This window comes from Rhinatrema bivittatum, chromosome 3 (assembly GCF_901001135.1).
Source record: "Rhinatrema bivittatum chromosome 3, aRhiBiv1.1, whole genome shotgun sequence".
In the NCBI taxonomy this organism is placed as follows: domain Eukaryota; kingdom Metazoa; phylum Chordata; class Amphibia; order Gymnophiona; family Rhinatrematidae; genus Rhinatrema; species Rhinatrema bivittatum.
Window position 1 is genome coordinate 310,258,469 of NC_042617.1, and position 288,358 is coordinate 310,546,826.

Consider the following 288,358-nt stretch of genomic DNA (forward strand, 5'->3'; position numbering starts at 1 on the left):
CAGTGACATTAGCTTTCACATCCTCTCCCATTATGTATTATTCTCTTGTAATCTCAGTGGAAAGGCTACAAGTGAATATTTAAGCATTTCCACCATATATTTCTGAAGCATATCCACCGGGATCACTAAAGATGATCTGGGTCAGTTGGAAAAGCTTAAAATGTTTCTTCTGAAAGCATGTTTAATAGTTAGACTTTAGCATGGAGATTCATATTATCTATAAGAATAGACATGTTGCACTTCTGAACTGGAGTAACAGTTCCTTCTATCTGCACAATATGTTGAATGTGGTTCTCAGAACGTTCCTCTTGTACCTTCTCTCTGGACACTGCTCCCTACAAAAACTGTTCAGTTCTCTAATTTGAACTGATAAGGAGCAATCAGGTCTTGCTATATTGAAGCGGCTCCCCCACCAAGATCTCACCTCACTGCAATAACATCACACTAGCCCCCAATGGCACAGCCAAGAAACTCTCCTAGGCCTGCTTCTGAAGACTCCAGCATCTGCAGGTTTGACAGCTCTATCATCTCTGACCTCAGGGTTGCTGTTCTTTCCAGCACTCCAGCCTGGCCATGCTCACTTGCTGCCTCTGATTTTGACAGGAGTGCTTCTATTGGACTCTGCTTCCTATAATGCACATCGGCAACCTCAATCTCAGAGTAGTGACATCCGGTCTGGCTTGCCAGTGAGGCACTGGAGAGGGACTAACAGATCTAGTTCCTCCATTATGTGAATTTGGAAGTTGCCTAGGATGCCAAAATTGTGGGGGCAGCAAAAACCTCTAGGTGCCACCCTCCTACTTAATGCATGGCACCACAAGAAGGTAGGTGGGCGGTGGAGACAGAGAGGAAGTTAGGTGGGTGGGGAGTTGTGGGGAGAGAGTGTACTGGACAGGTGAGGATAGGATAGAGAGTGAGAAAGAGAGAGAGAGGATTCTGGTCAAGAAGAGAATAGAGAGAGAGAGGATGCAGAGCACTGCAAAAAGGGGGTAAAGAGATTGGGGAGATGATGCTGTGCTGAGCAGTGAGTGAAGGGAAGAAAGAGGAGGATGCTGGAATAGAAGAGGAATGAAGAGATGCCAGACAGGGGGCTAGAGAGAAGTGATGATGGGCACAGTATGTAAGGGCAAAGGGAAGGAGATGCAGGACTTGGATGCTGAGGGGGGCAAGAGAAGGGAATGCTGTGCCAGAGTTGCCACCGACAGGTAGATGTGTAAGGAGGAGAGCGAGGCTGAAAGTTCACCTAGGGCACCCAATAACCTTGCACCAGCCCTTGGAAATAGGAGCACAGGGACTCAAGGTCTGCTGAAGATGACAATGTGATTGGTAAGTCCAAAGTTTTCCCATGCTCCACTGCAATTGACTGTGACTCCAGAAACAGATCCATGGCCTTCACTGAGGGGACACCAGGATTGAACGGGATAAGTCCTGGTTTTCTTCAGCCAGTTTAACCATAATTGATACAACTTGAGTTCAAAACATAACAGTCGTCTGAGTCTGGGGTGTAGAGTTTTAGTGGAAGTTAAGGTTTAGGCTGCAGCCATCTAGTGTTCCTGTTTTTGATTTCTTCCAATTTGTCTTCCATTCTACTCTTTCTATGTAATTTTTGTATTCACTACTGTATTAGAGTTTGACTGACATCTCCACCTGTCTTATTATTCTTGAACTTTCAGCAGCGTTTACCATTATTGATCACTCTACTTTGCTTCATAAACTTTCCTCATGGCTATTTCTGGTTTGATTATAAACTGGCTTCCTTCCTAGTTTGATGTCAGATCCTTTTCAGTTCTAGCAAATAATTCTGCTTCTGATCCATTTCTTTTCAATACTGGTGTTCTCCAAGGTCATGCTTTGGGTCCTTTCCTATTTGTTTTGTTTTTTTTTTTTTAATCTACTTTCATGGTCTAGACTATCTTATTTCCTCTTTTGGCTGTCAACAGCATGACTTTGTTGATGACACTTAAATCATTCTTACCTTCTCATCCCCTTCCCCAACCTCAGCTACCCTTTTTGTCCTTCTGATTTCTTCAGTCTTGGACTGGATGTGCTCCATTTTTTATTTCTGAAAGCTTCCAAGACAGAAGGTCTTTTCTTCCCTGCCAATTCCCACAATGCTGCCCACCTTCTGACTCCTTCTGTATTGACAGAGCTCTTCAGTATTATTCTGAGTCAGCAAGAACTTGGATGCTCTATTTGATCCTACTCTTTCTTTAATCTGCCATGTATCAAGACTGTGCTCATCCCTCAGCTATCAATTACACAATATTCACAAAATAAGGCGTTCTCTTTTAATGCTTGCTGCTCTCTTGTTCATGCTCTTGGTTACCTCGCACTACTGTAATAGCCTGTTTGCTGGTCTTCCAGACTCTGCTCTTTGACCTCTTCAAGTCCTGCAGTACTGCGCTACTTGCTTAATCTATCAACTCCCTTGTCACGTCTATGCTTCACTTACCCTTGCATTGTTACACTAGCCTGCTGTTAAGTTTTGATGTCTCTGCAAATACTAATTTCGACCTTCAAATGCATCTGTGGTCTGGCTCCTCCTTATCTTTCGTTCCACCATATCTCGTTATAACCATATCCGCAATTTTCACTCCTCTAATTTACTTTTAATGCCTTCACCTCCTGTTCAGAACAGGCATTCTCTCATTTTCATGCCGTCTCCTTGCTTGCCTTTCACTGCTGGAATCAATTTCTGTAGTCATGCAAAGCTCATTCTCTCTGCATCTTTTAAACTAAAGACACAGGTATTTAACCTCGCTTTTAAATATTAAACTGATGAGAACAGATACTACACTTGATCTTAGCCAAAAGGAGGAGTAATAACCAGCCTTGTCATCAGCTCCTGATTGCTTACCTTTGGCATTGTTCTTTGTCATGTAGACAATGATCCTTTGTATGATGCTTTTGATAAAGACATCTGATAAATGCAGAAATGTGTGCCTCAAAGCGGGTAGAATCGAGAGTGACTTTAGGAAATATGTTTGCACGGAAAAGGTGTTGGATGCATAGAACAGCTGTTCAGAGCTGCTGGTGGGGACAAAAACAGTAACAGAACGAAAGAAAGCCAGGGACAAGCACAGATATGAAGATGTGAGGGTAAAGACTGAGATCAGATAGGTTGTGCTTTACTGTATCAGGAATGGGCAGGCTAGACAGACCAATGAGCCCCTGTCCCAGACAGCATGCACTGTAAATAGGTACCTGAGGTCATGGGGACATAAAAAGGGTGTTTTACATGCAGAAATGGCTTGTTATAAAATTACCTGCCCAGTATGTAGGTAAAAATTAGACATGTAACATGTAACATAGTAACGATGGCAGAAAAAGACCAAATGGTCCATCCAGTCTGCTCAGTAAATTTCATATGGTAGTGTCTGCCGCTCTGTGAAGATTACCCCCATGTTTCTGTTAAGGGTAGTAACTGCTGTTCCGTGCAGGTTACCCCCAAGCCTTATGTTAAGGGCAGTAATATTTACAATCAAATACAGATGTCCTGTTGGCGGGTAAGTTTACCCAGATTGGGCAGAGTCATTCCCAGGGGCGGAGCTGGGGAGGGGTTTGCATTTACGTGCAGGCTTTTTATTATGTATTGTTCTTTACTGTATTATTTTCATGTTTGTGAACCTCTATGGGTTGGATTATCTAAGGAAGATAGTAGAGAAGTATAACATAATGCACTTTTGGATTTTTAAAAGTATTCAGGTAAATTTGCTCAGGAAGCTTGTGCAGATGTTCTAGCAGGTGTAACCTGTGTGGAGTAGATTTGGTGGTAGAGTTTTCAAAGCAGGCTTATGCACATCAGTTCCTTTTGAAAGACAGTGCATCTTATGCAGGTATTTGCTAGCTAGCTTAGGTGTGGTGCTACAAAATTACCTCCAAGAAGGGCAATTTTGAAAGATATTTCCTCAGGTAAAACAGTATTTTCCCCATGGAAATTAAGATGAAGACAGCAATCCAGCAGCAAGAGTGGGGCCTCCCAGTCTTTTGCATCGAGTGTTGCATGTATGATTTTTTTACCTGCCGGTGAGAGGTTGTATGTGTGCACCCAGTGCAAAAGATCCTGGCTCTCAGAGAATGGGTCTGAGCTCCAGATAGAGTGGCAGACCTGGAGGAGCAGAGGCAGACAGAGAGGTTTATAGAAGGAGACCTTCAGGGGCATAGTAGCCAGTCTGGCAGCAATGGTGTTGCCTTGGAGGAAGAAGGTTCACCTGGTTGGAGAGCATCACCCTGGTGGAACAGGAACTGATCCTGTAGCAAGGACCAGATCTCCAGTTGATGCATTGTCCTCTTGCACAAGGATGAGCCTCCCAGAGTTATTGCCCAGGAGGGAAGGGTTAGATTGGCCATCATAGTTGGTGATTTGATTGTTAGGAATGTAGATAGCTGTGGTAGCTGGTGGACATAATGATCACCTGGTAACTTGCCTACCTGGTGTGAAGGTGGCAGATCTCATGTGTTACTTAGATAGGAATTTAGACAGTGCTGGGGAGGAGCTGGCTGTTGAGGTACATGTGGGCACCAATGACATAAGAAGATCTGGGAAGGAGGTTCTGGAAGCCAAATTTAGGCTTTTAGGTAGAAAGCTGAAACCCAGAACTTCCAGGGCTGCATTCCCTGAAATGCTCCCTGTTCCACATGCAGGTCCCCAGAGACAGGCAGAGCTCTGGAGTCTTCTTCAGTATTTATTAATGAGTATGTTGGAGAGATACCCATTCCAGAGACAGTTTCAAAGGTGATGATTTAGATGAACTGAATTAAATCACAATGAATCTAGAAGATATAGTAGGCCAGACTGACAAACTGAAGAATAGCAAATCACCCGGACCAGATGGTATACACCCCATGGTTCCGAAAGAACTCAAAAATGAAATTTCAGATCTGGCAATTTATAACCTATCATTAAAATTGTCTATTGTACCTGATGACTGGATGGTGGTTAATAAAATCCCAAAATTTAAAAAGAGCTCCAGGGGTGATCCAGGAAACTATAGACCAGTGAACCAGACTTCAGTACCAGGAAAAATTGTGGAAACTGTTGTAAGGATCAGAACCACAGAGCATATAGAAAGACATGGTTTAATGGCACACAGCCAGCATGGATTTACCCAAGTAAGTCTTGCCTCACAAAGTTTCCAATTTTTTTTTTTTGAAGAGGTTAATAAACTTGTGGATAAAGGTGAATCAGTAGATGTAGTGTATTTGGATTTTCAGAAGGCTTTTGGCAAAGTCCTTCATGAGAGGCTTCTAAGTAAATAAAAATATCATGGGATAGGAGGCGATGTCCTTTTGTGGATTGCAAACTGCTTAAAAGACAGGAAACAGTCAACAGAGTAGGATTAAATGGTCAGTTTTCCTAGTGGGAAAAGGTAAACAGTAGAGGGCCTCAGGAGGAGTCTGTACTTGTACTGGTGCTTTTTAATATATTTATAAATGATCTGGAAATGGGTACGACAAGTGAGGTGATCACATTTGTAAATGACACAAAATTATTCAGAGTAGTTAAACCATAAGCAGATTGTGAAAAATTGCAGGAGGATCTTGCGAGACTGGAAGATTGGGCATCCAAATGGCTGATGAACTATAACATGGACAAATGCAAGGTGATGCATATAGGGAAAAATAACCCTTGCTATTGTTAGAAGATGTTAGGTTCCATATTAGGAGTTACTGCCCAGGAAGAAGATCTAGGCGTCATAATGGACAATGCATTGAAATTGTCAGCTCAGTGTGCTGCAGCGATCAAAATAGCAAACAGAATGTTAGGAATTAGGGATGTGAATCGGGTGCCCGATCGTTCCCACTTTCGGGATCATCTGGCCACGGGAAAAAATCATTTTCCCGTGTTTCCCCGGTTTTTTTTTTAGTGAAAAATCATTTTTCGGGATAGTGTGCACTAACAAAAATAGCAAAAAATAACAAAAAGTAACAACCTGAAAAATGATTTTTATGAAATATTGGGGTTAAAATTGAGTGTGAAATTCTGGTCGCAGGCATCTCAAAAAAGACATAGTTGTACTGGAGAAGGTAAAGAGAAGGGCAATCAAAATGATAAATGGGATGGAACAGCTCCCCTATGAGGAAAGGCTAAAAACGTTAGGGCTGTTCAGCTTGGAGAAAAGACGGCTGAGAGGGAATATGATAGAGGTTTATAAAATTATGTAAATACTTGAATGGATAGATGTGATTCAATTATTTACTCTTTCAGGTAATACAAAGACTAGGGAGCACGCCATGAAGTTAGCAAGTAGCAAATTTAAGACAAATCAGAGAAAAATATTTTTCACTCAATGCACAATTAAGTTTTGGAATTCATTGCCAGAGGATATGGTTAAGGCAATTAGTGTAACTGGGTTTAAAAAAGGTTTGGGCAAGTTCCTGGAGAAGAAGTTCATAAACTGCTATTAATCAAGTTGATTTAGGGAATAGCTACTGCTTATTACCAGCATTAGTAGCATGAGATCTATTTAATGTTTGAGTACTTATAACCTGGATTGACCTCTGTTGGAAACAGGATGCTGGGCTTGATGGACCCTTGGTCTGATCCAGTATGGCACTATACACAGAACTTTACCCACAGTGAGAGGCAGTAGTCCAAAGGAAGGTATGGGGTAGAGCTTAAGCATACATGCAGGAGTAAATGTGTCTGTTTACTTTCCCAGAGATAAAAGAATTCATATACTTTTACTTTGAAAATTGGGGCAAAGTCCACGGGTTAAAAAATACTTGTGGATTATGTACCAGTGCAGGCAGTTGGAAAATTCCCCACAAAGTGACTTGCCCAAGGTCATAATGAGTGTCAGCAGAAACAGGATTAGAATTCAGATCTGATGGATCCTAGCCCATTATTCTAACCCCTAGGCCCAGCTACACTTTTCCAGGCCACCTCCTTGCATCTTTCCCAGACCCTCCATACAAGGTTATAACCAGGATGCTTATTCACCTTATTCAATGGGAGTAAAATATTTCTATTCCTATCTCTGAGGTATTGAAGTCACAGGGAATACAATGCTTTATTTATTGATTTATTTATTTGCAAAATGTATTGCTCGTTCTGCTACTAAAGTACTGAGAGTGAGGTCCTGCAAGATTAAAATCATTAAGGCAAATTTTAAAAGCCCTGCACTCACCAAAGCCAGGAGATATGTGCTGAAGTTGGGCCGCACCAGGATTCTCGTGCATGCACCAGGATTCTCGTGCATCCTGGTGCATGCACAAAAAATGTTTGCAAAAAAGGGGCGGGGTGGGGGGGTGGCAGGGTCTGGGCAGGGCATGGATGTTCCTAGATTTCTCAATGAAATCTGCACATATGTATTTATGCGCACAAGCACGTGCCGGGGTCCCCTACTGTGTAGCTGTACTTCTGTTATGGATGGCGTGTAAGTCCTGAAACAGAAAAAAGTAAAGACGTTAGTGGAGTTTTAAGGGTTGGGGCTAATAGGGTAAAAGGTAGGCAAGTTAACTGGGGGGGTTAGGAAGTCCTATTCTTTACCTGGGTGAACTGGGAATGAACTGGGGAAACTGGTAATTGCGTCAGCATGCATGTCTACTAAAATACCCCAACTTATATGGTAGAGGCAACATTTGCGTGCACGTCTATATAAAATTGTGTGCACATGTACCTGAAGACAGCCTATTTTTGACCATGCGTGCATACATGCACATATATTATAAAATGTCCATTGGCACGAGCCGGCATATGCAAGTACACGTGTGCCCATGTGGTTGTTTCAAAGTTACCGTCATAGAGTACATAATAGGAAAATTGCACTCAAGTGTTAATGTTGCTCTGTTTTCTAGATTTACTGGCTCCATTGCAAGCGCTAGCCAGGAAATACCTCAACCTAGCAGGTTTACTTCACATTCAAGCTGGATCACAGCCATCGCTTACTAGAGAATGAAGGTCTATCCTCACCCAGATAACCTCCTGAGTTTAGCCTTATGGGAAAATGCACAGAAGGACTTATTTACAGGAAAAAAAAATCATCATTTGTGTGATGAGCAAATCAGCCCATCCATGTGGACTTCATCCTGCCTGAAAAATCCCCAATTGGCTTAGCTTCGTAATGGCTAGGAAGGAGTGGATTGGGGAGGTAAAGAAGAAGTCTTCACAACTTGAATCCTTTCCCAAATGACAGAAAGGCCAGGGCAGAAGTTACATTTCCAGGGTTTTCTATATTGTAACTGCATATTGAATTCTTCAAGAGATAGTTTTGGCGGAGGCGTGATGGGGCAGTGATACCCTGAATGTGATATGAGGACACTGTGCCTTTAGGGTCATGTTCCATCATTTGCATGGTTGCATCTTATTGGCTGGTTCCTCTGCCTGGTTATATTGCCAAACCGGTTGGTGGGTGTGAGTCTGCTTGGGAGGTGGGGATACAACATTGCAGGACTTCTCCCATTTCACTCCTCGGGGCACCATCTTTCCTGCTCATGTCATTCCTACCTATTTCTTAGCACCTACGCCATCAGAACATTTCCATCAAAAAAGAGAGAGGTGCATGACTGGGAAAGGTTTTGTTGTTCCTTTTTTACTGACAGAATTAAAAGTAATCTGCAAATAAATCTTTTTAAAAGTGTTTTCAAGTACAAATTTGCATTTACGGAGCGGATTCAAATTAAACTGAATCCTGAAGAAGCTATGAATTTGATGTGATCGTTCCTTCTGTGCAGGAGGGCTGTTATTTGAGGGAAAGAGGAGAAACAGCAGCAAAATTTGTGGCACCCTGCCACCAGCTCAGACCTGAAACCTGACCAGGGACAACATGGGCCAGCACCAAAACCTGAGACATGACCCTCATGCTGTGCTTTCTGAAGTCCTTGGGCTGCGTTGTTAGTCCACGTGAACGCACAGAAATAAAGGTTAACACACACACACATACACACACACACACACACACACACACACACATGGTGATATCTTTTTATTGGACTAACAATACATTTCTTGACTAGCTCTCTTCTTCAGGTCAGAATTCAAATCCTTTTATTTCTGTAACTTTTAACTTTACTATTACAATTATTTTTGTAATGTGTTCCTGTTCTTTTCTTCCCCTTTATACTTTAATCATTTGGTTGCAATACATATAAAAACTGTCCTGATAATAAAGTTATCTGAATCTGATATCAGTCACCATGCAGCAGCAGCAGCAGAAGAAGAATCCTTGGTTTCTGAGGCACAAATCCCAATAGTCCTTCCAAGCATAAACCCTCCCGCTCCTCTCCTCCCCCTCCTACTCAGACAAGATCCTCGGACACACTCCTTTCCACCTCCAAACCAGACACCCACATATCTTGACAATCGTTCTTTCCCCTCCCAAACACACACACACACACACACAACACATTCTGCCAGCGCATCCCCAAAACACAAGATACTGAACATCACTTCCCCACAGCGCCAGATGCGCAAACCCATACAAATCCTGCTGAATATGATTTATATTATATTCTCTCTTTCCTACATCCTTTAATGCAAAAGTCAGCACTGGAAGTACGTCAGCATTTGCAAAAGTCCAGCAGCCGACCTGCGCCTCTCGCTTCACATTTTGGGAAGAGCAGGTTATTTATGGTTTATTTTAGTCGCCAGATCATTTGGCACTCTTTCATCAATGTGTCTTTGTTTTTATTGTCCCCAATTGCCCATAACTGAAGTGCGTTTAAAATGCCATTGATCTTGATATTCTAATGTCCTAATATGACAGTAATAGTTTGTACTCTGTACAGGAAGCCCAGCACTGAAGATTGATGGCTTTCGGCGCAGCAATTATACTCTGTCCATCTAAGTGATAAAGAGACCGTTTGAGACGCTGGATAGATAAATTGGATATATTTTCCAATTATTCCCTTTATTGTATGGGATCATATGCTTGATTAACAACTTTTTACTTCCGTTATTAGCAGACACGTATTTAATTTAGCTAATATAATGAAAAGTATTGAGATTTTTTTTCCCCCCTCAGGGGGCTAGCAGAGTTGTCGCTTATACACAACTTTTAGATACCAGTGGTAGCAACCCAATTCCTTTCCTATATCCTAGTGAAGTTAGCACATAATTTCACTTCTCTAGAACCAATCCCCCTCCCCCCCCCCCCGAGAAGAGACACAGACAGTAACGCGCTTAAAATATTTTATTACGCACTCTTTCAAGAGTACATCAAATCATTATAAAAGGCATAAGGAGACTAATTATTTAAGTGATTAACATCAACAGCCGCCGTAAGAATAGCACATGTTTTAATTAACCGGTATTTAAAAAAAACAAAACCAAAAACTGCCGTTATATAACATACCGAAATATATATTTATTACATGGCATGATATAATGGCAATTCGTAACAGCCTTGTAAATAGACTGTTTATAGATTAAACAGTTAGGGCAGCCCTTCTCGTGAATTTCCCCAGAGCAGTGCCAAGGAAAACAATGAAGAAATGCTTAATTGCTCCCTTCTCCACCCAAACAGCAGCGCATACACCCACTCAAGACTGTTTTGAGATGTTGAAGTAGATTCTCTGTGAATCAGGTAACAAATGAAAATGCTAACAACACTCTGAAAGGGAATAGCATCATTTCGGATCGCAGGGAAACTTCCCGAAAGATATTTCTTGACAAATTAACTTTTAAATGGACAGGCAAACGTGGCACTTGGCGTTAAGTGTCAGGTTGTTGTGACATAAACCCTGGCCTCGGTATAACAGACGGAAATTGGATCTTAAAACCTCATTTATTACCCGGGCGGCTGGCTGGATCTAAACACGACTCTTTAAGTAGCCATTCGAGCCCCGCTAAAACATACATTTGCTTATCGTAAGATGTTTGAAGGGGGGCTAGTGATGGCTATCCTGAGAGCGGTTCACGCCTGGGGGATGGGGGAGGGAGGGCGGCCGAGCCCCTTCAGTAGCTGTCCGTTAAGGCACCGGGGAGTGGCTGCAGCTCTTGGGTCAGCCACATCTGCAAGACATTAAACCGAAAGCCTTCAGGCAAGAAAAATGTAATTTGGGGATGGGAGGCGTGAGGGAGGGATAAAAAGTGAAGGGGGGCGGGGGTTGTTGTTACAAAAAGTGAGGAGAAAGAGAGAGAGAGATCGGTGGGCTCTCGGGTTCCGGGCGTCCACAGCGATCTGGGCTGCGTTGTTGATCCGTGTAGCCTGCCAGGCCGCTTCGTTTGCGCACGCTGTCTCCAGGCCGCTTCGTTTGCGCACGCTGTCTCCAGGGCCGTCTGTGAGCACTTCCTGTTGTCAAAGGATGTCAGAGCACAGGGAGAGTGAAACGCCTCCGAGAAGGACATGTCCGATGGATGCCTCTGACCACGGTGAGGTGACGATCATGCAAATGCCTTGCCACAAGGTCCTTCCCCTGCACACTCCTGGGCAGGGATTCTCTTGGCAGTCCGCATCTGAAATAAAACAAAGCAGAAGCATTTTGAGATAAATCCAGCAGGGTTTTTTTTTTTAATCTTTAATTATTGTCAAGCAGACTTTGAGGCTACCAAGTGCCTGCTGACATTACCTGCACTGCAAGGCCTCTGAGCTCCCCCGCTTGAGTAAAATAAATGGGAACAGTTTCTGGACTTGTAGCTGCTTGCATTACAACACAGGCTTGGCAAATAGCCCAGCCACATGAACTGATGGCCCGGTAGAGGCTTGGTGGTTAAAGCGGGGAGCTCTGGTTCCAGCCCCGTCTCTAACTGCGCTCACATTTGGCCCTGAGCAGGTCACTGAACTTCCCTTGCACTAGCCATATGTGCCTTTTCAGCAGTTTGCAGGAACAATTCAGTGCTGCCATCTTTCCAGTGCAGAGGCGGCTGCAAACCGCAGTTGGGAATCAGAGCTTTTCTTTTTTTAAGATGTTACAGATCTCCTTACATTTTTCTCTAATGGGGTAGACCACCCGTGTCTGTCTTCATGCACAGACTTCTAAGGGGAATCCAATGTCGGATATAAGGTATAACAGATGAGCACTAAGTACAGCATATCTCTAAAGACATATTTGGGATTCCTGTTTTAAATCTTTCCCACTAATCATGTCTCTATGCATTTTAAAATGCAGATGTAGTGCAGTTTCCGATCTATTACTAACCATATACCAACCATAGACCTCAATAATTTCCAAGGATCTTTTGTATTGGCTCCCCTGGGCAACAATTAAATACCGTTGGTGAAAAGGGGAATGCATAACTATGTCATTGAGAGGGAATTTGATTCTTCCTAATCTTCTAATTAATGTGCACTACAAGGCAATAACAGTATAATCAAGCAATCAAATTGGCATCATTTCCCATTGTGCAGAATTTCATAGCAACAGGAATGCTGATCTCAGAAGCTAAGGTGGATGAAACTTAGTTGCTACTTGGATGGGAGATTGTCAAGTACTGGGCACTGCAGGAAGCTATTCTCAGCCAGTACTGATCCAATGGACTTAATGACCCAACAAGCTGCTATGGGACACTCTTCCATCTGGACTAGTAGTGACCCAATGTCCCAGCATTAAGTTAGGGGGATAAGGAATAATTCAATTATTTTTCAATGTATTTTCTTGTCTTTTATTTTATAATTATGGACGTGTGATTGTAATCCACAATAAACAAGTGTACTTGGAAAAAGCAAACTATAAGAAGATTATGAATAAATCAATAAATAGGGAACACTTTTCCCTATGAGTCAGAACTGATCCAATGTTCCAGAGCCAGCCAGAACTGTAAACGGGCATTTTACTTGCCCAGGCAAGCATATTTGCTCCTTCCTCATTCTCCATCTCCAACCCCCATCCCCTTTGTGATCCTTGCTCCTTTCTTCATCCGTCACCTCCATTCTGATCTCTGAGCCTGTATGCCCTCCCCCCCCCCCCAACCTAGATGGTAGGAGAGAATGGCAATCTTCCTGTCTCTTTATCTGCTGCTTGCCCATGCTTGTATCTCTGTCATTCCCCGCCCCCCACCCAATGGCTTTGCACTTTAAACTGCTGAGCTTCTTGTCCACTCCTGGGTCATGGATCCATAATGCTATAGGGGACACTTTTTTTCATCTGAACCAGTACTGACCCAATGTCCCCAGACAGTGCCGGGGGAGTGCTCTTCCAGATAAACCAGCACTATCCCAGTACGCTCTTGAAGGGCACTCTTCTCTCCGAACCCCTGAGGCCCGTGTCAGTGCTGATGCAATTTCCCTTCCTGGAATGATGTTCGGCCGTACTATGCAGCTGAGATTGCTGTCTTTCGAATGAGACATTAAACTGAATTGCTGGGAGCACTTCAGACATGGTTGGGGTAATTTAAAAAAAAGGTTTTTTTACCTGGATAAAAAGGGCTCTTTGAAAACTGATGTGTTCCTGGGAATGGGGATTTATTTATTTATTTACAACATTTCTATTCCGCCTATAATGACAATGTCATGCAGGGCTGGTAATGCAACAATTGCATGCAGTTTTGCATTTTAAAGCCCACGCATGTTGTTTGGAAAGGAAAAAGAATCTGCAGGTTCTTTTTTTCCGGGGGCAGCTTTGAAAGGGGAAGGGTGTTTGTTCCTTCCATTTGACAACTGGAGCAAGGTTCACGGGGAAAAGCCCCCATGGACTGTGCAAGCGTATAGGCTGTTATAAAAATTGCCCCCTAAGCACTGCCGGATTTAGGCGTGGGCAACAAAGGTAGGAGCCTAGGGCACCAGTTCTGAAAGCATCCAGAAACGTGGACTCCCTTTGCTGCTCTTTGATTTCCAAGGGTGACCCTCTTCTCCCTCCCGGCAGTCCTTTGCATATGGGCACCATAATCTTAAAATCTGGCCTTGACATTCACAGGAATGCCTCCTTGAAATATGGCTTAAAGTATGTGCTCTGAGGAACATTGCATGTAGCGTAAGCCGCACTGAGGGAGGGAACTTCTCAGCAAGCCTTTTTACAAATGTAAATAGCGTTGAAAATTGCCCTTCCCAGATCCCAGGGCTCCTTATGGAAGAAGTATAGATGCTAGTCCCAGACAATATCTGAATTCCATCACAAGTTCTACAATTCTAGTGGTCAACCCCTTTTTCTAATGTCACTATCCCTTATGTTACTGTACAGATCTCTGCGTACAATTTCTGTACAAATGGATGGACAGTTACGATGTTTTCCCAACTATGACATGCAGAGAGCAGGTTTGTTCAATGGAGAAGTTAGGCAGGTCAGAAAGCATCATAAAAAATAAGGTTTTCTGATTTTATTTTATGCTTGTTGTTAAGTTGGCTCCTCGCATCAATGAGCAAGAAAAGCAAAAGTGTTGCTGTTGGATGGGATTTATGGCATGTTACCGGTGACATCACAGCTCTCTCTGCACTATATGAAGGCAGCAATCAAACGCCCACGATAACCTTGAGTAACTAGACTGTATTATAAATAAAAAAGGAGGTGGCTTAATGCTTATATCTAAAAAAAAGCCTGCAACTAACACTTTGCTCATCTAACATTCCTCCACCATTGCTTTATATGACTCACCAAAACTGCAAATATGCCTCATTTACTGTCCTCCAGGAGCACTCGATAAAAACTGCTCACCTCTAATTGAATATATTATGAACAACATCTCCCTCAACAAACCCATAATCATACTTGGTGACTTCAACATACATTTCAACTTACCAACTCACTCAAAAACCTGTCAAACTATCATTGATGCACTATCAACTCTATATCTAGAACAAATAATCCAATCTCCAACTCATAAAGCAGGCCACACAATTGACCTCATTTTTGTCAACACTGAAATCTGGAAATCATTCTCTGCCCACACCACAGAGATACCCTGGTCCGACCACCATCTAATCCAAGCTAACTTACATACCATCATCAACCTTAAACCTCCTCAAATTACCCCAAACAAAATATCCTACCTTCCACCATTCAACATAGAACCTTTACAAAAAACTCTTCAATCCGAATTAAACTACATCAATCTATCTAGCTCTGAGAACGCTACCTCATCATGGCTAAACATCACAAAACAAGTTGCAGATAACATCAATCCCATTATTACAAAGACTAAACAACAACCCAAACACAACAACCAATGGTATAATGAAAATATCAGAACTGCCAAACACATACTCCGAAAAAAAGAAAGAGAATGGAGAAAAAACAAAAATACTACCACACTAAATAATTATCGGAACAACTTAGCTCAATATAAAAATATCATCAACAATGCGAAAAAGGAATTCTTCTCCAACAAAATCTCCAAATTTCATCATAACCCAAGAATGTTATTCACAATAGTTCAGAAACTTACCAAAACCACCCAAGAGTTTTCATGCACCAAACATGGAAGCGATGACTTTGCTGATTTCTTCAACAACAAAATATCTCATCTAATCCAATCCAACATAACCAACAACAACCAGAACACCAAACTTAACAACAAGATAACCTCATCATGGTCAACTTTGACACTGCCTCCACCATTGAAATTCAATCTATAATAAATAAAATGAACCCCGCCAGCCGTCCATTAGACAACATCCCAATAACAACCCTCAAATCAATTAAACCTACCATATCAAAAACCATCACCAAAATTGTCAATTTATCACTGACCGAAGGCAACTACCCCAAATGCCTCAAATCTGTTGTCATCAAACCAATTCTTAAAAAGAACAACCTAGATTCAGAAATCCTTACCAACTACCGTCCCATTTCAAACCTTTCGTTCATAGCCAAAACCATTGAAAAAGTCATACACACTCAACTAGATGACTACCTGGAGACAAACAGCATCCTACCTCCATCCCAATATGGTTTTAGAAAAAACCTAAACACGGAATCTCTCCTCATCTCCCTAAATGACATTGTTATAAGAGGCTTTGACAAAGGTGAAAAATTCTTGCTCATTCTTCTTGACCTTTCAGCCGCCTTCGACACAGTGAACCACAATATACTATTGGAGCGACTATCCCAAATTGGTTTAACTGGCAATACCTTACGTTGGTTTTCTTCCTATTTATCTGATCGAACATACCAAGTATTAATCAACAACAACCTATCAAAAACAATCAACTTCAACACCGGAGTCCCGCAAGGGACTCCGGTGGGGAGATGGGGAGATGGGGAGAAGGTATATGTTTTCAACATATACCTTCTCCCCATCTGCCAAATACTAAAAGAATATGAAATCACACACTTCCTCTATGCTGATGACATTCAGCTCCTCATTCCCATACAAAATTTGATTGACGACACCTACAAGAAAACCTCAGAACTACTTATCTCAATGAAACATCTCCTAAATTCCCTGAAACTCATAATCAACTTTGACAAAACTGAAATAATACTCATGGATAAAAAACCCAATTCAACTCCACCACCCCTGACAATACTTGACAAACAAATGATAACTATACTCCCTACCACCCACACCAGGAACCTCGGAGTTATCATTGATAAAGAACTTTCTTTCAAGAACCACATAGCAAATAAAACTAAAGAAGGATATCACAGACTCCTAACCCTAAGACACCTGAAACCATTTCTCAACCCCTACGATTTCAGAACTGTACTACAACTTCTTATCTTCTCCACCTTCGACTATTGCAACTCCTTACTAATTGGAATACCTTTTTCAACCCTCAAACCACTCCAAATACTGCAGAACTCAGCTGCCAGAGTCCTAACTGGAACAAAAAGAAGTGAACACATAACACCAATATTGACCTCACTTCACTGGCTCCCTATTACTGCACGTATTGCTTACAAATCAATGACCATAATCCACAAAATCCTAAACAATGATCATCAAGGTCTTAACACCCTAACCATAATCCCTCAAAATCCTCCAAGAAACCTACGCTCTAATAACTCAGGTTACCTAAACATTCCCCCTATCAAAGATGCGCATCTGGCAACCACAAGAGAAAGAGCCTTTTCAATTGCCTCATCTAAACTTTAGAACACCCTACCTAAATTCCTGAGAACCCAACACGACCTAAAAATATTCAAAAAAGACCTAAAAACACTAATGTTCCGCAAATTCTACATTGACCTTCAGACGTCTGATCATTCCAACTCTCAACTGAACTCTCAGTTGTAAACCTCTTAATACATTCTCTTCACCCTGAACCTGCATACCCTCCTCATCAAACCTAATAATGCTCTCTGGACTTGATATGCGTATTTCTGATATTGTTCAAATTGTTTTTACTGTTGCACAACTGCTAAGAAAATGTATAACATTCACATTGCTTTTCTGTTACACAACTGCTAAGAAAAATGTATACTTTTGTAAACCGTTGTGATGGCTCTACTGAATGACGGTATATAAAACTCAACAAATAAATAAATAAACAAACAAACAAATAAATAAATAAATAATTTATTCTCTTACACTACATGGTGACTGCAATCTAAAAACCAGCAGTTCTTTAATAATTAGACTAAATTATTAGACTAATTGTTAGACTAAATTAGATTTTAAAAAGTACTGTTATATAACATTATTAGTGTAGGTGGTACTGTAGAAAATAAATTACATGGGTATAAGTTCCCTACCCAAAAGTGACTTGCTCAAGGTCACAGAATGACAAGAGTAGAAGAGTTTCAAATTGGGGGTTTCAGATTTGCATTTCTATACTTTAACGTCTGCACTACCATGTCCAAATAAATAAAACTGAATGAGCTCTTAAGGGTTAACTGTTATACTATCTTGTGAGATTTTGCTGAGATTCTAATTAATAATAGGCAGCAATCCAAAGGTTTACTGTAATCAACTTTTTGGGATCATAAAATAATATGTTTGACCAAAGATCATAATTGGCTGATAACCAAGATTTATTTATTTTATTTTTTTTTAGCTTTTATTATCATCACAAACAAATAATTGACTAAATATGATCAGGTCTTCTCCACAGGTCTTCTTTTTCCCTCACCCCACAATGTTGTATGTGTTTATTCCAGCCTCTATACAGCAGAAATGCAGAATGCTTGACAGCAAATTACATAGAGGTAGAAACAGTCCCTGCTAGAAAGAGCTTATATTCTAAGTGGGTGCCTGAGACAAAGGATGACAATGTGATTTGCCCAAAAAGTGGGCTTTGAACCATTGCTAACCTTACAATACAATGTTTGCTTATGTTATTATAACTATGAAGCATGACACAGTACATTTTTATGTCCTGTCTGCTGCACAAATAGAGCAGCCTAGTCCATGAATTCTTTGGAGACCTCTGCTCTACAAACTATGCTCCTGCTTTGCCCTCCCCCCTATGGTCCTCAGGGCTGGAATGTTTTCTCTTCCCTCTTCCCTTACACATACTCAGTGCCAAAAGGGAAGTGTGGCTGATGAGCTGCTGAAAGGAGACATTGCTGGGGCGATATGGAAGTTTCTTATTTTTTAAACAAAGTAAATTGAGAAAATTGAAGCTGGATAAAATGAGACAAAGGAAAAGTATCTACAGACAGGCAGACAGATAGATAGCCCCTAGATAGATGGGCAGAGAGACAAGTTACATGGATAGCTGCAAGTATCTGACATGCTAAAAATATATTAGATTCTCTCTCTGTCTCTCTCTATAGACAGATATAAATAGATAATTAGAAGCTCAACAGCCATCATATACGACTATTTATTTGTGGAATCACGAGAGCATCTTCTAGGGACTACTTAATAAATTCCTGTTTTGTCATTTAGAACTCTGAGCCCTGCTCTAGGATTAGAATGGAATGATGAATCCCTGGCCAATTTGATGTGACTGAGGTCACAGAGTTCAACTGCTTTCGTAATGATCAGTGACATCATAGAGGTGCACTTCTAGATACAGTGAAAAGAAAATGGCCCAACACAGCTACAAGTGGATTGTGATACATTACAGGAGGACCTTGCAAGACTGGAAGATTGGGCATCCAAATGGCAGAAGAAATTTAATGTGGACAAGTGCAAGGTGTTGCATATAGGGAAAATTAACCCTTGCTGTAGTTACACGATGTTAGGTTCCATATTAGGAGCTACCACCCAGGAAAAAGATCTAGGCATCATAGTGGATAATACTTTAAAATCGTCGGCTCTGTGTGTTGCGGCAGTCAAAAAAGCAAACAGAATGTTAGGAATTATTAGGAAGGGAATGGTTAATAAAATGGAAAATGTCATAATGCCTCTATATCGCTCCATGGTGAGACGGCACCTTGAATACTGTGTACAATTCTGGTTGCCGAATCTCAAAAAAGATAGTTGCGATGGAGAAGGTACAGAGAAGGGCAACCAAAATGATAAAGGGGATGGAACAGCTCCCCTATGAGGAAAGGCTGAAGAGGTTAGCGCTGTTCAGCTTGGAGAAGAGACGGCTGAGGGGGGATATGATAGAGGTCTTTAAGATCATGAGAGGTCTTGAACGAGTAGATGTGAATTGGTTATTTACACTTTCGAATAATAGAAGGACTAGGGGACATTCCATGAAGTTAGCAAGTAGAACATTTAAGACTAATCGGAGAAAATTCTATTAACGGCTATTAATCACGTTTACTTAGGGAATAGCCACTGCTATTAATTGCATCAGTAGCATGGGATCTTCTTAGTGTTTGGGTAATTGCCAGGTTCTTGTGGCTTGGTTTGGCCTTTGTTGGAAACAGGATGCTGGGCTTGATGGACCCTTGGTCTGACCCAGCATGGTCAAATTTACATTTGGAGGTCGATATTCAGTGCCACTTAACCAGATAAGTAAAGTAGTGACAATATCTGAATATTCGGCCCTATTCAGCAGCCGCCACTTATGGGGGCTGGCATTGTCACATGAGTGAGAGAGAGAGAGAGAGAGAGACTGACTGACTATAATGTCCTCACACTAGATAAGTATTTATATCTCTATGGGAGGCCCACCTAGTAACTCGACGTGAGGTTTAGGTATTAGTGTAGGGGTTAGGGGCCACTATGACATTCAAAGTGAGACGTATGAAGAGAACAGTGCTCTCTTGTGAAGATTTGATGACCTTCGGAGTGAGGAAACTCACCCAAAGATGAGATTTGTGCAATTTTCTTTCAACCTAGCTTGATGTAACCCAGGTAGACAGTAGGGATGTGAATCGTGTCCTCGATCGTCTTAACGATCGATTTCGGCTGGGAGGGGGAGGGAATCGTATTGTTGCCGTTTGGGGGGGTAAAATATCGTGAAAAATCGTGAAAAATCGTGAAAAATCTAAAAATCTAAAAATCGCAAAACCGGCACATTAAAACCCCCTAAAACCCACCCCCGACCCTTTAAATTAAATCCCCCACCCTCCCGAACCCCCCCCAAATGAGTTAAATAACCTGCGGGTCCAGCGGCGGTCCGGAACGGCAGCGGTCCGGAACGGGCTCCTGCTCCTGAATCTTGTTGTCTTCAGCCGGCGCCATTTTCCAAAATGGCGCCGAAAAATGGCGGCGGCCATAGACGAATACGATTGGACGGCAGGAGGTCCTTCCGGACCCCCGCTGGACTTTTGGCAAGTCTCGTGGGGGTCAGGAGGCCCCCCACAAGCTGGCCAAAAGTTCCTGGAGGTCCAGCGGGGGTCAGGGAGCGATTTCCCGCCGCGAATCGTTTTCGTACGGAAAATGGCGCCGGCAGGAGATCGACTGCAGGAGGTCGTTCAGCGAGGGTTCCGGCGCCTCGCTGAACAACCTCCTGCAGTCGATCTCCTGCCGGCGCCATTTTCCGTACGAAAACGATTCGCGGCGGGAAATCGCTCCCTGACCCCCGCTGGACCTCCAGGAACTTTTGGCCAGCTTGTGGGGGGCCTCCTGACCCCCACGAGACTTGCCAAAAGTCCAGCGGGGGTCAGGAAGGACCTCCTGCCGTCCAATCGTGGTCGTCTATGGCCGCCGCCATTTTTTGGCGCCATTTTGGAAAATGGCGCCGGCTGAAGACAACAAGATTCAGGAGCAGGAGCCCGTTCCGGACCGCTGCCGTTCCGGACCGCCGCTGGACCCGCAGGTTATTTAACTCATTTGGGGGGGGTTCGGGAGGGTGGGGGATTTAATTTAAAGGGTCGGGGTGGGTTTTAGGGGGTTTTAGTGTGCCGGCTCACGATTCTAACGATTTATAACGATAAATCGTTAGAATCTCTATTGTATTGTGTTCCATAACGGTTTAAGACGATATTAAAATTATCGGACGATAATTTTAATCGTCCTAAAACGATTCACATCCCTAGTAGACAGTCCATCAAGCTAGGTTGAGAGAACATTGCACAAATCTCATCTTTGGGTGAGTTTCCTCACTCCGTAGGTCATCAAATCTTCACAAGAGAGCACTGTTCTGTTCGTACGTCTCACTTTGAATGTCAAAGTGGCCCCTGACCCCTACACTAATACCTAAACCTCACCTCGAGTTACTAGAGATATAAATACCTATCTAGTGTGAGGACATTATAGTCAGTCAGTCTCTCTCTCTCTCTCACTCTCCCTCTCCCTCTCCCTCTCTCCCTCTCTCCCATAACACACACCCGTTTTCCTATCACATGCAATATTTAGTGCATTAATCCAGGCCTAAGTTAGCCAGATGAGTGGCAATATTCACAGTTAGCTGGATAAGTTTGAGCAGGTCTAAAGTTAGTTGGATATACATATATGGCTAACTTTAAAGTTATCTGGGTATATTCAGAAGCACACCCATGCTGTTGAACATCCTGGATAAGTTTAGCTAGCTGGCTATCCTTTCAATATCAACCCCTTGGTGTTAATTTGACATTTTAATAAAGAGAATGCTATTAATTTGTGGCGTCAAATGGTATCCACCATGGTTGTCCATTAAGGGCTCACAACTCTTGCATGATAAGTGGAGTTTCCTGGATTGATCCCTCAGGAAAGTTATAGAAAATGTTCCTTTCATGATCCATGAGAATAAAATATTCCTTTAATGGGAGACTTTTATGCCTTCTTTCCTCCCTCTTCCTCCCCTCCTTTATCTATAAAGTGTTGTGCTCTTTATTGTATTTTTGACAGTTTATAATGATCCTCCAGAGGATGTGCGTTCATCTATAGATGTATAAAAATCTTGTGTCGGTTGATCACACCATCATGTCTGTGGCCAAAAAGTGGTGCCTTGAACAGTGGAAGGTGCAAAGACAATATGCTCTGTCTACAAAGCCCTGTCTCTCGGGCTCCTAAATGCAGCACAGGTAGGCCACACATACATAGGCTCCCACAAAGACACACATACACATACGCATAGGGCAGCTTCTTCAGGCACCACTAGAACCCCTTCAAGAGCCTCTTTGAGATGGGGTCTGCAGCATCCCTTTCCTTCTTGGCCGCTGTCTAGGCCTGCAGGATGGCAGCTGCCATCCTGCAAGCCTCTTCTTCTGATGTCAGGCAGCCCTGATTGCGTGAACCTGAGCCCTAAGTGAGTGGGCCATGGCCCACCCATGGCTACGCCACTGTTGTGAACTGGTTAAAAGACAGGAAACAGATGGTAAGATTAACTGGTTCATTCTCTCAATGAAGGATGGCAAATAGTGCAGTGCCCCACGAATCTGAACTGGAACCGGTGCTTTTTAATCTTATTCTATAGCAATTGCTATTTAGCGCTGTCTAGAGCTGGGCAATGAGAGATGTCTAATATATTGTCAGTGTAATGTATAGCGAGGTCCTCTAAGTTTCTATGTACTTTCTTCTCATTACTTAACAAAATAAAACAACATTTACCATTTTCACTTTTATTTGATTTTAAAATTCATAGCTGTTAAGGATCAGACAACCCGAGCAAAGCTGGGCAGTTTTCACTAGTATATTATAAAATAAGCTGGGAAAAGTGATTTGATTGGCCAAGAAACCGCCTACAGGCAATAGCCTGTCTAGGTGCAAAATCCACGGATACAACCTTGTACCCAGTTTTCAAAGGAAAAGTACGTGTGAGCTTTCCCATTGAAAGTTTCCCATAGGTGCAAAGGACTCACAGAAATGTGCTCTGTGGACAGAGTTTTGCTGGAAAACAGCGCACACAGATTTGAAAATCACATCTATGCATGCTATGTTCTCAGGGAATGCCTCCTCTCAGTTCGGCTACAAGTAGGCATGTGTTATGGAGCCCCCATGTATACATTTAGCCAGATTAAGTGCACATTTTCAATTTACCAGGGTAAATAAGTTAGAAAATTCTTCCCATGCAACATTCATACTCTGCATTGCCGAGGTGCCCAGGTGGATTCTGATCACAAGCCCCTGCAGTGTCAATGCTGGGACTGAAATTAGGACCTGAAAAACATGGCAGGTTGAGAGAATAACTTTTTAGAAAAAAAAAGCAAAGGGTATTAATACTAATTCCACCGACCCTGCTAAACTGGGTGACCAGCTGCTGCTATGTTGGAACCTCTCCTGTTATTCATAGGCGATCATTAACCTAGGATAGAAAACTTCTCAGTCTTGCGGCTGATTGTGAGGTAGGCATCCCAGATACAATGTTACTCTATTTAATTTTAATGTTTCTACTATTTTTATCATTTCTAGTTTATGGTTGACTGCAGGCTTCTGATGGGACTGCTGAATATCGAAAACAACTAAATGGGACCTTTACAGAATGCACATGATAAAAAAAAACATACAAACCCCAAAAACAATTCCATGTAGGTGCCCTTGATGTGAATAACCGTAACGAAACCTCACCCCCCATCAAAACCCAGCAAGCAAAATTATATGTACATATACCCTAAATAACTGATATTTAATCTGGGATGCCTCTTCTCACTCACTGATGAGAGATATTAGCATGCTTCCTATCATAAGGGATAACTTTCAGGCCTACCAGAGACAGTGTGCTAATTCTAGAGAAGAAGGGCTGATGATTGTCCTCATTGTCAGGTCTTACCTCAGCAGCCATTCCTCTGCCCTACCTATGGAAAGAAGCTGTGCATAAAATAACACCTCGGCACCTCTTGCCTGGCTCTTGCTATTAGACAATTTTGGTCCCACACTGACTTTGCCATGGTAGAGGGTCTGTGACACTTTCAAATGCATTCAATAAAATCCATTGAAGGGAGAGAAAAAAAAAAGCTGCTACGTAATTGGCAGCCTTTCTGTATTTATAGTGAACTAAGCAATTCAGAAAAACAAAAAAAAAAAAATGCTATTGCAGGTAAAAGCTAATAATAGCAGATTCCTGTTAGCGACTGAAACTGGGTCACTCTGTCTCGGGAGAAACGTTTCCCTCTGGTGTGAAACACGCGAGAAGACACAGCCAGCCCTACTGGGAAGAATAAGGAATGGAGACAGGCATTTAATTCACAGTGCCCATGAAGCAGCGCCAGGGCAGACTGCACACCATGGGAAAATAGAAAGGACGTGCCTGGGCCATCCCTATTTTATGTAATAAAAGGGCAAGGAAAAGAGATCTGTGGAAGAAACAGACTGCCCATATACTGCAGACTGGCTGCTGATATGGCCAGGCTGAATCACATCACACATCCCTGCACTATTCCTGAGCGGGATGCCATGCAGCTGCCTGATGCAGAGCAACACATGGGGACTTATTCAGAGAGGATTCATCCCAAATTCTGTGCCTATGATAGAGAGAGGACAGTTCTTAAAAGCTAGTCATAGATGTATTAAGTTAGTCCAATACAATACATTTACAGCTTTTTCACATGGTTGGATTTCTACTAAATGGCAAGAACAGCATGGAACATCATTTTCTGGAATTTGTTGATAATAAGCAGGTGTTAATCTTTAGGGCTGAATTTGCAATAGGCACACTGGACCTGGGCTCTAGGACAGCAAATGTCATGGGGCAGCAGGTTGGCTGAAGATTTACTGCCTTCCAGCTGTGCTGAATCTCAGTAGAGAGCAGCCCTCTGCTTCCGGATCCAGCCCCTTACATTCCCAGGAAGCTTGCAGGGAACAGGAGAGGAGCTGTGAGCCTGGAGCAGACACAGCAGTGCAAAGAAGAACTGCTCTGCTCCCTCCCTAATCTGACATTCAGGGACAGGAGGGGAGCGAGTGAGTATGGGGCAGACATAGCAAAGGGGGATCATTTTGGGGAGCTTAAAGGGACTGAGTGGGGGATCATTGGAGGGTGAGGAGAAAGGCTGGGTGATATTAGGGGATCAGTTGGGAGACATGTGTCTGTGAGAGAGCGAGAGAGGGGGACAGGGGAATGGTAGCAAGGTTTGTGTGCGTGTGTGTAAGAGAAAAGGGATTGGTGCCCAGGTATGCCAGACTGAGTTGCGGATGAAAGGGGGAGCAGGACTCCCTCCCCCCCCCCATCCACAATTCAGATCCCATCTTCCTTAATTTTGGATTCTATTTCCCAGATTCTGGAACCTCCCATCCTTCCTTCCTTCCTATTTCTCCCTTCTTCCCAGATCCTGGAACCTACCTCCAACTCCTATTTCCCTCTCTGCTTCCTTAATGTCTGAAACTCCCTCCTTTTCCCATCCCAGATTCTTGATCGTACCTCTTCCTTTCTCAGTCGTCTTCAACTCTGGTTCTCTCTCCCTCTCTTTCCCCCATCCCCACTCCTCTACCCTTCTCACATTCCCAGTCCTCTCACCCTTTTTTCACCCCATTTCTAGTCCTCCTCCCTTCCTCTCCCAATTCTTGGTCTTCTCCTCCTCTCTCTGTTCTTGAAATATATGCTTCAGATCCTTTTTCCTCATCCAATAGAAAGAAAATAAATAAATAAACACAGTTAGCCTAGACCATAATACCAGGGCTCAGCCCCTACTCAAAGGTGAATTTTAAAACCAGCACGCGGGCACACATGTACGCGTATTTGTCGGCCCCTTTGATGTACATTTTGAAGTGCTGAAAAGTGGAATATTAAAAAAATAAATGAATAAATAACCTACGCACATACATGTGCATGCAATTTTAAGTGGAACGTGTGCACATGCATGGGTAATTTTAAGTGGATGTGCACTTATGCGCGCAAATGACGCTTTTACCACGTAAAAGGGGGGATTTTAATAGACATGCACACCGATGCCATTACCAGTTTTCCCAGTTCATTCCCAATTTTCCCAGGGAAGGGATAGGATTTCCAAACCCCCCTAGTTTGCAAGCCTCCCTTCTCCCCTGTTAGCCCCGACCCTTAAAACCCCGCCGGTCTATCAATTTATCTTTATTTTGTTACTTACCCGTCCTCTGTAGCAGAAGTAACAGGGGACCCCGGTGCACGCCTGGGCGCAAAACTATTTAAGCGCTAATTTGAAGCTGAAATCCAGGCCCGCCCATGCCCCACTCAGACCACGCCCATGCCCTGCCCCTTTCTTGGAAGCTTTTATTTGTGCGCCCAGCGGGAGATGCTCGCAAACTTGGGCGGCTTTTAAAATCCCCTCAGGGTGCGCCGGCCCAACATATTTGAGTGTCTCCCAGTTTGGGCGCACATTGGGCTTTTAGAAATCACCGTTTAGTTTTGCAAGTCCCTGGTGTGGATCCTCTGACAGGAGGGAAGGATTGCTTTCTGGCCACAAGGCGTTTCGATGGTCTTAGCACCAAGGAGGCACTGGACCCAAGGGTAGGTGCTCCAAAAGATAACGGCTTTACTTAAATAGTTGAAATAAAATCATTGCAAGCAGGGGGCGGGGGAACTTCTCATCCTTTCTGGTGCCCCCTCCTAGAATCCCCTCACTCCTGTTTTTGGTGTTTAAGGCTCCTTTTGACAGATGATGGGCACCCTGCCTCCCAAGGACCCTTGATGGTACCTCATTATTTCTAAAAGTTTGATTCCCGCTCTCCTCACAGACTCCTTTGGATTCCTGGATCACTGGATACAGAGCACCAGATGGTTAGATCTGTCCTTCACGGCCCTCTTCTTTCCACACGATTACTTCTGGGCAGGCTTGCAGCACTCACCTCTCACTCGTCTTATGTAGATCTCATTCACCTTGAACTTTGATCAGGGGCCTCCTTCCCCATGGAAGGATGAGCCCTGGGCTAGAAGTTGCTTATCCTCTCTAGCCCACTGCTGGATTCACTGGCACCAGAAGCGGCTCTGTCAGATTCTGAAGAGATGGGGACGGGTGGCAGGGTTTACCCATTCCCCAAACCTCAAGCCCTTCACAGACAGAGGCTTGCTGCTTCATCTCCTTTCCTTTTAACCTTCTCACCAGAATAACCATGGGCTTTTCTAACCAAACACAGGACTTCCCATTGTGGCTACTCCTAGGTGGAAGTGCCATAGCAAATAATTTCGTGTACTCACTACTTTAATGATCTCAATATGTCCTCCGCTGGGTGGACCATAGACCTAGTGAAAGGACCGTAGGCCTCTTCACACCTAAATCCATCAGCAGTGATGGCTGAAGGGTGAGGTGAGCAGGGTGGTCATCTAGGGAGCTATGTGATGGTGGGGGGTGGGGGTAGGGCTTGCAGATTGGAGGCAACCACTCGCAGTGAGCTGCCCATGGGCAACAGGGAACCTTCTGCCCGATCCCCTCCCAGCTCCTCCATGGCATGCCACAGTCAGTGCAGCTGCTGCCCAACAAAATAAGTGCCAGCCTGTGCACCGGAATGTGGAACTGGACACTGAGAATGGTGAAGAGCCCCCGAGGAAGCCATTCCCCCTCCACCCCCTCCACTCTCCAGATCATGCGCTCGGGGCCCCTGGGTGTTTAAAATTATTGCTCCAAGTATTTGGAATAATATTCCTTTGGAGATTAGACAATGACTGGACATTTTAGACTTTCAGAAAGGCTTAAAATGCTGGCTTTTTTTTTTCCAGGCTTCCTCAGAATTGACTAGGGAGGTGGCGTTGGCTTTGTATATGATGCCGGTTGTATTAGCTTTATGCTATTTCAGAACATCTTTCTTTGCTGTATTAGCTGTATTGTTCATTTAGAATATGTTTGTTTGTTGCATGTTTGTAATTGTTGCATTGCATGGATTGATTTGTATGTTGTTTTTACTGAGTGAGTGCTGGACCTATTGAGTGGGTGAGAAATCTAAATAAAAACAAACAAATAAATAAATAGATTAGGGCACTTTAGCTTGGAAAAGAAATGGCTGAGAGGGGACATGATACAAGCTTATAAAATCATGAGTGAGATGGAATGGGTAAATAAAGGACAGTTATTTATCCTTTCAGATAAAACAAAGACAAGGGGACACTCCATGAAACTGACAAGCAGCATTTTCAAATCAGAGCGTAGAAAGTACTTCTTCACTCAACCCACAATCAAGCAGTGGATTCTGCTGCCAGAGAATATGGTCACAGCGAGTAGTAATAGCGGGGGTTTAAATTTTTAGCAGTGTGCGTAAGTCAATATATATGCACATAAGAGAGTGTGCATAGCTATGCCTGCATTTTACAGACCATATAACAGGAGCCACACCGTTTATAAAGTATCCCATATGTTTGCCCTGAAAACTGAGCTAGATTAAGGCGGAGGTGAGAAAGGCATGTACCTGGGGCACCAACTTATGCAGGTACGCAGAACTGGGGACTCCCTCTGCTGCTCTCTGATTTCTGGGGGCCAAGATCTCCTGCCTCTGGTCCTCTGCCTCTGGGCGCCATAATCTGAAATCTGGTACTGCGAGAAAGTGCACGTGTATTCAGTACAGGAGGGCAGGGCTGGACATGGGAGCAGAGTGGCTGTTCTCTGCTGTCTGCTTCAGGATCACATGCCCTCCCTTCCTTTCCCTACAGAATAAGAGGGAGCCTGAATTAGGGTGCAGAGTGGGTGCTCTCTTCTCTGTGTGCTCCAGACTCACCCCCTCCTCTTCTTTTCCCTGCAGGCTGCCTGGAGGGGAGGGGCTGGAGCAGAACACCAATGCTGCTCTGCCTTGTAAACCTGAAAAAAAGTGGCAGAACTGCATTCCACCCCCCCCCCCCCCCGTTTCCCTTCAAATTAAGCCCTGACTGTTAATTTAAACAGTTCCCTGTGGTTTTTGCCAAACTGCCCTAGGAATACCTCCAACTTTCTCTGATTTCTTGATGCTTTGATGTGGTTAGTTTGTTTTATGTCTACAGTGGCTTATTATCAACATTTTCCTTCAAAAGTATAACAGATCGGGGAATATGGTTGAGTTAGGAGACGTCTGAGACCTTGTGAGCAGCAGTGACAGTCATCAAGGTTTCAACACCTGCACTTTCATAAACAGAATCCAATCTCACCTTAAGTAAATTGTTTGCTCACTTCATGTTTACTGTGGGGGTGATGGTAAGGAAATGCAAGCTGTGGGCTTTTAAAGACTACTCTAGGTCGGACATTGAGATGTTATGGGGGTTGGTGAGGGAGGGGAAAGGAGGGGGGAGGGGAGGCAGAACTGGGGGTATGGGGAAAAGCACAGCTTCCCCAGCAACTAGGAAACGAGCTTAAATGGATTTCAACCCTAGCAAAATTTCTTCCCCAGTTCGGCTGCACCTGCTTTATGAGGGATGTAAGAGAGCTCGTACACTTTGTGGAGGACCCTGGGCACAGGAGAAAATATTTCAGCAGCTATCAGTGTTTACCTCGCAGAGGTAACTGAGAGATGAGCTGATTATTCCCCCCCCCCCCCCCACCTGAAAGGTCAGTGTGTGTGTGTGAAGCAGTCAGATAAAATGCTGATCTTTGGAGATGTGCGGCAGATAAAGGGCATCTCACTTGACACTCCAAACAGAAGGTGTCATTCATTCAAACCGTGAAAAACAAAGTTTGTGTGGATGTAAAGAAAAATGCTCTCTGCCCTTTTTATTTTTAAATGAGGATATTTTAACATTAAAAAAAAAATCATATTTTCAGATTTGTGTAAATGGTCATTTCAACCTCCTCAAATTAAAATTTCACCAAGCATCTGCATCCAAGGGTATATTTTGCTTTTGTCCCAGCTCCTTGGGCACCAGCATAATGCATAAAGTTTATTTTACAAGTTGACAAATTTCAAGAACTGTATCCTGAAAGGACTCCTTAAGGAGCAGTGAAAAATTCCCCCATGGAAATCTTAACAATACACTAATTTTACCTAAAGGAATTTATGAGTCAGTAAGTTAATATCAATAAATACAGTGAGGTGGAGGAGACTGAAGGACTCAACAAGAGATACCCTGGACTTGACCTCCATTTTGGAAAGATCGATGGAAGATGTGCAAGAAAGAGCCATGCGTCTAGTGGCCTATGTCTTTCAGCGTGATTTGAATATGACTGGATGCCTTTATTTTTGCAATTCTCGGGCATCATTCCTAGGCAGATGGCTCTACATTCTTCCAGATCTTATTAAAATTGTGCAAGAAAGGAGAAAGCTTTTTTTTTTCCTCAAAATGCACCAAGAGACAAGGCTCTTGAGGCTATTCTTCTATTACTTTATCCTTGCAAATATTTGGTTAGATATAGTGGGGTGAGCAATATTTTCTTGGTGCCTGAGCAGGGAAGATACTTTCGGAATGCTAAGAAAACTAATCGGACTAGGTCAGTTGGGGCTGGGGAATGAATGGGGCTAGGTTTTTGTCAGGCCATGTTTTTCTGTCTTTTCTGACAATGATGTTTATTTTTACTTATGTATTGTTCCCGTTGTTGTCCTGTCACCCCTCCTTTTTCTTTTCATTGAGGTCTATTGAAAGACCTCATCTAGTTATCATTTTTTCTTAAGAAGTTCATTTTATTTTATTTTTTTATTATTATTTATTGTGGCTTGATTTGTGATATTTTCTTCATCAAGTTCACTTGTGATGATATTTGACATTTTTAATAAATAAAAACAAGAATAAATACATTCAGGGATTTTTTTTTAGGGTATGCTTATAGCCTGTAAAATTATAACAGAAAAATTCTTTAGAAATTATTTTGCCAGTCTTCTGTAAAGGGGATTTAACTGTACCTGTAATTGTACAAGAGTATTTAAAACATTTGACCTATGAACTACAGAGAAAAACCTTAGCCATTCCTGATAACCAGATTATTTGGAGCATATTTAACATAAAAGGTTGTATTATTATATTTATTTATTTTGTTTTATATACCGGCAACCGTTTGCACATCGTGCCGGTTTACAGATAACTTACAACCAAAGGATATATAGGCAAGGCCTTTACAAGGAGTCATTTGTGTTACCTATGCATGACAGGAAGACGACCATTCGCCACAAAATGCCCTTCTTCCTCTCCCCTCCCCCTTAAAGACATGCAGAGTTTATAAAATGATCAGGATCATTTTATTTCCTATTTGAATAAAATGTGATTACCGTATTTTACAGTGTATAAGTGGCTTTTTTTTCAGCGATTTCTGTGACTGCGACGTATACACTGGTGCAACTTGTATACTGTCATCATCTCTCTTTTTCTCTCTCTCTCTCATCATCCTTAAGCCTGTGCTGTTAACCTCATTGTACAAACATAAGTGCGACTTATCTACTAACTTTTTCATCAAAATGGCAATTTATAGAGGGGTGCGACTCATACACCTGTGCGACTTATACCCTGGAAAATGAGGTGTATAATCGTAGCCTTCAGAAGTGAACTAGTTGTTCAGGTTTCATAGTTTCACCTGTTCACCACACTACCCTATTCAGGGCTGGTGCAAAGGTATTAGACACCCTAGGTGAACCTTCAGCTTTATGCTCCCTTTCTGAGATTTTCATAAACTCAGCAGCAATCATGATGACCCCATCATCATCCCTCCCTGAACAATCCTGTAAAAACACATAATTGGGATGGACCCAAGAAGCAAATCGGAAGCCGATTCAGCTGGCTGTGTAACAGTAAAGAAATGAGGATCGGATGATGGAAAAATCCCTGTATTAAAGTATGCCCGACTCTGGCCGAGTTGTGCTCTTTTATATAGAGCTGCCTCAGGGGCAATCAAATGAAGCAGGGCTGAAAAATTGCCTGCAGGGCTGATGTCACAGTATCATACATAGGCTAACCTGGTGCCTGTTGTGTCTTGAAACACTACTTGCATGAACTGTTGTCGACAGACTTTGCAGCTACATTGCTGTATGTGAATAGCATTTTGTGCTTCAACGTACTAAATCGTTATTCCTCTTTTGAGGTCGTCTTTACTAAAGTTGCTTTGCGGCATAATAACACTAATGCAAGTAGTGTTTCAAGACACAACAGGCACCAGGTTAGCCTATGTATGATACTGTGACATCAGCCCTGCAGGCAATTTTTCAGCCCTGCTTCATTTGATTGCCCCTGAGGCAGCTCTATATAAAAGAGCGAAACTCGGTCAGAGTCGGGCATACTTTAATAAAGGGCTTTTTCCATCATCCGATCCTCATTTCTTTACTAAAACACATAATTGGACATCATACTTTTAAAAGTTAAACTTTATTATATAGATTTTTTTTTTAATCAAAAATCATGTCACAGTGTCTAATGAATATATCCTGTGATTTTTGGGAGTAGAAATCAAGAAATACAGACATGTATAAATTAAAAGAAATCCATGCTACATTGGCTGAAAGTAACCTCTGAAATGGCTGACTGAACTGAAAGCATCTGTTTCCCCTTATTAATTACCTTACAAAAAACAATTCATATTCTGTTGTCACCTCCGAAACTGTGACACAAACTCCTTCCATTACCAGGCACACTATGAAGTAATACAACACTCTGCAAAAAGTCATTCAGAACTTTTATAGCAAACCTGCCATACCAAAACAGCAATAACTCCCAGAACTCAAACAGCAACAACTGCACCTATGAAAAAGCAGCACTGCAATTATTACATCAGACCTTAGTACACTAATACTACTACTGCTATTATACATTTATATAATGCTACAAGGTGTATGTAATGCTGTACAGATACATATAAAAGACAGACCCTTCTCCAAGAAGCTCACAATCTAGACAAGACAGACAGGCAAGGCAAATAAGAATTTGAACAGAATGAGGGAAAATATTTAGGGGGTAATTTTCAAAGCCATTTATGCACATAAAATATAGATAAACATATACACACAACCTGATTTTGAGCATTCTTTTAGGCGCACTAAAATAATGTATTCTGTGAATTGGGATGGTTGGGATTTTAAGTTCATATGTTTAATTTTAAAAAGTATAAGGTGAATTTTAAAAGTAATGCACATGCATAAAATAACAGATGAGTGCATGCACTTATTTACATTCGAGATATTTTATAAACATTGCACATATTTATGCAAGCCTTCATGCGCAAATAACTTTACTCGTGTAAAAAAGGGAAAGATTTGGGGCAGGTCAGGGGCATTCTGAGCCAGGCCCAATATTTATGCACATAAATTGTGATTTTATAATATTTATGCACATACATTGTGATTCTATAATGTGTGAACACAGCATGCATAGGGCTGTTACCTGTTCATATTTACTTCTGCTAATTATCAGGTGTAAGTCAGAAAAAAACATTTTATAGCTAACAACTGACTGGGTGAGGGGCCGGGGTAAAGTGGGGGGAATGCAGGCTGAAGAACCAGAGGGGTCTTGATGACCTAGAGATAGACTAGGAAAATTGGTGGACTAATTGGTAAAATGGGTCAGTTCCTTCACGCGCGCATGTTATAAAATGTTCTTACATGCGCATGTAAAAGCTGCCAAGTCCTAAGGAAAAAACCACAAATAACTGCTTAAAATTATGAGCACACATGCACGCGCTAGGCATATTTTATATTATACGCACACACTTGCACGGACAATATAGAATTCAAGCACGTGTGTGAGCTCGCGCCCACACACATATATGGGTGCATGTGCGCTCATTTTAAAGTTACTGTCCTTATGTGTAAATTAACCTGCAAATGTTATATACTTCAAGGAGCAGGCGCAACTTTGTGTAGGTGAGTTTGGGCGCATGATTTCAGATCATTTTCAAAGCAAATTTATGCACAGAAGTCTGCTTTGAAAATTTGTGTGATTAATGTGCATAAGTTATCTGTGATGTTATCCTCTTAAAGTCTCAAAGGTGCAGTTTAATTTAAGAAGGGATCATTTTCTCTCATTATCATGTCCTCTATGAAGTAAGGCCTGCAAAAAAAACAAACCCCTGACTTATGGCACACATAGCACACTTCCAATTGGGATAAGAGAAACAATGGGACTGCTACAGATCCCTACACAGAAACTGTACGTTACCAGAATCCCACCTCACCTCAGTCACACATGCAGAACACAGGCAGATACTCACCAAATACAGACCAAGGAACCACAAAGTAGAACTAGAAATCTGCAAACAAAGACTGAACCCTTCTTTGCTCTGCCATCAATTACCCTTCCCCTCATGGTCCTTGCCGCTGCCTGAGAGGTCAGGGGCAGCTCATGGCAATCTGTTGCCTGAGATGAGGAATAAAATAATACCCCACCCCCCCCCCCCTCCACTAAGGTGCGACACGGGTGAACTCATCGAGAGGGCTGGGGGGTAGGGTGGGGTCTTCCTTGGAGTCTGACCCCTTTTGGGGATTTGTAATGCTAGGGAAGAGCGGGGAGGGGTGGAGGGCGAGTCTAGGTTCCCAGTCCAGTGGCAGATACGGTGACAACGTTGCCAGGAACCCTAACACCTGCCTTCCATGCTTCCCCAGAATCTGTCCCCTGGAGATGAATGGTGGGAGTCTGTGTGTGGCAAGGGTATTACATGGCCTACGCCAACCTGACAGTCTTCCGTCTCCCTTTCCTACCCAATTAAAAATGATGCATTTTTTGACATTTTTAAATTTCTTATTAACTGCTTCCCCAGCCTTAAATGAAAAATTTTATATGGAAAAGAGACATTCAGAGTTCAATCTTCTGAAGTAAAAATATCACTTCAACATGTACATTATATTTAGAAGACACTTGGATCCCATATGTCATTAGGACTAGCATAGAGTGCACTGGGTGTGGACTTGGCACTCTTAAAGCCATGAATAAACTGAACTACAAGCACAATATAGTAAACCTTCCATACCGTAACTGCCAGCACTCAAACAGTAACAACCCTACCTATGAAAACCAGCACTGCAAATAATATTATACCAGGCCCTAAACACCAAAACACCTCCTATTAGGAAAATAGAATAAACGAGGCTATTGTGGTTCGTTTTGTAGAAACTACACGCCAGCAGAATACCTGACCTCACTCACACACGCAGAACACAGACAGACCCTCAGCAAATACAGAATGAAGAGACCATAATGAAATGGCAAGAAGCCAGACTCCGATAATGCAGTGCAAACATCAAATACAATCAAGAAACATAAAACCAACCATACCAATAAAAGGAATGTCAAATCAGCTGAATAGAGGAACATCCAATAATTAAGAACATACAAAAATCTCTTAAAAATAACCAAACACTAAGCAGAATCCAAGTCCAGAGTGGGGCAGGAGATTTCTTGTGGTTGCTATCCTCCTTGCAAAAAAGGCTATTCTGGTAAATTGGAAGTCGGATGAGGCACCTTCTTTTGCACAGTGGAAAGAAATGATGTCCCATACTGCGCAATTGGAATCCTTTCAGAGGAGGGACCTGGCATCCTGTAAGGCTCTTTGAGCCTTAATAGGTTATTTTCTCTCTTGGCATAAAGTCCATCAGGATCGCACATAGAACTCAAATTGCTTAGCTATCTATTCTGCCTGACCAAGTCTGTTGGAAGGTGGATGCTGCCCTCAGTAGGCGTGGGAATATGTGGAGTGACTGAGGTGTGTTTGTTAGTTCCATGTAGAGTGAAGTCTTTTTTTCGGGTTGGGGGTAATCTTGTAAAATGTAGGTAATTGTAGTTGGATTCTAGCCAATGGCACAGTTTTCTCTTGGCTGTTCAATGTTTGCTCTTTTGTCTGTGTTTTCAATGACCCAATAAAGACGAATTTATGAAAAATTACCAAACACTAATAAAATATTTCAAAACAGCAGATTCAGTAATAAAAAATCCCCTGTTCTCCATACCTGTGAACTTTAGATTTCCAGTCACCCTGAAATTATTGTACATTGGAGGAGGGTGCACAAACTTTAACCTTTCTCACACACATGCATGCAGGTACTCTCTCTCTCTCACATACACACACACACACACACACACACACACACAACACACACACACACACACACAACAGCAGACACACACACACACACACACACACACATGCAGGCACAGAAATACACAAGCACTCTCTCACAGGCAGACTCCCACAGGTTTAAATAGTCTCTCCCTCTCTCACATACACACACAGACATCCACCCACTCTCTCTCTCACACACACACACCAAACACACTCACTCTCTTAAACACACATAGGAACTCTCACTCTCTCACACACAGAGAGGCAGTCTCTCTTTCACACACACTCACTCACACACACACACACACACAGGCACTCTCACTCTTACACACATACACACAAGCACTCTAAACTCTCCCACATATACAGACATACTCACACACCCACATAGGTACACTCACACACACACTCAGGCACTCTCTCTCTCTATTATATACTTAGAGGCACTCTCTCACATTCTCACTCTGTCTCCCGCTCTCTCTCTCTCTCTCTCTCACACACACACACACACACACTCTCTCTCTCTTACTCTCTCATACATACATTCTTGACCTCTCACTCTTCTTCTGCTTCAGGCTGTAGGGGAAATGCTGGCTGCCCAGCAGGACTTTTTCTTTAGCCACAGGGTCTTCCTATTGCTGGCAGGGAGTCAGAACCCCATCGGCATGTCATTTGTCCATGCCATGGGGCCTTCCTATTTCTGGCAGGGAGTGGGAGCCCTGCCAGTATGTCAATTGTCCACACCACCTTTTTATTGCTAGCGAGGACTGGGCACCTTGCCAGCACGTCCTCCCATGAAACCCCACTCCCCCAACATTAGAATTTGAAAGGCAAAGTGAGATAACCTCCACTGCAGGAGGTGTTTTTGAGGGGGAGGCGGGCCACTTGCTGCCACTCCCAAGATGTTGCCCCTGGGGTGGCTGCCTCACCCTGCCTCATTATAGAACCACCCCGTGGGAGGAGCTGGATTAAGGAGCAGAGTTGCTGCTTTCTACTCTGGTCCAGCCTCAAAGTGCACCCCCCCTCCCCATCCCCCACACATACACTTCTATTTTCTGCACCACAGACTAAACCCTGGAAACAAAGCTGAAAGCTCAGGTCCTTTCAGATGTGTAGACACAAAAGTGAGTCAAACTACTTGAAAAAAGTTAAAACTTAATACACCAAAATAAACAAAGCCCTGGTGGAAAGCATACTCATTGTGGCTGTTTATCTGAGATTAAAAGCTCTGATAGCTCTGTGAGTTTTGTGTGGCTGACAGGACCTATTGTTTTGCTGTCACTGCTGTGTTCTTTGCTGCCCCCTAGAAGCTGATGCCCAAGGGGACTGCATAGTCTCCATAATGGTGAAGCAGTCCATGATGCCAACAATCTAAACTGGAAATTTTCCTCTCAATATATATCATTTCTGAAAAAAAAAGTTAATTAGCCTTAATTATTCCTTCTCAAATGAAAGCAGGTCCAACATGCCCTATTTCCTTGCACATATTTCTAACTATGCCTATTTTCTTGCTGCCCACCCTCCCCCTCCCGTGACCTAAATTTCCTAGTGCAGTAACCGTAACCTCTTAAAAGAGCAGAGCTGTAAATTTGTTGTTTAGCAAGCACAGTTTTGCATGTTTCCAAATTGCATATGGAAATAAACTAATTTTTGCTCCATAATTTAGATGACCAATTGTTATTTGTTTTGCACACAAACAAGTTTTTTTTATACTGAAAATGGGAAAAACATTCTGGGATCAGAAGAGGGAAATTTCTTGAAGAAATTGTTTCCGAAACAAACAAAAAAAAAAAGCCATACCCCAAGAATGCAGCATAGGTAATAGAACACATCCAGACATTTCAAACTCTTCTCACCTACTTTTTATAATGCATTTGTGAATATTTAGTTGTATAGTTTCATTTATTTATTTACTTATTATTTTTTATATTGTCACATAAAACTTGTGCTCAGGGCACTGTATAACATAGACTCAGTGTCGGTACAGTGTGATTAGTGCAATAATGCTGCTGCTGATGATAATAGTAACAAATAAATAATACAATAATGGTAGTGCAGATGGATGATATAGTATATACCAGTACACTTAGGGCCCCAATAGATTTAAAAAGGGTAGAAAAAAAACTCTCCCTGGTTTATGCACTTTTCACAGCAATTAAAATGCTTTCTTTGTAAACTTAAGAGGAAATAGCATAAGCACTCCTCTATTGAGAACTTAGTAGCATATAGAGAGATGCTAATTAAATATTGGTTGGTGATCAGCACCACAAAAAAATAAATCATATTTTGCCGGCTGGATATCTACTACTTTGAATAACCCTAGAGAACTATTTCACACAGTACATAATCTTGTGAACCCACTTCCATTCTCCAATGCCTATCTGCCCCTGGACCTGAAACATTTGCTTGGTTTTTTTTTTCTCTGAAAAGATCACCAAATTCTGCACTACTTTTCCCATAGATAGTAATATACATATGTACATTTCTTATTTACATTATTTTTGTAAAGTTGTGAAATCAAATATATGTTCTAAACTTTAATATTTCATTTTGCAAAGTTGATTATTACTTTGTAATATTATTGAAAAAGTAATAAAGAAATAAAAAATAAGATAGTAATATACCAGCTGATGACGTGTTTTTGAATGGGACAAGATGGGACCACTTTTCCATGGTATCTCAACCTGAAGTTCTTCAAATTATTTCTAACATGAACTACTCAAATTACCCATTGCTCTACTCAAATTAGTATGCCACGATACCGTGAAGTTCATAATGAGCATAGTAAATTTCTGCCTCTCTACAGAGGACCTACCATCCCCTTTAAAGAGAGCTTCTATTAGACTGGCGTTAAAGAAATTATCCGCTGATCCAGCCATATTATAAAGTTACCATCCCATCTTGTTCTTCCCGTTCTTAGGTAAAGTAATCAGAAATGTTGTCTTGTGCCAGTTATCAGATTTTCTCACAAAGTATCCCATATTGGACCAACATCAGTTTGGGTTTCGTAAGCACCATTACAGAGAAACTCTTATGTTGTTCAAATGTAGTATGACAGGGTTTTGATTCAGGTACCAAGTCCATGCTTATGTTACTCGATTTATTATCGGCTTTTGATATAGTGAATCATAATACCACGCTTCCCCGTCTTGTAATTTCTGGTTCCATTCTAACCTGGTTCATATCTTTTCTTTCTCACCGTACTCAACAGGTTAAGATCAACTCTGAACTGTCTTCTTGGCACCCTATTCATACAGGTGTACACAGGGTTCAGCACTATTAGTGGCCCTTTTTAACATTTACTTAACACTCTTGTGTCATCACTTGGCTAACCTTGGGGTCCACTATAAACTATATACGGACGCCATTCAGTATATGTTCCCTCTAAAATCATTATGGACTTTGACCACCCAATTTGTGTCCCTGTGTCTGGCCACCATTTGCTATTGACTTTGCCACAGCAGATTAACGCTAATTGTGGATAAGTCTGAAATAATCATTCTATCTAATTTTCCAAGTGAAAATATCCACAAACGTTAATATTTGATAGCCAACATAAACCTATTCTTTCTGAGGTATGCAATTTGGGGGGTTGTCCGTGATAATGCTCTTAACTATGAAGTCTCACATCAGATCTGTAATCCGTGCTTTGTTTGTGAAACTATGACTATTGCGACGCTTGAAACCATTCCTTAATATTTCTGACCTTTGAACTGTTCTTCAATCACTTATATTTTCTGGATTGGTCTTCCTCATTGGTCTTCCTATGCACATGCTGAAATCTATGCAAATTGTTCAAAACTCTGCCACACGATTATTAACTGGTACAAAGATACATGAGCACATAACTCCTGTATTACAGTCATTTCATTGGCTCCTGATTTACTGGCACATCTAATATAAAATGACTGTCATCATACATACATAGTCTTTTGCATTATGTCTTCTACACTGTCTATATCCCATCATGTAATTTGCAGTAATCCACTCAGCACTCTTTGGAAATTCCTAAAGAAAGGGCCTTTTCAACAGCAGGCCCTATGTTATGGAACTCCTTTCCTCCATCCATAAGTAAAATCAGGGAATCCAAGGCTTTTAAAACCCATCTTTTCAAAGAGCCGTTCAAATCTCACTCCTAGAATCCAAGTTACTTCCTCTCTGAAAATCTGAACTCAATAGCTGTCTTCTAGCAGCTATTGTTTACTTATTTGTTTTTTATATGATGACGTGCATGTCATTTGATGTATTTTATGTATGTACAACTTGGAACCTGTCCTGAACTTTGGAGGGCATGGGTAAGAAATATTTTAAATAAATAATAAATAAATAATGGGAATACAAATAAAAAGGTATTTAAAGCATATCATAGTTCAATGTAACAAGGTAGAGGGGTTGCATTGAGTAGACTAAGAATATGGGGGAGGTGTCATAGGCAGGGCATTTCTTGAGGGTTTCAGCATGTTCTAGTTAGTTGAGATAGGATCAATCCCGAACAGGTTCTGCATAAAAGACTTTAAGCTGGTTAGGGTGAAGCATCATGTTTCAGGAAGGCAGACCTAAAAAGCCATGCTGTGCATTGTTTCCTGAATCTGAGGTAATCTTTGATGGCTCTTACTTCTTTTGGTATAGTGTTTCACAGTTTGGTTCAGGACAATTTGGCCTTGGCCTTGGATGGAGTGCACAAGTTGATCTCTTGAGAGGAGCAGAGCATTTTTAGTGGAGCAAATAGATTCAGCTACTGTCTCAGGTATACTGGGCCCTTGTCACTGAGTGCTCGAAGACTATTGAGAGGATTTTGACCCTGCTAATAATCAGGCCGATTCAATATAAAGTGCACCTCTCCTGGGTGCGCGATTCTCTATTTGAATGAGGCCGGGCGCTAATAAGGAGGCACTAGGGACAATAGCACAAACCTAACGCCTCCTTAATTAGCGGAAGTGGCGGCTGTCAGTGGGTCCCACAACCGATGCTTAATTTTACCGGCGTCAGTTGTTGAACCCGCTGACAGCCACAGGTTCGGAAAACAGACGCCGGAAAAATTGAGCATACACTTTCCCGGTGCTGTCTATGATTAATGCCTGCCTCTGGCCTGAATGGGTAGACAGTGTAGGCCGTGTAGGATAAGATGTATTCTGTTAGTTTCAAATCCAGCAGCAGGCATTCTGCAGTGTTTTGGATAAGTTGAAAGTTGTAGACCTGCATATAGTGAATTGCAGTAGTCCAATGACCTGTGATAACCAGGGCGAGTATTATTGTTGACAGATCTTCTCTTGTTAGATAGTGTCTTAGGTTTTAAATGTTGCAAATTTGTAGGAAGGAGGTTTTGACCACTGTAGACATTTGGTGTGAATGGTTAGATAGGTGTCTGTCTATAGTCAGCCCTAGGAAATTTGGCTTCTTTTCAGCTAGGAAGTGTCTTGCTGCTCATAGTTCAGGAGGATGGGGGAGTTTGAAGGCTGGTTTAACAATCTACAGCACTTCTGTTTTGGTTAAACTGAGGCACTATTTGTTCTCTGTCATTCAGGTACGAACTGCTTGTAGGAATGAGATTGTTTTTATCTAGGAGTTCTATATAAGAACATCCTAGAATATATTGAATTTGTTGTCTGAATAGAATTGGTAAGCAAAGCCTGATTATCTAATGGTGCGGCTAGAGAGTGAATGTAAATGTTGAATTATAGTGGCAAGAGGATTTAGCCCTGTGGTACTCTGTACTTGAGTTCCTATGGGGTTGGAAAGGTGCCTGTACCCTTAATGATCCATCTTTTAGGAAGGATTGGAATTAGTTTAGCATTTTGCCCTTGACAGTGAGGATCTTAAATCCTTAAAGATCTTAATCCTTAAAGTGAGGATCTTAAATCCTTAAAGATCTTAATCCTTAAAGATTAAAATATCTTTCAAATGTCTGTAAGAGGGTTTTGTCCATGAAAATAACCTTCAACACCCTTTGTGATTTCACTTTTACAAGGGAATCTCCTCCACTGTAACAGGAAATGTATTTGCCATATGAAGACTCACTGTGATAGTTTCAGGAATGCAATGCATTAGTGAAAGTTTGGGGTAATACTCAGGACAACGACTAAGCTGGTTCTAATTCTGGCTCTGCCACCATCTTCCTGTGATGTTAGCCAAGTGACCTTATCTCCCTGTGTCCTACTTCTAGCTCTTCTATGGAGTCTCTACTATGGCCTTGCAATTTGGGTACTTATAATAACAATATTGTGTTTTTGGCTTATCTTTTTGAGAAGTTGTTATATAGTGTAATTGTGCTAAAGAAGCTTCCTTTGAGATTTACCCTAGGGATGGCTACATGCTGATGTGCTATAGTTGCAAAGCACATTGGAATGACATGGAGAAAGTTTTGACTGTATGGACTGGGGTCACGGAGACAAAGTAATGGAGAAAATCAGATTCCTTCTGATGTGGTGGAATTGGATCTGAAAAAAATACATTGCTATCCTGGTTCAAAGATCAAGATTAATGGCCTAAGGTTGGAACAGGTGAAAAGGAGTAGAGGCACAAGGAAGGGATCCCTTTCATCTCATCTCTTGTTCTCTAGATCCAAAGAACCAGTTAGAAAGTTTATAAGACAGGACTTGATGAATGAAAATGTGAGGCTGGAGTACTGACCCACAAAACTTTCCTTTCCATGGACGACATTCTTTTGTATGTTACAGAACCAAACAAGTCAATACCAAGGTTTTTTGAATGATTTTGATAAATCTCAGTTTATAAAGTAAATCAAGGCATGATAGAACCCCAGAAGAGATACCTCATTTGAGCTGGTGCAGATATTTAGGTATCGCATTAACCAGAAATGCTAAGATCTTATTTAAATTGAATTACAATTCCGCAATAGAGAAAGACCAGCAAGGTAGGTAGGAATGTGCTGCCTAGATTTTATTCCCTGTTTTAATTTCTTTCCTTTCAAATTCCTGTAGAGTTTTTCAAAAAAGTTGAATAAATGAATATCTAAATGTGTCTGTTGAGGCTGAAATTCCAGGATTAAATGTATAGTATTACAGATAAGAAAAGAATCAGGAGATCTGACTTGACCAAACATAGAATAATATTGAAGCATAAATGAGCTATTGGCCTGGCTGAGAAATAAGAAGGACACTGCTTGTTTCCAACTGGAGAGGGAGAAATGTGAATAAAGATATTTTCCATTTGTAGGCAGTACATGATGGAGGATGACATATTTGATGTCCACCAAGCAGGATAGAAATCTCGGTGGATCATGTTTGATGATCTCAAGATAGCAAAACAGTGTGACATGGTGGTGGCCAAAGTCACAGAGATGCTAGGGTGTATAGGCAGAGGCATAGCCACTAGAAGCAACAGGGAAAGCATGCAGAGTCATGGCTTTGGGAATACCTTCCAACTTAGATTTATAGAAGGGGTGGATGTGGGTATGGGAGGGGGTTGTGGTGGAGGTGTGGGCGGGGTGTGGGCGGGGTATGGTGATGTGGGTATAGTTATGTGTGGAGAATGTAGGTGTGGTGTATGTGTGGGGTGGGGGGAGGTGGGTGAGGTATGTGGGTATGTGTGTGGGGAGGTATTTTTGGTCTATGGGGGCTATAAGGTTGTGTGTATGTGTACAAGTGTGAGTGGGGTGTATGTGTGTATGTGGGAGGATGGATGTGTATGAGATATATGAGGTGTGTTTGTGTTTGGATGCATAGAGGGTGATGTGGGTTGTGGTTCTGGGGGAGTTGTGTGGGGGATTATGGCTGTGTGAGTGTGTAGGAGTGTGAAATGTATGAGGGTTAGGGTATGGTTGATGCAAGTCTGTGGGATATGTGCACATGTGGTGGTGTGTATCTGGGGTGTAAGCAGCCCTGGGATTTGCCAATAGGCATCCATTATACCTGTGCCTAGGGCATCAAACATTTAGGGGCAGCAGGTTGGCTAAGATTTGCCACCTTCTAGCTCTGCTGAATCTCATTCAGCAGGGAACAGCCTTCTGCTACCCTGAAACAAACTTTTGCAGGATGTGAGGTGGTAAAAGGACGAAAAGTGCTTAGGGGAGGCAAAATCCTAAATCTGTTCCTGGGTGTAAGTGTGTACATGTGTGTCTGTGATTGAGAAATGGTGGGGGAGATGGCATCTTTCAGCACCAACTACATCAGTTATTTTCCCTGTCTCTCTGTGGGTGGGGTAGGTGTAGGGGTGTGTGTGTATGTGTGTGTGTGTGTGTGTGTGTGATGGGGAAGTGAGAGCATGCGGGTGTGTTGTGTATATTGGAAGCTGTATGGTCCATATGTGTGTGTATGTGTGTCTTTAGAAGCACCCTTGGGTGCCACATTGAGCCAGTTGCTTCAGTTATTTTCCCTGTCTTTGTCTCGAGTTTGCCTCTGTTGCTCTACTAGAAAGTTCTGGAAAGGTGCGTGTGGGTGTGTGTGAGATGCAGCTGGGGGACAGGAGGAGGGGGACGGGGAAAGGATGATGGGCTTTTTGAATAAAGAGCTCTAACGGTTTCCCATAGAAAACAATGGGGATTATTTGGTTGCTCAAATCTCCGAAAATTCAGGCACAATGAGGTCAATGTTAAGCAACATGGCAAGCGGACAAAATTTATGCAGTTAAAGTTAGCTGGATAAATTGTCATGGATATTCAGCAGAGAACTAATGTTTAGGTGCTCTGCTGAATATAGCTGGAAAAAGTCCTAGTTAGCCCAATAAATTTATCCGGCTATCTTTAGGATTGTTCTCTGGTATGACCAGACTGACTATTGAAGTTAACCCGATAAATAATCTGGTTAATGTAACTCCCCCTCCACCCCTCAGAATGCTTCCAACTTATCCAACTAACTTTATCCAGCTAAACAGCTGGATTTATTGGAGATGATCAGAGTGCTGGGAAATTTAGAACCAGCGGTTTGTCTGGCTAAATCCAGAGTTTAACTGGACAAACCATCTGAATATTGACCCGAATGTTTCTAGTTTTCAAGCTCCTCTAGATTGGCATATTATCTTTTTCAATGTCGGATCTGGTCAATTTCTATCCTTTTTTGGAGAATTATTGTGCCCATAGACCAGGGCCAGTTCAAGGCAATCTGCTGTTTGAGGCGAGGGATGAGATGGTGCTCCCTCTTTCCCCTCCCAAGGCATGTATAGGTCAAATCAAGAGGGCCCAGGGTGGGGGAGGCTTCCCTTGCAGTCTGGCCCTTTTGGTGATTTGAAATGCTGAAGAAGGGGGAAAAGGAGGGTCAGAATTCCCAGAGGAGTGACAGAGAGAATATCAGGAAGTTGGCAACCCTGCCATGCTCCTAGAACCCTACCACCTGCCTCCCACATTTCCCAAGCATTTGCCCCCTGGAGAAGTGGGAAATAGGTGAATGCTAGGGGTCTGTGTGTAGCAGACTCCCTTCAGGTTGGTGCAAGGGTATTAGATGCCCCAGGAGGACCTTACAGCCTTGTGCCTCATCCTTCCCAGCCCTCACCACACACAATTAAAAACTGTGCAGTTGTAAAAACATATTTTAACACAAAAAAAGACATTTATTATCTTTTAGGTTAAAAATATCACAACAAACCTTCCATATCAAATAGCACTAAATGCCAGCACTCAAACAGTAACAACCCTACCTATGAAAAATCAACATTGCAAATATTACACCAGGCCTTAAAACACCAATGCACCTCCTATTATGAAAACACAAGAAGCCAGGCTGCTATAAATCCCTACACAGAAACTTTAACCCAGCAGAATACCTCACCTTGGTCACAAATTCAGAACACAGACAGACTCTCACCAAATACAGAATAAAGTGACTATAAAGTATAAATAGAAATGTGTAGACAAAAACTGAACTGGAAACTGCAACAATGGAAAAACAAAAAAACACCATCATTCCTCATAAAGCAATAATAACATCAAGAAATATAACACAACAATCATAATAGTAAAACTATGCAAATACAAAGAATAAATATTTCAAATCAGATGTCAATCAGAACATCGTTCATTAATTAAACTCAAGAAAAATTTTACAACCAATAAAATATGTCGAAACAATAGACACATCGAATAACACCCAACAATTAAAACTAATAAGAATTAAAAAAATTCTCTGCTCGCCATAACTGGGACCTTTTGATTTTCAATCACCCTGAGATTATTGTGGATTGGGAGAAGGGGGCCACACAAATGTTATCCTCTTTCTTATGCACACACACACTTACACACTCCTTCTCTCACACATACACAAGCTCTCTGTCCTTCACACACAAACACACCCTCTCCCTCTCTCACACACACACACACACACACACACACAAACACACACATGCATTCTCTCAGGGCCTCCCCCTCTCTTCTTGGGTCATGGCAGGATGGGGTTTGCTGCAGCTCCGCCAGACCTCGCTCTTTGGGCCTTAGTGGGATGGGCTCTGCTGCAGCCCCACCGGGCCTCACTCTTTGGGTTATGGGAGATGGGGTCCATCGTGTCCCTGCCAGGTCTTGCTCTTCAGCAAGATGAGGCGGCCGCTGCAGGAGTTTTTGGGGGGAAGGGAATTTTTGCAGCTCCCAAAATGTTGACACTTGAGGTGGCCGCTTCACCTTGCTTCATGATAGAACCACCCTTGCTACAGAAGACAGATGGATGGACTGACAATTCTTTCCTTGGAAAGTATAGAAAGGTGGTGATTTTACCTCTGTATAAGTCATTATGAGACCACATCTGGAGTATTATATCCAGTTCTGGAGGCCATACCTCCAAAAGGATATGGACAGAGTGGAGTGGATCCAGAAGAGAGATACCAAAATGATGCAATTTCCATACCTAAACCCTATGAGATTTACAGATCTAAATATGTATTTTCTAGAGAAACGGACAGTCAGGGAAGATACAATAGAGACATTCATACAGCTCAAAAGTATAAACAATGCACAAGAAGCAAATGTTTTTCAGCAGAAAGGAAGTTCATGACATAAGACAATAAGCAGGTAGACTCAAGAGTAATATCAGAAAATATTTCTTCACAGAATGGATAGTGGATGCATGACACGGTCTTCCAGGGAAGGTGGTGGAGGGAGGGAGGAGAGAACTTAAAACAGAAAAAAAGGACACCAGAGAGAGAAAACAAAAAAGAGACAAGATTAAAGATTGAGAAAACAGAAAATTGAGACAGAAAATCAAGCTAGGGACACCAAAGGAAACTATTTTATTATCTGATGGAGAATATTTATAACTCTTCAATGTTTGAAACTGAGACATGTACACGTTGACAACAGCTGGATTAGGTTGGCAGATTTAAATTTTTCTGGTGCATAATTCATTCTCTTGTATGTAGGACATATCTGCCAGCCCTGAGGTTTTGTATTGGGGTTGAAATATTTAGTGGTTTCAAAATTCAAAGAATGTGCTTTTAGGTATATTTTGAGAGTAGATTCTTACTGGACAACTACCCCTCTGCACAAATGAACTGCTTGCCTAGGATGGCATTACGTGGAAGAAATGTCCCAGATTTGCCCACCAGAAATCCGGTCGCCTCATTCTAACCTCGCTGCACCTGTAAATGATGTTCAGACTCAAATAATTCAAAATTATTGTTAGGAAAAAAGAGAAACCAATGAATGGCTCCATTATAGAATCCACAGGGATTGGCCGGGGGAAGGGAGGACAGGGGGCTGCACAGTAATCATTTGCACAGGGCAGCAAAATAGCAGGAAATAAACTGGGCAGACTAGATGGGCCTTTCAGTCCTTATCTGCTGGCATATTCTCTGTTTCTCTAATTGCATGTTTGTATTGGATCTTAAAAAGTAGCTGAGAGGATTTCAATATAGACATGAACAATGTTAATATTATGGCTATAATTCAGATTGTTTCCTTAATAGAATTTCAAAGCTGACACCTGTTTTGAGCACCCCTGGCTGACTTTCATCCCTGCCTTCGAGGCTGGTATCGCAGATAGGTGGAGGAACAATGGAAGACTTTGTATAGAGTTTTGGTTCAAAGGAACTAAGGTTAAACGTTTGACCAGATAGAGAAAGTTTAAGCTCAAGAAACAAGATATATTTAAATTCCAACAGACAGAAAGCTGGCAATATTTAGTCATCTTTTTGGGAAATCTGGGTAATATGTTGTGGAGCATAAAGAAGGGAAAAGACTTGAAAAAGAGTTTCTCCTGATTGTATTAAATATTAAAAAGTGAATTCTAAAAGCCCAACGTGAGCCTAAGTTAGGTGATACGTGGGTTTCTCGGTCCAGGCGCTCCGCATGGATTTTAAGAAGCACCCAAGTACGTGCGTATCTCCTGGTACGCACAGAAATCAGAAGGTTAAAAAGGGGCGGGGCCTGGGCATGGATGGGACATGAGCAATCCGGGAAGGTCACTTGAAATGTGCATGTAAGTAATTATGCGCACAAGCACGTACCTGGGTCCCCTACCGCGAAACTTCACTTCTACTATGGATAGCTTGCAAGTTTTAAAATAAAAAAATCAGGGCTAGTTAGCGGGATTTGAATGGTCGGGACTAATAACATAAAAGAGAGGAAGGTTAATTAGTGGGGTTAGGAAGTCAGGAGCCTTTACCTGGGCAAACTGGGAATGAATTGAAGAAACTGGTAATTGCATCGGCGCGCATATCTAATAAAATCCCCCCACTTACACAGTAGAGCCAGCATTTGTGCACACAAGTGTGTGTCCATACAAAATTGCACGCACATGTACGTGCATACAGATGATTTTATATCACACACACACACACATACGCACAAATGTTATAAAATGGCCGTGTCCATTTGTGTGAGCCACCATTCGCACGAACAAGTATGCCTACGCAGTTATTTAAAAGTTACCGTCCCTGAGAACCCTTAATTGAGTAAGGCTGGTGTAGAGAAAAAAGGAGTGCAGATTTTAGATTAGCACTGAGAATAATTCTTTCACCACACCTTCACCAACATGGCAGGAATATAACTGGAAGACAATTCTATTCTGTTTCACATTTCTCTACCACCTTCCTCAAGGAGACCCAAAACAGTTTGGAATGCATTGTACAATAGTAATAAATACAATAAAATGACCTCACATCACAGTATACACAATACAATGAATAGATTCTAGTTAGACAATAGTCACACAAATCAATGTTGGAAATGATGTAACTTGGTTTTGAAAGCATGCCCATATTTTTGGGACTGTCCCAAGTTGGGGCACTTTAGGAACAGCGTGCAGCAGACATTGCAGGAGATGACAGGAATTACCTTCGTCAAAGGTCCGTCACTGGCATCTGACGGGTCAAAAGGGAAGTGGTGCAATTGAGCACTATTGTCATTGTTCCACCCCTTATCTGCCTCCTCTTGCCCATGTCCATTCCCCCATCCTTGCCTCCATTTATTGTCCCCTCCCTCCTTGGCGTCCTCCTTTTCTCCCTCCATCATCCCTTGCCATCATCCTTCTCTTCACCTCCTTTTTGTTTCTGTGGTCTCTTAATTCATTTTTCATGGTGCAAATTCACGGGCACCCATACAAACTAAACGCCACAGAGGTCCATTATATACCCTCCTCAAATAAAGACCAAAAATGCAAAGTACCTGCTTAGAAACATTACTGTGCCAAAATAAAAAAAAAAAAAATTAAAAAAAAAAAGAAACATTACTGTGCCTCCCCCGAAAAATAAAATGTATTGGGATTGATTAGCTAGCACACCACCAACATGCAGTGAATGTTTACATAAAGTTCTGGAAATAACAATATATGGGAAGGATAATGGCACAACATTTACAAGTCTTGGAAAAATATGAACAGAAAGGGACCTCAGCACACTAAAAAAAACTTCAGGAAGCCTTGCAAAATAGTAACAAGCATCTGCATTTAGAAAAATGTAATACATAGTTTGTGCATTTGTTTGGATCTGAATGGAAAAACAGGATCAATGAGTCGATATTCAGTTCCTCTCAGGGCAATCGAACTGAATAAATGCAGTCCCTGAAAAAAATCTGAACCCTTTTCAGCTCATTCAGTTCATTCCATTAAAGTCTATGGGGGAAGCAAAGCAATGAATTTTTTGTACTCCAAGTCAGACAGAGTGGAGCTGGTTGGGGAGGGGGACGAGAAAGGAGCAGGACTAATCATGTTTTTCAACCAGTTTATCCTAGTTGGCAGCTGCATGTCATGATTCATAATTTTTTTTAGGTGAAACTGAAACTATTAACATTTTGAGCAGTCACCATTTTGTTCAGTCATTCCTTTGCTGGATTTCAGAGATAGAAGGCAAAGATTCTGTAGCACCTGGCTTCAAAACTTAAAGGTGAATTTTAAAAGTCCTATGGGTGCCGAAGCCGGAAGATATGCGGATTTTAAAAAGTGCACGAGTACACACATATCTCCCAGTATGCACACAAAACCTTTTTTTACAAAAAGAAGGTGGGATGTGGGCATGGTCTAGGTAGGGTATGGGCATTCCAGGAAATATGAATGAAACCAGCTCGTAAATATTTAGATACACTAGCGCACACCAGGTTCCCTAGCTGCATAACTTTACTTCTGCTATGGATGGCATGTAACTAATAATAACAAAACAAATGAGGCTAGTTAGCAATGTTTTAAGAGCTGGGGCTAAAAGGGAAAAAGGAAAAAAGGAAGGCTTATTAATTAGGGGAGTTAGGAAGTCCTATCTTTTAACTGCGTAAACTGGGAATGGGCTGGGAAATCTGGTAATTGCGTCGGCACTCGTATGTACCCAAATCCCCCCACTTACGCAGTAGAGGTGGCATTTATGTGCACATACACGCTTTCATATAAAATTGTGCACACATGAACATGCATACAGCCTATTTTTTTTATCATGTGTATGCATATGCGTGTGTATGTTATAAAATAGCTGATTCCATTAGCTCAAGCCGGCATATGCGCATATACATGCACCCGTGAGGCTGTTTTTTCATCATGTGCGCACATATTCATGCCTATGTTATAAAATGGCCGCATCCATTAGCTCAAGCCGGTATATGTGTATATCATCAAGCACCCATATCATCAAGCACTGATATCATCAAGCACTCATACTGATCTAGCCAAACTCCAGCAAGCACGCATCTGAGTCGTTTCAATCATACTCCAGCTCACATCAGAATCGCTACAAACCTCACCAAAATACAGCCTACGGCACTCATCCTGTTCACACCAGTCACCATCCAATACTCAGCCGGAACTCACCTAAAGCCACCCAACTCGCATCAGATCTCAACAAACAGACGCTGGATAGCAACAGGATCAACAAACAAACTCCAGCTCGCATCCAGATCTCTTCCCATCAAACTCCATCTCTCAGCAATTACTTCATACACCATCAAGCAAGTTTTCGGTCCCTACATAAATAATCCAATTCTCTCACAGACCCCATCTAAATTCAGCATGCAAAAATCATCCTAATCTAACCAAGCTCGGACAGAATACCCGCACAGCACCCACTTTCTCTAAAAACATCCCCCAACACTCCTCCTTTCTCTCAAACAGCTCCCACCTGCTACACTTAAAAACATCTGGAAATTTATCAGACAGTCCAATGATGACGACACCTACTACCATGCCTCACCAGACAAGACAAAGATACCTAATAAACATTCCACTAGCGAAAAATATCATAAACATACTATCTCTAACCTTCTTCCTCATAAATGCTCAATCCTTAACCAAAAAATACATACTACTAATACCTGATATACTACAAGAAAAAAACCCTGATTTCATAGCTATAACTGAAACATGGTTCAAAAATACCGATCAAATCCTAATGAACCAAATTGACAGCAGTACATACGACACTTTCTCAATCCCTCGCAAGAACCGAAGAGGAGGTGGTCTGCTACTCATTATAAAGAAGCATTTCTCAGTGAAAATGATCCCACACAATCTCCCAAAACAATTTGAAATATCTCTTTTTGACTCACAAAACCTACTAATATGCCTAGTATACTGCCCGCCCAAGCTTCTAGACAACGATATCTCTCCGCTACTAGAATTCCTAATAACAAACATCAGGATGAAAAAACCTACTATCATTCTCAGCGACTTCAATCTGCACACAGATGCAAATCCCAGATCTCAAAACTGCCAAACCCTACTAGACATGCTATCAAGTCTAAACTGCAACCTGCAAGTGAACAACCCCACACATAAAGCCGGACATACACTGGACCTGATCTTCACTAATAACTATTTCTCAGACACTTCTATTTCATACAAAACAGTCCCCTGGTCCGATCACTACCTCCTACAATGCAGGACGAAAGCTAAGATCAACAACACGAATAAAACTAATGAACCACAACAAGCCTTCAAATACCAGCCACCCTTCCAAACAAACCTTCTCCAACAAGAACTTGGGAAACAACTAGCAAATCTGGACCTATCAAATATAAACAACGCTAGCAATTCCTGGTGTCAAATTACAGAAGACACCGCAAACTAGGGATGTGAATCGTGTCCTCGATCGTCTTAACGATCGATTTCGGCTGGGAGGGGGAGGGAATCGTATTGTTGCCGTTTGGGGGGGTAAAATATCGTGAAAAAATCGTTAAAAATCGAAAAATTGAAAAATCGAAAAACCGGCACATTAAAACCCCCTAAAACCCACCCCCGACCCTTTAAATTAAATCCCCCACCCTCCCGAACCCCCCCCAAATAACTTAAATAACCTGCGGGTCGTTAAAAATCGAAAAATCGAAAAACCGGCACATTAAAACCCCCTAAAACCCACCCCCGACCCTTTAAATTAAATCCCCCACCCTCCCAAACCCCCCCCAAATAACTTAAATAACCTGCGGGTCCAGCGGCGGTCCGGAACGGCAGCGGTCCGGAACGGGCTCCTGCTCCTGAATCTTGTCGTCTTCAGCCGGCGCCATTTTCCAAAATGGCGCCGAAAAATGGCGGCGGCCATAGACGAAAAAGATTGGACGGCAGGAGGTCCTTCCGGACCCCCGCTGGACTTTTGGCAAGTCTCGTGGGGGTCAGGAGGCCCCCCACAAGCTGGCCAAAAGTTCCTGGAGGTCCAGCGGGGGTCAGGGAGCGATTTCCCGCCGCGAATCGTTTTCGTACGGAAAATGGCGCCGGCAGGAGATCGACTGCAGGAGGTCGTTCAGCGAGGCGCCGGAACCCTCGCTGAATGACCTCCTGCAGTCGATCTCCTGCCGGCGCCATTTTCCGTACGAAAACGATTCGCGGCGGGAAATCGCTCCCTGACCCCCGCTGGACCTCCAGGAACTTTTGGCCAGCTTGTGGGGGGCCTCCTGACCCCCACGAGACTTGCCAAAAGTCCAGCGGGGGTCCGGAAGGACCTCCTGCCATCCAATCTTTTTCGTCTATGGCCGCCGCCATTTTTCGGCGCCATTTTGGAAAAGGGCGCCGGCTGAAGACGACAAGATTCAGGAGCAGGAGCCCGTTCCGGACCGCTGCCGTTCCGGACCGCCGCTGGGCCGGCAGGTTATTGAAGTTATTGGGGGGGGGGGGTTCGGGAGGGTGGGGGATTTAATTTAAAGGGTCGGGGGTGGGTTTTAGGGGGTTTTAGTGTGCCGGCTCACGATTCTAACGATTTATAACGATAAATCGTTAGAATCTGTATTGTATTGTGTTCCATAACGGTTTAAGACGATATTAAAATTATCGGACGATAATTTTAATCGTCCTAAAACGATTCACATCCCTACCGCAAACAATATAAACCCTGAGAAAATTAAACGGCTAAAAAATCATAGGGAACAACAGAACCTATGGTTCAACACACAGCTAAGAAAAATGAAATCCATCCTTAGAAAATATAAAAAAGAATGGCAAAAATACAAGTGTCCCATGACACTGCAGAGATATCACATGCAACTAGCTGCCTATAAAAAAATGATACTGAATACTAAATGTGACTACTACAGCAAAAAGATCTAAAACTCCTCCCACAACGCTAAATCCCTCTACAACATAGTTAACAACCTCATCTCTGAAATCATCAACCCCAACACATCCGAATCCAAAAATTTGAGCCATGATTTAGCAACATTCTTCAAGAACAAAATATCCAAACTAACGGATGCCCTCAATAACTCCCCGATTGAAGAAATCCAAACACACACTTCAACCACAACACCCTGGTCTAACTTCGAACCTATCTCATCAATGGAAACTGAAAAAATGCTTAGAAAAATAAACTCAGCTCGACATGAACTAAGACACCATCCCCACACGAGATCTAAAGGAAATTGCTCATTCAATAGCCCCTACAGTAGCAGCAATCATCAATAAATCTCTCGAAGAAGGGGAGCTCCCAGTGAAATTAAAAACAGCAACAATCAGACCAATACTAAAAAAAAAGAACCTGAACCCAAACGACATGAACAACTACCGTCCAATATCAAATCTACCCCTACTTGCAAAAATGACAGAGAAAACGGTACTGAAACAACTTAATGAACACCTAGAGAACTGCAAAATACTATATCCCACCCAACACGGATTTAGGAAAAACCTCAGCATGGAAACTCTACTGCTCAACATATCCAACAATATACTAAGAGGCCTTGATAACAATTTAGGTCACATACTAATCCTTCTCGACCTCTCAGCGGCATTTGACACGGTCGACCACAAAAAGCTAATATCTAGTCTAGCAAACATAGGACTCTCTAGCAAAACTCTTGAATGGTTCAATTCTTTTCTAAAAGATAGATACTTCAAAGTTGCCATCAACAATGAAACATATCAAGCCATCCCCCTCGAGACAGGAGTCCCACAAGGATCTGCTCTCTCAGCCACACTCTTTAATATTTATCTACTTCCTTTATGCCATCTTCTCTCTAGCCTAGGCGTATCTTATTACATGTATGCTGACGACATACAACTCCTCATTCCAATTACATCAACCATCGAAGATGCATTGACACTTGCTACCTCACACTTGGAAGCTATAAAAAAGATGCTAATCCACCTAAAACTATGTCTAAACATGAGCAAAACAGAATGCATCCTAATCGAAAGAAAAAAATCAGGACCCAAAACCACCCCATCCTTCAACATATACAACATCCACATACAACTTAAAGACAACGCAAAAGACCTCAGTATCTGGATTGACAGCGAATTATCCTACAAAAAACACATCTCAACTAAAACAAGAGAAGGTTTCCACAAACTCCAAATACTCAAACACCTAAAACCAATGCTTCACCACCAAGATTTCCGAACCATCTTACAATCTCTCATCTTCTCCAGCCTTGACTACTGCAACGCACTCTTGATAGGTCTACCTAAAGCGACCTTAAAACCACTTCAACTTTTACAGAATGCCGCAGCAAGAGTCCTAACTGGCAAAAAGAAATCAGACCACATTACTCCCATGCTCAATAGTCTACACTGGCTTCCAGTGGAAAAAAGAATCGATTTCAAAATACTTACATTTCTGCACAGCGCAATTCACGAAACAGACAACACGGCTTTCGACAATGTCATACATGTACACAGACTGCAACGTACAATGAGAACAACAAGTAAATTACAACTTGAAATACCATCACTCCCATTAGCCAAGCTATCCAACACAAGGAAAAGAGCCATATCCATAGCTGGTCTGAAATTATGGAACTCTCTACCTGAACACTTATCCGCTCAAACCAACATCAAGTCATTTAAAAAAGAACTCAAAACTTGGTTATTCTGTTAAGCATTCAAAGATGGTATTGGTTAATATCACACATCATTTATTTATTTATTTATTTATTTATTTAACGTTTCTTTTATACCGATGACCGTTCGCACATCGCATCGGTTTATAGCGAACACAAACCATTGGGCAGAGCCCTTACATAAAACAGAATATAGTGAGCTAGGTAACATATAACTAATGTTTGGGAGGAGCCCTTACATAAAACACACATCCACGGTTAGAAGCCATGGGTATATGCTAAGTACTTGAACTATAACAATAACTATATACACAGTTGGTGCGCAGTACCAAATCGACAGGCAAGAGGCGTTCATACCAGGATATCAGTGTAACATTCGTAGAGTAACATTCCTAGTGGGGAATTATGTAATGGGGGGTGTGGTGGAGTAAGCCTGCTGGAAGAGCCAGGTTTTAAGCTTCTTTTTGAAAGCGGGGGTGTAGGTCTCAGTGCGAATATCATGGGGCAGTGAGTTCCATAACGTGGGGCCGGCAAGGGAGAAGGCTCTGTTCATTGTGGATGTGAGCTTAAATGATTTGATAGCTTGGGCTTGGAGTGTTCCTTGGAGTGCTGGGCGGGTAGGTCTCTTGGAAGTACGGGGTAAAAGGGGGGGGTTGAGCCAGTTGAGGTTGGAATTTAATAGACTCTTGTGTATGATCGATAGAGTTTTATAAAGAATTCGTGACTGTATGGGGAGCCAGTGTAGTTGCATGAGTGTGGGGGTGATGTGTTCTCTTTTCTTTGTGTTTGACAGAATCCGAGCGGCGGCATTTTGAAGGAGTTGGAGTGGCCTGGTGTGTATTGCAGGAATGCCAAGCAAGAGCGCATTACAATAGTCAACCTTCGACAAGATAATAGCTTGAAGGACCGTACGGAAATCATTGACATGTAGCAAGGGTCTGAGCTTCTTTATTGTTTGCAGTTTATAGTAGCAATCCTTTATGATGGATTTGATGAATGGTTTGAACGAGAGGTGATTATCAATAATAACTCCTAGGTTACGAGTGTGTGACGGGAAGTTGGTAGCAGAGTAGGCAGGAGGGATGTCTGGGAGCGGTTGCTTATTCGATATGACTAACAGCTCGGTTTTGTTGGTGTTAAGGGCTAGGTGCATGTCCTTAAGGAGCTGATTGATAGAGGAGAGACAGGATTCCCAGCTGTGTAGAGCAGTTTGGATGGTGTCCGAGAAGGGGAAGATGATTTGTACATCATCAGCATATATAAAATGCTTAATGTGTAGATTAGAGAGTAGTGTAGTGAGGGGCAGCATGTATATGTTAAACAAAGTAGATGAGAGTGAGGAACCTTGGGGAACACCTTGGGGGAGACTGATGGGATCAGATTCATTGTTGTCGATAGTGACAGTGAATGTACGATTTTGGAGATATGATTGAATCCAATCAATGGCCTTGCCAGCGATCCCAATATTTCTGAGTATGTTGAGTAGGACATCGTGATTAACTGTGTCAAACGCAGCTGAGATGTCAAGTAATGCGATAAGGTAGGATGATCCTGAGTCGATTCCTTTGATAAGGGTATCGTGTAGGGAGAGGAGCAATGTTTCAGTGCTTAAATGCTTCCTGAAACCATATTGGGTTGGAGGGAAGATGTTATTCTGTTCTAGGTGATCGGATAGGTGTGTGTTTACTAGCTTTTCAAGAACTTTAGCTAGGAGGGGTAGGTTGGACACCGGTCTGTAATTAGAAAGGGTGGTGGGTTCAAGGTTGGCTTTTTTGAGGAGGGGTTTCACTATGGCTTGTTTCAGAGGAGTGGGGACGATGCCATGCTCTAGGGAACAGTTAAGAATATTCGAAATGGGTTTAGCGATAACATTGTGTATAGAAAGTAGGAGTTTAGAGGGGATAGTTTCAGAGGGGTGAGTGGAGGGTTTCATTTTCTTAAGTATGTTCTCTACTTCGAGGGAGGATGAGGACTCAAATGATGAAAGGGAGTTGGGGGAGTTGATGATGGGAAGAGAAATATTGAGATTGTTGTGCGAAAATTGTGCTGTGATGGAAGATACCTTGTTTTTAAAAAATTGCGCTAATTCGTTGCAGCGATTTGTGGAGGATATATCTGATTGTTGCGTGTGTATGGGAGAAGTCAGGTTAGCAACCATGGTGAAAAGAGCCTTGGGGTTGTATTGCAGACCGTTTATTTTATTGGTGTAGTATTCCCGTTTGGAATGTTGGATAGCATTTCTATAATCATGCATACGTTGATAGTAGAGAGTTTTGGTCGCGGGGGATTGGAGTTTGCGCCATGACCTTTCCGTGGCTCTGAGTTGGGTTTTGAGATTTCTGAGGGAAGGAGTGTACCAGGGCTTCTTGTTTTTTCTGTAGGGGTTGATAGTTTTCGTTATCAGGGGGCAGTGCTCATTGGCAATGCTGCGTGTGCAGTTAACCCAGGAGGATAATGCATTATCTGGGGATGATAGATCAATTTGCTTGTCTAAGTCTGAGCAAGCTGATGAAATGGTTTCTAAATCGCAGGATTTGCGAAATTTGAGGGAAATGGGCTGCCGGGGCATGGCCAATGGGCTTTGGGGGAGGGATAGTCTGGTCTCGATCAGAGAGTGATCAGACCAAGGTATTGCTGTACAACGAGGAGGACTGTTCACGCAGAAGGGCGAGTTTATAAAGATCAAGTCAAGGGTGTGGCTAGCCTTGTGTGTTGGGGAGTTTACTATCTGTTGGAAGCCCATAGCTTCAAGCGAGGCCAGAAAAGCTTCACAGGCAGGTGATTGTGGTGAGGTGTCCACATGCAAATTGAAATCTCCTAGGAGGATAGTGGGTAGGTCTGGGGAAAGTGAATTTGCAAAGAATTCAATAAGAGGGGATGAGTCTTTCTCCAGTAGCCCGGGGGGTGTATATATAAGACACAGTTGGAGTAATTTCGACTTGAATAAGCCAATTTCATATTGATGAGGGATGTCACATTTATGAGATAGGAGTTGGAGGTCCTTTTTTACAGCCAGGAGTAAGCCGCCTCCTCTCTTCTTTTTCCCCGGGATTGAAAAAATATCATAACTATCTATCGGTAGCTGGTTGATAAGGGGAGTGTCATGTTGTTTGAACCAGGTTTCAGTGATCGCGCATATTTCAGGATTCGAATCAGAGAGAATGTCTTGTAGAAGATGGGTTTTCTTTTGAAGAGATTGTGCATTAAAAAGGATGATAGAAATGAGAGATAGGCTGATAGCTTGAGTGCGAGTGATGGTGCGTATAGGTATGAGTCTTCTGTTTTTGAGAGGGGTTTTGTGGAAAGTGGTTTGATGCGTGGATATATGAGAGAATAGGGGGGAACTAAAAGGGTGGATTAATGTTTGATAAGCTACAGCACAATGCTCGCTAAAAGGAGGCATTGTGGACCAATAGTGTAAGGCTAGTAGCAGGGTTAGGGCGTACAGGGAAGGAAGCAAGAACAGGATAGCATTCAGGGTCCAACACAGGTACACGTAAAGGTTTGAGTATCGGAAGGGCGCAGTGGCAGCAGTAATGCATCACATACAATGCAGATTACATCATCAAATTAGTTACAATGAATAATAAGATTAGCACAAAGAGTCTCGTGCAGAGAGCTAAATGTTTGTATCCTAACTAGTGTAGGGGGAGGGAGGAGGGAATGGGTGCACAGAGGGAAGGTATACTCTACACAGATATATTCTTATCAAATTCACAACCGTTTATCAGAACGCTTATAAACTAGTAACTACATGGTTTGATCATAAATACATCTAGTGTTAAACGTCTTTTTTTCTGAAGTTACTTGTAAGTCTTTTTACTTGTTTAATTTTTTAATTGTTAATTTTTAATCTTAATTTTTAGTTTTTGATGTCACCGCTGTTTCTTTCAGTTCACTGTTAAATGTAACATGTTGTAACTGTAAACTGGGGTGAAGGCTGATAGCTATACCTCGGTATAGAAAAAAAATTGCTTAAATAAATAAATAAATATATATATGCGCCCACATGGAGTTAAAGAAAAGATTAGAAGAAAAGATAATCTACAGGAGAAAACAAAGTGAGCTAGTAGAGTCATTCCCTGATATTGCGCCTAGCTGTGGTTTGGGATGCTACTTACTAACAAGAGAGACTGTAATATCTGAGAAAGGGTTACAGTGTGTATCATAAGGGTAAGACTTATACTGTGATACTGTGGAGAGGCTGCAAGAAAAATACAAATGCAGTGTATGGAGTGTTTGAGGCAGCCTCCTACTCTCTTGCACTGTTTGACTTATTGTTAGTGCACATAATTACTCAGCAAGCATCATAAGTTTAGTGATTGTGCTCTGTTGCAAAAGTGACTGACCTGGTGTCTGTGTGATACAAACATTGTAGCATTAAAATCCCTACCTACTAGTAATCTGTTTTAATACAGTCCATGATGTCACTGGCATGAAGAAGCAAGAATGGCAATGGGAGGGGAAGAGGGAAGAAGCTGCCTTCAGAGAGACCTGGAGCTAGCACAAGTAGCAGTGGTGGTGACGTTGAGAGAATGAGAAGCATGTTGCGTCAGAGGTGGACCCTTGGGCCGAGGTGGGGTTTGCGCAACCCGTAGGTGAGGACCTACGGATCCCCATGTCAGCAGGTGGAGTGGGCTGAAGGTAGAGGCCTCTGGAGCTTCACCTATACCAGCCCTCGTTCCCCACGGGTTGAGCCTTTGGGTGCCGGGGTCGGCAGGACTTAGGTGGGCCTCGAGGTTGGTTAACAAGATAGGTTGGTTCAGCCTAGAGGCAGCAGCCGGTAGATGGCATAGTCCTATCCTGGACTGGGTATGGTACTGGAACTCAAGCGCCAATGGAATGGAGTTTAGCTGGGGGTGCTCGAGCAAAGGAAGGCCGGAGCCTAATAAGTCCACATCCAGGGAGTAGGCTAGAGGAGGCATCAATAACAGGCTTGGATCAGGGCCGTTAGCAAAGCGGAGGTCGTGGCAAGCAATGCTGAGTTCAGATCTCAGAGAAAGTCAATAGCGTTAGTCAATCAAGGCAATGATCTGATCACAGAGAAGTCAATAGCAGTAGTCAGGCGTAGCAAAGGTCTGGGCCTGGAGAAAGGCTATAGCGTAGTCAGGCATAGCAGAGGTCTTGGTCTGGAGATAGGCTGAAGCGTAGTCAAATAAAGCAAATTCGATATCCGTAGAGTCAGTCCAACACATAGACAGAACAGGAACGAAGAAGACAGGAACCGGGAACAACGGAGGTCTGGAACGAAGATTAGAGAGGATTCTCTAGTAGCAATGCGTACCTGGATAGTGAGGAGACCTGTTGCAAAGGCAACGCTATGGAGCGAGGCCTGAGCTTAAATACACTGAAGAGTTTGACATCATCATCATCCGGGGCTGTGGCCAGGTTCCTGCCATGGGCTATTCATAAGGATCAGAGATGCGCGCGCGCTTAGGGAGGGGCACGGCGTGGGTAGTGGCATCTCTCCGCGGACCACACGGAGAGGCCCGACAGCAATGACATCTTGAGCTGCAGTACTGGGGACCGAGGCAGAGCCGGAGGCACCGGGGGCGACCCGAGATCGGAGCCAGCGGCCCACCCCCACTAACGAGGAGGAACCAGGAGCTGGAGTCTGGTAAGAAGGTGAGGGGGCCGCGCTGCGGATTTGCCACGGACAGCATATGTAACAGAGCATAGGATCATGAAGACTAGCCACTCCCCCCCCCCTCCCTGCTAAGCTCAAGAGAAAGAGATGCAGGATTGGCTGAGAAGGTGGAACAGAACTGCTTGCTCCCATCTCCACTGTTAGTATGGTGCAGCAGCAGAAAAAGGCAGACTCAGTTTAGGGTGGCAGCAGCAGCAGCAGCAGTGGGGGTGCACTAGAAGGGTATCAGTGAAGTCCAGCACAGCTCTCTCTGTTTTTTTCTGACCAGTGTCTACAGCAGATCTTTGCAGAGCCTACTGATTCAGATGAATCATATGAAGGATTTGAGGAATTAGATACCCATAACAGGTGTTCTCCGAGGACAGCAGAATGTTAGTCCTCACACATGGGTGACATCATCTGATGGAGCCCGATGCAGAAAACTTAAGTCAAAGTTTCTAGAAAGAAATTGACTAGGCACACTGAGCATACCAGCATGCCCTATACCAGGGGTCGGGAACCTTTTTGGCTGAGAGAGCCATGAACGCCACATATTTTAAAATATAATTCCGTGAGAGCCATACAAGACCTACCAAATTAATTTACTGCAACCCCCTACTCTCCTGACGTCCCCCCAAGACCTGCCAAATTAATTTACTACAACCCCCCACCCTCCTGACCCCCCCCCCCCCAAAGACCTGCCAAAAGTCCCTGGTGGTCCAGCGGGGGTCCAGAGCTCGCAGACAAATCTTTAATAAAAAAGTAAAAATCTAACAAAACCCCCTCCCTCCTGACACCCCCCAAGACCTCCAAAATTAATTTACTACAACCCCCCACCCTCCTAACCCCCCCAAGACTTGCCAAAAGTCCCTGGTTGTCCAGCGGGGGTCCAGGAGCGGTCAGGGAGCGATCTCCTGGACTTGGGCTGTCGGCTGCCAGTAGTCAAAATGGCGCCGACGGCCCTTTGCCCTCACTATGTCACTGGGGTCGACCAATGGCAGCGGTAGCCCCTGTGACATAGTGAGGGCAAAGGGCCGTCGACACCATTTTGATTACTGGGAGCCGACGGCCCTTTGCCCTTATTATGTCACAGGGTCTACCGCCGCCATTGGTCGACCCCAGTGACATAGTGAGGGCAAAGGGCCGTCGGCGCCATTTTGACTACTGGCAGCCGACAGCCCAAGTCCAGGAGATCGCCCCCGGTCAGGAGTGGGGGGGGGGAGGTTATAGTAAATTAATTTTGGAGGTCTTGGGGGACGTCAGGAGGGTGGGGGTTTTTGTTAAGATTTGTACTTTTTTATTAAAGATTTGTCTGCGAGCCAGATGCAGCCATCAAAAGAGCCACATCTGGCTCACGAGCCATAGGTTCCCTACCCCTGCCCTATACCATGCATCCATGCAGGGTCCCTCTTCAGTCTCATAACATAGAATTACAATAAAATAAAAATTAGGAGAAACGCAACTCCACAGGGTGGTGGGTGGGTTTCATGAGGACTAACATCCTGCTGTCCTTGGAGAACACCTGTTACAGATAAGCAACTCTGCTTTCTCTGAGGACAAGCAGGAAGGTAGCCCTCACACATGAGTGAATCCCTAGCTACAGGCTGCTCCCCAACATAAGAAGGGGACCAATAGACACCTAACCAGGTGCCAACATGCACAACAACACTGATGGTTTTGGTAACAGAGGGGGAGACAGCCTGAACCCAAACAACGGGCCCTAAGTTGGGAGATGTGTTGCGCCGGAGGTGGACCCTTGGGCCGAGATGGGATTGACGCAACCCATAGGTAGGGACCTACGGGTCCCCACCATCGGCAGGCAAAGTGGGCTGGAGTACGGAGGCCAGCTGGCGCTTCACCAATACCAGCCCTCGTTCCCCGTGGGTTGAGCCTTTGGATTTAGGTGGGCTCAACCCCGTGGGTTGAGCCCACCTAAATCCAGCTGGCCTTTGGGGCCAGCTGGATTTAGGTGGGCCTCCGTATGTGTCATCGATGGAGGGATCAAGATCAGCCCAGAGACATCAGTGGAGAGATGATACAGTCTTGTACTGGACAAGGTAGTGTCCTGGAAACTCGTGCACCAAAGGAACAAAGTCAGACAGGGGACGCCCGAGCAAGAGCAGGCCGAAGCCTGAATAGGCCAAGTCCAGGACGTAGGCTGAAGAGACGTCATAGAGCAAGCTTGAGTCAGGGCTGGCGGCAATCTGGAAGTGGTGGCAAGCAAGGCTGAGGTCTGATCATGGAGAGAGTCAAACAGTCAAGCAATGCAGAGGTCCAGGCTTGGAGAGAGGCAATGAAGTAGTCAGGCAATGCAGAGGTCTGGGTCTGGAGAGAGGCAACAGAGTAGTCAGGCAATGCAGAGGGCCGGGTCTGGAGAGAGGCAATGGAGTAGTCAGGCAATGCAGAGGGCTGGGTCTGGAGAGAGGCAACGGAGTAGTCAGGCAATGCAGAGGTCCAGGTCTGGAGAGGGGCAACAAAGTTGCCAGGCAATGCAGAGGTCTGGGTCTGGAGAGAGAGGAAATGGAGTAGTCAGGCAATGCAGAGGTCTGGGTCTGGAGCGAGGCAACGGAGTAGTCAGGCAATGCAGAGGTCCGGGCTTGGAGAAAGTCAACGATGTGATCAGGCAAAGCAAAGGTCCGGGCTAGGAGAGAGTCAACGGCATGGTCATGCAAAGCAGAGATCGCGATCTGAGAAGGCAATCCAAAGGTGGGATGAAGAACAGGAACACAGGACACAGGAACAGGGAAACCAGAAACTGAAGTCAACGAGGATCAGGAATACAGGAATGAGGTGAATCTCAGAAGGCAATGAGTACTCGACCAGCGAGAAGACCTGTTGCAAAGGCAAACATGGAAAATCTCCTCCACTTCAGTCCATAGGACTTTCTAGGCAAAGCTAGGGAGCAGAGCCTGGGCTTAAATACCAGTGCTCCGCTGATGTCATCATCTGGGGCCACAGCTTGGTTCCTGCTGCAGGCCCTACTTAAGCTTCAGTGATGCACGTGCTAACCTGACTGTTCAGCAAAACCCCCTTTTACTCTACCCCTTTCCCCCCTCTTCCCTCCCCTCCCTGTTATATTATCAGTTACACTGTAAAGCCTCGTTGGCTGATTTCGCGTTGTATGGAAACCAATGTGATGTTTTCTTAACGAGTGTCGGTATATAAAAAAATTTCAAATAAATAAATAAATAAATAGGGAAGGGCACAGTCCCGAATTGCAGCGTCTCTCTGCAGGCCACGCAGAGTGGCTCAACATGGAGCAGTGGAAGTGGTAGCTGGACTGGGGGCACCAGTGTCTGTAGCTGAGCCGGAGGCACCAGGGGTGGCCCGAGGATGGAGCTGGCGGACTACTGCTACCAGAGACGAGGGACCAGGTGCTGGAGTCACTGAAGAGAGGTGAGGGGGCCGTGCGGCGGGTCTGCCGCGGATGGCACGCGTAACAAGACGGGGTTCTACACCTCAAACAGTTTCCTACTGTTGTGTTGGCCATCCCTATCCAGACAGTAATGAGATGTGAATGTGTGGCAAGAACTCCATGTCATAGCCTTGCCACCAACGCTGCCATGGCTTTGGCAGAATGAACCTTGACATGACCCCCAAGATGAAACCCCACCTGGGCATAACAGAAAGAGATGCAACGTGTTAGCCAATTGGATAATGTCTGTTTGGCAATGGCAATGCCCAACCTATTCCTATCAAAAGAAATAAAAAGTAGGGTGGACTTTCTATGGGCTTCTGTCTGCTCCAGGTAGAAGGCTAAGGCTCGCTTGAAGTCCAAACTGTGCAGTGCTCGTTCACCTTGGTGCAAATGGAGCCTGAGAAAGAAAATTGGCAGGACGATTAACTGGTTAAGATGGAAATCCATCACTACCTCAGGCAGGAACTTAAGATGCATATGCAAGACCACCCTGTCATGATAGAACTTAGATTAGGGTGAATACATCACTAAAGGCCTGAAGCTCGCTGACTCTGTGCGCTGAAGTGACCACCATCAAAAATATGACCTTCCAGTTCAGGTACTTCAGATCACAAGTGCACAGTGGCTCAAAAGGAGTTTTCATCAGCTGAGCTCATACTATGTTGAGGTCCCAAGACATAGTGGAAGGCCTTAGAAGAGTCTTCAATTGAAGCATGCCCTGCATGGAGTGTACAACTATAGGCCAATCAGGGATGATTGTACCATCTACTCTGTGCTGGTATGCACCAATAGCACTAAGATGAAATCTGATGGAGTTGGTTTTTAAGCCAACCTCCAATAGGTGTAGAAGGCAGTCAAACAATTGTTGGGTGGGGCAGGAGAATGGATCTAGGGCCTTCTTCTCACACAACATGGAAAACATCCTCCACTTCAGTCCTAGGACTTTCTAGTAGAAAGCTTTCTGGAAGTCACCAGGATCTGAGACACATCATCAGAAAGATCAAGTGGCTGCAGGATTAACCTCTCAATATCCAGGCTGTGAGCGACAGGGCCTGGAGGTTGGGATGCCACAGCCTGCCCTGATCTTGTGTGATGAGATCCAGAGAAGTCCCCAGACCAATCAGTTTCTGGATGGACAACCCCTGCAGGAGTGGAAACCACACCTGTCTTGGACAATGAGGGGCTATGAGGATCATAGTCACTCTGTCCTTGTGAAGCTTCAAGAGAGTCTTTGCCACTAAGGGAATTGGAGGATACGCATAAAGAAGAACCTTGCCCCAATGATGGGCAAGGATGTCCAAGGCTGGTTTGCCTTCTGACCTGGACAGGGAGCAGAAGTGAGGCACATTCCAGTTGCAGAGGGACGTGAACAGATCTACATCTGGGCTCCCCCAGAGATGGAAAATCCTATTCATTACCCTTGGCCCAGGGACCCCTCATGGGGGTCTAAAGGCTCGACTCAGCCTGTCCACTATCATTTTCTCTGTTCCAGCCAGTTACATGGCCCTGAGCATCATCCCTTGGTCTAGGGCCCAGGACCAGATCTGAACCACTTCCTGACACAGGAAGTATGATCCTGTGCCTCCCTGCTTGTTGACATACCACATGACTACTTGGTTGTTGGTCTGGATCAGAACAATTTTGTTGGACAGCCAATCTCTGAAAGCCCATAGCATGTACCTGATCGTCCAAAGCTCCAGGAAGTTGATTAGACAAGAACATTCCTGAGCGGACCACAGTCCCTAGGTACCAAGCCCATCTACATGAGCTCCCTACCCCAGAGTAGATGCATCCGTGGTTAGCACAATTTGAGTATGAAGACTCTGAAAGCAAATCCCCTATTCCAGATTGGAGAGTACCAGCCACCAGGAGAAAGAGTCCTAGAGAGACAAGATGACTCGGATGCAATTCTGGGGGCTCTGAGAGGCTTGGCACCACTACGACTTAGGGTCCATTGAGCTCTGCGCATATGTAAACGTGCTAAGGGAGTGACATGGACAGTTGCGACCAAGTGGCCCAACAGCCTCAACATGTGCCAAGCTGATACCTGCTGGCTCTTTTGCATCTCTGTCACAATGGTCACTAGAGCGACAGCCTTCTGGCATGGCAGAAAGGCCCACGCTTGAGCCATATCTGTCAGGCTCCAATGAAGTCCAATTGAGTTGACAGACTGAGATGGGACTTTGGGTAGTTGAGAACAAACCCTAGTGACTCCAATACCCAGATGGTCAAGTGCATGGACCGGATGGCCCCTGCCTGAGACATGCTCTTGACCAGTCAATCATCCAGATATGTGAAAACATGCACTCCCAGTCTGCAGAGGTGCACTGCCACCACAGCTAGGCATTTCGTGAAAACTCATGGGGCGGATGCAAGCCCAAATGGCAATACCCAATACTGGAAGTGCTGTTCCCCCACCACAAATTGGAGATACTTCCTGTGACTGGGGAAGATCTCGATATGGGTGTATGCGTTCTTTAGGTTGAGGGAGCATAGCCAATCCCTTTTTTTGTAAAAGGGGGATCAAGATGCACAGGGAAACCATCTTGAACTTTTCTTTTTTTAGAAACTTGTTCAAAGCCCTCAGGTCTAGGATTGGACAGAGACCTCCTGTTTTCTTTGAAATCAGGAAGTACCTGGAATAGAATCCATTCCCTCTTTGCCCTGGTGGTATGGGTTTGGCCACTCTGGCCATTAAGAGGGAGGAGAGCTCCATTTGTAGTACCTCCTGATGTGCTACCAGCCTCCAAAATGGGCACAGAGGACAATTTGGCAGGACACCCAATAGGTTTAATTGGAATCCCTGGTGGATGATGGACAAAACCCACTGATCCAAAGTTACACCGGGCCACCAGTTCACAAAGAACAGCAGCCTGCCCCGACCAGAGGGTCCATCATCCCGGGTATGGGCAAATGGCTTACGCTCCCTAAGGCCCAGTCAAAACCCCATCCCCTGATTGACTGAGGAGCTAGCTGGGGCTTGGGAGCTCTCTGCTGCCTGGAACAGCCATGGGAGCTCTGATGGTGTGTAGGAGGCAGAGGACAGTACTTCCTTTGGCAAAAAGACTTCCTGGGTGAGAGAATGGGTTTGGAGTGCTGGTGCAGAGTTGTTGGAGGGTTTCATGATGGTCCCAGAGTTGGACCACAGCATCCTTCACCCTATCTCCGAAGAGATTCTCTCTAGTGCACGGCACATCAGTGAGTCATTCCTGTAGCTCTGGTCCGAGATCTGAGGCCCGCAGCCATGCCAGCCTGTGGGCACCGATTCCCACTGCAGAGACCCTCGATGCCATTTTGAAAACATCATAGGTTGCACGGACCTTGTCGCCCTTGTCCAAACCATTGTGCACCAGCGACATGAGGGTGTCTTGCTGCTGTTGAGGAAACTGCTTAGCCACTTCCTGCACCTGTTTCCAGATGTTCTACGCATGAATACTGGCTCATGTAGAGCTGGTAGGCAGCAATGTGGGCAATAAGCATGGTTCCTTGGAACACCTTCCTCCCAAGAGCATCCAAGGCTCTGTGGTTCTTCCCCAGAGGTGCTGAGGAGTGGGTCTGAGAATGCTTGGCCCTCTTGAGGGTGAATATGACCACCTCTGATTGGTAGGGCAGCTGATACTTATCGAATCCAACAGCCTTTTGGATAAAGTAAACCCCGTCTGTTTTCTTATTCACGGGAGGCACTGTGAGGGGGTGTTCCCAAATCCTCAGGAGCAACTCCATAAGGATCTTGGTACCGGGATCACCACAATCTCCTTAGGAGGCTCCATGAACTGAAGAACCCCAAGCATTTTGTGCCTAGCATCTTCTTCAGTCAAAAGCTGAAATGGAATGGTCCCTGCCATCACCCTGACAAACCCAGCGAAGGTCAAGTCCTCAGGTGGGGACTTTTGTCGCTCCTCTGGAGGAAAAGGGTCTGACAGGAGACCATCTGATCATCCCCCCAGGGGTCATAGAGATCCTCATCCTCACTGTATACGACAGGGGATGGGGCCCTTGGTGCTCGGCCAATGTCCAGAGGTGCAGGCACCGATAGAACTGGATGGGGGACTACCAGCCTCAGTGTCTCTCCTGACCTCAGCGGAGCTTCCTCAGAGGAGGAACTGGTGACGACCACTATACAAGTAGGGGGAGGCCTCGGTGCTCCGCCGGACACCAATGCCGTCCCAGGAACTGATGTCAGCTGGGTTGGCAAGTTACTGATGAGCATATTGAGCTTCTTCAATAGTGGTACAAGCACAGGCAGCACCGGCTTCAGTGCCATCGGGGCTGCGGGACCAAAGGACTGCAGCGACCACTCCACCGCCAGCTGGACTCAATGCTCCAGCTCCTCCTCAAATGTTGCTGATGCCAACACCGACTGGGAGGAAGGAGGGGTTGGCCAGATCTTCCTCAGAACTGTGAGGGGGATCGGTGACTGGCACCAGGACCAATGGAGACTTTGGCTGACCCCAGGCATTGATGGAAGTTTGGCACTCCTCGCCACGGGATCGCTTCAGGGACATTGCAGCAAAAGCCAGTGTGTCCCTGTACCTGGCACCATGCATTGATGGTGACCGGTGCCAATGCTTCTTGGTCTTCCAACGATGCTCAGCCCACTCTTTCCCTGGTGCCGAGGTCAAGGACAATGAACCTGACGTCCTTGGCCCGAAGGAGATTGACAGCAGTCTGTCTCCAGCACTCCTATCCATTGGCAACCTCGATGGAATCGATGGTCCTGCCAATTTCGATGGCATGGTGTCCATCAGTGCAATTCTGAGGTTCTCTGAGGCTAATGCCGCTGATGCTGATGCCGATGGCTCAGACTTCTTCGACCTGAAAAGGTTGGCCATTTTGTTGAGTCGAAGCCAACATCCCTTCGGAGTCATTTGGGCGCACAAGCGGCAACCCCGGACATCATGCTATGCTCCCAGGCAGAGGACGCAAACCCCATGAGGATCAGTGATCGACATGGTCCTTGGGCACTAGGTCTATCAGTGGAAGCTAGACATGACCATGACGAGACAAAACAAACAAAAACAAATATGGAACGATGGTGGCGGGCAGTGATGGAAGACGGGCACTAAGGCACTACCACTATAGGGGGAACCGACTGCGAAATGAAACTTACCTGAATACCGAAAACCCTGACTGGGGACACTATGGGGAGGCACTGAGAGGGACCTGGTGAAAGACATTTGAAGACAGACAGTGAAAAACCGCAAAAAATACGTTTTGCAAAAGTTTTAGTGCTCAATACAACCGTGATGCTGACAGCTCTATGGAAAAAAAGAGACTGAAGAGGGACCCCGTGTGGACGCGTGATGCATGCTCAGTGTGCCTAGACAAAGTTTCTAGAACGTTTTCTGCGTCGGGCTCCATCTGATGATGTCACTCATGTGTGAGGAGAGGACTACCATCCTGCTTCTCCTCAGAGAAAATGAAAATCTAGTAGTTAAGGATGATTTGAAGAATCTAGTTATGCCTATTAGTGTGATATTTGGTGAGCAGGAGCAGGCAAATAGCATAAATGCAATAATGCATAGGCAGTGTTTATTTATTTATTTTATCTATTTATTTTCCACTTTTTGGCACTTCAAAGCAGATTACATTCAAGTACTGTAGTTATTTCTCTCTGTCTCCAGAGGGTTCACAATCTAAGTTTGTACCTGAGGCAATGGAGGGTAAAGTCACTTGCCCAAGGTCACAAGGAGCGGCAGCGGGATTTGAACCCCAGTAAGAAATCCTGCCAGAGTCAGGATAATTTCCCAGGAGCAGCAAGCAGCCTAGAGCATGACAGATGCTCTCAGCCTTTTACCTCATGGTCTAACCTCAACCCCAGCCCCAGCAGCTCCACCCAAGGATCCAGAGAGAGGGTCCTGCAAGATAAATATCAGAGGTGTTTGTTGGAGGCACTTTACAGTCATGGAGGATCAGTAATATGCAGAATGCATCCACTGCTGAAAGGCCTCCAACAGAGGGAAGATACTGGGTAATCGTTTGAACAGTGGTATGCTCTATCATTTGCAAAAGAAATAACACCTATTAGTGTTTGTTTCAGGGGAGACAAGTACTAGCCTGGGGAGCACTCAAAGCAGCAGGAAAGCCACAGCAACAGGAAAGGGCATCTCTCAAGTTGATCTCCCAGCCCTTTTCTCCAGCGAGGTGGCAGGCCAGCAGCCCCCATTAGCAGCAAGCCACAATGGTGAGGTGTTCCAGGCCACTTTCCCAGGGCAAGAGGCAGTCAAAACAGAAGGTTGTAACAAGTATCATTAGGGAAATGATTTTTTCTGAATGAATCAGCCTCTGCAGGTGGTTGAAGATGTGAAATTTTAGTAGCCGTTGCATGTCTTACCTCCAAATTACAAAGTTCCCTCCTGGACAGCGTTAGCTCAGTTAGCATGCATTTAGTTGGGCTGTTCCTATTCTATGGGGCAAGGTTCCCTTAGACGGTGTTTCCTGGCCCTCTCCTGGAGGCACACCTAGCTAGTCAACTTTTCAGGATCGCCACAATGAATAGGAATGAGATAGATTTGCATGCACTGGGTCTCCGATATATGCAAATCCATCTCCTGCATATTGATTATGGATATCCGGAAACTAGAATGGCTGGGTGTGCCTCCAGGGTGGCCTTTAAGACAGGGTGAGAAGGGAACTACATGAAATTTCATAAACTGGTTAAATCTTGGCGCTTTTCAGAAGCATTTGGAAACAGGCATACTTAGGTTGGGTGGGCGGTGTTATTGACTTGAGGAGTTGCTGTCCAATTGCTGTCATTTCACTGCTAGTGGGACCCCTCACTGATTCCTGAAGTATGCCAAGGAGTGAATTGGGGGAAGGGGGATTATGGGGATTATTTTTTTTTTTTAATTAGACATTTTTTATTATTTGGTGGATGGGGCTGAGTTGGGACAGTTTTTGTGGGCAACTACTTTTAGGCATAGGATGTTTTGAGCGGTATATGTGGAGTGGGTCTGATCTGAAATGGTTTTTGTGGGTGGTTTTGTGAGTGATATTATTGTGTATTTTTTTGGCTGTACACAACCTAGTGAATACCTGCTGTAGGTGGTATACTAAGTTTAATAAATAAATAAATAAATGTATCCTATTTTTACTCTAACACTGGGGTTTTCTATCCAAGTTTTATGAAACTTGCTGGCAGGCATGAGCAGCAGATGTAACAACAAGACACCAAGAGTAACATGATCTAACATAAAATAACAACTTGTAGAAAATTACATAGACAATGAGACTTAAAGAGTATTAAGATAACTCACTGACAAAGGTTATTTCAAAGGAACTAATTTATCATGAATTAGGATCTTAATAATCTAGTTAACATGTTTTGATGTTGTGCTGACCTATAATGTGAATGTTGCTTTTGTAACCATTATGATCTTCTTTTGGAATGATTGTATATAAAATGCCTAAAGAAATAAAATTATAAATAAATGAATACCCCCCTTGGCACCAAACCAGGAGCAAAGCCGCACTAACAGTGGCATGAACACCACGAAGGGAGCAAAAGAGGGTCAAAGGATACAAACACTATAAAAAAAAAGATGTATTGGAACTAAAAATGATACAGAGAAGGGGGACCAAAATGATAAAGGGAATGGAAGGGCTCCCCTATGAGTAAAGGCTAAAATGATGAGGGCTCTTCTCAGCTGAGAGAAGATATGATAGAGGTATATAAAATATGAGTGGAATGGAATAGGTAAACGCAAATCGGTCATTTATTCTTTCAAAAAAATAAAAAGACTAGGGGACACACCATGCAATTACTAAGTAGCATATTTAAAGCAAATCAAAGAATTTTCTTTTTCACTCAATACACAATTAAGCTCTGGAATTCATTGCCAGAGGATGTGGTAATGGCAGTTAATAGCTGGGTTTAAAAAAGATTTGGACAAGTTCCTGGAAGTAAAGTGCATAAACTATTATTAACCAGGCAAACTTGAGGAAAGCCACTGCTTATTGGGTGTAAGCAGCCTGGAATCTATCTATTATTTGGGATCCTGCCAGGTACTTGTGACCTGAATTGGCCACTGTTGGAAATAGGATACTGGGCTTGATGGATCTTTGATCTGATCCAGTTTGGCAGTTCTTATGTTGTTATATTCCGGGTGGTTTCTTCCAGCAACTTTAATAGAAATGAATGAAACAAATGAGCTTCTGATCCCAATAAAACTAAACCAATAAAACAGACAACTGAATGGAAAAAACAAACTCAGCTGAAAATTCGTTCCCTCTGCACTCCTAGTAATAACTGCTAGCAGAATGAGCACTGCTATGTTTGGGTTGGAATTATTTGCCAACCATTTATAAGACATTTTATTTAGATGTTCGATGTATTGTGGCTTGTTACTTTGGAAAAAAAGATTAAATTAAAAAAGCACCGTGGTTCAATTTGGACACAATATGCTATATAATTTCATTATGAAGTGCTTTTTAAATGAATTTTAATTTTTTTCAAAGTAAAAATCCACAATACATCGAATATCTAAAAAAAAAGATATCATAAATGGTTGCCAAGTACAATTCCGAAACAAACATAGCAGTGCTCATTCTGCTAGCAGAAAAGAGCAGACTAACGAATTCAAGAGAAAGGATATTTAAAAAAAAACCCAAGTCAGCGGTCACAGGGAGGGATACTATCTGCACTGTTCACTTCCAGCAAATCCAAAGGGACGTGGGGAAATGGTCTTGCAAAACCATTCCTGTATTTTAAAGTTTTGTTTGGCGACAAATTGGGAGCCATTTTTTCCCCCCCAGAAATGAAACGAGTGGGGAGTCCTTTTTATTTTTCTAATAGTAGTATAATAATAATAAATCGTAACACTATGGCCACTTTGAAAAACGATCTCGTTCAGACTCCACTGCTTGATCTTCCGTTTCCTTTCTGGCCTGCGTTTTTCTATGAAGTCCATAAGCATCGTGATGGCCCTTTGCAGAGTAGGAGAACCAGGAGTCTTCTGAAGAGAGCAGCACCATGCGGAGGAAGGCCTGCCGGCAGACTGCTCTTTAATGTCATCCCGAGATTGCATACAGATCCTGTCGCCAGCAAGGCAGGCAGCATTCACACTGCTTTGTTCAAAGCAAAGTATCATCCTCCAACGTAGCCCTCTTAAAAGTTGTCTTTTGTGTTTTTGGTTTTGTTTTTTTTAATTTACTGCGCAGGACGAGATATATAACGGGTCCCCTCACTTCTGAAGGCAGAAGGAATGAAATACACACCGCTAGCTCTTCACCTATCTCAATCCTCTGATAAAAGTCCTATTCTTCTTAATTCGATCTGTAAAGATTAGGCAGCAATAAAAAGCATTACGGGGCTGGCTGCCAGGAATTCTCTCAAGGCAGTGATGTATTGCGGTAATGACACTGATGGCAGTATTAGAATGTCGCGTTAAAATCCGCTCGGCTGGGCTAGAGTTAGACCTGGAAAGCTCCAAAACAGGCGCTTCTGATCCCCGCCATCAATCGTGCTGGTTAGCAGCGGCAGTACCGCCCACGCTTAACCGGGGGGGATACAGGAAGTTCACCCACAGAGGAAGACAACTTTGGGCCTGAGCTGCTAAGCTTCCTCTCACCACACGTAGACACAGAATGAGAAAAGCTTTAGTACATCAGAGGTCTGTGTTTGTGGGTGCGGAGCAGCTGCTGTGCTGTGGGTTCGGGCCGCGCTATCCGTTGTCACTTGGGTGCTTCTGTTCACTGCTCAGGCCTTTACACTGTGGGCATATTCTAGGTGCTGTGATCATTTTGCTGATCTCTGGTTCTGAGTCTGTACCTACCTACTACCTGTCAAAGTCCCCCTCCCCAGGCCCAGCGTTGAGAAATTCGTCTTCATCTAAGGAAGTGGTGAGATACAGGGCATGGGGGGGATAGGAATTCGGGGATTAGGGGAATTCGCTGCCTTGTGAAACGAGAAGGGGTCTATGCGGCTCTTCCAGTTTTTCCATGGACAATTGTGGAGCTTTTTGAGGGTCTAGATGGCATTTTAGCAGTTTAAATGTTGAGAGAGAGATAACGCTATTTCCTCTTAAACTTAAATCTTGGATAAATCGATGAGCAATCGTGGCTAGCACTCACGATTTCCAAAGATTTCGTCCAGAGAGAAAACCTCTGAGATCCGCTCTCTTAATGCACAGTTTCTGCTGTCCCACGAAAAATCGGTCTTTTCATTACTCTGACCTCCTGGAACCGGCCTGGCCAGTGTATACTGTGTATCCTATCAGAGAAGGAATTCATGTTCCGAGGAGCAATGTTCGGATTGCGGAATAAAGCGAGGCTGCCCGACTCCGAGGAGTGCGAGGCATTCTTAAGATCTCGATCGATTTGCTTTTGGAATCGCATATTGGGGTGGGGGGAGGGGGAGAGGCAAGACTAACAAGAAGGGCAATGAATACCCCCCCCCCCCCCCCCATCATAGAGAAGATCAAATCCAGGCTTGTGTTTTGCTTTACGTTCAGCTGCACACACCTGTACTTTTCAAATTCAAGTCAAAGTTGATGGAGGCACCCTAGTGAGTTTAAAAGAAGTAACTATCTATCTTCTAGAACGAAGTTGTAGGCAAAAATAGGGGACCTGCCTTCCCAGCCCAATTCTTGCTCGCACGGTTTTGAAATCGCGCGTCTTCTTTTCCCAGCGTTTCGTTTTCTGCAGCTTTTCCGCCAAGGGCCAGCTTTAAGAGTTGGGCAAAAGTTCCTCAGGCCCTCTTTGAGCAAGGTTGGGCTTCCATAATTGTTTTTACTTTCGTACACACACCCCCCCCCCCCTCCCCTCTCCCCTCCCGTTCTTGAGGTTGCAGGAATCTGAATCCAGGGACAAAAGATGGCCTATTCCAAAACTCTGCCTGCAAACTGACACGAGGGCTTCTTCTTGTTGTTGTTGTTGCCTTGTTTTGCCTGAAACTTAATTGTGTCCCTCCCTATGTCTGTTTGTCCAGCAGTCCTTCTACCTATCTTACATACAGAAATGGATCCCTACAATTGGAAGATAGATTTCAGTGGAACTTTGGGGGTGGAGGAGGAGTGACCCCGGGGGTCTGTTTTATGTCCCCGAAGAGATATTTACAGCTAAAGTTTCTTTCTCTCCTATCTGGCAGTCGTGGGTGTTATTTTGCCCATTATCGTGTGGGTTGGGGGTGGGGAGAGAGAGTGAGAAAGAGGTTGCCTGGAAGGTCTCCTGATTGTAATTCTCCAGCTCTGCAGAACTCCCTTTGACCTTTCTTCGCCTCCCCATGGTAAATTGAGTTTTGGTTTCATTCCTGAAATGGATATGTAATTGACTTATACAGCAGTGGTTTTAGTGGGATTGGGTTCATCAGAATATTGCAACGGGAGAGGTTTCCAGGCGCTTCAGAAGAATAAAATAATAATAATAATAATTAAAAAAACAAAAACCAGCAACTCCTCAGTTTCTCCATTTTCTGCTTCAATCGTGACCAAAGTGAGCTTAGTTAAAAAGAACATGCACTGAATTACATACAGTGATTTGTATGGTTAAAAAAAAAAACCGCAGATGATAGCATTTAAACCTTACAAAAAAAAAAAAAGTAGGAGAACTTCCTCCGCAAGAAATAAACTTTATTTAAGTTGAAAGGTTTGAGATGCAGTTCAGGCTATAAGAAATTACTTGGTTATCTGGTGTTGCTTATGGGTTATTTTAAAGGTCCCGTTTCTCAAAGGTTTTCTTCTGTTCTGTATCTATGAACAAATCTTTGAAAAATGTGACGATAAAATGCATTTTCTTGTTCTATAAACCGTTAAGGGGACTGAGATGATTGTTTGCAATACATAGGATTGTTTGTAATTTTTGTTTTAAAGGACATCAATTGAATTTCTTTTGTTTAAACTGCACTCCTACTTTTTAATTGAGTAAAAAATAAAAATAAAGGCCTGTCTCTCTGTCTCTCATGCACACATTTATTTCAATCTTTTACTTTAAGTCATGTTTAGCTATTGTTAAGGCTGCATTCTCCCGAAGAAGCAGGATGCTTTTTAAAATTACCTATCATTTGAAAAGGGGGAATGAATTGACTAAAAAGTCTGCTAATGTTTTCAGTGAATAAAATTGTTGTGTAATGAAATATCAGATTAAACCCATGTGAATTGATGCTGCTCTGGTTTTAGTTTGCACAGATTTAATTTTCTTAAAGTTTAATTTTCTAAATCAGAATGGAGATAAATTGAAGAATTAAATATGTGGCATTTGTTTGCAGTAGGTAGGTTTAGTCAGTTGCTGGATCATTTATAGCGCATTGCTTTTTGATTTAGAAAGAAAGCTGCATATATGTATATTTTTAAGCTGAATATTACTTTATTATAGCCGGTCTGCTTAAAAGCGCAGTTTTTACAGCTATAATCACTTTTGTTTTGGGGGTTTTTTTTTCTTCCACAAAACTTTTGATGGCCACAACTGCTCCTGGATCCAGATAAAGTTATGAGGCACTGCATTCTTCTGGCTCCGAAATACATAATTCGAATCAAAATGATCTGAAGCTTCACTCCAGAGATCTGCTGGGATGTACTGTTTCATGCCGCGCGAACTCCACACCTCTTCCCCTAAATGCCCACTTACATTTTAAAATTGTTTTTTTTTTTTTAGTGTGTAAATGAAACCAACGTTTCCTGCCGCAGCTAACTCGCAATTAGGAGTATGAATTCACAAGTTGTGTGGATCGATTATATTTCTCGCCCCTTCCCCCTTCCCACCAAAGGGGAAACAAATGTGATCGAAAATATCCACGGTTAATAAAAAAAAAAAAAAGCTGGATGCGTCTAACCTGAAATCCGGGGGAATGTTGCAGTTTTGTAGGGAAACTGAGGCCAGAAGCAGGAAAGTTCCGTGGCTGCATACTAACTGGGAGATGAAAGCAATCGGAGAGAGCGTGGAAGCGCGCCCTGTCTAGATGATTAATGGGGGTGAAAGCGGGGTGAGGCCCGACCCCTAACAAACCTCAGGCTGGCCCAAGTGATTCCAAAGAACAACAGAAATGTGGCCAACTGGAAACCCCCACCACCACCCCGCATTCGATCTCTTCAAATCTATCCCCCTCCCACACACACACACACAAAATATTGTTCATTCACGGTTTTAAAATTCTTTATTAGAATATGAAACAGGAAATTCAAATAGACCTCAAAAAAAGGCAGCAAGTTTAAAAAAATGCATAGTATCTGAAAACTAAACACTGGAAAAATAGGCTTTCTCCCCACCCCTCCGGAAGTTCAAAATATACATTACAAACAAAAAACAAGAAAGCGGGATACAACACGGAAAATAAACTTGCCCAAATGCTCATATTTATAATCATTTTTCTACGGGAGAGGAGGACCAGAGAAATTCAAAAGGCTACAAATCCCCCCCCCCCCCCCCGTCCCCTATATTTTACATAAGTACAGTTTGAATTGGAAAATAACTCTGTCTAGGACAAGATAATAAGAACATCATCTATCTTGGCTGACAAAGTCACCCGCAGCAGGTTCAATAAAGTCCCCCTTATTAACTACTGGAAACGCGTCGAGTCCTGGCTGGAGACTTCCAGGAAGGCTGGTGCCTGAGACGCGCCACTTCTCGGGGGCTCGCCAAGCCGTGGATATGTACAATGGGCCCTGATAAATACTTAGAGGCATTTGAACCTCTCTTCCCCCCAAAAAAAAACACAAGGCCTAGTAGCAGAGTGCAGTCGTTGTCCAGAAATGGCTGCCGGTGGCCGCGAACGTCTCTACAGATGCGTGAGGACCGGAGGCTCCTGGGCCGTTGTGGCCCGAGGCACAGGATGGGCGCTCAGGTCCGTGTAGGTTGGATGGGGCTCGCAGGGCCCGGGATGGTGCTTGCTCGGTATCTGAGCCGCCAAGCTGTAGTCCAGGCTGGCGGAGGGAGGAGGAGGGAAGCCGAAGACCGAGCCAGCCCCGGGCCCGTTTTCCACCGGGTAGCTCCCTGCAATGACCCCCGGGCTCTCTAGCAAGCCCGGGGCCTGGTAAGTGCCCTCTCCGTGGAGCGGGACCTGCTCGCCCTCGGAGGCGGCGCCGTACGACCTCCTTTGCAGCGTGGGGCTCTCAAAGAGAGGGCTGGAGTAAGCCGCCAAGCCGTACGCGCTGCCCTGGGCCTGGCCGTAGGGGATGGCCATGGGCACCTCGTAGGCAGCCTCGCTGGGCAAGGGCGCCTGCTCGGAGTAGGAAGAGATGCTGGGCGGACTTCTGCTGGGTGAAGCAGCCTTGCCCTTATTGTCCTTCTTGTACTTCATTCTCCTGTTCTGAAACCAGATCTTGATTTGCCTCTCCGAGAGGTTGAGCAGGTGAGCCATTTCCACCCGCCTCGGGCGACAAAGGTATCTGTTGAAATGGAACTCCTTCTCCAGCTCCACCAGCTGGGCGTTGGTGTAGGCGGTGCGCGCTCTCTTGTAGGATAAATTGGGTGAGCTGGTTCCCATGCAGCTATCACCTACATAAAAAAAAAAAAAAGCAGAGAAGGTGCCAGAGGCTTTATTACATGGCAGGCTTTCTTCTAGACGCCTAAATTATATCCAGTAGTCTAGACGTCTTCCAGCACGTCTAAGGACACCACAGTAGTCCCCAAAACAATGCATGAATTAACTTGAATGTCCAGTCCTTGACTGGCATGATCGGTCATAATTATTTTTGTACAAATATGCAGTGTCCAAAGAACTTTTGCAACCACTGTGGTCAGCCGATATCTAACAATCTTTGTAAGTGTCCTAGGATCTCGGATTTCCTCTTAAAGCCACAGAACAGGAACAAGTTTTGGGGACTACTATAGTATAGTATATATATATATATATAGGTATATATGTATTAACTTGAATGTCCAGTCCTTGACTGCCATGATCGGTCATAATTATTTTTATTCAAGTATGCAGTATCCAAAGATATTTTAAATACATAAATACTCAATTAATTTATCTCTGTCTTGCACAATGCATATTATAAAACGAAATGAAGAAGCTAGAAAAGAACACTAGAAAATCTCAGTAAATCAGGGGATTCTGAGAATTAGAAACTTAACGATAAGACCTAAGTACATTACATTTAAGAATATATGTTTTGCTTATTTATTAATTAATGAAAATTCTTACCTGCTGCTTTAATCAGAAAGTAATGTGTAAATCATTTTTAACTCAGTTTAGAACTAATATTAACTTTCAGTCTTTGGCTTAACCCTTGCCAGCCAATGCAGGAAGTAAAAGTGCTTAAAGTTAACTGCGAGGAGGAAAGCATTAAAAACAAACAAACAAACAAACAAACAAACAAACAAAAAAACAACAACAACCCAGAAGTATACCTGAAAGAGGAGGAAGGCAGTTCCTTTGCTTGAAGCTCTGCCGACTCTCTTTCATCCAGGGGAAAATCTGTTTTGGTGAATTGCTGGTCTTACTCAGTTTACTAGCACCATTGATGGCGGGAGGCTTGGTCAAGGCTCCAGAACCTGCTCGGGAGGGACCTCTTTGGGTGGAAGTGGAACTTGACATTGCCGACGCTTCTGCTGGGAAGTCTAGCACATCTGGGACCTGGCAGCCATGAATCCTGGCAGGGCTCGGCTCTACCTGGTCAGCTTTATGGCTTATGGAACAAGTGGAGATTTCGGACACTAGGCAGCAGGAGGAAGACTGGAATTCGCTTGTAGCTGGAAAGAGCTGCTGCTGACCAAGATAGCCCATGCTGCCAGACTCCTGGAAGGGACAGTCTCCAAGAGAGCCCTGGTTCTGGTAAAAGAGAGCCTTTTGCATTTCCTAGGTCTTCTCCAGGGAGGACTGACACCTTTAGCCAGCAATAAAGGAGCCCCCCACCCCCCAAGGGTCACGTGGCAGTCAGGTCTCCAGAAGGGCCACTCCTGAAAAGGTTCCTGGGTCAGGCGTCCCAGCAAGCAGTGAGCAAAGAAGGGAGAAACATGCCCCCCCCCCCCCCCCCCCCCACCACCACCCACGGCACTTAACAAAGCCTCTCACCAGCCATCCCCAGCTAAGGTGCGTACAAAGGTCCCAGACAGAAAAACAAAGTGAAGAATAAAAAAAAAAAAAAAGGGAAATTGCAATTTAATTTGGGGAAACGCTTCAGGAACCACCTTCTGACGCCCTGTGACGTCGCCACCTGCAAAGCTACTTTTGGTCACCTTCTCCAGTAAATGCAGCTGGAAGTGTAGCACAGAACAGGAGGTGCAGAGCAAGGGCTTGCTGGGCATGTGTGGAGTAGGTATTTAAACTCTTTCTGCTTCTCTAGACCACCGCTTTGCAGTTTCTGCGGGAAAGAGGTTTTTTAGCAAGGCAGAGGGGAGAGAGGAAGAAGAAGAGAAAAACAAAAGTTTTGCAGGATTAACCTGTGTGTTTTGTAACCGCCTCAGGCTTTTTTTTTTTTTTTTTGTATCTGTCAAACGCTGTTCCTTGGCATAGCACAGTAGGTATACATTGCTTAATTTTCGAACATTTTCTTAAATAACTTTATTGGGTGAAAACGTTGCATGCAGTGGCTAAACATGAATTCTTATCTCAAAAAGTTGATTTCAAAAATCATATGCTACACTCGGTGGCTGTTAAATGCCCTTCCGTGCAATGGTAGTGTTTGTTTGTTTTTCTAAGAATTTGTGGTTAAAAGTCTCTATTGTATATTTAAACTGTGTATTCAGAGTGATAATAAAGTTGGAGATTCTCACTAGGGCAGTCTGCCTTTTGGAGCTGAGCTTGTATTTGGAATGAAACGATTTTCCTGGAATTCTCGGGAAGAGACAAAGAAAGACTATTGGAAAATCATTATCATACAAAGACAATGGCATGGAAACAAAGCAACCCATTCTAATGTGCAAGATATATCGAATTTAAGCAAAAGTTAGCCTTGCCTGGTTGTACTGCATACCATAGGGGTTGAGAAAGAGAGGGTGGCATTCATTTTATCTAGTTTGTTTGCAGAGAAAATATTGTGGCGAACCTTTTATATATATATATATATATATATGTGTGTATATATATGGTAGAAAGAAGAACTCCTTGCAAGGGAAGACGGCCATAAACACAGTACCAAGCCCATCCTAAACCCCCCCACATAATTTATATCATGGGAAATCAGTAAATCCTTTTAAAGACAGCATTACTTCCCGGGAGGACTAGTAGGGATTTAAGTTTTTTATTTTTTTTTTTAATGTGACAGAAAAAAAAAAAAAAAGGAACGTGCTCTAGAATCGCTCAAGACAGTTGTTAGTAATTGGGCATAAGCAGACAGGGGTTGGAAGTTTTGGCTTCATCCACCCTCAAAACCACTTATGTTCCTGGTTAAACTGGCATCTCTGGACCTGCATTCAAAATAAAGCAGGCATCATACAGTGGCCAGCATTTCTCTGTTTCATTTTTTTTTTTTATTGCTTTGATTGAAACGACCAAACAGAGACTAAAATGCCTGTCAAGGGAAAGGAATGAAGTTTGGATAAAACCGAATTGGGCTGCGGAATACGCCTGCTTTTCTTCTCCAGTTACACTTCTTGCCACTGAAACCGATTCGGTTTTCTACTTTTAACCAAATGCCTGCTCCTGATCGGACCACTTCAGTGCTAGGAAGGGTGCTCCATTACCTGTCACCATGGATGAGGCTGGGGAAAAGGTTCTGAACTCCTCCTGCGTGTCAGCCTTTGCTTTTCTTTGATAAGCCAGGACTTTACACAGGCAGGGAACAAGCTCTTGAACAAAGCTCCAGAGATCCTTCAAGAGAACTTGACGCTATGCTAGTTTGATAAGCCAACATGGAGATTTTAACTTGATATTACAGGCAAGTTAAAAGAAACTCATTCATATAATTTAGTTACTGGTTATACTTTTCCCCTTAAAGATATACTCTTAAACATCACTTTTTTTTTTTTTTTTTTTTTAATAAACTAGGGAAAACAATGATGGTGGAAAGATACTCTAATTGCTCATTGGAAACAGAACAAGAATTATTATATAACGCTCAGTGAAACACATACAATATGAGTCCGTGTGTGTGTGTGTACACGTGTGTATATGTGTGTATTTGTGTACATGTATATGTGTGTGTGTGTGTGTGTGTGTGTTTGTAAATGTGTGTGTGTACGCATGCGTGTGTGTGGGTGTATGTATTTGTGTGTGGGTGTATGGGTGAATTTGAGTGTTTTCTCAAGTTATTGACGACAGCACAATTAATTGACTGAAAATATACATTTTAAACTTGAATTTTAACCCCTCTTCTCATAAAAATATTGGTTACTGGCAATCTAGTTTGAAATCTTTTAAAGAATAATCGATATATTTTCATCAGATTTTTAGGGAATACACTTAATTTGTTAAAAACTCACTTCTATATTCTTTATCTTTGCTTAATATTATGTAAAATTAACATACATTAAATCAAATATAATGCAGTTAAACAGCCTGATTCTATTGCCTTAAATAAAGCTTGGAATTATCATTTTCATAGTTGGCTCTCTCTTTCTCTACCTATAAGCATTGGCCCTATTTCAGGCAACTAAATGCTTTTCCTGTTTGTGCATTCCATTCATATTTTTCTATCTAAACTTTCTCTTACGATTTCTAACAGTTTTACAGTGGACTTGGTCTCAGGAATTTATCAGCTGAGCAGCTGAAATACTAATAACAAAACGCGAATCAATCCCTGCCCCCGCCCCTCACTGCTAGAGGACATGATTTAATATCCTACAATGAGGGGAAGGTGCTAGTCTTTTATCCTCTTGCTGTGCCCTGTGTTTATTGAGAGAAATCTCACATGTTAAATATCATTAAAAACGAAATTACATATGGCAACCTTCTTAACGCCAGGAGTACTAAAACCAAAGCTGGATATATATCTATATATAATGTATGTATATATCAGCTAACAGTACATGGGTTGTATCACCCCAGGATATATATATATATACATGTGCTAAATATATTTACCACATCTACAGTATATATTATTATATATGTTCATATGCTGTAAAGTGATACGTATTGATATACTGCTTGAGAGACAGAGAGAGAAAGAATGTGCTTAATATGCATATGTATATGTCACCTAACAAATATGCAGAGAGAGAGAGAGGGATAGTAGAACTTAGGGATCTAGAAAAGAACAATCCTGGAGCATTCCTAAATATATGTCAGCTTTTGCTAGGAAGTCTATTGAGATAATTAAAATATATTCTGCCAGTGAGTATTTAAAAAATACATATCTTTACTGTTATTTTTTTTTAATTTTTTAATAAAGTTTCCGGTTTCAGCCTGCAAACTCCTCCTCAGATGCCTCTCTTTTCCAATAAATAAGAAAACCCACCCAGCAGGAAGAAATACTATTTAGCAGGGCGATCACTGAAGTTCAGCTACAGGAGGAAACTACAAGAAATCGAAATACTGTTTATGTGTTTTCCATCTCTGGTCTTTTTTTTCCCTGTTGATTGGATAAATGCCTCCTAAATTAGTTGTTACATCACTAAGCTTTAAATAAATAAATAGACTATCCCGGGGAGAAAGAGAACCATAGAAGTTTAGATATATTTTGCATACTTATGAGGACACAAATCTTTAGTTGGAAACAAATTCAAAACTGATTTTCGAGATGTAATTATTTAGTTTTCCCCATTCGATATTGTATTATGCGGAGGGAGAAAGAGCAAAAATAGAAATGTATAATTATAATTCAGGCCACATTATGAAGGCGATCCCTGACTGGTTGGCCGAGCAGCTGCATTTAAAGCGCGGAGCATTTGTTCACAAAACGCCCAGGTTCTGCCTAAGCAATGTAGAAAAAAAAGCAGAGACGAAATACATTTCATTCGACTGTTAGTGGGGATATTCTTCAACACCCACAAGGAAACAAACAAAAAATAATATCACCTTTAAAGAGTAAACATTCGCTATATAATTATCGCAATCTTTTTGTTTTCTAATCCAAATGAATTAGTTATATTGTAAAAAAAAAAAAAAACCCAAAACCCCACAAAACAAAAAAAACAAACAAAAACCAAAACATGCACATTACCTATGAGCACAGATTCAAGCTGCGGCCGCAAAAATACATATAAACTAGGCACATTTCGCTCTACAGAAACTAAGCAGTTTGTGAAAAAAATTCTAATAGTCACTCTTGTCAAGCAAGACCATCTTTTAGCCTTCAGATGCAGCAAATCCATGTGAACTCCGTTTGAACCGAACATCAGGTCATAAATCATCGCTACAAAAGCCTGCTGTTTGCTACTAGTGCCAGCGCCTTACCTTTTAACGCTTTCACGGACGAGGAAGGAGCAGCCAAACAGCAAAAGTTCACACAGTCTATGCCGCAGCTCTCCCCCCCCCCCCCAAAAAAAAAAAAAAAGAGAAGGGGGGGGGGGAGAGAAGAGAAGAGGGGGTCGCCACAAGGCAAACTTGGAAGACCTCTCCCCCGCTCGCAAGGGAGGTGGTGAGGGAGGGTGGGGGGAGGGAAAGGAGGAGTGGTGGTGGGGGGGGGGGGGTGTGTGTGGGGGGGGGATACGGTGGGTGCTGGGATCCAGTATTTCCACTGGAGATTATGATGGTTTAGTGGCCGTTTAAGGGATATGTCAGCGGCAATCCCGGAACGAAGCCCAGCGTCAGAGCAAAAGCCAAGATGGAAGCGGGCGGAGGAGACGCGCATTTGCATTGATTAGTGGAGAGAAGTGGGCATCGTAATGGAGCTCAGAGAGGAGGAAAGGAAAAAAAAAAAAAAAAGGTGGGGGAGCTGTTTCGTTTTTTTAAATCGTTACACGCATGGCAACAAATATATATCTCTCTATCCTAAAGAAAATCGCCTTCTTCCTCTTTATTGCCTTTTATAAAGTGGGATTCAGGTTTACACGTTTGTGGGTCAAAAAGCAGGAGGCTGCCGGGTGCGATACAATGAAGACGTTTGTAGAAGTGATTAAAAAAACCCCCCTTTCTCATTGCTAGCAATCCCCCCCCTAGCTCGACTATTTAGCCCTGAGATTTGACTTTTGCGCATTTTGTTGTTTTCTTGCTCTTCAAATGCACAATTAAAGGGGGTTTTTTTCTGCTTTATCTTGGCCTCTGAATAAATATAAATAAACTTATATGCAAATATAATGCCAGTTTAAAAATGAGGGCTGGAAGGCACGGAAAAAAAAAAAGTTTAGGCGGAAGAAAAACATCTATGCTTGGGTAATTTAAACTGACAAAACAAATATGATGAATACATTTTATGTTAATTCACAACGCCTTTTTTTTTCTCCCTCTAGAATTTAAGTATAAGTTAATGTACCCCAGAAACTCGGAGCCGTCCATCGCCTTGTTAATGGGTTTAGGTATTAGCTAGTTCTAACCATGCATACAAATGTACTTGTCTCTGTAGGCTGCAGTAAGATTTATGATTCTTTTACCTTGTGTAGCTGTAAACAAGCGGGTGGAGGGGTGGGAGAAGAACAACTCAGGACTTTTCGCTGCTCTCTCTCTTTCTAAAAGCTGTAGTAGTAGTAGTAGGAGGCAGATTCTACCAGCCTTGCAACTTTTCCCCTAAAGTGCCTGGTTTTTGTTTTCGTTTGGGTTTTTGTTTTGGTTTTTTTTGGGAGTGGGTGGGGGGATGGGGGGGGACCATTCTGCTTTGCCCACGCCTCAATCGTAACGTTAAAAAAAAAAAAAAAAAAAGAAATGTGCCGTACCCGGAAAAAAAACCCCCCAAACAACCCACCCCAATATTTAAAGGAGAGAGGCGAGTGATGTTTTGATTTCTACTCCTACAGCAAGGAGGGGAGAAGGAGTTCGACCCCCCCAGGAAAACCCCTTCTCTTTCCATTTCGTTCAGAGAAGACTTCTACCAGCCCGAGACGAAAACAGTCACAAAGGAGCCCTAAAAAGCAAAGCCAAGAAGAGGAGAAGCGAGGATTTCCCTGTAACATTGTATTTCTTCCGCATTGTCTCAGACAGTAAAATGTACGTCTGAGGCTTGCCAGAAACAAAAACCCCATGATCTGTAGGCTGTAAGGACCTGCTTAGGCAGAGCTGGGGGAACGAACGTATTTTTTTCTTTTTTCTTTTCTTTTTTTTCTAGCCCTGGCTTCCCTTTAAAAGAAAGAGGTAACAATTTTAACAACTTTCATGTGGAAACCGAATAAGGGGTTTCTTTTGCTTTCTGTCGTGGTGAGCAGGATGAGGGCTGTGAGGGTGCATTGTCTGTAAAATCTTTGCTCCGGCTTGCGCGCTGTGATGGATTTTGCTGCACCGTTCTTGTTTGTTTTTAAGCAGGAAATAGTTTAGGAGGACAAATAACATGGAAAAAAAAATATATGATGGGGGGGGGGGGGAAAATGTTGATTTGCTTTACACTAACACAGGTGTCCGACTGAGAACTGAATTCCTTTTCCTAGAGGGTGAGGCTACAGTGAAGGAATCGTATTGCTGGGTTCCCGGGACCAAGAGAAAAAAAAATGTTCTCAGTTTTCTATACAAACTTCTCGACATATCCCGTTCTGTATTTATATACCGCACCCCCCCCCCTCCCCGATAAAAAAAAAATATATATATATATATCTGTCGTACACTAAGCAGGGGGAGTTGATTTAAATCTAAAGTCTATTAAATGTTCTGTCTTTCATAATCACAGGCCTTGGATTCAAGAGCTTCCATTGATTTCCAGTAAAGGTCGTATTTCGTTATATAATCATTTTCCAGTGCCCGGTTCAAGCATGAAGACATTTGACCTCTTCTCTTTCTGTCTAAGGTACACACCTTCCTGCAATCCACCTGCCAGACGTTTTAATCTGATGGCAAAGGGCTGAAAGTGCGAACCTGAAATCTTCACAGCCTTTTAGGAAACCTTAATTTATGAGGTTACGACTAGTGAAAACATATTTTATAAAGCTATGATTTTTTTTTTTTAACAGAGACTTTCCAGGATACAGACGCGAGAAACCAATATATTTACAATGGATGTGTAGATATATTGAAACCCGTGTTCACTTTGTTTGCCCAATTTTTCACATTCACATCTTACAGTCTGATAAATCTGATAAATATATATTTTAAAATAGAAAACTCAGTATATAAAGTGATTTCATTTAGCTCTTTATATTTTGTATTTTGATATTAAGGTCTACTTACGCCCAATTTTTAAAAATGAAACCAGAACAACTTATTTGGAGAAACAAAAAGAAAAGTGAGAGGAGAGAGTTTGTTGGTTTGTTTTTTTTACTTTTCTTTTTTGTTAAATTTCTTTTCAACCAACGCAAAACAAGAACTGTAAAACAACTCCCCACCACCACCACCACCAAGAGAATAAAAAGTTCAATTTTTCTGTGCGAGATTTATGCTTGTTCCTTGCTTTAAAAATAAACCCCGGACCTTGAGAGCTGAGAATCATAAAATATTTAAAGTCACACGTCAACCTTTCTATTTATTGCTGGTATATAATTCAAAATTATCGTGTATTAATAAGCCAATAATGATCATCTCTATCGGAAAAGTGTGCTAGTGGTGCCGGTTTTATGGCTGCCCTCATCCTTCCAAATGACCTTTAGTTCAGCAAAGTAATAACTCATCAGGATGCGAGTCCGGCTTTCGAGGGTTTGAATCACAGGGCTTCACAGTGTTTTCCACGCTTGGGACATATGCCGGAGTATTAGCTCTTCTGTCGGAAGCTTGCACAAAGTTCCGGAGTTTTATGGGTGAAATTCGTTCTGGTGATAGCCACGCTCATGCTCGCTCCTCTCCCAGCTTTCCTCTGCGCTGTGGAGCGAGCAGGAGAGAAAGCTCCGGACTCACGATGCCAAATGGGTTTCCTTCTCTACAGGGCATATTGCTCCACAGGTTCGGATGAGAGACTGAGCCTGATCGTTTACATTTCTTTCCAATATGCCCTACCTGCCCTGTCCCTGCAGAAACAGACACATAGTCCCATTCACTGTGAGCAAATGAATGGGGGGTGGGAAGCCCAACAAAGCAGTTTGGGGTCTTGAATTTCTTTTGTCTGCATGTGTGTGTGTGTGTGTGTGTGTGTGTGTGTGTGTGCTTCTGAAGAAAATTCGTATTTGTCTGCACGGAATTTAAAAAAGCAAACCATTTTTTTTAGAATAAGCTTCTATTTTCAGCACTTTCATTTTTTCACTTCGATTTGTCCACTTTTGAAATCTTAAAAAAACCCAAAAACCTCAAGCACGTCAAAAGAGCTTCATTCAACATGCTTTATGTAACAGAAATGTGATTTCTGGCTGACCTCAATAAAAGAAAAAAAATACAGGGCCTAGGTTATGTCTGTGTGTCTGGAAAGTTAAAACACACAGCACACACACACACACACAGCACACACACACACACACACACACACACACACACACATACACACACACTCTCTCTCTCTCTCTCTCTCCTCACACACACACACACACACACTCTCTCTCTCTCTCACACACACACTCACACACACACCACACACACATCTCTAAAGAATTTGGAGCCGTGCTTGCTTCCTTTGCTAAAAAGCACAGCTCCAGAATGCCTAACAGTCCAAGTGTGTTTGCTAGTGCAGTTTTCCACGCAGTAAAATCTGGGAGTTGGAGGGGAGTATTCGCTGTGATCCAACCTATTTGCGGCTGACCGTGTTGCTTTGTAGACCCCGAGCCACTGAAATCTTCGGTTTAAAGTGAAATCTCCTTTCCGGTCTGATGCTCGGGCACTGGGAAAAGGAACTGGTACCCGGGGATTTCAGAGGTCAGCTCGCTGTGTGACACCGTTTTAAGACTTTAACAGGTAAAAGAAACAGCAAGCTGGAGCAGCCAGGAGGATTGCCTTGAGCTCCGTTTCTGGACTCAATGCGAGACCTCCTTTCCCTGCTGTAAAATGTGCAAAGGTTTGCGGGGCGGGCGTGGCCGGCAAGCAGGAACCCAAAGGTTGAACGGGGGGGACAGAAAAAGGGTACAAGTCCCCGGTTTGGGGGTTTCCATAGGGAGGGGAAAGGGAGAGACTGCAAAGAATAGGCTTTCCCGCCCCCAGTCTCTCCCTCTTAACCAAAAACATGGGGCACCTTTCTCGCTGGCTGTAATTTCTCACTCTTCTCCCCATGCTAAAGCCGGGTACCATGTGCACGCATTCTGCTGGTAAGGGGAAGTGTCTGGATCTATCTACATTTATTTACTTATATTTATATACACATGTGTCTGCTTTTGCAGGCATGCAAGTATATCTGTATCTATAGTTCTCTGTCTATGTATCTACATGTATTCGTGCACATACCACATAGACATATGTACATATTCATACTTGTTATAAGCTTATACTGACATATAAGGGAATAAATGAACCTATACACAAATATATGCAACATACACCCACATAGGCACCTATGCTTATTGCTATGTCTGCATGTTCACACACAATACATACACACGCCATATACACAGATCTTCACACATGCATTGCCTAAAGATTTTTCAATTGTCTGGGTGCATAAGCTGATGGAGATTTCCTGTAAGAGCAGCGCACAGCAGTGTTCTCCCATTCTGGACCTATGGAACACCCTTCCTAAATCGGACCCTGACTCCTGCAGAGTGAACAAAGAAGACAAAGCAGAGGATGTGCAGTTCACTCCAGAGCTGACACCATCCGGGCATGAAGGGGCACCATTAAATGACAAACTCATCCTGAGATCCACCCTACTCTATTTTCTTTGCTCCTTAATTGAATGTCGGATACAAGTGGATTTGAACCAATTAAGCAGTACACTTCTGAGCTGGAAGTCAGAGGGTAGTCACACATAGGCATTGCCGCAAGCTCTCATAGTTACGCAGGGAACTTTGTAAACAGGGAATGTTATCACCAGTGGGATACTGAAGAGAAGGCTTTACCCTATTGTCTGGACAGCAGCAAAAGACACTGGTGGAGAGCCAAAAACCAGTGAAGGTGATGCACATTGATGGATCAGAGTTTACAGCAGCTGAGAAATTAAGAAACTGATTAAAACCTATATAGTCGTAAATAGCTTTCAAAGCAAAGACGGACAAATCCTGGTGGTATATTTTATATACAAAATAGTTGTGAAGGACATGGGATGAGGGGGCAGGTTGATGGTTACTACTGTGAATACAGAGGACATGGAGTAAGGAATAAAAGGAGCAGGGTGGTCACAAGAGGCGGACATGAAAGGCGACTACCCTGAACAGGAAGCTAGGGGGTGTCACTAGTAGGGGGTGTCATGCTGCCCTTTTGAATCAGTTTGCAAGTCTGTGAAGATAGGAACCTGAAAGGGAGGAGGGGCAAGGGTGCCAAAAGCAATCCTTGCCCGGGGTGCCTTGTTGTCCTGTGACTTCCCTACATAAAGGAAGATAGGTTGATGATTATTACTATTGGGTTTATGGGTGAGAAATGATAGGAGAGGGCAGGTTAATGATTATTACTGGGAATCTAGAGGACATGCGGTGAGGCGTGATAGGAGGGGGCAGGTTGATGGGTATTACTGGGGTGTAGAAGATGGTGTAAGGAATGATAGGCGAGGGCATGTTGATCAGTACTACTGGAGATATAAGGACATAGAGTGAAGATTTATAGGAAGGGTAGGTTAATGACTGTTACCAGGGGTGTGGAGGATATTGAGTAAGGAGTGATAGGAGGAGGCAGGATTATGGATATTACTTCAGGTGTAGGGGACATGGGGTGAGGGACGGCCCTCCAGAGATACAAACAGGCCTGGTTTTCAGGATATCCACAATGAATATGCATGAAATAGTTTGGCATACATTGCCATCATTGTATGCCAAGCTATCTCATGCAAATATATCTCATGCATATTCATTATGGATATTCTGACAACCAGGCCTGTTTGTGGTTCTTGAGGACCAGACTTAGCTACTTCTGAATTATAGGATGGGGCAATTTGATAGTAATTATTGGGAGTGTAGAGGACATGGGGTGAGGAATGATAGGAGGAGGCGGGTTGATAGTTATTACTGGAGATATAGGGAACAAGAGAGGATGAATGATAGGAGGGAGCAAGCTGATGATGGAAGGGAGGGGTGGGGGGTGGGAAAAGGGGAATTGGATTCAGAGACAGCCAATGCTGGGCCCAAACGTTTATGGTCCGGGGTACAGAAACACAGACATTAGGGATGAAGTGCAGGACTGCTTCTTGGGCCAAGTCCAAAAGGAAAGCACATTCAAGCAGCATTGGCTGAATAATGAAGAAGGCTGCTCACCCCATAAAATGTTGCTAGCAGTAATTTTGTTATGAGTTTCGATTGTAAGTAGTACTACCCTTAACATACGGCGTGGGGGGTAACCTGCACGGAGCGGCAGTTGCTACCATAAGAAACTTGCTGAGCAGACTGGATGGACAAGTTGGTCTTTTTCTGCCGTCATGACTATGTTGCTATGTGTGACCTTCTCATTATTTCAATGCAGCACTGTCTTTTGCTTTCTATATATTTATCTTTTCAGGAAATCTTTTTCATGGACATTCTCAAAGCTTAAATATATGGAACCTTAACATTTCATGAAAGATGTGGAACTGTTTTTTTTTGACCGGTCAATTTCCTCTTGCTCTTTTGGGTTTCCAGCTCAATCAAAACGTACTCAGGTAGACTTCCAGATCAATCATTAAATTAGCAGCCTCTGACATTAGCCTTCATTTGCAGCTGTCTTGGGGTTCTTTCCCCTTTTTTACATTGCCTCCCTTTGCAGTGGCAGGGCCTTGCAATCATTGTCCCTAAATCCAGCCACTAAGTCTTTGTGACTCCTTCCATCCCGAGGTTTCACAGAATTCTTAGCCACGGCTGATCCAGGAAGCGGAAGACTTGACCTGAACGGGGAATAAAAGCCAGGTTTTCCTCCTCATGGCGGTATGCAGATGTGCCACGGAGCTGCGGGCTGGCCTGATCTAGATTGGCAAATCTAGCTGGGAAAAAATGAGATACCAAATCCACCCAAAAGCAGCAGAATATCACTGATGCATCTAACCTTGACACCTCTCCCTACCATAAACCCTGATATTCTTTTCTCCCATTGCCAATGTACAAACAACGATATCCCTTCTCGTCCCCCATTCACAGAAACCCTGACATCCCCTTCTCACCGCAAACAAATAAGCTTTGACACCCCTTCCCAATGCAAATACACATCCTTCTTTCACCACAAACATAAAAGCCTTGACACTGGTTTCCACCTGAAATACAAACTCGCTAGAGCAGTGCTATTTGCCTCCAATCCTGAAGGGCCGCAAATGGGCCTGGTTTTCCGGCTATCCCAAATGAACAGGCATGAGATAGATTTGCATGCAATGGAGCAGTGTTCATGGAAATCTGTGTCATGCATATTCCTTAAAGATCTCCTGAAAATCGACCTGGATGCAACTCTCAAGGGCTGGAAGTGAATACCACTGCCCGAGGGCCAGCCCGGTGGCTCTATGGCAGCGCTCTGTGGGTTCAAGTCCCAGGGCCAGCTTCAGCTCTTTGGGCTGGCTGGGGTTAGGGATGCTGTGATGGTAGAATTCGCAGCTGTGGGGAAGGAAGCCTGAGTCATTGCTCAATGATAACAACTACTGATCAGATTCAGGGTACATGCAAACTAGGTTCTAGAAGGGGCCGCAGTCTGCAATCCCTGACAAAATGATTCCACTGCAGTGCTTGGCTTAGATAAGAAGGGGATTGAGGTTTAAAAAATAGGGAAGGGAACCCCCAACTAGTTGGGGGTTCCCTTCCCTATTTTTCCCAGTAAGGGAACCCCCTTACTGAGGCATTGCAGCCTCAGTAAGGGGCAGTTCACACTGAGCAGTGAGTCCGAAGAAACAAGGGAAACTGCTGAGCCCCAATAAAAATAATAGTAATAATCACAATAAAATAGAAAAACTCTTGAATCCCTTTCCTAACACAAACCTTAATACCCCTTCCCACCACAAACATACAAATCCTGAAACCTCTTCCTAATACCAAAGCATGAAGCCTGACACCCCAAACAGCCAAACCTTGAATCTCTTCTGACTGCAACCCAGTCCTTTTCTAAAATAGAGTTAAATATCCACTTATCACATCCGTAAGGTAAGAAGCGTGGAGGCGGCCTTTAATTATCTACAGCGGTCACTAGCAAGAACCGGGGCAGTCTTCCTTCCCTGGTAATTAGAACCAGAAAGCTGAAGCATGGGCTTGGATACTGATTTATTGGTAGGAGAGTAACATTCATTAGTTCTGGACCAGGAAGGCAACTCGCCAGCACCCAGCGTTAAGACAAAAGAGCAACTTCCCGAGCCGAGGGAGCTGGGAAGGGCCCAAGCATTGCCAAAGGGTAATCCCTGGAAAGAGGAATTCTGGGAACCTGGCCCACTCCCCCCTCCGTCCTGTTCATGGTGCCCATTCAAATGTATTACCCAGTTCCACAACACGCCTGGCAGGATGTGGACAAAGAGCTTCAGAATGAGAGTATTTGCAACGTGGAGACTGTTCACTGGATGCAGAAGGCTGGTGTTTGTTTACAAGTCATTAAAGGTCGGCTCAGCTTCTGACGTGCAACGATCCTTTATGGAATTCTCCACAGACTCTTGCTGTGGCAAGGTCTGTTCAAGGATGTTGAAAAATGAATTTTGTGTGGGCTGGATGGGGTTTTTTTTTTTTTTTTGTTCCAGATGTTTCCTCCCATAAGGCTTCCATTAGATCTCATTCTGTGGACTCTATGAGCTTTATTCAATAAACATTTTTTTCCACAGGCACAGAATGAGAAAAAGGCCTTTCTGGATAGGGGCCTATATATCAGGATTGGAGAAACTGCAACGGACTAACTAAGCCTGCTGCTGACCAGCAATGGTCCATATTAGGGAGGGTGACCACATAGTAACATAGTAATGACAGCAGAAAAGGACCAAATGGTCCATCCATCCATCCAGTCTGCCCAGCAAGCTTCCTATGGTAATATCTGCCGTGTCATGCAGGTTACCCCCATCCTAAGAGGGACAAGTTTGAGCCAGTCTTGGTTTTATCCCATTGCATGCAAGGAGAGATAGCGCCCCTTTTAGGGAAACCAGAATTAAGAATCTTGCATGGAATGGGTGAAACCCAGGCTAAATTAGCTTGTCCTGGAAGCAATGGAGCCAGTTGATAACCCAATAGCTAGGCCTTTTCCTCCAACGTCGGACCAATATGAACAGTGTTCAGGGAAGGCTCAGAACACAGGCTGTTTTAGAACTGAAATCTACAACTGAGTAAGTGGGGGGCTGCTGCTCACCCTGTCTCACAATACAGGAGCCAGAATGAAGGTATCGCGCAGCAGGTTTTAAACAAAAGGAAATACTTTATCACGTTACGCAGAATCACCTGTGGGACTGGCTGCCACAGGATGTTATGGAGGCGAATAGTATTTATGGAAGACAGATCAATCACAGGCTATTTAACCTGATTTCATCCCCAGGTTCAATGAACTATATCCCTAAACTAATGGCTGCTGTAAATTGGGAGAGTCTGACCTTGGGTGGGGACTCTTCACATCCCCTGATTCTTATATACTTCCTTCGAGCATCTGCAGCTTGTCAAAGTCAATGACAGGATGCTGAGCTGGATGGGCCTCTGCTCTGACCCAGTTTGGTAGTTCAGCATTTTTCATACTGTGTCCTCTTGTTCTAGAAGAAAGAATGTTCTAGAACAAGAGGGGACACTGTGGGACTCCAAGGGGGTAGACTCAGAAGCAACACTCCAAGATATTTCTTTATTGAAGGAGTGGTGGATGCATAGAGTGGACTCCCCAGTAAAAGCATGGGATAATGCCTGAGGATGCCTGTGGTGAAGAAGTGATGGGAGGGCCAGTGATCGACTGGGATCTGTGGCTGGGCATGCAGGATGGACCTTTTGGTCCTTTTTATTGTCATAGAGATTGAAGTCTTGCTATCATTAAAACTCTTCACGCTCTTAAGAACAGAGGCAAGGGGAGAGGTTGGAGGGACAAAATGAAAGGTACAGAAAGTTGCTGCAGGCTACGCCTCCCTAGGAACCACCAATGTTGGTACCGGCAGGTTGGTGCTGGTTGGATAGAGTCCAGCAAAGACACACAGGCCTAGGAGGCTGGGTGTTTTACATTGGTAGTTCTCTAGATTATTATGGAGCTTGGGGTTAAGGCATGGTGGGGGATGGAGGTCTGGATGTTGGGTTGGGGACGGGAGGGGTCTTGTATGATTATATATCCAGAACAGTGGAGAACTTATAAGGAAGCATACAAAAGCTGACTGGCAAAGCAGCAATGTCCGGGAAGGGGCCCTGCTTCTACTGCAGTGCACAAGAATAACTGGGCAGACAAGATGATCTTTTTCTGTCGTCAGCTACTATGTTACTGTGTATTTTCAAATGGCAAAAGCAATTGTGCGAGAAAACGAAGATCAGAAATATATAAGCAAACCGCTATCTTCCTTGCGATGTAGTTAAATACCATCAAAAGTGGCCATCATAATAGGCACTCCCGCCAGTAGTCTACCTTCATTTACCTTTTATTTAATCATAGGATAAATGTTCATTTTTTTCTTTTTTTTTTTAAATTTTATGCAGCCCCTTACAGAAGGTGGTGGGGGATGGGTGAAAGCACCAAAAGTGCCTAAGGGCAGCAAAATCCTAAATCCATCCCTGTCATAGCTGCAACCCTGTGCTAGGATCATATCCAAAAAGAGACCAAAATCCAAACCTAGGGAGCTGTCACTGACTGGTGCAGGCATTTTCATCTTCTAAGCTTTCTGAACACTACATGCATTTACCATTTACACTAATGCAGAATGAGGGGAAATCTTTTATAATTGGGGCAATAATGAGATGTATATTTTCTCCTTCAACACGCAAAACATAAAATACCCTGAAATAAGGCTGTCAGGTATTTTCAGAGCTAAAAAAATGTGCCAGCAATGAATGGTGTTAAAAGTCATATCACTAGGTGGCTTTTAGCACGGATGCGCTGCGATTTCTAGTTCACAGTGTCCATCACGTGCAAACTGGCATACAAAGCTAAGGATGTGTTCTGATTGGAGCTGATATCATCAGACATCAGTTAGGGAACGGACACTTTCTGGGGTAAATTTTCAAAGTGTTTACACATATAAAATTGGAAGTTATGCCTATAAATAACAAGTACATGCATAGGAGTACATTTTCAAAGAGGTTTCATGTGTAAAAACAGCGTATGTGTGCATACGTAGCATGTACGTGCGGATATGCTATTTTCTAAATGTCGAGAGCACGTGCAAATTTTCCATCTCACGCGCACATTTTACTGGTGGGAAAAAGGGGCAAGCTAGAGGCATTCTAGAGCGGGACGCCAAAGTCTGTGCAGTAGTTGCTATTTTGTATGAGATGTAAGTGTGTAAATTACCAAATTCATTCCTATAATTTTACACCTGCTAACTGACTGGCACAAGAGAAATTGGATTTGCCTGTTGGCTACAGTTATTGGTGGGAGGTTTGGGTGAAATAATGGAAGTTCAGGGTGAGGTGCTAGAGGATGTAGGCAAGGACTGGGTGAACTGGTGGAGGTACTGGTGAGCTGGTGATTTCAAGTTTCCATGCAGGTATTTTCAAAATGGTATAAGCACAAACTTTATAAATTATCTGTCTCCACGTATAGACTGGGGTTATAACGCATACATGTTATATTTTTTTTATATGCACCTAGAATATACACATGTAGATTTATTAATTAAAATAAAATATGCATTTTCTTTTATTGAACGTATTTGCATGTGTGTACTTTTAGAGCAGAACTTTGCAATATTTTATAAACTGTGCAGTGGAGTACATAGAACCTTTATAAAATACCCGCCTCTGCATATAACTGAAAGTTATTACACGCAAATGTCACAATTATTAATATATGCACATAAAATATGGGCACATACTTTTATAAAAAGGGTAGAGAAAGCATGCAAATATGCTGTGCACTGAAACATATGCACATACCTATGGGGCTGAGATATGCGGTATGTTATAAACTGCTGGGATCCCACCATACACAGTTTATAAAATATTTCTGGAGCTTTAGACGCAGCGACTCCATGCACCTATGAACTGACTTACCCAGACTATTAAAAATGATCATCCCTGAATGCTCTGCACTAGCAAGGGTGAGGCCTGAGGTCATAAATAATGCATTTTTTCAGCAATGAGAACAGAGAAGAGGTAGGAATCACAACAGTGGTATACAAGATGCCCAAAGTTCTTATATCCAGATAGTGACTTTTATTACCTGAAGGACACACTGGCAATCCAAGCAGAAGCAGCAGCAGCGCATTGCATTCCCCAAGAATGAAATATTTTGCCACTGCTAGAGGCATTTATTTGAAAATTGCTGAATTCTGGGGGGGAAAAAAAGCAAAAGAAAACTTATACTAATTCTAGTTATTCCAGCTGCTTGGGTGGTAAAGGGAAAATAAATTTCAGTGAGATTAGGAATTACAGCTGTAACGCACTCTCCAGGTGTTTCTCTTTGAAGTCTCAGGTATCCATACATTTCTGAGCTAAGAATGAAAGGTGCCAGTGAGGACTTTCCCTGAGAACTGATAGATTCCAGTACCGGGACCAGCCTGATGCTAGAGCATCATAATCACTGTCTGATGTCAGCTCCTTAAAGAACCAGCCTCAGCTTCCTAAGCCAGTTTGCCATGCAGAAACTGGAAGTAAAATAGCTATTTTTAAGTAAAAAACTGAAAAGATGTAAACTGAGAACTGTCTAAGAACTTAAGCATTGCCAGTCTGGATCAGAGCCAAGGTCCATACAGCCGGGCATCCTGCTGTGACTGTAACAAACAGGGGGTGCCTAGAGGAGGTGTATAAAACATGAGGCACAGAGTCTGCCTTGCTCACTCTAATCTAAAATGTTAAGGGACAATTGCTGGTCCCTGTCTGCAGAAAGGTAGAAAGATAAAACACCTTTTATAATTAGCTTGTTAGACTCCCTCAGGCTGATACTGTAAAGTGCACTCAGCTGAGCGCACTATTTTACCTGCAGTTGGATGCGCGTTTTCGACACGCGTCCACTACCCCTTATACAGTAAGGGGTTTAGCGTATCGAAAACACACGTCCAACCCCCCCCCCAAAAAAAAACCAAAACTAATAGCACTCATCACATCTAAATGCATGTTGATGAGGCTATTAGTTATTCACCCGGGATACTGAAAAAAAAAGTGCGGCCAATCTGCACACTTTTACGCTCAGAAATTAACGCCTGCCCTTGGGAAAGCTTTAATTTCTGAACAGCCCGAAGTAAGTCGGAAGAACCAAAAATGTTAAAAAAAATTATAAAATATTTTTTAAAAAAATGTGCCGGACGGTCAGGTTAGGAAAACGGACGCTCAATTTTACTGGCATCCTTTTTCCTAACCCATGGCTGTCAGCGGGTTCAGAAAACTGACGCTCCTACAATTGAGCGTGAGTTTTCTGAACCCGCTGACAGCCACCTCTCCTGGGTTTCTGCTGCTAAGGAGGCACTAGGGACGCGCTATTGTACCTAGCGCCTCCTTTTTAGCGTGATCCCTCATTTAAATACAGGATCGTGCGCCCAGGCGAGGTGGCTTGGGCGCGCGTTGGGAGAGCAGGCGCTCAACACGGAGTGCCCTTTCTTCTGCAGCCCTTACAGAATCGGCCTGCCTGTGAGCTGTTGCTATGAGATGTCCCTACAGCTTTCCCCAGTCAGAGAGGAAGATTTAAGGCTCGTAAAAAAAAAATAAAAAAAAATTGTTGCAATATTGAGAGTAATTCAGAGAACATTGATTCGTTTCCCTTCATATCACATTTAAGGTTCACATGCATGAAATATATCATAGTTAGACACAAATGTGCACTGCAAAGAAGCTGTGAGTAAGATGGGAAGTGAGCAGTTTTGGAATTCAAATTGTCAATTTCCTGCATCCTTTCTTTTTTGCATTTTTTTTTTATATTAGCCTCTACTCAATAGTATTTATTTATTTATTTATTTATTTATTTATGCGTTTTTCTATACCGTCATTAAGTTATTTACCATCATAACGGTTTACAATAAGGCACCTATATCAAAGAAAGTGTAGATCCTAATTTACATGGATGGTGCCATTGTGATTCGGTAACAAACAATAATTAAGAATAATATGGGTTGTGCTCAGGAAATTACCTTTAGAGAAATTCCCTTGGGGGGGGGGGGGGGTTAAGTGTTTTATGATACTTCATCCTGATGGTTTGACTACAGTTAAAAGTGAGTGCACTAATTTCCAGTAGTATCTGGAAAATAGTACAGACGGTGGCACAATGTCTGTGTGTGTGTGTGTTGCAGTCTGTGATTCCATTTGCCTTCACCCCCTGCTTGTCACTTTGGGACTGCTAGACCTAGCTCTCCCACGCTATGTGGCGGAAGGTCTTTGGAGGGACATTTGGAGGAGGGAATTTGGGGGGCAGAGGGGCAAATCTGGCATCTTTTCAAAAGAAATGCATAGGGAGGAGGTTGAACAGAAGTTATCTAGAATGTCATACATTCTACTTCTTTTTAGGAAAATAGTTTTCCTTTTTTCCCCCCTCCCATCGTGGTTGCTTCCAATAGGGTGACTTTATACCTTAAGGAAGCACATCATTTGTAAACCTAAACTGAGTCAGAACGATTCCTCCTCAATAACAGTGTGCAGGTAGGATTGGGGGGGGGGGGGGGGGGGGGGAGGGCGTGGAATAGTTCATTTTCAGTGAAAAATCATCAGAAGCAAAATATTTCTGCCCTTTCAATTGAAAATTTCTATATTTTCAGAGAAGATATTCACTTTTTTTTTTTTTTTGCTAGAAGCTTAATTGTAATCCTATCCCCAGTGAGGTCAGGTGGGAGAGATTCTCAATTGCAGTCAAAAGGTCAGGAAGGGTCAGTCCTCAGCTCAGGGCTCAGACCCCTACACTTGATTTTAGCCAAAAGGTCAAGAAGTGTTATTAGTAGTTACATATTGGATGAATGCCTTCTACATAACCATTGCCACAGACGTATTGGGATCTGAGAGCAACTGGAGGTTTTCATAGGTTGTGATTAACAAAAGAGACTGTGGTACATAGACGTTTGAGACCACACAGGTCCCTTCTTCAAGGAAGCTTTTTTCTCTAGAGAATTTCTGTTCCACCAAATAATCTAGAACAGGGGTGGTTAAATCGGTCCTCTGGGCCACCCCCCCCCCCCCAGCCAGTCGGATTTTCAGGATATCCCTAATGAATATGCATGAGATTTATTTGCATAGACTGACTACCCTGATAACTTGCCCTGTTTGCAGCCCTCAAGGACTGGAGTGGAGAATTCCTGTTCTAGCATAGAAATGTTGTTCTTGCAGCCCTGAAGTCACATAGAAGCATAGAAACATAGAAGAATGGCGGCAGAAAAAGACCACATGGCCCATCTAGTCTGCCCATCCATCTAATTTATTCAAAGAAGTAATGTGAGTACTCGCACACACTTCAGTCTCCACTCCTGGGAGAATTCTACACCACAAAAATGTAAAATTCTGCAAAATTCTGCTTACTTTATATTGGTCAAAATAATACCATGTATATCACAGTCTTTGGATAATTAATTTAAAATGTAATACAAAAAAGTTATTCCTCAAAGATGCAGAGTTGTAAATATTTTGAGAGGAATTCCCCTAGAATAGCTGTTTGGGAACCACAGACCTAGAAGTACACTGTGTAAAAGTTTCCCTTCCACCTCTCTCCCTATTCTTCTGGCCAGACCTCTTTCACCAGGGCTGGTGCATGGGTATTAGGAGCTCTATGCGAACTTTCTGCCTTGCACTCAGCACCCCCCAAACTAGAGAAGAGACAGCTGCTGCCGCGGCGTCAGTAGTGGCAGCTCAGCAGCTGCCAGCAGGATGTTTCACCGATTAGCGACCCAGCTGTCCTCACCCAAGTCAGTAGGGGGCAGCGTGACGACAGATGGATCACTCTTCGGTGAAATATCCTGCCGGCAGCTGCTGAGCTGCCATTACTGCCACCGCGGCAGCAGTTGTCTCTTTTCTCTTGCTGCCATGGCTGCTACCCCTGGGACTCTGGCGCCCTAGGCCCCAGTCTAGTTTGCCTAGTGCTTCCGCTGGCCCTTCCTTTCAGTCTGTCCTCTCAAACTCTAACTTCTCTGCTTTCCACTATCTCTCCCTCCCCCTTCCCCACCAGGCTCAACCCCTTCCATTCAATCTCCACCCCCAGCTCTCCACTCTCAGTGTTTGACCTCTCTCTCATACAGCCCCTCAAATAGGCTCCCTTTAGCCCTCTCTCACAAACAAAGCCTGTCCCTCTCTCACACATAAACACCCTTACAACAGGCTTTCTTTCTCTTTCACACACAAACACACACCCTACTCGGACTCCCTCTTTCTCTCACACATACACCCTCACACAGGCTCACTGTCTCTTTTACACACACATACATACACATACACTCATATACGTTTCCTCTCTTACTTGACCACACACCCACACAGGCTCCTTCTCTCTCTCTCTCTCACACACACACACACACACACACACACTCCTTCATACAGGTTTCTCTCTTTCTCTGTCACACAAACACACTAGCACATTTCCTCTCTTGCACTGTCATTCTGGGCCTCTCCATCTTCTTCAGCTGCATGTGGGATGGGCTCTGCCTGCAGCTGTACCAGGCCTCTCTCACCTGTGTCTTTGGTCACTGGCAGGAAGGGTTCCATTTATGGCCCCCGCCAGGCCTAATTTTCAGTGGGATGGGCTCCATTGCAGCCTGCTAGGCCTCTCTGATCTTCTGCCATCAGTAGGATGGGATTCACTCGCAGTCCATCGGCCCTTGAGGGATGGGTTCTGTTCCCAGCTGCTGAGCCGTTCTCCATATTCTGTGTAGAATATGAAAATTCTGCAAAGTGAGGAGTTCTGCACAAATTCTGTGCTGTGCAGTTGAGCAAAATTCCCTCAGGAGTAAGTCTCTTTGTTTGGTCCTTTAAAAGCTGCAACAATTCATGAGATTTTAGTTTTCTCCCAGATCCATATAACTAGTGGGCCTCTATATTGCAGGTCTAGATATAACCATTTTATAAGCAGAAGGGAAAGAGATGTGACCCAAAATAGTGGTGCTCCATTTCTTTCTACTGAACATGGACTACAAGATCCTGGCATAGATTATGGTTAACAGGCTAAAAGGCATTATCTCATAGGTGATTCAACTGGACTATCCCTATAGCATTCCAGGATGTAAGATCGTGAACCTCCTGGCCCTGATTATGGACATAATTCAGTATGTGAGGCACCACTGTATGTGAGTGATGCTCTTGAACCTGGACTAGGAGAAGGTATTTGACTGTATTTTTCATAACCTCCTGGACGGGGTGCTCCATGGGGTTGGGATAGATGGGTTGCTATGTAGATTTGTCATAGTGATATATACTGACATTTTTGGTTTTGCAGTGTCTTATGACTGGAAAACAGACCCCTTTTCCTATCAGTTCAGGGGTCAGCCCCTCTGTTTGTTTATCTTATACAGCTCTTTATAAAATACATCGGATGGCACACAGAAATGAGAGAGATTATGGTACCAGATACCCAAGGAATCCAGTAAATGAAGTGTTCATTACATAGATCAGTGCTTTTCAACCCAGTCCTCGGAACACATCTAACCAGTCAGGTTTTTCAGGATATCCACAATGAATATGCACGAGAAAGAGCAAATATTTCTCATGCATATTCATTGTGGATATTCTGAAACTTGATTTTTTAGGTATGCTCCGAAGACTGGGTTGAGAAGTACTAACATAGATGATGTCATTATTTTCTGTGCAGTTCAAATATCAGTGCAGAGGCTAGTGGACACATGCAAGGACTTCAGAAAAGCTTCAAAATCAGAGAGGACTGTGGAAAGCTGGAGACCATGCTGTTTGGAGAGTGGGATGCAGCTTCTGACCCATCCCATTTCCTTACTAGGTTAAGCTTTATCAAGATCCTGGAGGTATAGTTTTGGGGCAATGGAACAACCTAGAAGTGTTGTGAGGAGAAACGCCATTAAAGCAAACCTGAACCTGGGACTGTGGAAACTGAGAACATTTTATATTGAGGGAAGGTCCTGGTACTGAAGAATGCCCTCCCTATGCTCTAGTTTGCAGATCTGGCATGGCCTTCTCTGGCAGCAGTGACCAAAGTCAGGGCAGTCAAGTTCTTTGTCTAGACCTTCAAGATGACTCATATGAAATTTGTAGTTCTGTTCAAGGAGCACCTAAAGGGTCAGAGGGACCTCTGAACTCACTATCATACTTCATAACTTTTTGTCTGCAATTCCATCAAGATCATCCTGAGGAGCAACAACAAAGATCATATGGCCTGCTTTTATCTCCAAAAAGCAACAAGGTAGGCAATCTAGAAAAGCCGTGAGCAAACGTAAGAAGGTAGATGCCAAAGAATGTCTTTTTCAATATCTTTATTGGCTGGAGACGTATGAAAACATTAAAAACGCCTGACTCAGGCCGAGTTTCGCCACATCCGAGTGGCTGCCTCAGGGGCTTGAAAATAAATGTCAAGTTTGTAGCAAATTGGAAATTATTCGCAGCAGGTTGGAAATTAATCCTATGGGTTCTTAAACATGAATGGCAGCACGAACGTATCTTAATGAAGAACAAGTAGCTCAGACACTCTTACTGGCTCCATACACTTAACGGTGCCTCATACGTGTGCGCCGCCGGTTGATGGCGCCTCATATGTGTCAACCGGCGGTGCACACGTATGAGGCACTGTTAAGTGTATGGAGCCAGTAAGAGTGTCTGAGCTACTTGTTCTTCATTAAGATACGTTCGTGCTGCCATTCATGTTTAAGAACCCATAGGATTAATTTCCAACCTGCTGCGAATAATTTCCAATTTGCTACAAACTTGACATTTATTTTCAAGCCCCTGAGGCAGCCACTCGGATGTGGCGAAACTCGGCCTGAGTCAGGCGTTTTTAATGTTTTCATACGTCTCCAGCCAATAAAGATATTGAAAAAGACATTCTTCGGCATCTACCTTCTTATGTTTGCTCACGGCTTTTATCTCCTCCTAGCTTAGAGAAGTCTGAATTGGGACACATGGGAGAACTCACTACCCTAAAACTTGATTCTACTCCTGTACTCCGAGGAGGTAGCATAGTCTGTGAAAGAGTTTTAACTACAAAACTAACCCTATAGATACTAAAAATCATCTACAAGCTGGTCTGCACATAGGATATTATGGAACCCATCAGCAACCTACCAGAAGCCACTTACACCATGGTGTGGCAGAACGTTGTATCTAGGAGGCTGACAAACCAGCACAGAGACATTGCATGGATGACCATAGAAGGGGATATGCCCACAAGGACATTCATCTATTTGCGGTGCCTCAGCAGACATTTCCTAAGGGGCTGCACCACCAAAGAGATAACCCTTCACCTTTTTAGAAAGTGCCCTTTTGCACAGAACTTACTGAAGGCAATGGACAATGAATTTAGTGACTCAAGGAAATGTCTAACCCATCAGTCAATGTTTTATGGACTGTTTTCAAAGACATACAGGTAGGGAGCCATCCAAGATAATTGGTAGATCCTCTGCTGCATCATATTGGACATCCTCCTCTTTACAAGGAAGTGTTTCGTGCTTGAGAAGGAGGCAGTGTCCAACCATGCCTGCCATGCCACAAGCCAATCCAGAGCTTGCTTATCATTGATGGGCCCATGATGGATGACAATGAAACCAACAAAAATAAATAGTTTAATCCAGTGATTCTGCAGACTCTGGGGTAGCTAAGCTGATACCAACAGGATATACTGTAACTCCCCAGAAACCAGCCAGTTAGTACCAGCAGGTTGATGCTCAATCACTGTCCATGTTACTATGTTACTATCTTAGGATAGGCCTGTGATGCACAGGCACCTTTTCCCCTCAAATGATACCTACATTGAAAATGTCTTCACAACATTGTAAATAAATCATACTCCAGAAGAGGCATCTGAAGTGATAACTGAGTTGAAAAAAGACATCCATGGTACACAAAATCCTAAGGCACCATAAAAAAAATTCCACAAGAGCAGAACATTTCTTCTGGGGCACTCTATTATCAAAGCATTAACTTGGGGGCTATTTTTTTGCGGGGGAGGGAAAGGTCAATGCCTACCAGGATCCTTGGATAGCAGGAATACAATACAGGTTCTTAGTATTATAGGAACTGAAAGAAAGGTTCTGAAGCTGATGTCATAGTCTACCTGAGGATCAATAAACTGGCTAGAAACAGTGTAGTACAGGGACTGGGGCATTAACAGCTGGATTAGGCCCCAGTTGGAATAGACTTGCTTGTAGAAAGGGGGAGGAAAAGCAATATTGTATCACCAACTTCAATACATGGCTCAAAATCCAGTGTAAATAGGGAGGTTTTACATTTATTATTGGCTGAGGTCATACACGGAACAATAAAAAGCCAGGGCTATTCTTGGAGGAAAGGGGGTGGGAAATGGAACAACTGCCCTGGATCCCGCACTCTGGGGCCCCACACCACCATGCCTCAGCATCTTCTGGTGATCTCCTCCCTTCTCCTTAACTGCCGTTGCATGATGCAATCCCCTATGGCTGGCAGGAGGAGTTGGAGATCAGTACTTGTTATCTGCGGTGGTCTCCTCTTTTGGCGTTAATCGGAAGCTTGAACTGTGTGGTGCTCTGCAGACTGGTAGGACCTGCCAGCCATGCATGGTTCAAATTTAAGATTGAAGCTGGCAGAGAAGGAAGAGGCTGCAGGTAAGAAGCACTGCTCTTCGACTCCTTCTACCTACCAGTGTGGGAAAGAGATGATGATGATTGTGCCAGGGTGGGGGTGGGAGAATGATTACGATTTCACTAAAAGAATGAGGGTAGGAGAGAGATGATACAAGCATCAGGAAGGAGGGGAGGGAAGAAACTCTGAGCTTGTGCAGGAAGAGATGGGGTGAGACAACGCTTGAGCAGTTGGAGAATGGGAGAATGATGATGCTTGTATGGGGGAGTGGGAGCAGTGGATGATGATTATGGTGGTGGTGGTGGTGGTGGTGGTGGTGGTAGGAGAGAGCTGATGCTTGTGCCGGGAACAGCAGCGTGAGATGAGGCTTGTGCGCGGAGAGGGATGGGAGAGAAAGGTTGCTTGTGCTGGGGAAGGGTGTTGGGAGAGAGATGGTGCTGATGCTGGTTGGGAAAGGGAGATGATGATAGTGCAGGGGCAGAAATGGCTTGGTGAGAGATGATGATTGCACCCGGGTTGGAAGAGAGAGAGGATGCTTGCACTGGGGGGTGGGGGTGGAAGAAAGATGATGATTCTGCTGGGCATGTGGGAGGAGATATTGCTGATTTGCACTGGACCCAGCACCTCCCTTAGGAGCAGCTCTGTAAAAGGCCATACTCTAGTGATGGCCTACATCTGTCTGTGAGATAAGAAAGGATCCTAGGTGGGTAGTGAGATTACGTTCAGAAAAGCGATTTATTAAACCTAAACCTAAGAAGGTATGAGGCTGTGTGGCATGTAGACAAAGTAAGGAGAAATAACTGGAAAGCTATGAGGACAAATGATTATGGTCCAGGCAGTAAAATTCCAGATCTGCGAACCTGAATGACATAGTTCAATGAGTCCCATGAACTGGATATGGTCATAATAATGGACTGTAATCTATTCAGGGAGGATAAGGATGGCAGAAAAAGTACAAAGTAGCTCTTTAGGTAAAACAAAGTCACAGGGATGCATTGTGAGTTATCTTGCACTACTGCCTAGGGAACATATAGTGCTCCTTAAGGTGACCAGGCTGACACAGTCCTTCCTGATGCACAGCAGGGCACATGCCCAACCTGAAAATACATAATAATAATAATGCAAACTTCACCAAGTCATGCAATGCAGCAACGCTCATTTCAGTGGCGTGACAGAGGCGGCAATGAGAACCAGCAAGAACTGCCAAAAGTGAGTTCACTAAATTTCTCTACCTACCAACATCTGGCCTGTAAATATTTATTTTCTGCTGACATGAAATCAATCGTGTCCTGCTGGGAGAAACGAGTGATCAACAAGCTGCCCCTTCCAGTCCACCTTCTAGTTCCCCTTCAAGACTACTACCACCACTACTTTTCATTTCTATAGTGCTATTGGATGTACCTGCTACTGCCATCATCCCTTCGGCAAGATCCTCAGCCCCCAAGCTCTCTCTGACCTAGCAAAGCTGCAGCCATCAGAAATGGGTCCCAACCTCTCATTCTCCCCTCATGCCCTCCTGTATCTTACCCACCACTATCACTCTCCTCTGAGCATCCTTCTGCCAAGGGATCTTTTTAGTGTTCTTTGTACATTTTTTGTGTAACTTGCATATTTTTTACATTTCCTCTCTCTTCTCATATGCTGAACTGTGTACACTGATGGTGCTCTATGAGGGGTAAGAATAAGAACATTAGAAATAACCAAATCTCATGCAGCCATATCCATGGGTAAACTCTTCACTGAATTTGGGGAAAAAAGGTTAAATTTAGTATCTCCTTGGACACAGGATGGTCAGTGTATGCAGGTTTACTCAGTAAGGGGTAGATTTTCAAAGGGTTATGCGCGTAACTCCGAAAACCTGCTCCTGCACGTGCCGAGCCTATTTTGCATAGGCTCGGCGACTCGCGCAAGCCCCGGGACGCGCGTATGTCCCGAGGCTTTGAAAAAGGGGCAGGAAGGGGCAGGGGTGGGAGCGGAGTGCCGGTCCGGGGGCAGTCCGGGGGCGGGACCGAGGCCTCTGGCACAGAAGCTGTGCCAGGGGATGGCGCGCCGGCAGCTGGCCGGTGTGCGCAAGTTATGGGGGATTTAGATAGGGCTGGGGGGTGGGTTACATAAGGGAAGGGAGGGGAAGGTGTGGGGGAGCAGAAGAAAAGTTCCCTCCAAGGCTGCTCCGATTTCGGAGCGGCATCGGAGGGAACGGGAAACGGGAACGGGGAATGGGGAACAGGGAAAGCCATCGGGGATCCCCTAGGGCTCGGCGCGCGCAAGGTGCACAAGTGTGCACCCCTCTTGCGCGTGCTGACCCCGGATTTTATAACATGCTCACGGCAGCGCGCACATGTTATAAAATTGGGTGTACATTTGTGCGCACCGGGTAGCGCGCACAAGTGTACCCCGTGCGTGCAGATTTTAAAATCTGCCCCTAAGAAAGTAACTTTTAAACAGCCGCGCGGGTGTACATATATGCGCGTAACCCGGCTCATATGGATGGATGCAGCCATTTCATCAGCAGCACACATGTACTTGTGTGCATAATTGTATATGGACGTGCGCATTGCGCACTCAAATGCCACTTCTACTGCCGACGCAAATACCCATTTTCCCAGTTCGTTTCCAGTTCACCCCGGTAAAAGATAGGACTTCCTAACCCCCCTGGCAAGATAGTCTCCCTTTTACCCTATTAGCCCTGATCCTTCAAACCCCGCTGACTAGCCCTGATTTTTTTTATTTTAAAACTTACTTGCCATCCATAGCAGAAGTAAAGTTACACGGTAGAGAACCCCGGTGCACGCTTGTGCACATAAATACTCACCTGCACATTTCAAATGACCTTCCCAGAATGCCCATGTCCTGCCCTGCCCATGCTCTGCCCAGACCACGTCCACACCAGCCCCTTTTTTTAAACATTTTGATTTCTGTGTGTACCGGGAGATACACGCGTTCTTGGGTGCGTCTTAAAATCCCTGCTGCTCGCACCTGCCCGAGTCACACGAATATGTCTCGGCTTTGGCGCACGTAGAGCTTTTAAAATTCACCTTTAAGGGAACTCATTCATTCATTCTGAAAGCTCTTGTGCAATGTTGCTACCCAAACTGTATGTCTTTGCAGGGTGGTCATTCGTTCATGAAATGTGCCTTTTTACTATTAAAGAACAGCGTAAACCCCCATTTTCACAAGGAGCCACACTTCAGAGACTGGAGAGCAATTTTACACTCGGTGGCAGTGCAGCATCTGGAAACTGGATTCTACTAATGGGGGGGGGGGGGGGGGTGTAGGTTAACCTGAAGGCCCAGGGGATCACGCTCAGTCACTCCAAAAAGGCAGTGCACACAAAGAGTTGTATTCCAAAACAAAAAAAAGTATTTGTGCTGAAAATAAAAACAGAAAATCAGCAGTATAAACATGTGAAAAACACAGACCGGTTTTCCTGACAGCAGCCGATTCAGCAATAGATCTGACAGTGCTTAAACAATCCGCCAAATGCACCAAGGTGCACCTCCTCATGCACCTTTAGTAGATAAGAGACATCCCTTGACTCCTAAACTGTCTCCTTTCGCCAGATACCCCTCAGGAATTACGAATCCTTTTCCCCCCACTCTCCGGCAGAATCAAATATCTGGTTGTGCACTCGCTTTTCCAGACCAATCTTTTTTTTTTTTTTTGCCTTAGAGCTCAGGAAGAAGAAGAAACCCTCCAGGGTATTTTGCTTTGAACTCCCATTGGGAATTCTTCTCCCAGCAGATGAGAAAAGCAGGCGAGCTCTCTCAGACCGACAGGATTCAAGGCCACGTGCCTTCCCCCCCCCCCCTCCTGGAACTCGGTGGGGAGGGAGAACCTTCCACTGCCTCTCCTCAGCTTCTTCACTGATGACTCCCCGCCCCCCCGGGGGGACTCTAGAAGGGTCATTCTGATGCGGCCCATGTAGGGCTGAAGTCCACGTGGAGAAAGCAGTAGGCAGAATTTTCAAAGCGGACTTTACATGCGCAAGTCTGCTTTGGTAAATAGCAGTTGGCACATGGATGCCAGCGCGATGTCCCCGGGCACATTTATTGCCTGTTTGGTAGCAGACGCACGGGCCTACTTCTGAAAATCTAAAGGTGTGCATGTAAATGGTTTCCCTACCCCACGTGTACTAGAAGGAATCCCTCCTTCTAGTACACATAAAAGCGCGTGCGCAATTGCTTTCGCCCCCCTATTTTTATGCACACAACCCCAAGGGCAACTTTTAAAAGCCAATTTACGCACTTAAAATCGGGTTCTATGTGCGTAAATGCTTTTGAAATTCAATCCCAAGGGTCCTCCTTTTACAACCTTTTATTTCTGACCCTCCCTTTAGGGGATGGACTCCAGTGTCACTCAGAAAATTTACAAATCTCCCCCCCCCCACCCCCATCTTATATTTCCCATTGCTGGAAGGTTTCTCAGCACTCTCTATAAAAGAGCCTCACGAGCCCTACGCCAGGAGAAAGGTGTTTCCCCCGCCTCTGCGTTAACGTATTTGGACAGGCGATGAATACTAACGTGACCGCATGGATTAGATCCAGCATTTCGGAAAAGAGCTGAGCCACTTCCTGCCAGAGCAGCCCTGGATCACTCATAAGACAGAACAAAGGAACGAGGTCAAGAAAAATACATACATAACTTTACTCAAACTCAAACGATACGGTGTATGTATGTATGTACCCTTAAATTCTGGTGTGCTGATAACAAATGCTGCTGAAGGTTACTTGCTATTCATGAAGAATCCCTGTGAAATATCAGCAAGCTGGAACCACAACACACCATCCTCATAAATTTATCAGTCAACCTACCAAATATAAAAGTCTATAATTCAGAAAATAGAAATTTATCACCGAGTTCGCTCAAAAAAGGATAATCGGCGTGCCCTCAGAAAAAAATGAGATGACATAGAAGCTGATATTCAAAAGATCTAGGTACCTGGCATAGGGTTTGACTTATTGAGGCTTTTTCTTCCCCATTTTGTGTCTATGGGGGAAAAAAAAGCATAGTAAATCAGGCCCTTAAGGCAGTGTTTCCCAACCAGTGTGGCATGGCATACTGGTTAGCTTTCAGACCTGATCAGGGGGTGCCTCAGAAAAGTCACCACTGCCTGATGTTTGGGTCCAGACCAGCACTTGATCTCTTTTCTCAGCATCTCACAGCAACAACCATCTCCAGTGGTGACTTAAACCTGTAGGAACTCCTTTCTGAGAGCATGTGTAATCCTGCATGCCTCTTCTTCCTACCTACAGCATGAGCCCCGGAGTGTGGTAATCAGTGGGCAGCGTGCAGGGCAAGGATAGCTGGGCCCTGCTTTGTTCAGCATGCACCGTGCATACAGGACCTTCCCATCTTCCTCCTCCTAAGCTTCCTCCTTTGAGTCCTTCAGCCTCTGTTTTATCCCCAGGTTGACTGAGACAGGGAGATATTGCCCTGAGCACTGGATGTGACTCATTCTAACAGGCCAAGGGCACTCTGTGTTGCATGCCCGCTCTCCCGACACGCGCCCAGGCACCTCTCCTGGGCACGCGATTCTGTATTTATTTATTTATTTATTTATTTATTTATTTAGAGTTTTTCTATACCGGCATTCTTGATTAGAAACCACATCATGCCGGTTTACATATAACAAGGGAGTGTGAACAAAAAACGGAACATAAACAAGTGCAAAGAGATCAAAAGTTACATTACAACAGGGTTATATAACTGGGGAGAGAATTAGAGTAAGGTAACCGAGCAGTTAGGATTAATTATTTACATTATATTGTGAAGTCTCTTATAAAAGATATTTAAATGAGGTGGTGTGCTAATAAGGAGGCGCTAGGGACAATAGCGCATCCCTAGAGCCTCCTTATTAGTGGTAGAGGTGGCTGTCAGCAGGTCCGACAACCGACGCTCTATTTTACCGGCTTCAGTTTTTGAACCCACTCACAGCTCCGGGTTAGGGAAACGGATGCCGGTAAAATTGAGCAAGCATTTTGCTTAACCACTGACTGGCGGGCAGATTTTTTTTAATCTTTTTTTTTTAAAGTTTTGGTTACTCTGACTTAATATCGCTAGAATATGAAGTTGGAGGGTGTACAGAAAAGTAGTATTTTCTGCTTTTCTATACACTTTACCGGGTTGCTCAGAAACTAACGCCTGCCCTTGGGTAGGCATTAATTTTTGAGCGTAAAATGTGTGGCTTGGCTGCACATTTTACTTTCAGTATCGTGGGGACTAACTAATAGCCTCATCAACATGCATTTGCATGTGAGGCGCTCTATTCATTTTCGAGGGGGTTGGCCGCACGTTTTCTACGTGCTAAACCCTTTACTGTATAATGGGTAATAGATGGGAGTCGAAAACGCGCAGCCAATTACAGCTTAAATGGTGCACTCAGCTGAGCGTGCTCTTACTGTATTGGCCTGAAAGTGTTGGAAGCGGCAACAATGGAGAAGCTCTGGAAGCCACATGCAGCAGCCAAGTTAACTAACAAACAGGCCGATACAGAAAAACGCGCGGGAGAGCAGGCGAGCGCCCGCTCTCCCAGCGCACGCACAGGCCACTCTCCTGGGCGCGCGATTCAGGAGGGGGGCCTATGCAAATTAGAATCCGTGGTAAAAGGAGGTGCTAGAGACACTAGTGCGTCCCTAGCACCTCCTTTTTGACAGGAGCGGCGGCTGTCAGTGGGTTTGACAGCCGACGCTCAATTTTGCCGGCGTCAGTTCTCAAACCTGCTGACAGCCACGGGTTCAGCATAATTGAGCGTCTGTCTTCCGACCCACGGGCCAATTTTTAATTTTTTTTTTTAATTTTTACTTTTTTATTTACTTTTGGGGCCTCCGGCTTAATATTGCTATGATATTAAGTCAGAGGGTATACAGAAAAGCAGTTTTTTCTGCTTTTCTGTACACTTCTCTGGCGCCGGCAGAAATTAATGCCAGCCTTTGGGTAGGCGTTAATTTCTGAAAGTAAAATGTGTGGCTTGGCTGCACATTTTGGGGTAGATTTTAAAAATTTGCGCGATCGCGTACTTTTGCTTGCGCACCAGGCGCGAACAAAAGTACACTGGATTTTATGAGATACGCGCGTAGCCGCGTGTATCTTATAAAATCCAGGGTCGGCGCGCGCAAGGGGGTGCACATTTGTGCAACCTGTGTGCGCCGAGCCCAGCGCGTGCTGCCTGTTCCCTCTGAGGCCGCTCCGATTTCGGAGCGGCCTCGGAGGGAACTTTCCTTCGCCCTCCCCCCACCTTCCCCTCCCTTCCCCTACCTAACCCACCCCCCCAGCCCTATCTAAACCCCTCCCCTACCTTTGTCGGCAAAGTTACGCTTGCTGAAAGCAGGCGTAACTTTGCGTGCGCCGGCCGGCAGCCCCGCTCCATGTTCCGGTCCCGGGGGCTGGTCTGGAGGCCGCGGCCATGCCCCCAGAATACCCCCGGGCCGAAACCACGCCTGTGTCGCCACCCCCGAAATGCCGCATCACGTGCGTCGCCGCCCCCAAAATGCCACGTCACTCCGGCCACTCCCCCGACACGCCCCTGACACGCCCATTTTAGAAAGCCCCAGGACTTACGCGCGTCTCGGGGCTTTACGCGCACCGGCGGCCTATGCAAAATAGGTGCGCCGGCGCGCGAGTGCCCTGCGTGCGTAAATCCGGAAGGATTTACGCACGCAGGGCTTTTAAAATCCGCCCCTTTACTTTCTGTATCACGCGGAAATAACTAATAGGACCATCAACATGCATTTGCATGTTGCTGGCGCTATTAGTTTCGGGGGGGTTGGACGCGCATTTTTGACGTGCTAGCTTTACCCCTTATACAGTAAGGGGTAATAGGCATCGAAAACGCATGTCCAAACCTGGGCTAACAGTGCGCTCCACCAGAGCGCACTGTACTGTATCGGCCTGTGAGCTAGCTGCTTACCAGGGCTGGATTAAGGGACAGGTCAGTCAGGCAATTTCACGGGGCACCAACCTATATGGAGTGCCAAATATCGATTTGAAGGAGTGCTAAATTATTAACTTACCCAGGACCTGCCTGAGGTGCCTACGTCTTGGTCCAATCCTGATGCCTGCATCATACTAACTTCTTCCTTCTCCTGCACTTTGTACTGTAAATAGAGGGAACTGGCCCACTGTGATGAGGTCATGTGTGTCTGTCCCCTCTCTTGTAAGAAGATAATTTTAGGCAGCTTAGCTAGATCCCTGGAAGACTTTGTGATAGAAATGCTTGATGATTATGGATCAAAATATTGCAATTAATCTAAGCACAGGGATTTTATAAAGGTATGACACTATCACAATGTTTGTTTCTTCCTTCTTGAGATTTCCTGGCAACAATGAGCTGATAAAGAGCTAAGATGGCCCCGGGGAACATCTGGTATCTCTTAATAACTGGGGATATCAAAGACTAAGACATCTTATGTTCTTATCTGGTGTCTCTTAACACCTGGGAAGATCAAATATTAAAGACTAGTACCCATACCAATAAGCTGATGAGTTAAGATATTGGTGTCTCTTAACAAATGGGAAGATCAAAGACTAATACTGAAATACCTTCCTGGAGAAAGTGCAAATTGAAACACCTAACCTGCTGAAGGATATATAAGGAATTGCATTTGCCCATTTTTTTCTGGATGGTCCAAAGAGCGAATCCGCTGGTTCTTTTGGGGTCCCCGAGCTCACAGTCTTCCAGGTTGTTCAAGGACTCTGTTTTATAGAGGGAAGACGTATAAGAGAAGCGTTCTTTGTATAATATTTCTGCCTGTTTCCTATTTACCTGTATTGATTTCCGTATGGCTTACTGTGATACTGTATTCATTTTGACATTATTTATCTTTGCTGATTTATTATCCATATATTTACAACATTTAGTAAACTAAGTTTTGCTTTACCAGACTGTGTGTAGAGTGTTATATGACATAATAAATATAACATATGCCCCCATATGGCCACTGCGCACCTCTCTCCCTTTGTTTTTAAAATTGGAAGAGAGACTAGTGGGGTTTTCAATACTTCCCTAGCTTGTCTTTTGACCATATGAGTACTCTCCTTGTCAGCACTGCCTGCCCCATGAAGGGTGCTGTGCCACACAATAGTTTTGTTAATGTAGGTGTGCCTTGTGCTTGTAAAGGTTGGGAAAAATTTCCTTCGTGAATGAGGCCCCTACATCTGCCAAAACAAAAATTTTACCCCAGCGGAGAACCTAAATTTAGGTACCTAAAAAGTGGTGAAGACAAACTTTTGAAAATAAATCTCACTTGTTAAATTTGCGTATTTTACATTTTTCTTTCTCTCCTCTTATTTCTCTGTTAGGATTGTTTCAGAAATACTTAAAAAGAAGCTCTTGGCATTGCTGAGAAATCTCTTCCCTCTTTAATGAAGGCTTTTTATTTGCCTTCAAAGAGGAGAGTAGGTAATGCTGTGGGGGATTCTCCACCCCAAGAACCTGATACTTTTAATCTTACTGAATTTTTGGAACATTCTACAGATATTCATGAACGTTGTACGTTGTTAGTTACTTGTGCTTCTGAAGCCAATAAGAATCTTATTATGTGGCTTTTTTATGTAATAGAAATTTTCCTTTTATGGGTCAAAAAGTCTGGGTTTTCCTAGATGTCTGTATGTAAGCAAACTCAGATTAGGAGGAAAGCCTTTCTCCAATTTAGGGAGAGGATTGTTGCTTTGGGGCTGGGGGGACTTTTATCCTGCAAAATGTTTTATTAAATTGTCAGATCACAGCTATACTTTCTTTGAGGCTAACCAGCTTAAAGCTTTATTAGACAGTAACACTGTGAACCTTCCTTCTTCCACTCCAGAGTAAGTTGTTAGGGTGATACTGATGACATTGTGCTCTGAGTCAACAGTTTAAATTTGATGATTCATTTTTGTCTTTCTTTTAAGCTCCCCTTTCCTTTTTGTGGTTCTCAGTTTGGAGATTTCTTTTTCTGTATTCCTTTTGTACTATTTAGTTTGATACCTGATGTGAAATCTCTTTTTTTGTCAAGCATTGTTTGCTTGTTAATGTGTATGTTTAAAATGCATAAATAAAGAGTGAAATAAAAAGTGGTGGAGACAGGTCAGGGGAAGTGAGTTATGTGCACGGTGCTGATTTCTAAATGTAAATTACTGAATAGCAGGTCTAAGGTTAGGAACTTCTTTTTAGCCCAAGTTCATGCGCAATTTCACTAAATATTAGGGGCCTGAAACTGAGGTGCCTGTAGCAGGCACTAAGGGTTTGTTTTTTTTTAGATGGGCCTCATGGACACTTCTGAACAGGGAAGTGTACGACACCTTTAGGGATCTTAATTTTCAGTTTTAATTTTATTTTTTTCTGGGGAATTTCAATGTTATAACAAAAATAAATCTGTTGAAAAATGACTTTTTCACCGATTTTCCTTCTGTTTGTTATAATAAAATGATTTTTCCACTGATTTGTTTTTTGCTTTAACATTATGTTCCCAGGAAAAATAAAATAAAAAATAAAAATAAAACATTTTAAACCTCCAACATATCTACGCGTCACCCTAAGATGCTGCCTCCAGGAAGATTTGATGCAATTGGTGCAGGAGTCCCCAACTTTGTCACTGTCAATGAAACAAACAAGTCCTACCCCAGGATGACTATCAGAAAATCAACTCATTTGCAAGGAAGGTGGTGAAAATTGAACAATCTAAAAAAAACCAAACCCCAATATCATTCTCAGAAAACATGTGTAACTGGCCCACAAAAGAGAATAATATTTATTTAAAAAATATGGTATTCAAAAAAGCTCATCAAAATGTATGCATTGGAAAAAGTTCTCTCTTAAAATAAAAATGAAGCCATGTATTGTTGCTTCAAAAGAAACATAAACTTGAAATTGTAAAGTGCAACAAAAAAAGACAAATCAGTGATGTACTTGCATATAATACAAGGTCACCCTGCATGACAGTGTTTCAATATTACGTCCATCATGAACTTGTATTTAGTTGACTTTTCACACCAACTGTACATGCTTAATGAATAACATGATAACTATCAGCATTTGCTATGAACACATCAGTATTTAAATGTATACATACTATAATATTTGGGTTTAATTATAATTAAATATATTCCTGACCAATTCCTTTTTCTGGTTCTGTGGCATTATTGATCCAGTTTTTGCCTTTTTTGATAGAATTTTTAGCTTGATACTCAAAGAGTAACACAAATACTTTTCAGTGGTTAAAATACTTCTGCTACTAATATAACAACAGACAACTGAAACCTAATGTACTGATCTATTTATCTATTTTGCCCTGGCTTACCTCCCAACCAGCCCCGAACTCTGCTCACTAACATATGTGATGGGTTGGGAAGAGGGCATCAGAGGATGAGATGCCACAGTAGTCACCAGGATTTAACATCACTAGTGAGCAAGGTACTGGAAATACTGCTGAAAGAAGGACTAGTATAATAACTTGAAGCTAGGGCTTCTAGGCAGTAGGTTTCATGAGAAGAAGATCTTTCCAAACAACTCGATTGGTTTCTTTGATGGATTAGCCAGAGTGGTAAACTGGGATGGGGAAAAGTGTGTGCAGTAGATATTAGGGATGTGAATCTGATGCCCGATCGTTCCCACTTTTGGGATTGTCTGGCCACGGGAAAAAATTGTTTTTCCGCATTTCCCTGTTTTTTTTTTTTGTGAAAAATAATTTTTCGGGTTAGTGCACGCTAACTCATGTTAGCGCGCACTAACAAAAAACCGTTTATTTTTGTTACTTTTTGTTATTTTTTGCTATTTTTGTTAGTGCGCACTAACATGAGTTAACGCGCACTAACAGGAGTTAGTGCACACTAACTCCCGTTAGTGCCCACTAACCCGAAAAATGATTTTTACGAAAAATCAGGGGTACAATTGATCGTTTCTTTCTTTTAACCGATTTCTAACAAATTTAGAAATATCGTATGATATTTCAATTTGTTAGAAAAATGATTCACATCCTTAGTAGATATGGCCTACCTGGATTGCAGTAAAACCCTTGACACTGTTCTACACAGAAGATTCGAGAGCAAGCTAGCTAGTTTGGGAATATGGGAAATTATAAACTGGGTGAGAAGTTGGTTAAGTAAAAGAAAGGCTAGGGCTCGCCCCCTGTGTCACTTCAGGGACAGGGAGCTCCTACCTCACCCCCCACTTATCCCGTTTTCTGGGTCTATTTTAAAAAATGGCAGAAGTGATACCTAGTCGCTCCTGCCTTGGTCCTGGCACTTTAAAAACTCTGCCATCCGCCTGGAGGATGGCGCCAATGTGATATCATTTCTATGGCGGTACATCAAAATGGAGTCAGCCATACCGGTGGAAGGCACGGATGTGACATCACATTAGTGCCATCCTCCAGGTGGATGGCACCGTTTTAAAGAGCTAGGACCAGGGCAAGAGTGACTAGGCATCGCTCATGCTAGTTTAGAAGCTGGATCCAGAAAACTGGCTAAGGAAGAGGGCATCGGCTCTGGCTGTAGCCCTAATCTTGGTGCAGGGTCCAGCCTAGGCCTAGGCCTCAGTGACAAGGCTAGGCTTTGGTGTCTGAACTAGGCCTCAGCTCCAGGGCTAGGCTTCTGCATTGGGTTTGAACTGGCTTGGGCCTAGGCCTTGAAGCCAGACCTGGGCAGTTTTTTGGCTTGGGAAGGCCCAGTCAGGGCCACTGGAGGCCTTTTTTTAAATTTCCAATTTATTTTAAATTTTTGTTTTTTTGGGGGTTTTTTTTTTTGGGGGGGGTGTTGTTTAATGTTTTTTTTTCAGTTTGGCAAATGAATGCAACCAGAAAATAAATATAAAACAAACTGAATATAAATAAAATAACCCCCGCTGAAACGAAAAAAATAAAACAAAACAAAAACTTTGAGGCTGCATATCCCTAACATCTTTAGTGCCAACAATGGGAAAACAGACCTCTTTTCCATTAGGTCAGGCTACCTTTTCTAACCTCTTTGTTTGTTATATAGGTCTTCAGAGAACGCATCAGGTGACATGTGGGAATCAAAAGGATTCCAAGGAAGCCAGCAAATGAAGTGCTTGCTCTACATGGATGACGTCACCATCTTGGAGGATGCAAGCAGATGCATGTGAGGACTTCAGAAGAGATTCAAGATCAAGAGTGAACCACAGGAAGTCAGAGACTGCAGGCCCAGCGCTCAGCCTGCTCCTCTTTCCCACCAGGGGAGGGCTGAGTAAGATCCTGGGGCTGCAGTCTGGGGGATATGACTTACCCCTGAAATGCTGGGAGAAGAAGCAGGCTTGTGAAAGTGAACGTGCAGCTGGGACCGTGGAGACTGACACAGCTGCTCTTTGAGAGAGAGTTCGGGTGCTGAGGGATAAGGGTCTCCCTGGGCTGCACTACTTAGTGCAGCTGTGGCCTCCAGCAGCAGCAGTGACCAGGGTTCTTACTACAGGGTCTTAAAGATGGATCATATGCATGTACTTATTTTATTTAATTTATATTCTACTGCATCCACACAATAGGATCAAAGCGGCCCACAGATAAACACACATACATCAAGCACAAAACAAATGGTCTTGTAAAATCTCTTAAAAACCTGTTTAAAAACATTGCTTTAAGTTTCTTTCCAAAAATGTCATGCTCAGCCTCACCCCACCTTATACTGCTGCCCAAGTGCATTCCACACAGTAGGTCCCACTGTAGAAAACGCTCTGTTTCTAGTTTCTTGTGTTATACAATTTTTAAAACTAGGAACATGCAGTTTTGTTCAAGGATGACCTGGAAGGGGTGGGGGGGAATAAAGGGGCTTTCTCTGTCTTCAACTGCATCAGAATTGCTCTTAGAAAAAGCTCCAAAGACAACCCGGGGTAACTCATGCCACCTAGGAAGTGCCCATACTGTGTCGGCCCGAGGGTCCGTCAAGCCCAGCATCCTGTCCCCAACAGTGGCCAATCCAGGTCACAGGTACCCAGCAGCATCCCGAAGAACAGACCATAACCAGGGATAAGGATGCAAATGGGGGGAAACTGAAATTGGCACCTCCCCCAGCCCTCCCGAAATAAAACCACATTTGCTTATTTCTTTATTTGCAAAATGTGATCAAGAAAAACATCTCAAACAGAAAATAATGACACCTCTTCAAAAAATAAAGTACCTATTGCATTTAAAGGAGTCCTAGATGAATCTGTTTGCTCCTTATGGATTGTGCCGGAGGAAGTATAGAGTGGGAGAAGCCAAAATGTAATTTCCACCCCCATTAGCAGGACCCCCCCTGCCTTTAAACTTGCTATAAATTCACTACAAGAAGAAGCTGTTAACTTTTTCTGCGTAACTTTAACTGGGTATGTTCAGCGGAACACTTGTCCGGATCTATTCCTCTGAATATCCAGATACCTTCACCCAGGTAAGGTTCCTGCTCACCGGCCCACTGAATATTGACATCTGATTCACCAACCAATATTCTACAAACTGTTCCCAAAGAGAAACCCCTGGGGAGTCAACCAAGATGCTTGCATGAAGGATGCTCTCCTTTTCTCCTGGAACTGCCTCATGCTGGAGCCAGTGTCTATCTAGGGCCTGCCACAAGCTGTTCCAGAACTTGCTGCATGAGGAAACCACCACTGACAAGACCCAAGAGAAGGACAAAGAATGAAGACCTATACAATAAGTAGTTTAATCCTGCAAAACTGCAGGCCCGAGGAAAGCTAGCTTGGTACCAGCAGGCTGTGAGTCCCTAGACACAAATCGAGACAGTACTGACAGGCTGGTGGTAGCCTGGCACCATCTGCATTACTATGTTATATGCTGAACCCACTATTTGTAAATGCTTTGTATTATTAGTCATAGAATAGCATTTATGTAATCATTTTTTCATTAAATACATTCAATACTAACAGTTGCTTATTTAGTCCAACTATTCAAAATGTAAGTGCTTTTTCTAATCTGAGAATTATAATGTTTAGTTAAGTGACTTCATTTGAAATGCAATGTATCTGATGCTGCGTTAATGTTCACTATTGTAAAATGATATTTGTATTTGTATTAATAAATGTTATATTGATTATAAAAATGCTATAAGCAGATACCTCAGGAGCTAAAGATGTGCTATCCAAAAGAAAGAAGGAAAAAGAAATATTAAAATATTTAGTGGGCTTCAACGAAACACCAGACGGAAGCATTTTGCATAGACTGAGAAACTGAAGGACAAGAGGTCTTCATATGAAGTCGAAGGGATGGAGGTTCAAATAAATGTGAGAAGAAACGTTTTTCAGTAAGAAGCTGGTGGCACACCTGGAACAGATTTCCAGCAGAGGTTATAGGCAATGCCCCCCCCCCCCCCCCCCCGGTTTCCTGTGACAAACTTTTCAGGATTCTGCAAGAGTTAGCAAATTCTGTAGCAAATTGTCATCATTTTGCATATATTTGCATATTAATTAATGCACATTTTTATTTACTTTTTAAAAATAAAATCCTTTTCTGACATTTCTGTGTTGTTAATTTACTTGGTTCTTTCTCTGGGGGGAAGAGATCCTAGTGATGGTACTTGGAAGGGAGGAGGAAGGACAGAGAAAAAGAGAATCTGAAGGATGGGGGGAGTGAGGGGATTTCAGAGAAGGAATCTCAGGCAGGAGGGTAGAAGATGGAGAGGGAACAGAGGTGCAGGAGGAGGGAAGAACAGGGGGAATCAGGGATCAGAGGGAAAGGGAATGAGTGGTAAGAGGGTTCAAGGAGAGGGAGGAAAAAGAGGGGACCTGGACTGAGGAAAGGGACCCAGGATCAGGAGAGGAGGGATGATTCACTTACACCCGCTCCACTCAAACCAATCCTTTCTTTTGCATCCCTCTGTTCACCTTGCTGTTTCTCTGCACCCCTTCCTCCAGTCCCCTCATTCACACCCCACAGCTGCTCTGTACTCATTCTTGCTCCCAATCCCTTCACTCGTTCTCCATCCTACCCCCTCTGTACCCCTCATTCACTCTCCCTCCCTCCACACATAGGAAGGTAGAAAATGGCATCTGTCAACATCTTCTATTTTCCTATGTTTTATGATTTGTCCCTACCCCGATTAAGCTTCACGTTTCTCCCATTGTAATTTGGATGCTATAGCAACAGCTGTCAGCAGGGCACCTCAGATCACAACTCCCTTCAGGACCTGATGCACAGAGCCACACCTGTAAGTGCCACTGTTTCATGGTGGTTGAGGAACCGTTGAGAGTACCATTTATCCTGCTTGCTGCTCTGGGAGCTGTGATTACTGCAGGCTGGCATGCCCCACTGTGCAAACTGTGCACTTGCACAGGACAGCAGCTCCAAGAGAGTAATATCATATAGTGAGCCAGCCCATGGAGTCTACGCAGCGCAGAACCTGGTTTATACTCTCCACCCCTTACAACACCCCTCCCTGGACGGCATTAAGAGTGGTACATACACAGCATCAACTTCCTGTGCAGTGAGGGGCTAGTCTCACGGCACGATGCGCAAGATCTATGGAAGTCACTTCCTCATACCATTACACTGCATCCACAGCACAGGAAGTTGACACTGTGTTAAGCCCTGCTTCTTCTGCCGAGCGGGGAGGATTGGAAGGAGGACAGGCTGCATTGGGTATCGCAGAGCAGTGAACATCAGGGGGAACTGAGGAGGGGACGTGTGAGAACTCTTGAGGGGGAGGAATGTGGGGACAACTTTTAGGAGGAAAAATGCAGGCAGAACCTTGTAGGAGTGGGATGGGGACATAGGGAGAGCCTTCCAGGTGTGGGATAGAGATAAAAGGAGAGGTTCCGGGGTGGGAGGAAGATGTGGGAAAAGCCTTCCAAGTTTGTGAAGTGGGAGAGGAAGGACTGTGATGAGATCATGCTGGGAATTGAGGAGAGGGAAAATTGAACCTGGGTTGGGGGCAGAGAGAGAGAGAGAGAGAGAGAGGACATGGGGATTATGGTGAAAGAAAAATGACCCAAGATGGAGGGAAGGGACGAGAGAGAGAACAGGGGATGAGAGGCAATGTCCAGGGAGAACTGGGGACCAAAAGATAAAGAACTAGCTAGGAAGGAATGTGAGGGAGAAAGGAATGAGGATAGAGAGAGGGAAAGAAGATTTGTTATTGGATGGAGGGAAAGGAAAAAAGTGCACATGATGGGGGAGAGGAGGGGAGGAGAGAAGGCGGTGAATGGGCTGACAGAGAGAGGACTGGATTTGATGGGTGGGAGGGGGCGGTATCCAGTAAGATAATGTAGGGAGAGGAATGGAGAAGAGAGCATTTGAAAAAGATGAGAGAATGGAAGAGAAATGGGGAAAGAAGAGCAGGCAAGAAGAATCTGGAGGAAGAAAAGAAAGGAGATGACAGCAGAAAGAGAAGGAAGAGAAAGAAGGAAAAACACAAAGAAGGCAAAGGACTTAAACACAGAAGAAAAAAGAACACAAGACAGAGAGAGATAAAAAGATCTGCACAGCATAAACCTCTAAAAATACCCTCCCCGAAAGAAATTAAATTAGAGGGTCCTAGGGAAATGTCCTTCTCTTATTATTAAGCTCCTAATTTCTGGAACTCCCTTCCTCTGTCTTTACAACTTGAGAAAGATTTTCTCAAGTTTAGGAAACAACTAAAGAGATAGCTCTTCCCCCAATCTTTTCAATTATGATTGATTCCATTACTCCCAGTTCCATCTCTCACTGCCTTCAATTTTGCTTGTTCTTAGATTATTATTATTTTAATTTCCTTCATATGATTTTATTATTTTTAATATCACATTTTACTTTTTATTAATTTACTTTTTTAGGTGATTTATTTCTATTCCTGCGTATTTTATTATGCTTCTTCAGCTGTTTCTCCTGCTATCCTTTATTATGATTAAGAATTGTAGTTCTTTTTCCTTTTTCTTTTATTGTATAATTTGTAATGTACACTGCTTTGAGTTTAACCAAAGGAAGGTGGTTAATCAAATAAAGTAAACTAACTAGCTAACTATGGCCTGGATTTTCTAAGATTGCAGACCTTAGAAAATCCGGCAATAACGGGGGGCGAAACAGGGGGGGGGGCCGGCTTTCACACCCAATAGCGCCATTGTAAAAGGTGGTGCTATCGCGAGCGAAACTGGCAGCGAAAAGGGCCCTTACCTTTTCGCCGTCAGCGACGTCTTCGCGGCGTCCGCCCCGGTGCCGCCCCGGCTCCTCCCCTTCCGGGGGGGACGCCGCCCAGAACCCGCCCCGATCTAGGTATCACGTGCGAAAAGTCCCTTTTCTCATGCGATCCCTTTTGAAAATGACCCCCTATACCAGTTTAAAATATACTGGGATCCAGTTTGTAGTCTCTCATCTGGACATGTCACCTGGCACATACCCTCCCCCAGCATGAGGCATTTGCACAGGTCTGAAATATTTTGACATGGCAAAATCTGAAGAGTGTGCTTTTAGGTATCCTTTAAGAGTAAATTAGTACAATATTTCATAGGGACAGTCCACCAGTTAACAACATCCCTACCCTCAAATGAATCACGTGATCACTTCTGGCACTACCCGTGAAAGGGGGAATCTAACTCCAAGGCAACTATAAACAGCGTTCAGACACCTCAGAAAAGTATTGCTGAGAAAAAAGAGAGGCCTATGAATGGCTCCATTAGAATTGGTTTGGCAAGTGGTTGTGGTGGGGGTGGGGAGTCGGCTTGCTATTTGTTTGCACAGAGCAGCAAAACAGGTAGCACCAGCTCTGATCCCTAACTCCCGCCAGCCTGAGAAGCAGAAGTCAAAGAAACACACAATAAAGACCTGGAGGCCCTTGTAGCATATAAATAGAAGAACCATAACCATCTCAAAGGTATAAATAACGAACAAGATCAAGCATTCAGAAGTTTGCAGGAATTTCTAGAGCAAGAGGCCATGATATGAGGCTCAAAAGGGGGTAGCCTCGGAAGTAACATAAGGAAATATTTCTGAACAGGAAAGGGTGGTGGTGCAGCCTTTCAGAGGTGGCAGTGGTAGCAGAGGGAAAAACAGTAACAGAATTCATGCAAGCTGGCATAAAGCAAAGAGGATCCTTAGCTTAGGGGAAATGAAGGCAGAGCCAGAGATCAAGTAGGCTCTAAGAGTTGCAACAGGAAAGGATCATGGGCAGACTCCAGTCAGGGGTGAGCAATTCCAGTCCTCGAGGGCTGCAAAGCAGTCGGGTATTCAGGATATCCCTACTGAATATGCAGGCACTCTGCCTCAGCTGTATGCAAATCTATTTCATGCATATTCATTAGGGATGTCCTGAAAACCAGACTGACTTGCGGCCCTCAAGGACTGGAATTGCTCACCCCTGATCGAGTCTGCCCATGATCCTTTCCTGTTGCAACTCTTTAGAGCCTACTTGATCTCTGGCTCTACCTTCATTTCCCCTAAGCTAAGGATCCTCTTTGCTTTATGCCAGCTTGCTGAATTCTGTTACTGTTTTTCCCTCTGCTACCACTGTCACCTCTGAAAGGCTGTACCACCACCCTTTCCTGTTCAGAAATATTTCCTTATGTTACTTCCGAGGCTACCCCCTTTTGAGCCTCATATCATAGCCTATTGCTCTAGAAATTCCTGCCAGCTTATGAATGCTTGATCTTGTTCGTTATTTATACCTTTGAGATGGTTATGGTTCTTCTATTTATATGCTGTCTATGTACAAAGACCCTAGCTAACCAACAATAAACATACACGGTGTAGATAATTATTAACATGTCATAAAATAGATAGAAAGATGATAAAATTACAAAAAAAAGCATCTGCAGTTCAAAGAACATAAAAAGGTAATCAGGAGCAGCGACCGAGAAGGCGCATTTACATATCTCAGACAGAGAAACCTGACATGGAGAAGAGGATGAGCACAGTGATCTAGCAGGGCAGTACTTTTTCAATATATTTGTGATCCAAGGGGCTGATAAGGCTAACAAATGTCTGATCAATAATGCCATCTTAAATTGAATTCTATACTGAAATGAAAGCCAGCACAGATGTGATAAAACTGTTGTGATGTGTTCACAAATGGAAAGCCCTGATATTAGCCAAGCAGATACTTGACTGTTTCTATCATACTCCCCCATCTCTTACCTCATGTCATTGGCCTTATGATGCCTCTGAATCATGTGGTAGCTCTTTAACCGCCTCTGTTTCCTTCTGAAGACCCTGAGGCCCATGAGTGGGGTGGAGTGTGGCCAATTCTCTGGGTAAACGTACTCAGGTAACTTTAGCCAGGATTTTCAATGGGAAACATAACCCATTGAATACAGCTGGTTAGGTTTAACGTTAACCGGGTTAAGTTTACCTGCATAGCTTTTGGACCCGCTCCCCACCATAAACAGATTTACCGGGTAAACTTAGCTCGGATGCCAGAATACGGGTGTTCTCTGGATAAATTTAGGCCCTGTTCCCAGAATGCCTCCATGCCTCCTTTTAATTATCTGGGTAAGTATTAGCTAGGTAATCGCTCACCTGCCTAAAACATATCTGACACGAGAGGCAGGAAATTGAAAACGCAGGATTTGTCCAGCTAAGTCCAGAGCTTAGCAGGAAAAAGCCTTTGAATATGGGTCTCACGGTCTCCAGACCTGGTCACAACTCCTCAGGTGAAATGTCACCAATGATTGGACAAAGCCATTATCACCATCTTTTTTCTTCTGCTTTTGCCCGCCACCCCCCCCCCCCCCCCCGTGCAACCTAGCAGCTCTCCGGCTCTTACTACCGCCTTGTTGCATTGTTTTGAAATCTTAAACTCATCAAATATGATCACCTCCAGATCTGTCCCCTGTTTAGTGTTCATCAGGACTGCTGCCCCTCCCTTCCACCACTGTATATTCTGGGCCTCAAATGCACGACTCTGAACATCTGTGCATTGAATCTCAGTTGGCAAGCTGTGGTCACTCTTTCCATTTTGCTCCTCATATCTTCCAATTCATCTGGAGCGTCCACCCTATTGCAAATCTTTGTGTCATCTTCAAAAAGAGAAAGTTTTACTTTTAATGCATCTGCAATGTCACTTATACAAATATTGAGCAAAATCAGCCCTAGAACTGAGTCCGGAACTGAGATAGGTCTAGAAAGAGAAAGCTGAGTCTTCCGCATGGCAGCCCTGGCACTGGCACTGGAATATCAGGCCAACCTGAAGCTCAATTATGAACAGAGTTTTACCAGCATAAATAAGTACAGCTAGGCCTTTAGCCTCACAAACAGCTCAAAAATGTTATCATTTTCTAATGCAACAAAAATTCAGCTTTCTCAATGCACAATATGTACGTTGCACCAATCATAGGTATCCTAAGTACAGGAGAATAAGAGAGGAGTTTTGGGTTTCATAAAACTTCTATTTCAATAAAGTAAAAGTAGTTTGGATGCCATATTAGACCTTCTTAGTAGGGTGCAAACTATGTCCAGCAAATAAGTTGAGATGAGGCCTTTTTAATAGGGTCATTCGTCAAAATAGGTTATGGTGTTAATGTACACGATAACGTGTCAACGTATGCGCTAATGCCATAATGCATGTGATAATCATGTTATCGCATGGCGTGAATTCAAATTTTTTGAAGAGGCAGGATTGGGAAGGAGTTTGGGTGGGATTAATTAAAATGAGGGCTGCTATTGCATGTTTTTAACACTGGAAATAACTACACATTTTTTCCTGGTGTTAAGCTGTGCGATATGCCCGAAATGGCTGTAATACAAATTGTGTTAAAGATTGCAAATTGCATTTCAGCCTTGGGAGAGGAGTGGAGGAGAGAGAAAGAGAGAGAGCCTGAGGGGAAGCCTTCACAGTTTTCAACTATTTATATCTCTATAGGAGGGCCAGCTAATGGCGTGAGGTGAGGTGTTGGTGGTAGTTTAGGGTTTAGGGGCCAGTTTTACATGGCAGAGTGAGACATACTAACAGCACAGTACACCTCGGTGAAGATTTGACATCATTTGGAGTGAGGAAAGTCTCACAAAGTTGAGATTTCTACAATGTTCTCTCGCCCTAGCTTGATAGTACCCTATTATAGAGTCCATCAAGCTAGGGCATGAGAACATTGTAGAAATATCATCTCTGTGCGACTTTCCTCACTCCAAATGATGTCAAATCTTCACCGAGGTGTACTGTGCTGTTCGTACGTCTCACTCTGCATGTAAAATTGGCCCCTAAACCCTAAACCACCACCAACCCCTCACCCCGAGCTATTAGCTGGCCCTCCTATAGAGACATTAATAATTGACTACTATGAAGGCCTTATAAATAGTCTCTCTCTCTCTCTCTCTCTCTCTCCTATCTAGGTAGTTTGTGAGCTGTGAAATAGTATTGTTGTATTTGTGAAACCCTTTTCAGGTTTGAAGGCTTTAAATGTAACCCAGGAGAGCAATCTTTTAGGTTGTCAGAGAGTAAGGAGCTAGAGAGATTTATCTTTTGTTATTTTTCAGGCCCAGTCAGTAAAGGCAGGCTAACCCAGCTTGTTGGTCCTGACCAGGGTCGGGAGGGATTTCCTCTTCCAGTATACAACCTGTCTAGTTGAGTTCCCACTGGGCCTAAGTTTAGGGAGTTTTGATATTTTTATTTAGGAGCCTCACTGGACACCTGGGCCTGTCTTGCACGTAGGGACTGGGGAACCCTGTGTGTGAGCTGCCCAGGGATCGGGAGGATACCCCTCTGAAGTGGTGGTTACCTGCTGTGAGGAGGGGACTCTGCTGTTAGTTTTTGTTCCAATTTGGGGAAGGAACCTTTTTGTTAGAAGATCCAGGGGTATTTGGCTGCCCCTTCCTTCCTGCTAGAAGCAAGAGAACTGCTTGTTTCAAAGAGGATCCCGTACATTGAGGATCCAGAGAGAGTACAAAAAAAGACTGTGTAAGATCAAGGAGATCCTGAAGATCTGCTAATCACGAGTAAAGGAAAATAACCTCACTGGGGACCCCCATCCGGTGTCACCGCCCTGGGGAGAGAAATAGTGGATATACCGTCTGTGCCATACTTTGCTATTTTCATCAGCTTGGAAGGGGTTTTGACCATCTATATCGCTCCATGGTGAGACCACACCTTGAATTCTGTGTACAATTCTGGTCGCCGCATCTCAAAAAAGATATAGTTGTGATGGAGAAGGTACAGAGAAGGGCAACCAAAATGATAACGGGGATGGACAGCTCCCCTATGAGGAAAGACTGAAGAGGTTAGGGCTGTTCAGCTTGGAGAAAAGACGGCTGAGGGGGGATATGATAGAGGTCTTTAAGATCATTAGAGGTCTTGAACAAGTAGATGTGACTCGGTTATTTACACTTTCGAATAATAGAAAGACTAGGGGGCATTCCATGAAGTTAGCAAGTAGCACATTTAAGACTAACTGGAGAAAATTATTTTTCACTCAACGCACAATTAAGCTCTGGAATTCATTTCCAGAGGATGTGGTTAGTGCAGTTACTGTAGCTGGGTTCAAAAAAGGTTTGGATAAGTTCTTGGAGGAGAAGTCCATTAACTGCTATTAATCAAGTTTACTTAGGGAATAGCCACTGCTATTAATTGCATCAGTAGCATGGGATCTTCTTAGTGTTTGGGTAATTGCCAGGTTCTTGTGGCCTGTTTTGGCCTCTGTTGGAAACAGGATGCTGGGCTTGATGGACCCTTGATCTGACCCAGCATGGCAATTTCATATGTTCTTATGTTCATCCTAAAGACCCAGCCCATCGAGGAACTCCACTTAATTAAACCAAGAGAGTGGATGTTTCCCCTCACCCTGGTATAAGTGAGTCCTGTAAGAGGAAAGAGACTGAAGAGGAATTGAAGAGGGATTTCTGTGGTGTTCAGTTTGAGTTTTCTGACACTCACCATCAGTGATTAACAGTAAAACCTTTTATTTTGTCCACTAACCAAGTGGCTCCAGAGGATTTATTTCTGCACTCACTGCACTCACAACAGAGACCATCCTCCTCCCCAGGGGAAACACAAGGGAATGTGCAAAGAAACCACCCCTGCCACATCGAGACCTGAAGGGCTCCTTTCTTCCCCCAGTCCAACGAATCCACACCTTGGGAAGTAAAGGCGGAACCAGAGCTAAACAGGGCTCCTGCCCCAAAAAAGTATAGATAACTTTATGGTCTCACCTGTGCTAGACTGGCACACTGAGGCAGGGTAATATAAAAATAAAGTGGTGTTTCTTTTGCATCAAGGCAATTTAGACAGATATAAGTAGAAACTATTACAATATGGGAATCATTTTTAAGATGTTCACATCGGGACAAAGACCGCACCTGCTTTTTACCCACCAGCTTTGAACAAATCCTTAAATTGAATGAACACAGACCTTTTCCCTTGAAACTTGCCATGGCTCAAGATACGCAGGGTCACTTGCACCTGCTTTTCCTGTGGGTAGGACATTTTGCTAGAAAAATATGTGCCAAGATTTTAAAATGCAGTTATACACATACTTTGCCTCCCCCACTCTAAACTCACCACCCCAAGCACATTTCCATTCGATCAGGCCAATGCAATATCATGCGCTGAGCCTAGAGCACAGGTTAACGAGCGCTTGGACACTTGTTGTGGAAGTGCTAGGCTAACCCTCGATGCAATAAGGGGATTAGCACATCAAAACACGCGTCCAAACCAGCACGTAGCTAATAGCGCTCACCACATGTAAATGTATGTCGATGAGGATATTAGCTATTACTCCTCGATGCAAACAATCACCAAGTTGCCGACGCACACGTTTTAACACGGAAAACGTAACGCCAGCCCCAGGGCATTAAGTCTCCAGCACTCCAAGCCATACATTTACATTTTTACATTTATTGAGATTTATGAATCACCTAACACTAAAGAAGGCCTAGGCAATATAGAAGGGTACAAACATAAAATAATAATAAATCATAATAAGATACACAGATAGTTAAAAGAACTATATTCAAGGCATACAGAATATAAATGAGACAAACTAAAAACACAAGATAGAATTTAAAACATAAAAATAATTAAAAAAAAAACTTAAAAATAAGCCAATCTGAAAAAAAAAAAAAAGGTTTTGAGGGATTTTCTGAAGCTCTTCATCGAGTTACATCGACGCAACTCTGGCCATCTAAAAAACACCCCCCCAAAACCACAAAAAAGCCCAAAACATTGCTTTTCTGTGGTTCTTCATCCCTACACTAAATAGGAGGAACAGCGGGAAGCAGCATGAAAAAAAACATCTTGCTGGCAGTCAGATTAGGGAATCGGACGCACATTAACCGAGCGTCCGTTTTCCTAACCAGCCACACAGCCACATCTCCTGGGCGCCCGATGCCATGGACGCTCTAGAGATGCACGATTTATCCCTAGCCTGTCCTTTTCAGCACAGCGGCTCATTTGCCTATTGCATCGAGTGCCCAGGAGAGGTGATTGCGCCTGTGTTCAAAAAACGTGTGTCCACTTTACTGCATCGACCTGAATGTGACTTAAGGTTCCTGCATCCTCGAACAACGGGCGGGCTTTCAGCCACATTCAGACAGTGCCGTTCTCTGACAGTCAACTAATGTGGCATAACACTTTTTAACCTTCCTAACAGATTTGTAAATAAAATAGATGTCTGTAACATTAATATAATAACCAATGGCTTATGTAGAGCAGAGTGAGCTAGTGGTTAAAGCAGCAGGCTTTAACCCAGGATGTCAAGGTTCAAATCCCACTGATGCTTCTTGTGAACTTGGGCAGTTTGCTTCAGGATCAAACTTAGGGCCTGATTTACTAAGGCTTTTCTCTCATGCTACATCTATGGGAAAAATGCTTAATAAATGATGCCCTTAGATAGCATGCTCTACTGCAGAGAAATACCAACCGTATCTGAATTGTAACTCATTCGCTTAGCACGGTGGATTGTTATTTTCGGAATATAAATATTTGAAATAAATTATAAATCTTGAGCATGGGTTTAAAAAGGCAAGCAATGAAATAAAAAAAAAAGTCCCAGAAGCTGTAGAAAGGAGCACATACAACAGGGAGAGCTTTTCTATTGACAAAAGAATGCAGAAGGAAGCACAGGTGACTAGGGAAGCTCTCTTATTGGTTAATCATCATGGAAGGTAGCAAGGGTGACTAGGGAAGCTCTACTATTGGTTAATCATCATGGAAGGTAGCACGGGTGACTAGGGAAGCTCTCTTATTGGTTAATCATCATGGAAGGTAGCAAGGGTGACTAGGGAAGCTCTCTTCTTGGTTAATCATCATGGAAGGTAGCATGAGTGACTAGGGAAGCTCTCTTATTGGTTAATCATCATGGAAGGTAGCAAGGGTGACTAGGAAAGCTCTCTTCTTGGTTAATCATCATGGAAGGTAGCATGAGTGACTAGGGAAGCTCTCTTATTGGTTAATCATCATGGAAGGTAGCAAGGGTGACTAGAGAAGCTCTCTTATTGGTTAATCATCATGGAAGGTAGCAAGGGTGACTAGGGAAGCTCTCTTATTGGTTAATCATCATGGAAGGTAGCAAGGGTGACTAGGGAAGCTCTCTTCTTGGTTAATCATCATGGAAGGTAGCATGAGTGACTAGGTAAGCTCTCTTATTGGTTAATCATCATGGAAGGTAGCAAGGGTGACTGGGGAAGCTCTACTATTGGTTAATCATCATGGAAGGTAGCAAGGGTGATTAGGGAAGCTCTCTTATTGGTTAATCATCATGGAAGGTAGCAAGGGTGACTAGAGAAGCTCTCTTATTGGTTAATCATCATGGAAGGTAGCAAGGGTGACTAGGGAAGCTCTCTTATTGGTTAATCATCATGGAAGGTAGCAAGGGTGACTAGAGAAGCTCTCTTATTGGTTAATCATCATGGAAGGTAGCAAGGGTGACTAGGGAAGCTCTCTTATTGGTTAATCATCATGGAAGGTAGCAAGGGTGACTGGAGAAGCTCTCTTATTGGTTAATCATCATGGAAGGTAGCAAGGGTGACTAGGGAAGCTCTACTATTGGTTAATCATCATGGAAGGTAGCACAGGTGACTAGGGAAGCTCTCTTATTGGTTAATCCTCATGGAAGGAAGCACAGGGAGCAGAAAGAGATCTTCATTGGTCAGCAGCTTTGGAGAGGAGCACAGGTAGCTTGGAGAGCTGTTTTATTTTTTATTTTTTTTGTCAGTCATCAGATGCAGCAGATAACAGAACTCAAACACTCAAAAGTGTTTCTTTTGTTTTCAAAACTCATCCCCCAAAATTTGGGGGGCAGTCTAAACCTGTCACATGTAATCTTTCCAGCCCTAGTCATAACTGCCTAAAAATCCATTTCCTTTTCTAGGTCCAACAGGGCCACAAATATCTAAACCTGGAACAAATCTAAAATATACTATCATTCTATCTTATAATCAATAAACCATAGACTGAGAACACTGCACTGACTCAATGGCTTCCAAGCAATGATAGCAAAACAGAAGCTGCAGCAATCAATTTTGCATTAAACTATTATAAAGAATATGCATTTTACAGTTAAATATGAATTAGAAAGTAAAATACCTTATAAGAGATAGTGCTCACAGTGCTCTTATCTCCATGAAGGTATCAGGTTTTCTTGAATTCTATAGTTCTGAAAAAATATTTACCATTTTTCTATTTCATAATTTTAGCAGCGAGAGGCTTATAATGGAAACATAATGATCTAGAAGAAGGATAACAGTGGATTCTGTTTCCTAAATGTGAAGTCTGAAGGGAAAAGGTGCCCCTTGAAATCACTGTCCCCTCCAGAAGGAACTATCGCTGTGTTATTGTTTCACCAGAGATCAGACGAAGCTGATCAATTTCTTTGGCTGGGTGACCAGAGAATTGGATCAGGGAGACCCTCAGATGTAGTGTACTTAGATTGCAGCAAGGCCTTTGATATGGTTCCACATAAGCGGCTTATAAATAAACTGAGCTTCCTTGGAGTAAGCCCTAGAATGACTTACTGGGTTAGAAACTGAGGGGGAGGTGACAATGGGTAAAGGTAAATGGAACTCACTCCGAGACAAGGTGCATCACTCTCTGTAAGCGGCATGGCGGAAGGACTAATCGGGGAAGGTTTGTCTTTTTGCTGATGATACCAAAACCTGCAAGAGGATAGACAGCCTGGAAAACATGAGGAGGGATTTAACAAAGCTTGGGGAATGGTCTAGAGTCTAGCAGTTAAGACTTAATGTTAAAAAAAACGCAGACATGCATCTGAGCTGCAAAAATCCATGCGAGATGTATGGTATAGGAGGTGAAATATTTCTTTGCACAAAACAAGAGCAGAAACGAGTGTTTGTATCTGATGATCTTAAGGTGGCCAAACAGCTGGATAAGGTAACAGCTAAAGCCAGAAAGATGCTTGGCTGCACAGGGAGAGGAATGGTCTACAGGAAAAGGGAGGCGATATTGCCCCTGTATAGGTCCCTGGTGAGATCTCACTTGGAATACTGTGTACAGTTCTGGAGACTGCACCTTCAAAAGGATATAAACAGGATGGAGTCGGCCCAGAGGGAGGCTACTAAAATGGTCAGTGGTCTTCATTGTAAAGCATATGGGAACATGCTTAAAGATCTAAAAAAAGGCAGAAGAGGGGAAATTTAATACAGATATTTAAATACCTCTAAGGTACCAATGCACAGGAGGGCAGCCTCTTTCAATGGATAGGAGGCTCTGGAACGAGGGGTCGGGATGGGGTGAAAGGGGGGTAGACTGAGGAGTATATTAAGGAAATATTTCTTTACAAATAGAAGAATGGATGCATGGAGCAACCTTCCAGTGAAGGTGGTAGAGGTAGCAGTATCTGAGTTCAAGAAAGCATGGGGCAAGCACAGAGGATCTCTGAGAGAGTGTAAGGATTGTAGAGCTGAGCAGTTGGTGTGGATGGGCAGACCAGATGGTCATAATAGTCTTTTTCTGCCTTCACATTTCAATGTTTCTATCATCATCATTATCATCGTCATTTTTTTATGTCATGCTTTTCTAGCTGGAGAGCTCAAAGCTGGTACAGCAGGTCACTGTTTACATACACAGTCTTATAGATAAGATAAAAGACACAAGTCAGTGTTTACATTCATAATCTCATAAATAAGATAAAAAGCAGTGTTACAGCAAGACAGTAGTTACAGGGCTAACATCTCAATCCAATAAGAAGCGAAAGAGAACATGTCAATTAATTGAAAGGTATAAAGAACAACAATACATTCATATAGATGATAAAAGGCACAGTGATAGCTGGTCAGAATTTATAGTTCAAACATATCCAATAAATTAAAGGTTTAGAAGCTATCGATACATCAGATTACATCAAGAATAGAGGATTAGGCTGATCACAGTTTAGGGACCAGAGTACTTTAGATAGATACCAATGATCATAGGCAGGCAGTTCAAATTATGGCCACTCTAGTGTATTGGTTCTGGAGGAAACCGGATAGTCTGCAGGCAGTGGTACCAATATTGGACCAAAGTGAGAATTATCCAAAAATCTTGCTGTAACACAAGCTTGCAAAACCACAAAGATCCCTTCTTCATCTGAACAGGAGACCAGCGTGATCTCAAAAGTCGAAAGTCCCTGTATATCATTTTGATGTTGATCCAAGAAAAAGTAGCAAAGCTCCATTGTAAGGGGAGAGCATTAGCTTTCTGAAGCACTCCTGGAAACACAGCCATAGAATCCTAATGATCTCACCATTTTATTTATTCCGTTTTTTCCAACTGCCTTTGGGTTGCGTTCGGCAGTTCGTGGGCTGCCCCCGCGAACCACTGCACTCACCTCCTCGGTTGGACCTCCTGTCTCTGCTCCTGACACGGCTGCCTGACTCCGGCTTCTCATGCGGCTCAACGCCACGCTCCAACATGGCAAGAAGCTACTAGTCTCACACGTGGCAGCATGCCCTCATCTAAAGGACCATCGTCGGGAAGGCCTAACAGCGCCAGATGATGATGTCACCCAATCAGGCCTATACAAGGCCATCACTGACACACACTCATTGTCTCAGCAACAGGTTCCACTGTTTTGCAATAGAGCTTGTTTTTCTCGTCTCAGCCTTGTTTTCAATCCTTATTTTGATGTTGTCTTCAGTCTTTGTTTCCAGCCTTGTCCTTGGTCTTGTCCAAGTTCATCTTCGTTCTCCTGCCTTGTTCCCGCTGTGCTTGTTCTTGCCTACTTGTCCTGCCTATCCTTCCCTTGCCTTCTCCCATGGATGGATACCTGGTACTGACCTCGGCCGGCACACCGGATACAATTGATCACTGCCTGAATACCGGATATGCTTGACCGCCGCCTGCCTTGGCCACTGCCTGTCTCTACATTTATGAACCATCCTTCTGCCACCAGCAGAGACCCATTTAAGTCCTGCTCAACCTCGGGGGAACGAGGGCTGGAATAGGTGATGGTGCCCTCAGATCTCTGCTTTGCCTGGGTCCACTTGCCCATAGTGGGAACATGCTGGGCTCCACCCTGCAGGTAGCGTCAGTGCTACCTCGGTCCAAGTGTCCAAAGACACAACACTTTTCAGGGGTGCACAAGGCGGTAGTATCCACTGTTGTCTGTTCTGTGTGCCATTACTTTCCTAGAGAGCAATAGTTCAGGTGATTTTCAGTCATATGATCTTCTCTGAACTAGTCAGATGTCACACACACGCACACACACACACACACACACACACACACAAACAAACAAGAGTCCAGGGTTGGTGCAAGAGTCTCAGGCACCCTAGGCCAGGGCTTCATAAACCTGTCCTGGAGACCCCACAGCCAGCCAGGTTTTCAGGATATCCACAATGAATATGCATGAGATAAATTTGCATATCATGGAGGCTCATTAATATTCATTGTGGATATCCTGAAAACCTGACTGGCAGGGGGAGCCAAGGACAGGTTTTGGGAATCCCTGCCCTAGGCAGAGTTCACAGAGTGCCTCCTACCATCTCTCTCTGTCTGTGTCTCACTGGCATTCAAGGCATGCGACTTAGGCCCCATGGCACAGATTCATTATCGACGCGCCCAGCTGATTACTACTGGTGGGACTCGCTAGGCCACCACCGCCAAACTTCTGGTGCTCTAGGTGGTCGCCTAGTTCACCTAGTGCTTCCACTGGCCCTGCAAGAGTCCCAGATCCGGATGAGTGAGAAACTAAATGCATTGGCCCCCATATCCCCATGGTCCTGTTTGTAACACTAAAAGCTCCTGCCATCTGAGGAATGTCTCTCATTTCTGCCATTATAAAAAATACTTATGGAACGCTCCCCAGAGATTTGCGGTTGCCATGCACACATGTCTTTTCATGACCCATATAAGCATCACATTATAGCAGGCTGGGCTTGGAATGGGTTGCCTCAACGGCCCCTGCTTTGCTTTTCAGCAAACTGATAACATATCATGACTGGAGACAGGCTTGTTATGTTCCTGCTTGGGAATGAGGCTACGCAGATGGTGTTTGAAGAGGAACCAGGCCAATCCAGCGTGACCTTTCCGTGCCCCCAGACTTCTACCATTTAACACATTCACACAGCCCAGTGCACACAGATTGGGGAGAGAGGGCTGTGGCATCGGAGCTTTCTTGGCACGGTGCATCCTGCTTTGGGACAGTAGCCATGGGCACTTCATACCACTCATGCAAAGTTATTGTTTTCCTGCAGTGAGTGAGTGTGTGTGTGTGTGGGAGGTCAGGCTCTGACTCCAGGAAAGTAATCTGAATCATGAACCAGAGCTCAGAAAGAATCAAATGTATTATTAACTCACAGCAACTGTGGACAACCATGTCTGCACATTAAACTTCCCGTTTGATAAAACAGAGATAGAGAGCAGCAGGACAAGACAGAGAGAAAAAGCGAGAAATGGATACAGAGCGATAGACAGAGAGATTACACATGCGGTAGTTTACGGATTCTAGCATTATTATTATTCATAGTAGAGTAAGCAGGCTCTCTGGTGCAATGGCTATTATCATTATTTTTTTAACGTGGTCGCATATGTGCAAATGTAGCACACAATTTGTATAAATAATATGGAATGCAACTTTTTTTGGTAGAGACATTTTGGCAGACGGAGATCTGTATAGTCTAGAACACTAATGGGAACCTTCCAGAAAAGATGAGGCGTAAGGGTGATCAGGATGGGGGGGGGGGGGAGGGGGAGAATACACTTGGCTAAATCTTGATCTGCCTTTGATTTATTTTATTGCACCAAGGTAGGCCTAATCTAAAGGTGCTTGAGCATGTGAGCTTTGAAATTGCCGAGTCTCTTCTCCTCTACATGGTCTCAAAAGCTCGTGTACTACTGACTTATTATTTCAACATTTATATCATGCTCTAAAGCCAGGGCACTCTACAACAGATTTCACAGATGTACAATGCCTGATCAGAAGAGCTAACTATCTAACTATCCTGATTCATCAAAGGGTTGTTTTTTTTATTCCATAGAAACAGAATTAGAGAAAAGCCTTAGTGAATCTGACCTTAAGTAGGTACCTGAGGCAACAAATGACAAAGTGACTTGCTGAAAGCCACTTGCCTGCAGGAAAGGCAGAATTTGACTCATGATCTCCATTAATCTCTAAGCAAAATCACTAAATAATTCTTAAGGCATCTCAATATTCAAAGAATCCAGTTCCTGGCAAGATCGGCATGGCTTTTGAATTTTGCGTGTCATGCTTGGAGATGTCATGAATGGGAAGCAAAGACAGAGATGGGGAGGGAGATCGTGCGATAGGGGAAGGGGTGGTGGGGGCTAAAGAAATTGAAGCCCCATTGAAAGATATTGGTTCTGTTGTGAAAAACAAGTCACCCTTTCATTTTCACTGGGACTGATATCCAGACGAGAACCTGAAGGAATCTCACTGTGCCAATGAGCAGATTTTTAAGAAGCCAATCTAAGAAAACCAATCCCTATGCCAAACAAGTTTTGAAACTCCCGTTCCTGATCTATGAGCTCTTACACATAATGTTCCCTTCTTTATGATATATTGATGCAAGAAATCACACACACAGTAACTACATTTTTTATTCAATTACCTTTGCTGGAGTGTTATTTTGCACAAATGGATTTCTGCTAGGAGAGACTTCAGAAATGACCCTGGACAGGCATTAGTGAGATAAGCAAAGGCCTCTATAACTCTCTGCATCTCGCACATCCTTTTGGTTCTGATCTCTAGTGGTAAAGCTAGCCTCACAAAGGTGATATCTTATTTGAAGAGGAAGCCCTGATATTTCCTCCCCCCTTGCAGTGCTACACACTGCCAGCCCCTTAGATTTATAGGTAGGCTGAATCTGGGAGGAATGAAACCAGTTTAAATTAAACATTCAGGCCATTGACCTGTAAACACATTGATGAGATCTTTTTCATCTAACTTATCACTGTTAACCTTTTCTGCGTAGGTTCTCATTTTTAAACATGGTTTCTAGCTGAGTTACTTTATTTTTTGTGAGGGGTGATTTTACGTGGGTAAGCAATATGAGTTTCATTCTCTCTCTCTCTCTTTTTTTTTTTTTGGTTATTTAAAGGATGGAATCCTTGTTCTCAAGCAGAGAAAGTAGTGTCAGTTATATACAGTGATTGCTTTACCTAAGATAAATCCCTTATTAACACATATTGATGGGCCAAAATGACCGCTCAAGAGGTAAATGCTGTGCATACTGCATAAGCTATGTGGAATATCCCCAGATCGGTGGTCTTCTGCGCCCCATGTCAGCCAGGGCTGGGCATGGGGGGTTCTGTGGAGGTGCTGCTCACAGCCCCCAAGGGGAAGGGAGTCCTGGTCATTGATCAACGGTGACACCCAGTGCCCGGATTCAGGGCCCACGGCTGCACGGTTCCAGAAGGAGCCCTGATGAATGGCCCCTGGCACAGGACCGTTGCTACAATGACTAAAGTTACGTTGGGAGGGGATAGAAAATAGAAGAAGAAAAAAAAAATCCCTAGGGAATTGGAAATAAAGGCTCACAGCACTAGATCCCAACCCTAGGTCTGATGTAGCTGGAAATACAAAGGAGCAAGAGGAAACTGCTGAATCGAAATAAAACTTCCCCACATTGACTGCAACAAATGCAAGTGGTGGCCTCTGTATAATCTTCATCGTAACAATGAAATGTCCTTACAGCAAATTCATCCCCTTTTAAAACAAACATGGCTGGTGGCTGGTGGCCCCAGTATGACAAATATTGCATTTTTCAATAATAAAAGCAGAGAATTACTAGTAATATAGATATAGAGAGAATTCCAATCCACTGCACAGATTCATGTGTCAGAGCCAGGCATACAGTCACCTCTGGGGAGTGTGGTCTGACAGTGTGTTTTTGGTTCCCAGACTACAGAAATCCAAGTACACTGGCCAGGTTTCTATGGGATCTAATGAGTGAGAATGCAGTGTAACTCGGCTTGCTCCTTCGAATGCTAGGGTTGAAGCTTTTGCAGTAGGGGAGCATGGGGCCTTGTAGCACGTCGATGGCTCTGAAACCCGTCTGGATCATGAAGGGGGGGGGGAGGAAGAGGGGGGCGCAGGCTGAGGCAGTGATTGCTTGCCAGAGTTTGAAATCAATAATCTTTCTTGCTACCAAGCTAAACTAGTCTCCTTTAGGTTTTAAAGTTGAAAATGAATATAAAGCACATGCAGAGACTCCTATTCATGAAGGTGCACTAATGTGCGTCATTTACCACCAAGCCCTGTATGTTCAGCGGGACCTAATAACTAATGATGCACACGCATGTTAATGCTTAAAGCGCCTTTGTGAAAAGACGGTGCTACGTTAACGTAGTAACATGGAACTTGTCAGCATATGAGGGTCCTCCTTGCCCAGCCAGTCTGATCACCCACACAGAGACTCTCCAATGATTCCAGATTACAGTTCAGTTACAGCAGCGGCGGGCGCCCAGCAATAGATCATTACAGCTCATCAACTCTGCCTCAGATCTCAGTATGTGTGCAGGAGGAAGTCACTATGTGTGTGAGTGTGCGTGTGTGTGTGTGTGGAGGGATGGTTCATACTTCCCATACGGGCCTGCAAGTGAATTTTCAAAGCAAAACTGACCTCATCATTTCCCTTTGAAAATTCAGGGGCCCTCAGGGAAGCGCGCAGTCATGAACAAGTGTCCTGTGCAGTTTCAAAGTATATGGGGAAAGTACTTGTGGATGTTTCAAAATGAACTGCCCGCATATACTATGCCTGCCCTGGCCCTCCCTCTTTTCACAGTGGGTAACTGTGTGTGTGTGTGTGTGTGCACGTTTGTCTGTATTCACAGGGGGCCATTTTTAAATGGTGTTTTTACATGGGTAAACGTGTTTACCCCACGTATAAACTTCTGAACATTGCCCTTTCCATCTAATCAGTTCTAATCTTGGCTGCCACCGAGTGATTGATGCTCCTTGTACTCATCTTGGCTGTGTGCTATTTCATTGGTAGACACGTTACCAAGCTAAGCTGGTCTCCCATGTAAGAAAGCAACTGGAAAAGGTAAGGGAAAGCTCAGATGCATATTTACGGAGATCTATCAGCAGCAGGATAAAGGTGGCAACATTGCCGTTGCATAGGTCACTAGTGAGCCTTTATCTTGAGCACTGTGTTAGTTCCGGAGGCCTTAACATCCTAAAGGCATCGAGAGGATAGAAGCAGTTCAGAAAAGGGTTACTGATATGGGAGAGGGCCTACAACACAAACTCTACATAGAGCTGCTAAAGATATTCAAAATATACTTGCTGAGTTAAGAAGAGGAATGGGGGCTTGATAGAAACATTCAAATATTCGATAGGCCTCAATAAAGAACAGGAAGATGAAATCTTTCCTGGAAAAGAAAATTTGAGGACAAATGGCCATGATATAAAGCTGCAGGGAGGAAAGACCATAGGAAACATGAGGAAATACTTCTTGAAAGAGTAGTAGATAACTGGCATAGCATGCTGGCAGAGGAAGTAGCAACCAAAGCCATGAGAGAATTTAAGCATTTTTGGGGCAGACATAGAGCTCTGTGGTGAGGAGAGGAGTGGGGGTAACAGATGGAAGAAATGAGGACGGGACTTTAAGTGTTAACGCAGTCAGATGATAGGGGAAAATACAACTCAGTGGGCAGAGTGGCAGTACAGATGCATTGAGCTTCAAAGAAGGATGGGGTAACCTGCAAGAAGCAGTCATGGCTACAACCCTAATATCAAGAAATACAAGATGGACGACTGTTTCAGTAAACAGCCTTACAAATTTTGGCAGCTGCTTGGATTAGTACTAAAGGCCTGGATTTTCTAAAATCGCAGGCCTATGAGAATCGCGCGGTACCGGGGGCGGAGGCGAATTGGAGGGCGGGCCTGCAAAAGCCAGCAGCGATCACACCTCCGCAGTGTTATTGCTGCCGGCTTTCACACCCAATAGCGCCACCGTGAAAGGTGGCGCTATTGGGTGCGCTACTGGCGGCGATAAGGAGTCTTACCTTTTGCCATCAGCGAAGTCGTCGTGGAGTCCGCCCCGACACCGCCCCGACTCCTCCCCTTCTGGTGCGGACTCCGCCCTGACTCCTCCCCTTCTGGTGCGGACTCCGCCCCGATCTAGGTATTGCACGCAAAAAGGGACTTTTCGCGTGTGATCCCTTTAGAAAATGACCCCCTAAGGTTGGTAGTAAGACACGAGGTGGGGCCTGGGTGTCGGATTAAGTATGGAACTTGTAAGAACCAAAGAGAAAGGAATAGCCTAGCAGTAGATGTGGTAGAAGCTAGCTCTGTAACATGTACAGGACTCAAATGCTTTCAGCAGCTAGTTGGGGAAACTTTGTAATTCAATTCACTGACTACAAATATTATCCTATGGGCCCCCAAGACCTAGAATGAATTATGGTCATAATGTTTCTGCATTCACAGAATGTGTCTAAGGACCTTAGGATAATTAATGAAGCTTATATTGATAGCATAGGAAAAAATACATTTTTTTTGTAACTAATAGGCAACAGGATATAATAACAGGAAAAAGTAACAGTAGGAGACAGTATATAATCAAATGTGAGACATTTTGATTGAAGGAGCAGACAGTTGGGGGCATTATCATATGCACCATATGCAGATACTGATGAACTCCTTCGTGGAAGAAATGCTGGGATTGTGGATAGTGTTAGCAACCTCTGCTCACAATTTCCTTGGCCCATTTCTATATTAGATTCTTGGTCATCCAGCTTACAAATCCTGTCTCACAGACAGACTCTTACATTTTGGGCATGCCATTATAGTAGAAGTCTCATTGCCCTGTGGGATGTCTGTTTTATCCTTTGACATGCAAACACACCTGATCATGAGACTGTGTAAGAGTTTTAAAACAGTATTGTAAAAAGCGATCTGACATAGCTATGTATCTTTCTATCAACCCAGTCCTGAAAGACCAAAGGCCTCGAGAACAGGCCTGAGGTGCATTGTATGTGTGTGTGTTGGGGGGGGGGGGTCTCAGTAGTTGAATAGTAAGGGGTGCTGCAGGGCAGGATTGAGGTATATTGGCAGAGCTCTGTGTGTGGTGTGTGTGTGTGTGTGAGGTCTCGGTACTGGAACAGCAGGGGGTGCTACAGGGCAGGAGTGGGGTAAATTAGTAAAACTGATAAAGGCATCACCCAAGGAGTTTCAGTGAGTGTTTTTACATCTTCGATTTTTATGAGTTTTGGCCATATCTGTGAAAATAATGAGCCGTCAGAAAGCTTTGGCATCTGGAGGATGGTGAAAATATCAACATGCACATTTATTCCCACCTGTCAATCAACTGTAAATTGGCGCCTACATAAGGGGGGCAATTCTCAGACTGCTGGTTTGTTCTACAGACTTTTGCACCCAAATTTCAAAGAGAAACTAGTTACGAACTTTCCGCCTCCTTTGTGGGCGGATAGCATTTCTATGGGCAACAACCCACTAATTTGGGCCTCATTCACTAAGCATTTTTTGCCATAGATACAGAATGGGAGAAAAGCCCTTTATTAAATCAGGCCCCTAGATTGGAAAATACAATCTGTGCATGTTATTTTCTGATCCCACAGAAAACAGGGCCCTGGGAAAGCCTGCCTCCCCCAGTGAGGCTGAAAGTGCCCGTCCTGTGGCACCCTGCTGACTGAGGGAGGGCAGAGGGCCTGCAGACATCACTATTCACCCACAGGAATGGCTTTGAGAATTACCCTCCCCAGGCATCTGTACAGAAAAAATCTTTCTCATTGAATTGGTTCCTGTTTGTCTGATGGGCAGGAGAAGGGGAAAAGGGGTGTGTGTGCAGTTCTGTCAGAGTTTAAAAGAACAAAATAGGTTGCATGAAGCCTTAATGTTGGGACCAGGTGTGCACCTCTACTCCTCACTAACAGAATAAACAGTAGAACCATTAAAGCTTGCCAAACTCACACAGAGAAGCTCTAAATTTTTCTTGGCCATCTAGACTCTGCCTGGGGTCGTAGCACATAACAATATTGCAGATGAAAGAGGCCCATTCTCTATTTGTCTTCATATAACTTTCCCAGCTTTCACCTTGTCATCATACTAGACATCTACTCAACACTCTGACTTAAATGGCCATACAAAACTATGCAGAGTACAAGGGACACAAGATTGGTTTGTTTTTCCTAAAAAAAAAACTTTCTGGTGAAATTAGGGATGGTGGAAAGTGTTGACATTCTTCATTTCTACAGAGTGAATACAGCAAGGGTGGAAACAGTGCAGGTTTCCACCCTCTCTCTTACACACACCCACCCACATCCATACACCCCCACAACCCCACATCCACATCCACACCCACACACTACCCTACCACAGAACTGGTACAGCACAGACAGCAGCAATGTAAGTTTCACACACACACACACACACACACACACACACTGCCTCACCACAGAACAGGTACAGCACAGGCATCAGCAGTGCAAGCTTCCCTCACACACACACACTGCAGCACCACAGAACAGATACAGAACAGACAGCAGCAGTGCAAGCTTCCCTCACACACACACACACACACACACACACACACACACACACACACACACTGCCCCACCACAGAACAAGTATGGCACAGGTAGGCGTGCAAGCTTCCCTCACACACACACTGCCCCACCACAGAACAGGTACAGCACAGGCAGCAGCAGTGCAAGCTTCCCTCACACACACACACACACACACACAAACACACACACACACACACACACACACACACACTGCCCCACCACAGAACAGGTACAGCACAGGCAGCAGCAATGCAAGCTTCCCTCACACACACTGCCCCACCACAGAACAGGTACAGCACAGACAGCAGCAGTGCAAGCTCCCCTCACACACACACACACACACACACACACACACATACTGCCCTCCACACAAGAGGTACAGCACGGAGCAGCAGCAGTGCAAGCTTCCCTCACATACACAGTCCCACCACAGCACAGATGCAGCACAGACAGCAGCATGGAAGCTCCCCCCCCCACACACACACACAAATACACTGCCCTACCAGAGACATATTTGATGTAACCAGATGGTTTCCTCCCTTGTCCTCTTGATCCTCTGTGTATGAATAGTGCATATTCCACATGATAGTTATTCAACCTGTATATATCGTATTACAGAGAGATAATTTGTAAGGTGTTTAATCCGGGATCCTACATTCTTATGTGCCTGTTTGTCTTTTCGTTGTTGCTAAGTTGCAAATTTAATTTCTCTCTTGTGTCTTTCTATTTTTTTTATTTATTTGTTTGTTACTCTTCTGAGTTTCCATATCAATCAAATGCCCACAGCAACATACAATATTAAAAATATCCAGTAGCACAATATTAAATAACATATACATACACAATTATATAAAAAAAGCAAAATAAAGCCAAATAAAACAGCATAAACAATTCATGAAAAGGCATAAATAAGCAGAGTGCTGCTCTCCTTATGGGTGGATGGAGCATTTGGTACACTCAGTAGGGCTTTGCTTTTTCTGTAACCTCCTATAGCTCTGCAGATTAATTTTTCGGCAGAGATCTCAGTAAATAACATAGCTATGGAAACAGATGCATTGTGGGGTGCAGCCACATCGCACAATGCATCTTTTCCACAATGCATCTATTAAAAAGAGCTATGTAATGCCATTGAACGTGCATTCATCCCATAATAAATGTATGTGCATTTAGGGTGTAAAACTCCGTGCTTTTTATTATCTATGAAAAATTCTAGACTGTATGGTAGCGTATTTGCATTCTTACTTCAAAATAAAAATAAAAGACATGCAAGTGGATAATAAACACAAATGCCGGATACTGTGGCTGGGAGTGTCACCTGACACACTTCAGATTTTCTCTGGATATTCTGGACGTGTTGATTTGGAAATGCATTGATGAATAAAAGCGCATTAGCCAGAGTAAGAGCTTCAGGATGGAAAGAGACAAGAAATAAACTGCACCCAAAGTAATGAATGGGCATTACGCAAAGCAAGATGGTAGATATGAGAGGAGACCAAAACCAAACATTACCCGGAGTGAAATTTGGGGGAAGAGAGAGCGGGCCATAAATGGACATTATGCAGTGTAGATCTTGGGGATTTCTGGCTCCTACAAGATTGCACAGTGTTCAGAGGACAGACATCAGATACCATTTAAGTTTTAAACCTCAACACTGCAGTCCTGCAGCTGAAGCCTGTGCGGACAAGATGAAGTTTTGGCCAAGTTCTCATCCCAAGCCAATTGCCCAACAGTCAGCAGGTTCCTAAATGTTTTTCACAGACCATAATTTGTTTTTGATGAAACTACCTGATGTTCAGAAATGTTCCCGAGCTCAGCAAGCCTGGTAGCACTTCCTCTTATCACTTGCTGGTGCACTCTTTCCACGTATCTAGCTACTGCCATGTTCAGTAAGTAGAATAGACTATCAAGTGAATTTTCAAAGGAGGTATGTGCATAAATGTAACATACTTTTGCAGCAATTTTCAAAAGCCATTTATGTGCGTAAAGTGCATTTACACATCTTCTGCCGCATTTGGCATAATATAAGGGAGAAAGTGTGCACCAGCATGTTTGATAGCATGGGCTTACTCGCAAGGGAGGCTTAATAATATCACTAAACTTCAATATGTCAAATCAAACAAATCCCTGAGCTGAGTAAATGACTGATTATATGAAGTTGCTCGGCCTGGATCATTGTTTTCTCATTTTGAAGAAAATATACAGTCCCTATTCAGCAGCTGATCGGCGAGGAAAGTTAGCCAAATAAAATTATTTGGTTGACATAGCTGGGATATTCAGTAGCAGTGGGTGTCCTGCTGAATATACTTGGCTACCTTAAGGTTATCCAGATAAGTTTAGACATCTAAATTTAGGACATGATGTCAGCTACCCTAAAGCTTAGCTGGATAATGCTGAAAGTCAGGGTTCTCTGGCTAATTCAGCCGGATAATGCCGCTCTGCCCAGGAATGTACCGGGACACCCCTAATGTCACCGGCTAAGATTTTAGCTGGATACAACGTATCTGGTGATGTCAGGGGAAGTCAGACTGGTGAGATTTTTTTTAATCCTGGTATTTGGCTAAGTGCTATACTTAGTGTCACGGTTTCACCTGCAGTGCAGTCTTCCCTCCACCAGGGGTCCTCAGTGAACTTTGCTCACTACCTTGCCAGTTCCCTCCTCGTTGATTACACAACACCCAAGCCTCAGCTCTACTTAACCTGACTTGTTCAGTACCTTGGTGCCTCTTCATTGACTCACCTTGTCCTTCTTACTATTCTACTTTGCCATGTGACTACCCAGGCCTCATGTTTTGTCTTGTGGCCTCTTGGGCCTCTCTGCCTTGCTCTGTGGCCTCCTGGGCCTCTCTGTCTTACTTTATTTCCTCCGGGCCTGCTAGGTTCTCCTAGCCAGCCTTGTGCCCTGTTCAGCTTTCCTGTTTATTGTTGCCTGTTCTGTCTAACTCCTGTCCTTGTCAAGACCTGTGCTTGTTCAGTCCTTCTCTTGCACTTACCCAGTCCAGTGCCTTGTCTGTTTCCCAGGCCTTGTTCTTGTCCTTTTGCCTCAGGCCTTGCACTGTATCCAGCCCCCCCCAGTAGTGCCTGGATCCAACTCTCAGACAGTACCTGGTTCTAGTTTCCAGCCTGTGCCTGCCCTCAGCTTCCAGCCTGTGCTGGATCCCAGCTCCCAGCCTGTATACAACTCCCACTCTGTGCCGGCACCATGATATTTTCAAGAAGGCAAATTCTACTGCCTCCCAGAACCCAAGGGCTCACCCCATGGGGGAGGGGCTGGTTAGGCAGAAGACCAGCTCCAGTCCAGCCCCGCGGTCCTGTCCTGCTTCTGCGCAGCTCCCTGACTCCAGCTCACTGCCCTGTCTCACTTAGCCAGACAAATGTGCTGAATATTAATGTCCACATGTATTTATTTTTTGACTTACATTCCACTTTTAACATTTAGGTACTGTAGTGTGAGTTGGCTTGGGGGAAGTGGCGAGGGGGGGTGGGAAGATATTCGGTTCTTAATCTTGCAGAATAGAGGTCTTAATGTTAAGATCAAAACTGAAATGACAGAAAGCTGTTATATCATTTCTTGAGCATATTTTGTTCTTTATGAGGGCAATTTTCAAAGCCATTTACCTGGGTCAGCTGAGTGTCTGAAAATGCCCCTCCCTTAATCTGGCAAGAAGCCCGTGCTCTGGTGCACAGTGCGTATACTTGTAGCTGGAATTCCGGGAGGGGGGAGGGGGCAGGATAACACATGTAGACTGTATTTCAAATAGATGTGCATTATTTTCCACAGAAAAAGCAGCAGCAAAAAGTCTACAGATATTTAGCAGCAACAGTTTTCAAAGGGAAAGGACATGCATCCTTTATATTTGAAAATTAGATCTCATGTCCCTAGGTAAGTGTCTGTGGACTTTTGCCCCAGGGCAGACAGTGTGGAAACCCCCCCCCCCCAAAAAAAAAAGGTTGCAAACTGCGTCTCACAATCGGTGACATAGCATGTTCCACTTACACCACACCAGGTTTCATATACCAGAGCAAGCTCCAGTAAGACAATGAATGCTCTCAGACCAAACAGAAAATTCTGCAGACGAAGCTTCCAACAATTGTTTCTACCGTGCGCGCGGCTTATAACAGACATAAGAACGTAAGAACATGCCATACTGGGTCAGAGCAAGGGTCCATCAAGCCCAGCATCCTGTTTTCAACAGTGTCCAATCCAGGCCATAAGAACCTGGCAAGTACTCAATAACCAAGTCTGTTCCATGTTACTGTTGATAGTAATAGCAGTGGCTATTTTCTAAGTCAGCGTAATTAATAGCAGGTAATGGACTTCTCCTCCAAGAACTTATCCAATCCTTTTTTAAACACAGCTACACTAACTGCACTAACCACATCCCCTGGCAACAAATTCCAGAGTAGGGATGTGAATCGGGTTTTGGACGATGGAAACTATCGTCGATATTTTCAAAATCGTCAGAAATCGGGGGCTCCCCCGAAACGATAGGAAAACCCCACGATATTGCTCGTGGGGGTTCTCTTATCGTTTTGGGGGAGGGCGGGAAAAACGGCACACAAAAATAACCCCTAAACCCACCCTGACCCTTTAAAACTAATCCCTTTGCTTCCCCCACCCTCCCGACCACCCCCCCAAAACATTTTACAGGTACCTGGTGGTCCAGTGGGGGTCCCGGGAGCGATCTCCTGCTCTCGGGCCGTCGGCCGCCACTAATAAAAATGGCGCCGATAGCCTTTGCCCTTACCATGTGACAGGGTATCCATGCCATTGGCCGGCCCCGTCACATGGTAGGAGCACTGGATGGCCCGTGCCATTTTTAAAGATGGCGCCGGCCATCCAGTGCTCCCTCCTTGTGACAGGGGCCGGCCAATGGCACAGATACCCTGTCACATGGTAAGGCCAAAGGCCATCGGCGCCATTTTTATTAGTGGTAGCCGACGGCCCGAGAGCGGGAGATCGCTCCCGGGACCCCCACTGGACCACCAGGTACCTGTAAAATGTTCTTTTTGGGGGTCGGGAGGGTGGGGGGAAGCAAAGGGATTAGTTTTAAAGGGTCGGGTGGGTTTTTTGTTTATCGGCTCGGGCGCAGCCGATAAACAAAACCGCGATCGGGCCCGATGAAAAAAAATCCACATGTGAATCGGAACTGGAATCCAAACCGATTCCAGTTCCGATTCACATCTCTATTCCAGAGTTTAATTGTGCGTTGAGTGAAAAAGAACTTTCTCCGATTATTTTAAATGTGCCACATGCTAACTTCATGGAGTGCCCCCTAGTCTTTCTATTATCCGAAAGAGTAAATAACTGATTCATATTTACCCATTCTAGACCTCTCATGATTTTAAACACCTCTATCATATCCCCCCTCAGCCGTCTCTTCTCCAAGCTGAAAAGTCCTAACCTCTTTAGTCTTTCCTCAAAGGGGAGCTGTTCCAGTCCCTTTATCATTTTGGTTGCCCTTCTCTGTACCTTCTCCATCGCAACTATATCTTTTTTGAGATGCAGTGACCAGAATTGTACACAGTATTCAAGGTGTGGTCTCACCATGGAGCGATACAGAGGCATTATGACATTTTCCGTTTTATTCACCATTCCCTTTCTAATAATTCCCAACATTCTGTTTGCCTTTTTGACTGCTGCAGCACACTGAACCGACGATTTCAATGTGTTATCCACTATGATGCCTAGATCTCTTTCTTGGGTGGTAGCTCCTAATATAGAACCTAATATTGTGTAACTATAGCATGGGTTATTTTTCCCTATATGCATCACCTTGCACTTATCCACATTAAATTTAATCTGCCATTTTGATGCCCAATTTTCCAGTCTCACAAGTTCTTCCTGCAATCTACCTTATAAATGGCCTGTGACCGACGGCCCGCAAATGCGCAGTAGAGACCAGCTCTACCGCGCATGTGCGGGCGAGCACGTCGCTCTGAGGCAGCTTCAGAAAGAAAAAAAAATGGCGGCGTCCAGTGGCAGCAGCGGGCGGCGGCGGCGGTACCGGCAGCGGGCGGCGACGGCGGTAGCGAGCGACGGCGGTAGCGGCGACGGCGGTAGCGGGCGGTAGCGAGGGAGGGAGAAGAGAGAGAGGGGGAGGGACGGACTGAGTGGGAGGGAGGGACGGAGAGAGAGAGTGGGAGGGAGTGACTGAGTGAGAGGGGAGGGATTGAGTGAGGGGGAGGGACTGAGTGAGAGGGAGGGAGTGGGACTGAGTGAGAGGGAGAGGGGGGCTCAGGGAGGGAGTGGGACTGGGAGAGAGAGGGAGGGGAGTGGGACTGAGGGGAGAGTGAGTTGGGACTGAGTGAGTGAGAGGGAGGGGGGAGGGAGTGACTGAGTGGGAGGGAGGGATTGAGGGAGGGGGAGGGACTGAGGGAGGGGAGTGGGACTGGAGGGAGAGAGAGGGGAGGGAGGGAGTGGGACTGAGGGAGAGGAGGGAGGGAGTGGTGACTGAGAGGGAGAGGACGGGAGGGAGTGGGGACTGAGTGGGAGTGGGTGGGACTGAGTGAGTGAGAGGGGGGGAGAGAGGGGGGGAGGGAGTGAGTGAGACTGAGTGGGAGGGAGGGGACTGAGTGATAGGAGAGGGAGGGTGGGGAGGGAGTGGGTGAGGGAGGGGGTGGTGAAGAGTGAGGGGAGAGAGAAAGAGGGGGAGGTGAGAGACAGAGGGATGTAGCCCGTTTTAACGGGCTTAACGGCTTGTTTATCATAATCTGTTTGTGATTTAACTACTCTGAACAATTTTGTATCACCTCAAATTTGATAACCTCACTCATCATATTCCTTTCCAGATCATTTATAAATATATTGAAAAGTACGGGTCCCAGTACAGATCCCTGAGGAACACCACTGCAATGAGAACATTGTCCATTTAATCCTACTCTCTGTTTCCTGTCTTTTAGCCGGTTTGTAATTCACGAAAGGACATCGCCACCTATCCCATGAATTTTTATTTTTCCTAGAAGCCTCTCATGAGGAACTTTGTCAAACGCCTTCTGAAAATCCAAATACACTACATCTACCATTTCACCTTTATCTACATGTTTATTAACTCCTTCAAAAAAGTGGAGCAGATTTGTGAGGCGACTTACCATAGGTAAGGCCATGCTGACTTTGTTCCATTAAACCTTGTCTTTCTATATGTTCTGTGTTTTTGATATTTAGAACACTTTCCACTATTTTTCCTGGCACTGAAGTCAGGCTAACTGGTCTGTAGTTTCCCAGATTGCCCCTGGAGCCCTTTTTAAATATTGGGGTTATATTAGCCACCCTCCAGTCTTCAGGTACAAAGGATAATTTTAATGATAGGTTACAAATTTTTACTAATAGGTCTGAAATTTCATTTTTTAGTTCCTTCAGAACCCTGGGGTGTATACCATCCGGTCCAGGTGATTTATTACTCTTCAGTTTGTCAATCAGGCCCACCACATCTTATTTATTTATTTATTTATTTATTTATTTTTGGTTTTTATATACCGATGTTCCTGTATAATATACATATCACACCGGTTTACAAGGAACTCAAACTGACGCCTCAGTGGGCAGTTTACATTGCAACAAGATAACAATATAACAGATAATATGGGGGGGGCAGCGGAACTTGGCAAAGGATACAGAGATTAAGCATAAATAGCTAAATAGAGGTAACTAAATATACAAAATATACAAAATACAGTAAACAATGTACATAAGGTGAGTTGGGTCAGAGGCCAGGCTGATATTGTTTTCTTCCGGCTTTTAGATTCCTGGGAAAGCTTGTGCAAAAAACCAAGTCTTTAGTTTCTTTTTGAAAGTAATGTGGCACGATTCGAGGCGAAGGTCTAGTGGGAGCGCGTTCCAGAGTATGGGGCCAGCTGTGGATAGTGCGCGTTTCCTCAGGGAGGATTTTGCTGGCTGGGCGCGTAGCATATTTCTGTACGCACTTCTTGTCGGTCTCTTGGAGGTGTGAAGCTGCAGTTGAAAGGTTAAATTGAGAGGAGCGATGTTATGTAGGGCCTTGTGAATCATCATAATGGTTTCTTCTAGGTTCACCGTGATTTGGTTCAGTCCACTGACTCATTACCCATGAAAACCTTCTCCATTACGGGTACCTCCCCAACTTCCTTTTCAGTAAACACCGAAGCAATGAAATCATTTAATCTTTCCGCGATGGCCTTATCTTATCTAAGTGCCCCTTTAACCCCTCAATCATCTAACGGTCCAACTGACTCCTTCACAGGCTTTCTGCTTCGGATATATTTTTTAAAGTTTTTATTGAGTTTTTGCCTCTACGGCCAACTTCTTTTCAAATTTTCTCTTAGCCTGTATTATCAATGTCTTACATTTAACTTGCCACTGCTTATGCATTATCCTATTTTCTTCTGTTGGATCCTTCTTCCAGTTTTTGAATGAAGATCTTTTGGCTAAAATAGCTTCTTTCACCTCACCTTTTAACCATGCCGGTAATCGTTTTGCCTTCTTTCCACCTTTCTTAAATGGTTATGCAGTGTGTGCACTACTTACAATGGATAATTGTTTATACCTAACCACAGTACATCCCACTTACAACAATCTGCTGTACAGTGAATAATTGTTATATCGAACAGTCATACAGCACTTTCTGCCTGTAACAATCTGCTTTCTAGTAATCTCTGTCTTAGCAGTTACAAAGTACTCTATGTGTTACACAATACACTCGGCCTGTAAAATGAGTGGCACAGAACTCTGTACCTGTTACAGTCTGTGTCACAATACACTCCACCTGTAACAGTTATACAGTACATTCTGCCTGAAACAATTAATTGACAGCACCTTCTGCCTGTTGCAATATGTTATTCAGCACACTTTGTCTTGAATAATTATAGAGCACACACTGTCTGTGAACAATCAATCGTACGGAGCACTCTACGGCTTGTAAAAATGAACTGGACAATGCAGCACGTACCTTTTCTAAAAATCATTTCCACTACACTATCAGTTTAACAGCATAGCTCTTTTTGTACCATCCATGATAGACACAGTTCTAGAGGAGCATTTCCCTTATATGACAAAGAATGATACATGTTATAGGTTGCAAAGCATACCTGACATGTCTGGTTTATGCCAATGGTAACCTGCTTAATCTTTGTTCTTGCACAGTACTGATGTCTCGCAGAACTGCTTAATGATTAATGGAACCCTATCAATTATCTATTTGCAGAAAGAATGCAGGGTGTAAGTATATAAGTAACAAGTAAATGCTGCTGCCCCATCCCTAGGGATATGTCAGTCCATCCATGAGTACTTTCTGATATTGCACACCTGTAAAACAGGAGGAGAACGAGAGAGAGAGAGAGAGAGAGAGAGCATGAGACAGACAGACAGAAATGAAGGGGGAGACAGATAAATCATTTGTATGTAGATTATCTGGTCATGTTACCTCCTACTCCAGAAAGTTTGCAAAAGAATCTAAACCTGCGAGAGAATTACTTCAAATCATGGGCCTTACAGATGAATCCATAAAAGAGAAAATGTATGATTTTCCAGAAAAAGCCAAAAAGCCTCCTGAATAACCAAGAAGTAGAACTTGCCTTAAGCCTGGACTATACATACCTTGGCCTGATATTATAGGGTTAATCTTTGAAAGGTTTCTGTGCGTATAATTGGGATAAACACATGTAAGGAATGTGTAGAGGCCTATATGCTATTTTGGAAACATCGCGAGTATGTAAGCAGCATTCACGCATACATTACTGAATTAGTCTGTTCTGAATTTTCAAGAAAGCTCATCACCTAGTAAAAAATGGTACTAGCTGAAATTTTTAGGGGTATCATAAAGTTTGGGGATAATTGCACAGAGTGACAGTTGCTGGGCAGACTGGATGGACCATTTGGTCATTTTCTGCCATTATTTTTATGTTACTGTGTTACTATGTCACTTATATACCTGCCAGTTAAGTCAGGAAAGAGAAATTGCACTTGTCTTTCATCTGTCCTTTTTGGGAGGGAGGTCTGGTTTAAGTGGTAACGGGTCAGGCTGAAGGGTTGGAGGATCTGGGTTTACTGATGGAGGTATTGGCGAACTGGTGATTGCAAGCTCATTGCACAAGTAAGTAATTTCAGAAGCAGCATATGCACAATCTTTATAAAATGCCTGTCTTCGAGTGCAACTCAGGGTTATTGTGTGCACTTGTTGCAATTATTACGCACATCAAATATATGCATGCACTTTAATAAAGCAGGTAGAGAAAGTATCTGTTTTCTTACATTACAAATACACTCAAGTACGGAAAATTATGCGTGTCCTTTTACAGCTGAAATACCCGGCATTTAAAAATTGTGCCACTACCAGCATAGATCTCCACATGCCCCATTGGTGATTTACACAGACTGGTGAAATTGGGCCTTTGAGAGCTTTAAGAACAGCTTGATTGAAAATATCCCTCCTCAAATGTGGCGGAAGGCACACGTGGCTGCCGTAGCACAGGTACTGTCAGCTGCATTAGAAAGAGGCTTGCGGGCATGTTTAGGCCAGGCAAGGAAAATAGTACCCATACGTGCAACCTTGCCCATGGTTGGCCACCTGCAGAACTAACAGCTGCAAAGTGTGTGCATGAAAGGTGCTCATTATGCAAGAAAAACAACGTGGGCTGGAAGTTCCTTTGGAGAACTGGTGCAACGCAGGAAAATCAGAGGTGTGCGGCTGAAGACAAGTAGGTTTGTTCCATTTTGGTTTGGTTTTACTGCACATTAACAAGATTTAACATGCACTACATCGACTTAGTGCACTAATTCCATTCTGTGTGCATTCCTCATTCTACTGTATGTGAAAACATTTAAGTGTAAATTTTCAAAACATCTACATTTGTGAAAATGGAAGTTATGAGCACAAACAGCATGTACATGCATAAATAGTATTTTGCAAAAGCAGTGTCATATACAAATGTGAGAGAAAAAAAGGGGTGGTTAAGAGGCATTTCTGGGTAGGCTTCAGCAGTTTGCGTACAAGTTAGTATTTTGTGAGTGGTATTCGCAAACTCATTCCTAAACTTATCCGTACATTTTTACATCTGCTAATTAAGTCACAGAAGTGAAATTGCATTTGTCTTTCATCTGCACATATTGTTGAAGCTGAGAGATGCAGTATATTATAAACTTTGCAGCACTCACCATACAATTTATAAAACAGTGCTGAAATGTTAGATGCACCAACTTAACATGTATATGTGCTGACCGATGCAGACTATTGAAAATTACCCTTCTTGTGCGCACTAAAAATGTTAGCGCACACAAAACAAATTGAAACGAAATCAATGTCATCACATCCCTATTGAAAATTACCCTTCCTGTGCGCACTAAAAATGTTAACGCATGCAAAACAAATTGAAACGAAATCAATGTCATCGCATCCCTATTGAAAATTTTCTCCTTTAAGTTGGCTATAAAATGCTACAAGAAAAACCTCTAAGAGCCTTCCCTGTGGTAAAGAAGCCCCTGGTCAGTTTAACTCCACCCAGTAAAGCTGCTATTAAATTTATTCAATGGCATTATTCAACTAATCCTTTTGTATGGCAGTAGTCCATCATTAACTAAAAAACTCAAAACTATACAGAAAGGGTCAGCACCCCCATGGAAACCCTGCAACTCTATTTCTGCAAACAACTCTATGTCCACAAAAACTGCCTTGATAATGGGTGCAGAACAGAACTTGGATGTTGCACCTTACTACTCAACATAGAATAAAGAATATTCAAATTCAAGTTTCACTTTAGTAACAGCAACACAAACTCCCTCCACCACTGGGTACTTTGTGAAGTACCACAAAATCCTACAAGAAAACATTTAGCACCTATGGAGAAAAACTTGCTACCCAGAATAGCACTCACTACCCAGAATAGCACAAACAACAATGACTCTACCTATGAAAAGGTAGAACTGCAAATATTGCAACAAGTGCTAGAACATCAATGCACCTGCTATTGAGAGGTGCAGATTGGAAAGGAAAAAAAAGCCAGATTGTTATAGATCCCTACACAGAACCTGCATACTTACTAAATACCTCGCCTTGTCACAGAACACAGACAGACCCTCACCAAATACAAAATTAATGACCACAAATTAGAAACAGAAATATACAGGCAAAGACTGAACTGGAGAGCCTAAGAAGCCAGGCTCTATACAAAAAAATAAGCAGGAAAAACTCTGTATAATCCTAGAGTAACAGGAGAAACAGCAGCTATAGCAGCAAAATATGTTATATTCTGTTACCAGAAGCAGGATTTAACCAGAGACAACACTGAATATCACCACAATCCAGAAATCGTCTTTGTTGTTTCTCTAATATATATATATATCATAATTCTTTTCTTTTACCACCTAGGGACCAATGTGTGTAAAGAGCATGGTAAAATGGAAGATTACTGTGGCGATCTCTCAGAATTACAGGACATGGTAAATCAGATGATATTGCCCCATTTCATGAAATGCATAAGTTGGCTGCAGTAAAACTTGGCTCTGGCATGGGCAGCTCGAGGCAATCTGCTGCCTGAGGCGAGAGATGAGACAGGCACAGCATCGACAAAACCACCAAGAGCCAAGAGTGTGTGAGTGTGTGTGTGAGGGGGGGTGGGGGCATGAAGTCTGGCCTTTGCAGTTATTTAAAATATTGGGGAAGGGGGGAAGACAGTAGGGATGTGCAGCCAAAAAGTTTTCGTTGCATTCGTGATACGTATTCGTGGGGGGTTAATTCCGTTTCATGCGGAAGTTTGGAGAATTCCATAAGTTGTCGATCTGTAAATACGTTACTACGGTGAGTTAAATTAGTGTCCCAGCTAAAATTAAAATTAACTACAACCCCCCACCCTCCTGACCCCTCAAGACTTACCAAAACTGCCTGGTGGTCCAGCGGGGTGTCAGGAAGCCATCCCTGCACTCGTTTGCCGGTTTCATCACGGCGTGTCACAGGGGCTACCGGTGCCATTGGTCAGCCTCTGTCACATGGTCACCGGCTCCATCTTGTGCTCCTACCATGTGACAGGGGCTGACCAATGGCACCGGTAGCCCCTGTGACATAGTATGGGCAAAGGCTATCGGCGCCATTTTGAGTCCTGGCATCGGACGGCAGGTCGCTCCGGGACCCCCGTTGGACCCACAGGGACTTTTGGCCAGCTTGGAGGGGCCTCCTGACCCCCACAAGACTTGCCAAAAGTCCAGCGGGGGTCCGGGAGCAACCTCCTGCACGCCGGCCGTCCGATGCCAATACTCAAAATGGCGCCAATCGCCATTTTGAGTATTGGCATCGGACGGCGATTTTGAGTCTCAAAATGGCGCCGATCGCCTTTACCCTCACTATGTGTGTCATAGTGAGGGCAAAGGGGATCGGCGCCATTTTCAGTATTGGCATCGGATGGCCGGCATGAAGGAGGTCGCTCCCGGACCCCCGCTGGACTTTTGGCAAGTCTTGTGGGGGTCAGGAGGCCCCCCCAAGCTGGCCAAAAGTCCCTGTGGGTCCAACGGGGGTCCCGGAGCGACCTGCCGTCCGATGCCAGGACTCAAAATGGTGCCGATAGCCTTTGCCCATACTATGTCACAGGGGCTACCGGTGCCATTGGTCAGCCCCTGTCACATGGTAGGAGCACATGATGGCGCCGGTGACCATGTGACAGGGGCTGACCAATGGCACCGGTAGCCCCTGTGACACAGGCTATCGGCGCCATGATGAAACCGGCGAATGAGTGCAGCGATGGCTTCTGTACTCCCCGCTGGACCACCAGGGAGTTTTGGTAAGTCTTGGGGGGGTCAGGAGGGTGGGGGGGTTTAAATTTTTATTTAGGAGGCCGAATAAAACATATATCTGTTAAATACGTGGGGGGTCGCAATGCGTTTCGCCTCCCCACGTATTTAACAGATAGGACAAAATAAGTTGCGGATTACAAATACGTGGAAAACGGATGCACACCCCTAGAAGACAGTGCTCAGGGTCTTAAATGAGTGGCAGATACAGTGTCAGTGATAATATGTCTAGGAAGCTGGCGACCCTGCCACACTCCCGGATAGCCTATCACCTGCGTCCCAATGGGTGAATGATGGGAGAGTGCATGTGCAGATTACTATCTCTGATCTGTTGCAAAAGGTATTAAGTGCCCTAGTTGAATCTTTACAGCCTTGCGCAACCTCCCCCCCCCCCCTCTCCCCAGCCGGCCGGCCCTCCTCACACACAATTAAAAATGATGCATTTATTTAGTTTAAAATTTCATAATAACTGCTTCCTTGACCCAAAAGGGAGATTTTGAAGAAAAGGGACTCTCAAGGTACAGTCTTCTAAGGTAAAAATATCACTTTCAATATATATTGTATATTTTTACATGCAGTACTATGGTGCCAACAAAAAACCCTGCAAAAAAGAACCCATACAATATTAGGACTGGGTGTGGGCTTCGCCCTCAGAAAGTCATGAATAAACAGAATTACCATTAAAATATAGTAAACCCTCCCATACTGAAACAAAACTAACTGCCAACACTTAAACAGTAAGAAGCTTATCGATGAAAGGGGAACACTGCAAATATTACATTACATCAGGCCCTAAAACACTAATATATTTCCTATTAGGAAAATAGAAGAAGTAAGGCCGTTATATGTTGTTATATATTTCACTATGTCCCTGCACAGAAAGTATAAGCTAGAAGAATACTTCACCTCAGCTATGCATGCAGAAAACAGAAAGATCCTTGCCAAATATAGAATAAAGAGACCATAAAGTATAAATAGAAATGTGCAGAAAAAAATTGAACTGGAAATCGCAACAAAACAGACTCTGTATGCAGTGCAACAATGCAAAAACAGAAACATCACCATTCCTCATAAAACAATAACATCAAGAAATATAAAACATCAGTAAAACTATAATAATAAAAAGAATAAATATTTCAAATCACTTGACAAATAGTACATCCAATATTTATACTAACAAAATCTGTTTTAAATTTCCCAAAAATCCAATAAAATATTTCAAAACAAACAGACAGAACAAATAACATCCAATAATTAAAACTAATAAAGGATTTAAAAAATTCTCTGCTCTCCATACTTGGGAACTTTTTGAACTTTTCATCCAGATGGCCCAAGATTGTCAAGGATTAGCATGGGGAGGGGGCTGTTACTCTTAAACCTTCTCTTTCTCTCTCTCATACACAGGCTCAGTTACAGGAACATGCACTCTCTCTCTCTCTCTCTCTCTCACACACACACTCACACGGGCACGCACACTCAGTTATAAGACATGTGCACTTTCACACACACAAGCTCAGTCACAGGAGTATGGACTCTCTTTCACATACACAGAAACATACACAAGCTCAATCACAAGAACATGGTCTCTCTCACACATACACACAAACACATGCTCAATCAAAAGAACATATTTTCTCTCTCTCTCACACACACACACACTAAATTCCAGGAATATGTTCTCCCTTACACACACATACTCTTTCCTACTTTCACAAATATCCTCTCTCTTTGTCTCCCTCACAAACCCAGGCTATCAAGCACACACTCTTTCTCTCTCTCTCTCTCTTTCTCATGCATGCACTCACCTCCCCACACACACACACAGACTCTCATATACCCTCTTTTTCCTCTCTCACACACATATACACAGCTCTCTCTCACTCACACACTTACACTGTCAGGGTATCCCCTCTCTTCCTGGTCTTTTCTTTGAGGCCCCATTAATTCTTCTTGGGCTATAGTAGAATGGGCTCCACTGCAACCTGACTGGGCCTCTTGGTCTTCTCGAGTCATGGCAGGATGGGCTCCATTGCATCCTCACTGGGCTTCCTTGTCTTCTTGGACCATAGCAGGATGGGAACCACCATGGTCCTGTCAGGCATTGGTATCTTCTCAGGCCACAGCGGGATGGGCTCTGTCTTGGCCCTTTTGGTCCTCCAGGTCTTCACTGGCCATGGTGGAATGAGCTCTTCTGGGCCCCAGGGTCTTCTCAAGCCATGGCAGAATGGACTGCACCATGGCCCGGGGTTTTGTTTGGGCTGCAACAGGATGAGCTCCACCGCAGCCTGGGGTCTTTTTGGGCTGCAGCGGGATGGGCTCCGCTGCGGCCTGCCGGGCCTCCAGCGCCACTGTGTGGGTTGTGTTCCTACTCAAAGTAAGGTTGTGTGGCAGGGGTGCTTTTGTGGGGGGGGGGGGGGGGGCACATGCTACCACCCTTATAATTTTGCTGTCTCACCTTACCCCATTATAGAACTGCCCCTGAGTATAGTCATTGCAGTGGAACTTTACACCTGCATAGTGGTTACATAACTTGGAAAGACAATCTCCTCAGGACCAGTGTAAGTCTGGCCACGAAAACAATGGTGATAGGACATTGTGGAGAACAACTGGGGTCAGTGTGGGAAGGGGAAAGTGGGTAGAAAAGAAGGAGAAGAAATAGATGAAAAGGAGATACAAACAAGAGAGAGGAGGTGAGATGGAAGAGGAGAATGAAAAGGAGAAGGAGAAGAATATGGGGAGACGGGAGAAGGGAAGTGAAGGGAGCAGCTGGAGACAGTTTGAAGGGAGAAAGCTCCCTCCTCATCCAGGAGTACTTGATGTGGAAACAGAAGTGGCATTACAGGTGGTAAACAGAGCAGGGACACTACCACCCAGAGCCAAGATCTGCAACACGCTTTTCAGTGTAGAGGGGAATGATCTTCCTCCTCAGACCTGGGTTTGTCAATAGTAACATTAGGACTGTGGCTAGGGCAGCAAACCTCTGGGGGCAGCAGGCTGGCTGAAGATTTACTGCCTCCAGGCTGTGCTGAATCTCACTCAGCAGAGAACAGCCCTCTGCCTCCTGATCCAGTTCCTCCTGATCCAGTTCCTTCCCTGTCAGGCAGCAGGAAGGGAACAAGAGGAGAGAAGGTGAACCTGGGGCAGACATAGCAGAGCCAAGAAGAGCTATTCTGCTCCCTATTCTAGCTCTTCCCCTCCTGTCCTTCAGGAACATGAGGGGGGCATGGTAAGCCTTGTGCAGACAAAGCAAAGGCAGATCATTTTGGGGTGGTTAGGAGTAGCTGAGTGGGGAATTATTGGAGGAGGAGGGGGGAAAGTTTGGGGGATGCGAGAGGTTTGGTGTCTGTGTGAGAGAGAAGGGAATCAGTGAAGGCTGTGTGTTTGTGTGTGATATTGGGTGGGTTGTTAAAAAGGACATGCAAGAGGGAACAATACCAGAGCATGGTAGGGACACCTACCTCCTCTTCCCCTCTCTCTCTCACCACAATTCAGATGCTCTCTCCTTTGCTCTCGCATTCTGACCCTCAATTCCTGGATCCTCCCTTCCATCCTAACTCTCTCTTTTTCCCAGCTCCTGGAACCTCCCTTCCATCCTAACTCTCTCTTTTTCCCAGCTCCTGCAACCTCCCTTCTATCCTAACTCTCTCTTTTTCCCAGCTCCTGCAAACTCCCTTCTATCCTAACTCTCTCTTTTTCCCAGCTCCTGGATCCTCCCTTCCATCCTAACTCTCTCTTTTTCCCAGCTCCTGGAACCTCCCTTCCATCATAACTCTCTCTTTTTCCCAGCTCCTGCAACCTCCCTTCTATCCTAACTCTCTCTTTTTCCCAGCTCCTGGATCCTCCCTTCCATCCTAACTCTCTCTTTTTCCCAGCTCCTGGAACCTCCCTTCCATCCTAACTCTCTCTTTTTCCCAGCTCCTGGAACCTCCCTTCCATCCTAACTCTCTCTTTTTCCCAGCTCCTGGATCCTCCCTTCCATCCTAACTCTCTCTTTTTCCCAGCTCCTGGAACCTCCCTTCCATCCTATCTCTCTCTTTTTCCCAGCTCCTGGAACCTCCCTTCCATCCTATCTCTCTCTTTTTCCCAGCTCCTGGATCCTCCCTTCCATCCTAACTCTCTCTTTTTCCCAGCTCCTGGATCCTCCCTTCTATCCTAAGTCTCTCTTTTTCCCAGCTCCTGGATCCTCCCTTCCATCCTAACTCTCTCTTTTTCCCAGCTCCTGGAACCTCCTTTCCATCCTATCTCTCTCTTTTTCCCAGCTCCTGGAACCTCCCTTCCATCCTAACTCTTTCTTTTTCCCAGCTCTGGAACCTCCCTTCCATTTAAACATCAGATTCATTTACTGGATCCAGCTCTATGGGCTGCGGGGTCTGCTCTCGTGCCTCTAGAAAGGCTTGAAGTTGTTCCGGACTAAAGAACACATAAGTATTCCCCAGCTCCTGGAACCTCCCTTCCATCCTATCTCTCTCTTTTTCCCAGCTCCTGGATCCTCCCTTCCATCCTAACTCTCTCTTTTTCCCAGCTCCTGGATCCTCCCTTCCATCCTAACTCTCTCTTTTTCCCAGCTCCTGGATCCTCCCTTCCATCCTAACTCTCTCTTTTTCCCAGCTCCTGGAACCTCCTTTCCATCCTATCTCTCTCTTTTTCCCAGCTCCTGGAACCTCCCTTCCATCCTAACTCTCTCTTTTTCCCAGCTCCTGGAACCTACTTCCCAGCCCCTCCTACTTCCTTCTTTCCCTCCTCAATCCCCAAACCTCCCTCTCTTTCCCTGCTCTTTCCCTCCTCTTCCCCATTCCAGATTGCTGATCTTCTTCCCCCCCTTCCTTGATCTTCCCTGTTTCCTATCCTTACCATTCCTGGTCCTCTTTTCCTTTCCTTTCCTCTCCTATCCCCAGTCCTCTTTCCTTCTCTTACTTTTCTCCAAACCTCGGTTCTCTCATCTTCTCCTCACTCTATTTATCGTCCTCATCCCTTTCTTTACCATCCCTGCTCCTCTCCCTGATATCTCCCTGTACTGATACTTGATATCTCTTTTCCTAATCCAATAAAAGGAAAATAAAGTATACAGGTGCAAATGAGGTTGGAAAACTACTTAATTTTTATAATGTAAAGTAAAATATGGAAATATTTATCAATGTGTTCAAAATTTGTAATTTTTCTCACAGAATCTGCCCCTGAGCTGCCACAGGAGACTGTGATGTTGTGCCTGAGATCTTTTGCTCCCTAATTTCTGACCTTATGGCTGTGGTGGTGGTGGGGGTGGGGGAGTGGTGGGGGGAGGAGGTGGTGACAGCATCAACAGTGTCCAGGGGCAGAAAAATCCTTAATCCATCATTGTTTCTCCTGACCTGGTCCTAGAGTATTGCTCACCATTCCTAGGGGAAAGGTCCAGTGAGAAAATATGCTGGCAAAGGACAAGTAGTGGAAATAGCAAAAGCCATCACCATAGTTCGCTCTAAGCTGAGCACATGTGCAATCACACATACATTTTGGAGCATCGCTTACAGGATTTACATGATTGCTCATATAAATTTTTCTTTGTGCTTACAGGACCAAGCGGTGATCCCCCAGACCTGGAGATATAAACATAGCCTGACTCCAACCTTTCTTAAAACACTATATCTTTATTCAGCTTCACAAACAAATAACAGTATACTGTATTTCCCTTCAGACAAGTGTACTGCAGTTACTCACAGTTCAGTATTGCTTCCCTCAGTACTACTCACAGCTCAGCTTCGGCACAGCTCAGTGTTTGGACAGTGTTATTCAACAGGAGCAGCCTTCCTCCTGGAGACCCGGTCCTGGTCTGACTAACCCCACCTGGATCCCAGCTTTTGTTCCTCCCCTGCTGGGTCCCAACCACAGAGCTCTATCTCACCAGAGGAATTAAAGGGGACCAGGCACCTAACTTAGTCCTGTACCAGTTTAAGGGGGAACATAGGCACACTGACTCACAATGCTATAGAGAAATGCAACACTAATACTGGTGCTCAAAAATTGTTGGTTTACAAAAATTGTTGCTCACACACACACAAAAAAAAATTTGCACATACCTAGTCACTCCTTGAAGGGAACATTGCCATCACCTCTTTGGTGCCATTCCAGCATACTGCTGATCATTGCAAGAATAGATAGAGAGACAGCAAGAGAAGATCTCAAATACTAGCTGCACTTAGCAAGTGCAAAGAAAGAAATGCTCCAACCAGTTTTACTACTATTTCTATAGATTATTGATATAGTGCTACAAGACATTCACAACACTGTACAGACACATTCAAGGGACAGTCCTTGCTCCATGGACTTTCAAGATACACAGACTAAACACATAAGAGGAGCTTTAATATATAAATGGTTAAATTAGAAAGGCCATGATAAAAGAGAAATGGAGTTTAAGTTTTGTAGGCATTCTAAATAAGGTGGGTTTTTAAGCAGGATGTGAGTATGGTTAGAGAAGGAGCATAATCCACTTGCTCAGGAAAGCTGTGCCAGGTATTTGAAGTAGCATGGTGGAAAGCACAATGTTAGGATTTAGTGATGGAGGAGAAGGACACAGTTGAAAGTATCTTGCCTGATAAACCTAATTTTGGAGGAGGGGTATGGAGAGATAAGAGAAGAGAGGTAAAGAGGAGCTGCAGAGTGAATGCATTTGTAGGTGAGTATAAGGATTTTGAACGGTATACAGAAGTGGATGAGGAGCCAACGCAGTGACTTGTGAAGAGGAGTAGGATGGTTATAGTGATGTTGGAGGAAGAAAAGTTGTGTAGCTTAGTTTTGAACAAACTGCAATGAAGAGAGATGGTTCAGTGGAGGACCCATAAGGAGCAGGTGGAAGTTGTCTAAGCTGGGAGGAGCAAACGTTTTAAGCTGCGGCACCCATTCCATTCATGCAATTGGTTGGGGCCCTCAAGATAGGTTACTATCTATCCATCTATCTATAGATATCTATAGATGTATCTATATCTATACGTGTGTATTTATATATATAGATAGATATAGATATATTTGTATCCTTCATGCACATATGAAGGCTATTCACCAGGCAGCCACACTACCAACTAGTGGCTCAAAGCCCCCGTTTTGTTTCTGTTCAAGTTGTGCGCACGCACACACACACACACACACACACACACACACAAGGGCACAGACAGGCTGACACCCCGCACCTAGACACAGAGAGAAACAGATATCTCATAGACAGGCAGAGACACCCCACACCCAGACCAACAGAGAGCAAAACATAACCAGACAGACACAGAGACCCCACATACAGATAGACACAGTTATCTCATAATACCCAGACAAACACAAAGAGACATATACACCCCACAGAAAGATAAAAAACCCAACACCAAGACAGGCACAGAGACACAGACATACCATACCTAGACAGAAAAACACAGACAGACACATTACCTCCAGACACACATTCACACCATCCCCAGACACACAGACACACCACCCCCAGACACACAGATACATTACAACCAGACACAGAGAGAGACACATACAGTTAGACATTTCACATACAGAGACAGAGACCACACACACACAGAGCACAGCACACCAGACAAAAACAGAGAGACACTCCACACCCAAGGATGAAGTAGGCGATGGCCTAGGGCTCCAGAAGTGGGCGAGGCGGCAGAGTAGCTGGTAAGTGTGGCAATTTTGAAAGGATGGACGAGATGAGACATGGCAAGAGTGAGGCACAGAGCTGGAGAGCATTTTCTGTTTTTGGATCTGTATTTCTATGAGGACCTAGGGGCATTTGTCATGTGCAATTTGAGAGAGAGAGAGAGAGAGAGATCATGTGATGACATTATGTGATGACATCACCACCTAAGGAGAGTGGGCACCCTTCCACCAGCACTGTCCATACCATACCCAGACACGCAAGCCTCACACCACAATGATAAGTGCTGGAAACATTTTTCAAAAAAATTAGGTGCCAGCCAAAATTGTGTAGGAACTGAGGAAAACTCCATCTCACCCTCCTGAATCTTTTTTTTTTTTTTTTTTTTGCTTTTTTACTGTTTTCACTAATTTCTACTGTTTTTCTCAGTTTGCTCATCTTTTTTTTATTTCTCATATTTTGGTTTGCTCATTTACATTTTTTTAATACTTTTTGCCTAATTCTCTCTTCCCTCACTTCCTCCCTCTCCCCCCCCTCCACTTCCTCATTCTCTCTGGCCTCTTTGCTCATTCCCCTCCCCAACCTCACCATTTCTTTTCCCTTAGTGGGCAACAGCTGTGCTCTCTCTCTCTCTCTCCCTGGGTAGGGACCTGGCACTAGCCAGAACTCCTCCCGGGCTGATAACTGGGGATGGCAGCTCTTCCTGGGTTGTGTAACACAGCAGTGGCTGGTCCCATGTCCCGTTCTTCCTCAGAGTCAGCAGCTCCCTGCCTGGGCCGGCCATATCAGAAGCAGCTCCTCACCCTGGCACACAGAAAGAATCGCATGGCTAAGCTGCGGCATGCTAACAATGATTTCACTACGTTCTGGCAGCTCCCTTCCTCCTGAGCTTGCAGTGTTCTTCATGGCACCGAGGCCTGACAGCATAGTAGCCATTTTTCCTTCAATAATTGGGTGGCCAGTGCGCCCCCTTACGGGATTGCTCAAGCCCTCCTTGGGGGGTCCGCCCCTGATTTTCTCACCCCTAGTCTAAGTGAGAGGAGATGAGAGAGCGGATGAGAGTTTCAGTAATGCGTTTAGCAAGGAGTGACATGTTTCAGTGATGTTTCTGATATGCACAGAGAAGGAGAGGGATGAATTGAGGATGACCGCAAGCTTTCAGGCTGTAGGGACTGGGAGAATAATAATGTCATCCACAGTGATAAGTAAGGGCTGAAGTTTAATTTTAGTTTAGTTTATGGTTTTGGGTGGATAGATGCTCTGTCTTGGCCATGTTAAGTTTAAAGTGACAGGCAGGCTGAGATGGGAGACTGTATTCTTAGTGAGAGCACCAGTACCTCAGTAGATCTGAGATTCATCTGCATAAAGATGGCATTGAAAGCCATGGGAGGAGAGCAGATTACCCAGGGAAAGGGTATAGAGAGAGACAGAAGCGAAGGGGGCATAGGCCAGAGCCCTGACGTGTACCAACTGAGGGTGGAACAGAATCCACCAGAGAAAACGCTTACTAAGGTTTCCTTATTAATGCCAAATCAGGGATTAATGGAATAGGCACATTTTTTAGGTCCAGATCAGCTGGCGACTTTCCTTTATGCCTTTATGATTGTTTTTATGGTGTGAACGAGGTATGAATGTGTGGGGTTTTTTTCATGGTATATTGTTGACTAATAAATGCATGATTTACAATATTGTGTAAACTATAAGAGACTCTCAGTCACTCTATTTGATATTTGTTGTTTGTTTTGAGAGTCACGTGTAATCCCACCCATATTAGTTTGCCTTATAAACTAATCTTCACCAAAACCATCATAGCAGCAACAAAGAGAAAACAACTCAGAGTGGAAAGGGTGTTATAAAAAAAACTATCATATCTAAAGAAATGTGAATTTAAATAGTGCAATGATACACAGCCAAACATCCAGGCTTGAACCCAGAGAGTAGTTACTCCTCAGAGGACAGAACGAGTGATGTGGACCTAAAAAATGTGCCTATTCCATTGATCCCTGATTTGGCATTAATAAGGAAACCTTAGTAAGTGTTTGGCACCAAAAGAGAGAATCTCCTACTGGAGAGAAAACAATGTTTTATGACAGTTCTGTATAGTCCTACAATTATTGAGGAATGTGCACATCTTAAGACACAAAAAAGGGACATCCCTATGTCTGAAGAAATGCCTGAGAATCCCATCCTAATTGGTTAAAAACAAGTACAACAATCACGGTGCCCTATCTAACTTCTCTGTCCTGAAAAAACCTGCACCTGGGAACGCTCTGGGTTTCAACTGGAGGCTCCAGGAATTTGCATAAATTGCTGGGTCTTTAAGGGGTGGGGGGGAGGAGGGACAAGGAAAGGTTGGGGAACGCTGTTTTACTTCTAGCTCCATCCCCTCCTCTCCTGACAACATGCAGAAAACAGGAGAAGAAGGGCTGGAGAAGGGAGCAGTGCAATGATGCTAAGCTCTACTGTGTCCGCTCCAGCCTCAGCCCCTTCCCTCCTGTCCCCTGGGTCAATGTAGGGAGAAAGAGAAGGGGAGAAGAGCACACAGCAACTGGTTTCTATTCTGATGTCTGCTCCAGCCTCACCGACTGCCCTCCTGTCTTCCTGTCAACAGGCCCCATATGTGGAGAAACAGGAGGGGAAGGGCTGAAGCAGATAGAGCAGCAGCCTACAACTGTCTCTATGATCCCCAGACTCAGCACTCAGTTAAATTCCAGTGGGGGAGGAGGAAAGAGACACCCCAGAAATCAAGTCAGGGAGCTGTGAGTGATTTATTGTCAGGCGAGGAAGGAGAGTGCTAGAGAGAGGGGAGGAAGAGAGTGAGATAGACTCTGAGTGTGTGTGTGTGTAGAGAAAGTTGATCCACACCCCAGTCCCTCACTAATGAACGCCAATCTCAGGGTGACCACAACTCAAAGGTTCCCAGGTATGGAAAGAGATCCAGAAACTGAATCAGATCCAAGCTATCAGGAGACAGCTAGGGCTCACCCTCTGGACCTTTTACCTGCTTGGCAGGTGTTAAGTAGTATTCCTTGGTGACTGGAGGTGTCACTTCTTCATGTAATGAATCTCATAAATATAACTTTCAAACCTAGCCAGGGGGCAGTACCACACAAATGGTGGCAATTGATTAGCCAGAGGTTATTCCTCCTGACACAATTCTCAAGTGCCTCAACCTATTTAGCGAGAACATTATGAAGTCAATTTTTGAAAGGGTTTAGGAGCCTAACTGTCGGGCCGATTCAGTAAAAATGCGGGAGAGCGGACAAACGCCCACTCCCCCAGCGCGCGCACCGGCGAGTGGCCGGTGCGCGCGATTCAGTATGTAAATTAGGTGGTGCGGTAGAAACGGGCAAAAGGAGGTGCTAGGGACACTAGCGCGTCCCTAGCGCCTCCTTTTGACCCGGAGCGGCAGCTGTCAGAGGGTTTTTTAAATACTTTTTACACCCTTCGGGACCTCCAACTTAATATCACAATGATATTATGTCGGAGGGTGCACAGAAAAGCAGTTTTTACTGCTTTTCTGTGCACTTTCCCGGTGCCGGCAGAAACTAGCGCCTACCTTTGGGTAGGCGCTAATTTCTTAGAGTAAAATGTGCGGCTTGGCTGCACATTTTACTTTCTGTATTGCGGGGAATACCTAATAGGGCCATCAACATACATTTGCATGTTGAGGGTGCTATTAGGTGCCGCGGCTTGGATGCGCATTTTCCGCCCCTTACTGAATATGGGGTAAGGGAAAACGCGCGTCCAAGGGCAGGTTAACAGTGCTCTCCGTCGGAGCGCACTGTACTGTATCGGCCTGTGTGGGAGTTAGGCTCCTAGCATGCCCCTTTTCAAAATGTATTAGGTCTAAGTTCCTAAACTCAGGCTTCTAATTTCATTATACATTCACATGCATAGAATTAAGTAATTCATGCAAAGCAGCTAATACATAGGGTAATCTAATGCAATAATATAAAATGTCTGGTCTAAAAAATATAACCAGCCATATTATTTTACTGCATTTCAATGAGCTGAAATTATCTTAAAGGGCCACACAGCCCAATGAAACACCCCCCGCCCCCCGGGGGTCTTGCAAGACTGTTGGCCACTCCCCACCCCCTCTGCGCAGCCTAAAAAATAATAGAAAAATTACTTGTGTGTGAGTGCCTTCTCCTTTTGTTTGATAAAAAAATTACCCTGTCCCAACCAAAGACCCCCTGTATCAAAAACACCCCCCTTTAACAGTCATCTTGGTATCACCCACCTCTCCCCCTCCTTTTAGTCTCTTTCACATCTTTTTACACTCTCTCTTGGTCCTGGCAGTCTTCTCCTGCTCCTTTGGGCTTCCAGCTCAATCAGCACCAGTGCTGGGATCCCAGCACAATGAGTAATTCCCTCCCCCCCCCCCTTTATATCCTCCCGACTTGTGCTTAGTCCAGTCATTGTGGTGCAGATCCTGAGCTGGGGGCCATGCACCAGGGGTCCTTCGAGAGCCCTGCAGACATGGAGCTGAATCTGATCTCTAGAAGGTGCCACCCTTAGGCAATGACCATGACCCAACCCCCATCCTCTGGGGGTCTGTAAAAATGCTGCCTCCACAGCATCTCCAGCTCTGGTCAACCTAGGGAATGGGAGACCCACCCGAGACGTTCTGCATGGCAGTGCACTTACCAGCTGCGTCACGAGGCTGGCCCTTTTTTTTTTTTCACTCTCACGCTCTTACTGTCTCAGTTTTTTCCCCCTTTCCAACTCTTTTTCTCCACTTCCGTTTTTCTTTTCCATGTCTTTCCTCTCCCCGCCATCTTTCTTTCCCTCTTTCCATCCCTCCCTCTCTCTGTGCCCTTCCCTTTACTTTTGCCTCTGTGACTGCCAGAGCATCAATAGAGGGTCCAGGGTGGGGAAAGAAACGGCTGTGATCTTCTAATCTGAACTTGCTAGTGTGGTATCAACCCAAGGTCACACTGCAAGCAGTGAGCTTTATCTGAGTTAACGTAGTAAAACTAGTGCCTTATGTACTGCACTTTAGTGCACACTGTTCATTATCCTCCATCACCATTTTCATTTTTAAATATGCAGCCATTGTAATGTTTTTTCTGTTTTAGGCTATGTATTTCCTTCTGGAACCACAGTAAATGCTTAGTACATAAGGTGATTTTTTAACACATGTGGTAAACCTTATCAGATTTTTAGTGCTTTAGCAACACATGTACAAACTATCAGGTCAATAAAGTTTTCTGAATCTTGAATTGAGACCCATTATACTATTTCTCAACCGTTCCTCTCTCCTGACTCACTTCCAACCTCCAAGTTCCAGTAACCCTCGATCATTGTAACTTACCTCTTCCCTTAACTCTATCAGTAGCTCTCTAGCTATGATTATTGTTAATGTTAAATATCCCATGCTTGATTTAAACCAATGTGATATGACTTGTGTCATGAATGTCGGTATAGAAAAGAATTAAATAAATAAGTAAATAAAATATAGGGATTTATTCAATGACAGGGGTTTTTTTCCTGTAGGCACAAAATAAGGAAAATTCCATTTTGAACAAGGCCCTTGGACAGAGAAACAGACAGAGTGGAGAGACCACAAAAAAAAGTTATTTAAAAAATGCTTTCCCTAAGTTCATTACATTGTGCTTCACTGCTGAATTGGTTTCTTGCGATCTCTCTGAGAGGGGTAAGGCTTGAGGCTTCATGTGCTTGTGCTGATACGTCTAATGAACCCTATTACCTGAAACCCACGCACCAATATTTTCTCACACTAGCACTACACTTGGACTTGATTCATCAAGACTTCTTCCCATAGACACAGAATGTGGAAAAAGTCTCAGTGACTTGGCCCCTTTTAAAGACCTATAATTCCTCCAAGCACATCTTCCTACTTTTGAGAACAATATAGAGAGGGAGTGCCCCTTTTCCTTGTTTTTTTTTTTTTTCTGAGTTGGTTTGGCTACCTAACAACTAAATGCAGCCAAAGCGAAGTATGAGGTCATCGACTACATGACAGCTTGTTCTATGATGACAATAGCTGCAAGAAACATGTCATGTTAAAAGTGGTCCCAGTTTAGATACTTATTTGCATAGTCCTAGATATAATCCAATCAGATCTAATCAAAACTTTTATATACCACAAATTCTGGTCCACCAAAGGATCATCCAATGCCGTTTACAAACAGCAAAACTACATCATTAAAAGCAAATACAAAAATATAGCAAGTACAAATCAAAAGTCAAATCACATAATACCTAATAAATAATACTTGGGATAATAAATGTCACCAGAATCTCGGGAATTACTACCCTTCAAGGTAAAGGTTTATTGCTATTGCTCCTACATCCAATCAATGTATGTTTACTTTTAATTTCATGATGTAAATTCCCCAAATATTTGCATGCAGCCCAGAAGTTATACACCATGCTAACTGCTAGGCCTTCCGTCTCAGAGGTAGCTGCATAGTTGCTTCCACAGTCCTATGATTGTAAAGTCCATTAGCATTTTCTAGCACTGAAAGTCATCTTTTTTTGCTGAGTTAGTGGTTGACAATGGCTCAGCATTCGAATTACTCCAACCGACAGTACCTAGTTCCCATCAGGAAACCTAATGCACCTCCTAGGACACCACAATTTCTGCAAACTTCTTGAAGACTCCAGGTGCTGTCACCACCTTTCAGCCATTGAAATGGTATTTTACACTACCAATCATCCTTCTTTTTGGAAACAGCTTAGGTTTCTTTGAGGAATGAAAGAGGGCACAATACCTTCCAGACTCTAAAAAGGTGACATTTTATTTCTGAGGGGAAAAATTCAAGAATATACTAATATGATATCAATTGAATGTGTAACAGGAGTTGTGGTGGAATTATTTTCACTCAAGCTGAGGATGAATCTTCTGTGATCATTGGTGAGTTTGTCTGCAGTTGGGAAGAAGATGTGCGTCAAAGCATCGAACTGACCCAGAAAGGATTTAGGCTCCTACTTTTTGAGTTAGGCTCCTAAACTGACCTTTTTGAAAATTTACTAGGGCTGAGTTCTTATATTTAGGCTCCTAGTTTCATTAGACCCCTAAATGAAAAATCCTAGAAAGTGGGTGGCTACAGGAGCAGAATTAAGGCAGGGAAACCAACAGGCTGATACAGTACAGTATGCTCCGACGGAGCTCACTGTTAACCTGCGTTTGGATGCGTGTTTTTGCTGCGCTAGCTTTACCCCTTATTCAGCAAGAGGTAATAGCGTGTCAAAAACGCCAAGCCAAGGCGCACATTTTACTTTCAGAAATTAACGCCTGCCCAAAGGTAGGCGTTAATTTCTCTCGGCACCGGGAAAGTGCACAGAAAAACTGCTTTTCTGTACACCCTCCGACTTAATATCATGGCGATATTAAGTCGGAGGTCCCAAAGTAAAAAATAATTTAAAAAAATAATAATAAATTTAAAATCGGCTCGTGGGTTGAAAACCGGATGCTCAATTTTGCCGGCGTCCGTTTTCTGAACCTGTGGCAGTCAGCGGGTTTGAGAACCGATGCCGGCAAAATTGAGCACCGGCTGTCAAACTGCTGACAGCCGCTGCTCCTGTCAAAAAAGAGGCACTAGGGACGCGCTAGTGTCCCTAGTGCCTCTTTTTACCGTGGGCCCTAATTTAAATACTGAAACGCGACGTTTACTGAATCGGCGTGAAAGTTAGGAGCTTAGCGCTGATTTGCACCAGGCACCTAACTTGGGATCCTCAATATAAGCAAATGAGAGAGAGAGAGAGAGAGAGAGCAGGGCTGGATTTACACATTTCTACGTCCTAGGCCAAAGCACAGTTCTGCACCCTTCCCCCTCAAAAGTTGATTTATAATTTTCAACTTAATATGTAATAGTTTATTTTTGAAACATTTTTAAACTTGCGAGGAGTGAACCCGGAAGCAAAATAAAACAGACCAAAACCAGTAAAAATGTTTTCAGCCCGCAGGACCCGCATCGCCCCGCGGAAGTTCTTCTGTCTGACCCGCGCTGAAATATTTTGAACCCCGACCCGGCCCGCGGGTTCAGGTCGGGCCAGCCCGCACAATGCAGAAGTCTGCCTATATAACCCATACGAGGTACGACGATTACTTCTTTGGTTAGTTCAAATTATTCACCCAGATGGCGTATTCGATACCAAAAACTGAATAAAATTGACATAAAATGCAGAAGATTTACATCGATTCTCATCTGACATTATAGAATTTTACTGACATGTTTTGCATTTTGTGTCAAACTTACATTACACCACATTAAATGTTACTGCATAAACACACCATAAGTTGTGTACGTTTCGTGTTTTGTAATAAAAATCGCAGGCTCCTTATAATTTGGCGAACACCCCCGTCAACTTTTTCTACTTACGGCTTTCAGCCCTGAGTTAACAAAACAGTATATAAAAGTAGTAACGATATAGTTTACATACCTATTATCAGTAGATATGTAGAAGACAAGCGATATGAGCGTAATGAATCACTTGGAATCACTACGCCAAATCTGGAATTTTCCTTTAACACGTGGCTTACGCTGAGTGAGTGAGAGAGAAATAGCAAATTTTTTTTGCCTGTGACTGAGCAAGACAGCGCAAACTGTAGAGATGGGCAACGTAAATGTACCGCTCAATTTATTTAAAGTATATGGATGTAAATTTAAAAAAACAGCATTTTATATAGCCTTTTCAAAATTATACTGAAAAATTTGTAAATGTTTGATTGCTATTTCTGCTATATATAGGGAGGAAGAATAGCCTAGTGGTTAGAGCATTGGGCTATGAATCAGGAGACCAGCATTCGAGTCCCACTGATGTTCCTTGTGACCTTGGGTAAGTTACTTTACCCTCTATTGTCTCAGGTACAAACTTAAATTGTAAGCCCTCTGGGGGACAAGGAAAATACCTACAGTACCTGAATGTAAACCGATGTGATGTTGGTATATATAAATATATGCCCCCCACCTCCTGACTGCTGTGCCCTAGACCATGGCCTAGGTTAGCCTTATGGGAAATTTGACCCTGAGAGAGAGTGTCACATGGCATGATGACATTGCCACCTGGGGAGCTGGTCATCCTACTGGCACTGGGGGTATCCCTTTGGTATACCATTTCAGTAGTGACCTGTCACTCACACAGAGCCTTTTTTTTTAGCTGATCCCATTATGGGGTTGATGTCATCAGGATGGAGGTGGGGCCAGATGAGCTCATAGGGACCACCAATAGTGATAAGGTGCAATGCGGTGTGATATTGTTTGTTAAATATTTACTCGGTTGAGACTAAATTTGTATCTAAGGACTGGGCAATATTATCTTTCTAGCTCTTTTCCAACTGTTGTGTGAGAGAGGGGAGTTGGTTAAAAGTAGTAGAAATGTATTTTATGATGTATCCTGCTTATATTTGGCTGGATTTTTAAAGGCTTACGCGCTTAAGTTAAGCGCATAACCCTTAAAAAAACCCCTGCGCGTGCCGAGCCTATTTTGCATAGGCTCGGCGGCGCGCGCAAGCCCTGGGATGTGTGTAAGTCCTGGGGCTTTGCTAGGGGGGCGTGTCAGGGGCGTGTCGGGGGCGGCGCGACATTCGGGGTATTCCGAGGGGCATAGTGCTGGCCCGGGGGCGTTCCAGGGGGCATGACCGAGGCCTCCGGACCAGCTCCCGGGTTGGGTGATGGCACAGCAACGGGCCATCGGCACGCGCGAGTTACGCCTGCTTCGAGCAGGCATAAGTTGTGCGATAAAGGTAGGGGGGGGGGTTTAGATAGGGCCAGGGGGGGGGGGGGGCGTTAGGTAGGGGAAGCGAGGGGAAGGTGCGGGGGTGGAAGGAAAGTTCCCTTCGAGGCCGCTCCGATTTCAGAGTGGCCTCGGAGGGAACGGCAGCACGCGCAGGGCTCGGCGCGCGCAAGTTGCACAAATGTGCACCCTCTTGTGCGCGCCGACCCTGGATTTTATAAGACACATACGGCTACGCGCTCTAAGTCCATGGAAACTGCTCTAAGTCCATGGAAAACAGAGATAAAGAAGATGAAAACTTGCTGTGTTTTAAAATGTACCCCTTTGTGTATTTATTGTGTTTAATATATCATATACTAATAGAAGAAAGAGCCTGTGAAAACTGACAGGACAGAACCAGGCTCCTCTTGTTCCCCCTTCCTGGGACTACAGATAGCACTGCAGTCCCACGCTGCCCCCGTGGACCAGCAAATCCCTCTGGGCTGTGCCTCCACTGGCCGCCCTCTCCCTTACCCCATGGCCTGTGCATTTCAGCAGAGGCAGGGGTAATACCTAATCACTTCTGCCTCACCAGCAGCTACAGCAAAGATGGTGCCGGCTCGCTTTCCTCGACGTGATCCCAGAATATGCAGACCACACAGGTGCAGCTTCAAACACCCAGACCCTCAAAGCCTGGATCCCCACTGCCTTTTGTAGCTAGGGATGATTGCAGAGTATGCATTTTGCTGCTTTCATATTTGTAAACTGCTCTAAGCCCATGGAAAACAGAGATAAAGAAGATGAAACAAACAAAAACAAAAAAAAAGCTGAATCTTTCCTAATGCCAGTGTCACATTCCTTTTTAACTTCCTTCCAGCAATAATAGTATTTTTTTTCCACAAGGAATGAACATTTCTGTTTACATTTTTTTAATGTATCCTTGTTTCCTCTTTGCTTCTTAAGGAATAAGGTTGCATGAGCACCTTTGAGAATATTTAAGTGAGGCAGTGTAGTGGTTTTAGTATGGGCAAGCGTTTTTAGCTTCTTTCCCTTACTTCAAGGTGACATCATTTTACCAGGATTTTAAAAACCAGAAGATGTGTGCTTTGCATTGCAGACATGCCATCGGTTTTATTTTCCTGGATTTTTTTTTTTTTAAATCTCCTTCACTGAGTCCACTCTTCATAGTAACATAATAACATGATAGATGTTGGCAGATAAGGACCATTTGGCCCACCCAGTCAGCTTGATTTCCCTGCCAAGAATGTATTGGAGCTTTGCTTCCTGTCGATCCTGCGTTCAGTTTGGTCTTTGTCTTCTCCCCTTTTTGTCCCCTCTAAGATTCCATGCGATTTAAGCATATAGGGTTCTACCCCTGCACACCGCCCCATCCCCCTATTCTTCTACCTACTACTCCCCCACCTGCCGCTACAATGCCCCTCTGTATATGTCCCAGGCTGGCTTAAATTGTTTTGGTTTGGGCTGCTACTACCTCTGCTGGTGGGCTCTTCGGTGCATCCACCACCCTTTCACTAAAGAAGCAGTCTCTCCGAACCTTCCTCCAATGACTTCGCCTGACCCACTGTCCAGTCATTTCTTGTTATAGGGAAAATGCCTCTGTTTTCTGATGTCTGCTAAAGATTTGAATGGCTCCATCGCATCCCCCTTTCCCTGTCTGTCATCTGGTTAGTACATTTTGAGTTCCTTTAGCCTTTCTGTGTAGGATTGTTGTTGTTGCGGACCCAGCACCATTGTGGTAGCCTTGCTGAAATGCCTTTAGGTACCGATTATCCTCCTCCATGCAGTACGATGCCTGCACAGAGTGCTGTTGAGGATTAGCACTAGGATTTACTTAGATGCTTTTAAACGTTATCTGTTCTGGGAACTGAGTTACAAATCAGAACCACAAAGGAGTGCTTAATGATTGTCGCTGTTCCAACTACCATATCTGAACCATTTCACCACTAATTCTGCTTCAAACATGTCACTGGAAGTCCACTGAAGCACAGGCCTGGCACACTGTTTTGGTGTTGCCTTGAGTGTTTGATGATGTTATATAGAAAAATAAAACACAGAATGTGACAGCAGATAAGGACCATAAATTCCATCTAATCTGTCCAGTTCACATCCTGTTGCAAAGACACAGGCCCCCCAACTGATCTCTGGCTTTCCCTTCACTGTTTTGCAGCTCTGAGCAGATTTTGTTAACTTTCTTGACTATCTTCTTAGTAAACCATTCAGAATTTACTTTTTCAACTGCTTGTGTGGTACGGTAATGGCAGATCAGCTTACCAGGCGCATTTTCAATCCACCTTGGGGGTGCCTTATCCTTTATAGATCTTCTCTAGTGAAGAAAAATGAAGTATGAGGGTGTGACTTTTGCCCAACTGTATTTGCCCCTATTCCCAGGCAGGCGTGGTGAGCATTGGCATGAAATGATAGAACTCCAGTCCCCATTCCCATCATCCCTGCTTCAATGTGCCTTTCACTAGGAAATGAAGATTTCATTTAGATAACAAGACACACACACACACACTCTCTCTCTCTCACACACACACACACACTCACACACACCCCCAGATCCAGTGTGACTTTTAACATGTCTTTTATCATCCCGGGCTAAGCTGTTTTATGGCATAAGTACTAAAGCAGTAATTTAATAAAACGGCCACCAATTGAAAAGGAGACCAAAGGAAGAGAGGAGAAAAAAAACCAAAACGCAACAGATTCCAGGCCCTGGCGGTAAACTGTAATCCAGGCAGAGGAAAGAAAGGACTTAAAACATCTGCTTGGAGGGCTATAAAACAGTTAAGATTTACAGCTTTCTACTGTCAGACACCCGTGTGAATTCCTGTACGGAATCCCCTCTGTATTGAGCCTCTGCGGCCTCTACCTAGGCTTGAATCGCACCGTTTCCAGAGGGGGTGGAGGTGCGGGATGGATCTGGGTTACCCCCAGTAATAACCTTTGTGGCTGTGTACTCTACTCAAACAATATGAGAGGATATTCGTGCCCGGGAGACTAATTCCAGCCAAGAGGGCTGTATTTGACGCCATGCCATGATATTGTAGGTAGGATTATAAACAACATCGAATCATGGAGTCCTCCCTCACAGGGCCAGCAAAGGAGGGCATCGTATTATTTGCAGTAGTTTCTTTTAATTTTCCTGTACTCGCTTGCAGATAAGACATAGGGTTGAAGGCTGCCGAGCACTACACCAGCTTCCTTTTCTACACGTACATCTCCCAGTTTCAACATTTCACTTCAGTTAAACTTAAGTAACTTACAAAAAAAAAAAAAGAAATCTATTCCAAGGCTCACAGTTGCAAGGAAAGAAAACTTCATAAAATATAAGACGTCTGATTGAAGCCCAATTGGCATTTTCCCTTTCTGGGAGGTGGTTTGATTGTCAAAAGTCTTCGTACTAGGTACTGGCTAAACTAGCCAAAGGGGCTAGATCCTTTCCCCCCTTCTGAATTCTTTTCCTCCACAAACTTTGTGCTAAAAAAAAAACAGAAGCTAAATTAAAAAAAAAAAATCTGGCTAATCCACTGTAAATGCAAATCCACCGAATACAAATCATGTTCATATTTCTGAAAGAACTCTTAGATCTCAGCGTCTTGCTAAACAGATCGTAAAAAGAAAATGCAAACGTCTAAGACTGATTGGAGAAACCCCTTTATACCCAGCTAAAGGACAATATTCACCAAAATCCACAAATACCGCGTATGCGAGATGGTAGGTCAGTAACCACCATACTGGGCTTCCCCTATATGTAGACAAAAGGGTGAATCGAACCGACACAAGCTCTTCAAAATGTGGCTTGACTTTCATAAACCTCTAATTTTTATTTTTATGAGTAAATAAAGCATATATATATATAGTGTGTGTATATATATATATATATATATTGTGTGTGTGTGTGTGTATATATATATATAAAATCAAACCGGGAGAGGTAGAAGCAAAAATGTACTGACCCGGCTTTCAAAGCTCCTGCAATCATTGTACCCAGAAGAGCAAGCTAGCCCAGGAAATTCGCCATTTAGAGGGGGTCTGCACTCATGTCTAGGAAATAACGCTGTCATACATGAAGTCAAGTCAGTTTGAAGTTTTAAACCTGCGCTGTCCCTCTAGGCTGCTTGCTATATTTGTCCTAGTTGGCTCACATACGGTTTTCCTGCCTTCATACAAACACATTGACAATTAACACTGAAGGTGACTGGCCCCGCCGGGTACAGGGACATCATGGCTCAACGAATGGACAGACAAAATACTAGGAAAAAAGAAAGACGGACATTTCTAGAGGCGCTGTCGCCGCTCCTATCTTTCTGGAGCCTCTGCATTGCTCCTAGCAGAGCCTGTTTCCTGGAGGACCAAGCCAACGTGTAATTGGTTTTTGCTTTCGAACAATGTCCGGGCGAGGTCTTCGTTGGAAGGGTTCTCTGAAGCGCAAAGGTTGCGCGCCTCTTAGTACCTCGGTTCCGTTCCCCAAGCTCCTCGCCTCCAGCCTGGGTCTGGACACCAGAGCTCTGGGCCCTGCTGGCTCTCACTTGCTCCGCCAGGAATGTTAACCCTGCTGCTCTTGGACCTTCGCGTTTCGTTCCCTAACCCTAGACTTCATTTCTCTGGTCAAGGCTTTTATTGTCCTGCTGTCCAAACTTGGGGTCGTGACCTAGCTCATGCAAAGCCAACCTGCAAGTAAACAGCGGGCTCGGCTGTCTTTAAATATTTATAGGGACGGCGCTAAACTGACAAAACGCTTTTCTAAAAAGGGGGGACCCGCAGCCACCCAAGTGCCTTTTACAAACCCCCAAACTATTGCAAACTCCAGGCCCCCATTCCTTCCACCAGGCAGCATTCTGCAGTGTCCAGAAAACGGTTGGTCTGGGGTTTTTTTTTATGTGTGTGGGGTTTTTTTTTTTTAATGAAACTCAACCCTTATGTGCTTACAGTAGCATATTATCGTCCTTACCTATAAGTTATTTGCACAATACTTGTGATTAAAAAAAAAAAAAGGTCCAGAAAAAGGAGTAATGGAAGATAGGGCACGAGGATTGTTCGTGAAGAGGGTTTGTTTGGTTCCTTTAGAGGCGAGATCGAGCCCCTTCTGGATTTCGGATGTCCATCCGGCTGAAACGAACCCCTGACCTTCCGCAGCGGCCCAGGCAGGGCTCCGGAAGTGCCCCCAGCCCGGCCGTGCTGCAGCCAGGGCCCGGAATGCCTTCCTGGTGGTTTGGATTTCAGAAGGATTGCTATATATGTAGTCCGTCCATGTATTTGTCTTCAGTGTCAACAGTCCCCAAGTCCTACAATGCTGTTTTTCCGTCTGTCCAGTCCAAGACACCGTCTTAATAGGGTCCATTTCTGCTCAATGCTTTTCTTCTATGGAGGTTTGCAAGGAGATGGAAAGCAAGAGTTTGTGGGCCAACGTCTGAAGTGCAAGGCTATGGAGAGAGAAAGAGAGAGAGAGAGAGAGAGAGAGAGGGCCAGATGGAGCAAGGTATTTTCCTGATAGACACAAAATGGGAAACCTTTAAGTACATCTGGCCCTACTTAAGAGATACAGCCCGAGCTATGTCCGTTACCTGCCGTGTGAATGTCGTACATAAATATCCGTCCTGGAAAATACAATGTTTACAGTGTGACACATTACTTGTGATCTCCGCGGACTGGGGATTTTTCTGGATACTGCATGGGGGTTCTCTCCCCTATGTTGGTTGGTTTGTAACAGGCGCAACGACTGCCTGAAGTATTTCAGATGTAGGACAGGGCATGTTCTTATATTATTATGACCATGATGAAATAATACTCAGAGAACCGGCACAGGAGGAGGAGGACATGCTGTCACTTGAGACTAGGCAAGGAAGACGGCTTTTTACATATATATTTTTTTTTTGTTCTTTCTTTTTCATGCAATAAACTTTAGTACAATACGAAATAAACGTATTGAGGGCAAGGCGACAGGACTGGTGGATAATTGTCAAAAGATGGCCACAAAATTATTTAGAATGCTCAGTCTGGCTCTTCGGTTCCTTTGAACTCTCTATTTCTTTCACTCCCCTCCCCAAGGGGAAAAAGCTAAGTCTTTTCAGAAGTGTAAATGGCCCAAGAATTGTCTGCAAGCGATGGGCTCTTTACAGCCCTATAAACCAGGGTGTGCACGCCAGAAACTGTAACTGCCATTAACATAACTGTTGCTGACTGTTTATAAGGAAATACTGCTCTTTCAACCAAAGCCCCAAAATATTTGACTTGGTGCGCTGCCATCGAAATAAATCATGAGAACAGATTAGGAAGTACATAAAAAGTGTATCTCCAGATAATGATATAGGAAACCACAATAAATATGTCACATCTCCATTCCACTGGCAGTTATGGCTGAAAGAATCCTAACTCGTGTACTTAGGACCGGCTGGATGTTTGTCTTGTAATTACAAATTAAAAGCAAAGTTTAGTATTTCAGCTGCAGGGAAGAAGAAACAAGCCCAGTCGTTAGACACCCCCCTATGGCAGTGAAATACCTGTGATAGAAAAATCTCCGGGCAAAAAAACAAAACAAAAAAAAAAACCACAACAACAACAACCCAGAGGGAAATTGTTATTTACGAGTTTTAGGTTTTGCTTTCCGGGGGTGTTAAGAAAGAAAACAGTAAGTAATAGAAGGAATTAAAAAAAAAGAATACAAGGCCAAACCATGCAAGTTTTTAAAGTGCGATAAAGATTTCCCGTCTTCAGATATTCTTGCTTCAGTGTACTGGTTCTAAGAAGGGAGATTTCGCCACTCACGGGTAAAAGCACTTTGGACTTTGGGGAAGATTTAAATGATCCTTTGTATACTTACGTTTGTAGCATAGAAATGTTTTACCAAGCTCCTAGTCAGCTAGCGAGCCTATGGTAAAAAAAACCCCAAAAACTCTGATTCTGCTTCCCTCCCCCTCTCCACTAACTGTGCTACAACAAATCAGGCTGGCGAAACTGGGCTAAAAAAATCTATCAAAAGCTTCTAAAATAACATTGTCAGAGACGAATAAACTGAGCAGACAACCGAACGCATGCAACAAACAAAGTAAAATAAACGAGCGGACGAATTTAAAAAAAAAAAAAAAAAACTGGTTTAACAAGTTGCCCATATAAAGTCAATATTCAAAATACTTGAAAACTTGGAAGTCCCGCTTTCAGAATAAAAAAAAAAAAGAGTGTAAATTCTTTTTTCTCTCCACCTTATTGCAAAAGCAGAAATAGTTTGACTTTTTAATCCCAATATGTTTCCTTGTTGTTCTATCACATATAGAATCTCTAAGCATTTCTAATATATTATATTTAAGATTGTTAACATAAACTTAACAATTTGCTTACTAGAGAGAGAGAGAGAGAGAAACTGATTTAGAGCCAAAGTTACTTACATTTTATGGTTGTACTGATTAGGATATGAAGGTGGGGTAGCCATTTGGGAAAAGCTTCCAAGCCTGGGGAAGGGGAGATTTGGCCCTAAGTTCACCCTGCTTTCTTTTTTATGTGGGCATTTTTGGAGGGAGACAATGCAGTTACAGGCATTGAAAGTGCCCTCAGCTCTTCCTTTTACTGCTATGGCAAAATCCACAAAGGGGGCAGAGGAGCGGTGGAGCCTTGAGGTCTATGTACAAACACCCAGAAGGTACACGTCGGGAGACCTACCCAGGTCAGAGGGGTTTAGAGGTCAGCCTGCCTGGCTAAAATAAAGCTAATGGGATAGAAAATCTGCCCTTTCCGTGAACCTGGTATTCTCGCCGTTTACCCCAACTTCAATAAAATCCCTTTTCACCCTCTCAACATGGAGGCGTCAAGAGGGTAAAAGAGCTCATTTGTGGCGGAGACATTAATTTTTTTTCTCTCTCTCCCCCCTCTCTCTTTCTGCTGCCCTCCTATAATGCATTCATAATATCATTTACATGCAGGAATTCAGTGGATGTCATGGCCAAGTCTAAAGACTATATTAAGAAAAAAATGGAGAGGCACCAGATTAGGAGGGAGGAAAAAAAGAAAAGCTTCAGGGATTTAAAAACTGTCAGAAGCCCATCCCAATAGTCTTGTGACAACACAAAAAAAACTTTAAAAAGGCACAGTTTTAATGCTTGTTTTCTCTTGTGTGTGTATGTGTGTGTGTGTGTGTGTGTGTGTGTGTGTGTGTGTGTGTTTTTTATCCAACGTGCCGCCTATAGCTCTACTTGATTAATGTTTTTATGGCAGACATAAAAGATACAAAAGTCCCATCTTATGCAAGCTGAACTCCTTCAGACTCTTGGTTATAATTCATCAGTTTTTGAAGTGCTTTAGAAAGAGAGAGAGGGGGGGGGGGGGGGGGAGAGAGAGAAAGACACAAAGAGAGAGAGAGAGAGCGAGAGAGAGGTTTACCTTAAAAACTTCAAATATTTATAATCTTCCTTCTGTTTAGTCTGAGGTACTCGTTTTGCGATTCGGTTTCAGTTCTTCACTGGAACAGGGTAAAGATCTGAAACGCCATGGAACCGGATCAGAGTGACTTGTTTAACTTAGTAACATATTTTGTAACCCGTGGTGTGTCTTTCCAACTAAGTATCTGAACCCAGCTTCGTAGCTACAACTGAACTGGAGTTTCAGCAGCCAATCCTATCAAGTTTACAGTGCAACATTGAAGATCTTTGCCCTTCTAAATCTGAAAAAAAACCCCCAACCCATTGGATTTTATTAACCAATCAGCAAATGTACTCGAATGAGGTTTAAAAATATCTTGAGTGGAAAGTTCTCTCTCTATAAATGATGACATGTGATTGTATAACTATCAAAATGTTGTTTTCTACTGTGGAGAATAAAGCAAATGAAAAACATTAGAAAAACGTGGAAAAATGCTGCTATTAAGGAAGATGAATTTTTCGTTTAAACAAGAAAACAAGCAGAGCAGAGAATTCCGGGGGTGGGGGGTGTGGGGGGGCGGAGGGGAGGGGGGAGTTTGGTTTGGAAGTGAAGCAAAAAAAAAAAAATGCTCATAACTTTCTCCTGTAGACAAAAGCTACCTCTCATTTTCCTTCCCATCTGCCAGCATTTTATGTTCTCTCTCAAAAGACTGCATCCTTTAAACAGTTATCACAAAACTCTCTGGGTCAATGACATGTTTAATAGTTGTACAAATTGGGTTTGGGGGGGAGGGGAGGGGTGGAAGCGAGCGCATTCTTGATAAGGCCACAACCCAAGGACTGCTCTCCTCCTTTCTGATACCGCTTATCTTTGTTTGGAAAGAGTTCTGCAATCACCTGCTTCCCTAATTCAGGGCACTCCAACGGTGCTGAGTGCCTGGAGTGCATCAGTAATGCCGAGGTCTTTGACCGGGCCTACCTGAAATGTTAGCATTCCCCGTACCATGGCAGGTTAGGATAGCAGCCCCCAGTGACTTAGGGCATCATCATCATTATTATTATTATTTTAGAAAATAAAAACAGTTTGATGAGGAAAGGAACTTTCCATAAAAGTGCGCCCTATCCTCTTCTATAAAGAAGTAGGCAAACAGATTTTGTTTGGCTAATTCGCGGTTTAAAATACCACATCGGTGCTTTGATCAACATATTTTAAGAAGTGAAACTCTTGTGACTCACAGCTTACTTCGAATGCCTTGCCTTGTTTTTATACTATTATTATTATTATTATTATTATTATGTATTTATTTTATGTATTTATTTTTTTGCAAAACCATTTTTAAAAATTATTTCTACTCTAGAAGGAAAAGGAATAGTCCATGATCGCCTTGAGCTTTTTCCATAAATGTAACTGCATTATCCTATTAAGCCCAATACTGGAAGTTTAAACAGCATCCGAAGCAGGCAGGCCCCCCCCCCCCTGTATATACAACACTGAAAGAAAGATGAGGACCATTCCAATCAGAACCTAAGCCACATTTCGTGCCATGCCCCGTTCCCTTCCAAAACCTGGGAGTACCCTCCCCCCCGCCCTCCCCCTCTAATCAAATCACATTTTTGTCTCAGCACCACGGTGTTTTTAGCTGGTCTCAAACATTCTGCTGGTCACATTCCTGATGAAACTGTTCTTGTGTGTTTATGTTATTCTTGTTTAGAGTAAAGCTAATACACTAATGTAAAATGCAGTAAACACGAAGAAAACAATATATGGATATTGTTGTAATAATAATAATAATAAAAATAACCAGACGTTTAAGTAAAACTAATTCACATTCACTGATTATTTTTTTTTTATTGAACACGGGGACTGTCACAAATACACTACAGCTCTATTTTATTGCAGTTACAATACTTATGAAAAATCAGTCGAAAAATCCACAATAATCACGACAATGAAACCTACTTCTGACTTTGACTTTGTAACTTTCTTTTAAAATGCTATCACATCTTTGCTTTGAAATTTAAACCAATCATTGGCGAAAGAGATGATCTTCATTGATGTGCTGGTTTTGTGTAAGCTTTTCACATTATTGTATATATATATTTTTTTGTTATACAAAAAAAAAAAAAAAAGAACTTTTTAATTTTCATGTTTGCTCTTGAGGACTGCTGCAGTGCCATGGTGCATTTTCAATGCAAGGAGGGTGACGCACCAAAAACCCCAGTTCTATTATGAGTACTATTATTATTACTTTGTTTTATTTAAATTTATCTAACAGAAACACTGACTTTTTTTTATGTCTCCCTCAGCAAAAAAAAAAAAAAGAAAAAAGGAATAAATAAACCCTGAAATAGCTTAAAAAATTAAGGTAGGTAACCAACTTGGCTTCATGCTATACCACATGCATCTTAAGCCTTTTCTTGGGGGTGGAGGGAAGGAGCAGGGGGTACTGGGAGGGTGTGGAGAGGGAGCTGGGGGTCAGGAAGATCATAGTGGTTTTTACGCACAAGAAAAAAAATCTACAAGAAGAACCAAAATATATATATATATATATATATTAGATTCTATAAATAATCAGTCATTTTTTTTGTGTTATTATTTTTATAACCTTGTAATATCCTCTGCCCGTTGATCCTGAGCTGCGTTGTGCGATAGGTCCTCGTTTACAGCCGGGATAGCAGCAGATATGGTGCTTGTGGAGGAAGAATTAGATGGAGCTGTGGATCTGACTTTGGTATTGGGAAGCCTGTGGTCTTTTTTCCATTTCATCCTCCTGTTCTGAAACCAGATTTTGATCTGCCTCTCAGAGAGACACAGGGAATGGGCAATCTCGATGCGTCTTCTCCTGGTGAGGTATCTGTTATAGTGAAATTCCTTTTCCAGTTCCAGCACTTGCTGCCTGGTGTACGCAGTCCTGGATCGCTTTGGTTCCCCTCCAGTGTAATTGGGATTCACTGGGAGAGACAGGGAAGAAGGAGAGAGAGAGAGGGAGAGAGAGAGAGAGAGAGAAATGCAATAGATTAGCATGAATAGAGAGCTAGCCCAGGCACACACAAAAAAAAAAGAAAAAAGTAATCTGCCAAATGGGTTATAAAGAACTTTTGGCAGTCCAAGATTTTCTTCCTAATAAGAAGGGGGTTCTTCTTTGCTCAAAAGACTGAATTATTTATGCACCTCTTACAAAGCTTTAAGAGGGTTTTTTTTTTTTTTCCCCCGCACACATACATAACAGAATGAACCACATGGCTGGGGCTGCCCAGACTAGCTTGGCTATAAAATTTATGGCGGGTGTAATTACCCATTCGTAGTCGTAAATCCAGCTCAATTGTGCTAGCCCAAAGAGTTCAGCGGGAGCAGTAACAGAGGCAGCAGCAGCAGCACCAGCAGCAGAAGCAGCACACATACAAAGGTGGTGAGAAAATAGGAAGGTTAAGCGGAGAGGAGAGAAAGGGATTGTTGTTGGGGTTTTTTTTTTTTTTTTTTTAAGTTGCCTTACCAGTACTGACGTGGATTTTCTTCATCCAGGGGTAGACTATAGGTTGCTTGGAGGCTGTGCTGTTAGGATGCTCGGGGTTTAGCTGGTTGCAGGCTGGAGGGGCTGGGGATGGAGTGGTGTCCGTGCTGGTGGAAATGGGCGCCTGCTGATTACAGAACTGGGGCTTCTCTGGCAGTTGGGCAGCACCCTGGGGCTGCCCATGGCCCCGCTGATGCGCGGCTGGGTTGCCCGGACCCTGGATGTTGGCACAGCTGTATTGTCTCTCTGGGTAGCTTGGCCGCTGTGGGTACAATTCCTGGTGGTGATGTTGGAAGCCCGTGTCTCTGGTCCGGCTATAATATTCCGGACTGTGGTCAGGGATATAGTTATTTTGCGAATATTCTTCGCATGGAGGAAATTTCGGATCGATGTAGTTAGAGTCCATCAAATACGAGCTCATGATCATTAATTTCTGGAGTGGAAAATAATTTTTCTCGCTTTGTCGTTTTTCTGCTCCATAAAGCCCTCCTACTAGCTGGCGACCCCGTAAAGTTAGTTGCACCATGTGACTCCACTGGCCAATCACACCAAGCATGTTAGTCCCCGGATAAGGAACCAAAAAAAGCTTATTCAAAATGTAGCCAATTTTTTCCTCTTGTTTGTTATGTTTTGCAAACCTGGAATCCAGCTCTAAATACACGGGGGTCACTGGATTGAGGAGCTAAATAAAAAAAAAGAAGAAAAGAACGAGCAAAATAGAAAAACCTGTGAAACTGTCATTTCAAAATTGGAATAGGCAATGGGTGGAGAGTCTTTTCTCCCTAAGGCTAGGGATTTTTTTTTCTTCCCATCCCCCCCCCCCCCTCTCTCTTTTTTTCAGTGTCCTCAGGTAATAGAAAATACTCCTCCACCCAATCTCCACCTCATGAGGGAGGGAGCAAAAGGTTACATTAAGAAATACAGTCATGGAGATCGTTTTACCCTGCATGAGAGATGCCCAGAATAAAGATCCTGTTGTAAATGTATGCATACACTCTTCCTCTCTCTCTCTCTCTCTCTCCATATGCATATATATATATATATATATATATATATATATATATATATATATATATATATATATATAAATGCATATGTGTGTGTGTGTACACAGAGCTAAATAGATATATAGAAAATGAGCGAGCTATTATAGCATCTATTACATATACACTCTAGCACATATGGGTACACATAAAAACACATATACATATGTATGCATATACATATTTGTGCGTGTATTTGTATTTGTTTCTATGTGTATCTATACCTATATATCACAGAGATATATAGATATAAGTAAATGCTTATATGTATGGAGAGATAGATAGATAGATAGATAGATAGATAGATAGATAGATAGATAATTCAAGTACGTTCACTCCCCCCCCCCCCCCCCCCAATATCAGTTGATTATTATTAGACAAATACACCACACAGTGAGCTACTGAGGATCACAGTTAGCAGACGAGTTTGGAGTTTTATACGAGGGAGTAAAGCAGGACAGTTACCTGAAAGATAAAACATTGTGCAAATGACCAGTAGTAGCTCGTGTCATGTTATACCTCTATGCCATCTGCTCGGGGTACTTCTTGACATATGCAGGGGAGCAGAGATGTTGTCAGTCAGTCACTGCAGCTCAACCTGTTTAAAACCTATGCTGACATGACCATGACCAAGATTATTTAACTTAAGCACTTCTTCTTGTTTCCCCAGATACTTTCTAGCAAGCGTATAAAGCGTGCTCCTTGCTTAAAAATAAAATCCGCAGCGGTTGCAGCCATTCCTGCATAAGGAAGAGAGCGGCCAGCAGGGCGTTCGTCATATAGGACTCTCATTCAAAGGTGCAATAAAAGTTGTTTGAAGTATGGAGAGGAAAGAAAGCCAGAGCGATTTCTCAGTATACTTTGCAATGCTCCACACAACCGGGGATCAATAGTGAATATTGTATTTGTGGAAAAGAGAAAATTTATGTAATCATTTTGAAACAAACAGTTATTGCAATTAAGTGTTTTATCTATAGCTTACATTAAGCATTAAAAAAGAAAGCAGGAGAGTTAGAGCGCTCCCTTGTTCTGCTTGATAACAATTATAGTTTAAAATCATAGCTTGCAGGCCATTGCCATATATTACTTGATAACAATAAAAGTGACACATAAAGTTAGCTGTTTATGTTTTATTTATTAGGCTAAATGTGCCAACGGTGTTGGAAGCTTTTGGCGGCTTGTAACAGTTTTTATGGGGTTGTAAAGAGTAATAAATCAGTCACATGAAATGGTTGCAGCTCTTTGTGCTGGCTGGGGTTTTCTACTTGCGATAGCGGCTGCCTATTCTTTATAGGAAATGTAATAATATGTTATTTTCGTATTATCATTATTATTATTATTATTATTAAATCTGCAGTTTGCATTTTCTATAAGAAAGTAGTTTTCTCATCACAGCTCTTGTACGCTGAAATGGACCACTTTAAGGTTTACATGAGAGAATAATTGAAACCTTTGCAATTAAAGAAATAAAACGAGTGTGGGAATTTGAGGGTGGGGAAGAAAGACAGAATTTTGGCATCATCCATATACCCCCCTAGAGACGAATTTGTGACCTTCAAATACTCACACAAATTCGATTCTACAGGGTGCATATAGGTGACTGGATGTTTCCCCCACTGATACGTATTGGAAGTTGAAAAAGAACACTCACACACACACACACACAGACACACACATGCTAGAAAAAAAACAACTCACAACATGAAAAGTTGTACAATAATTACAAGCCAAAGGACTAAGTGCAATTCAGACGTTTCTTTTTTTTCTTCTTCTTCTTTATGCATATGTATTATTCTTTGTGTTTCAAACTTGTGCTAATTCAATCTTTTTTTTTTAATGCCTGTTACCTTGTGCCCAATATTTGCACATACTGTTGAGTATAACAGTACATTTACTGTTCGGTTCTGATCCATATCATTCCCTGCGTTGTAAATATGCATCATTTGAATATTCCATCAAATCTGTACCTGTCCTTCTATCTATCTGTGTATCGTTTGTGAGGTTGTCTTAGGTTCTAAATAGTCATCTTTGTACAAATCCAGTGGAGGTTACTGTCCTGACTTTCCTCCTGAATTCAATACTTTTCTATAAAATATATAGACACCTATTACAAATGCAGCTTAATAGAAATATACATGTTACCTTTCACCATATATTCATTATTCTACCGAGAAGAACCTAATCCACTGTCTGATTCTGTTTAAACTGCTTTATAATATATATATATATATTATATATATATATGCTATATATATATATATATGCAAACTATCTCCGGAGGAAGGGGAAACCCCCTGCGTCTTCGCTCCCCAGCATACCTTGAGAGAAGTATAAACCAGGTAAGTAAACTCATCCTTGCGGCTCCATTCAATGTGTTTGTTTATTCTATTTATAGCTCTGATCTACTAAGATCAATAAGCTGTAAAAATTATCTACAGGTAGTTTTCTTTTGAATAGAAGCTGTGTTTATTAAAAAAAAAAAAAAAAAAAGTAGTTCAAACATACAAGGCGTGAAGGTTATATAAACAAGATTAGCAATCAGTTACAGATTCAGAGTTTAAAAGCTATCACTTTTCCTCTAACTATCTTTGCTTAACATATTGTACAATTTAATAAAGAGACAGAGAGACAGAAACAGAGGCACAGAGAAGCAGACTGAGGACCACAGAGAGAGGGGAGCAGCTAAAAGCCATAATTGTATTTGAAATGGATTCAGATTTTTCAATTCATTTAATCGATTTGCCTTCCTATCCTTATCAGAACCTCCCAGTCAACACATATTTTAATTTACTTGTTTTTGTTCTCCAAGAAAGAGTATTTTCTTAAATCATTATTAGCATTTTTTTTAAACATCTTGCGTTGACATAGGGGAGCCTATTATGTGTAAAATACCAAAACTTTAAAATCAAAGGCGATGAAAGATAGGGAAGCCATAGCGGGAAGGAGGAGTGGTGGTGAAGGGAGGGGATAGCTAGATGGTGGTGGGGGATTGTTGGGGAGAAAACGAAGGAACTAAAGAATCTGGTACACAGACAAAAAAAAAAAAAATCACACTCAGCAAGAAGAAATCTGAAAAGAAGTCAGACTTTTATGTGACAAAGTGCAGAAGATCTGCAGTGTCTTGCAATATAATTTCTGAATATTTTTCCTACCTTTTATGTATTTATTTGTCTGCAGAAATAGGATTCAGAATATATATGTCTGGGTACTATTAGTGAAGCATTTTAAGTGCAAAGCGCCTCTTTGACAGTAGGAAAGAAGAATCAGTATCCATTGTCCCTCCGGGTTCATTGTAAGCGCAATTACCATACCACTGACCGTTCGGTAACCTGTACCACAAGCCATTAGCAATCTGCGCAGAGGAGAAAAATGAGCTACCTATTTACTGGGGGGTTGTTTTCCAATATTTTATAAAATAAAACACACCTCACACTCCCTAAACCCACATCACTTCTTTTATCAGAAAACGCTTCATTTGGGGAATGGGGGTGGGGGGGGGGGGGGGAGGGGGAGAGGAAAGGTTAGGACGGGATGGTGGCTTCTAGCTCAATAATTTGAAGATAAGTTTCTAAATATCAAGTCCACATTTAGTCACAACAGCCTTAGGAAATACAAGAAAGATAAAATCTTAACAAAATATTATTTTAGATCCGGTGATTCGTACATTACATTTTCATTCTTATAACCACTTAATAGTGACCTAGGCGTGAAAAATATTTGGCTTTTTTCTTGGGGTCACTCTAATGCAAAACAGATAGGTCTAATTTATGTAAAGACATATGCAAATGTTTAATTGATTTTTTTTCCCGAAATCTGTTGTCAGTGAAAGTAATGAATTGTGCTAAAATTATTTTAATAACCAGTACGTGTCACCTGGTATATTGCTACATATATTTGTCTTGCATGAGAGTTATTTCAAGAAACTAAAAAAAAAAAAAAAATATATATATATATATATATATATATGATGGAAATGTTTTGCCTTTTTGGGTACATTTTTTAAGATACATTTTACTGTTTGTAAAGAACATGCAAATGTTTTCTTTCTCTTTGTGAAATGCCGTTTTCTTGAAATCTCCTTTAAAGTGCCTTTTAAAAAGTGGACACATTTTAATATCGGTTAGACAGCCTGCCCTGAATTTCACCTCAACTGCTTGACTTGCTCCAATAGGTCACTGCCAAGGAGTTATTGATGGGGAAACGCCATTGAAATTTGTCTCCTCGCAAATGGCCTTTAGATCTTCTAGCTAGTTCAATAACTAGTTATAATGTAGAAGGGGAAAAATGAAGCCCAGAGGCAAATTTATTTGATTTCATTTTTATGCTGGAAAAATTGTTGGTTTTCTCTCCTTCCTTCACCTTTTTTTCTCTTAAAAACGTGTGTGTGTGATTTTTTTTTTTTTTTTTTAGAAAACCCCTTACTAGCTTGGACAACAGTTTGAATCTATATTACAAATATCTTCTCTCTCTCTCTTTCTTTTTTGACCATGAAACCTCAGTTCATGAACTCTGCAAGACTGAACTTCTGGGAGACCAAAACAGTAACTTTCATTTGGGTAGGAAACATACGTTTACTTTTTAAAGAGTTTTCTTTTAATAGATATAAACAAGTATGTCACTCTAGGTGGTGTGTATGCAGTGCTAGGTAATGAAACTGTAGTTTAACTGCCTGTAACATCTGGTTGTATTTCATTGCCCCTCCCCCACCAAATGAAAATAATATTGAATTGAAATCTGGTTTAAGCATCAGCCTTATGGGAGTCGAATGGTGAAATGGGGAAAATATAACTTTTTGATTATTGTTTAATAAAGATAGTTTACAGATTACTTCAGTAGGTCTATGTTTAAGAAAAAAATGTATTTTAATTGAGGCTAATAAATTCTATAGTATGTTCCTTGACATCAGTAGATTTGTAACACAGATTTAAACAATTTATTTTCGTTGCTTTTCCTCATGTTAACTTTTCTTTTTAAGTCAACCTATCTGGTTATCTTTCCTTGTGCATGGCTTTGGAAAAGAAATATGTTTACATATATGCATGCACCTATATGTAACTTGTAAAACTGCTAACATTGTTGGATTTACACTTTGTAAGGAAGATGCCATGGTCATTATTATTTAAAAAGTTTTAGAACACTCTTTCATTTTGAAGCTGAAGTGAATGTTAATCAGTTGACCAAGAAAAACGCTGCATCTTTATTTCGCTGGTGTTCTACATTGAAATGTGTCTTCTGCCAAGTACTTGTAAAGAAATCTAGAATAAGACACCCTAGACCATACGGCCCTTGAATGTTTAAGCTTTGTTATATGAATAAGGTAAAGAACTTGCTAGAAAATCCATAACTATAACTTTTTTAACTTCTCCGGCCCAATCAATCTCTCTCAGCCCCCCACCCTCTATTGAATACATACTTGGAAAATGTAACCTGGGTTATTTTATTGGCAGCAAGCAAGAATCTCAAATCTGCAGCTGAGTCAAGCGAACGTGTATCTAGTACGGTCCCTTCTTGGCTCTTTGGCTGAGACAGAGAACCTGTACGATATAGGAGTTAACGCCCTGCCACCCGACCTCACTGAGGACACAACGATGTATATATATCTAATACATTTGCTTTAAAGAACTTAAGGCGTATTAATTAGCCTGTCCTTGAAAATAAGACATCTTTAGAGAGATAGCACCTTTTTTACTTACCACTAAGTAAATTCCATTTATAAGTGCAAAATTATCTAGCCTTCAGGATTCTGTGATGTTATCTTTATTTTTGCATTCATTTTTGGGTCTTGTTAGACTACAAGGACAGTTGTAACACCCATAAAGCAAACAATACTGCCACATAGAACGATCTTTTTATGGTACCATTTTTAAAGGAATTGTGAAAAGCCTTGTTTCCTCACAGGCAGTATAAGCTATAAAGAAGTTAGACTTTTGCAATCTGAGTAGATATTGGTAGCCCACATTCCTGAAATAATAACTACTCATTTATCCAGTTATCTTTGCTCGCTCGCTCTCTCTCTCTCCCCCCCCCCCCCCCCCCCCCCACCCAATCGTTTTGGATGATCCTGAATAATAGTTTTTTTCTACCTGAAAGTATAGAAAGGCAGCACAGAAATGCTAATCTAGGAGTCCAGTAAGCATAGTTTATCCAGTTATCTTTGCTCATATAGATTTATCCGGTTATCTTATATGAGCAAAGATAACTGGATAAACTATGCTTACTGGAATCCTAGATCGGCGTTTCAGTGCTGCCAATCCATATCTCTAGGGAGAGAAAAGTCTCATTAATGATCATCCAAAATCGATGGGCAATATTTTCACTTGATTCAGCAATGAAAGAATTCTAAATCTTAGGGCAAATATTTGAATCTATAGGTTTGGGCTGTTCAGTCTTCCTACGGGCATAAGAGACAATTAAAAATCCGTTTCCTGATAGCTGTCTCCTGGCACACATAAAATAGTAGCAATACATTTTTTTTTAAGCAAGGGGCAAAGAAAGGTCTCCTTTTCCTGCAAACCTGTAAGGTGTTTGAGCAGTTCCGGCAGTACACACGTGTAAGCAAAGAGCTAATCAGATCTTTCGCAGTGTCCTTATTAAAGGGCAGCAATTGTTTGAATTCAACAACTACATTAAAAAAAAAAAAAGCCATTTCTCCAGGACAGTTAAATACATCCTGGGATCTTGAAGTGCTTTTTACCAACTCTGCTGAAATTCTCCCAGTACTGCTGCATGCGGTCTTATAAACGTGACCGAAGAAGCGTTTCCGCAGCTGGGTTTCTCTGCCAAGAACCGTCCAATATGTTATTGTGTGCTGCTTATGGGGCTGGGGAGCGATTTATAGGTTTCTTCTTTTCACAAGCACTGGATTTCTCTGCTTCGCTCTGGTTTTTATCACTCAGTCTTTGAAGTTGTGAGGTAGAAGGAAATTAAGGAAGTGCATTTTTGATCATATATATATCAATATTTGTGGAAAACCTAAACCAAGTTGAGGGAAGAAAAACCTTTGTGAGGAAGTGTCATACTAGCTAGTAAGGTGATTAATTTGAATGATTTGGGGATTGCTGAGGAGGCTACTTCTTAAAAGAGACACCCCCCCCCTCTTATCCCCCCAATCGGAGAAACATAAAAATACTGTTTGAAGTTGACGTTTCTTGATACCTCTCATGATTTTTTTTTTCCCCCACCAGGGTGCTTTTCATTTAATTTTTCATTAGGACCTAATGCACAATCAAATATTGTTTCAATGATTCCCAAAGGTGGGTTCAGAAACATCCTGAACAATGTTTTTATTAGCTTTAATGTATCTAGACCTCTTTAAATAATCTGTGATTCACATTATTTGATGGGGGGGGGGGGGGAGAAGGTTTTCAATTAAATTTCTAAGTGTAAATAAGTGTTGCCCAGTTCTCTTTGGCTATTAGGATTCTGGAGGCATTGCCACTTGCAATAGTCATCACTCAGAGATCACAAAAGCCAAAGAAACTGCCTATTTGGACAAGAGAAAATTCAGGAATGATATACACGACCCAAGCTGGAGCATCAATTCAAACTTGATAAGAAACCGGCTGTCTTATTGCAAAAAAGAAAAAAGAAAAAGATGGATAAAGCTAGTTTAATTGGGCCACAGATGCGTTGAATAATTGTTGGAAGTCTATGAATCCTAAAGTATTTAACAAGAAAACCTTCTTAGCTGGGAGAGGCGAGCACCCAGGGAGATCAGAAAGCACCTAAATGAGCTTTCAATGGCTGTGTAGGAAGGGCAACAGATTGTTTTGGATTTTATCCCGAATTTTACGAAAAGAAATGAGACGGGTGAATGAAATAAGATCGAGAAAAAGTGATGGTGGAAGACAATGCTGGCTAAGCCACAAGACCAAATTAGTTTGAGAGAAATCAGGTCCAGATCAAGAGATATAAGACAGAGAATCTATATATATCTTTCTATCTGTCTATCTATATGTGTATCTCTCTCTCTCTCCCTATGTTGTGCATTCTTTCCTTTGATCAGAAGCCTATTGGAATAGGGTCCTAAACTTTCTGGCATATTTCTTTCTTCTTTGTCATGCTGTAATCTTTTATTGTATGCAATTATATCCTTATTTCCTCCTTACACACCTACAGCACTGTGTTCACACATAGCAAATAGTTGAGAAGGGACAGATAGAGATAAAGAGATGGATAGATATAAATAAATTACCCTTACTATACCTCCTACTTTCCTCCTACGTACATTTGAACTTATATGTATGTTTTATTTGTAGAAAGTGTTTTGATGAAATTAGGTAAGACTACAGTCTGGGTAAAGGAAGGCAGTCCAGGCTAGAGGTGCCCCGTCTATTCTGTATGGATTTTTTTAATCCATTGGAGTCGGTCTCTCCTCTATTCCTGGCGTCTCTTGACTCAAAGCTGTCTTTAGACAGAGGCTACTTACCTCCTTTAATGCGATGCACCTATTTGTTAATTATTATTATTATTACTGGGAATGTTTATGTTTAGGGGTGTGTGAAAACAAACGCAGGATGCAAGAAAGAGATTTAGGCGAGCGTACCAAACGGATCCTTTCCATAATCTATTTACTTCTTCCTTAGAATACAGTCAGCCATATGTCACAATGAAGACAATGCAGAAACAGTGACAAAGAAAGCTGATTATACATAACCTAAAGGTGTTATTAAACAAGCGGAGAGGGAAGGCAGGGTTTTATGGAAATCAGACAATTCCAATGCAAGGAAGCCTAATTAAACCATGAACGTGACTCATTTCTGGGAAATGTTATTTTCCTATATCTTTCTGGGTTTCTTTTTTTGGTTTGTACTCTTTCTTCTCTTCCTCTTTAAAGAGAAAATAAATCAAGGAATGAGAGAAACATTTCGTTCTCTTCCTCTTTTAGCCCTTTTCTTTATTACTTTTCTTAATCATTTTAGTCTCCTCCTTTTGTTGCTTTCATCCTTCCATTTTTATTGTAGTCTTTCTCTTCCTCTCACCCACCCTTTTATCTTTCTCTTCAGTTTTATTTTCACACCTCTTTCTTTTTTTTTTATTTCAATGGGGAATACAACAAAAATAAAAATAATTAAAAAGATTAACATTTTTCACGTGTTATTGCCTCTTTTATTGTTTGGCTATCGCACCTTATTTGTCTCTTCTCTCGGTCATTCTTTCACTGTTTCCTTTTTCATAGATTCTTTATTTATAATCCTCTGGCTTCATCTCTGCCCCCTCTGGCTCCTTCTTCCTCTCATTTGTCTGTCTTTTTACCATTTTTTCTCTTTTTCTTTCTTTTAGCAGCTTTTGTAATTCATGTATGGACCTTAATGGGATAAGGAGCATGACCATAAACTGAGTCTACAGTGCTTACACCTTTAGGGTAGGGGCAGAGGCGAAGCTGAGCAAGGCAGGGATGTAAGCAAAGGAGGCCCGATAGATATTTATACAGTAATAGGAGTCAAAGCTTTTCTTGAAGCAGTCATTCAATATTTCTTCATTCTGGATCCTCAGCTGATCTTCCTTTTGTTCATCCATACAGCCATATAGGATGCTTTTATTTGCTTTCTATCAAGGTTTTCGATGTGAAGGGAGCAGGAGGGTTACTAACCTTCCGCCCAACTAATCTTTTTTTCTATCTCCAGCTCCCACAATTTCCAGCCCTTGGGGGGGGAGGGATTTTTTTTCTCCTTTACTAATGGGATAACAGTCACTAACTAGTCCTTTTATGTTTTCCGGTGGCTTTTTCCCCCTTTTTTTTTTTTTTTGCAAAGAAATGCTCCTTTGGGAATTAAGTCACGTCGAGATGGGAGATCTGTGGAATGCTCATTCTAAGATACCATTTCCTGTGATTATAGCAAGACCAAACTGGGCTCCTACCTGCGTTTATTGCCCCTTTCCTCCGCCTGACAGGATAAGCAACCTGCAATAAAACTTGTTTCCCGATCGCTTGGGAGGCGTAAAACAAACGTAGATCTCACCGCCACAGCTCATCTAACTGTAACTAAACACAAGGAGAACAGGGAAAAAGAATTACTTTACTGATGATTCTTTCCATTGTCTCTGTCCAAACCTATAAGGAGGAAAACAAAGTTGCATATATATATATTTTTAAATAAAAGGTATACATGGAAAGGGGCGGCGGATTGGTGGTGTTAAAATCAGCCAAACTGTGTCCCAGAAAGGACAACCGAAATCAATCAAAGAGCTTTTGAAAGAAAATGTTTGATACAATTCTGTTTTGTTTGTTTGTTTGTTTTTGTTTTGTATAGTGTTGTTAAAATGGAAATGATTAATATCTATGAAGAGGTAAAGCTAGAGTATATGAGGTTAAAAGAGTTAAAAAAAGAGATTGATGAGTAAGAAAGGAAGGGGGTGTGAAAAAATACCAGAAGACAAGATAATTAATATTTATTTATTTATTTATTTATTTATTTTTAATTTTTATATACCGGAATTCCTGTATACAATACAAATCAGTCCGGTTTACAATAAACGAAAAGATTGCCCCAGTCTGGGAGGTCAGACCGGGGTTGTTTACATCGAACAATGAACATCGAACAATGAACATTGAAAAATAACATTGAAAAATAACAATTAACAATTAAACATTGAATGTTTAATAAGGCACTGTACTTTTTTTCTTTTTTTTTTTTAGAATTATAGGGGACAACAAAACCCAAATCTTTGGATAGGAACCAAACCTAGAAAAGCACTGCTCAGTCTAGCCAGCTGGATATTTAATAAAGGCAAAATGTCCCTTAAGTCGTTGGGATAGCTCTTTTAGTTTCTCCCTAGCAGCTCCCACCCTCAAATGGACAGCATGCAGCCAGAAACCAGGATAACCAGGCACAGTAATAGTGACTGAGCCCCAGCACAGCAATTAAAAAAAGGGCAAGCGCAAAATGACAGACTTGGCCCATTTTCTAGGCACAAAGCAAGCTTGCTGACCTTTATTTCCAAGAGCCAAAAGACCTCCAGCTTAAACTGTACCTATTTTGATTTGGTGCAGTCGAATGTAGGGCTATAAATGGTTTGCTTTAGTACCATTTGTGCAGAAGCATCCGTTTCAACTTGCCGCCCCAGTATATGATGATCAAACGCGACGTTAAATTGATTTTTCAATAAATTCATGTATCAGTGTTTCTTTGTTTAACTATAACCAAAACCTAGGTCACAATAAACACAATAAAAGTCCCCTCTTTTCCCCACTTTGTACCTATGCATTTAGTCGCAAATACACTTTTCAGTTGCTTTAGGTTAATCAAGCCAAGCTATTTCCACTTTTCTCACTGTGTACTCTCATAACAGCATAATATACTTCACATAGGTATAATCCGAACACTGATACGTTTATTAAGGGACAAAACATGAAATCGAGCAATGATACGGTGCTCTCCCCTCATCAGAAAGGTAGAGATAACCTAAGACCCTGTTCAGACATTGCTTTTCTCGTAGGCAATAGAGAGAAATTACCCCAGTTGGGCCGCTGGTTAAACATGGACTCTCTTATATCCAATTCAAACACTGAGAGAAAACAAAGATAACCTTTTACTATTTGGAGCCAATATGAGAATCATGTGGCCAAACTACAATCAAAGCAAATCACTCCCAAACCACACCTTAAACAGGACGTTAAGGTCCATCGGAGTGACAGTTACGTTTCAAGCAACCCCAGTGCACTGTGACCTGACTTGACCGGGACCTTACTCTTGATTTTTCTCAAGTGTTTTATCCAGAGAATTACTTGTAAAACTGTTCCATAACTCATATTTGGATTTTAATTACTGAACTAGCAGCAGTAGCAGCAGTAGTAGCAGAAGTAGCAGCAGCAGCAGCAGCAGCAGAGATATATTGCCTTTCCTCTAAAGAGGATCCTAACCGGCCTATTAATTTAATACTTGAATGGAGTCACCTCTGAAGCGGATAGCCTGGCTGCATGTATCTGGCGCCAAGACTATACAGCATATTCCAAAGTAGTGAGAGAAGTAAAATACTCATCTGAGCGGGCAAAGTGACTGGTCCACGGTCACCGAAGCAGTCAGTGGCACTGGGAGGACCTGAAGCACAGAGGAATAGGGGGGGGGGGGGGGGCCTGCCCGAGAAAGTCTATAGCAGAGATCTGAACTCACATCCCAGGAGGCCGCTGGGGGATTCCTTCCAGCAAACAGCATGGATGGCCTTTGTCATTAAGCTTTTTTTGTCTGGCGTTTAGTGCTTTTGAACCTGTCTGTGCCACTGTTTTGAGATACACCTAGCACATATTGAACCTGGATTTTGGGAAACTATATTTAGATATCATTCGCCCACCGCAAGCATGCAAACCCCGAAGAAAACTAGTAACAACTATAAATTCAGCAGCTGAAGCGTCCTAACAAAACAGTCCGGGCAGCCCCAGAAGATGCTTCAGACTCAGGCCTGAGTAGCTTGTCAGGTCTATGGAAGGTGATTTGCTTTGCTGATGCTAGAAGTGTGAACATTTATTACATGATTTATAGGTTAACAAACTGCCACTGCTCCAGTTAAACATTATAGTCGCTTTTTGAAGTTTATGCCGTGTTTACCTTATGCTGTGTTGATACTAATAAGGTCGCGAACTTATTTCCTTTCGAATAAACTGGAGGTTGTAAAAATTAACTTGCAGGCAGCCGAAATAGCTTCAGACAGTGGGCGGGTAGCGCACATATAAGTTTAGCGTTGCTTATTTTTGTGTGCGAGGGAAGGGAGGGTAGGAGAGGGAAAGGAAAAGGAGGAATCGGGATTAAGGTACCCTACACTTTTCTCTGCCTACGATTCTTTATTTCTGGTGAATATGGGGAGGCTTTGAATTAATGATGTTATTATGGTGAGGTACACTCGTCTAAATGACTTCCTCCCAGGCTTAGCAAACCACATGAACAAGTGACAGACGGGCCACTGGATGTATTGACCATTGCAATATATTCCAGGAAGACGCTAGCGGCTCCATGGTCCTTTTAGCCCCAACCATTTCTGCTGTTCCGGTCCCTGCAGAAAAATCGCCCCCTTCTTTTGGAAAATGGAGCCTTTTGAAACAGGCAACATGTAACTGATGACTCAGGGAGAAATTATGCGCAAGCGGTCTTAACTTGAAGGAGCTGTTTTTAGCTGGACAGCAAACTGGAATATCATATCCAGGTTCAATGGGAAATCGACGGATAGAAACTCTGTGTCTTTATTTTAGCGAAAAGTGTGCCTTACTATTCACGCTAGAATGGGGCACACAGTGTGCACCCCGAATATACAGCAGCATAATTTCGTAGCTTCGGCTCAGCTCCCTCTTTGGAGTCAAGCTTTGTCATAATGGACCGTTCCCCTTTACGCTCCGGTTAATCTTTAACTCAATTAGAGCAGACCATACATTTACAAAGCTGGCAGAGTTATGTCCAGAATTGTCACTTTAACGGCTCCGTTTTCCTCCCATCGCAACATTATTTCCTCTAGCACATGAACACCTATATATTGAGTTTATATCTAATATAATTTAGATTACTTTAAACAATCCTCCATACTACACCTCCTGTCCTCCTCATCTCCAAACACGATTATAACATTGCACAAAAAGACCAGATAAGGAGTCTGCAGTGTAAACATTAAAATCTAAAAAAAAACCAACCATAGTTGGCATCAGAAAGAAGCAATTCATCCTTTATGATATTCACTTTCCTCGCAAACAACCACCCGGTGCTTGAATAGTAACGCATGAAGCAGGGGGACCCACTTTCAGAATAGAGGGATATGAAGGAGGGAAGCGGAGGCCTATTAGGGCCTCCTATAGCGGTTGAGTCCTAGTTACTCAGTTAGGAGGGAAACTATTTCTTTATTCATTTTGGATTTAGTTCAGGCCTTTCTATGGTAGCTCAAGGCAAGTTACATTCAGATAGAGAACGTATTTACCTGTTCCACAACGGGTTTACAATCTAATAGCGCCTGATTACCAAGCCTTAGTGAATTCGACTTTAAGTTAGTACCTGAGGCAATGGACTTGTTCAAGGTCACACGGAGCAATGGGGGATTTGTACCCTCCTTTTCCTGGTTCTCAGTCTTGCCGCTCTAACTACCTGCTGCTCTTAAAAAACAAAACAAAACACCTTAGTGGGGACAAGTTCCCCGTAGACATCATCTGGAGGTATGCACTGTCACAACAGAAAACCGTGGTGCCAGTGATCATTTGTGGGTCTGAAACCGTAGGCTTGTCTCCATGAATAGTTAAAAATCTTAACGTATCCAGACAAGTCCCACCCAAATGCGTTACATTGTCTGGAAATAGGAAGCTGAAAATTGCTCGGAAATCTGGTACAATCTCCTCCTCACGAAGGATAAGCTGTTTCATTGAACTGTGCGCTATAGGCACGACAATGGAGTCTCATTGTAAAACAATGTCCACCTGTACTGTGTCCAAACACCACCACTGCCACCACCTTCACCTCCTCTTACTCCTTCCACACCCCCATTTAGAACATCATGGGCTAGAATTCTTCAGTAATGATCAAACGCATACAGACCTCCATATAAAAAATGTCATCAAGCTATGCAGAGCTTATCAGGCAACTTCAGTAAGAGATAATCACCAGCAAACTTGAGCAAAGAATATATTGTATCATCCTCCACAACTAAGAACGAAGATAGGAGCCATAAGACCTCATCTTAGATTTTACACCCCCACAATATCCACCCCTGTTCAACGTTTGTATCCCAAGAAAGTAGGAGGAATATAAGACCACATTGTTATGTATGTATATATATTGCTGAGAGGTTGTCTTGTTTCTGTATAAGATAGCGCGGAAGAGTGACATAATGGGTTTGAAAGCAAAAGATTAGTAGTTTTGCAGGGGGAGTGGTGGAGATTTTATCTTACTAAATGCCAGAGACTGGTTGTCTCCAATCAATGAAACTTAATTTTTTGAGTAAAGACCATAGGTGTATATTATTCACCTGACTGAAACATGCCTTCTGGGATACCCCAGTGAAATGTTAATCTTCTCAGGTTGCACAAGAGGGAACACGTATTTAGACAGATGTGGCTGACCTAATATAGAATGAAGGTCTGGCACAAAGATGGGTCTCTAAAACTGATTTCCCTGAAAAGGTGAAAGTGGAATAACTAGAAGTTTTAAATGTACAAAGCGTCCTTTTGCAGTATATATATGATATCTGCTTGTTTTATGATCTGATCTATGACTTTATTTTCATAGGTAGAACACACACATTTTTTTTCTTTTTTTACACATTCCCTTTTGTTCTATTTCTTTTTAAAGTTGATCCATCCTAGAGACAGGATAGACAGATGCTACTTAACAACATAAAGTTCAAATTTTAAAGATCGTTGGTACTCTGAATGATGAAAAGCGTTATGACTCTCACTAATTGCTGTCAATGCAGTATATTTATGGTTACGATTGATTTTTAATTATTTGTTTAACTTATCCTGACCTACTAATCCCATTCTCTTTTTTTTTTTTTTTTTTGCAGGGTCCCACGTTATATTCCCTTTTTATGCCAGGACCCAGGCACTCCTGAAAGTTCTCAATTTCTCTCTTCTCTGGTCTGCAACGTCTGGCTCTGCGCACAGAAAATAACTGAATTAGCCCGATTCGTACAATAGAGTAACTTTTTTTTTGAGAAAGAGGAAAACGATCAGCTATAACTGTCAAAAAGACAAAAGTTTAGATTTAAATTGTACATGTTAAACTAATAGCCGTGGATGGATGCCTTCCATGCATTCTGAATTTTGCGGTTTAACCTCAGCAGCATTTGCAGATATCACTGTCACAGATAGTAGAGAAGGGGATTCGGTTTGTAATGCAGTCCTCTGCTATCATTCAGCATAATTTAAAGTGCACTCAAGATGCAAGAGATACGCTTTACGTACAGGAGACATAAGTGTCTGTGCAAATAAGTGCACAACTACAGCCATCGATAACAAGGGTTTCAGTTATCGTTTGTATTTGGGGTTTTTTTTTTTTTCCAGAATGAAGCAAAACAACTGACTTTCGATAAGTGCTTGTTTTCTAAAATTTGTGGACTCTTTATTTCGACTTTCAAGATCGCGTGCATGTATTCAAATTTAAATACGTGACATTTTAAACCTAGAAAATGCAAATCTGGCTGAAGTCTACCCAATAAAGGTTAAATTTATTTAAACGGTTTAATCGGCAATAAACAGCTGACTGAGTAAAGCGAATTTTCTAAGGGTGCTTAGTTATAATCCCGACTCTTCAATGTGATTGGCGGACGTTTGTTAAACCTGCCTTAGTCGTCAGGTATACATTGCTGAAGCAGAAGACACATCTCACCAGATAAGCATATTCTTTCATCATATAATATAATTAACGTATTAAACATAACTATACACAGAAATGAAACATTTCTAAACTGAGATTATTGACTATGATGTTACACAGTTTCTCCCCATTATCTTAGTGTAAAGGAAATGATAAATCCCTTATTTGTTTTTTTCCTTAGCAATTTTGCATCGATTTCAATAACAATCAAGATATTCATTTATATCTATAATCTATCTGACTGTCCACACACGAAGACCAGGAAGCAAACTGCCAATATTTTATTGGTAAGACTCACTTGTTATACTTAATAGCCCAATATATGGATTTGATATCATAAATATATGGCATTGGGATGAAAATAAAATTGTAACTGAAAATTCTAGTTTATTTTACGTAAAACTGATTTCTAACTCCGCTATTCAGGTTCTCTTCTAAAAACAGGTAATACAAACAGAAGAAGATGACGGTAGATAAAGGCCAAGTTACATTTAGTGGTAAAAGTATACAGTGAAACACAAAAGCAATATTTATATGCATGCAATACTCTGAATCCAACGCGAGGACCTGATGACGCCATAAAATCACATGCCTCCCACTCCCCCGCGGTGAATTACTATGAAGTCACCCGAACATTTTTTCTGTATTATGACTAGTCCCTACTCAGATAGGATTTTTGCAACTGCCATACAATGAAAGATAGGCCGCCTACATATCATTCCCTAATCATACATGCACATTTATAATAAGCATAGCTACAGGCTTTGTTCATCCGTTAGGGTGTTTTTGCGGAAATGTAGGCCGAAGTAAAAAAAAAAAAAATAAAATAATAGCAAAAATCTATTTCCATAAGACCATATCTGTTCTGATGATACAGAATTGCAGAAATGTTTTTTTTAGGTACGGTAGTAAGAAGATTCTGCCCATTGGCGCTATTTCTGCTATTACAGGTGCTGTGTTCACCTGTTGATTCTTTATGGTTATATAATAGGGTTTTCTATTTCAACCGTAATAAAGCCCCAACATTCAATAGCTCTTCATTGTATTGATAGCCCTGTTATCCTTTCTGTGCTTATGTATTTTGAGATATTGAACCGACTTTTGCTTCTATATGTAGCTCTACAGTATGCAGTACCGAAAAGTGGAACATAAAAATCAAATAAATCACATTAAAAAATGAATAAAAGTTTATACAAATTATTCATTTGGCAAATTGTTCTATCTGTCTAAACTCAGATATAAATATGTACCCTAATTTTAATATTTTTAATATCTAGTGAAACAGTTACCAAAATCTTTTATTTATTTTTTGGGGGTGTCCAGTTATCAGATTATTTTTTTCACTCATTTAACTGGAGGGGAAACAATGGCTATGACTAACTGGAATTTTTTTCCTGTTGTCTTCATTCGTGTAATAACACTGTATTTGCTTTGTAAAACAAACTTAGGAAACAATTATGCCCATGATTACATAATTTAACTGTTGGCATGTTGATAGTTGATAATCAACAATAATTGTTTTGATAAGATTATTAGTGGAGGCAGAAAATAAAAAGTAACTGTTTTTGATAACAAGGAAAATTGTAACAAATGTGCTTATAATTGTCTATTCAGTAGGCCTGATTCAACCTACCTGTCCGCTTTCAGTTTCTATTTTGATGTAGTATGATTGATACTGATAAGACCTGAGGTGCCTTAAAATTTGAAACGAAAATGCTCACAATTTGTGTCATTATTTAGTAAAAAATTATATATACATTTAAAAATAAATATATATATATTTATAAATAAATTCATATTCTGAAATGAATACCAATGTATGTTTTTGTTTTACTGAGCATGTGTCTGCATCTGTGAGTGTGTGTGTGTGTGTGTGTGTGTGTGTGTGTGTGTGTATGTGAGTGTATTGGAGGGGAGAGGGGATGGGACAGATAGAAGAGATAGAGGTTGTGGGGGGATGGGAGACATGAATGCATGAATGGGCTATTTTTAGAATCTGGCCTACACTTGGCCTGTGTCCTCTAACACTGATTGGACGTGCAAGAAGGAAAATAAATGTCCATTATTCTAAAATCTACCGAACAACCATTATTATAATGACATTTAAATCTTTCAAGTCATATATATGTATATAGATATATATATCTATACATCTTGCTTTCTTAGCACCCTGGATTTACAAAATAATGAGTAGGACCACACATAGTTGCATGTACAAATACATCAACTGTTCGCTTTTTGCCACTGAAGACATTTATTTTTACAGAAAAGGTTTAGCCTGATCAGCGTTATGCCAGGTGCCAAAGGATCTAAGCGTTTTTCCAGGCAAGAGCGTCTGCTTTCTTGCTGCACACCTACCCTGCCAGTCAGTAGCCTCAGCAGACACAAGAGTTAAACTTTTAGGAGTCTTGAAACAGCCACGCTCAAAACTCAATAATGCGCATGTACTTTTGGCAACGCCGACCTTTTTTTTTTTTTTTTCCCCCAGCACTAGAACTTTAAAACGTAAGGACAGAAAACTCGAGAAGCTAAAGTTTTGACCCGAGGTTTTAAGCGGCCTTTCTCCATTGCTCTCTGCCTTTTCAAGAACCTGTGTGAGCCAACACAGTGCGAGGAATAAAGTATCCTGCCTATTCGGACCTGGACGGATCGTTTCCTTTCTTTTTATCTGTTCATATCTATTTTGTCAAGCACTAAGAAGTGGTGAAATCTGCTCTCTCTCTCTCTCTCTCTCTTTCTCTCTCACTCACTCTCTCTCTCTCTCTCGCTCTGATCAGGCCTTTGAAGGAAAGTCAGCAAGTACTGGCCCTGTATTCATTTAGAGCACTACAGTGGCGTGTCCTTGTTATACATTTATTTGGAGTCGTTCTTCCTTACATTCTCTTCTGCTAAAGGAACTTGAAAGTTCCCTCCGTCCAGATCAAAATAATCTTGATTTTATTATTATTATTATTATTTTTTTTTTAAACCAGGCAAAAATGAAGCACTGCTTCGACAGTGAGAAAAGGAAAAGGAACTTACTGACTTTGCTCAGGATCCATTTGGGAAGATGCACCCCTTACTCACAGCACGCTGGAGCGACGTAATCCTCACTAATGCCTTGTCCCACTTGTCCCAGCATTAAAACCCTTAGCAGCTGCGATGGTGGACAGTTAAGATTATATATGATGTAAATATATTGTGGGTTTGTCCGCTCCCCCAAACCATAAAACTTAGTTTAATGACACCACGTGATCCGGGAGAGCCACTCAGAGCTTTTGCTTAAGGCCATCCACATAAATAACCTTCAAAACTTTTAAACTACTATTTTCACATTGAAGCTCAGGGTATTTGTGCTAATGTTCTCAGTTAAACTAAAGGCCTTTGCTTTAAAGTGCTTGATTTTTTTTTAAGTGTTTTTGTTCTGTTTCTTTTCACCATTTAAAGTTCCCAGTGTGCATATTTATTGACATATATAGATATCGCTGACAGGGGAAAGGTAAGTCACTTCTTTTCCTTTTCTTTCTATTTTAAAGAGTCTAATCGACTTGGGTGAGTAGGGCACGGAAGTGGTGGGCCTTGTGCAAGCAACAACAAACGGCAACAACCTAATTCTCCTTTAGAAATGATTTTAAAAACAGGAGAAGATATTTGCGTTTTGGCTCGGATGGGAAGAATTGGCACCAGGAATAAACTGTTGGAAAAAAAACAAACACCCCCAACAATTATTCACACCCCCGAAAACCGGAGGGTTGTACTTTGATCACTGAAAACTTTTTCTTTTTTTTTAAATGAAGAGAGGAGAGCATAAACTCATGATCTTATATTCGTTTTGTTTATTTGTGTTTGTTGAAAGAAATCAAATATATATATTGACTGCGTTAATTATCTTGGCAAGCCTAAAATCATTTGTAAAGACATGGGACAATTTTCTGATGAAGGTACTTATAAACAAAACAACAACAAGAAAAAGCAAGAAAAAAACAAGTTTAGTATAGGATACCCATTATGTTACTCACCTCCCACATATCAACACCAGGTAATATCCATATTTTGGAAGCCTGCTCACAAAAATGTCAGTCTCCACGTGATATTAAAGCTGTGGTGCGAATGGGCTATCAAACTCTTAGGGACCCACTTTGTTTAAAAGCAACAGCGGATATAATGTACATTAAATAAACTCAAGCCTTTAAACTAAATCGACCGTCTTGAACCTCGGACATATCTCGACCAGCACAATAGCGTTTGGTAGTGTAAAAGAGCAAAGAATTGTGGTCGAATGTACAAGAAATAGCTGTCAGCATTGTAACAAGGACTGAAATGTAGCATTGGAAAATCCTTCCTCCCCCACCCACCCCCACGTCCTGAAAAATAATCACAGTCCCTACATTGCAAAATGAATACATTATGCTCATATTTCTATCTCTCTGTGGCAAAAAGACGACAGATCACAATGTTCTCTTCAAAGGGTTCTCAGTTATGTGTTTTGTAGGAGTGTGAGTGTGTGTGTGTGAGTGTGTATTTGGGGAGGGGAGGGGAATTCTTTCTCTCAAAGTATTGCTTCCTTCTCTGGAAATTGGGCTTTTGTCTACAACGTGTAAAGGAAACGCTATAAAGTTTTATAGAGCTATTGACCTGTTTATTTTCCAAGCATTTGGCTGCACTGTAAAAATACATTCCCCGATCGCATTAGAGATAGACCGAGTAACCATGGAAGGTTTTGGGTTTTTTTTGGTTTTTTTTTTAAAGGAAAGAACCGAAGCTTAAGATTGACCCTTGAGAAGGAAACCACAAACACAAAATGTGTTATTGTGGGGCCCTAACTGTGTTTTGCTGTGGCCACAGTTTGTGTCACGTCTGAAGTCGAGGTTCTGCTCCCTGTCTGAGAAAAATCCTCATTTGCTAAATGGAAAAGTGTTTCTAAACAGAACAGCCGCTTCTTCCCATTTGAACTTAGTTCTTGCATCTACTCCAAAATGTCAATGGAGTGGAGAGAGCTGCAAGCACCGATTTAACTAACAATTATAGTTTGACACGTTCTTCAGGAAAAAAAAAGCTCTTCATCTTTACTTAGAACAGGAAATGCAGTTTGTAAAATGAAGGAGGACATGGTGTGTCTAGTTTACTGGATTCGAAACTATAAACTGCTACAAACTCCACGATATTTTTCAAATGATTATTGTGACGTGTAAAGGTGTTTAAAAGAAGTTTTGTTAAAGTTAATTGTTGTAAACAATGAAGATTAGAATGAGGTCTTGGATCTTCGCTATTATAGATACACGTCTGAAGGATGTAGCTTTGTAAAAATGTAGCAAATATACTTTTATTGCAGGACAACTTTTGTGTCATCATAGGAATAAATGCAACTGATATGACCGCACCTATCATAAGGTTTTGAAGGGGGATGAATAGGCAAAGAGAAAGAAATACAGCATCCATCAGATCATTCGCTCAACTTTTGATAAACTCTGAAAGTTAACTAGAATTAAAATCAACAGTAGTTAATTCATATCATTCTCTTGAGACACATCTTTAATACCAGTCAAGCAATGTTAACTGCTAAGTTAAAGTTTTACATCATTTAGTGTTTATTCATTATGACAAAATATAAATTCCATGGTCTTTTACATACGAAACTGCAACCAATAAATACGTAGCTTACATTGCTAAAAACGAAAAAAAAAAAAGACTTAAATGAGTTTTAACAACGATATACAATTTTTATACACTTTAGCATTATAGTAAATCTACATTAATTACGCAACAAATAAATTACACAATAGTTACATGTCCAGCGCTATTTCATCACATGCTGCGTTTTTACCACAAATATTTTGTAACAAAATGTACCAAATAAAAATTATGAAACCGTCAGCGTGAAGTTCATCTTTATTTTTGTATTCTATTGACTTCTGTCCATATGTGACTCACAATGTAATGATATCTAGTTTTAAGGGAAATACCCAGCACTTAAAAATTCCTCTTTCGTATATTACGACCATACAAGTGCATAGTAGAAAGTATCAGCTGAGGGTTCTGAGCCCATAGACAGAAGGTAAACAAAACACAATATGAAAGGTGGAAATGACAATCCTTTTTTCCTCCTATAGATTCAATATGTGGCTATTGAGTAAAAAAAAAAAAAAATGACTCCCCATTTTGTATGACACACAATAAGCCATGTGCAGACTTTTCTCTCCTCTATAGCACATCACAATTAGCATATTTGCCAGAGAACTTTATATGACCTTAGGCAGCCTGACCTGTTTTCACAGGGTTGCTTACTCTGCAGCTCATGAAATACAGTATAACCTAGTTGCCCTGCCTGAAAGAGAACTTTACAAATTGAGACATCGAATGAACAATCTATAGATCTATACACTATATTCTGCAGGAAGCTATCAATAGGCGCTGCATACTAACAAGTGAAACTCTTTTGTCTCATGAGTTTGTGAAGGGGTGGCGCAATAGTTCACTCAGAAAACCCCAAAACAAGGTTTCTTTCTTTCTTTCTTTCTTTCTTTTATTTTATTGGGTAGATACACACACATACACATAAAAACCCCTATTGGGAATATGTATTTACTTTTCAGCCTGTCGGTCTTCACAGGGAGTCTTTGCTTTTCAATTTAGAATCTTTCTTCCATTTCATCCTTCGATTCTGAAACCAAATTTTAATTTGCCTCTCATTTAAACACAGGTTGTTGGCGATCTCTATGCGCCTCCGGCGAGTGAGGTATCTGTTAAAATGAAATTCTTTTTCTAATTCCAAGGTTTGGTAACGGGTATAGCTGGTCCGGGAACGTTTGCCATCTGTCTCTGAAAAAGCAACAGCAAAACAGAACAAAAATAAAATAAGGAACAAGCCTTCCCACCCACCCCCCTCTACACACACACACACACACACACACACACACACATATACACATACATTCATATGCGCACCATAGAGAATAAAAAACAAAGTAAACATAATTTTAAAACAACTAAAACAATCGTGTTAAAAGCTTGAGAATAAAATTGCAAAAATATTAATTAATGCACATGCAAAGTGTATATGCACAGTATGTTTTTTTGTTTGGTTTTTTTTTTACATTAAAACCTAATGCATTTACGGTGTAAATGTACCAGTAGATAATTCTAATTCTAATAAAACATTTGGAATTCTGGCACTATATCTTATATATCGACCCAGGTCCTCCCTACTGAGTCTTTTCACTTATTGTGAAAGAGAATCACATTAAAGTTTTTAGTCCGGATAGTTTTCATTTAGGTTTCAACACCTAAGAAATCGAAAGAATGAGATCAAATATCGGGTCATCTCCTAGCACCCTACGCTGAATTTTTATCTTTTCAAGAGAGGAGCAAAGGAAAAAAAAAAAAAAGCATGTGCATGAAAACATGTTAGAAATATTTTTCAACAATAATCATCAGCAAAAAAAAATAAAAAAAAAAATTCCTACACACTTAAAGTTTATTTTTTCCCCTCACACACCCCATCGCCAAAAAATGGAAATATTGCTTTTTATACACGTTTTGTTTCTATGATCCAATTATGCTGTCGTAAATTTGGGTGTATATAGCCTCTAAGCCTTTTAGTGGACAGTTTTACGAGCAATTGATGCCTTAGTCGTAAAATTTACGACCTCTTTTTTTATTATTTGCCCCGTATGGCCTATAAAACCAAGGCGAAACCCTGTGAAACAAAATCAAGAAGCTTAAGTTTACCATGGCTCATATGCAGTTTGGTCATCCACGGATATATCTGTGGTGGCTGCTGCTGCTGCTGCTGCTGCTGCTGTTGCTGCTGCTGTTGCTGCTGCTGCGTTTGCTGTCCTCCGTGTTGTGCTCTTTGTACCGGCTCAGCTTTGATCTCCCCAGTGATCTTAGATCTTTCCTCCAGGGCTGTGTTACCAGCTTTCTGATTGTAAATTCCTGGGCTGAGAGCACTCTGCTCATCTCTGCTCAAAGCCTGCCCTGGAGATGCCATGACTGAGCAGGAAGGCCGATCAGGGTTAGTTCTTGGGGTTGAAGACATGTCCAGACCGTTCATAGAGTTTGAAGAACCAGAAGAAGGGAATGTTATGCTTAAATCCAGCCCACCATAGCAATACCTGGATGATTGAACCTCAGATACAGATCCATAATTCCCATAACTTTGCATGGAATAGGCAGGAACATTTTGACTTTGCTTATAGAATGAATTGGTTACGTAGGAACTCATGGCGGATTTTTGTGTGTGTGTGTGTGTGTGTGTGTGTGTTGTTGCACCCTTTGATTAAGCTTGATTTGTGGCCCTTTGAAGTTCAGGTTTTTTTGTTCTCTAAAGTGCAGAATTTATAGGTGGAGATTCCTCTTTCCTCATTCTATGTGCGCTGCCCAAATATGGGATGTTTAAATAGAATCACGTGACTGTGTTGGCCAGTCATAAATTTGGCTTGATGACCCCAGGAGGTTATTGATGGGAGCCTGTGAAACGGATCTGATATGTTGGAAAAGCAAACTGAAGGCCCCAAGTCAAAAAAAAAAAAAAAAAACCCAAGACAATAAGACTATAGCGTCACCTGGTGCCAGTTGGGTGGTAGAGCGCATGCTAAAATATAGATGCAGTAAGCACCTTCTTCAGTAATGACAGAAGCTTATGGGTAAACTATGTTTATTACCTATACCGCGCTCTTAGCATTCAATGAACAAGGATAAAGAATGTTTTGGGCCATAGTAGGAGCTATATAGAACGCTAATTGCTAATGCAATTTAACTTTGGAATATGTAAAGCTGCAAAGTAATCCAGCATGTGTTATGAACACAGTTCTATCTATTTATCTATTTCATATATGTAAGTATATTTTCTAAATAAATCTATAATTTAGTGAACTTGCTATAGATGAATACCAAGATGTAGACACGCACACCCATATCATACATTAGTGTAAACACCCACCCACCCACCCACTTACATAGCCTGTATAAATTATTTATTTATTTCTAAGCTTCTACTCTTTGTTTTAGGTATACTATACACTTAGACGACTCTAACACACTGTATAGCTCTCTCTAGGTCTAAACATCTTTAGAGTTTTATCATATTTTAATGAGGTTGTTTAATTTATTATATGAGCATTACATATGCGCATGAGCATATATATCTCAATGTATATAGAAATAGTTCTATCTTAACGTATGTTTTCTGAATACACCTACCTTACCAGAATCATTTATTGACCAGTGTATAAGAATTAAATGAAGTCCAGTGACTTGGTTTAACTCGGTGTGTTCAAGCTCTCCAAGATAAAACAATAGGGTGTTTTATATCATGCGAGGGAGCTAAAGGGTGAAAGTGGACAGTGGACAGTTCACAAATCTCCTTCTCCACCAAAGAAGACTGTTTAGAATAAGTCTAGAATCATTGATAAATAGACATCTGTGAGATAACTTTCCTGAAATGACCCTTATTTTACCCTCCCAGTTCGGATGAAAAGTTAGCAACTACAATCTTGCATTCAAATATGGTTGCTGCAGTTTGGTTTTTTTCCCATTTCGCAACTATTGCAATGTAGAAGAAAGGTTCTACATGATATAGTATTGAATGTAAAACCCAATAATAAGAATTTACTATAATCTATATATCTATATCTATATCTATCTATCTATCTATATTCTAATTATTGGTATATGGGATATGGCTTCAACTTGCTTTTATTTTCTTACAATCCATAATTTATTAAAATAATTAAGCAAAGAACAAATACTACATTGGTTTTTTTTAAGGGAAAAGTATTTTTCATAAAAGTATAGGTAATTGCATTAAAACCAATGTTTCTTTAGTTCTTATTTGCGAAGTTGTTAATGGCTACAGTAATCATCTACTTCAGGCCTATCGGCAAAACGAAAACCTGTTAAAATTCACCAAAGCAGACCCCATCTCTGGAAGTTTCCCTCTAGGGTTACATTTTGATTGACCATAAAACTAACCATCAGTTCCTATTGAAAATGAATATGTTTCTATTTAAATATTAAGTCAAAGAGCATTTGTTTGTTTTAGGAAAAGAGAGGTTTTGTTTCTTTAGGTAGAAAAAAATACATTTTTTTGGGTGGGGAATCTAGGATCTGTTATTTTTGGTTTTGTTTTTGCTTTTTGGTAGCTTGCCTCATTTGTTTTCTGCACGTTCCCTAAATTTGTAAGATATTATACTCTGCCTTGTTGTATAATGAAATGATAACATTAATAATATACACTGTGTGGTGTGATATGACTCTTATTATCAATCACCATCGATCTATTATTATTTGGATGGCTCAAGATTCCACAAGTTTTGGATTGTTTAAGATCTGATTCAGCTGGCCCTTAAACATAACCGTTACTTGTTTGTTTTGTTTAACAAGTACTGAAAATTATTTTTATTTGACTAAGCTTAGTGTGGAAAAACATTATTGGACCCTTAGGAACTCATTATTTTAATGAAAAAAAAACAGGTATATGGTAATGTTCTGTTTTTAGAATACAGTAATAAACTGAAAAAAATATTAGGGGAAAAAGAGAAGACGGCATTTCCTTCCATCGATTTAGTGAAAACAATGGAAAATAAGGCGTACAGTTGAAATAAGACCCACAGTAGCGAAAACCTTCCAATAAAATATCCATAACACCAAATGTTTGAACTGAATTACTTAATAAAATCAATCAGTAATCTTTAAAAATAATATCAATTTTATTAAATACTCAACAGTGTATCTTTTTTGGATGTGATCTTTATACAGAAGAAAGTGGAACACATTTTTTCCTACTGCTATGGAATTTCATTTACTTAATATTCATACCGTTTAACATTACAGCGCTAACATAAAAAAATAAATACAAGGATCACAAACACAGCTAAAACTGTCACAGTTTTTTTTTTTTTTTTTTTTGTAATATTCACGATGATGTCCCAGATATTGTTTAAATACAACGATGCTTGTCTTGGAAAATGTTTAGTTGAAGAGGACACGGGTTTTGTGGAACGGTGGGGAAGAGGATGGAAAATTATGAGGGAGCATGTTGTTTGGATAATAAACTACCCAGAGAACGTTCATCCAGAGAAACAGGCATACACTATGCACCATGGACTCTCAGAGTTTTTGCAAGCATTTTTTTTAACGAGGAAATGTGTTGCTTTAATCACAGTTTGGTAGGGTTTATTTCCTTTCAAAGTTAGCATAATAGATTAAAAGGCAGTCCCCCCCTCGCCACCCCCCCCAACTCCCAATAACCATAGAAGGATTGACCAAGTTATGATCTCAAAACATAGCATTGGGAGGGGATATTTCCTGTCCTTTAATATCCGCATTTGCTTGCTTTTAAAGGAGCCCAACCATGTTGTGCCAGTGATAAATATAGTTTAGAGATGGGTGGAGGGGGGAATGAGCTGACTTGCAGCCGTGACTTTTGTTCACTCTTTTTGCTGTTCTTCTTCTTCTGTCTCTTCTCGTTTTTCTTCTTTTCCTCCTGCTAAGCTGTCTGCATCAGCCCCACTGCCTCCAGACAGGGTGGAGGTCAGGTTGCTCTCTTTTTTCCATTTCATTCTCCTGTTCTGGAACCAGATTTTGATCTGGCGCTCTGTTAGACAAAGTGCATTGGCGATTTCAATCCTCCTACGTCGTGTCAGATAGCGATTGAAGTGGAATTCCTTCTCCAGCTCCAGAGTCTGGTAGCGGGAGTAGATCTGGCGTCCTCTCCTTCGGTCAGTTCCATACCCGACTCCTAAGGAATCAGAAAAAAAAAAAAAAAACAAAACTGAAAATAATTAGTGAAAACTTGTTTTGTGTTATCACCATTTTGTCTCATATCATCTCCATTTTGGACTCCAAAACATATCTTCCCTCCAAATAAAAGTCCTCATCCCTAATTTAATTTCTTATTCATAGTTTTCATTAGTTTACTTCCAAATTTAAAAGCATTCAGTCCAAGCGAGCAGAGATAAAAAGCAGGAATTGTTTCTTGTTGCATGCTTTTAATTGTTATGGTTTTAATTATTTCTGCAAACTAAAAAAAAAAAACAAAAAAAAACAAACCAACCTAATTAGTTTTCTCAGTATTTCTTAATTACTTGAAATAAAAAGCAGGAGAAAAATAAAGTGATTGTTTTAATTTTGGTGTCAATGACAGAGTTTTGTAAATTTCATTTCAATATGTGCTACGGGCTATTGTCTGTATTTTTCCTCTCCTCTCTCCCAATAAAAAAAAAAAAGCACTTACTCATCAGATGAAACTTATTTGGCAAAAAAGTGGTATTTTGTAACTTGACTCCAAAAACACAAAACAACCCCCGAAAAAACCTCTCAAATGCACAAAATAGCCGATTGCTTTTTTTTCTGATATATTTCTACTCTCAAAGTCTTTTAATTAGATAGGATATCACAAGTCATATTTGCTTGCAACAGTTTAACAAATAAAAAGGCCTATACCGACAACTGTGAAGGAGCTACTTTATTGCTTTTATGGGGCCATAAAAAGTGCTTGAGTCTGTTCTGCTGGGGAGATGATCGTAAAGCTGGTTCAGTTTATTTAATTTATATCTCCGAGCTGTAAAACTTACCACTGTGAGAATTCATGCGTTGCATCCATGGATAGATCTGAATACTGGTTTTCTGTTCTTGGGACGTCGTCCTGTTTTGGTCACTGGTAAATTCCTGTGCAATTGAAGTCTGTGTGTTGTGTCCCATAGAGTTTTGCCTGCAGCTAGATAGCATGTCTTTTTCCTGGTAAAAAGCGTTAGATCCGTACTCATAGGGTCCTCGGCTGGAGCTAAACACAACATTGTCTTGCGGAGAATAAAAAGGAGTAGAATAAATCCGATTTTGAGCCACAGCTGCTCCATAGGTAGAAAAATGCCTTACAGGGTCATAGGCAGTTGAATTCAGAGCCACATTCGGAAGGACTTCCTGGCCACTGGTTAAGTGGCACGATAAGGAGGGGTTGGCGAAATAAGAATTCATATCTTCCCCCCTATACCTGCCTGTATGATTTCTTTAATATTTATTTCTGTCTCCAGTTTGTAGTCTGAACTAGATTGTTATAGGGACGGCTCCACTCCAGGACAGACAAAATGACAAAGTCACCTGACCTGCTTGGAGCCAATAGGAAGCCACATGTCAAGAAAGGGAAAAAATTGGTTTTGCTTGTGTTGATTCCCCAGTTGAAACTAAGTATACATGGAAAGTAAGACTTGAAATTCTAAATATTAGGTCGGTTTGCAAGGAATGAGAATGAGAGTGAGAGAGACAAACCTGTTTGGCGATGGTGGGGGAGGGGAGGCTTCCCAGACTCAAGGGGAACTGGATAATTTACAATCTAATTTCACTGTAACTCAAAAAAGTAAGACCAGCTAGTACTTTTTATTCATCTGTCCTCAAGATAAGCATAGAATGTTTTAAAATATATATCTGTATACTAAAATCACTATTTTCATTAAGCTGTAAGTTTTATACAAAGTAAAAACAGCAAATATTGTTGATGTAAAGTAATCGTGTGCTTTACTTGAATGCCACCTAAAAAAGATCGAAAAATGGCGGTCAGTGAATATAAATCACATTTTAGTCCAAAGCATTATTATTCACTGGGATTTGGCCATAATTTTGCCAAAAGAAAAATTATTTTGCCAACTCACGTTACTAGTAGTTCTTTCACGTTATATTTTAGGATGTTTCAGTCTATCTGGTTAGCTATAATTGCTAGCTTCAACACAAGTGAGCTTTGTTCATGTTGTAACTTTTAAAGGAAAAAATCTTCCTATCTGTTAGTTGCTTTAACTGTATTTTCTGGCTGTTCTCAAGCCGACCTAAGTGTGTTTATGTTCACAGTGATCTGTTCTAGACCTATGAGTCGTTCGGATCAGAGTGAATCAGTATAGAAAATATTATGATCTAGGATATATAAAAGAGATGCTTTTCTTTAAGTTAGATCCCAGAAAATAATTAAAGGTGTGTGTGTGTGATTTTAATAATAATTTGCTAAGTGTAAAGAAAATACATATATATAGAGAGAGAGCGAGAAAGAGAGAGTATTACGTGACCATTTTATATGCATGTATATCGTATAATCTATGCAGTGTTCTATCGTATATCAAACTAGTGTCTGAAATATCTTGATGTAATTTTATTTTAAAGATGTTATATCTAATATTGTAACATGTTAAACTATTTGAATGAAGGCTCCACCGCAATCAGAACATTCAAAACAGACAAATATCTGGAATACTTTGATGTTTTTCTGTTCCTTAACAGTCTATACTTTCTGTATGGCAATCCTTTCCTAAAAGCTTTTATTTGACAAAGTGAAAAAAAAAGCAATATTTTTTCCTGGCTATATAACAGGAAGCCGGACGCCGAAAGGTTTTACGATCGTTTTGCTGTGTGTAACAAAGCAAAGTAATCAATGGTGGTAATAAAGCTATAAAGGACCGTGCAATCAGAGAGAAAAAGCTCGTTTTATTCCTCTTCTATAACATTCAAGATTTCCTGGAGTGCCAGTAGGCAAATAAATAAATAAATAAATAAATACAAGTTTCATACTAAACAAAGCAGGCAGTTTAGCATAGTTGAAATATACATAATTCGTTGGTGAGCATATATGTAGCTCATCATAATACATCAATCTAAGATAAAGGAAAGAGAATTTGAGTTGAATAATAATATTAATGTTATGGATATTGACCTAAAGGTAGATTAGTTTAGTTTTATATTGTATAGCACCTCTGCAGTTATCTAGCAGACCCGAGTACAAAGAAAACGATTGACACCTTTTACCCTATTGAAGAGAGAAACCATTTTTGCTCCATTTGTGCATGTATGTAGTCATGCCATCTAAATATGTATGTGTAAGCTATAAATACCTACATGCACTTACATATACCTACATGCATACAAATACATGCTGACATATATAGTAATACATACATTATATATTATGTTATGTATTGTATTATAATATATTATATATATATATATATATATATATATATATATATATATATATTGTATGACAATAATTACTTGAATGATTTCTCATTCTGGACATTACATTCCTTTGATATGCAGAGTAATTGGAAATAGAATATAGGAACAAACTCGACCTTTATTCATATGTTGATATTTTTATGGGGGAGGGGGGGGTCATCTCACCTTGTATGATAACTGCATTATGACATATTTTCTCTGGTCACGGATATTTGTTTCTCTAAAACGAATTTAAAGGGTTGTTTTGTCTGGCGGTTGTAGGGGAGACGTGATCACGATGAGATACATAGTACGAGAAAGTTAAATGTTTTATGGTGACTCTAAAGAAAGAGAAAGTCTGGAACCCTTGTGTATTTTTACACTGAGCCTAAAAGTGCTGCAACAGAAACTCGACATAAAATTCAACAAGGAAAAATACATTGAGATCATATAGAAAGATTCTTGTTGGAATGACTGGCCAATATGATACAACGCTACAGATAATAATTGTATTTTATGTAAGACATGTGTGTACAAAGAATTTGAATTCATATTTGAATGTGCTCGTTACATTTTCCATTGTTACTATTGGAGCTGAACAGAAAAGAGGCACACAATTGTAATGGCTTCCAAAAGTTCCTCCGCTGGTGGAAGTTTCCATTGTAATGAATCTAAAACGTAAGTCTTTAAACTCATAAGAGGCATGGAGAAGACATGTTTTAAATTACTACATTCATACAAGCTGTTTATTGTCCTTTGCCTTTTAAAGCTCAAAATCACCTTCAGCCATTCACAAGGAAGTAGAATTTTTCAGTATATTTTTTTTTTAGAGAGGATAGGTACGAGAAACTAAGCTTCACGTGAACGTTTTGTTCAAGCTGTAATTATGGAATCGATGAGGTGATACAAAATAAAAAGTTAGACTGTAAACATCCAATACACGTGATTCTTATATCCTCTCCAATTATGAGAAGGAAAGAAATGGAGCGGATTTTTTTTTTTTTTTTTTTTGCTAAACCAGCCCTACACTCCTTTAAAATCAAGATATTTCTGTCGCCGGGGCTGGGGTAGGGGAAATCATTTTATACAGAACCCACTGTTTAAGTGTGGCTTTCAGTTTTGTTTCCCGAAGAATGGAATCGATTTTTTTTTTTATCGGAGAAAAGACGCCAACCAGGCCATATTCCCCTGCAATAAAAAATTGCTGCTCCATGTATTGTGGAAAGTATAATGAGTATATAAATATATTGATTTGCTTCATTGTACAGGTATTTCAATAGAGAAAATCTATGTAATATTTTAAACTGTATTATGTCACACAGATAAGGGTGCATATATGTTGTGCTCTTTTATATAGTTAGACATAGACGGACGGATGGATCATCAATTGCATATATGCAAAGTTTGAACAGTAAACAAAAAAGACTTAGAACTGGAGAAAAACAAATAGATTGGAAGTTACTTCAGTCTTAGATACACTTAGATGTTGTGTGATAGTAATGTAGTGTAATTTGGAGATCTTGTGATAACTTAATAGTATTGTTCCCCAGAAGTTTAAGCACCGCGTATGCGCAAGTGTACGAGAGTATATGGTTAAGAGACAAATACCGCTTTGATAAGTGTGTGTGGGTGTTTATGTGTGTGTATAGATATATATAATTGTACATATATTCATTGTGTTGTATATAAATAAATTTTACATGCGATATTATATATCAGTCCTTAACTTTGCTGAATGTATATTTGTAAAATTTATTGCTCTATTGAATTCACAGCTTTATATTTATGACTAGGTTTCCTTAAGGAATTCTCAGGTCCTACCAGTTGAGTGAAAATTTTTTTTTAATTCAAGGTTTCCTTTCTTCTTAGGAATGAGTTTTAATTAAATTATGTTTGAGATGGTAAAACCCTAAATGTTTCTTGTTTTCCTGGCTGATGTTCCAGCATTTGCTTGGTGGGACATTCTACAAGTTGTAAACAAACTCCTCAAAAACCTAAACTTACCTATGAATATAATAAAGCAAAATATACTCAAGTTCTTGCCTGAATATTACTTTTTATGTTAATTTATTGTACTTAGAATGAAAGCTGAGTATGGGCAGGCTATTTCGAGTTTGGGAAAGCTCTGTTACAGAAAAACAGAAATTTCCTAACTGCACAAAACAATAAATGGAACATATGTGCATGGTACAAAAAATAATTTACTCTAAAAAAAATCATGCTTTTTTTTTTATTCTAAGAAAATGTCTAGTAAAAGATGACTTGTAAGGTTTACAAGTTGTAGGAGGATGTAAAATGCCTGTTGCTCAGTGTTATCCATCTTCTTGCTGATTTTAGTACATTGGCAACATTTCTGTAAGTATGTATTAAATATGTGTGAAACATTCCAGGCCAATGAAAAAGAAATCCAAGTAGTCCAAATATATAGAAAAAATGACAGAGGAGTCCCAGAAATTACCTTATAGCTACTTGAATAATAACAGTAAAATTACTATCTGAAATGATGGTGCCCCAGTAGTTCTACAAAATCTTTATATAAAACCAGTGTTTAATTTAAAAACACATACTTTCAGGCTAAGAAGAAATAGTAGCTCTTCTGGACACTGTCAAAAGAAGAGCTTGAAAACACAGGAAAGATTACATTAATTAAACAGGATTTTTCTTTCTCATTTTCAAAATAATTGTTTATCTATTATCTATCTATATATCTTTCCATTTCTATAAGATTATGGTATTGTATTTGCCTGCTTTTCTCTTATACTGTTAAATACATAATAAAATATAAATTAATTCAACATTATTATGAATTCATGCATTTATTGTAATGTGGTCACCCATCTTATTATTTAGCTGCATTATGCATATTTATTTGCTGGGACAGACATAGAGTATTTGTGAACATTATTTTTTTTTCCTGGTACATTTTTCTGTGGTTTTAAATATTTTAAAATACTCTGAAGATTTCATTTATAATATAATATATTTTTCTTTTATTTCCAGATTTATAGCTGTCCAGAAAGAGGGAACTCTCCAATGAAATCCATTCTAGCCTTTAGTAAATGTTTCCATTTTGTTTCTTCAGAACAATATTTTTTGCAAAGTTAAATTCACTGGAAAGGAAAATGTTTCTTTTTTGATATTTTAAATTATGAATGACAATTTAAAATATTTTTATGTAGCTGCATTCAGTTTTTGTCTAGAGCATGCCAATGTATGCTGAGTCAAATATGCAAATGAATGAAGAATTAGAAAATGCAATTATTACAAGGACAGCATTCATTTTTACAGGGATCATACAAAATTCTGTGTTCTAACGTTAAATGATTCTTCTTGCACATTTGTAGATTGTAACTAATATTATTTAATATATGAATACTCAAATAAATCATGCCTATATTAAATTATACAATGTACACCAATATTTTATAAATGTTAAAGTACAAACTGTAAAAAGATATACAGATATAGCTGATAAACTATAGCTATGCTTAGATATATAAACTATATAATGCATATATTTATATAATATATGTCCAAATTATTTGGAAGTTTACAGAGATATACCACTCTAGAAGTCTATAGTGATAAGGCAAACTCAAGCACTATATATCTATATCATCCATCTATATCTATCTGTGAAGAGATAACTACATATGTATTTTGCAATGTATATATGTATAGTAGCCTCATTCAGAGACATATATTACATGTATGTTTGTACAGAACATATAAGGAGAGGCAAATACAGTTGTTGGGGGAGGAAGGAGGGAGATATCAAGTATTTGATTAAAATATTCAAGGTTAAATATTTTAAACGATAAAGAAACTTTCAATTTATTATTTTCAATGCATAGAGACATTATTTTTATGTATTAAGAGTGCACAAATATTTTCCTCGAATCATTTTCTTTCTTTCCTCTAGTAAATACAATGATTATGGTTAGCTAAATTTCTAACATCATTGTATCATGCCACATGAAATGATTCATGGCCTAAACATTGTAAAAGCTGACTGGGTGTTCTAAACTCCGTAATACACTCAGTACAATTGATACAAAATGTTACTAAACCAGAGAAGGTAATCCAACTTTGAAAAACTGGCCCCTGCAGCTGAACGATTATTAGCTTTGTGCTGTATGTTTACAGTCCTGAAAGCTGTTGTTTAATATTAAGTTGCAAGAATGATTTATTACAGCACAATTTAAACCTCGAGAATAACTCTTACACCTAAACAGAGCTAGAGCAGTCATCCCGTTTTTTTTTTAATCTTGGGATTTCTGTTGCAACCCAAAGTGACACAGAATGAGCCAAAGAATTTATCCACTAAACATCTAGCGCCCGGGATTATCTTTATAAAATAATAATTGATTTCAGAGCCACATTCCCCCTCCCTTTCTGTTTCATTTCTTCTTTTTTCAATCGGTCACTCTTTTCATAGAGTTCAAGTTTAGTGAAACACACTGTAACAGTACAATTTGCCGAGATCCAATATGAAGCGTAAGATTTTTTTTTTTAGACCTAGAACGATTAAATAAATACTGACCACAATACAGTTCAAATGTTCCTCTTCTTTGTAAGGGAGTGAACAGAAGACTATCCCTGTGATTGCAGCATGCGATTATGTAGCCCTTCTTGTATTAAAGTAATTTCCAGATATAAGCCTCTTCCTTGTAAAACAATAATATATTTAAAAATACAACCACTACTGATAATCCATGAGACATTTTTCCTGTAGTAGAAGAAAAAAAAACGTATCAGCAGGGGATTGGCTGACTTGGCCTCTTTCTGTCACTTGGTGGCAGTATACAAACAAATAAACAAATGGTACGTCATACAGAAAAATAACACACACATGTCCACTAAATAGCTAATGAATATCTAGAATGCTTTGCTCTTTATTCCACTAAAAATAGAACCTGCAGATTTTGAATAGAAGATTCTGACTCTAGAAGACCCTTTATCTCGCCACATGAACCTGTATACTAGTAACAAAGGGGGAATGATGAAATATCCAACAGCTGTAAATATATTTTGCATTGCCCGAAAAAATGAGGTTCAAAAATGAAACTGTCAAGTGGGAGCTAAATGACATCTGAAGTCAAAAATTTGTTGAAAAAATGGATTAAGACATTATAAACATTTTTCTCATTTTCTCTTCGTTTTTCAGATATTGTCTATCTTACTGACTGTATATATATATAGTGTGTGTGTGTATATATGTGTGTGTGTGTGTGTATGTATATATATATATATATATATTTACATACACACACACGCACACAGAGGGAGAGAGAGAGAGCGAGAGAGAGAGAGAGAAAGATATGTATGATTAGACATATTAAGATGGGTGATATATACATTATTCTAGGTATGTACCTATATGTGTATCTATGTGGTGAAATGGTTCTTTTCCGCAGGCTAAAGCTTATAAAATATAATGTTTTCTTTAAAAATACTAATATTCTTCTTTCTGTATTTATATCTTTATTCAGAAAATCCAAGGTGTTGGTCATCAAATGAAATCGTTCTATTTATAAAATCCATAATAATAGTCTATATCACTCCTAAATACATTTTTCCCGTGGACTATTTATAACCTCATATCAGAAAATCACCTTATGTATTGAAGTTCACGCTTCATTATCTAAATGTCACCGTTCTCTCGCAGGTCTCCCGGTGTCTGAAATGCATCAACAATATCGCACAAGCACACACAACTTAACTGCAATGTTCCACAGTACCCTTTAAATTCTTGTGAAAAGGAAGCGATTGAAGAATTAATAACTTAATCCTTGCATGCAAAATAATTGAGTTTGCTCGGCAACCTCTATCTTAAAATAGCGAACTAAAATCTCAAAACTTCCTTTTCAAATAAGATCATTACTTAGTTTTACTCCTCCTGATCACTAGAAACACCTTCTTTATTGCCTAAATGAGGAAGAATTTTTTTTTAAACTGCTGAACTCCAGAAATATATTTTTCCTTTGTCTGTTAGGGTACACTTATAATGCAGATAGGGTTAGAAATAAGGTTTTCCTTTCTATATACATTTCCTATATACATTTCCTATATTGATTAAGCAGGATCATCAGGTTCAAATGAAAATTTTCTCATCTAAGGTTTATCATTTTTAAACAATAAAATAATTTAATTAGCATGGATTACACTCAATCTATAAACGCTCTATGTGTATGTGTATATGTATATCTACTGCAACAGAATTCTTAATTTTCAAACAAGACTTCATTTTAATCTATAATTGACTTTACCATGCTATTACCCATTTAGGAACATTTTACTGTTGCTAGTACTTCTATTTGCTTGCAGCCTAGAGAATTTGCAGTGAGAAACTAGTTATTTCGGTTCAAAAACGTAAACATGCTTCATTATTTATTTATTTTAACAAAAGTGTCCTTACATAGCAGTTGCAGGGATATGGAACAAAGTTTTTACTGTGATCGGTCGAAGGTGTCACTGCATGTATCATTCTATGCTTGGACCCATGTTTAATAGAATCATACCTTCAAGCCTATCTTCCAAAAGTTTATCCATAAGCAACGAATGTAAAGAAACTTTTCCAAATAAAATTATTTTAAATTTAGGCTATTTCATGATCCTGTTCTCTTTTTCCAGGACATGCTATATAGGTAGAAGAAGTGAATTCTTCTTATACTAACATCGTTGAGACCAAATGTAATAATTTATATATGAATGTTCCTTTAATAGAAATCATCTATTGGTAGACACATCTTGATATATAGCGTTAGGCTGATAATCTGTCTATCTGTCTGTCTTGCATTATATATTATATGTCTAGGCTAGTTGTCAAACATATAATATCCATATCACTTAAAATACAAAATTGTATAAGGGTCGTTTTAGGATACTCATGCCAGCTTTTCAACTGTTACTGGGTCACATGTTTCTGTTTCATCATGTTTAGTCTATGCCTGTTTTTTTCTGTATTGTACTATTGTTTGGAATTAAAATGAATAAAGATATTATTAACAAAAATAAAACCCAAAGTTTGTTGCAGCTTTAATTATTTACTATCAGGAGCATTATGGGATATAAAATCCATCTATATTTATATGACTGGATTAAGTAGTGTGGTGACTCTTTGAATGAATCAGTCAGTGTCTTTACTGTTAGATAAAGACACCTAGGCAGACATTGAAGTGATAACTGGTAATCCGATAAACAGACGGGAAAGCCTATGCAAAATAAAATTGTGTAATAACAGAAATGCACTTTTAATTAAATAACATTACAAAACATGTGCTTTGTTTTCTGTTTTCGTTTCAATTACTGTATTTTATTCTAATTTGTTGGATTCATATTTCTACTGGGGCCTGGGTGATTTCTCTGTCAAAACAACAAAGTGCAAATTTTATAACATGTTCTTGCTGTATTATATTTTATGTGAAGGGAAGAAACCAAATATATATTTTTTTTATCTGTTTGAAACTATGTATCTCAAGGCACAAGTCGATAATCATGAACCGTTTTATTAGGTTCCCTCTGCTCTCTAACACACACTGATGCTTGGGCTAAAGCTATAGTAATTCATTTTCCCGGGACTTTTATTTTGTAAAACTCAGAGAATATATAAATCATGATCGCATTGGGAATCTACAATGTTTCTCTTCTCCACATGTTTACGGCCGATGACAGCCCGTCAGCCGAAATAGAAAATCGATACATTGAAAAAAATGTTTTCAATGGATGTGTTATAGACTTCATATTACCACGAATGAAAATCTGCAGGAAGTTTAAAATAAATACAAGCTGTAGTTATAAATATAGCTATATCCATGAGTAGGTGTGGATTTGTCTTTAGGTTTGAATTTGTGTTATGTTTGTGTGTGTGTGTGTGTGTGTGTGTACATATATTATTATATTCATACAAACACGCACACATACGTCTGGATTCAAAACTAAATGCTATCTCAAGAAGAAAAAGTAAACCTTAAAAATATCACATATATTTTATAATACCTGTGTCAAACGAAAGACAATAAATATGTATTTAAGTTAAAAATTCTTTGCCTCTCAATAGCAGTTTTTTTTGACAATTAAGATTTATTTTTAAATGAATCTCTCTCTCTCTCTCTCTCTCTCTTTGTTTATCTGATTCGGGGCCCAGTTCACTAAGACGTTTCTTATCATAGAACCCCAAAAGTAATAACTGCTAGACAACAAACTGAGTTTAAGCAGATACATACATTAAACATATATATATATATCTCTACACACACAGACACATAAAAATATATAAAAAGAAAAGCTATGCATGCCTACTATATTTTTTAGTGTTTATGACAGTTTCGATTATTAAAGTATCTGTATCATTATTCCATATAGAAAAACCAAGCCAGCTCAGAACAATTGTCTTAAGCATATTGGAATCGCCATTATCCAGAACCTTCTAAGTCTACAGCAGTAGAAACAGAGGCCAGGCCTCGTTTCCTGCGCCAGACGTGGAATGACTGGTCAGAGACAGCCCTAATATCTCCCGAGTTATCTGAGAATGCAAACCACTGCTGAGTGTTTTTAAAGGGTTAACTCTGAACATATTGCTCTAATATTGGAGAACACATTACTGATTTCAAACCGGGCAGAAATCAATGTGGAAGCCATGCCACCACTCGCCCTGTGGTAAAGCCACTAAAATCTCTTTCTGTCGTTTTGTATGTCTTCTGGTGAATATGGTCTTGCTCTTAATGTTATGCAATTGATTTCTTACTGAAGTTTTATCTGCATGTTTTCTCCTCTATCGCAAATTCATCAATAATATAAAAACAAGGGCTGCCAAAACTACTAGAAAGCCATTTTTTTTGTTTGCTCCGAATAATGTTATGGCAGTATTTATTTTGCAAATCTTTGCTTTAACGTTTTAAATTTTAATTTTAACAGATTTACAAAAGAAATTCTTTGCCTTCTCTTAATAAGTCACATACGGTATTATCCGGGTCAGTAAATATAGTGAGCCAAAGGAATATAATTTATTTTCAGTATAACCGTGATCCTTTTAAGTGTCAAAAAAGTAGAATATTAGAACCATCAATGGTAAACCAAACAGAAAAGTAATGTCCCCCTAGAAGTGCATTCCAACATTTTATACAGTGGTAATGTTACTTTCATAGATGCTATAAAACACTTACTTACAAAGAATAATACACACAGGGAAAACGTGTTTGTGGGGAAAGGAGGGATTACAGGACTCAAGAGTCATGGGAGAGACGTTTTGTTGTAAATCAAAAATTAAGACCAGAAAAAGGAGCTCTGTTAAAGGACCCTAATGCTCCCTACCGCTTCACCCCCCCCCCCCCCCCCCCCAGCTCTCCCCTTCCTCCCCACATCTAGCTAACATCAAGAGCACTATTTCTGTAAAATTCCTGTTTCCAACCTTAGCCAATGTTTAAATGCGAGTCCACGAGGAAAAAAATCTCAACAAAACATAGCCCTGAGGCTAATTTTCGCGTCATTCTGCTTCCTGGATGCAAAGTTACCTGGACTGCGCATGTGTGGCAAACCCGCTGTCTGGAGCTCTTCAAAATAAATAAATAATAAAGAGGTTGCAAACCCTTAAACCGTGATGTGCTACTTGATTATCTACCCACATTCAATTTATATAATATATACATAGATATAGATATATGCCGGGTACGTAATATTTTAAGGTTTTAGGCCAATAGAAATATGTCTTTTGGTGACCAGTGCAGCACTGGAAAGCACAGACTACAGCAAGCTCCATCGCTCTCTCTCTCTCTCTCTCTCACCCTCTGTCCCTTCCTCCCCGTCTTTCTTTCTTTCTCTCTCTCAACACACCAGAGCTCCCGAAATCCTCTATGACATCACAACCAACAAACCCCCTCTTTTCACAAAATTAACTACATTTATGCCGTTTCAGTCTATATTCCCTCATACTGAAGCTGCATTCATGTTCCTCTCTAGCTTAGAAAGCAATGTATCATTATCCTTTACCACCCATTGCTATGGATCATTAGTTAGACATTTTAGCCAATAAGGGAACACTTACCAACGTTGCCTCTCTCTGTCTCCCTCTCTCTCTCTCTCTCTCTTTCCTTTCTGCCTCTCCCTCTCTCTTTTCCGATGACGCTCTCTTGAGCTCCACAGAGATATTAAAAAGGAGGAAAAAAAAAAAAAAAAGCGCGCCCCAACGAGCAAAACATAATGTTCCTTTGCTGGATGGGCAGGAGGATTTGGGGACGGCAAAAAGCAAGAAAAATACTAGTAAACTGCATTTAAGACGCCTTGTCCCCCAATGCTCCTTCCTTTCTCCAAATGAAATGTATTGGGTTCTTTTTTGCCCCTAGGGGTGGAGAAGGGGGAGGTGGCAAGAATACGCCGTAAACTCTTTATTTCAAAAATGCCTCAAAGCAATCAAAGGTTCCACAAAGGGGAAAAAAAGAAAAGAAATCTCGAATTTTTTTTTTTTGAAAAATAAAGAAAGAAGATAAAAAGAGAATACGATCAGCCCTCATTCACAGGCACTGGATGAAGTGTTAAAGGAAGGAACACTGAGAAACAGTCATAAGTGAAATCACAATAAAAAGTTCACGTTCATGGATGGAGTCCACATGACTTCCTGTGGCCAATCCAACTTGTGTTTCAGTCGTAAACTTTTATTACTCAGCTGTAAATTTTCTGCAAACAACCAGGAATGCGTTGCTTTTTGTGGCGTGTGCAAATGTTCTTCCCAGACGCCATATTTATACAATTCTTATTTTTTTTTTGTTTTCACCATCAACTCTTTGAAAGCTAAACAAATTAAATCCCAGGATTCCCCTGACTAAAATATTATGGGGAGAAGAAAACTTAATTCCCTTCCATTATCTGTCCGAGGAGAATAGTAGAGACTTTTGATTTTATTCGAGATGGCCTGATGTAGAGATTTGGCAATTTTAGGGACTAATCATTCCAAGATTAAACTCAGTTAGGTGATATAATAATTTTGGGATGGGGATGAGGTGGGAGTAGGAGGGGACAGGGTGAAGTGGATTTCAAAACATGTATATGAGACACAGATTTAAAAAAAAATGATAAAATAGATCAACACATTTTACCTGCATATTTGCATAATAGCTATACATAAAAATTATACAAAACAGGAAAATCAGAATTCATAATCAAAGTTTTCCCAGTATGCAGATATCTCAATATTAATATGTAGATGTCTCAATATGTATTAAAATATATATCTTTCATTAACATTCTTTTGAAAGTGCAATAATAAAGTGAATCTACAAAATTTGTAGCTAATCTTGCCATTAAAATTTATCAAGAATTTTTGTTTTATGTAAACAGTAAGTCAAAAGTTTTCAACATTAATACCAACATTTTAATTTATGGTTTTCTTTACCATTTCAGCATTAAAAAGCACACTAGATAGTTGTGATTATTTTCATCTTTTCGCACTAAGATATTTTAAAAGTGCAATAGTTTAAGCATTGCCCAAGGATTTTAATTAATGGGACAAATAGTGGAAAATAATGCCTTATGAAGGGAAGCAATTTAAGACAGTGGGGACATCTTTCAGTTACAGGGGATATTTCATTTTTGCCCTGGTAGATAATGAGTTACAATGTGTTCCTTTATTAAAGATATCTTGCATTCATTTGCAGTTGGCTGCTTAAATTCCAATTTTCTTATGTCAGGAAAGCCATTCCTATTTCTCAAAATTGCAAGTGTGCAGGAAGGAGAATTTCCACATTTTACATCTACTATACGTTTGAATAATTTGAGAATATTTCATGATTAGAGGGCTGACACACTGACTAGAAAGCTGACTGTGGGGATACGTTGTTAAAGTGCATTGAAACCACATCACAAATGTGAAATATTTTTTAGTGAAGAATAGTGTCATGATTTCTTTCCATTTCTTATTTTTTCCCATTTCTTTCCACTTGCCTATGTTTCATTTTTCCTTTCTTCTTTTGAAATTTTCTCTTTCTAATTTACCTTCTCATTCTTACCCTTCACTTTTTGTTCTTCTCGTTCTTTGTTCACTTGGTTGTAATTATTAGAAAATATAGTTTGAAACTTCTGTTTCTCCACGAGTTTATATTTTAAAAATCTTTCTCTCTCTTTCTCTCTCTAAACAATGAAAATGTTGTAATATAACCGGATGTAAGAAAGATCTACTGTACGCTCTTTACAGTCCATCAATAAATTTTATAACAGGTAGTTAAAAGTTAGAAGGAGGAAACTGCTGCCCGAACTGCTTTGCTATACACAAAAGAAGTATCCCTTGTTTTTCCAGAGAGCCACACAAACAGCAGAATCCATAAACTGGGGAAGGAATTTTATCTCAAGAGTATTTTCTGGAACGAGAATAACCTGTCCTGTTTGTTTGTATCATGAGTCCATCTTAAATCTGGTGCCTCTCTATTTCCTATCCAAATTGTCTTCTTTCCTTACAACCGATTCTTGCATATATTTAACTGTTGTCTAATGATGTACAGATTTAAGTAAATGAGTAGCACAATATTACAATTAATAGAAGTATAGGTATGGAATTCCAGCATTTGCTGCTTTTCGGCCCATTGACTTCTAAAAGAACGTGCTAAAAGAGAAAGCGCGCTGCAAGGAAACAATGCTATTTTGTAGGTAATTCATATCGAAATTAAGTTTTATACATTGTGAAAAGTTTGTCCTCACCTTTCTGTTTTCCCTTTTTCCTTCTCCCGCCCCAATGCATATTTGCTTAAATGGACGCCAATAAAAAAAAACCCAAAACATCTAAGGATCCATGCTCTTTGTCTTTAAAGTCATTTAAGTCTACTTCATTTTAGAGGGTTGTTTTTTTTAACTAAGTCAGTTTTTTAGTGTACATTTGCAATGATGCATAATTGCGGAAATGTTGCTGTAGTCAGAAAAAAATAAAATCAATTACATAGACAATTATGCTTAGAATCAGCTTTTCCATCAACGATATCGCTGGGATTTTTTTTTTACATTAATGAAATCTAAAAGAAATTTGGTTACAAAAAGTATGGAAACATGCATTTTTAACATCAGGCTTGTCAATGACTCAGTCATATAGAAAGCAATGATCATTTTAGCAAATCACTTCTAGCTGAGTATCATCTGCCAAATTACTTTGTACCACTTAATGCGTTTCTTTCCTATTTTGTCTTTCTCAAATGGTAAAATGATTTATAGACATAAAAATATTCTTAGAATATCATATGAAAATTTCTTACTGACCCTGAAGTTCCAGCAAAACGCCAAAACGTTTTGAGTTCCATCACAATATTAAAATATAGCTATTCTTAAAAGTAATTTTGTCCTTTTCTTTTTTTTTTTTTTACTAGAATTATATATGCTTAGTCACCGCTGCTACACATCTATATCTATATCTAATTGCACATATATAGCATGCATCTGTACACATATAACTAGGTAAGTATGTGTAATTTACTATAGCTTTAAATATAGCTTGATCTTATGTTGAGGGTTTTTTTTTGTTTTTTTGTTTTTAGTATTTTAAATTTGTAGAGATTCCACTGTTAGATTACTGCAACAGTTCCTGAATAAAGTAGTGCAGTCTTCAAGTTTACTATTCAGTTCTTTAATATCCAAGTTTTCAAACCTCTGTAGGGGCTTCATACTTCCATGACTAAGTCAGAAACACAAATTAAGCGCAAACCTTTGGAAGATAAGGCTCAAACAGTTAGGTCCAATAAAAGTCCTTAGGACAGCTGATGCATATTTTAAACTAAAATGGAATACATTGTTCTCTTCTTATTTGGCAGATGTGAAGGTCCATGCTACTTTTAGATATTTTCAAAAGCAAACGCTGGCTCACAAAAAGCTTCGCCAACCTTAAGATATCTTCATAACCTCAGTTTATTTGTCCTACCAGACACCGGAGAAATGATGCTACAGAGAGGCTACATTGGACCACTGTCAAGCGTATTTTCTTTAAAACTTTTTTTTTCAGTTGATGCTCATATATTCCTCTGCTGCAACTCTGGGGAAAATTCTTTTGAAAATAGTGTCCCAAGCACTGTTATTTTACTACCTTCTTAAATAAATAAATTATTGATTAATGCCAAACTTAGAACGCAAAAAAAAAATAAATTCTAAAATTAAAGACACTTTCATTGGAATTTGGATTGATTAAAAACACCATTCTCTAAAGACTTTCTCCACAGACGCAAAACTGGAAAAAAAAATTTATTTGGAAAAAGGACCACTTGGAGTAACAATTACCAGACATATTGCGAACACTTTTAGCATCGTTAAACACTATACTGTCCACACGCCACTAATATTATCTCTGAGAAATTGCACAACAATGTTAGGTATGCAAACAAACTGAAGGATTTTTTTAAATATCATACTATTTCGGTGGTCAGGGCCCTGACATAAAAAAAAAAGAGTTTGTTGTATAATGCCAGGGCTAGCTGAGCAGAGATGTGTCTTGGGAAATGGTGTACCTCCTTATCACTATCATCAGTGTAAAGAACCCTTCCTCTTCCAGTCAAGTACGGCTAAGATGCAGTCTAACATCACACAAGGAAGTAGAAGGAAGAGCTACATCATAGAAAGATAGACATCCTTCCACCTAGTAGGGAGAATCCTATTTACAACGTTAATATTTCATCGTGGGAATTATGAAGGAGAGATTCAAGCAGTTTATTCAGTCTCTCTGTCTTTCTCTCCCTCGCTCTCTTTCTCTCGCCCTCATAAAATGAAAACCTGTTCCAAGAGAAAAAATATATACATTATCAGAAACTTTACATTTCAGGGAAGCCTCCGTTTTTCTTAGTTAAATATGCTTCAAGAGCTTTACTGACTTCCTTGTGATGGCGAGCTTTTTTTCAAAGTTATAAAAACTAAAATTCAATGGGAGGATTTATCTTCTGATACCAAGTTATTTAACAACATATTCTTTTGTAGAATATATCTTGTACATTATAGAAGCCAGAACCATTTGGGCCCCCAAGCATTTAGGCCCATTTTTTAGAAACAATCACTTGCCTACAAATAAAGATCAGGATTGCTGGTTCATTTAGTCAGTTTGCTATTGATTCCTATACAGAGAGAAGGGTATTTGTTAGATTTTGTTTTATAGAATTATCTGGGAAAGTCAGAATTCTAGAATGGTGCCCTCCTCCCCTCAAATACAGATTCTGCAACACCCATCATCAAACCACACCATCTTTTCACCGACATAAGGAGCAGTTCATTGATCTTATTCTTTGCATATATGATTGTACATGTATATATGTGTAAAACTGGTGAGAATGTTGGCATATCTGTTTTATTTTGGTATAATCTTTTTCCTCAAAAGTCTATTTCCTCAAAAGTCTTCTAGAGCAGAATGATATTGGAAAGCTACAAATAGGAGAAGATAGATATTAAAAGATATAATGATGCAATTACAACTTTGCTTTACCTAAGTGTTTACTCAGCATTTCTCACTACCCTCACAAAAAGTAATTAGGTCTGCTTACAACTATTTTGTTGTAACTGAATGGTGGCTAGTAGTTTTGCACTGTGGCTAATGATGTTATTATCCTAGGGGAAAGACATTTGTGTTCTGTAGGGAAGCCCAATAGTTTAATCTGGAGCTTCTGTTAAGAAAGGCATTGCAATTCAGACAGTCTCTTTTCTTTTCAAAGTCTTTATTATTCATATTATTAATCATATTATTATTCATATTATTATTATTATTATTTTCTTAATGTCTCACGTATACAATACAAATTCACTGTCCCAGAAACTGGTTCTGGCAACAGATGCTACATTCATAGGTTTTGAACACACAGATGTTTACAAGAAAAAAATAAACAAAAACAAGTGATGATTTATTTTTATTTCTTGTTTCTCTCGAGCATGTTGCATTAACAGATAGGTCAAGACAATAATATAACTATACATTCAGTGCAATTTAGTCCTAAGCTACTTTAAAAGCACAATGTAAAAAAAAATAATAATAAAAAATAACCCACAAGACTGTGCGTTCAAATAGGCAGTTTCAGTTGTTGGGAATCTGAAGAAAATGATAAAAACAAACAAAAAACAAACAAGAAAAGCAACAGCAAACAACAATTAAACAATTTTACAAATACTTTACAAAGCATAACGCCTTTTATAGGTAGTGATAAAGTAAATTGCAAGTTTCTTTTCTGCTACTCAGTAGCTTTTTATCTGGGCAATACTGCTATTATTTAAATAACTATAAGTACAGTTTAGGATAGTGAAAGCCCCTGGTTGGTATTAGCTTTGTGTATGCATTATCTTTTTAATTTTTAATTTTTTTTTACTCTAGTAATTATTATTGCAGGATCCCCGCTAGGTAGTATACATGAAGACTTCTGACTGATGTCACCCCCACTAGTAAACTCTTAAAGAAACAGCGCACAGAATGCTTGTAACATAAAATGGAGAATTACAGCCGAAATGGCTTGGCCTGTCATATGACCTATAAATTTCAACGTGTTTATGATATCAGATCTATGCACCATTTAGTTTTGGAATAAGTTTTCAGCATTCCTTTAGTTTCCGGTAAGTCAAACTCTACAACCCATGAAATATACATTTATTTTTATGTATATGCTTTAAAGACTATTGTTTACCAAACATACCGGTTAAAAAAAATAGGTAAGAGTGGGATAAAATCATTTACTGTAAACATCCCCCCCTCATTAGATCATACAGGACTTTTGTGGGGAGCCTTAAGAAGAACCTTTCTAAATTAAAAAAAAATAAAACCAAACACAAAACAAGTGAGTGCACTTTCAGTGAACAAATACTGCCCTTGTCCTATCCGTGGGGGGGGGGGGGGGGGTGTTCTTAAAATCATTTTTTCCCTGTAAATATGTTTAACACATTAATACTTGCTGTAAATTTTGCTGTTTAACTAGGTTTAATCAGTTGTCTTAGCATTTTCGAGGACACACACATACACAGAAATGATGCATTCCCCTCCCCCCCCTCCCAAAATGCAGGGGAAGTCCGATGACAATAAAAAGAGGATTACAGCTGTATGACAGGTAGTAACTGTTGTGTAACTTTCTCCATTCTATACTCTATAAAGGCAAATGACCGTCGTAAACATCCCTGCTTTATCATCTGCCATAAACCGAGACTTCAAGGAGGTGGAGGAGGAAACCTGAAAGGGAGCCCGTTTTGCTCGCTCTCATTCCTTGCTGTCTTCTTTTTCCTCCTCTTCTTTTTCCTCTTCCTCGTTCCCTTCTTCCTCGGTTTTCTCTTCGTCTCGGGCCCCGGGCAGCTTGTCCTTGTTGTTTTCTTTTTTCCATTTCATTCTCCTGTTCTGGAACCAGATCTTGACCTGCCTCTCACTCAGTCCGAGGGCGTGCGAAACCTCAATGCGGCGCTTCCGCGTTAGATAAGGGTTGAAGAGGAACTCCTTTTCCAGTTCCAAAGTCTGATAGCGGCTGTAAGTCTGCCTTCCACTGCGTCTTCCTGGAGCTACAACACAAAACAGAACAGGGTTTTGTTTTGCTTTTTCTCTCATTCTCCCTCGCTTTGTGATGTTGCTTTTAAAATCTATTTCCTATTATGAGCATTTGCGTCGCCTTACCCTCTTCTCTCAGCTGTCTAACCTCCAAACAAAGGGGAGCTCCTTTCTTTTATTAAAAACCCGAGAAGAAGCCCTACTTTTAACAGCTGCACTTATAATGGGCATTTCAGGTCTTTTCTACGATTTTAGCTTGATGATATCTGTCTTATCCTGCGGGGATACAGATTCCTTTACTCGGTTCGTGCATGTTTGTCTTGCCTTGTTCTGTATTCTGGGCTGTTGGCATGATTAAAAGCATTTTCCTTTATCAACATTTTAAGGAGGAAGAGACAAGAGACAAAGAAAGCTCGCCTCGCGGTTGTAACTTCAATCTCTAAACCATGTGATCCTTTTTTTCAATTCCAGCCTCCCAAACAAACTCTTGGGCTATCAAAACTTCAGATTACTACAGATGTTAGAATAATTTACCAATTAAATGTTGTATGGTTGCTAATATTATTATTGTTTTTTTTTAAATGTTTCTTGTAATGTTTTTTTTTACACCATGAAGTGAAAATATTCAAAACCAACTGCTTTCAAAACTTTTATGCCCGTCCATTTAACTAAGAATTGTAATTCTGATAGCCACTAGTTTAGGATCGAGTTAAGAGCATTTTTCTAATCTAAAAGTTATTTTCACTGTTAGGATAATTTGAGAAATCAGGTTTCTGAGAACTTTAATAAAGAGAGTTCTGAAGAGTGAAATTTTTTTTTGTTTGAGGAGGGTGGAAGATAAAAAAAAGGCTTTGCCTGGTACAGCACAACTTTTGAACTGTATATATATATATATATATATATATATATATATACACATATCGTTCATGAACGTCCTATCACTCAGCAATAACAATACATTGATCATTTGCTTTAAATTGCTATATTTTAACATCTCGCCCCTTTAACCAGAAAGGAAGAAACTTAAAATGACATTTAAAACTACAGTGACACTATCATCGTGCAGGAAAGAAAAAAACAACCTCGTGGGGGCTGTAATCTTGCAGCTCTCCTCAGGGCAAGCCATAAAAAATAACTTTTAGTTTATTGTAGCTTTTTAAGAAGGTTTTGCAGGAAATCACCTTGTTCCTTGTCTCTACCTCTTTATTTATCCAAAGACAGCAGGAAGATTCCCTTCTTTTTATTTTGTAAATTCTGTCCCTGCTAAAGGAAAATCTACTCCTATCTCTTCTTCCTCCTTACAGGGTACAGTAACAGAAACAAAAGGGAGGAATAGAATGCAATTCAGTTTAAGAAAGATCAACAACAAAGACAGGCAACAGAGAAACAACAGAGAATGTCCTAACCGTGAGGTCTCATCCAAGGAAACATGAGGCTGGGAGACGAATTTTGATGGCCTTGTCCCTCGCTACTGTTACTGTTGGAAGACGATTTACATTCTGGGTACTGCACCACGCTCGCCTCTTGCTGGGCACCATAGAGGGTTTGCCTCGGTAGCGCTTCATAGCCATAGAATTTAGACGCGTCCCCGTGGCACGTCAGGGTGCAGGGATTTTGCTGGTAGCTCGAACTGGAGATGCTGGAGGATCCGTGATGAAAGAACTCCTGGACATGATGGGAAGGGTGCTGGAAGCTGGGACCTGTGCTGCCCGGACCGTACATCAGCGCGTGGCTCCTGCCTACACTTTGTGGGAATCTGCAGTCGTAATATGTTGGTTCCAAGGACTCACCGCCTTTGTACTTGGAAAACAGAGGATTGACAAAGTAGGAACTCATTGCTCTCGCATGAAAAAAATGTCCCCCCACCACCTAAAAACAGCCAAAAACGTCTTTAATTCTAAGAGAAAGCAATTTCCTTAAAAGCCCTGTTTGGAGGGTTGGAAGAGTAATTCTTGGCACTCCCCTCTCTTAAGGACGTTTCATAGTGCCCGGGATATCTGGTTAAAGTCTTAGTGCTTGTTGGCTTCTCTTGTATCAGTCGGTAGGTAGAGCTCTGTCTCAGTTTCTTTTTTACTGCTCCTTCCTTTAACACCACAGGCAAATTCCTTAAAATCCCGGTGGTGAGGCTTTCACACGCGATTCGTGTCCATCAATCCTCCCCACTAAGACAGGCTGCAAAGAAATGACAAGGATTTGGGGGTGGGGGGTGGGGGAGGTTTGGATGGAGGGTGCGTGGAAAACCAGCCTTCAGAGAAAAAAATATCAAATGAATGAGGGAGGGTTATGAAAGGTGCGCATTAATATCTTTAGGTGCTGTTTTGCAAACCCAGCCTCTTCACTGATGTGGGGGGAAAATACATGCGCCGTAAGGTCAATTTAGGTAACCTCAACAGGTAATAGGGAATAAAGAAAGACAGTGTTAGTATGGGAAATTGATAATGATGTTGATTTATTTATGTGGCATTTTTGTATTTATTTATATTTTATATTAAGAGCATGCAATCAACAGCTAGTTACGTCACTTGTATCTAGCTCCCCCTTTACGTTGGCTCCTACGTATTCATTGCAAATCAGCATGCTATTTAGAAGCAAAACAGCACTTTAATGACTAAATTAAAAAGCAGAAAACGATATCAAAGCCTGAATGGGGGGAACGATATAAATTTAAGTAAACCTTTGTATGCGTGTGTATCGGTCTATCTATACTCACACATACACAGACACACACACACAGACACACACACACACACACACACACGCACACACGCACACACACACACACACACAGATACACACACGCACACACACACACAACCAAACATACTGTAAATCCCTTTAACAAGTTATCAACCCAGATAGAATGAATTGTTAAAGAGTACCACAATGGTTGGTTACTTCATTAAGACAGGTATTTATACTCTTTTTGGAAGATGGAGATATTAGACAAAATAATAGACATAATTGAATCAGTCTAAATGTGATAACAAAGCAGCTGGTGAAATTGAAAGGCGATTATAAGCAATACCCTCCCTTCAAATACTTTTATTTCCATCTGCTAATGTTACTCTGGAATAGTACACACTTTCAGAAAAGGTTTTTAGTGCTTACGCTCTACGCGCTGCGGTGCCTTGAAATGACTTTTTTTCTTCTTTTTTATGGCTGCTGTTAAACACACTATCCACTAAATATCATATAAAAAAAAACAAGCAGAAATTTCTTCTGAAAGTGCAAAAAAATAAATATCTGTAAAGCAGCAAACACCGGAAAAGCTGACTCTTAAATATTGTCAGTAAAGATGATTTCAAAAAAAGTCAGAATCGTTTTAGAATGTATTTAATAATTTTTAATAATTGTATGAGAGGTCACACGGAAAATAGCAGCAGAGTTAATATGCTTGTCTTTATTCACTTTTTTTGTTTAAAAATGAAAAGGTAAAAAGTAAGATTTTTTTTGTTTTTTGTTTTTTTGTTGGAGGTGATGTGTGCGTGGGGAGGGGAGGGGGAGAAGCCAGGGAGGAGCGGGAAGGAATGAGCCAGGAAAATTTTGAAATTGTTATTTGCCCAGTCCTGTGATACGCGCTGGGCTCAGGGTATAGAAGCAGGATTCTTATGTGAAAGTAATCTCATGCTTACCTGATTAGGAAATTACATAAATAAGGAAAGTTCCTACCAAAGCGTTTTTTAACCTTCACTGCTGATTTTGGAAAAGAGGTGTTTGTAAAAAAAAATGTCAGGATAATTGCCCTAGTTTTACAAAAACACAAAATAGTTTAAGAATCGGTGTTAATTAGTGTAGTGGAGATTAACGTACTTGGCTGGGTTAGTTATTTGGAAATTATTTTAAAATATTTTATTATGACTACTACTATTATCAGTCATTAACTAATTAATTATTTAATACCAAACGCACAAATTTTGCAGGCTGTTTGCTAAAACAATATGACAAATAAAAGAAAGTCATCCGTGGTAATTAATACGCCCTCTATGACAGCTGTATGATTGGTTAGATGAGAATATTAGCTTATCTCACTAAAAATGTCACCAACAAGTAATATTAAACAGTAATGATTATAACATAGAAACCTGTCTATTGACACACACGTAGATTATTGCAATTTCATTGCACACTGTAATACATTTCAACTTACACTTTTCTGAAACTTTTAATTACGTTTTCGGTGCAGTTAATACTGGGGAAATGCAAGCAATATGTTTAAACATCATTGTTGAAATGAAATGAAGTTATTGATAAAAAGGTACTAATCTATTTACTGTTTGTTTTTCCTGCAGAATAATTGTTCCCTTTTAAAATATAATGTATAATGTTTTAGCACCTTTCATAATATATGCGCAATCGATCGTGGACAGAAAATATGTTACTGTATACCCATACAAAGCAGCAAAAAGGCATATAATTTTCAGCGATGTCTGTTTTTATACAAAAATATATGTCCTGACATTTATGGTTTACATAAAGAAATGCAAACAATTATTTGGGTTCCTCTGGTTATTTTCTTGGAGTACTGACTTTTGTAATTGACTGTAACCTAGATTTTTAATATACCTTTTTATTTTTTCAGGATAGCAAAAACGTAAAGTTTCCTCATTGTTCCCCCAAGAATTTGGGTAGCGTTTCCCTTCTTGTTTCGCAAACATGCTGTTTATTGTAGTCTAATAAAGATAAGGCTTTATCAATCCAACTTTCACTTCAAAGCATTTTCAATTTGCTGTCTTGCACTGGAGTGAACAAGTCTTGTCTCTTTACATACGATTAATCTACTTTTGTTTATATTTTACCTTTTATATGTTTTAGTCACTTATTTTATCTGCGAAACAAAATGGCAATGGCGATCTGACCCCTTTCTCACATTACCTGCTTTTAAACTACATTATATGTTAATTTACAATTCAGAAGTGAATGATGCTGTACACATTTGTTTTGATTTGTTTCTAACAGCCTTCTAGAGGGCCTAAAGGTGTAATAGGATGCTTTGTAAATGGGCCAAACCGCTTCTAATATTGATCAATAGCGCCATCTTGCGTTGCTTATGAATCCAACAGGCTTAAAAATATCCGAGTAGATCGGAGTAAAAAAAAAAAAAAAGTATATATCTGCTCAAAAGGAAGCCTTCAATATTTGATTACCTTTATATGTATAGAATTTATCATTGCTTTTTGGGGAGGGGGGGGGAGCGCGTGATGGCAGGGATTCATTTTAAGCAATCTTAGCAATTTGCAATAACAATCTATTTCAATCATCATACCACCCACACAAACTTAGTATCTGGTGAATCCTCTATTTGAGGTACAATTCAGTGATACTGAATGTTTCAATAACTAACTGTAACATTACATGTAAAATAATTAAAATATACCATGGTAAATACAAATTTTTGCATAACATCTGGATTTCCATTTGATAATACACATGTTTAAGTTTGCAGAGTATATTCATATTTATACGCACACGCACGAGCAAGCATACGGGTGGATATCAATACAGATATAGCTGTAGCTATGTAATAGACATGTACAGATAATAATCACGGCCATGACACAACAGGGCAGTAGAATCTGATAGCTACCCTTTTTTTCAAACGTAAAAGCTTTTATCAGGTTTTTGACTCTTTTTTTTTTTTTTTAAACAAGAGGGGTCTGTTGTTTGTAGCCTGTAGACAAAACATTCCAATAATCCGGTTTCAAAGGAAAGAGAATTCACCTTATTTAAACCATAAAGTAATTAAAGCCAGACGTCTAGCCGTTCTGTGGCCCTGTATTGTTTCAGTTGCATTCAGACACACATAGCATTAAAGACAAACAGGGTTATAAAGTCGCAGATTTTTGCTGCGGAAGTGTACCTACGGACAGCTTTCAAAGCTGCTGTATCCTGGTCTTTTTATGTATACCTGGTTTTCGTTTTGGGGGGGGGGGGGGGGTCGGGGTAGAGGATGGAGGAGGTTAGAAAAGGCAGCAGAAAAAGATAGACACCAGATCAGTAAGGAAATGCTAAATTTAGTTTTCTTGACAGACTGAATATTAAGTAACAAAAAAATTTAAATTCATTTGATCTCTCTTTCTGTACTTTTGCTTATTTAATTCTGACCTGAAGAAGAGAGTATTATCTCTGGAAAGCTAGTCAAGAGATGTATTTAGTTCAATAAAAAAGGTATCACCTTGTATATATTTAATTTCTATTTGTTCACCTTTATTTCTGTATTTTCAATTTGAAATTTATGATGTGAAAAGTGTTTTTTGCTGGCATGTTTGTGTGTGTGTGTGTGTGTGTGTGTGTGTGTGTGTGTGAGAGAGAGAGAGAGAGAGAGAGAGAGAGATACATGGATAAGCTAGCAGCAGAAAGAGGGGAAGGCAGGAGAAAAGCACTCTGTTTAGCTCATGTGAAGATTTTCCTGTAATTATAAACAAATGTACACACACATAATACACACGACATATCACACATACATAACCAATTTTACAATATAACAATTCAGGAATTATTATTTTAAACAGTTTTACAACTGTTGTATATAATTGTATTGTATGAATATGCCATTCTGTAGTCAAGTCTTTGAATTTGCAATTTCTCCTTGGAACTTTCGAATTCTCCGATTACACTAAGCTCTCATTTGGTTCTGAATGTTCACGGATGAAAAGGGTTTAGTTGAATAGGTATTCCTTAAACCGTCAAATTCCAGTAATGTTAATGAGGACTTCATAGACATAAATTCTGTCTTAGAAGAAGACATTTAATTATTGGATTTTTGTTTGATAAATTCTAAAATAGGTGGGTATACATATGAGTGATTATTTATTTGCACAGATATGTATACATGATCACTGTCTCTATTTTTTGTCAAGTTATAAAATAGTTTTAAAGACATCCTTAGCAGCTTAGAAGAAGGATTTCAGCATTGTCTTAAAAATGTTTAGAACATTTTTCAAAAGATTATATTAAGCTTTAAAGTCTCATGTCTTGAAATCGCAAATACAAATCAAAGATTTTGAAGAGACCAATCTATTAAAAGAAATATTAAAGGATAAAATTCAAAGTGTAATCATTTCCATTTTGAATTTTCTAGTGATTTGGGGTAAGGCTCCTGCCTATGTGCAGCTTGCAACTGTGAATCTGTTTATCATTATAAACATCACATCGCAGTTATCCACATTTCATTAAATAAACGACCCAAACACTGATTTTTATGATTAGGAAACCCCTGTAATTTCTAACGTTTTTCTTCCTGCAGTTCACCATCGCTGGAAATTCTTTATACGCCTCCACTCGTCTGCAAAGAAAGCTGCAGATAATATTTAAATCATATTAAACTGGCAGTGACCTGCTAAATCATTTCTAGACTTTAAACCAGACAAACCTTCTTGTTTAATCCAAGTACAACCAACCAACTACCAACCAAATAAAATGCTATTTTAAACATATCTTTCTTATGAGCAGTTCAGGTCTCTTTGACAATATCTACAAGTGTTTGTCCTTCTTATTTGGCAATTGATTTATTTCACTTGGGGGAGGGGGCGATAACTTCCAATTAAAAGCACCATTTAAAAGAGAATCAGCAAGCTCCGTCGCATCAAGTACAATTCTGTGGTCTCTACTCTTACAAAATAGTCCTTGCTGCACGCTAGATACATTAAGATTGCCGAAAGACCAACATCACACACCTATGAAATCTTACCATTTGCTATGATTGGTTGGGGGTCAAAGATATTTAAAATATCTTTCTTAAATTAAACATATTACATCACATGCAGCATGCTCTCTCTCTCTCTCTCTCTCTCTCTCTCTCTCTCTCTCTCACACACACACACACACACACACACACACACACAGACGCTAAGATGACTATATTACGCAATAAAAATGGCTCCGATATAGCAAGAAATTCTCTATTTAAAAAAGCCTCCTTCCTCTTTGTTATTTCCAGTTACGTCTTATTTTTAAGAAGATATGTAATATTTCCAAATCCCGTCAAGGTTTTCCTCTGCCGTTGGTTGCTGTGCTCCTACTGAAAATCGTATTTGAATAAAGACACCTAGATGAAAGTTTTAGTGACAGTATCTATATTTACACACAGCTGATCTACGAGCAAACGTAATAACAAGGATACAGAATGGGGTTTTTTTTGTAACAAGAATAGATTACACTAATAAGACACCAAAAAAGTCCAGGACTGTGACAGAAACATTAGGAACTATATTGCTGCCCCCCCTCCCCTTTTTTTGTACAAAATATGCACTCACAAACTCTTGAAATAAAAATAAAACACTGGAGAAGTATAACTTACAAAATAAAAATACTAAAATAATAATTATTATTATAATAATTCAAGTAGGCTCTGGTTGTCTGTAAAAGGGGTAAAACAACAAAAGTGTTTATTTAGTTGCATTTTAAAAAGCCCGTGTTCCAAAAATGCTGCCGTGTTTATCTAATCTAAACACCAATTTGCACGTTCTGAGTCAAAATGTTTTTTTTTTCCAAGCCGGAGTAGACTTTTTACTTTTCCATTGTGTTTTATTGTTTTAGTTAATATTGACTTGCTTTCTGCAAACTTTATTGTTGTTCTTTATCGGTTTTTTCTTTATTCATTTTCTTCATTTTCATTCTTCTGTTCTGAAACCAGATTTTAACCTGTCGCTCAGTGAGGTTAAGGACCCGGGCCACCTCATACCGCCGGTCTCTAGTCAGATACATATTGAATAAAAATTCTTTTTCCAGTTCCAAGGTTTGGTATTTTGTATAAGGACATCTTTTCTTCCTGGTTGAACGTGCATGAATCCAGTTTGCCACGGGATTGCCTAAGGAAAAACAATATAGTGGGGAAAATACATTTTAAAGATCAATGTTAATTATGTACTTACTTAAAATACAATTTACAATATACTTGCTCAATTAAATGGAATAATTCAATTTACTGTAACATGCTAGAAAATATTTTGGAGACGTGGTATTAGTTTTTAAGAACTCTGTATTTTTCTATAGCTCTTTCCCCCTCCCATCTATTATTTTTGTTTCTTGCTCTTTCACAAAAGGTTACAGCAAATAAACCTCAAGTGTTGGGTTTAGAATATTATAATCCACGTGACCATCAAACGTAACCCAAGAACATAGTCATAAAAAGCCAAAAATTCCACCGACTCCCAGGCCCGTAAAAAAACGCTTTACAACCTCTGCCTTTTTAGCAGGCTGAAGGACCCCCTGAATGTGGGTGGGATTTTTTTTCTTGTTTTTGTTTTTAACTATTTAGAATGATTAAAAATCTATTTTTGTTCATTCCCATCAAACCCAGCAAAATATATAAAAGACAATCTTTTCTTGGATCCCAATAATGTTTATCTTTGTGGGCAACGCTAAATTACACAGTCGACCTTCTTTTAGCTAATTGCTTGGATCAAGCTTCAGCTTTCTAAGCATTTAGGAAGAGCCAGGACAAATAAGATTATTTATGTACTAGGTGGGTCTCACATGTTTTACATTTATATATGTCAAAAGTGATTTTTTATTCATGCAAGGTAGAAATGCAACCTCTGTAGCTATAGATGACTTACAAAATAAAGCTTGATAAAAACAGGCCCCAGGACTAAATTCTCACATATTCTTTACCTCACATTTTATTATCTATCTATCTATCTATCTATCTATCTATCTATCTATCTATCTATCTATCTATCTATCTACCGGGATATATACAGAGGGGGAGAGAGAGATAGAGAGAGATATATATATCTGTATTTATGTGTTTTACATTTAGAAAAATTATTGAACTAGTTAGCGCAAGTTTTCATCCATTCAACCTTTTTTCTGTGTATAAGTGTCCAATATGTACTTTTCTGTTTATCCATATACATTAGTACAGACTGATAATTGATAGCTGGATAGGATGGAGCAACATATACACAAATAACATATAAATGTGTGTGTGTGTATCTATCTGTCTATCTATCTTCCTATCTGTATGAATGACAGTGCTACATCTAGCTATTTATTGCTATATAAATTGTCTATGACTATCTCTCTCTATAATTTCCAATTCATTTAATCAGAGCTTCTTTTTAAATCCATACATATGCCCTGTTTACATAATGTAAGACTCCATCTTGTATATGAAGACTATTAGTCTTTTTTCCTTTTTTTTTTTTTAAGTTGACCCCTCAAGGGTCTCTTCCTACCTCCCTCTCTCAGTTTTGAAATTCTGTTGCCTAATTCTTTGGCTGGATGTTAGAATGAAAGTATTGCTTTAAGGGGAACGCTCATGGTTGCTGCTAGCTGGTGCTTTCCCTCCCTCCATGTCTCCAGTTGTGCATGCTGGAATCTAGCACAACACTTCTAATCAAAAAGTCTCATGATTTGTCTTTGAATTATATTAAGACGATGTCTGCTCTCCCAGTGCTATATATATTTATATTTGAATGAAAAGCAATTCATTTTTCGTTCACCCTCTTTTCAAAATCACTTTCTTGCATATTCCACCTTCCCTCACCATATATTAGGCTATAACTCCCTAGCATTCTTGGAAAGTATTAACCTGCTGAGACCTCAAGAGCTTTTGCTGTTTGTTACGCAGCTAGATCATGAATTTGTTTTTCATCTGGAAAAGCTTCTGATCTCCCTCCCTAGCCATCTCAAGATATCCTTGCTGCTTCTTCTTGTTGTTATTTTACACTCTTAAGCTTTTATTTTCTTCCTTAAAAAAAAAAAAATCGCCTCCTGTCTTCCTGTAGAGAGTAGAGTTTTAGGGTAGGGCCGCAAAGAATTCTAAACAGCCGTGGTAATTTCATTTTATGGAGTACTGTAGCCAAGGCTATAATTCCTCCCCTGGTTGTAAACAGGAATGACTCCCCCAACCCCCCCCACCCTGCACACAGCAACTTACTGGGGTCCATTTCGCTCTTCTCTTCTTTGTGTTTGCTGGAAACGATGGCTTCAGAGTCCGGGGAGGGGATGGCGTGTGGTGTCCTGTCTCTGAGATCACCGGGAGAGCCGTATATGTAGTCCGTGAATAGCTGCGCCCATCGCTGGGGCCGCACTCTTGCCCTTCTGCCCGGGAAAGCTTCAGGTTTGAGCCCGTAGTGTCTGCTGCTGGCTGCAAAGCCCGGGAAAGAAACGGCTCCTGAGAGAGGCTCCAACCAAGTACGCATATACCTTGCGTCTGTTCCTATGTGGGGCTGGTGGTGGGTGTATGGATGGTAGACCACTGAAGACTGAGAGTGCACTGGAGCCCAGGAGTTGGTGAAAACAGTCGGTTTGGGGGCAAAACTGCAAGATGGAAAATCCCCACAGTCCGGGACTAGCCCTGATGGTCTAGCAGCTGCAGGGTGAGCCCCAGTACTTGGAAACCTAGAAGCCAAGATCTCTTCATTTTCATGACTGATCAAAGAATCCACATAATAGTTGCTTATGGGACCCGAAGCCGACATTGTTTCCCCTCTTTTACATTCATAAGATTATTGTATGAACTGTATGTGTACTTTTTATCTGCTCATAGAACAATCAGGGCAGGTAATTATTTTTTCAGCCTTTCCCTGTTTGTCATTGGCTCCTGCTTCCCCACGTGATTGTATTTACCCAAAAAATACAGTCTGGATCAATGCGCAGGTCTTCTTTTTTTCGATCTCCCTTCCTACACCTCCCCCCTTTCCAAATAGCGTTGGAAGACCTGGTTTTCATAAAACTGTTGAAATAATACGGAAATTACGGTTATTAGACCTGCAATTCATTAAGCATGATAATCATGCCTTTTCCCGGTTTGGTGAGAGTAGGAAAAAATAAGGGAGAAGCAGAGAGGAGAGAGAGAGAGGGAGAGAACTGTGGCAGTGAGTGAGTCTAAGGTACGTCTAGGTAATAACTGGGGACTATTTCCTGACGTAATTTATCTATGTCTGTTCTTTTTGCTCTGCAGCCTTTAAGTCTAGAATGGATACGTTCTATTGAAAAATCAGTAAAAATAATAATAAATGAGTCCCAGTATACAATGTTTCATTTAACCTTTAACTCTCATTCATCATGACAAGATTTGGTAATTGTTAGTTGTCTACTGACTTTAAAATGTTTATTTTGGGGTAGAGAATCTGATGCTGCAATTAAATATAAAGAATCTGTGCATGTAGCGCTGTGTGTGTGTGTGTGTGTGTGTGTGTGTGTGTGAGTGACTATAGCTTTATCTGTATCTATCTATCTATCTCTATATACATATCTATATTTGTATTTATCCATACCTACTCCTAAACTCATACTGGGTGTGTTTACAGAATGTGCACACATGTGAAGTATTATATATTTGGCTTCTAATAAGTACCTTATGGAGGGGGGAAACTAAACTTGTAAACCTCGGTTATAAAGGGTCCTCTCAGAACTGAAACAAGTGACAGCAGCCTGCTGCCTACAATCATAGTCTCCATTCGGCTACTGCTCAAAGATGCTTTTTTTTTTTTTTTTTATGCCCCTTCAATAAAATTTTTACGAGGACCATTTGATTGTTCATAAATGTGTCGTTCATTAAACAAAACTAGGGGCTTGGTTTCCGACTGTTCAGGCTGAGATTGCAGTGGGGAAACAAAACTTGCCTTTTTCTTTGAAAACAATGCAGTTGGGATCTTCTTGAATGGGGTTAGGTGTACTCGTGGGGAGGGAAATGAAGTATTGTGCAGCTATTGTAGGATTTTCAGTGGGCAACTTGTAGCGATTAAATTTATCTGGAATAAGACTGAGGAACAGATAAGTTATATACTGAAAAAAAACAACTAAGAAATGTGGCGTAACTGAGACTCGATTTGAACTGCAAGCCTGGGGTGGGGGGCGAACCTTCAAATGCTCTTAATTTTCTTTTTTTCATCGGCTGAGGTGATCAGGGGCACAAGCAAAAAATTGTTTGCATATATGTCAGTAATATGTGGTAATAGGTTTAAAATATGTATAAAAAATCCAATTGAAAACGCTACTGTTTTCTTGGGACAAAAATGAGAGTTGAGTGGTTAAATTAGCCTCGGAATCAGTATACGCAAACGATATTGTAATCTACAGTCTTGGACTGGGAATGCAAAAAAAAAAAAAAATTATGCATGTAAGTGGAAGAAGATGAGATGTTTAAAATACATTTCATTTAGTGTGAAACTATTCTAAAGATAAAAGATTAAGCTTGCACGGAGCCTCTACATTAGTAGTAAAATCACATTTAAGCTTCCAACTTAACTCACAAGTACTTAAAAATATGACTGCACCAACTATTTTAGGAGCTGGGAAAACAGCGCTTCTGTTTTTACTGCTTGCAGTATCTGCCGAAATGAGGAGCAGTTTCTAGAAAAGTATGTCCAAGAAATAGTACAGCAAATTTCCGTTTACCCACCAATTTATAGTCGGTTTCAGTCTGCGAGCTCTGCCAGCATTAAAAGGTAAATATGTTTACATGCAAAATGCAAGGGATGTCCCTGAGGCCTATACAGAACTGAGTTTATCTGTCAGTAACACGCCACCAGTGAGGCTTATTTTATATTTATATACACTGTTACGACTCAGGGTTGACTATATAACAAACTGAAATAAAATAATGGTTGTCCATGAACAAGAGGTAAAAAGTTAGGTATTTGCTGTATATTGCAGGGCTGCTATTTGGGTTCCGAACTGGGCACAGTGACCTCCGCCCAGATGATCAGGAATAATAAATAAAGTACACGATTTTAAGAGATCTACTTTAGCAACCACAACAACCAGTAACCATCCCCCCAATCCCCACGTAAACACGAATCACCAGTCTAATCCTAAAAAGTTAGCCAAAACGTATAAATTGTGTTTGCACTAATGATTTTTAAGTTCTTCGGGGAAAAAATCAGCTTGAGTCGTTAAAAAAACAAAGTTTTCCTAATAGATGTAATAGTGTACCCAAGAGGATGGTCCAGCCTACTTGACAAAACTTATTCTTCACTCAACATTACACTTCCTAAATCCTTAAATATCATATACCATGATCACAATTTTAATTTAATAATATAATTACCAAGGAATCTCTATTTTAATCAATCCTCAAGCTATCAAATACTATAATGTTAAAGTTAAATTAAATGATAATTGATATTTAGAGGAATACTTTTAAGAAAATAATCTTCAATAGTACTGTATCATTCTCGACAAATTATTTCATGTTGCAGTCTGTAAACAGGTTTCAAGCAGTCTGTAAACAGGTTTCAAACGCTTATTATCTGGTTTAGACTCTACTTTCTCTCCTTATTCTGCTTCGAGTTGATTCAGTCTGTTGTCAGAGTAGAACCTTTTCTGCCTTAAAATGTTAATGACATATCCTTTCCTGTTTATATATATACATTATATTTCCCTCTTTCTTAAAATACAAATTTCACATGCACTAGACATACCGTTTCTACAACTAAGATGTCTTGTGTGATTGTTTTCCTATCAGAAAACATTTTCTTGATTCTTCTTAAAAAAAAAATAAAAAATTCCAGTCTCTAATTTCCCTGTAGATCACAGTACTGAATGATTTTTACTATTTATTTTTTGTACAGGCAGAATAAAAATGATATATACATATTTTCAAATATATATAATATTGTATGATATTATATGTAATATAATTGCATTATTTAACATCTGTACCACTAGAATGAAAAATAAGGATGGTTTATATAACAGATCGTATTCTCTTTCAATTATATATTACCATTTATCCTGGGTTCTGTAATTGTTAATTTAGAGCAATTTAGTAGCATCCAATTGTCCATCCAACTTTGTTAGCCTTTTGCTAGTTTTATTTATTAGAAGGTCCGATTATAAATAAGCTCAGATACAGACCATCAGTGGTCCACAGAAAATAAATAAATAAATAAAATACAATAAAATGCACACTGAGGAATGACAGCCAACGCCATTGTCTGAGGCCTTGAGAAAATAAAAAGCACTCCATTCAAACTCAGAATACCCAGGGCAGCCTGGGTGCATTTGCAACGTGAAACTATAGGGCAAAGACAAACACTGTCCCGCAATATCTTATTTAATAATAATAATAATAATAATAATAATAAAATCACATCATCCTGTTCTATAGCTTTCCCATGATCGAAAACCAGTAATTTAACCCATCATGTGCCAGGGGGCCACACATCAGCCTTGACAGGCAGACAAACAGCTTCTCCAAAATCACATTCTCCCAGCTAAAAGAGATCCCTCAGCTTGGTTCAATTAACACCGTCAAGTTCGGATTTAAAAAAAAATATTTTTTCTTTTTTTGCTGTTCTTATGTTGTTTTCTACCTACGATTTATTATCAGCGTTCATTTTTTTCCCGCCCTGCTTGTAGCATTTTTGCTTGACGCAGCAAAACCAAGCTAATAAAAAAAAGGAACCCTGAAAAAAGTGCAGATATAATTTAGCCTTTTTTTTTTCAATTTTTGCTTTTGCTCACCTTTTCTTCAAAATGCCTTCGTTTACATTTCTATTTAATTCTCTGTCTTTCACTCTTTCCCGCTTGAGAGAAAGTCATGCTCAAATTGCAAAAATGAATGAATTCAAATGATTGTATCTATATGGATGTACGTGACCTATGACACCCAAAGAGCAGACATCTCAGAATGATCCTGTATAAAGCTACAGGATATGTAAAGGGGTTGAAAAAAAAGAAATGGCAACATGTATGACCTAAATTTTAGGCTCCACAAGAAGGCTGCCACAATCCCTAAGAACTTGGACAATTCCCCCCGTGGTTCTCTTCTTTTCGGACATACTTTAGGACGATTTTATTAACGTGTTGTACAGTAAAGTGACTTCCAAGATACAGATCGCCTTAGTCACATGAGGCTTATGCTCGTGGTCTTTAATCTGAGATAGGAATATAAAATCTCTAAAGCCAAAGGAAATTTTGGGAAGCTAATGAGGGGGAAGTAGGAACAAATCGTCATCATACTCGAGGTTAACTTTGCAAGAATTAGTCTAGTTCTACCTGCTACAGTATTTTTGTGAGGGCTAAATTAAGAGAAGGCAAGATATTATGCTGAAATGACTTTGGATTCCTGACTGGGTTTAATGGTCAGGGGGCCATTGGACAATAAATTCCAAAGTGCAATTAAAGCATTAAAGCTCAGTACCAATTTACTTAACTCTTTTCTTTCTTTCTTTCTCTGTCTCGTCCTCTCTTTCATTTGCATTTTCATATCTGACCTCACTGGGTAGATGATTCCGTACACAAACATAGGTACACACACACACACACACACACACACACATGTATATGCATGCATAATCGATATCTATCTAGATTATCTATCTATTTAGGTGGATGAATATCTATTTGCAATCTAGTAATCTGAAATACTTTATTTAATGTTATTTAAAATGACATGCCAGTATCTTTCTCTCTCTCTTCACACACACACAGGCGCACACATTTAGAAAAATGCATAAACAACATGTATACAAATGTGTATAACTATATAGAATATTTTTATAGATCGAGTGATAGATGTAGTATATATCACATTATGGGCTTTCTGTATTGCTGGCTTTATGCTGGCTTTATGCTCGAGTGTCTTCTTTTTCTAAATAATATAATATAATATATATAATAAAAAAAACAAACCCACACAACTAAGAAAAACGTGTTACTCAATATGATAAAACTTATTGAGCTAATAGTGTTTATAGTTGTTCCATTTATTTATTTACCTTATTTAACTAGGAAACGTTCAAGATTATTTCATATTGTTTCCTAGAGAACCTTGCCAACTACAGAGATAGAGATAACAAAATGGGGCGTACATCTAACACAACTGCGATAACACTGTGTGTACAATAAGAATGGGTGTGCAAAACTTCACATAGCTACGAGCATGAAGCTGGGTCCAAAAGAGGTTAATTAAGTGAGGCGGTAACAAAAATTACCTAGGCTCAAATATAACTTTAAACTAAATATTGCCTGAAGAAACATAATGGATTTCGTACGTAGTTTTTTATTTGCGTCACTTTGTTATAATTTGGTTAGCAGCCATAACGTAACTAAACATAGTTTTGGCATTGCAATATGCTTCCCTCTAAAAGCAAAGAAGAAACAGGGTATTACTAGAAGACAGCACATGGAAATAATAGTAATTTTAAGGAGATAATTGTAAGAAGAGCTACTTATACTGAAGACAAATGCTTGATTATGCATCTAAAATATAAATTATCGACTTTGATTGATAGTGAATAAACCTCCCTGCGTCCAAATAGCCCAAACATCAATTTCCTCTAAAACAAAATACCTTTTCTTAAAACGCAGGAAAAGGTATTAGTCTGCCCTGCAGTCCAGTTTCAAAAGGAAAGATGTAAACAAATCAACAAACACGTTTAAAACAGCAGTAGTTCTGAAAAAAAATTGCTTCCAAACCCAGAATTTTCCTTTTTTTCTTACAACTTATCTCAATAAACTAGATTTTTAGGACACCTTTCCGAGGATCAAGAGTTTGAAGGATAAAACCGAAGCAATAATGCACAGAAAAAAATGGCTGCGAATGGTAAGTATCAAACATTAATAGAGAGTAGTTACAGGGAATGGAGGTTGTAGTAAGATCTGAATAACAAGTTTAATCTGATTGCTTAGAAGCGGCCCCTATTCATTTTTAACCTCTTTTGACATCAATCTGCGGCTAAAGAAGAATATTCTCGCTTTTCGAAAAGCCAAGGCAAGCTATCCGGGATAAGGCCCTGCAAAGTATCTGCCCTGAACAACATTTCAAGAGCTGGACTGAACCAGGAATTGTTCTCTTTTGCTGTAAAGTTTTGTTGTTGTTGTTGTTATTACTACAGTACATACCATTTTTTGCAGGCATAACTTCCACACTAGCTCCTACACCTCCATCCCTCGCGCGAGGTTTATAAATAACAACAAAACCATAACATAGTATTGCTAGCGATTGCAATTTCTTGACGAGGAAATAAAAAATTCATGCATAAACCTTTCTAAGAGCAATCAATCCTCTCTCTATTTTTTGATCTAATGTTATAATTAAAAAAAAAAAAAAAAAAAAAAGCAACAGGGGAGGTTGTAATTAGCTTTGCTTTCCTTGTTTTGGGTTGCTAAACATGAATTAACTTTGGTCTTTCCTGAAACTGCAGGGGGTATCTTTTTAGAACTGAAATTAATCTCAGTATTAAACTTGGTTCTTTATAATTCCTTATATTCCACGGACACTGAAGTCAAAAGAATGGAGGGAGAGCATAAACGGATAACAGTGCCAGTTTGTAAGGAGTGAGGATTCTGTAGCACGCCTATGATGCAGATTGGCTTGGCTGACCTCTTGGTGGAAATACATTTTATTAAAAGTTCACCAGAACTAAAACCTAAAAGAAAAATCTTCTGCTTTCGAAATTGTAATACGAGAATCTGGCTTCTGATGTGGCGCACATGTTTATTAGATTTTTCAAATGTATAATAGCATCCAGTAAATAGCATCTAGGAAAGTAGACACTCTATGTAATTGTTCTGGGAGCTGGACAGCTATCATACTAGGATTCTTTCTTCTTTTATATTAAGGATTATGTTTAATATTGCAGGTGAAGAAAAAGAGAACCTATGTTATCTCTTCACAGAAAATGTATCAGAAGGTACACCTTTCTTTCGGTTTGCTATCCCTTTTCCTTTCTTTCTTTCTGAATTGTTCCTCTTTTAAATAAATGATGTCCTATCCACCCCAACTCCCCCAGATAATATTCCAATAAAAAACATTCAGTTTTCGAATTTAAATGCAGATTTGAAGTTTGGGACACCGAGTTTTACTAACTGGGCGATTAAGTTCTCAGCACAGAAAAGGTAACTGAATTGATATGGAGAGATGGAAGGGGGAGCAATAATGTTATTTGAGATCTACGTGTTCTGAAAAAGAAAAGCTTTATAGTTATTGCGCTGTACATTTGTAATACTAAAATATTTCCTTAGCAAGACAGACATGGATAGATAGACACAGATCGACAGATAACAGAGTATAGATGCTGCATCCATACACCTGTGTGCATGCCCATTACATTGTAAACAACAGGGAGGGTCAGTTAATTTTGGACATGCTGTGCATTGATTAAAATCTAATGTTCGGATACATTCAGTAGGCTGTCCAGATTAAGAATATATTTTCCTTGAACGTCTTGCATCTTGATCTGTGCATGCATGGCTATCTCAGCGTTTTATGCTTTGATTGTAGCATTAACTAGCTCTGACATGCAGCTAAAGCCTTAGAAAGTTTATCCCAGGTTTTCTTAAGTAAAATGCACGTTTCTATTGTTACTCTGCACCAGACCCTGGAAAATGCCAGATACTAATTCAATAGCTCTATATATAACATATATGCAAAGTTGGGGAGGAGGAACAGGCAAAACTGTTAACTTAGAAGCACATTTTTACAATTGCTTAGATACTGAACTAATAGCAAAACTTCCACCAAGACACCGCTTTGCTTTACGGCTTTATTGCAGGTTTACTCTGTTTACCACTTTTGTGAAAACACCGGTGTACAGTATTCCCCTCGCATTTAATACGGAGCAGATCAAAAATGTTAATTCCCTATATAGCAGCAAGATAGCCTGGTCGATCACCTGAAACCCATATTAGCACATGAATATAACATCCCTCTGCACTGCCCTCCACAATAACAGATGAAATCCAGGTCAGAGGATGTGTAGTCAAACAGCCCCCTGACTTCACTTTCCAATCATTTTAACGGATCTTTGATTAGACTATGTCTCTAGCGTAAATAAAGAGGGGTCCTTTGGTCTGCTCCTAATAACCTGAGGAGTCCCTATTCTGTCATTAACAATGGAAGAAGGAAAATGCAAAAAGAGAGAACCTAAGGGTGCAAAAAAGAGCAACGTAGATATATCTGTCTAGCACGTTCTGATCTGGCCACTCCAGAGACCTGTTCTCTTTTGTCGGCCGGTTTTTTTTGTTTTTGTTTTTTTTATAAAACTTGTGTTGTGTATGTGGTAATTTGCTCCTCGCTTGCGGTGTGAGGAAGCCCCCTCGCAGAGCCTGCTGAGAGTAACGGAAATCGTTGCCCCTGATGAAGACGAACTGACGTAATTAAGGCACTTTCTTGTTGCCGAGTTAAAAGCCAACCCCAACAACATGAAACTACCTAAACCACAGATCAGCTGGAGGAGAGGCCGGAAGATCCGCAGATTTCTGCAGGGAAGACGTGGAGAATCAAAACATCCCCTCTGTGACTGAAGGCATTTTCAGCACTAGCTTGACGGCTGCTGTCATTGCTCGTTCCTTTCACAACCCCACTGCTCTGCCCTCGATACAATCTTGCAAAAGACACTCTTTTAAAGCCAAGTACAATTATTGTCATCTGCTCCATTTTAGTCCTCCAAAAGGCATTCGAGAGGAGATGTATCTCTATCTCTATCTCTATATCGTTTCTCTTTCTCAGCTATTGTTTTACACATTGAACTGGGTAGCTCTGAAATCCAGAATTAGGGCACAGCAGAAAGCCGTTCTTCATGTACAAAATGACTTCAATTAGACCTTGTCCATTCTTTTTTTTTTTTTTTTTTTCCATTTTAAACTGGATATAAACTTCATATTGCAGGATGATCAGATTCACTATAGCACAAGCAACAGTAATTCAAACCAGCACACACCATCGCTTGCCTACGTTCCTTCCCCAGTGATAAAAGAAGGTAATATTTGTCTGAAGAAGAGGGAAAAGAAAAAAAAAAAAAAGAAATATAGCAAAGTCAAGCTGTGGTATTTACAAGCCTCTTCAGCCAGCACTGTATGTATATGTGCGTGCGTGTGTGTGCGTGTGTGTGTGTGTGTGTGCGCGTGTGTACTGTCTGCATATATAGATGAACATACACACACACACTCTCTCTACAGAAAGAGAAACGTGTCCAAGCCCAACTTCATCTAAGTCCATAAGTGAAAACGAAACAGAACAAGACATAGCCATCCTTATACAGTCGTGTCTACCTCGTTCCAGCCTGAGCGGTAAAAGCTCAAATCCGAAAGGACTTTTCAAAGAATTCCCTACTAGATCCCTCCCCTCCACCCCAAAATCACCCAGACCAAATCGGAGAGCCCCGTCTCCAAGCTGGAGTTCACAACCATTTCTGCTTTTACCTTGTTAAGGAGAGGAAGAAAGCTCCACCGCAGCCAAGAAGATAGGATATTGCCTTTTCTTACCTCTCTTGAATTTGCCATTCCATTTTCTACTTTACTGAATTAATATTCCTTTTTTTTTTTGGGTGGGGGGGGGTGGTGGTGGTGGCGACGTAGGAGGTGATTATTCCTTCAACATAAGGTAGCGTGGCTTCTCTTTAAGAAAAAAAAAAAAAAGATCCATAGCAGTAAGTCGTGTGTATCCAAAGATTGCTGCTTTAGCTCTGACTTCCTTCCCTCTTCTACAGTCACCTTTAAATGCATCTTTTACTGCTGCAGCACATTATATTTGCAGATCATAAAATCCACCTCCAGCGCTTACCAAGACTGTCCTGACATTACTGTTTTATGACCTTGAGTTACTGTGGTCACCTGGATAATATTTAAATCAACGTTATGGTCTCTCACTTATATTAAACCCGCCAGAATAGTCTACTGAAAGCCTTAAAAAGGGGACAGGAATCCAAAATCACACTAGACAGTTTTTTAAAAGCAATGTACTATATTTTAAATGTACTATATTTTAAAATATATATAGATGTGTATATTAAAACCCCCAAACAGATGTAACACGGATCTATGAAATTTATTTTGCTTCACATAGAAAGATACATGCAAGACATATCACATACAGAATGTATTTTAAATAACACAACCATGAGAAAATGATCTTTCTTGCCTGGATTATTATCATACTGCTGTATAATTCTTATTAAGAATTTGCTTTAAACTTACTATTTCAGTTGTTCAGTTCTGTAAAACAATATTAAAATTGCAAGATATGTTTTTTTGTGTTCCCACTTCAACTTTTTATTTACAGACACTTAAAATTATATTCATTTTGAGAGTTTATTTATCATACAATAGTCAGGCTACACTATCATAGGGAAAACAAACTTTTTAAAAAATTGAAGACACCTTATTTCTTCTAAAACATGATGCTTAGAGGAAAGGGGAAGTCCATTGTGTGCTGCACGTAAAATAACTTAAAACATCTTAGAACATGGGTCTATCATCACCGTACTCTTTACATAGAATCATAATAGCTGTATATGTTCTCATGCACAATCCCCTTACTAACTGTAAATACCCAGTGACAGAAATACTCACTAGCCTGAGGGCTTACTTTTAAAATTTTGCATACACATTGCATTGTTAACACTCCCCCCCCCATCTCATCCCCTCCCCTCAAAAATCATATCAAGGATTTCTCTCTCTGTCTCTCTCTCTCTCTCTTTCACTCATTCACGCTCTCTTTTTGTAGCAGCCACTCAAGTAAAATTAAAATTAGAAGTCAGTTCTCGAATCCGGTTCTCCCTGTTCATTTTCTTAAGCTTCATCCTGCGGTTCTGAAACCAGATTTTGACTTGTCTGTCTGTCAGGTTGATACTCTTACTGATCTCTAGGCGGCGCTCGCGGGTTAAATACATATTGAACAGGAACTCCTTCTCCAGTTCCAGCGTTTGGTGCTTGGTATAAGGACACCTTTTCTTTCTTCCGCTCTTTGCTGTCAGCCAGTTTCCTGTAGCATGTTCTGCCTTTATATCCTCTGTTAAAAATAATGGTAAAGATAAGTACTCCTGCAATAGGCTGGGAGGAAAAAAAAAGAGAGAAAGCTCACGCTAACCTATGGCTTTATATCTGAATAACACCCAGACTGAAAACTGAGAACTACAAAGCCATATTTCTCCAAGGATATTTTCTTTTAGCTTTAAGCTTTAAAAAGTAATTACACATATTTATATATGAAAAATCATCAGTCACGTTCTTCGGCTTTCAGGTATCAGTGGAATACATTCTAACTAGCCATAAGCACCAACTTATACTGTATATATTATCATTGCAGTAAAGAGGGTGGAAAAATAAATCATACAGTTCAAATGCATTAAAACCGCATAATTCAACTAATTTATATCTTCCAGAAATAACCTTTCTTGTCAGCTGTTATGCAGATCTAGAGCTTGAGTTTGTATGTCAAAAGTGTAAACAGATACATACATGCATGCACATATAGATCTAACATATAGGAGCCTTAAATTTTACCTTCAAACTTACAGTGACTTTTAACTTAATTTCAATCACTTTATTTGCTCTTTAATAACATTTTAAGTTTAGCAGATCTAAAAATAGATCGACAGAAACTACAGTAGAAAAGGAAAAATAAAGGTAATTCATATATATGTTTGTGTAATACACACACACACACACACATACAGACAAACACATACCTATGTTGCATTTTAAATTTCTCTCTCTCTCATAGGCGCACGCGCGCGCGCGCACACACACACACAAAATCACTTACATACATACATAATGAGTTGTGTGTGTGTGTGAATGAGAAAAAGTGAAGAGAATACAATTCATCTGCTTCTAGCCTCTTTGAAGTATATTCCAAATTCAAAATACATACTTTGCATTGATATTCTCTGTGTTTCTTTGTGGTACACTAAAACAGTAACCACTTGCCTGTTATCTGCACTTTGCCAGGTAGAACTCTGCGGATATGTGCCCTGAACACTGCTAAATTAAATTTAGTCCTGGAGAGGTAACCTGTTTTATATATTTTCTTATTTTCCGAAGATTTGCAGTTTTAGTCATATGAGACCAAACTTGAACTGCAAAATCCTATTCGTGCCCAGAAGGAAATAGTTTGCATCCAGTCAAATCTGTCCCATTATTGACTCTCACAATCATTTTACAGCAGCATCATTTGTTAAATAGTTTAATTTGCAGCCTGACAACGTACCATTGGTTGGAAAACCTTCCTTAATATACAGAAACGAAAAGTCAAGCAAGAAAAAAGCAAATAATCTGGGCAAACCATTTTCTTTAGATGTTTCACTTTTCGAGCAGATTATTTACACCAAAGCAACAATATTGCAGCTTTTTTTTTTCTTGTTTCCTTTAAAAAAAAATAAGGCAATTGTTTTGAAAGGTTTCAATATCAACAGAAGGAAGGCACGCGCTTTAACTTTTTTTAACCTTGACTTTGTAATTGTTGCAATTGTAACATTTAGAGTCGAGTAAAATAAGGGCAGCGTTCAAGTGTGAATTAAAATTAAAATAGTCTTTAAAAGAAATGAAGGTGGGAATACTTTGTTATTGAGCAGCGAGAAATGGTGTAAGGTATAGGAGCACATGCAACCCTCACAACTGGGTATATTTGTATGTATGGGTATATGTGAGTGTGCGGGTGCGCGTGTACTCTGACCTACATATGTATTTGTGAACTTGAACACAGATGCAGTTAATGTGAGCGTATTTTCCTGCTTATCCTTTTCCAAAGTATTTCAAGTTAATTCGTGCGGAAACAAGTGAACCTGAAACCACCAATAGGTAAAACTGGTTTTATTTGTTAAAACTAAAACATTTTTTTTATGCTTCAACTTTTCAGACATGTTCTGTTTTCCTAAACAAATTTTCTCTCTTCATATACAAAAATATTGCGGAGGCTCACTATCTAATATATGTACATGACGCATGTATGTGTATACGTAGATATGTATTAGTATGTTTCTGTGTGTGTCTCTCTATATATAAATGGACACAGGCACTCCCACACCCACACATACATAACATATACATATAGTTAAGAAACTAGTTCAAAGGAAGCTCCATATTTTCAGTATATTATATGTGCGCAGTATATTTTACGGTGAAATTTAACTTTTTCTGAGAAAGAAAGGTAATAAAAGGGTAAATAATGCATTATATAAACTTTTTTTAAAATTTTAAACATTAACATGCAAAAGAGTAAACTGCCCCTTTGAGAGTCAAGATTATATTCAATTAAACCACCGGAGATTTTTGTTTTTGTCCTGAGCAGTTCTTCTCATTTTGAAATCATACAAAAATTGCAGTTATTCAAATGACACCATTTCAAATCCATTCCTTAAGGAAAGCCAATCATAGAAAAGTATTCAGTGTATCGTTACCGGCATGCAAGGAGTCACTTTTCCTTTCATTTATGTATAAACAAAATGTATATCTGTATCTATTTATTCATGTGTAAAATAGTGCATAAATGTAATAGATATATTACATGCATATTTCAAATATCTAATCTAGCTGCATAATATATGTCCACTATGCATTTGCATTCACAGAATTTAAATAAAAAAAAAAGTTGATCCTTTTCCATACCCACCCACCACCCAATTTAGAAGCTAAACGTTATCTATAAATGTCATATTTTGATTGAGATATCACTTATCACTTCTGTCTGACCGAAATGGGAAAAATAATAATAGCCAGCCAGCGATTGTTTTTACACCCACGAATAATCACAATACCCGAGTCTCCTGGAAGGTTGATGCATCTCTCATTACTCAGAATGAAAGGTTGCTTACCTTTCGCTTCATTGTCAGAATTGTCTGTACTGGTATCAGTAATTTTATTCTGCTCTCTCTCCGTTTCCGATGGGTTTGTTTTGGGAGCCGGGAGGCTTTTTTCAGTTTTGATTTCACTGGAAGAGGTGTTGATTGTGGTGGTGTTGCTGCTGCTGCTGCTGGTTGAGGTCATAGGAGTCTTTGCATCTGTTTTACTGTTTTCGGGGAAACTCAGTTTACCTCTTGGCTGCTTCTCCAGATGCTCACTCTTTGCGTTCAGACTCGCCCTGGCTTCAAAACTTGCCTCAAACTCGCTTGTATGGTTGCAGTTGTTGGGATCCTTCTCCATAGCATACCCTTGACTTGCTTGATAGTAGCTGGGTACTGGAACTTCATGATCATTTGGACAAGAGTCAGGCATTTGATTAGGATAGAGAGCTGACTCAGTGCTACTTTTTGCCCTCTTGTCAGTGTTATACATGCAGCACACATTTTCTTCCTTGACATTGGTGGGAAAAGAACAGGACGAGAGCTGCCTGGCAACAGGTTGTTCAATTCTGTAAGTATTTTTAGGGTCACACCAATTATCCAGTTGAGAGAGGTAAGATGGATAGGTGTTGAGAGACAGGCTGGTATTATTTACCTCGTCTCTTTTAGAAAGAGACGGGATAATTCCACAGTTTCTCATCATTCCACAGCTGAAATCGCTCCCAGACTGCATATACATTCCTTGGTTGGAAGGATAATTATCTCCTCTGCAGGTGCCGGCTAAAGAGTCCATCAGAAACGAGTTAGAAGTCACATTGTTGGGACATGACATTTTCAGAGAGGGATTTTAAAGAAGAATAGTACAGCCACTGGCTGACATCTTTTTTTAGGGCAAAATATCAGCACCATAATTATCCACGCATTGGCCCCCACCACGTGACTTCCAGGCCAATGAGGATTGAAAATGGCCTTGATGATTCAGACGCGAGTGACGTCACAGGGGTCAAGTTGTTCGGGAATGCGAAAATGAACGTGGAGCAATAGCGACATCTAGCAGTTTTTCAGGGTTACAACGCTTGGGACCTTCAAGTTGAACAAAGGAGATCTGCTTTGGTTTGTTTACCAAGGAACCAACGTGTGTCCGCAGGAGAAGGGGAAATACAAGGAGGTAATGCCGAAATAAAAGCGAAGTTAAAATCAAATTTATAAAGCTATCAAATGTTCAACGCAGTTATTTTTCTTCTTTTCTTGTTGCTTTCGTTTTTCCTTTCTAAAATCTGTCACGTTCTCACCTCTGGGAAAGCCATTCATGAACTTTTGTTTTTAACAAGACCTTCACTTACTCTTGGCAGAAGAACTTGAATATTTAAGTGGCAGGCTGTAGTCGCTTAGGATCTATCATTACATTCAGAGCTGTTGTTACTGTTAATCCTTCATCAGGGAAGAATGTGAGCAATTCTTCCTTTTGGGGATGAAAAAAAAGGGAATCGAATGGAAACACTTAAGAAATTAAAAAGCTTTCGACTCGCGTCACGTCGCAGTAGTCTCTGAAATCTCAAAAGCTCATTTTCAAGATCACATAAACAGTTGAATAACAGGTTTTTCGGGTCTATTTTGTGCATGTTCAAAACAGTAAGATCGTTATTTACTTTGATGTTCTTTGGTTTTCTTTTCTCTCCATATACATTTATATTTCTCTTTTTTTTTTCTATCTATAGAAATATATATTTGTTCCAGTATATCGAATGTGAAAAAGAAAATCGGTGTCTTTTATCATCTGGGATTTGTTTGCCTGCTGGAATTCAGCATGTGCTATATTTATTCTGAAAAACATTTTAAAACGTAAATATAAACGGGGAGGGAAAATGACAGAAGCAATAGAAAATGCAGATGTATTTTTTGTAGAATAAACTTAATAGGGCGCTTTTGATGTTCTTCACAAAATGGTTTTTAAACTAAAAGTAAAAAATGGATTATAAAACGTGATTCATTTTATGAGTCACTCGGTAAAAAAGAGAAAATGCTCAAACAAAGAGGTTGCTTGCTGAAAGCTTATATAGTTTTCATTTTATTCAACTGTGCTTTAGGTTATAAAGCTAACTTTATTTTCTCTAATAAACTGAATAAAACAACAGGTATTTTAACACAGTTATGTTAATATTTAAATGATTTATATGTGGTTAATTTTCTATTATATTTGTTTTTAAATTTGCACTTATACTATCTTTTTTATTTCTTTTGCTTTCATTTTTCCCTTATATTTTATTTTATTATAGCTTGATGATTAACTTAGGTGCAGTAGAAATATACACTTCCAGTTCGGGGAAACAATTTGAAGCAGTAGATAAAGAGGGTTTTGTTTGTTTGTCTGGGGTTTATTTTGGATTTTTAGGAACGGTAACCATGTACAATTACATTTACCAGATAATAACTAATCTGAAAGTTAGAAATGTTCGGCGCTCAGCTACAGAAAAAGAACTTCTCAAAGCCAAGTTGAATACTATATTGAAAAGGGAATGAAGAAAAAGATTCCTACTTAACTAACCGAATTTAATGTATTTGTTAACTTATGCAGCTAAACAGAGAAAGTAAAGTTAAAACTGAATAGAAGTTTCAGAGCCGCTTAAACTAATTTCTAATAAGTTGTTCATGTTTCTTCTCAGCCGTTTTGCTGAAAAGTCCCTGGAAGATTGACATACTTAAATACGTCAGTTTAAAAAAGCAACCCCCTAAGATTTTACATAGTTTATTATAACCACCTATATGGTTTCGTCAGTCTCAGTCTTTTCAGACATTAATTTAGCTTTCATTGGAATGTTATTTGCGTCTTTATGTGCCTTTGTTTGCATTATTTGTCTCCGCTTTTTCAAACTCTCTGTAAGAAGTTGTGGTTTTATGATGATACAGGAAGATTCCACATAATGTTTATAAGCAGAGAATAAAAATTTAGTATGGGAACCAATATGATCTAATTTATAGGTGACGAAAGTGAAGACCAAGGTAATTTACTTTCTAAAATCCGAATCTCTTTTAATTTTTTCTTTTCTTTCTTTTTTTTTTCATTCCCTTTACTTTTGCGGAGGATATAGGACTCACAATGTAATTTTTGTAAGAGCAGACTCCACCTCAAATTCCAGGCGGATCTATGTGTAAAGTTAAATGATATGCTATTTCCCTTGATTTTGGCATGGATTTTTATCAAGAAACTGCTTAAAATAAGTGCCATCATATCAAAAGAACAGCATTAACGGTTCTTTTTATCTTTTACAGACTCTACCGCCAGAATATAGGAGCGTGTGAAGAAAAGCTTGAATAAAGATTTTTAGACTATGTGTTCGTATCTATGTGTGCACAAACATCAGAGTTTACACTTTGAAAAGTCATGTCTGGCCTAGTTACAGAAATACAATTGCACACAGGCTTAAACCAGTTTCTTGATATATTTTATCACCTGTAATTTTAGATACTTGTTATGGTTTTCTGAGAATTAATTGTCACTAATTTCTATCTACCTACCTTCCTATCTATCTATCTATCTATCTATCTATCTATCTGTCTAACTATCTATCTACACACATATCACTTTTTTTGTCTCTCTTTTGTCTCTCTTTGTATATGTGTGTGTGTGTGTGTGATACACACATACACAAACACACAGGTATAGCACACATTTATTTTTTTATTGTTCTAGAATAGAAAGAGGCAGAGATTTCATTAAACACCCTGAATGACGCCTCCAGGAGACCAGATATTGTTTAAAGTTAAAAATAATTAGAATTATGATAACCATGGGTCATTGAAGGAAAAACAAATAAAATTCATCAAGCTAAATAGAACCCCCGTTGGGACAAATGCTTTTCTCTAATTACAGAAAATAAATACCAACAAAAAGCTATTAAAACTTAAAGGGGAAGAACCTACATATGTTAGTTTAATATCATTCATATCCACACGCTAAGGAAATAACAAGAAACCTAGACAGAGATATATATCCAAATATGTGCAGTCATAATTATATATCTGCATCCGTGTATGCATAATAGAAAATCAAGTTTTGGCGCATTTTATTACATTGTACTATGCTATAAAGAATATGTGTGTGTGTGTGTGTGCTCGCATAGGTATAAAGACATATCTGGATAAAAATCTATTAGAATTAGATATAGTCATCTTTAGGGGACTCTAACTGTAATTACATAGAAAAGATATCGGATGACATTTTCATTGCAATTGTAAAAACTATTCATGCTTTTTTTTTTTTTTTTTTAATAATCTCGGGGATCATGGGGTCAAATAAAAATATCGCACCAAAAATCTTGAGAAGAATTCACAGAAGTGGAAATACGCTGATGTTCTTAAAGAAATCCTGACACTTGAACATATGTGAAAACGTGCTTTCTTGTTCTCTTTACTCACTGTTTCTTTATCTCAAGTGTGTCTGGGCTGTGTGTCTGGAAGAGAAGTACAGCTGTGCTGTTATTGTCCTTTGCACTTGAATTGTCTGTGGGGTATTACCTCCAAAGAGTCTACTGATCAGAAGTTAGTTGCCTCCATATGGTGAGAGGGCAGCAGATAAACACATCTGAGAAATGATTGCCAAGGGCTACCTGGATTCCTTTATTCCACTTGCTTAGTAAATTTGAGGCATCCTTCCTTAAAAGTAAAAAAACAAAACAAAACGAACAAAAATACTATTGCCGAAATCGCATTCTGTCCTAGAAACTTGCATGTGCATCGATGGAGCATTTGGGCAACTCTTTAACGATTATCTTAAATTTGTTTGTTTTTCCTGCTCAATATTATACCGCAGGATGTTACGGAAATGATTATGATTTATATGAAAGTACACCAGAGTACAATAACAACAATGCACAAAAACTAAAACCCACGCCTTTTCGATGTTGGCTTAAAATCTGTAAACTATCACCACAAGATATCCATTAAACTTTACAGTCAGCTTATTCCTCTTCTGTCTTTCTCAGTAACCTAAGTCAAAGAATAATATTCCATGAGGCCGAACTGAAAAATATATACAAATTCATTTGCTTTTGAGCCCAGCAAAGCATGTTCCTTCTGTATTACTCTTATTTTTTTTTAGTTCTCCTACATTACCTTTTCCGTTATAAGTAATGCTAGAGAAACATTATGGAAAAAGTATAGTAGCAAAGGTGAAAAAAGAGAATCTTTTGGGGCCAGATATTTCAATAAAATTGAAAATACATATCTATCTATCTATCTATCTATCTAGACACACACACACACTAATAATAAAAAATAATTATTGGATTTTTAGCACATCTTTCCAAATGATGCTAAAGGTGGTTTACTACATCATTAGATTTCAGGTGCAATAATTCCTGAATATATAATATGTATGTTTCTTTCACACAGATACTATAAATTGCAAGAAAATTTAAAAAATGTAGTTGCAATAGCGATATCCCAGTTATTTTTGTCTTTTAAGTAGGGAAAATACTTTGTTATATTTTACAAAAGACAGTAGATTTTTTTTTACATAAAACTGCAATATTCTCTTATGAATGATAAAGAAGCATAAAATATCACTCCATCAGCTTTTAATACATTGATATGTTTTTCTTTTTGTTCCAAAAGCAATCCTATGATTTTAGAAATGTAAGGCAATATTTAAAGTATTCTTGAAAATATGAGCATTTTGGATGGGAAACAATATTGTATAATTATGTGTAATGTTGACCCTAGTATGCGACTTTTCATGTGAAATGTATAAATGCTGAATATGTTTGCAAAATGCAATGTCTTTTCCAATAGATAACCCCCTCCCAGTTAAGGTCTCTTCTATGTGGTGGGTTTTTTTTTTTTAAATTAACAAAAGCACATGCAATAATAATACCGGTCTTAATGCATCAGGCTCCTGGCGGATATAAAATCAATGATGGCAGGTTGTACCCGAATATATAATGTCTCGAGAAATGCATTTTTTCTTCTGTGCTATATTAAAAATGTTGAAAAGGCTTTATTTCATGGTTAATTATATAGACTGTTTTTATAATTAGTTGATCCTAGGACTGAACAGAAAAAAATAACTAATAAAATGCAAATAGAAAGAGTAAAATCACAGTAAAAAGTAACATTACAACCACATTTTTTGAAAAAAGATTTCATAGCTCTTATGAATCCTTATCACAGAAGGGCAGGAACGTGTAATCGTAAAATAACCTTACATCTTTTTAGTTAAAAACGTATATCAAACCATACTAGGTAAACGATATTTTCAAGGTAAGTTTTAAAAATAGGGTTTATTAAGGACATTTCCCACTTCTCCAAAAATAGCACGAATACGTTTCTTTTGACATCTATTCAACAATGCGATTAAAGATATGGAAGTCGTTGTTGTCTGTTTAAAATGAAAAGACTATCCATTCTCAACTGTACCAGCATATAAACTATAGTAATCTTCAGATTAAAAGTTATTTATTGAATAATCAATACTTTGGCAGATTCAGAGGCACTATTTTGTGAATAATATGAGACTTATCTTTTCTACAATGCAAGGCAAGATCCTCTGAGAAGTTCGAGTTGTTCTTTAGACTTTAGTAGTGGTAAGAAGAGAGGTGTTGATAGCTAAAGATCAACGCGAATAAAGAAGGCCGCAATACGAAGTAGTGTGGCGGTGGAATGGGGGGCGGGCAGGTGCAAAATGCGAAATACAATATGTGTCGTGCATTTGTTTTCACAAAACCCTTGAGGAACAGATTCTAAAATAGCTTATTCAAATAGCCGCAAAGCAAACAACGTTTTCTTACTCTAGGAAATTGAAGGCATTATTCATTCAAAAATGATTTTTCTAACAGTAGTTCAATGTTTGGCCACAGACATATTTTGCCACCATACAACAGATGAACATCAGAAGTCAATCTGATCGGCCAGAGTCAGTCTTTCAAAACATTTCTGATTCCACAACAACCACTTAATTTTTACACCTAACCGCCAGAAAATTGCTATACTAAGGCTTTCTTTCTTTCTTTTTTTTTTTTTTAAGTAATTTGCCTCCAGCAGTTAGCTTGTTTTCCCAGTAACATATCAAATGACACAAATAAATGAATTTCACCATGTGTACCATCCACAGGAACAGAAGACATGATGACTTCTTCAAGTCCACTTGCCGCTGAGAACGTCTTTTTTTTAGTCGTCTTCTTCCGAGTTTCGCCGTATTTCCGCCTTGTTTGAGTTGCATATTCCAAACAAACGTCCGACCCAATCTAGAAAAAAGTGCCATTAAGGGCAGGTGCCTCTCTATTGTTTGTCATCAGACAGGAGCTCTGATATTTTATTTGCTGCGCAGACTAGAGTACACTTTTTAAATGTTTTTTTTCTTTCAGCAGTCAAGATTTTACCTCTATGTGTGTGTGTGTGTGTGTGTTTGTGAGTGCGATGTATGTCTTTCTTCGACTATATATGTTTGGTTGTTGTACATATGGTATGTATAGGTGAGTGCGTTAGACTGTGAGTTTGAGTTTTCATATGTGTATGCTTATATATGTAGCTGTATGCCTGAGAGCCAAGTACTAAGTTCTACTATTTTTCTTCTGTATTTAAGTTAACTCACTGAGCATTGCATGTGCGTGTATTGTGGAAAAGTAAATTAAAAGTCTCCTGTTTCTTGATTTCCTACGTCTCTGCTATATTTCACAACAGAATAACCTACACCAGCCTACAATATGTTGTCTAGGATTACAGGGTGAAATAGGAAACAGGTTGGATTAATGTTTGGTGTGTTCCTTACGTCACGAGAGTCACTTTGCAATTAGCTTGTGTGTCATTATCATATAGCCTACTACACTCTTTGCCCAACCCCTCCCTCCCCAACCAAGCACTTAAGGAAAGGTCTTCCGGTGGACGAGCAGAAGTAAATTAATCTGGTGTTGCATGCAAGAAATGTGTGCTCGAAATTAAGGGCAAAAAAGTTGTAAAACTTTTATGCCAAACAAAGATATAAAAACTTTCCATGCGTTAAAGATATCAAAAGGTTTATAACAATAATAAAGAGGGGAGGGAGAGAGAGAGAGAGAGAGAGAGAGAGAGAGAGAGAGAGAGAATGTGTGTGTGCCCAAGCGCGCAAACACACACACACACACACACTAGAACTGTGTGTTACCTCCGCCTCCTCCAAAATCCTTTAAAAGCTTCTTTGCAGGGTTAAATATTAAGTACTATAAATACCTCACTTGGTTCAAAATTTGGATTTAGAAAGTGGTTCCCTCTACGTTTGCAATTCCGTCTTAGTGGGCGGGTCCTTGAATGAAAGAACAGCCTTTCTGATTCCGCTTTATCACAAAAGGGTTAAAGGTGACGGCCTTGACTTTATTGAAGTTCAAAGACATCATATATTCAACATTTGTTTGTAGTTTTTTTTTTTTTAACTTCCCCACTTCCCAAATATGTGCGCAAGACAGAAGAAGAAGAAGAAGAAAAAAACCCAACTTTGCAAGGGATCCTGGCCCATTTCGACTTTTTCTATATCGTAGACCAACTGAAAAGAGACAGCTCTTAAACTTACATTATATTTTTTTTTCTCCTAGTTATCCTACTCTCCTTTCGGCAACCTGTCCTCCCACCGAAAAAAACAATTAAACAAAAAATAACAACAGTCATTTCTAATGTGACTATTTAATACTGCTGTAAACTCCCTCACGCTCTATAAACTTGGGTTTCACGGCTTGCATTCCATTTTAACCCAACGAAACTTTGAACTAGGCCTCCAGCTTCAGCGCGGCTCAAGACGTGGGAGAGGGGGGATAAAGAAAAGAGGTTACTGAACAGCTCTGTCCTATTTGTTTACTATTTATAGCGGAAGTCTTTGCCTATGGCCAGACGGTGTAATTAACAAAAATTAAGCTGTTTAGTGCTGCAGTCTTTATTGCAATGTCTAGACGAGGCGTTTTCGTCAAGCCAATCGCTGTTGTTACGGGACAACTGTAGCTTCTAACCTTGTTATTTGCACCTAGGTTTGGTTTTTCTAACTTCAAAAGAATGGTTTGGAAAACAAACATTAAATAAAGATAAATTTTTTGTAGGGGTGGAATGCATTTGTGCATGTTCTTTGTGTGGGCTTTCCTTTCCATAAATGATCCTATATCGCTGAAAACATTTTTTTTTGCAAAATACCTCAGTTTATGACTCTTTCTAGAATGCACTTATTGTAAAAAAAAAATAAAAAATATGCCAATTGGATAGAACTTATACAGGCTCCTTTTGGAGCTAAGATGCCTGCCTTCAAGGGAGCTTTAGCCTTCTACTTTAATTTAAAGCTGGTTGTTTTAAGTTTTTGTCACCATGCCTGAATCGCTGGTAACATTTTTGTTCCCTAACAGTGGTTTATTTGCATTGGATTTAATGAGAAATATACTCAAATAAGGTGTGACTGTAAGTTACAAAACTGATTATTTCAGTGAGTGTGACATTTTTATATGCAGACTCTTTTTTCCTTTCATTTTTTTTTTGTGCAGACTCAGCACATTTTTTTTTAGATTTCGTCTTCTACTGTAGTCAAGTAATAATAATAATAAAACAAACCCCTACACAGGTAGCAAATTTGTGCTACCTCTGGTGGACAGGACTATATTTAAAAACAGTTTTGTGAAAGTAATTTACGCGAATGCATTTCAATATTAACATACAAACTCCACTACTGTTCATGAAAAGGGTATGAATTCCTTATTACTTTAATTAAGAATGAAAGCTATAATAATAACAAAAGATTTTTCATTCTCTTTTACACTGTGATACATGCACTGCACATTGCTATCATTTTAACAACATTGTTATGTGTTTGCTCATTACACTCAGTGATACATGAAACAACTAACAATGCACTTTATAGGAGCTTCTGTTTTGAAGCGTAAGGATGTTATTTTGGAGATGGACAATTATGCTTGTCGATGTAATGTGAAATCTACTTTACTTTGTGGAAGGCTATATTATTTATGGGTATACTTGCACTTTTACTTTTCCTATTTCAAGTAATTAAATAAGATTGCTACAACCCCACCTCCAAACAGAAATAAAAACATCTGTGGATCAGGAAAATCTCCCAGTACATTAAATTCAGTGAATGTTAGGCTAAACAGGAACCCCACACACGCACGCCCGCGCACGCACACACGCACACACGCACACACACATACACACACACACACACACCCTGTCTATCTATCTATCTATCTATCTATCTATCTATCTATCCATCCACATACACACACCCATCACATACACACAAACATACATATGTGTGTGTGTGTGTGTGTATATAAGTAAATTACATATTGCACAGATCCAAAAGAAACACTGTCTCGGACACTATCTAGAGTCCTGTTGAAACGTCCCATAGCACTTTGACATCGCTATAGGTTGTTATAATGGGAAATAGGCGAATTAAATGGTCAAATAAAATGAATTTGTTGGATAATTTTCATGCATTTTTATTGGAACTCACACATACACTGAATTACACAGATTCACGCATCATACACACATACCAGAGAACAGAACACATATACATCCTCACACTCAAAAGCAGACACCTTAGAACACACACACACACACACACACACACACACACACACACACACATTATTTTCATCTTCCACATCCTGAAAATACATCTGAAATTTATTTACAAACAATTAAAGAAACACGTTCCAAACGTCTCATTGTGTATGCCTAACAAAGGAATAACAACATATCCTTGTACAAATAAAAAAGGAAAGACACATAACGATGAAATATCAACTTTGCTGAACCACGAAGAATTGTTACATCAAGTTTGGGCAAAGCCCTATGGTCTGCATACCAAATGAATAGAGAAATTGTTTATTGTTTTGCGTGTGTGTGCATATCTCTTTATCTATCTATCTAGATACAGATATAAATAGACAAATATAGGTAGATAAATGAAAAGATATAGATATAAATATGCATTTATCTATCTCTATCAATATAATTTTCTATATCTATATATACATATCGATATATAAAATCACCATCATCCTACCTATACAATGAATTAAGGTAACTAAACTCATGATAGAGACACCTTCACCAATTTATTTTTGAATAGCATTATTATAAAAGCAGGTAAAATAATTATTGCAATACACTACCAGTTGAAATGCGTTTATTAAAATGGATTGATTAAATGAAAAAAAATTGCAATTGTTTGGACATATAGTTAAATAAAAAGTTCCTCCTCCTCCAGCCCCTTCTCCAATGTCTTGAAAGGCTTGGGAACTGAGAGCGCAGGTTACTCTTTCTGCTACTCGGTCGAGTTCAAACATACAAGCCCGAGGAAGGGAAAAGGCTTAAACTCCGGGGTTCTCCGAAGAGTCAGGAGACAACCGTGACCTTCCGTCTTCCTGAAGACGAGCCTCCTTGGAAGAAGAGGGGATTTCAAAACTGCTCACAACAAGGGATTTCCAGAAAAATATTGCAGTCGGTCTCTGCTTAGTTTTTTTTCTTTCATCCTTCTGTTCTGAAACCAAATTTTAACCTGACGGTCAGTGAGATTCAGCATTCTAGACAGTTGGAGCCTTTTCTCTTTGTTGATGTAGACATTGAAGAAAAACTCTCTCTCGAGTTCTCGGATTTGGAATTTAGAATAGGGACATCTCTTTTTTCTTGTACGTGGAGCATCTTAAGAATAACAAAAGAGACAGTAAAGATATAATGCATTAAATCAATCACTCTAACTACATCACACTTTTAACTTACACATGCAACTAACATAAATGTGACCCCATAAATACGTGTCTGCAGAAAAAACACACACAAAAATACACATATTGCTATCGGTCTATCAAAACCGACAGCACACACCTATGGGTTGAAAATGTTAGATACAGTGATATAGATTTTCATAAAGATACATTGTGTAAAGCCATGTGTAGATTTATACTTATACACACAAACAGGAAAGAGAGATTAGCTTGCACTATTAAAGCTTAAGGGATAAGACAGGCACACAACTAGACAGAAACACAACATATAAAAACCTTTATTTATACATCACATGGAATGACGGTATATAAAACACTCAAATAAGTAAATAAATAAATGTACAAGTAGATAATACAGACTAGCACGTGTGAGTATTTATCTGCACATATTACAGAGATGAAAATATGGCACTCACAATTGCTTTATGTACTATATGCAACGTCCAATACACAAACATAATTTCAGGTACACAGCACAAACACAGAAACAACATCCATACCTATATACACATATATGCCCCTCTATTTAACAAGAGACTTGCATTTTTATACAGCTTAGTATATGCTATATGGATGTAGATGTAGAACTTTATTTCCGCTGCATCTCTCTCTCTCTCTGTCTCTCTCTGTCTCTGTCTCTCTCTCTCTCTCTCACACACACACACACACAGACATGTATAACCCTTTTAAGATAATGGTTAGTTTATCTACTATGGAATTCTAATTACTTGTAATAAGAGTCAGATTCTGATTCTGATGCAGCAGATCTTCTTAGAAGAAACTGAACTAAGCAAAAACATTAGTTTGCTATAAACAGAGTTTTACTGTAGAAGAATTTGACTATCTAAGCCAATTCTGAATTAGTATTGCTACAAGTGTTATAGCCAAGCAAGATTTGCTATATCAATACGTGTAAGGGGTCTGCATACACAAGAGAGAGAGATCATTTTCCATCTGAAAATGAGCATATGTGCATACACAGATGAAATGGACAGTGAAAGCATACATAGTAAGGTTCTCTCTCTTATTAGATCTAGGCGCCCGCACACACACATACGTACAAGGGCGCGCGCATAGACACACGCATACTATTGTATCAAATATCCTATGCACCGTGTGATAATACAAAAAATATTTTTTAAACGCTCACAATTGTTCTAGATAGTCCATAGGGGAAAAATCACATACATATTTGTAAATAATGAGCTTTATGCACTCCTATGGAAAGCCAGCCCAATGAAAGAAAATAATTAAGAGACATTGGAACTAGGATATTGTCAATTATGTAAGGCATAAGTTTTATAAAGAGAACAAATCCTCAAGAAAGAAAAGGAAGATTTATTCGGTGCTCAATACATATATTTCAGGAAATCAAATCATAAAATGTGTTACAATGAAGTTTAAAAGTTCAGAAAGAGGAAATCTCTCCAAAAACATTTTGTTTCTGGGTCTTCATTAAAGTGTAAGTCGTCTTTTTCATGCAGTTTATCACATGATTCAGTTGAGAAAGTTAATAAAAATAAGTCATATTAGCCTGAGGGAAAAAAGGAGGAGAACCAATATGAAATGTTAGCCATTTTTTTTTCTGAACTGTCTTCATAGCTTTCATAAAGAAAAGACCAAACGTGGTTTCAATTGCAAAAAATGAAAAATATAAATATAAGTAAAACATAAAAAAGCCTGCCTGACAGAAAGTGTGGAAGAGATTATTAAGAAGAGTCGCCCCCCAAAAAATGTGTTCTGTCCAATTACTTTTCACCCTTAACAGCCCAGGACCCAGTCCTTTTAAAATGGTCGTGTAAATTCATGATCAAAGCTAATATTTGTCACTATGGTGCGTGCTTTTTAAATTTCACAGACTTCTAAAGACAGTGTGCCTCTGTATAACATCTCCATTTTTTTCCAAAGTGCTTTCCCATCGTAAAAAAACGCTCTCTCGTTGGAAGAAAGAGTTTTGTAGGTTATAATAAAAACCTTTGAATGCTTATAAAAGTCCACATAAAATGTGACCGACAAAACATCGGGCTAGTCCCTTAACCTTTCCATTCTCTCTCTCTCTCTCTCTTTCTCTCTCTCTCTCTCGCTCTCTCTCTCTTTCTCTGTATTTTTACAACTCTACCTACTGGAGTTGCTGCTTTTGCTGCCTTCCTTGTTGTTGACGGAAGACGAGGAGGCAGAAGAGCCTGGGTTTGTGTTTTCTTCCTCGTCTTCCGGGTCTAGTCCGTGATCTCCTCCGGATGACTGGGTGCCTGGCTGGGTGTCCGCCTCCAGCTTCCCATCGCTCTTGGAGACACAGCTGTCAGCTGGCTGGCTCTCGGTCCCACAGTAGGCATTCTCAAAAAAACGATCAAACCCTTGTGGCAGAACATTGTTTTTGCTCATGCTGGAGTAGAAGCCGGTCGAGGGGTGGTTGGAGCTAGGGTGGTGGTGGTGGTGGTGGTGGTGGCTGTACACATTCTCGTTTTTCATTAGCATTTCGGTCATGGTGGAAGGCGGGAGGCACTCTCTGTGCATCAGCTCCTCTGCTGCAGAATAACAAGAGGAATAATTGTTCCTGGGGTGCCATTTACTGGCAGGGTCTATGCCATAGGAGACCTCCCGGACTGGCTGCACTTGGGAGAGGTTAGTGGAGTAAGGATAGGAGATCTGGCGAGAGGGGGCCTGTGGTAAGAAGGAAGACACGGTGGAGAATTCAGGGACGTAATATGTGCAGCTGGGGAGGTAAAGGTTGGAAGTACAGCCTGCTCGCTCTCCAAAGTCTGCAGCCCCCCTCTCTTTACGCGACTGAGAGCAGAAGTTGCCTAGGTTCACCGAGTTAAACATCTTTCTTCCTTTTCTTGCACGATAGATAGATGGGTTTGGATCCAAGCTTCAAAAGAGGAAACATTTGGGAAAGGCGAAAGATGACGCGCTATCCGTCTCAGTCGCTCCCCGGGAGCACGTGATGCCAAACTAGATATTGTCATATATCAGTTTGGAGCACTTAGAAGCGTAGGAGGGGTTCATTTAGGTAAGATCTGAAAGGTTCAAGCGATTGGTTTTCAAACACCGCAGAAGCATTATGAAAATCAATTGCAGATTTGTATTCATTTGCTTTCAGCCAACTCCTCTTCTATGTGTTTCAGAACAGAAAAGCTTGTTTAGAGGCAGGGAGGAGGGAATTTGTGGGAGGGGTGGTTTTGAAGTTTTTAATTTAATCTCTCTCTCTCTCTCTCTCACTCACGAAATTTGAACCCTGGATCGATTTTTACGTGGTTTTGCCATTACTACTATATCTAAGGTAAATCTGTCAGTGGCATATACACTTGCAAAACAGAATGGGAGGTGTCGTTTAAGGACGGGTTAAGTTTGCTAACATTTCAAAAGTCTTGCCTTGGTCCTGATCAGACTCCGTATCTGATCATAAGTATAAAGAGAATCTCCCTTTCAGTTACTTGTCAGGCTTCTCATTATAAAGATATTTTAGTTGCTTTTGTCTTAAGCAAGCCTTGTGTTTTTGAATGGGTTACCTTTCTTCAATGCCAACGTTTCAAACTTTAAAGGCAGCTCACAGTTCAGTTCAGATTCACTCATAACAGTCTTAATGACTTTGGGTATCGAATTAATGATATATCACTGAGCAGAGCAAATGAAGAAAGTCAATGACTAATAAATACTCAACAGTATTATTACTCGAATCCTCTTTTAATGTTTTATAAAATATTTATGACGTAAGGGTCCCATATTGAATTTTTAATGCCCACGTTTATTGCCAATCAATGCACCAATGGAACACCATCATTCTTTTTTTTCTTGATATTGAATTTAAAAAGACTACAGCTATTAAAATCATTTGTCTTACCTATGTATCTTAGTCTTAATCCTGCGACCAATACTTATTAAATTGTTTTTTTTTTTATAGCGGCGAATAGCGATAGTTAAGTTGTAAATACTGTTGGAAGGACGATTGGCAGGATTTACTTATTTCACGTTTTTCATCAGCTATAGACGTTTAAAACTGGATTCTGTTGAAGTTCATGATAATGCCTCGAGGACTTTTCAAAACTATGGCGCTGGAAAATATTTGGCTATTGATATTATCATAGACATCTGTCAGTGAAAACTTACAAAATGTTATCTTTTAGAACTCCGTTCAACCCCCAAGCAATCTTTCACTCTGTCTTTATTGCTTTCTAAAAGATTATTTTTTTCACAAGGATTTTAAACTGAGTCAAGGCGAATATCCATGTTCTATCTCAGTCTTTTATGAGTAAAGGAAGAAAAAACTTTTATGATCCATTTTCCTTATTTTTTTTTTCATCATATAATATTCTTTTTAAAATAATTTGATTTGATGCATATAATATTCTATTCAGTTTAACATTTCTCGCTGTCTTCTCTTGTCTAGTGCGTGTCTATGTGAACATATATATAATATATATATCTCTGTGTGTATATAATAGATAGCTGTGTGTATATAATAGATATACATCTACATCTACATCCATATATATAAAATACAATTATTCAATACCATTATAATTATTTATTAACACTATATCTGTCATGTATAGCACGAATTACAAAGACTAATTGTAGGCAGTCTGGAATCTATTAACTTGCTTAAACCTGTAACACATTTGGAGGAAATAAACGTCACTTATTATGGTAAAACCAAATTAGGTTGTTCTAAAAATGAGAGAGAAAATCAGAATCAAAACAAACATATTTATAAGAAGAAGAGAGTCAGTTTTCGTATGAATCTGTGAGGTTTAATTATTTAATGTTTCACAGAGCATTTCAATCTTTCGAAAAGTATTTTAAGAAACCTGATTCAATTTACACTTTATGACGAAGTTGGGAAAAATAAAACACTGCTACACTGCTTTCCCCTCCCCTCCCTCCCACACCCCACACACTATGACCACCACCAAATACATTTTTCAGTCACTAGTAGGATTATTTCATTCAGGGATATTTAGTGTTACAAAACCTTTGCACTTGTGGGAAATAACATTCAAAGAAGTATCATTTACATAAACATATAATCAAACAACGATAATAATATAGTGTGCAGTAAAACAAGGACATATACAATTATAGTGAAATAATTAGCAGGCTCTTAAAGGTCGGCTTTAATTAACTTGGCAATCTCTGAATTCTGGCTTACAGAGAGTGTGGAGAACAGCAGAGCCCGAGAAACGCGCATGCAGAGAGGGTAGTTCACTACATCTGCAAGTCAGTGTGTACATTACAGCCCCAAAGGGCAAAACCGGGCCACTTCTCATTCTTATCCTCTTCCTACAGCCAAGCAATACGGTCCACTTATTGTTTTAAGCCATTACAATTTCTCTTGTTCCAAGTACCTTATCCCCTACTCACATGGCCGGTGAGTTTTACTTCACCCGTCTGCGAACCAGTTTGCTGCATTCAATAATATACGTTTTCTTTTTCCTGGGGAAGGAGTGGTGGGATAGAGAGTTGTACAACCTCTCTCTTTATAATCAGAGTGACTTACTTTAGAGACTAACTTTTAATTAACGTGTCAGCGGCCCTTTCATTTGGCAGTTTATGAACCAGTATTAATACCGACTACAAATTAATAAGGATTAAGCTGTTGTTTATGGGTGTAATTATATGACTTCCGTGCCCAGCTCGTTCCAATCTTTAAGAGCGAAAAAAAATCGAACTCTGAGTATAAAGGGGGGAATAATGTCATGAGAGGAAAATCCGAAGATGACAGAAGCAATGCGATGTATGAAAAGAAATAATATCAGCTGGTTTGTTGGTTTGTGTTATTTTGAACCACTCAGCAAAACACATCAATAACTCCCTGAAGTTCCAACTGCAATTTGCTGCACATCATAAATATGATATTTTCTGCAGATTTTCATCTTCCTACGTTGCCATTCATAGGTGTGTGAATAATTTATTGCACATAATGAGTAAATATTGATAAACATGTGTTTGTGGCGTTTGGTTTTAAACTCAGGTTTAAAGTAAGGATTTGTCGGCTTCCTGCAATGCTGAGTAGAAAAGCCAGCTGCGGAGACATAGCACTTGAATTTGACCCACCAAAGTCAATTTTCTGACCACCATAAAACGCTGAATGGGGAGGCTGCAGTCTCGGATTCCTTAGGGCTTCCTAAGAAGGGACAGAAGAAAGAAGACAGCCAAGCCAGTTGACACACAATTAACTTTAGAATACACTAAATCAGCCAGCGACCGAGTTCTTTTCTGTCTGAGCCCGACATAATATTCAAGCAAAGTAAAGCTGCATACAGAAAACACATGAAAAGTTTCCTTTAAGAAAGTAGACACAATAAAATCGCAAATGGAGAATAAATTCCTTTAACTCTGTGGAGAACCGTCAACTCTATGAACTAAAGGGAAAAAAATGTATATATCATGGACCCAGAAAATGATTTCAAAGCACTGGTTGCTGGTTATATGTAACAATCTGAATGGTTTTAAAAATTATGTAAACATGGCATTACACGACATAAATACAGTTATTTTAAAACCTACATAGACTATGTGTGTGAGCGTGAGTGCGTGTAGTAGTAGTAGTGCAAATGTGACAAAGTCAAACACTATGAGGGGAAATGTTATATTCTATTTATTATAGACATACCCTTTATAATACTTTTATTACTATATCGTGATTGTGTGTGTATGTAAAGGAGTGTGTGTGTATGTGTGTAAACATTAACACATCAAGTATCATATGAAAGTACAATATAATAATAATAATAATAATTACACTTTATAATTTCACTTTTGTACAGTTTGATCTATTTAACATGTTCAGGTATGTCATTGTTTTAAATAGCAAACATTAAGGGTGCCCTTTCATTTCTATTGAAGTAAACTATACAGGAGAAAATGATGAGATCCTTAATCAAGAAAATATTAACATTTGCAGCAATACAAAATAAATAACTAAATGAATTTACTGTTTGCCTTCTTCTCATCCATGTGAGTCCAGGAAGTAAACATAAAGGTCAGGAAACAAGAGGCAGGGGACATTTTTTTTTTATTGGACTAAATTAATGTTTGTCCCTTATACTCCCTTCATCAGGTCATGTTAGGTTATAAGATATGATGTAGGCAGGCAAGGCAAGTAGTGCCCTAGAGTCTTATTCATTCTGGATATTTACCAGATACATTGAACAGAAAAGGTGCAGAGGGTATATAAGCTCAATCAATGGCGCAAGAAGTTGGGAGTATATATAAAACAATTTTTCCCTCCTACTTACAATTATATTCACTTGAGCTCTCTTGTTAGCTATTTTGTTTTCTGTAAATCATATTCTGGGGACAAGATTCTCAGAAATGTGAGGACTTGGAAACCAAAATCTGGAAAGAGAGAAAACAAAATAAAGTAAAATGTACATTGTTACAACACATAAGCCATCTTTCTTCACAGTTTAACCATAAACACTTAGTGCATCATCCTATAAATTTTTAAAAGACAATGTGTATTTTTTAAAGCCTGTTGGATTATTTATGGTACATCTTTATTTAATTCTGTATCATTCACAATTTATTTTCTATGTCAGGCTTTTGAAAAGAGATTTTTGGAGAGCAGCAAAGTCAAACATAGCTTGTTCCCTGAGCTGAAAGGCCAACTGCATTATTTACATCTAGAATAGTTTAAATAGAGAGAAAAAAAAGTCTTTGGAATGGAATAGATTAGTGACAGAAATTCAGTTTTTAAATATTTGTGGAATTCTCTCAACAAATAGTATTGAGGTCAGACTTTCTGACATTTTATGACTCCTGTCTATCTGATGCTTTTAAATAGCTTTCCCCCCGACTATAGTACTATTACTTCCTAAGCAAGAGAAGATGTGGGGTTGGGAGACCTCAAAATCTGGGGAATACTTCAACTACAAACAAATAATATGTTTCTTTTAATTTCTTATGTAGAACTTTGATTGCTTTAATGAGTGTTGCTTATGATTTTGTATTACATTGTTTTACTATTTGTGTATTATTATTGTACTGTGCTGTTTTATTTATGTTCTTGTTCCTTTATTTGTATATTGTATTTTAATGTTGGAGATAGTGCGAATGGCATTGACGCTCTAGTTAAAGGCGGTATGAAGAAACTATCTGCCTCCTGTAAGTGCAGCTATGGAAGTATCTCAAACACAATAGTTATAAGTGGGACGTGTGTGGGAAATATTATTGCCCCCAAATGGCAAAGATACATTTGATTGGAAGGAGGCCAGCCTACTGAAGAAGACTGTGTAAGCTGTGAACAATTCAAAGGGAAAAAGAGGACTTAGATCTCTCCAGACCTGAGCTGCAAGTTCAAAATCATGTGGCAGCAATAAAGATAAAAGACGATAAAGCTGTGGTTGGCAGCCACATGCATAACACTTAATAGCATCCATGGTAAAAATGTGTAAAGGGACGTGAATTCATAAGTGTGTGCGTACACACACACACACACACACACACACACATATATACACACACACACACACACACACACACATATATATATATACACACACACATATATATATATACACACACACACACACACACATATATACACACACACACACATATATATATATACACACACACACACACACATATATACACACACACACACACACACACACACACACATATATATATATATATACACACACACACACACACACACACACACATATATACACACACACACACACACACACTCACACACACACACACACACACACAGACACGCACACACACAGATGACTTCGTATGCAGTCTAAGCAAATCCAATTCAAGAAACAGGGGTGAAATAAAATCTTTACTTATTATCTCTACTGAAGAAGACATGTCTGGTTCTTTACTTCATTATTTCGCTTTAGATATGCAAATGTGAGCCGAAATATAAGACAAACAACATGTTTAATCATCTAGTGAATTTAAACTTTTGTAAGATTTATGCTTCTTTCCTTACAATAACGTGCTCTCATGTACAAAGCCTCATTCAGTAATTCCGAGATTAATGTTCTTACTCTTCACCTGCTAAGCAAAATAAATATGTGGATTACATAAACAAAATACCATTTAAAATGCATTCTTAAACTAATGAGGACGCATCAGAATGCATTTCCGGCTGACACTTTAGTTCTTTTGAAAGTACTTTTTCTTTATTTTCTTATCTTTTTTTTTTTACATTGACGGTAGCCTCGAATTTTATAAGTCACTTTAAGAACTGCTGCAATGTTTCTTAATTTCACCTTTTCAGAATAATTTCTTTAAACGAAAATGTGCTTCCACATATGGATGCATCGTTTTTAACATTGGCTTTTATAGTGTTTTGCAAAAGCCTTGTATCTAATGTGGGCAAATGTCCTCTCCTTAAACTGGGCTTTCTTTAGTTTTTAACATTTCCATAGTGATCAGCGGGCCGGAACAAATATGTAACAGTCTGTTACTTTGCTCCAGCAGCTGAAATTTAGGGCCCTATTCGCTAAACATTTTCTCCATAAACACAAAATAGGAGAACACCATTCATAAATAGGTCCTTATTAAACAGATGCATTATGTATTTATTGCCTACAGACCGGTTAGAAGTCTATACGCTTCTTTTGCTTGTATGCACACCTATTGTATTTTCCAAACAATAACAAATAAAGTTGAGCAATTACATCTCAGGACTTCCCATTCCCGCAGAGTCAGCAGCATTGCATAGTGCGAGAAAAGATCAGTATTCCTCGAATTGGAGAATAAATAATACAGGCTCTAAAGGGACCTCTCCAGTTCCCAACCTGACGGTTTGTGAACATAAACCATCATTCATCTATTCATACTACACACACACACACACACACACACACACACACTCACTCACTCACACACATTCTTTCTATCTCTGCAATAATGTCTGAATATAATATACATAAGCAATATTTCCATGTTTCCCATTTCTGTTCCTTACCGATTTCAAAAATTACTGTAATATGATTAACAATGCATATTTGATTTTTTTTACAGGGGAGAGTACTGTTTTTTTATGCTTCCAAATTATTTGAAAGTAATTAATTCAATTATTTTATGCTTTTTCAGCAGTAAATAGCATTTCTCCTACTGTAAGCCATTCTTTTGAGTCTAACGGTTTACTCAGCGGCTGTCTCGGTTACCAACCCTCCTTCAGTCTGTCTGTGTGTCTGCCTGCCTGCCTGTTTCTCTCTTTCTCATTTATGTAATTTTAAGCAACCTTATTCTTTTATATTGCCTAATAAAAAGAGAGATGGATTTTCTATAGGGGTTTCCAGTTTTATGTACCATGGTTAGCATGGTACATAATCTTATATGGCATGGATATACTTATTTCTCTTTTCCAAGGGATTATTAAAAAAAAAAAAAAACATGTGGAAACCGCTAATTTATAATTGCAATCTGACATTGTCCTTTGAATTCTGGGAGATTTTGAGATTGATTTTTAAGGGGTGGGGGGAAGGTGATTGTGACAATTGGAGCCGACGTTTCACATCCATGTCTGTAAGATAACTGTCCTCAGGTTAAGTGAAGGAATCTCTAGAAATAACGTTCCAATTTATTTCTTGGACTTGTTGTGTTACCAAATGAGCAGTGCTTGGAAGTAAAATAAGAAGAAAAGGAAGACAAGAAATGATCGCCCTCCCAAGCCAGTGTCACAACCTCCTCTCCAGCCAAATGAACATGCGATGGGGAGAAGCTGCATCGAAAAAGAACTGTAATGTAGAACTTAACGCCGCACATCTGGGAGCAGACAACTAATGCAGACAGATTGTATAGATTAAATAATAACTTGAAAGACAATCCCGGCCAGATTCACTGCAGTATGCAGTACAGCAGGAGCCATAACCGCAGAGCGGGAGGCGGGTGGTTGTGATGGTCTTTAACCCTTTTGATTCTTTCTCTAAAAGAATGTAAATACTTTAGCTGCATAATCACCAGTTGAGGTGTACGAAATTGGACAAATAGTCCTAGTAGCAATGAAGCTATTATGTAGTCCCAATTTATTTTTTTTTATCAGGATAGCCTAAGAGAGGAGAAAGCTTCATTTTCACGATTCGATAATGCTGCTTTGATATGGGAGGGGGTGGGGGTGGGGAGGAGGGTGTTTCTAGGGATGCAATTAATCTGCCACTTTCCTATTGTCATCTTCTGCTTTAAGCTTTACCTCATACGCGATTATAAAGAACGTTTCCCCCCACCCCTTATTTCATGGCTAAGTCTTTCAAACCTGTCTCATTGAAAGGAAGTCATGCAGTTTGGAGGGCTTTTAATATCAAGTGGAATAAAAGATTTTCATACATACCGCAAGCGGCTCCAAATAAAGAAAATATATAAAATAAAAAGAGGGAGAAATTGTAAACTCCTAGCAATAATGACCTTTGTATCGCATGAAACGATTATTCCCAGATCGATCGTGTGTCCGGCATCCTCCAATAAGCACACCGAGAAGATTGTCTAGTCCTTAAAGTACCTCCTTGTTCAGGCCCCTGAATTATAGGCAGCTTCCAGTAAGCAGAGCCAAGAAGCTATTCATGCAAGCAGGCTGCCAGATCAATACACAAATAGGCGACTGTGACGTGTCCTGCGCCCAAATTCAGAGATGTCAGACACAGTGCACGGTCCACGCACATTCCAATTTTGAAGCCAGAGCTGTAATTTTTTGTAAATGAAAGAAAAATAGTTTTCAGGAGTGCATAGGAAGAGGGCTTTTCCATTTCTGTTCCTCCCTCTCGCTCTCTTTCTCTACCCCCTCCCGATTTTTTTTTTCCCCGTGCCAAATAAGCCTCATTGTTTTCTGAAAGGAAACAGTAGTGCTGAAGCATTAAGCCTAATTGGCCTTTTCTTTATGACGTTTAATTTCCTCTTCCAAGTCAGACTTGCTATTTGCATCTTGTTGAAAGGATGGGTCGTTTGAAGTCTGCAGTCCAGGACCACAAAAAAAAAAAAAAGCACTTTCTCAGTAATGTCTTTGCGAGCTGCTCTCTCTCTCTCTCTCTCTCTCATTCTCGTTGCTTGGTTGTTGCAAAAAATAAAGAAGAAAACTGAGAGAAAAATTACAGAAAAGCAAAACTGTTTACTAGAAATAAAAATTGGAGCCCTCCTTTCCTCTTGATGTGACAAAAGGCTTAAAAAAAGGAGGAATCTTTGCATACCGTATAAAATAGAATGCTAACTTGACCTTCACTTTGTAATGGTGTCCACACCCCATGCCCACCCAGACAGACAGCAATAAAGACAGCGGTCTCCCTACAGAAAAGAAGAGGGCAGCCCCGAAACCCAATTCCTTGCAAAGATTTAGCAGAACACTAAAATATACAATGTATCAATGCACGCGAATTTTGAGATGGCAAACAGTGGCGAATTTTGAGATGGCTGATAAACAGTAGTCAGAGATCAAGTCCATATAATAAAAAGGCAGCGGATTTGGTAGGTTTTTTTTTTTTTTTTTTTTTTTTTTAAATCTTCAGCAAGCATTAATGTATATGGAAGCAAAAATATCCCTTTCTAGTTCCATTTAAAATATAGTTGTTTTAATTTCAGAACTTCCAGCAGATTATTTTATAGATAAATTACTTTTCTGCATTTTTAAAGATTTCAGTCTGCAAGAAAGGCAATATTTTACTCTCTAAATCTCTTTTATTTACTCTTAACTTCAGTACACCTTAGACTATTCCATTCAATTGGATTTATTCATTAAAATATTCAATTGTTTATCACAAATACAAATACATTTAATATCAATAATATTTGCACACGTTTGACACATACCATCAAATGTATACATTTGTATGCATATCATGTATTATAGTTAAATCATGAAGTAACATGAAAATCACGTCTTTATTTGAAATCTAGAACCTTTTTTTGCTTTATATTACCTATTGACGCTGCTTCAACTATTTCTGAAAAAAGGTTCAAAATATTCAGTTTTCACTCATTATTGTGAAAGCATTCTTTTTTTTTTAATTTATTCAATGAAGATTGTAGCTACAAACTGCATCCATGACTCTTATTTAATTTATAAAAGTATAATTGAATTGTAGGTTAATTTGCTTTATATTTTGGAGTATGCATAAGAAAGACAGACCGAGATAGATACAGACTGCGGCTATTAGGACGCTTGTTTGAAATTGTTTTCTTTAGACAAATATGTTCTTTTATGGCAGGAAAAAATATTTTTCACTTTCTAAGTGGCTGGTTAATAGGCAATGATTTATTTTACATGCATTCCACTGTATATACCGTTTTTTATAGACTTAACCTCTGCATTTAAAATAAGGTCTCTAGTTTAATAATAACCCTTCCCCCCACCCCCAGAAAAAAATGCTTGCGACTTCCAAGAAAAAACTTTTGCTTCCAAATCACTATCTTAGCTTTCCCGTGCCTTTGTCGAACGAGATGATTGTACAAATCTTTAGTTCATCACCTTCCCTGCTTAGAAGTAAAAATAACTCTTGCCCGGCTGGAAGTCTGAACATTTCAGGGGCCTTTACCATCGTTTCTGCCATATCTTTCCCATCTTTACTATCTCTCTTGTTAA

General features: G+C 41.0%; 8 protein-coding genes and 3 long non-coding RNA genes across 13 annotated transcripts; 3 read left to right on the plus strand and 8 right to left on the minus strand.

Moving 5' to 3' along the window:
- Positions 1-10,118: 10,118 nt before the first annotated feature.
- Positions 10,119-208,534, minus strand: HOXC4 (homeobox C4). Of its 2 annotated transcripts, XM_029595185.1 has the most exons (3): positions 187,861-188,596; positions 186,973-187,318; positions 10,119-11,398 (listed from the first exon to the last, which is right to left on the minus strand). In XM_029595185.1, the coding sequence occupies exons 1-3, from the start codon at positions 188,432-188,434 to the stop codon at positions 11,251-11,253; spliced, it is 1,068 nt and encodes a 355-aa protein (XP_029451045.1). In that variant the 5' UTR covers positions 188,435-188,596; the 3' UTR covers positions 10,119-11,250. The 2 variants fall into 2 exon arrangements, 1 of the variants encoding a protein (XP_029451045.1); XR_003855578.1 differs by lacking the exons at positions 186,973-187,318; positions 187,861-188,596 and adding an exon at positions 208,226-208,534 and having other exon boundaries at positions 11,278-11,398.
- On the minus strand, positions 77,581-85,185 carry LOC115087689 (homeobox protein Hox-D3-like). 2 transcript variants are annotated; one of them, XM_029595184.1, is made up of 2 exons: positions 84,725-85,185; positions 77,581-78,939 (listed from the first exon to the last, which is right to left on the minus strand). In XM_029595184.1, the coding sequence occupies exons 1-2, from the start codon at positions 85,125-85,127 to the stop codon at positions 78,221-78,223; spliced, it is 1,122 nt and encodes a 373-aa protein (XP_029451044.1). In that variant the 5' UTR covers positions 85,128-85,185; the 3' UTR covers positions 77,581-78,220. The 2 variants fall into 2 exon arrangements, with proteins under 2 accessions (XP_029451044.1, XP_029451043.1); XM_029595183.1 differs by lacking the exon at positions 84,725-85,185 and adding an exon at positions 79,798-80,393.
- On the plus strand, positions 85,955-87,777 carry LOC115087696. Its single transcript, XR_003855579.1, has 2 exons — positions 85,955-86,554; positions 87,081-87,777. It is a non-coding gene; the product is annotated as an uncharacterized LOC115087696 (long non-coding RNA).
- LOC115087699 lies at positions 189,615-204,867 on the plus strand. The gene is made up of 3 exons (XR_003855581.1): positions 189,615-189,719; positions 193,421-193,477; positions 204,393-204,867. It is a non-coding gene; the product is annotated as an uncharacterized LOC115087699 (long non-coding RNA).
- A 1,840-nt stretch (positions 208,535-210,374) lies between the features above and the next one.
- On the minus strand, positions 210,375-213,513 carry HOXC5 (homeobox C5). Its single transcript, XM_029595191.1, has 2 exons — positions 212,912-213,513; positions 210,375-212,002 (listed from the first exon to the last, which is right to left on the minus strand). Exons 1-2 carry the CDS (start codon positions 213,405-213,407, stop codon positions 211,788-211,790), a joined length of 711 nt encoding a protein of 236 aa, XP_029451051.1. The 5' UTR covers positions 213,408-213,513; the 3' UTR covers positions 210,375-211,787.
- Positions 213,514-216,071: 2,558 nt separating this feature from the next.
- HOXC6 (homeobox C6) lies at positions 216,072-218,918 on the minus strand. Its single transcript, XM_029595190.1, has 2 exons — positions 217,759-218,918; positions 216,072-216,923 (listed from the first exon to the last, which is right to left on the minus strand). Exons 1-2 carry the CDS (start codon positions 218,156-218,158, stop codon positions 216,613-216,615), a joined length of 711 nt encoding a protein of 236 aa, XP_029451050.1. The 5' UTR covers positions 218,159-218,918; the 3' UTR covers positions 216,072-216,612.
- An 18,388-nt stretch (positions 218,919-237,306) lies between these two features.
- Positions 237,307-239,473, minus strand: HOXC8 (homeobox C8). The gene is made up of 2 exons (XM_029595189.1): positions 239,018-239,473; positions 237,307-237,625 (listed from the first exon to the last, which is right to left on the minus strand). The coding sequence occupies exons 1-2, from the start codon at positions 239,445-239,447 to the stop codon at positions 237,333-237,335; spliced, it is 723 nt and encodes a 240-aa protein (XP_029451049.1). The 5' UTR covers positions 239,448-239,473; the 3' UTR covers positions 237,307-237,332.
- Positions 239,474-245,662: 6,189 nt separating this feature from the next.
- HOXC9 (homeobox C9) lies at positions 245,663-250,625 on the minus strand. Its single transcript, XM_029595188.1, has 2 exons — positions 248,494-250,625; positions 245,663-246,418 (listed from the first exon to the last, which is right to left on the minus strand). The coding sequence occupies exons 1-2, from the start codon at positions 249,035-249,037 to the stop codon at positions 246,174-246,176; spliced, it is 789 nt and encodes a 262-aa protein (XP_029451048.1). The 5' UTR covers positions 249,038-250,625; the 3' UTR covers positions 245,663-246,173.
- Positions 250,626-259,325: 8,700 nt separating this feature from the next.
- On the minus strand, positions 259,326-265,184 carry HOXC10 (homeobox C10). Its single transcript, XM_029595192.1, has 2 exons — positions 263,102-265,184; positions 259,326-260,298 (listed from the first exon to the last, which is right to left on the minus strand). Exons 1-2 carry the CDS (start codon positions 263,898-263,900, stop codon positions 260,021-260,023), a joined length of 1,077 nt encoding a protein of 358 aa, XP_029451052.1. The 5' UTR covers positions 263,901-265,184; the 3' UTR covers positions 259,326-260,020.
- Positions 264,201-267,307, plus strand: LOC115087701. Its single transcript, XR_003855582.1, has 3 exons — positions 264,201-264,236; positions 264,787-264,910; positions 266,339-267,307. It is a non-coding gene; the product is annotated as an uncharacterized LOC115087701 (long non-coding RNA).
- Positions 267,308-273,802: 6,495 nt separating this feature from the next.
- Positions 273,803-277,644, minus strand: HOXC11 (homeobox C11). Its single transcript, XM_029596997.1, has 2 exons — positions 276,945-277,644; positions 273,803-274,738 (listed from the first exon to the last, which is right to left on the minus strand). The coding sequence occupies exons 1-2, from the start codon at positions 277,642-277,644 to the stop codon at positions 274,506-274,508; spliced, it is 933 nt and encodes a 310-aa protein (XP_029452857.1). The 3' UTR covers positions 273,803-274,505.
- Positions 277,645-288,358: the final 10,714 nt, after the last annotated feature.

Coding starts and splice junctions, on each gene's coding strand:
- HOXC10 (XM_029595192.1), bottom strand. CDS start 263,900: ATGTCATGTCCCAACAATGTGACTTCTAACTCGTTTCTGATGGACTCT. Junction 260,299..263,101: donor TTCTGACAATGAAGCGAAAG/GTAAGCAACCTT, acceptor TATTTTTAACAG/AGGATATAAAGGCAGAACAT.
- HOXC4 (XM_029595185.1), bottom strand. CDS start 188,434: ATGCTTGGTGTGATTGGCCAGTGGAGTCACATGGTGCAACTAACTTTA. Junction 187,319..187,860: donor GAAAATCCACGTCAGTACTG/GTAAGGCAACTT, acceptor TGTCTCTCCCAG/TGAATCCCAATTACACTGGA. Junction 11,399..186,972: donor CGGGCAGAGGATATTACAAG/GTTATAAAAATA, acceptor GTTTTATTTCAG/ATGCGGACTGCCAAGAGAAT.
- LOC115087689 (XM_029595183.1), bottom strand. CDS start 80,242: ATGCAAAAGGCTCTCTTTTACCAGAACCAGGGCTCTCTTGGAGACTGT. Junction 78,940..79,797: donor CTGCCTTCCTCCTCTTTCAG/GTATACTTCTGG, acceptor TTTTTTATGTAG/GTGATAGCTGCATGGGAACC.
- HOXC6 (XM_029595190.1), bottom strand. CDS start 218,158: ATGAATTCTTATTTCGCCAACCCCTCCTTATCGTGCCACTTAACCAGT. Junction 216,924..217,758: donor ACGCATGAATTCTCACAGTG/GTAAGTTTTACA, acceptor CTGATTCCTTAG/GAGTCGGGTATGGAACTGAC.
- HOXC9 (XM_029595188.1), bottom strand. CDS start 249,037: ATGTCGGCTTCGGGTCCCATAAGCAACTATTATGTGGATTCTTTGATC. Junction 246,419..248,493: donor GAAGAGCGAAATGGACCCCA/GTAAGTTGCTGT, acceptor GTTTTTCCTTAG/GCAATCCCGTGGCAAACTGG.
- HOXC8 (XM_029595189.1), bottom strand. CDS start 239,447: ATGAGTTCCTACTTTGTCAATCCTCTGTTTTCCAAGTACAAAGGCGGT. Junction 237,626..239,017: donor TCCTTGGATGAGACCTCACG/GTTAGGACATTC, acceptor TTTGTGTTGTAG/CTCCAGGAAGACGCAGTGGA.
- HOXC5 (XM_029595191.1), bottom strand. CDS start 213,407: ATGAGTTCCTACGTAACCAATTCATTCTATAAGCAAAGTCAAAATGTT. Junction 212,003..212,911: donor CAAACTGCATATGAGCCATG/GTAAACTTAAGC, acceptor TTGCTTTTTCAG/AGACAGATGGCAAACGTTCC.
- HOXC11 (XM_029596997.1), bottom strand. CDS start 277,644: ATGTTTAACTCGGTGAACCTAGGCAACTTCTGCTCTCAGTCGCGTAAA. Junction 274,739..276,944: donor CAGCAAAAGCAGCAACTCCA/GTAGGTAGAGTT, acceptor GTTATTCTTAAG/ATGCTCCACGTACAAGAAAA.